A 288,358-nucleotide genomic window follows, 5' to 3' on the forward strand; every position below is an offset into this window, starting at 1 on the left:
TTCATATGTCTCAATTTGAGGATAGGCCAGATCACCCTGAGTAGCAGATATCATGTAATAGCAAAAACTACACCCCTCTTTCATCTGTTAGCCATTTTTCTCGAAGCAAGCTTGAGTGCTTTCATTTTCTATTTGCTTAAAGTAAATTATTTCAAGAAAGATTCCTCACTCTTAGTAAAACGGCCCATAGTGGACCCATTAATCAGGATTCCAGAAATACTAGGCAGGCTGTGCTTTTCAGATAAGACAAATTTAAGCTAAAGACAAGATTCTTACTGCTTCTAAATATGCATTCTGTCTGTATGTGTATCAATCTCATGATAAGGCTCACAGCAACATAGCCAAGTGAAAACAGTTTCATTTATTTCATTTCATTGTAACCACTCCCCCAAAATCAGTATGTAAGACTGAAACTATTTTCTGTTCTAACAAATACATATATTTTATGTATGCATACTATTATAAAATGCATGCACATATATGTTTATATATAAATACATATTAAGTATATATAAATACAAAAATATATGTACATATGTGTATATTTTTAATAAATGTATATATGTGTATTCACTTACATCTTTGACTCAAAATTAAAAAAAGAGAACATAATCCTGAGTGGAATAGAAAAGACTACATAAGTGAATATGACCTCGATATAACCTCAACAAAGAAAAGACCATGAATACTACATAAAACTATTTTAGCCCAATTTTTCAGCAAAGCAAGATGTGTTTCATCAAACTACCCATACTGATTTCAGGTATCAATTTATTTAATAATGTCAACCATTATTTTAAAACTTAAATATTATGTATATTTATTAAATATTTAAATGAAAGCACTTTCTATGAGCAAAAAATTAATATAACCTAGATATATATAAAATTAATTTTCAATAATAAATTTTACTTTATTCATATAAAAATAACTGTAGGCAAGTAATATATTTTAAAAGGTTTCATTTATGGCCAGCTATGAATATCCCACAATTTTAGTATATTAATTTTTATGTGATAGATACATAGCAACAAAAATTACGGTATAATTAGAGTATTTTAAGCTCATAAAATGAGGAAATTGTTTAAATTGTTTGAATTAAAAATAAAGAATATACTAATTCAGCTTACAGTGCGGTGATACAAACAGTAAAATATATTATACAAAAAAGTAAACTAAAGAGTATCATCTCTCATGTAAATAAGTGAAAAAATCCTCAACAAAAAATGACAGATTCAATCCTGCAATATATACAAAGGATAATACATCATGACCAAGAGAGGCTTATCCCAGAAATGCAATATTGGTTCAACACTCAAAAATGAATCAATGTAAATTTACTGTATCAACAGACCTACGATAAAAAATTTAGTTTCTCTGCATCATCTCAATAGATGCAGAAAAGGTATTTGACAAACCTCAACATTTGTTCATAAGTTAAAAAAAAAAGAAAAAACTCTGAAAACTAAGGAGTAGAGAGAACAAGAGAACTTCCTTAACGTTATAAAGACAATCTACAAAAACCTACAGCTAACATCACACTAAGATGAGCATCAAGTCAAAAGCATTTACTCTCAGTATTCCTGCTAAACCTTGCTGAAGTTCTGAAAGACTAAATAGGTAAATAATAATAATAATAATAATAATAATAATAATGTAAGAGGCATATAGATAGCAAAGGAAAAATAAAACTCTATTTGCAGACAATGTGATTGTCCATGTAGAACATCTCCAAAAATCTGTAAAAAATCTACTAAGTTCAGCAAGGTCACAATACAAAGTCAAAATGTAAAATCATTGTATTACTATATTCCAGCAATGAACTACTGAAAACTGAAATTAAAATAACGTCACTTACAAAGTCACCAAAAGTTTTAAAATTCTTAGATATAAACCTAAGAAAATATATATAATGTTTAAAAGAAGAAAATGCAAAGTACTGAGGAGAAACAGCATATAAAACAAAAATAAAAATATACTATATTCATGAATTGGTATACCTAATGTCATTAGAATGTTAATTTTGTTTCTGAATTGATTTATAGATTCAATGCACTCTCATGCAGAATTCCAGGATAATTTTTTTTTGTAGAAATTGTCAAACTCATTCTAAAATTTACATGGTAAAAGAAAACTAGAAAAGCAAAAATGATGTTTATTAAAATAGCTGATGGATTTACATCACCTGTCTCATAGCTTACTATGAAACTATCATAGTAACTAAGACAGTGTATCTTCAAATAAAAAGTAAGTTAATTTTCAGTAAGATGTTATATTAATTTGATGGAAAGAAGAAAAGAGAGTCTTTTCAACACATTCTCTAGAGCACTTGGATATTCATATGAAGAAAGAAAGACAGAAAAAGAGAGAGAGAGAGAGAGAGAGAGAGAGAAAGAAAGAAAGAAAGAAAGAAAGAAAGAAAGAAAGAAAGAAAGAAAGAAAGAAAGAAAGAAAGAAAAAAAAAGCTAGACCCATACTTTACAACACATAAAAAATGAACTCAAAATGGATCAGAGACCTACATGCAAAACCTAACTATATAAATCTTGTAAAAGAAAACACAGAAAATCTTATGATCTTGCATCAGGCAATAGTTGCTAAGATCTGTCACAAAAAGTACAAACCATAAAATATTGATATTTTTTATAAAAATTAAATTTTGATCTTCAAAAGATACTGTTGAGAAAAATGAAAAGATAAGCAACTAGGAGAAAACAATGTGTAGAACACACATCTGACAGAGGACTTTCATTTGGAACATACAAATTACTTTCAAATCTCAATAATAAGAAAAAATTGTCCAATAAAAATGGGCAAATGATCTGAATGACACATTAGCTAAGAATATAATCAGATGTAAAATATACACGAAAATACACTGAACATCATTAGTCATTACGTACTTTCAAATTAAAATTATGATGTGATACCACTATATGTCTAATAAAACAGCTTCAGGAGTTCCCACTGTGGTGCAGTGGAAATGAATCTGACTAGGAACCATGAGGTTGCAGGTTTGATCCCTGGCCTTGCTCAGTGGGTTAAGGATCCTGCGTTGCCATGAGCTGTGGTGTAGTTCGCAGACATGGCTCAGATCCTGCATTGCTGTGGCTCTGGCGTACGCTGGTGGCTGTAGTGCTGATTGGACCCCTAGCCTGGGAACCTCCTCATTCTGTGGCTACAGCCCTAAAAACAGACAAAGACAAAATCGAAGACAAAAAAACAAACAAACAAACAAACAAACAAAAAACAAACAAAAAACCAAAACAGCTTCAGAACAAAATAAAACAACACCTGACGAAATCAAGGTTTGACAAATGTGTAAAGATGCAGATGAGCTGGAATTCTGTTACACTGCTGCTGAGAATGCAAATGTAATAGTCTCTTTGGAAAGCAGTTTGGCAATGAAGTTAAATGTACATTTACCAGCATTCTCACTCCAGATATTTACCCAAGAAAAATGAAACATATTTATACAAAAATTATCCATGTTGCTTAATTATTAATCACCAAAAACTGCAAAAAGCCAACGTCTTTCAGCTAATGAATAGACAAATAAATTGAGATAGGTTTATATAATGGAATCTACTAAACAATAAAAAGGAACAACTGATTCATGTAACAATGTGGATGAGTATCAAATGTATTACGTTAAATGAAAGAAGTTTGACTCAAAAGCCTATGTAACTGTATGAGTCTATTTACAACATATTACTGAAAAGGCAAAAATATAAGGACAGAAAATAAATCAGTGGTTGCCAGGGGCCTGTGATGGGGAGGAGTGTGAAGGAACTTTTGGGGTGATAAAAATATTCCAAATCTTTGTTTTGTTAGTAGTTATATGATCATATATTTGTTTTCTACTGCATCAACTTCTGCTCCTCATTATTTTCTACCTTCTACTTTTGAGGGATTTACTATGTTGTTACTTTTCTATTCTCTTAAGAAATATAATTAATTTGGGAGCTATATTCCTTTCTAACGTGTATTTAAGGTATACATTTCTTTCGGGAAGTGCATTTAGCTTCATCCTAAACAATTAATATGTTCTATTTTCATAGTAATTCAATCAAAATATTTCACATTTTTGATCTTGATTTCTTAACTTCCAACTATTTGGGAATTTTATAAGTATCTTTTAGTTGCTGTTTCCTACCTTCATTAACTAAGATCAAAGAACATATTTTTAATGATTTCAATATTTTCAATTTGTTGATACTTACTTTACACCCCAGTATACAGTTAGTTTTGGTAAATAAACTTTATTTTTCATTTCTTGTCTCCTTGGATTTCCTTCTGGGTATTTTCTTCTAGACTATATTCATATTTACTAAGTCTCTTTTCCCCTGTGTGTAACAAACCAGTAAATCCATATATTCAGTTACTAATTTCATTTGTTTTCAGTTCTATAATTTTGAATTCACTACTATTTTCCCATTTTGTTATTTATTTATTTCTTCAAATAAATTTTATTGGAGTAGAGTTGACTTAGAAAGTTGTGTTAGTTTCAGGTGTACAGCAAAGTATATCAGTTATACATAAACATATATCTGTTACTTTTCAGAAGCTTTTCCCATTTAGGTTAATACACAGTACTGAGTAGATTACCCTGTGTATACAGTAGAACCTTGTTACCTATCTATTTTATATATAGTAGTATGTATATGTTAAATATATATTTTTTATTTTTTATTTTTTTATTAAAGTGTAGTTGATTTACAATGTTGTATCAATTTCTGTTGTATAGCTAAATGAGTTAGTTATACATATATATTCTTTTTTATATTATTTTCTTAATTTCCTAAATACATTAATCATAGGTATTGTAACACTTGCATTTCTAGACTCTACTAATCATTTATAATGCCTACTAATTTTTGATTGAAAGAATTTTGTGTGTAAAAGATATATATATATATATGTATATATATATAGTAATTTAAGTCTCTAGGTGATATTAGTATTCTTTCAGAAAGGATTTATTTTTCTTTTGGCAGTAGTGTTTTAGAGTTGGGAGAGATGACCTTAATCCAATTAAAAACTGAGCTTATTTAAAGCAGGTCAATATTTTACTCATAATGACTCCTAGGTCATATCCTTTCATGCCCTAGCTGTATGCTTAGGGTTCCACCAGGACCAACTACTTTGCAGGGCCTTATTTCCAATTATTCTCCTGTTCTCACATTCAGCTTTCTGTTTTTCAACTACTACTTTCTCAGGCTCTCAGCTTCTGCCCCTAGGCAGATAGTTGATGCCTCTAGGGGAGGGGGTTGTCATATATCTGAATGATTTTCTAGTAAGCACATGCATATACAATAAAGCTATAAAGAAATTCAAAGGGATAAAAAAGATCAAATCTGTTATAATCGTTAGATTTGGGCAAGGAATAAAGAGAATTGAATTTAGGGAGGCATATGTACATATAACTTCAATCAAAACTGCAATGTTATATTTATTTTAGAAAAATCTAAAAGTTTTATAATTTTACATGCAATAAAATAAAAAGAAATGTAATATAGATGAATGCTAACACATTTAGCATTTAATAAGAAACATTCACAATTAATTGAAGGTCTAGTATGTGCAATGAATGCACTGTGCTAAGGGCAGATTACATATCGCCCCTCAGAAGTAGCATGCAAATATTTATGTATGTGTGTGTTCGTGTGTATACACACATATATAATACATATGGGGTAAGTCCCCTGAAGAAAACTAGAGGGTGAAAAGACAGAGCTGATCGTAGAAAACAGCGGTTTTGGTATATCAAGGTTTGGAAAGACAACCACTACTTCTCACTGGTTCTTAGGGACTGTGACAATAGATTATTTTCTTTTTCACTCCTATAGCCTGGGAAATAGGAAGAAGCAGCATGAACATATTTGGCAAGAGAGTATTCAGAACTTTTGGTATTAAGCACCAACAATGATAGGAGACTTGGTGCATGCTATAAGTGATGGTAACTCCCATGATATCAAAGGGGCACAGAAAAAGAGCAACATGGAGAACAAGAACGTGGATAAAAACCAGGAAAGGTTTTTATCAGCTTTGGCTGAGATAAGATACAGAGGAACAAGACTGAAGAGCAAGAACAAAAAGATCCAATGATATCTTACTATTCTCCTGTCTACACTTGGGTTGATGTGATTTCAAGAAACATGGATCACTACTGTATATAAAATAGATAAAAAACAAAGATTTACTGTACAACAAGGATACTGCACAGGGAAGTATACTCGATATCTTGCAAAAACCTACAATGGAAAAGAATCTGAAAAAGAATATACGTATGTGTGTATATAGTTATAGACACATAAAACAAAATCACTTTGCTTTATATCTGAAACACAGTTTTGTAAATCAACTATACCGTAGTTTTAAAAAATAAAAAGAAACATGGGGTCACAATGGAAAGATTTATTATAGAACTAAGTGAAAATTAACAAACACAAAGAGTGTATGATGCATAAAAAATACTGGTGCAGTCATTTGCAGAAATTACTTGAGGAAAGTAAGATTTGTAAATACTTTTCAAGAAGGATTAAGATTAATTGGTGGAAGAAATAAGCTATCACCCCAGTTAATGGTTGTAATTACCATAAGAAAAGACTTTCAACATGACTTTTAAAGTATTTTTTTCTTCAATCAGTTAACTTCAAAACATGGAGTCTAAAAATAAGCTATTAGTGTCAAGATTTCCTCCACTGCATAAGAAATGTCAAGCTTGATTTTTATTTTTGAAAAACAGGTTTAAAGTTTCTCATTACTACTGTTGAGGATTTAACAAAAACCTAAACCAAATCCAAACTACCTTTTAAAATAAAAACAACACACAAGAAAATATACACTAGATATTTAAAAAGCAAAGGGATGATGTATAATACAAGAAAAAATGTTACATATAGGAAAATGAGAAATATTAGAAAAATGGCTGTGATGAATAGTCAATCTAAAAAAGGAAAAAAAAAGTCTATTAAACACAGAAAAGTGATGTTGACCTCTCTAATCTTGAGAAGAAATTTCAATTAAACTATTAGTAAATTTTTTTATTAAAAACGTGAAAAGATATCAGACAGTTTTAAGTTGACAAAGCACAGATGAAGTGGACAAAGCAAATCACAGATTAGTGTAAATATTATGATCCCATATTTTGAAAAAATAAATGAATAAATAAAACTAAACATTATTAAGTGATTTTCCTATGCTTATATGTACAGAAAATAGTATTTGGAAAATATATGCCTAACTACTAAAAATTAGCAAGGCTTTGATGAGAGAATCAAAAATAGAGCTTAGGCTTCCTGACCATATTTCTTTTTCATTCTTTTTCTTATGACAATAACAAATTTCCAAGCACTGATAATGTCTTCATGACTAATTCTTTTTTATTGTTGTTTAGGCCTACTTATAGTTCAAATCATTAGCTTCATATTTTGTTATAGTCTATGTTCACATTTAAATTTTGAGATTTACTACCTGTCAAGCTCTATTTCTATACAGAAGATAATATTTGGGATCTGAGATTTTATTCTAATATCTGATTTAGAAGTTTAGCTTGTCTTGTATTATTATAGGCTAATTTCAACTTTTTTTTTTTACTATTACCTATGGAAATAATAAATATTCTCATGCTGGAAAAAATATAACTCAAAACTTAACTATTTACTTAACTGCTATACAGGTTCTCTGAGCTTACATTTTTATTTTACTTTACTATGGTATTTTTAGTGCATTTTGAAGTACTTCTCTGACTCTTTCTTACATAAATCTTAGTTAAATAAATAAATAAATAAAAACTTCACATATTAGACTTGAATCTAGATAACAAACTTGTTCATTGACCTCTGCCACAATCCACTGCATCTTCTCCTTTTGACACTCCTGTGGATTTTACTCAGACATACATGTGTAATTTGCCTGTCCCTACCCCTGCTCCTGCTGTCACACTCCTTTTTAAGGTTTTACACACTCGCCTCAGGAGCTGAACTAACTTATTAGTTTATCTACTTGCTTCCATTTCTTCCTCTTCAAACCCATTCTGTATATTACCATCTAATTTCACTTTTAAGAACAAAGGTCATGTTTCAAAACACTGCTTTAAAACCATCAATTGGGAGTTCCCATTGTGGCTCAGGGGAAAAAAAATCTGACTAGCATCCATGAGAATGCCTTGCTCAGTGGTTAAGGATCTGGCATTGCAGTGAGCTGTGGTGGAGGTTGCAGACCTGGCTTGGATTTGGTGTTGCTGTGGCTGTGGTGTAGGCGGGCAGCTAAAGCTCTGATTTGACCCCTAGCCTGGGAACCTCCATATGTCGTGGGTGTGGCCCTAAAAAGACTACAACAACAAAAATCAATTGCTTGTCAGACGTTCATCAGCATAGAGATATTCATTAACATGACCTGCCTGACCAATGAGATCTAACCCCACTGTAACTTCTATTTCTACACTCCTACCCTTCTCATGCTCTAACCACCCAGACTACTTATAATTTCTTAAAGTATCTCATGTTCCATGTCTTCTGATCATTTTCCCCTACCTGTTCTCTCTTCCTCGACTTCCATCTGATCATATATATTTCCTTTGTTCTTTCCAAGCACAATTCATTATCTCCTCCCTCTAAATTCTTTTCTTGTACTCAAGGCAAGTAGTGATTAAGTAGCTGTGAAGAATAAGGGCAAGAAAAGTTTAACTAAATCACAGCTCACTTAATATTGAGTTAGCGATAGCATTGCTGCTTTTGTACTATGCAAATTCCATAATTTTACTGTTGCCACAAGACCTGACTGGTCTAATTTTATTGATGTTTGTTTTATAGTTCAGAACTGATGAAATAACATTTTTTCCTCTTTAAGCATTTTTGGCTAGCAGTATAAAAAATTCTCCATCTGGCATCACTTCATTAATAAATAATATTAATTGTACTTATACAATTTTCTTAATATATATGCATACACATTTATACATTTATTTGTATGTATGAATGTATATATATTTCCTCTCCATGCAATTTAAGCAATTCCAGAAGCCAGAATATAATCTGGTGGCAAAATCTGCAAAGTTAATAATTTATTAAAAAAAATTCTTTACTTCTAATTACTCAGTGAAAAGAGGGAGAAAAATTTACGACTATAAGCAAACTATAACAAATAAAAGAAGAAAATCAGAACTTGGAGTGACAAGAGAGATACTTAGTATTTCTCCTAACAGATTTTATCAAGTTCTGTGTAACAACTGGCTGGTTTTTGTTTGTTTGTTTTTTGTCTTTTTTTTGCTATTTCTTGGGCCGCTCCCCTGGCATATGGAGGTTCCCAGGCTAGAGGTCTAATAGGAGCTGTAGCTGCCAGCCTATGCCAGAGCCACAGCAACTTGGGACCCGAGCCGTGTCTGCAACCTATACCATAGCTCACGGCAACGCCAGATCGTTAACCCACTGAGCAAGGGCAGGGACCGAACCCGCAACCTCATGGTTCCTAGTCAGATACGTTAACCACTGCACCAAGACGGGAACTCCACTGGCTGGTTTTTAAGTTTCTGTTTTTAAGGGGCCACAAAATAATTATGTTCTTATAAGAGCATATTTTTGCACTGTGTTCAAATTTCCTTTGTAGATATGCAAATACATAATCTCACTCTGGCATCAAATTTTATATGCTGTATTTATGCTGTCTCCTCAGTAAATCATGATACAAATGGGAGAGTTGTTTTCTTCCAACACAATCTGCAGGTGAATATTTCTACCTTTTCTTTGGGCTGGCTAAAAACTCTACACCATGCGTATATTTGCTAGAGATGCTCATTTTCTCAATTTAACACAGCTTGGGCTATTTCTTGTGCATAATCCACAGAACTATAATGTAGTGTTTAAATCTCAATGTAATCCAAAAGATAGAGATTAGATTTCTCCTCTGCTACTTAACTGATTTATCCAATGGAGCACTGGGGAATATCTTTAAAACTCAATTTCCTCATCTGTCAAATGGGGTGATAATAATTGTGCAATTTGGGACTTTCTAGGGCTGTTAAAAGGATTAAATGAGATTTTATATGTAAATACTCTGTACAGCCACTGGTCCCATAGTGAGCACAATAAAAGTTTGCTGCTTGTGATAATGAAATTTTATAAATGAGACATACAAGAAAATATTATTTAGATCCACTGAGTTCAAATGTGAAAAAAAATTATCACAGGAAATGAATGGAAGTTTACATTTTATTTGCTAGTTTTCAGTCTCCAAAAGAAAGTGCTAGTAAAATAGTGATAAACTTGATTGCAGAGGGAAATTATTATATACTCATAGAAGTAAGCTGGTTTTATAAACTTCAGAAATCTCTAGCTATACACTAATAATATATATGCTAATTAGAAATAAATTTCAAACTATGATACAAGCAGAACTAAAAGAGGTTTTAACTTTCCATGACCATTTCTTAACCTCATAGGAATTATTGTATATAACTGAAAGTTAAAACAAGTACACATATAATATGGTACCATTAAATATTCAAATTTCATTATTCATATTTTTTAAATAAAATTGGCAATCTTTATCCTGGTCCAAATTTGTGAGGTTTTGCTGTACACAAATTAAATTCTAGAATGTATAGCTCTACTTCTTCATTTTCCAGGCAGTTATAGCTTAACTTAGGCTATCATTTATAAAAGGAAGTTTAATAACTGATCCATTTCAACATTATGTGAATGTTTCCTGTTTTTAATTTGTAGCAATTAATACAAAGCATAAATGTTTGAAACCTTGAATCCTATGAGACACAGTAAGTTAATAACCCAATTTATTGTCTTGCAAATCTCTTAGTGAAATAAGGAAAACATAATTTTCCACTGCCAAATTTGATAATACTGATTCATTAGTCATAACAGATAAAATTAGAATCCATTAAATGTGAAGTATTATTTTGGTATGCAAAGTTTGCCTTTGAAGAGAAGTATGTTCACTGCTACAAATGAGTAAGCAATGGTTCTGGTATTACGTGTCATATATGCAACCAAAGCTTCATTGTTATAGCCTGAAGTGGAGACATTTTATGCCCTCTACTCTTTTAACATTATTATTTTTAAATCAGCTTTTTAAAATATATTTTCCATTTAAGCTTGACATGCTTTAGTGCAATTAACTGCCATCATTCAAGAGAGAGAATGAACTTTATTAAGTAGGACTCTACTAGTAAATTACAAACTAGCATAACAAGTTAGTGCTGTTTTGAAACTAAAACAGATCATAACAGGAGTTTCCATTGTGGCTCAGTGGTTAATGAATCCAACTAGGAACCATGAGGTTGCGGGTTTGATCCCTGGCCTTGCTCATTGGGTTAAGGATGCACTGTTGCTGTGAGCTGTGGTGTAGGTTGCAGACAGGGCTCGGATCCCACGTTGCTGTGGCTGTGGTGAAGGCTGGCGGCTACAGCTCCGATTCGACTCATAGCCTGGGAACTTCCATATGCTGCGGGAGTGGCCCTAGAAAAGGCAAAAACGCAAAAAGACAAAAAAAAAAAAACAGATCATAACACATAACATAGTGTTAAGGATGAAAGTCAGCTTAAGCATTTGGATTGTAAACTCATCTACTGAGCATTTCCTGAGGTGATCATTTTTCCTTTTGTACTTAAATTCTCTTGTACCAAAAAACAAGTGGATCACTAATGCCATTTAAACCTAATCACCTTTTTATCCTTTTATCTTTATTTACATCTACAAACTAAGGCATTATTTTAATAAACTTGGATCTTTAAGTACATATTTAATTTAAATATGAAAAATAAAGTTTGGGATGAATCTAGGTTAATTACTAAAATCAGTACTTTGTCAGACAATGAAAATGTCACCTGGCAGTGGCAAAGGAGATGGAGATGGCCAGAAACAGCTTAAAAAATTTGTGTAATGTGTATGAGGAGAAGAGTAAATGGAATTCACTGAGTTCAGATGATTGTTTCTCAAGCTATTCTAGTCCTTGCAGACTAGAGATTTGGAAAAAGCAAGTTCTCGTATTCATACTGGGGGCAGGACCTTGATGCAGTGCTAAAACAGGGATTAACATTTGCAGAGCATCTAGGCCATGGTAGGCACTGGGCCAGGTACTTTATAAGCATTATCTCTTTGAATCCTGACAATGGTCCTATGTGTTCAATTTTACCTCCCAGTTTTTTACACGCAGCAAATAGTCTGAAAGATGTTTCAAAACTTTTTAATTTTTAAAAAAGTTGTTTTAAAAGTTGTTATTACAGTTGATTTACAAAGTTCTGTCAATTTCTCCTTTACAACATTGTGACCCACATATACCTATGTATACATTCTTTTTTTCATATTATCTTCCATCATGTTCCATCACAAGGTATTAGATATAGTTCCCTATGATATACAGCAGAACCTCGTTGCTTATTCACCCCAAATGCAATAGTTTGCATCTCCTAAACCCAAACTCCCCTCCCCCCCCCCCCCGGCAACAACAAGTAGATGCTCCATGTCCATGAGTTTGTTTCTTTCCTGTAAATAGGTTCATTTGTGCCATATTTTAGAATCTCTATATAAGTAAAATCGTATATTTGTCTTTGTCTTTCTAACTTACTTCACCTAGTATTAGAGTCTCTAGTTCCATCCATGTTGCTGCAAATGGCATTATGTTCTTATTTTTTATGGCTGAGTAGTATTCCATTGTGTATATCTACCACATCTTCCTAATCCAATCATCTGTTGATGGACATTTGGGTTGTTTCCATGTCTTGGCTATGGTGAATAGTGCTGCAATGAACATGCTGGTGCATGTGTCTTTTTCAAGGAAAGTTTTGTCTGGATATATGCTCAAGAGTGGGATTGCTGGGCCATATGATAGTTCTATGCATAGGTTTCTAAGGTTATCTCCATACTGTTCTCCATAGTGGTTGTACCAGCTTACATTCCCACCAACAGTGCAGGAGGGTTCCCTTTCCTCCACACCCCCACCAGCATTTGTCATTTGTGGACTTATTAATGATGGCCATTCTGACTGGTGTGAGGTGGTACCTCATAGTAGTTTTGATTTGTATTTCTCTAATAATCAGGGATGTGAGAATTTTTTTCATGTGCTTGTTTGCCATCAGTATATCTTCCTTGGAAAAATGTCTATTCAGGTCTTTTACCCATTTTTCCATTGGGTTGTTGGCTTTTTTTGCTGTTGAGTTGTCTAAGTTGCTTATATATTCTAGAGATTAAGCCCTTGTTAGCTGCATCATTTGAAAGTATTTTCTCCCATTCTATAAGTTGTCTTTTCGTTTTCTTTTTGGTTTCCTTTGCTGTGCAAAAGCTTGTCAGTTTGATTAGGTCCCATTGGTTTATTTTTGCTTTTATTTCTGTTGCCTTGGGAGACTGATCTGAGAAAACATTTGCAAGGTTGATATCAGAGAACGTTTTGCCTCTGTTCTCTTCCAGGAGTTTGATGGTGTCTTGTCTTATATTTAAGTCTGTAAGCCATTTTGAGTTTATTTTGGTCCATGGTGCGAGGGTGTGTTCTAATTGCATTGATTTGCATGCAGCTGTCCAGGTTTCCCAGAAACACTTACTAAAAAGACTGTCTTTTTCCCATTTTATGTTCTTGCCTCCTTTGTCAAAGATTAATTGACCGTGGTTGTCTGGGTTTATTTCTGGGTTCTCTATTCTGTTCCATTGGTCTGTCTGTCTGTCTTGGTACCAGTACCACACTGTCTTGATGACTGTGACTTGTAATATTGCCTGAAGTCTGGGAGAGTTATGCCTCCTTGCTTGGTTTTTGTTCCTCAGAATTGTTTTGGCAATTCTGGGTCTTTTGTGGTTCCATATAAATTTATTTTAATGTCTATTTTGTCTGATATGAGTATTGCAAATCCCATTTTCTGTCTTTTCCATTCACAGGAAATATCTTCTTCCATCCCCTCATTTTAAATATATATGTGTCCTTTGCCTTAAACTGAGTCTCTGGAAGGCAGCATATTGTAGGCTCTTTTGTTTTATCCGGTCTGCCACTCTAGGTCTTTTGATTGGAGCATTCAGTCCATTGACATTTATGGTAATTATGATAAATATGTGTTTATTGCCATTTGAAACCTTGTTTTCCAGTTGATTCTACGTTTTACCTTTGTTCCTTTCTTTTTTTGGTTGGATGATTTCCTTTTATTTTATACCTGTGTCCTCTTCTTTTTGGTTTTTGTGAATATATTGTTTGGTTTTGATTTGTGGTTGCTCTGTTTTTCCAAGTATGTTAAGCCCTTCCTATGTCTGCTTGCTTTAGCCTGACAGTCACATAGGCCCAAACATATTATAAAAAAAAAAAAGTCTAGATCTTCTTACTTTTGTTCCTCATATTTTATGATTATGAGATCTTTTTTTTTTTGCATCTGTGTTTATCTTCACTTTTACAATAAGTTTTTTTCTTTTTTCCTTTTACATCTGTATACTGGGCTATTTAATGATTACTTCCCAATTGTGGTTTCCTCCATTCTATTTCTTCTTACTTTTTTTTTTTTCAGAGGAGACCTTTCAGTATGTGTTTTAGAATGGGTTTAATATTGCTATATTCTTTTACTTTCTGTTTGTTGGAGAAATTATTAATCCTTCTATTTTAAATGATATTCTTGCTTGATAGAGTATTCTAGGCTGCAAATTTTTCCCTTTTATGACTTTGAATACCTTGCCACTCTCTTCTGGCCTATAGTGTCTGTAGTGTTTCTGTAGAGAAATCAGCTGATAGCCTGTGCTTCCTTTATCTTGATATCTGTTTCCTTTAGATTTGGAAAGTTTTCAGCCATAATTTCTTCAAATATATTTTCCATCCCCTTTTCTTTTTCTTCTCCTCCTGTAACCCCTATTATGCATAGATTGGCCCGTTTCTTGTTATCCCATATATCTATTACATTGTTTCATGTTTTTTTCATTTGGTGTTCTGTCTCCTGTTCTGATGGGGTGATTTCCATTATTTGACATTCCAAGTCACTTATTTGTTCCTCTGCATTGTTCATTCTGCTCTTCAGTGCCTTTAACTCAGCTTGCATTTCTGAAAATGACTTTTCTAATTTTTCTTGGATCCTTTTTATATTTTCTAGGTCCTTTCTAAACTAATCTGCATTACTGTTCATATCCACTCTTAATTCCTTCAGTATTTTCACTTTCTCCTTTCTGAACTCGGTGTCTGTTAGACTGCAGAAGTCCATTTCATTGTTTATTCCTTCAGGTGATTTCTCTTGTTCTTTTAACTGGGAATGGTCCTGAGCTTCTTCATTTTGCTTATATTTTTCTTATTCTGTCAGTTTAGGGAAAACAGTTACTGTAGTCTTGGAGGAGTATTAAAATGTGAGAGTGCTCCTGGATATATTGTGAAGGCTTATTATTATTATTATTATTATTATTATTATTATTATTATTATTGGCATTTTTGGTTTTGATGCTTGCTGTCTGTTTCCTCTGTGTGTGCAGGTTTTTATCCCCATCCTGGACTTAAAACACAGTCTTCTTTACTTTTATTCATATATTTATCTCATTCAAAAATATTAAGATGGTTTAAAAAATAACTGTAATAAAATGAGATTTATCTTAAAAGTAGAGACATTAATGCTCAGAACTAGCCCCTTAAACACTTTCACTATGCTTTAGCATTTGCCTTTATCTGTCTGTATGCACTGAAAAAAGCACATGTAGTGTATGATCATTTCTTTCTGGTGCCAAAAGCTACAGTCTCAAATTTCTGCTAAGAATTCCCCACAATAAGCATGTAACAGCCTATTTATGATAAAGTGCTTGGATGTAATTTTACTAAACCAATTACCTATTATTCTGTTTCAACTATATGTTAGGATGGGAGAATCACTGAGAAAAATCTGTAATTAGCCTTAGACAAAGACAGAGGCTGGGCGAGTGTGGGACTAGCAAATTCTACTCAACAAACATGAGTTGAACATCATCTCTTTATCAGTCACTATACCAAGTAAAGATAAAAACATGAAAAGATTATAGTCTTTTCCTTCAAAAACTTACTATAGAGGAAGTAACAGATTTATATACATATAATCATAGTGTTGTATTATAAATGCAATGATAGAATGTAAACTCATGAACCATAATGTGGTAACCGTACCTCCTGGAGATATTAGGAAGGCTTGCTGGAAGAGGTAATGCTTCAGCTAAGTCTTAAATTTGAAGGGTAATGGAAAGTGTGGAGGAAACTTGGAGTTAGGTATTTGAAAGTCCATTTAGTGTTTCATAAAATTATTTTTTCTAGGCATTAACTCTTTGTATTGTTTCTCCCATTAACTAAATGCCAGCCATATAGCTCTTCTTTCTGCTACTCCAACATGCCAGACCTCAGCCCTGAATTTTTGTACTTACTTTTGATTCTCCTGGTTATAGTTCCCAAAGCTCTGTTTATATTCACCTTCCTCTGATATTCATCCTTCAATTCAAATGTAACTTTCCTTAAGAGTTCTTTCCTATCCATTGAAATTGATGTATTTGCACCAACCCTCACTTCTGTCAAGTTGTTTTTCATACTGTCTTGGTTTACCTTCTCCATAGTAGTTATTAATACTTAAAACATTTTATTATCTGTTTATTCAGGTACCTTGCTATCTAATTCCTCTCCCCTCCCCTTAAAAAATTCAAAAAATTTTGGAATTATTTATTGCTGAATCTATAGTTTGTAACATATTACCCAGTAACCAACATAGGCTAAATGAATGAAACCTTCTAAACCAATGGCATCAATCACTATCTCCAAATAACAGCTCTGCAGCAGACCTAGAGAACAACTAGTTTAGAATCTAGGAGGAGATACAGAGGGCCTCCAGGGAGAAAACTATGTATTAAAAAATGGAAAATGAGGATCTAAAAACAAAACGAGATTAAATATACAAATGTAGAAATCTATGTACTTTGAGTCTATAGAGTTATTAAAGGTGTGCCTCAGTTCTGACAACACTTACACCTAATCCACAAGGGAAAATTGATCATTCTTGTGTATCCCAATTGCTTGGGAAGCAGTTTTTAAAGCAGAGAATTCTAGAAAAAAAATTCTTTCATGGTTGCTCCTGAGGGTACCACTACAAATTAATATTTTTCCTACAATAAATTACAAACTGTATGCATTTTGTTTGTTAGTTTATATACAACCACAACTGGCACCATAATATGGCATATCCTGTACTTAAAACATTTGTGAGTAATTATTATTTCAGGTTTCTCATGACCAGATCCATATTAATCATTGAAATATCAGAAATGTTTGAGTTGAGCTGAAAGATTAATGCTGATCATCTTACTTGTGGGATCTTTCCCCTACAATTAATCTTTTTGTTAATTTAGAGGGCTGCTTAGATGCTGATTCTGCCACTTACTAAATACGTGACCTTGGGATTTTTTATTTAGCCTCTCTGTGCTTCAGTTTTACCATATGCAATGTGGGGATATTAACAGTACGGATTCCATTACAATTACATTTAGGATTTAATTAAATATTGAACTGTAAGAATGCATACTACAGTGCCTGGCTCCAGTTAATTTCCCATAGTTAGAGTTCCCAATATGATGATGATAATACTTATAGCATAGATATCTATGTAATAGGGGAGAAAAAAAAATTGACTCCATATTAGATCTATTTCTTTTACTTTTATCTTTGTATTCTGTCCCCTGTGCTTAGTCATGGTAGTTCTGCACCTTCGGTAAAAGAATGTTGCCTGTAACCTGAAATATACAGGATAGCCTATTCTCAGTGCTCTGACCTTTAAGAGTCCAGTTCATATAAAGACTAAAAGCTGAAGAAGAGGAAATAACATTTGTCTTGCTATACATTTACAGGAACTTGGGGACTTAACCTAGGTGGGCAGCTGCAAGGACAAAGGATTCTGACACAAAGAAGTTTCCAACAACTAACCATGTCCCTCCTTCAGCTTGCCTTTAAAAATGCTTTGCTGAAACCCTTCAGGGAGTTTGGAGTGTTTGGGGCACCAGTGACCTATCTGCTTGCCTGACCCTGTAATAAACATTTCCCTGCTCCAAACTCCAACATCTTGATGTTGTTTGGCCTCACTGTGGGCACATGAACTTGTATTTGGTAATGTCCAGCTATGCATAAATAATCTAGCAAGCACAATAAACTGAAAATCAAAGATGAATCTTTTCTTCCTCAATGATGTGCAGCCAGGGAGGCAGAAAACTGAAATCTTCATAAGTGAATTAGAATAATTCTTAGTAAGCAATGTTATAATAGTACCCCTGTGCTCTTAAAAAAATATTCTTATTCTTTCCAAATAATGTATTGTTTTGTTTGGAGGATTTGCTGAGAAACACCTTATCTTCTTTAAAATTCAAGATGACTGTAATTAACATTAGTAAAAACTTTCAAAATTATTTATTTTTCAGATTTTCTGGTTATCCATTCTCCCCAATGTAAACCCTAGCTCTGAAGAACTGACTGTTCATGGGAAATGCATTGTTTACTTACGTCCCTACAATGAAAGTGAAACATTCCTTTACACTTCAACAGCAACCTAACTGCAACTACAGTGGGATATGTGTTGTTCCATTTACTATCATACCAGTTTATTTATCCTACTTTGGCTATAAGGATCACAGACGCAAGTAGCTACAAATAAATAAAAGATAATTTTTGTAAGCATATTTTGCATAATGGGGAAACAAGTCTAAATTCTACTGCCATTTTGTATTGGAACCCAAAGAAAACTAAACTCAGTTTAATAGAAAGAGCAATGTCCTGTGGTCAGGCCTCCTCGCACCATGAACAAGAAACCCTTTCAGAGTCAAAGGTACAGGGGGAGCACAGTAAGCGACCACAGACACGATCCTCACTTGAGAAGTCCACCAACACCACAACTCTGCCACTCTCACTGTTTCTCTTCTTCTTGATCATCCCTTCCCTCGTTTTAATGATAACTGCCTTCTCCTTCAACCCTGCTTACCTCTTGGCTTCTATTTATACATCATTTTGATTTATTCTTACTTTTGGATCACTTACAACAGCTATCTCCAAACTTAGTACTTTTCAATGTCTATTCTTGTCAACTGTCTCATTCCCTGGATCCTCAGTTGTATTACAAATCTAGTTTTTCTCATTAGGTTACTTCAACAAGGGACTGAGAGGAGGAATTTAATCTGAGAATGCCTTGTAAATGTGGCAGGCACAGTGATTAACCAGTTTAAGACTCATGTTTGATTTTGTATAGTCCTTTCCCAAATAAATTTTTGTGGCCCCAACTTAGCATAGTGCCTGGCATATTTTTAATATTCAATACATATTTGTTTAAATAAGAATGTTAACAAAAATGATAAAAATGAATGTAGCAGAATATAAGAGAATGAAATCTTTAAGTTAAAAGAAAAAAACTGAGTATTTGCCCTATCTTTGCTATACTTATTCTATTTACATATTAAGGTATGGGGAAGGCATTCCAGTTAAAATGAATTTTATGCTAACCAAAATATTGTTTGTGGCCTATCATAATACATTGTACCTTTGGTTTAATTATTAAAGGGTGCATTGACTAGAAGTAAGGAATATCCACGTAAAAATAAAGACTAAATGCCTCCCTTCCTGGGACATCAATTCTGGTACTCCTTTGATGATAAGATGGTAATATTCCCTTCCCAGGTGCCAAGGCCATACTGACTCACTGTGTACCTGCTTATCTAGGTTTTTTTTAAACCCTGAAGGGATGTATCCCTGACTTGCTTCATGTTCTTTGTTCTTACAAGATATAAAACTGTGCTGAAGACCACACTTCTCCGGAACAGTTCCTCAGAGTTTTCTGGGAGGCTGTCTTCTTGGTTATAGTCCCCACTTTGGCTCAAATAAAACTTTTTCTATTCCTGTTACAGACTGTTGATTGTTTTCACCAACAATAACCTGGTAAGCAGCCCTAGCTGATGAAGGCAAGTTCTTTACAAAACAGTTTTAAGCAAATAAATGTTGACACAATGACATTAAAAAATTCCTAATGGAACAACTTATTCTGAAATAATTATAAATAAATGAAAACATTAGAAGGGAGGTCAATAGAAACTTTGAAATAGAGGATCAGGTCATCAGCATTGATGAGTCTTGGCATGACCACAGGGGGGAAAAACCATACTTGATGTGATCCCTATGCGATGGAGTATGAAGTACAAAAAAGCACCTGTAAGGTACTCTTGGAAAAAAAAAAGAAATCTCAAAGACAGTCTTTGCAGCTAATGCTTTACTGTGGGGAGTACAGAGTATGGTGTGACCCATTAAGTACAACAGAGAGACAGAAAGAGTGATCCAGAAAGTAGAACATTCTAAAGGTCAATGAACATGGCTTCTTTAAGATGACAGTGGCATGGGTAAAAGAAAAGTGAAGGGAGAGGCATTAGAATGAAAGAGACTCATGACATAACAACTGTATGTGGTGTCCAGACATCATCTGAATCATAGATAAAACAAATCAAATGTAAAAAGGCATTTTCTGAAGAGAAAAACAGCAGCATTTGATTATGGCTCAGGGGTACACAATATCAATACAATATTGTTAGTATTATTAGTTGTGATAATGACATTTTCATATGCAAGAAAAAAACCCATCATTTTTTAGAGATGGAAATGGTATAACATCTGAGATTTGTTTAAAATAATTCTTCAAAATAATGAACAGAAAAGCTTAATGTATAGGTGAAAAAATATGACACAATCCTGATAATTGTTGAGTATGAATGATGGATATACAGCTCCATTGTCTAGTCTACTTTTTAGGATAATAACAATTTTTAAATAGAAAAATAATTTGGGGAAGCCACAGTGCAAGCTAAGACATCATCCACTTTAGTAGTTTGACAAGCATTAGTTCCAAACAGAAAGAACAAGATATAAATCCCTGATCAAAGTAGATTTAAAACAATCTTCTCAATGCAGCAAATTAAGTATACTGTATATTAAAACATAAAATGTGAAGATAAAGTTATGGCCCATCCTATAGCCTTGACAAAATAAAAGCAGTGTACCTCATCTTTGCAAATGAAACAACACATTTTTGAAAATTGGTCCATTTTCTACTCAACACATCAGATCTTCTCTGATATATACTCTTAATGCAGAGATAAAATAAATGGAGGCATCCCTATATGTATACTTTGGAAAGATGCTAAAAGAATTTACAGATAATAATACAATATATGCAAATACACAGGACTATAGAATGGATGAAACATACTTCTTACATTTTGGTCAGCATTACAAAATCAAAGTAATGTTAAGTCAAAATAATCTAAATAATCTGAGAGTAAAATTATATGAATATTTAAAAAGAAATGATTTCTTACTTTCAAGCATATATATGAACCTCTCCTACAGTATGCATTTACTTGTTAGTCACTGAATGAGGGCAGGGATCGAACTTTAGGACTTTGACAGCAAGGTACACAATTGTCTCCTGCACATGATTCATGGAAGTCACACAGAGTGCCAAACCTCTATATATCCAAATATAACTCACTGTGTACTTTGTTTAAACTATGTACTTCCTCCTGAATTTATTATCTCAATTAATCATGCTCCCATAAATACAGCATCTTAATTGCCTCTATCTTATTTCTTAACACTCCACTCAAAGAAGTTGGTCAAAAAGATCTCTCTGGGCAATATTTCAGAGCTATCCAAAACACCAGTGCCCTCCCACTTGGGCTGTAGTTAAGGATAAAACAAAGAATGTCAAGGTCATTTGTGTATGCAGTCACCTACAAGGGTGAGAGCGGGTGAGTCCTAAAGGCTGTGAAAACTCAGGATACTGGCCCTGAGAGCTGAGGTGCATATCAAAGGAATGGTTTCAGTGAGTTCAGACCTCTTTCGTTCCTACTAAAACTCCTAAACTTCATAGCTCCCCCTTTGCCTCCTGGAAGAGGTTTTATCAGGGCTACCTGAGATGCTATCTACCAGAGTTAAGTCTTAATTTTGCCCCAAATAAAACTTAACTCTCAACTTTCAGGTTGTGCATTTTTTTAAGTTGACACAACCAATAATACTCTACTCAGCAAAGTTATCCTTCAGAGTTGAATGAGAGACAAAGAGTTTTCCAGATGAAAGCTAAAGAAATTAATTATTACTAGACTGATAGATATATGGGTCAACAGAACAGAGAGTAAGACTGGGAACAAGACAAATATATCCATTCTCACTACTTTTATTCAATAGAGTTTTGGTAGTCCTAGGCACAGCAATCAGAGGATAAAAAAAAATAAAATAAAAGGAATCCAAGTTGGAAAAGAAGTAAAACTGTCATTCTTTGCAGATGACATGATATGATATATAGAAAATTCTAAAGGCATTACCAGAAAGGTACTAGACCTCACCAATGAATCTGGTAAAATCGCAGGATAAAAAATTAATACACAGAAATCTGATGCATTTCTATACACTAACAACAAAAGATCAGGAAGAGAAATTAAGGAAATAATATTATTCACAAGCACATCAAAAAGAATAAAATACTCAGGAATAAACTTAACTAAGGAGGCAGAAGATTTACACTCCAAAAACGTTAAGGCACTGAAGAAAGAAATCAAAGATGATTCAAACAGATGGTTAGCTATATCATGTACTTGGAATGGAACAGTCAATATTGTCAAGGTGACTATAGATTCAATGCAATCCCTGTCAAATGGCATTTTTCACAGAACTAAAACAAATTAATTTAAAATTTGTATAGAAACACAAAAGACCCTGAATATCCAAAGCAATCCTGAGAAAGAAAAACGGAGATTGGGGAATCAGACTGCCTGATTTCAGACTATACTACAAAGTTATACTCATCAAAGCAGTATGGCACTGACATTAAAAAAAGACACATAGATCAATGGAACAGAACAGAAAGCCCAGAAATAAATCCACACACTTATGGTCAATCTAAGACAAAAGAAGCAAGACAATGGAGAAAGATAGCCTTTTCAATAACTGGTGCTGGGAAAACTGGACAATTATGTGTAAAAAATTAAATTAGAGCAATTTTCTAACACCACACAGACACCCAAAACAGATTAAAGACCTAAATGTAAGATCAGATTCTATAAAACTCCTAGAGGAAAACATGCAGAACACACTTTTTTTTTTTTTGGCTTTTTAGGGTTGCACTCATAGCATGTGCAAGTTCCAAAGCTAGGGATCAAATAGGAGCCAAAGCTGCTGGCCTACACCACAGCCACAGCAATGTAAGATCAGAGCTGCGTCTGTGACCTACACCATAGCTCATGGCAATGCTGGATCCCCAACCCACTGAGTGAGGGCAGGGATCAAACCTGTATCCTCATGGATACTAGTCGGATTGATTCTGCTTCAATCTGCTGGGATTCCCAGCAGAACACACTTTGACATAAATTGCAAGTATCCACAAATATATTTTTGGATCTATCTCCTGGAGTAATGGAAATAAAAACAAAACAAAACAAAAAAAGCAAGTTGTACCTAATTAAAAACCTTTTGCAATTCAAAGGAAACCATAAACAAAACAAAAAGATAACCTACAGAGTGGGAGAAAATATTTGCAAATGACACAACCAACAAGTGATTAATCTCCAAAATATACAAACAGCTCATACAGCTCAATATCAAAACAAACAAAGAAACAAACAACTCAATCAACAAATGGTCAGATGATCTAAATAGACATTTCTCCAAAGAAGACAGACAGCCAGAAGGCACATACAAAGATACCCAACATCACTAATTATTAGAGAAATGCAAATCAAAACTATAGTGATATAATCACATCACACTCTTCAGAATGGCCATTATCAAAAAGTCTACAGGTAATAAAGGCTGGAAAGGGTGTGGTGAAAGAGGAACCTTACTACACCACTGGTAAATCTGTGCAGCCGTTACGCAGAACAGTATGGAGGTTCCTTAAAAACTAAAAATAGAGCTACCATATAATCTTTCAATGTCACTCTTGGGTACATATCCAAAGAAAACCATAATTTGAAAAGATACAGGCACCCTAATGTTCATTGCAACCCTATTTTTTTTCTTTTTAGGGCCACACTTGTGGCGTATGGAAGTACCCAGGCTAGGGTTTGAATGCAAGCTGCAGCTGCCAGCCTATGTCACAGCCACAGCAATACAAGAGCCAAGCCACAGCTGTGACCTACACCATAGCTCATGGCAAGCCAAGGATCAAACCCACATCGTCATGGATACTAGTCAGGTTCCAGCTCAGCCACAATTGGAACTCCACAACACTATTTACATTAGCCAAGACATGGAGACACAGAAGCAGCCTAAATGTCCAACAACAGATGAATCGATTAAGAAGTTGTACATACATACAATGGGCTATTACTCAGCCATTAAAAATAATAAAATAATGCCATTTGCAGCAACATGGATGGGCCCAGAAATTATCATACTAAGTAAGCTAGGCAAAGACAAATATCACATGACGTCACTTATATGTGGAATATTAAAAAATGATACAAATGAACTTATATACAAAATAGAAATACATCCACAGATGAAGAAAACAAGCTTATGGTAATCAATGGGAAAATGTGGAGAGAGGTAAATTAGCAGTTCAGGATAAAGATATACATACAACCTTATATAAAATAGATAACCAACAAGGACCTATTGTATAGCACAAAGAACTATACTCAATATATTGTATTAACTTATAAGAGAAAGGAATCTGAAGAAATATTTATGAATGTATAACTGAATCATTTTGTATACCTGAAAGTAAAACATTATTGTTAATCAACTATACTTCAATAATAAAAAAAAGAATTACAAATGAACAAGAAAACAACAATTAGATATCACTATACATCTATTTGAATGGCTAAAAGTAAAAACTGTGCTACGTGTTGGCAATGTACAAACACTTTGGAAAGTAGTTTGACATGGATAAGCAATGAGATCCTGCCATATAGCACTAGGAACTATATCTACCACTTATGATGGAGCATGATGGAGGATAATGTGCAAAAAGAATGTATATACATATGTGTGACTGGGTCACTTTGCTGTACAGTAGAAAACTGACAACACTGTAAACCAGCTATAATGGAAAAAAATAAAAATCATTTTAAAAAAAGAAAGTAGTTTGGCAGTTTTAAGAAACATTAAACATGTACATACTACATGACCCAAAGGTACTAAAAGAACATAACTATACAAAACCTTATAAACAAATATTCACAGCAACATAATCTTGAAAAAATGCCAAATGTAGACCCTAACTTAAACCCTAATCCTAACAGATGAATGGATAAACATTTTGTTGTGTGTCTATACAGTGGAACATCACTTCGAAATAAAAGAGATAAGGTGTTGATACCCACAACCCAGATGAATCTCAAGATAGTTGTAATGAATGGAAGATATCAGACAAAAAGTGTATATAATAGATTATTCCTTTATACAGAATAATACAATTTTCAAAGTAAATTACAGTACCAAAAAGCAGACCACTGGTTGCCTGGGGTTAATAAAGCACATAGAAATTTACTAGGTTATGGATATTTTCATTATCTTTTTTGTAGTGATGGTTTCATGGCTAGATATATGTCAAAACTAATCAATCTATACACATTAAACATGTGCAGTTTTATTGTCAGTTATACCTCAACATATATGTTTAAAATGGCGAGAGGGCCACATCTAAAGATTTGAAAATACTCGGCTTAATGGTTGTCAGTTTCAATGAAATAGTGAAATTTCTACAGGCATCTGGAAAACCACTTCATAAATTTTTTTTTTAATGTGAAGGAGTATCTCTCAAAGAAATACTCAGGTATATCAATTAATCAATGCAGTAGGAACAGAGCGAACAGATATCAACTACACATAGGGATTTGCTTTAATTTAGTCATTCATTAAAACTATATATATATGATATCACTTCTATGCGGAATCTAAAATATGGCACAAATTTAAATATGTACCTGGATACATATTAGTGTACAAAATAAAGCAAATCCTTCCCCTCATTTTTACAGTTTACAATTATTATAAATTGTTATCAAATTTGAAAAAGCAAAAGCTTGCAATATTTTTGTCATAATAATCATGAATACTTGAATTAATTATTTCTATCAATAATCCTGGATTACATTGAAAGATATAAAAAGAAGACATTTTAAAATCATTTTTTCTTTTGCCATTACCTTCAAATAAAACCAAAACTTGTTTAGCTTGATATGTCCTTTATAAATTGGCCTGTGCTTTCACATTTGGTATATACTGAACACACATGAGCACTTTTATTATAAGTCAGGTTCTGCGCCAAATTCAGACTTTTTTACTCCATAGATTTGTGATGGGGCTCCAAATCTCCATGGCCAACCTGCAGCGTATTTGATCCTGACCTCAGTGGTCTGGAGTTTCCGCCCTGTGAAACTAGTTTACTTAATCAGCATGAATGGAAATCTCACCAAATTACACAAATGCACCACTGGCCACTAAGATCACACCTCGAAATCTAGGTGAGTTCACTTAAAACATGGATTTAAGTAAATGAGAAACAAAGAGGAATAATCCTTAGTAGTCAAAAAATCTTTAGAAGATCCTCAAAATCTGAGCAAATATAATCATAAAATATAGATTCCCAATAGAGGAAAGGCATTTTGGTTTATTGGAGCTAGGTTTTCATATTTAAAAAAAAAAGTGACTTTAAACTCTGATATTATAAATAAAAATAAAAAGCAAAAGAAAACCATCTATCTTCTTTCCTTGTGTCACTGCTCCTTTTTCTACTCATTGAACCCAACTGAGCTCATAATTTAAAATTTATTTTGCCATAAGTAAATGTAATCCCTCCATTCACTTTAATAAGTCACAAAAAAGTAAGTAAAATCTTTGCATATATTTAATGGTATATGATTAAAGATGATTCTGGGAAAGTTTGATTCCATGATTTTCTAATATATCTTTTAATAGTCCTATCCTTATTTATGAAATTTGATAAAAATAATTTCTTTGATTAAAAATAAAACCTTTTCAAATAACTCTTAATCAGCATTTCTCAGCAGATGTTTGTTTTGATTCCATAGTCATTTATCAAATGGTCTATCTCAGCCCAAGGGCACACTCTGAAAACAAGTCATTGATCTCCCTGTCTTTAGGAAATCCATTGTGTCTTTAAGAAGGGTCCAATGAATGAATGAGAAAACATATCTATTCCACAAAATAGCCCAGGATGAAGTGAGGACATGTCCTATATTAAAAAAGAAAATCTAATCCTGAGCTATCAGAAGAGAATAAAAAAGCAAAGTTTGTACAGATGATTATTGTGATACAGTCTGGCATCAGGCAGAAAAGGTAGACATAAGAAGGAAAGTGAGGAGAAAGTGTAAGCGCAAACCCAATGATGCTATCATGGCATAGCAAAAAGAGGGCCACTTTTTCCAGGTTTAGGAGAAATTGGGGCAAGTGAAAATGGTTAGTGAAGAAATGGGAAAGGATAAAAATTGGAATACTCACATGCATTTCTCTTATAATTCAAATTTCAATTGGATTCTATTCAAGCTTTTTGACCCTGTCTTGCCCAGTAGAGAAAATGAGATATAAAAAAACCAGTTCTCCACAGTACATTTGAATGTACTTCATGTTCTACTTCCCAGCTTGTCTATTTCTGCTTTCCTTGCTGCCTGAAGATTTCAGATATGAAATATGTCAGGGTATTCTCTCCATTAAGCAGACTGCACATCCTAGTTGGCTAAGTCAGTTGAGGTTGTATAGCTCTTAATGTGTGGGTAGGAACTAAATCCTAAACATGCAACATTAAAGATGAGTCAGATCTTGGAAATTCTCCAGTAATACATTTATTTGTGTGTGTGTGTGTGTGTGTGTGTGTGTGTGTGTTTAGGTCTGCACTCACGGTATATGGAGGTTTCCAGGCTAGGGGTCGAGTCTGAGCTGTAACCATTGGCCACGGCCACAGCCACAGCAACACCAGATCTGAGCCACCTCTGCAACCTACACCACAGCTCATGGCAACACCGGATCCTTAACTCACTAAGCAAGGCCAGGAATCAAGTCTGCATCCTCATGGATACTAATTGGGTTCATTAACCACTGAGCCACAATGGGAACTCCTTCAGTAATACTTCTTTATTTTATATATGAGGAAACTGAGACCGAGGGAACTTAGATAATTTTCCTAAGGTCTCATAGCTGGTGGTATTTTGATAAGTTGATGATTTTAGACTCTATTCTAGAATAACCATGAGTTTTAATTCATCTACCTTGCCGACCTCCTCATAATTTATAAATTCTATGCATGGAGGCATAGGCTTAGGTTGTTATTTGAGAAAATGGACTTGTTCTATTAAATATTGCATTAAATTTCTTAAATCTAGTATATATCGCTATTTTGAAAGCAAGTTTAATATTTTTTACAAATTCTGATTATTAAAAAATAAAATGGAAAATAACAATGGTATGTGCTTAATACTAGCTTTTTCACATTCTTTTAAGTTTTGGGGGATTGCTTTTTTTCTTTAAAAGCAAGGGTAAAAAGTAGAAAGAGCTTTTCTACATCAATTAAAAAAAAAAATAGTGGGAAATACTGGTCTCCATATCCAAAAAATTACATTCTTGGGGCTGAAACTAAAAATTCACCATATCACTAAATTAACATTTACTGATAAAAGTAGAAAATAGTGCTTTCCATAGCTTAATTTTAGAGACATTTGTCAATGTTATGATAGTAGAAGCTGTACCTTCAAATATTTTACGTTTTAACCTTAGTGGAAGAAAATCCATTCATTTTCAAAACAGTGTACTTACTGATTCAGGACAGGAGTGTAGGCAGTTTTATCCTCATCAATAATAGTGACCATCAGTGTAATAAGTTGGGGCCAAAAATCCAAATTCTTGGTGGTTGGTCCCTGATCTTCCCGAGGAATGTCCTGTTTCTTACTCTGCTCACAAGGTCACGCAACATGCAAAAGAAAAGGTTAAATGGTTTGACTTTAAGTTAGATATCACTGTCAAACAGGAAGATCAGAGAAAAGGGGTTATGGAACAATTTTCAGATCATGACAGCCAAAGCTATCAAATTCAGGTTTCCTTTCTTCATTGAGGGGCATCCCACAGGGTAAAGTCACAATGGCCAGGCTTGAATTTCTAAATGATTTGCTCTGAAATGAATGTTTCTCTTCCTCTGAATATTGCAGTTATCATCATAGGAATTATTATTTGGAAATTATCCCTGTAATGTGGCCAGGAGAAAGAATAAATGAGTGTGTGTGTGTGTGTGTGTGTGAGAGAGAGAGAGAGAGGGAGGGAGGGACTGAAACTGAGACTTGCCCTGCCTAAATATTTTGTTCAAAGTCACTTTGGTACTAAGTGGGCAGAACTCAAGGCTGCCTAGTTACAGTCAGTACTGTTATATGAAAGGTCTAGAACATTCTAATTCCATCTACAAACATGTAAATAAAAACTTCATAAGTCTTTCTTTTTGTGTCTGTATATGTGTTTAAATCATACTGGAATCTTTCCTGGTTTAACATAATGAATGACTTCTCTACTTTCTCCTCTAGAAGGATTTTGCCTGGATGACCTAAATTTACATTGACAGCAACAAAGTATAATAATAATCTTGAATGTTTCACATCTAAACTTCATATTTGACATACACAATTCTTTCAAATATACAGATAAAGTATTCTGGCTATTTTGTTTGCTGGCTATTTTTCTTAGAGCACTTCTTTCACAGTTACTTTTTTAAATTAGGCAAATAAGATAAAGGCAGACAATTTTCACTCAAGTATACAACTAAATGGGACGCAGAGGGCTTCCTTATCTATTTTTACTAAATCATTTACAAATTTATAAGTCCAGGAAATCTGAGAACTCCAACTTGAAACTCAGAAAATTTATGAGTTCTCATACAAAAGGTGGATTATATTTCATTTGGTCCCAATCTTTGGCCCAATCCAACTACTACGTCTTTTCCAGTTTGGCCACCCCGTGTGGAATGGCTATATGCATATGTTCTAATGCTGCTGCCAACATGCAACCAGATCTGGATGAGTCATAACACTGTTAATGTTCTCACTTAAGTTAAGATATAATCCTTTACAGTATCCGCCTACTGTTAGAGACCTCATACACACACTATAATGTACCTTTAGGGATTTGAATTTTCCTACAGTGCTTACAAATACGATTGACTCACCTTTAAGCTCAAAATTTAACAGATATCAAAAGCTGAAGAGCTAAATTAGTCAAGAAATTACTGACTGGCCCAAGTTACTTCAAATTGTCAGAATGAACCATAAACAGTCCAAAAAGGATCTTAAGAATCTTATATACCTGGTCCTTGAGAACTATTTGAAACTCTTTGACAAACTTCTTTTAATTCCTTAGGTACATAAAGGCATATCAGAAGATCTTTAAGAAGAAAAAGGCAGCAATGAAGGCTTAGGAATGTCTGACATTACCTGCTAAGTTACATTTTCTGTTGAAATTTGTCTTTATTTTATGAACAGGAATTTATTATTGTCACAATAATGTAACTACTTATTCATTAAATTAAGCTCAATACATTTCCCTCTCTATGATATATTTAGAAATCCAGAGAAACTGGTGAGTTGTGAAGACTCTAAGTAAAATTACTTCTCACGGCCACTGTGGACTGTCTGAGAATACTATCATTAATCATCATGATGTATACATAGGCAAACTATATATCAAACTGTTTTAAGCAATGTGATTAAGTAAAAGTAAATGACTATAGATGATATGTCTAACCTCAGAGTCACCTGTTAACATTCTGCAAAGAGTGATCCAGAAAATGGGAGAGACCTAAGCAGTTAAATATACATTAATTCCAAAGCCCCTTAGCTGTCACAAATTATACTTCCACTACTTTCTTTTTGTGTGTGTGTGAGACAGCAGAGGATTATAGTTACTAACATTTTTGCATAAAATTCTATATGTTGCATCATAGTAAAACAAACGATACTGAATCATTAAGTTTCTACATGCTACATATCAGTATCATAAATCAGGCTTTAATATTTTACTAGTGCATTTTAATAGACTACATGTTTAAAAGGATAAGGTACCACCATGGATATAATAAGGATACTTACTTGATTGCTTAGAAATTTGTTTTTCTAAGTAACCTTTTTTTTCTTCTCTTTATGGTTACACCTGCAGCATATGGAAGTTCCTGGGCTAGGGGGTTGAAGTGGAGCTGCAGCTGTGGCCTATGCCACAGCCAGAGAAACACTGGCTCTGAGCTACATTTGCAATCTATACTGCAGCTTGCAGCAATGCCAAATCCTTACCCCTTTGAGTGAGGCCAGGGATTGAACCTACTTCCTACAGAGACAACTCCAGGTCCTTAACCTGAGGAACAATAGGAACTCCCTTTAATCCTTTATTAATATTTGAGAAGTCTACTAGGGCACTTGAATTTATGGTTGGAAAAATTTAAATAATGGAAGGAGAAATTTTGAAAGCTAGCAATAAGTGCATTCATATTTACTAAAACCCCTATGAAAAATATTTATTCTAAGAAAACTATTCTATAATATATATTTATATCATATATAAGTATATAATTTTAATCTTATTAATAACAAAAATATAATAGTAATTTATGAAACTATGACTTAAAATGTCAATTTTAATAAGGTCATTAGTACTAGTGACTAAATATTATTGTTTTAATAGATTATTGAGGAAAGAGATGTGAAAGAAAGACTATGAGAATATAATGGAGAGAGAATTCTTTGAAAGTAGAAAGTTATCAGGGCGTAGAATCAGCTGAAGAAAGCTTTTAATTGTCATGTTTATAAAGGATATTTCAATACAAATAAGCTTGTACAAACTGATAAGATGTACATTAAAGTACATTATACTTTCACAATATTAAAGACAATATGAAGATACTTCATTAAGAAGAGATCAATATATAAAAAGAACCATTATATGCAAAAAAAGTGTTGAAATAACAGATGGTATCATCATGGTAGTAGGACTTATCAACCCTTCTAAGACTACTACAAAACATTTCTATGTCGTTCCATATATTTGTTCAATAAGAATGTAATTTTGAAATACCTCCTCTAAGAAGTTGGCCAGACAAGGGTTGGGGGCAGATATTTAGAAGAGAAATAAAAGATGGGATATTTAAATGCAAAAGCACATAGCACTAATTAGGGAATAACTAGCAATATGAGGCTGCAGGGTTTTGACAAAGTGTATTCCATTAACATTAGTTCTACTGGATATCAGTAGTATACACACACACACACATATACAGTCCATGCTCAATCTGAGGAAATGTTTGCTTAAATGAAGCTAAATAGATTATTTCTATACTTCCTAGACTTCACGTGTGGCTCACAACATAACTATTTCTAGACTTTTGTAGTAAGATGCTAAGGTACATTACGATTCTCTAAGATGGTTGTTCACAAACCTGAGTGTTTCTTAATATTGTTGGGAAGGCTTGCTAAAACACCGAGTGGGAGGCTCAGCCCCCAGAGTTTCTGGTTCAGTGGATCTAGGGCGAAGATTGAGAATTTGCATCTAGAGCAAATGAAGCCTCAAGTAATTCTGGTGCTGTTAGTTCAAGGACTAGTTTGAGAACCACTACTCTGAAAGCTAATGATTGAACATTATTTTCTCAAATGTATTTGAACTTGAGAGAGCACTCCATTCCTCTTCTATGCCCCACATTCCATCTTACAAAACTTTTCACAGCAGGAGAGTTCCTCTGAGTATATTTTGGGAAACAAAGGGCAAGAGACATGCAAGGGTCAAATCCTGAAGCACCTCATATGTCATGTCAAGGAATTTGTATTTAAACTAAATTTGAAGGGGACAATTGCAATATTTTAAACATGGGAATACTTAGTTATATTTTGTAAGAATGATTTGGCAGTATGAGGAAGTTTCATAGAGTTAAACTTAACAGTTAATGAATAAAATTAATAAGCTTATGAAAATCCTTATGAAATAGTTAATAAGCACAATTAATAAAACTCATTACATAAATAGTGATACAGGGAGAGAAAGAAGGAGCAGTCAAGGGAAAATATCCAGAAATATCCAGAGAGTCTTTAGATAAATTGGTCTGGTGTTTAGAAAGCACCCCGGACTACTAATGTAGCTTGAAGAATTCAAAGATATATATGGTAGCTGAAATTATGTATAGAATAAACAAGATTGCTTAAAGAGAGAGGGGAGGATATATGGCCAGAGGCAAAACCTTGGATAAAAAGTATAAAAAGAATAATATTTTATGAAGGAGAGACTATGGGGGGAGTGAGACCCCTTTTGAAACGAGAGAAAATGGGATCTAGAGCCTCAAACAGAAATGAAGAATGTGGCTTCCTCTGAGTAAGGCGATAAAGAGTCTTGGGAAATAAGTCTTGTTCATGCTGAGAAAGGAAAGTGAGGAATTTCCATCCTGAGAGAGAAGGAAGAATAAGTAATAAAATTTGAAACAGTCTCTGCAAGGAAAGAGAGCAGGCCTTGAGCTGGATCCACAGTGGTGCAGCCAGGTGGCTGGGGGGCGCTGTTGAGGATGGGTTCCTACACTTACAGAAACACTACTCTGGACCCTCATGAGTTTCCTCCGATACTGGATTTAGAAGTCAAGGAAATCATAAGACAAGTTGGACTGATTTACTACTGGAGGGCAATGAAAGTAGGAATGAGAGATTGGAGAGTTTGACTAGAATGAAGTACTGGAACAAATAGATAGTTTGGTCCTGAGGAAAGAAGAAGAAACCTATGGGAGGGAAGATGAAGGAGTAGATCTAGAAAGGAGGGAGGGGAAAGGAAGAACAGCAGCTTGTAGGTGGAGGATGTTTGTGTTCAGTCATTTAGACCACAGGGTGGAGGGGGGAGCAGAAATAGAGATTAGAGTTCTAGAGTGGAGATCTAGAAGGGCTAAGGAAAATGATTCCTCAGGTAAGATGAGGAAGTGTGATCTCTTTGAGAAGAATTTACAGAATGTGTGTGTGTGTGTGTGTGTGTGTGTGTGTGTGTGCGCGCGCGCGCGCGAGAAAGACAGAGACAGAGAGAGAAACGGTGACTGCTTCAATGTGCATAGCAATAGGGTTTTCATTCAAGGCAGCTAAATGGTGATTAAAAGATTGCCTTTGGAATGGATTAACAATGAGATCCTGCTGTGTAGCCCTGGAAACTATGTCTGGCCACTTATGATGGAGCATGATAATGTGAGAAAATAGAATGTGTACATGTATGTGTAACTGGGTCACCATGCTGTACAGTAGAAAGTTGACAGAACACTGTAAACAATCTATAATGGAAAAAATAAAAATTATAAAAAAATAAAAAAATAAAAGTTTTGGCAATAATGCTTATAGATGGTAGGAATCTGAAAAATCAGGAGAGTGTGGATATAAAGACACACAAAAGAAAATGAAATAGAGGTGAGCCTAAGTACTTAAAAATGAATAAGGCTTAAAATACAACAAAAACAGGCTAACAAAAAATTAATATTAAACTATGAACTAGGTGGCTCTTGCATAATTAGTTTGCAACTTCCTCTGTCTTTAAGCTGGTTATATATGTTCTCTTACTTTGGAAAAAAGGAAATCTTAGCTCTAGCAGTTCACAGGTTAGAAAAAAACTGGAACTCTTTTAATGGTTTTGGATGCAGAACACAAAGTTTCAGATGTGCAGAGGATCTGAGATCTTCATGAAGAGCAATGTGGATAGTTTATCAGCTAGGAGAATGGAAGACATTTATACTGTCCTATACTTAGGCATGATTAGACAATCCTTCCCCTAGCCCAGGGCAACCAGGTGGAACATTTATATATATATATATATATATCAGTAGTCATTCTTCTTGCTTCTTTCTCCCAGATACTACTGCCTTTCTTTTACTGCCTCACAGTATTTCTGCCGCCTCCAAAAACAGCAACAGAAGCATCTTTTCAACTCTTTTCATGCTCATACCTCACAACAAATCTGTCAGCCTTGAAGATTAATGAACAATGGCCAGACCACACTGGACAGAAATCTCACCCACAATCTCTGTAGCAACCAGTCTGGGAAGCCAAGTTACAACCTCAGCAACAGTTGGCCCAGAATAGTCAGGACTTGGTCAATGCCAAGTTTCCCTGTATTTTGCCCTCACTTCTAATTCAGGACCAAGCAGACAAAGCCAAATACGCCCCCCAAAGCCATCACCCAGATGCCTTCTTCTATTTGGACGACTCCTGGTTTCCCCAGGGCAGGAGCTCTAATCATATTAGACATAAAACCTTCCCTGCTTTTCACTATAAAGCTTTTCCACTTCCCTGCCTTCCTCTGAGTCTCTGTCAGATAAAGGTGATGTTGGCCACCTTCCTTATTCTAGCAAGATCGGAATTAATAACCTCTATGTTTTCTTACTTGGGTAGTCCTCACTCATTTTCAAGTATCAAAGCCAAATATTTAAATCCTCATTTCAAAGATGAAACTGAAGGATTCCTTATTTTTAATCTCTTTTTCATAGAAAACAGAACATGCAGACCACATTTAAAACTTACGGCTTTGGTTTCCCCTTTATATCCTCAACTCCAAGACCTGGGAATATAGTTTATAGACAGATGACAACCATTACCTCCCACTAATAATAGTAGGTTGATTTTTATTCTGAGTTATAGATCTTGAAGGAGAAGGAAAGCTTTCAGAGAATAAAGTCATCAATGTTTATATGAAATCCCTGCACATATCCCGCATTCTTGAGACTTGTCACAACAGCTTGGCATGCATTTGCAGCTTGAAAGCTATAGGCACAAGGAAGGTTTGATTCCAAGTTAATTTCCAGGTATTTCCCCCCACCCAGGTTTAGAGCTTTTTTAAAACCACTTTTTAAATCGAATTATAGTTAATTTACATTGTTGTATTAGTTTGAGATGTTCAGCAAAATGATTAAGTATATATATATAATCATTTTATATATATGTATATATATACTCTTCAGATTCTTTTCCATTATAGATTATTATAAAATATAGAGCATAGTTTGTTGTGCTATACAGTAGAACCTTGTTGTTTATCTATTTTATATGTTGTAATGTGAATCTGTTAATCTCAAACTCCTAATTTCTAGAGCTTTCTTAATTGATACTGTTTAATCACCAGTAGCCAATGTCCTAAAAGTTCTCATGGAAGTTACTAGTTAATCCTTACAGTTCCTATCACCACAGTCCCTTTATCTGCTTCTCCCAATTAGTGCTTGTTTAATTCCATTCAGTTTTGGGCAGTATGGACAACTAGACATGGACATAATAGGACATCCAGAGAGAACAGTTCCAAATGCTTCATAGACTCCCACTCTGCTTGCCCAAATAGATCATCAAAATGATACTATAGCGTCCAGAATGACTTCACTAAAATTGCTTGACTGATTACCCTTAAGCAAAACGATGTTTTTGATCAAGATGTGAAGGCGTAGATAAGAAGTAAAAAAACAGGAGGTAAAAATACTTCATAGAGGCTTGCAACTAAAAGAGGAAGAAAATAAACGAGGAGAAACGTTGTTAAAATATATTAACGGTATGTGAGAAACTTGGTTACCACACCAAAGAATTCTATAATTCTTTATCAGCTCAGACAAAGGTGGTCAACTGAATTCCAGATTCTGGCATTTGGTGTAAAATCAAGGAGACTATCCAGAGACAAGGTAAGAGAGGATACAGAGGTTTACATCCATGTATAAGTAAATGCAAATCTTTTTTTCTCGCATTTTAATAGCCAAGATCTCATAGATCTACCCACAATGCTGTATTTTTTGTTTGTTTGTTCTTGAGTCACAGAGTAGAACTGAAAGTACTGAGATATATACTGCAATTTCTGCATTCTATAGATGAGGAAAACTGAACCTAACAGATGAGGAAACAGAGTTAAAAGTAGTTCCAAGGTCGCAGAAGGTCATGAAAGTCAAAACTTGGACTTCGAAAATGTAATGATCTCAAGAGAGCCTATATCATTCAACCTCCCCTTCTAAAGTTAAAAATTACTCAAGTTAAACAGTACAAAATAGAGTTGGATTTTGTTTTGGAAAGCATAAAGAAGCAAATTAAGTTAGTGATCAACAGAATTCATGACCTCTCTTTCTAATTAAGAAATTTGAAAGCCACTGCTAAATGGAAGCATTAGTATTTTTAACTGATGACCTAAGTTTCCTTATACAGCTTAAGATCTAATATAAATGGGGCATCCATTTTAAGGTGATGTCAATATTTCTCATTACTTATTTAAAAAAAATTTTTTTTGCCTTTCTTTGGCAAAGTTCAGTTCATCCCTTACTTAGACCATTTGCAGTTTTACCACCTTTTTATCTACCTACTTCAAAGGTTTTTACCACTATTAATCTTTAATGCCACTGTCAAACATGCCTTCTTCATCACTGAATTTTACTGCCATATAGAAAGTCACTTAAACTTTGGCCATAAATGGGAGAGATTCTTGGAAGTTAGGCTGAATGAGGCTTGATACTTGGATTATCTAATGAACTGGATAGTGATCATATGCAAAACAAACAGCCCTTAGTATCCTGGCTATGTGCGGATCAACCTCAGATGACTTTCATCACAGATACAGTTGTGCCACTTTTGCCATTCTGGAATACTGGGGTAGAGTCTTTATTCCCATAATTTATTATACAACTAGCTTTTAAAATCTAGAGCAAAAGTGCTTTGGGGCAATATGAATTGCAACTTATACAGAGGACCCTGAAGAAACACACTAAGCAGTGAAAATGGAAACTATATTCAAAACTGCCGCTGACTAGTGTTTCACTAAGTCTGGTCCACTTATCATCTACATCAGAATCACCTGGGTTGCTTATTAAAAATACATGCACTTGATTTTAGAGTTCCTGATGCAGACCTAGTAAATCAAGATAACTAGTTAGGACCTGGGAGTCTGGACTCAGCTCTTCTGAAAGCCTCACATCCATAAATGGAAGAGTTCACTACTAACCCGTAAGTCAGGTAAAAATAGGCCTCCTTTTTTCCCCACTAAGGAAGAGTGATACAGTTCCTCCTGGATGCCAATGTCAGTTATAGGTTGCTAGATTGTGCATTCTGCATGAAAACAAAAGACTTCTGTTTTCCTTACATATCATTAATTTCTAACTACAAAGTTCTCTAATTTTAAGAGAAGGTGGAATAATTTATTGGATATTTATGCAGTGCCCCTTCTAGGTGTTGACAGATTGCTATAATAACCCCTTTGTAAAATATTACTTTTTAAATTAAAAGTCACTAGGAAATTATTGTTATATTCAAATAACTTAATTTATTGTTGCTGAGAACAAAAAATTGAACCACTAGTTGTCCTAAAGGTAATTATTAAAAATAAAAATTATGTTAATCCAGCTCAAAAAACAAGGAATTTCCATATATCAGAATATTTTGTTTTTATTATAGCCAAACAGTCAAAAATCTTCATTGGGTCTTTTCAGCTTCAGTACATCTGAGATATCCGGACACTTAAACTGCCAAAACTGCATTTCAAAGTTTGGACACTCTTCAGTGGTTTTTCAAAGTGCTAAACGGTTTCTTGAATTTGAAGAGAGTGTACATGGTTAATGATCTATATATAACCATAAATTGTCATAGTTTTGAGAGTAGCCTTTAAATGTACAAATAACAGCATGGAATAATAGAAAATAATAATTTATCATGGAATCAGAAACCTATGTTTTGTTCTCAGCTACATTAACTTGTCCAAACTTGGGCAAGGAATTAATCTTTTTAAATACTGATTCCTAATATTGAAATGAGAGTATACATACTTAATCCTATTTTTCTTTTAATTCTAGCAAGTATATAGGTAGACCATCTTCAAAGAGAGACATTTATTATCCTAACAGGTGAATACTCTATTTCAATTAAATTTATGGTAAATGCTCTGCCTAATTGACAAGATCCTTGTTCAAATCCCAAGAGAGATACATAAGACAGTTTCTTGAATATAAAATATTAATATTTTAATGGATAAACTAATATATTTTCCCTTTTCTCTTTACATAAATTAAACTTGCATTAAAAAAGAAAAAAGCAATAGGTCACGTCTAGAGGGCATTTATTTTCAATTTAAGATATCACGTATTTATAAGAACTAGTCATGCTTGAGATCAAACTCAGGAGTACCATGACTTCAAATACATGATGGACTGTGGTACAGAAGGAGATTAGAAATAAATTGGATTTGTCTTGCATGGTCAAGAAAACAAAACTAGGAGTTGTGAGTAAAACTTTCAATAGAGAAGACTTTTGTATAACATAAGGAAAAACTTTCTAAATGTCAGATCTCTATAAATGCTATAAAACTCCAGACATTTAAAGGTGTATAAGAAATCCTTTGTCTATATCTTAAAATTGATCGTATGCTCTGAGTTTCTTTTTAGTATACTTTCAATAATTATACGCCTGCAACTGAATTCACAGAGCTGAACACACAGGTTTTGGGTACTTGATAGGATGTTGATTAAAAGTGCATGGTACTTTTAAAATCACTTTTTATGGTACAATTGATATACAAAAACTGCATACATTTAATGTATACAGTTGGATAAGTTTGGACATATGTGCACATCCATGATACCATCTAAACAAGGTTATAAATCCTATCGATCACCTCCAAATATTTATTTGTGCCTTTTCCTCCCAGTAGTAAGAACACTTAACATGAACTCTAACCTCTTAACAAACTTTAAAATGCATATCATATTCTGAACTACTGGCACTATGTTGTATAGCAGGCCGATTGCTAGAACTTATTCTTATATAACTGTAACCCCATACTATTTGAATATATGACCATTCTTTTTCAAGGATAAAATATATTATAGCACAAAAACATAGCTCTTGATCTATTTTCCCTTTTCCTTGACTACACAGCTAGATTACTGTGGTAGATTAAAGATGTCTTCAAATTCTTTGCTATCCTTTCATTAAAAGGTATGTCTATATTTACTTTCTTTGAAGGGTGACTCTGACCAATAAAATAGGCAGAAGTAACCTATGTCTGTTTCCAGGATGAGGGTTTAAGAAACTGGCATCTGGAGTTCCCGTCGTGGCGCAGTGGTTAACGAATCCGACTAGGAACCATGAGGTTGTGGGTTCGGTCCCTGCCCTTGCTCAGTGGGTTAACGATCCGGCGTTGCCATGAGCTGTGGTGTAGGTTGCAGACGCGGCTCGGATCCCGCGTTGCTGTGGCTCTGGCTAGGCTGGCGGCTACAGCTCCGATTAGACCCCTAGCCTGGGAACCTCCATATGCCGCGGGAGCGGCCCACGAAATAGCAACAACAACAACAACAACAACAACAAGAAAAGACAAAAGACAAAAAAAAAAAGAAAAAAGAAACTGGCATCTCCCAATTTCTACCTCTTAGACCACCTGCTCTTAAAATTCAGCCACTAAGCTCTGAGGATGCTTGAGTAACCCCTTGAATAGGTTCATGTGGAGAAGAACCAAGAGATCTGGTACAGTACCCAGGTGACAGCACCAACTTGCTAGCCATATGATTAGGCATATGGGAAACAGATCCCCCAGCTCCTGTCAGTCCAGACCATCTGAAGCAACAGGGAGCAGAGATGAGACTTTACCACCCAGACCTGCCCACATGGCATATCTGTAAGCAAAATAGGCTATTGTTACTGTTTGAAGTCATTAAGATTTAGGATAGTTCATTAACAGGAATAGAAATTAATGCTGGAAGTGGGTATTACTGTAGGAAAAATCTAAAAAGTGTGGCATCAACTTGGGACTAAATGGTGGCAGAAGCCAGAAGGGCTTCAAGGAGATAGCTAGTGAAACAGAAAACTTGTTGGCAAAGATTTGAAGGACAATTGTTATTGCTATTTTAGGCTAGATAAAGGGTGACTCCCATTATTTAGCAGGGAAAATCTGTCAGCGTTGTCACCAGCAATAAACACAGAAAGTAGAAAATATAATGTAAGTTGGTGGATTTGGCGGAATAATGAATGTGCCAAGTGGTTTCTCAAAGCCATGTAGAATAAGATAAAAGCTGAAAAAGGATGAGGTAAAAACAAATGAATTACTTTCCAAGAAGAATTCAGAGGAAATATAAAGGAACCAAGACTTCCTGGGTTCATAACTCAAATGTTCTCATCCTTAATTTCTCTGCAAGACAAGATTTTTAATGTGAGAAAGAGTTTCAGGGAGCATATCAAATTTAGGGTACTTTATTAGTAGGACTCTACAATTGTACAAGATATTTAGGTCAAAAGCAAGGTTTCTGGAAGGTTTATGAACATTTGTGGTGTACATAGCAGACTCTCTAAGCATCTTAAGGAAGTTCCCCTTAAAAATGCTGTGCTAAGGAAAAAGGGCTTGGAAGAATCTTACAAATGTGCCTTGCGGTTCCTTTAAACTACGCAAAAAGAATTCTAAGAACCTGAAGTGCCTTGTCCTATAGCCCATGACTTTTAATCCAAGGTAAAGAAGGTCTTTCTTAGAAAGAAACACAGGTCTTGCTTTTGTCTAATGAAATATCCATAGATATTTGAAGTAAATTATATCAGTGTGGGCAGAAACATATTGAATCAGTATAAAAGGAAAAAAGGTGTTTGAATTTCCATACTTCTATGGGCAGGGAGTAGGCTAGAAGTCTACTACATTCTAAAATGAGCTGGTTCTTATGAAAGAGGATAGTTGACTCAAGGGCAAGGTCAAGATCCCAGAGAATGGAGCCAAGGATCACAGAGAATAATCCTTCAAGAGCAGGGATGGGCCCCAATAAAGAAGTAGCAACAGGTTTCTGCCTAGATTTCAGAATTTCTATGGACAAGTGACTACCACCTGTCTCCTAATTTTTTAATAGAAACATCTTTGAAAGTTAGACTACTTCTATCTCACCATTAACTATTGCGCATGTGGGAGAGGAGAAACAACTTAGTTCTTTAATTTCCAGGTATTTAGATCCAGAGGAACCAGGCTTTGGAAACAGGACCCAAGGAGCTTCGTTTCCATCTGGATGTGATTTAAAGGAATCCCGAATCTTAAATATGAGCTTGATGCTGAAATAGCATGAGAATTTCTCAAAGTGCTAGAAGTGAGAGAGTGCAATTTGCACTTGAGATAAATGGAAAGAATCCTTGAGAAAAGACAGCCTCTTCAGTAAGTAGTGCTGGGAAAACTGGACAGCCACATGTAAAAGAATGAAATCAGAACACTTCCTAACACCATACACAAAAATAAACTCAAAATGGATTAAAGACCTAAATATAAGACCAGATACTATAAAACTCTTAGAGGAAAACATAGGCCAAACACTCTCTAACATAAATTCAGCAACATCTTCTCAGATTCACCTCCTAGAGTGATGACAATAAAAACAAAAATAAACAAATGGGACTTAATTAAACATAAAAAATTCTGCACAGCAAAGGAAACCCTAAACAACATGAAAAAAAAAACAACCCACAGAACGAGAGAAAATATTTACAAGTGAAAAAACTGACAAGGAATTAATCTCCTAAATTTATAAACACATTCTGCAGCTCAATACCCAAAAAACAAACAACCCCATCAAAAAATGGGCAGAAGATCTAAACAGACAATTCTCCAAAGAAGACATACAGATGGCCAAAAAACACATGAAAAGATGTTAAACATCACTCATTATTAGAGAAATACAAATCAAAACCACTCTGAGGTACCACCTTACACAGCCAGAATGGCCATCATCAAAAAGTCTACAAACAATAAATGCTGGAGAGGGTATGGAGAAAAGGGAACCCTATTATACCATTGGTGGAAATGTAAATTGGTGCACCCACTGTGGAAAACAGTATGGAGATTCCTCAGAAAACTACAAATAGAACTACCATTTGATCCAGCAGTCCCACTCTTGGGTATCTATCCAGAGAACACCATGACTCAAAAAGATGCATGTACTCCATTGTTCATTGCAGCACTATATACAATAGCCAAGACATGGAAATAACCTAAATGTCCATCGACAGAGGAGTAGATAAAGAAGATGTGGTACATATACACAATGGAATGTTATTCAGCCATTAAAAGGAAAGAAATAACGACATTTGCAGCAATATGGATGGACCTAGAAATTATCATGCCAAATTAAGTTATCCAGACAGTGAGACACCAACATCATACGCTATCACTTAATGTGGAATCTAAAAATAGGACACAGTGAACTTCTTTGCAGAACAAAGACTGAAAAACTTATGGCTTCCAAATGAGACAGGCTTGGAGTGGGGGTGGTGGGGGGATGCGCTGAGGGTTTGGGATAGAAATGCTATAAAATTTGGTTGTAATCATAATTGTAGAATTATAAATGTAATTGAGTAATAAAGAAAAAAAAGGAAAGAATCCTTGGTGGAACACCCATGGAAGCAAACCAGGGCCCCTAGATAAGGGCTTCAGCTAAGCTTCTGGATGAAAGTCAGTACCCACCTTACAACTCTGTGTCTAGGCCATGGTGAAAGGGTACCCTCCTGCCCAAGGTGAGCCACTTCAACAAATGCTGCATGGAGCAGAGATTGAGCCACCCAGCTGGGTCCTGCCCAAGCTGCAGATGCAGATTCATGAGCAAACTAAATTACTTTTTTTTCGGTGTTGTTGTTATACTTGGTATTGTTCATCACAAAACAATCAGGACAAGCCTCCTTTGCAATTAGCTGTGAGAATATGACTGTTCTAGCCAATAGAATGAGTGGATGTGCTTAAGACTATAAACCTTCCATGTACAACCCTCTGTACTCTTTTCCCTTCCAGTTTTCTATGCAAAAGCATACTTTAGAAACATATTTAAGATGGTAGAAGAGACCTGGTTCTCTAAATTACCCTTAGGAGGAGTGTAGTAGATGCTTGTGGATAATAGTGTCACATCTCTACAGCCCACCCGATTTCAATACAGTAATTTTTTTTTTTTGTCTTTTTGCCATTTCTTGGGCCGCTCCTGCGGCATATGGAGGTTCCCAGGCTAGGGGTCTAATCGGAGCTGTAGTTGCCAGCCTATGCCAGAGCCACAGCAACGCATGATCCGAGCCGTGTCTGCAACCTACACCACAGCTCATGGCAACGCCGGATCGTTAACCCACTGAGCAAGGGCAGGGACCGAACCCGCAACCTCATGGTTCCTAGTCGGATTCGTTAACCACTGCGCCACAACGGGAACTCCCTCAATACAGTAATTTTGAATGAGTTATTTCATATGTTTCCAGGGTCCCACCTCAAGCATTTGCTAAATCTCCGATTTGCTGCCTGGGGCTTTTTATAGTCATGGAAGGCCATTCTATCACATTCAGGTATGGCCCAAATGTATAGAGGAGTCAGTGGCTCATTTCGTTATTGTAGTTCCCTAGAGTTGCTGTAAGAAATCACCATTGACTCAATGGATAAAAACAACAGATGTTTATTCTCTCAAAATGAGAGAAGTCCAAGATTATGGTGTTGTCTCTGTTAGTTCTTTCTAAATGCTGTAAACAGGAATTCCTTCCATGCCTCTCTCTTAGTTTCTGATGATAGGGACAACACTTGAAATTCTTTAGTCTGTGGATGAAAACTCCAATCTCTACCTCTACATTCATGTAGCCTTCTTTGTGTTGGTATATCTTCTTTTCTATCTCTTAGGAGAACATCTGACATTGGATTTGGGGCCTACTCTAAGCATGAGATGCTTACCTTAGCTATACAGGCAAAGGTCCTTACTCTAAATAAGCTCACATTCTGAGATTCTGGGTGACACCATTCAACCCATCACATTCCTCATCATCACTGGGACAATTTTGAGGTACACGCCATGTAATTTCTCAGAGGGCTCCCAGAGGAGCAGAGACCTGGTTCCCTAAATTACCCTTTGGAGGAGTGAAGAAGCTGCTTGTAGTCAACAGTGTTGACCACAGAGATAACCAGTTCATGATGGGCATTTTAGTGCTTCTCTATATTCTTTATATCATTTTCCTTACATACTTGACTTCTCTTTCCTGGGATCATGTCTCAGATAAACTACCTACAACTTTTAATTTCTACTCCCAGAGAAGCCACAACTATGACAGGAAAATCCACTTGTATATGAGGAACATCCATTTTTTTGGCTACACCCACAGCATTTGGAAGTTCCCAGGCCAGGGATTAAATCCAAATCACAGATGCAACCAACACCACAGCTGCAATCAACACTAGATCCTTAACTTAGCATGCCACAGTGGGAACTCTGGAACATCCGTTTTTAAAAACTATACATGACTGAAAATAAAATATACCATTCCCATTTGAATGTAAGTTTTTTTTAGCATCTGGCTTGATCTATGAAATAGCCCTTTTCTTCTTTATAACATGTAAACTCTTGTTTTTTTCTGTATATGCTTCAGACTTCATCCACCTTTTTCTTTTGTTTCTGTCATTGTATTCTTCTCAAAACCCTTTCTGTCCCTAAAGGAATCTTGAAAAACTGTGAGAAAGCCTTATGTTTTCTCTTAAGCATAGCCATTATTAGATGCTTCAAACAATTTTTAGATATTTTATGCTTGAAATTGGTGCAAGTAGTTTCTCTCCAACCCCTAAATTCCTACAGATACACTCATCCATGGAGAAGGAATACAGTTTCTTTTAAAGGAAGCAGTTACTATTGGACATGATGCTGCTGTAATTTGAAGTACATTTAGTGTCTATAGTCAATGGATTAAGAATTCTCTTAAATATAGAAATAATAAAGTATTTCACTTTAAATACAAAAGACCCAAGGAATGAAACAGTCAGATGGAGAAAATAAAAATATGATTTAAAAAAAGAGAAATATCACTGCTAAGCTGGTGTATTTATTTTCTACTGCTTTGTAACAAATTACCACAATGTTAGCAGCTTTAAACAGCATGCATTTATTGTTCCACAACTTCTCTGGGTCAGGAGTCCTGGCACAGCACAACTGGGTACTCTGCTCAATGTCCCAAAGCTGCAAACAGTTTCGGCCAGGGCTGGCATCTCATCTGAGTCTGAATCCTCATGCAAGCCTGCATGGTTGGTGACAGAATTAAATTCTTTATATCTATAGAATATATACCAGCTTAATTTTCTTTCTTTTTTTTTTTTGTCTTTATAGGGCCATACCCATGGCACATGGAGGTTCCCAGGCTAGGGGTCTAATCAGAGCTGTAGCCGTGGGCCTATGCCATAGCCACACCAGATCTGAACCACATCTGTGACCTACACCACAGCTCATGGCAACGCAGGATCCTTAACCCACCGAGCAAGGCCAGGAATTTAACCCATAGCCTCATGGTTTCTAGTCAGATTAGTTAATCACTGAGCCACAACGGGAACTCCTATACCAGCTTAATTGTCTAATCTCTCTGACCTCAGAAGAGGCCCAAATTTCCTTTTCAAAGCTTGCCTAATTAGGTCCAGTCTACCCAGTGTAATACCTCTTTTCATTAATTCAGAGCATAACTGATCAGAAACCTTAATTACATCTGTAAACCCACTTTGACTTTAAGATATAATCTAATCATGGGTTTAGGGGAATTTTTTAATATTTTTGTTTTGTTTTTTGTTTGGGTTTTTTTTTAGGTTTATGGATTTTGTCATGTTCTATTGGCTAAAAGCAAGTCACAGGTTCTGCCTATAGTTGAGGGGAAAATATTATTCAAGAGCACAACTCCTTGAGAGTTACCTTAGAATTCTACTAAATTCTGCATGGTAGAAGTTATTCTAACACTTTATTCAGGAGGGAAATAATAAGCTTGTCTTCTGAATGGTAGAATAGATGTTCTGAATAAACCTCTCAATTGACATAACTGTGATATGAAATAAGAGATTGTCATTTGTAAAATATACAACGATTTTGGCAAACAGCTTGACATTCTCTAGCAAAGTAAATCATGCACATCTTCTAACTCTCTGTAATTCTATTGATAGGTGTATATCCTAGAGAAACTCTTATATTTTTTTCACCATGAGACATATACAGAAATGTTTAGAAAGACATTGTTTATAAGAGCCATGCTGGAGGCTTTGGAGTTTATATCTCCAAACTGGAAATAAATACCTCAAATCAACATCTGGAGAATATATAAATAGATTTTGATTTATTTCTATAACAGAATGTACATAGAGATTGAAAATGAATGGCCAACTGTATGGTGGAAACTGTGGTGCTTATCTCAGATTCCTTTTTAGGACCTAGCACCAAGCCACTTGCCACTGGTAATATTGGCTGCCAAAAGCTTAGTTGTGATTTTCAGTTAAATATCTCAAGTTCTTTTTTTTTTTTTTTTTTTTTTTTTTTGGCAGCACCCACAGCTTATGTAAGTTCCCAGGCCAGGGATCAAATCTGAGCAGCAGCTGTAACCTACATCACAGCTGTGGCAATGCCGGATCTTAAACCCAGTGTGCCACAGTGGGAACTCCTCAAGTTCTGTTTTTCTCTAGGCTTAATAACAAGTAACCAAACTTCATCAGTATGCCCAAATGTCTGTGTTTCATTATACAGTATATATTGATTTTATGTAGCGACTAAATTGCTTGAGGGTAATTCAAGGTTCCAAATTTAATGTTGGATTCAGCAAAAATATTCAGTGGGGCCTTGCTTTTCTAAAACTGACTATTTCTTATTGTTAAACAGCCATGCTAAATGGGGTCAGTGAACAGAGTGGATATGAACTTGCTTCCATCACTAACTGAAAAGGCACAGAAGGTTACCACACTGTATTGTTTCATTTTAATCTGTGTGTAGAGAGATGGAAGTAACTAATATGGAACTAAACAAATACTAGGGGTTTGAGAAATGCCAAATGTTAGCTCTGCAGTAGTGCTGTAATAAATAGTAATAATGACAAAACACTCAACAGGTATTGGGTAGAACTAATAAGTTTATAACAAGCAAAATTAGCCTATTACTTCTTACCACCCTTAAAAACACGAGAAGAGTATATAGTCAACATAACCCAGGATTCTGACTAACCAGTTTCTACTACAATCAATTCTCATTTAAAAAAAAAAAAAAGTACAGAAGTTCCCATTGTTGCTCAGCAGTAACAAACCCAACTAGTATCCATGAGGATGAGGGTTCAATCCCTGGCCTCTCTCAGTGGGTTAAGGATCCAGCATTGCTATGAGCTCTGGTGTAGGCTGCAGATGCAGCTCAGATCCCAAGTCGCTATGGTTGTGATGTAGGTCGGCAGCTGTAGCTCCAATTTGACCCTTAGCCAGGGAACGTCCATATTGTGCAGGTGTGGCCCTGAAGAAAAAAAACAAACAAACAAACAAAAAGAAGTAGAAAATGGTAATATAGGTAATTAGAAGGGCAAACAGTCCCTTATAACCTTTTTTCTCCTCTTAATCTCCTCTTTTAGGCATGTAAGCTGAAATGATTTGACTCACTTTTCTTCAATGTGTATCCACCCATCAGTGAAGTAATAAATCATTGAAAATGTCATAGATGAAAAAATAGAAAAGGCTCTTTCAAACCAGATATGCAAATAACCAAAAGGAGCTGTGCTTTCTTCATTCCCTATATCTTTAATTTTACAGCTGATATCACCCATCTAGAATTTCCCTTTGGATTTATCAATTCATTGGGTAAACATAAAATTTGTGGTGCATATTTTTTAAATTGTACAGCTTCTTATTAATCCCTGAAACATTACTTACTAGTTTAGTGTTGCATGGGGAACAGTGATCTAAAAAGTCAATTAACAATTTAGTTGTAAATGTGGCTGTTACACTGGATTGCAATAAGCAAGTAAAGAAAGGAAAGAGCTTCAGAAAAGGAGGTATTCTTGTTGATGGAGAAAAAAAGTCTCCAAATTAACTTTCCCCCCAAATAATCTTAGTTCGAAACTACCAACATTAAAATAAGAACATAATACCCTACCATGCAACTGGAGAACACCAACATTCAAAATTTTACTTTTCTTTGGCCCAAAATCCTTTAATCCATAGAGTCTATTTTTGTAATTTACTTGTGTAAAAACACAAAGATGTTCAATTTTATCAAAGGTGGTGGCTAGACAAAATTAATTATTTTCCTTCAGTTTTTGCTCTGGGAGGTCCTTACAGGGTATATTAGAATAAACCATTCCCTTCATCAAAGTTATGATTCTAATGGTTCTTTTATCAACAAACTATAGTGAAATGAATCTACAATTCTTTAACAGAGTAATGCCATACTTACCTGTTCACTCTTTGGATTTTATGAAATAGACTCCTCAGCCTTAATAATAATAGAAAGGATAAATCTACTCTTTAGTGAATTCCTACTCTATTTCAGTTACGGAAATAGGAGCTTTGCAGTCATTATAGACAATTATCACAGTTATTATTGGCCTAGATCTATTCTGTATAACAAAAGGCCAAACCGCCCTTGCTAAATGAATTATCTGTATTTAGTGCAGATATCAGGCATACAGCAGGCCCTCATAAAAGTTATTAATAAACATGAATTAGGTGTTGGCATCATCACATTGTATGCGGAGGGAGGAAATGAAGCTTAAAGAAGTTAAATAACTTGTTTAGGTCTTCTTGCTTTTCTACTCTTAGAAGAAAATTTTCTCAAATTTGTTAGGAAAAGTGAAGATTCAAAGCACTAAGAGTCACTTCACAGAAGAGATATTTGATCTAATTATAGAAAGAATGTCTGAAATCTGAGAGGATACCAAGGGAAAACTAAGGGTTAAAAAAGAAGTATGTGGAGCTTCCCACAATAGCAGAAAGAATACTTCGTAGTCAACGAACAATCTATTCTAGGATGATGCTGAGGATGTTCTTGAATAGTCAGTAATGGTGCCCCAATGTCATCAGTGGTTTCACAAGGGTCCAGTATTATAAGATAAGGCAAAGTGTCAGCGGTGAGAAATTTCTGCTAAAAGTCATTGAAATGCAGGGCTGGGACCAGGGTGATGCAAGCAACGTGCCATTATTACAAAATATAAATGTCAACTCAGCACTTGTGTGATCCAGGGGGGCTTATCCTGGTGGACCCTTGTCCTGGCCCAGCTAGAATGTTTTAGTACAGTGTAAATTTCGATAATCTAAGTTCTAGAGTTATACTTTCTAATATGGTAGCCATTAGTCAAATATGGCTACTTAAATTTAGATGAAACTAAAACAAATGAAATTTGGATCCTCAATTGCTGTAGTCACAGGAGCTATAATATGTTGAAGTATCTGATTTTCCCTCTAGGAATTTTTAAGTATTTATTTTGAATTCATTCATTCTACTTGTTGAGCAGATTAACACTTGCAAGAAGGCACTGTGTGTAGGCTGGGGAAGGGAAAGAAAATGATTCTTAGAAACAAATCAAACTCAAATCCTCCTTCCAATAGGCCTGTGGTATAATAGATGAGCTAAGACTTGTAAAAAAACAACAATAATATGAAGTGAAACAAATTCCCAAATAGGAGTTCAGAGTGGGGAGAAATTATTGAGTGTTAGAGCTATCAACAGATCTTTACAGGAGTTCTTATCACGGCTCAGCGGTTAACAAACCCGACTAGCATCCAAGAGGACACGGGTTCAATTCTTGGCCTCACTCAGTGGATTAAGGATCTGGTATTGCCATGAGCTGTGGTCTAGGTCACAGACATGGCTTGGATTCCATGTTGCTGTGGCTCTGGCATAGGCCCGAGGCTATAGCTCAGATTCGACCCCTAGCCTGGGAAACTCCATATACCATGAGTGCGGTCCTAAAACACAAACAAAAAAACAAAACAAAACAAAGAGATCTTTGTAGAAAAGATGGTATTTAAATTGAACTTTTAGGGGTAGGTAGGGTTGGAAGAGGTGAATACAGCAGAGGGAGACCTCTGTTAAAAAAGGCAAGGCAGGAGGAAAATGTAAGCCCTGTATGGGAGGAACTGTTTGGTTTGTTTGGAATATAAGGGGTATGATAGTTAGCATACATTCTTATGCTTTGTCGGTACCTTCTGTTCTAACTTCTAAGAAACAATTTTGAGATAAACATGTTTAAGATAGATTTCAATTAATAAGTAATTTTTCTTTCATTAATAGCTGATCTTATGCATAATTAAGTGCCATGGACTGTAGGCCACTTTTAGCTCCTGAGGTTTGATAACATATAGCCAGTTTTCCCATGAGAAGACAGCAGTATTAAAGTCCAATAATTCCTGATTGAACTGGGTGTTACAGAGTAGTGTCCTACTCTGTTTTATGGGGACATCAGGCTTTGTAGCCCTTAGACAACTGAGTGTATTATATGTATATACTATAGGGCTGTCCAAAAACACTTTAAAGACAAGTTAGCCAGTTTTCAGCAAAATGAGAAAAAAAAAATCTTCTATGGATTTTCTGTAAAATACCTGTGAGAGCTCAGGCAAAGTGCCACAATAAGATAGCATTCATTATCGAGATGATTTTTAATATAAATATCTGAGAGACTTCCTCTTCCTATCAATGTGTCAGACTTGTTTCTTCCAGCAAATTGGAATTACAATTATTGCCAGTATTCTGGGTCAAAGAGTTAATCATTTTCAAACCAGTTAACCAACGCTATTTACAGTTTTAGTACATAAATATTATAGAACAAAGAAATAAAAATAACCCAAAAAACTAAAGTTACTGGGTATGGATATGTGTGTTTGTGTGTGCAGGTAACACACACAAACACACATAAAATGTGAGTAAAACATAAAACGTTCTCAAACAAGAATGTTTTTTATCATGGAGACATGACTTTGGGATGGAAAATAAATCTCAGGGAAAATACAAAGCAGGATTAAAATCTACATCTGTAAAGCCATACGGGAAATCTGGAAGGGCTAAACATAAGTACCCTAAGCTGAGAGTGTCTTTATAACATTTTGCCATGTTATGGAACAAAAATCTGTTGTATAGCAGGTAGAAATGCATCAATAAAATTATATGTAGATCAAACACCAGTAATTAATTCTGATAAGAGAATAATCATAAAAAAAGATGCTTTTGAACTAAAAATAAGGTCTTTGTATCTGAGGGAGAGAAGCTTGATTTTAAAGGGATCCATTAACAATAATTAGAAATAAAATAATACACAGATAATACCCCAAATTGCTCTCCTAGTATGGAACCACCAAATAAATTCCCCTGTAACACTTTAATTAAAGCACTGCAAATATCAGGGAAGGTAACATAATTCTAAATATCTTCAAAATATGGAAATGAAACTAACATATCTTTATTTCCTTATAAAAACCTATGATATGTTTATAACTGAATAAGATTAGTAGTTCGAGTACTGAATCTTCAGGAAGACAAAATATAACTGAAGAAGTCCTAAGCATGTTTCAATTATGTTCACAAAGAACTGCTTCTGGGGGTCGAGTGTTGGTGGGGGCAGGATAGGTGGGGAACCTAGAAGATCTGTCACATGAAGGTTGAGTAGAAAGACAGGCTCTTGTATCAGAATGCCTGGGTCTCTCACTATGCATAGCTGAGGTATGTAACATTACAAATCAGCATGGACTTCTAGTCTATCCCAAATTTCTAGGTAATACAAAGGACATCTTAAAACCAAGCAGGGCCCTAAGTGGCTCCTGGGCACAAAAGCCTTTTTGTTTCCCCCATTTCTTATTCTTAGGAAATGGGCCCCATTCAGCCATCATGACCTTGCCAGAGTGCCAAGGGACAGGTTTAGAGAGTTGCTGGTCAAGGAAGGAAAGGGATGCAAAGACAAAGGAGGAACAATCAAGCAACAATAGTATAGCCCTGGGGCAGGATCCCGATTCCCTCTCAAATGATACACATAATAATATAGGCATCTTATACACCTAAGAGAAAAGTTATATTCCTTATGATTCTTTTAGAAATGAATACTTTAAAATTGAACAGCTTAGATTCCTTTCTTGTCCTTCTCTCTGGCTTAATTGTACCCTAAACACAATCCCCCACAAGCTAAAGATTATGTACCTTGAGCATGATTGACTGTGGGTTAAAGATTATTAGTGTTAGGTTCGTCCGGGAAAAACAAGACTTAGCTCTAGGCTCTCACCTAGCTCCTGGAGAGACAAGACAAAGACATGACTAAGTCTTTCCTGAATCATGTGACGCAGTCTTAAAGACGACCTCACCCAGGAGAATGTCTAAACCTCTGTTCATATCCTACTCACAATTCTCCCAAGCTGATTGGTCTGTTCCTTTCACCCTATTTACATAAGAAATGGCCAATCAGCTTCTGCACAGAAAGCCCCTGTCTTGTCACTCACATATAACCTCCTCCCTTGAATGGCTGGCAGCTGCCCAGCAGTATACCCAGCTAATAAAGTCTTTTATGCCTGAACTCTGGTCTCTTTCTTTTCTTTCAGCCAACCTTACAATTAGCTTATGATGTTTTAGTTTGTTCTAATCTCTGATCAACATGCCCTTTTTGCAAGTATTGTTTTTCTAGGCAATAACAGAGGATACCATTATGATCATGCTGAGAACCCAATCACTCCAGCTTTGATGACTAAAATCCCCTTCACCCGCAAAGAAAGAAGAGTGCATGTTTGTCCCAATCCTGATTCCTATCTGAAAACCTGTTTTTCTCCTTTTTTCTATAAAACTCTTTGCAATTCTTCCAAGGAGGGGCACAGTCTTTAAGGCATTAGCCTGCTGTGATCCCCGTTTGCTTGGCAAAAAGCTATCTTTTTCTCCTCTACCCAAGACTCTATCTCTGTGTTTCAATTCGGCACCGGCAGACAGAGGCCAAATTTCAGCAACAATCTTACAAATGTAAGAGATAAATTTAGACAAATAAAAATCAAAGCTACTTCACCATAGAGCCCATGGGTCATAACCAGAGACTCACCCTTCCCATAATAATGGGTGAGGTTTCCAGGGGACTCTGAGTTTAGCTTCAGGAGACCAGTTAACCAGAAGAGGAAGAATGGAAAAGAGGAAAAGAGCCCAGAGAAATCTCTGCATTCAGTAGGTCAGGAACAGAGCAGAGGCATGGAAGGATTGAAAGGACCATTATGGCAGCCCAGGGCTATGCATGGTTATGCAGCTCTGCAGATCCGACAGGAACAGCTACTCTCTGGACAGGATCTCCTCTGCTGGATGAAAGAGTAAAAGCTGTCAAAATTAGAATGACACCATCTCAGCAGCTAGATTCTTAGTCATTCAGAGCTGCTGATTCAGACATAGTGCTCAAGTCCAAGACAACCTGTAGAAATGCAGGAGCCTGTACAGTGGTTACGACCAAGTTGGACAGTTCTTATGCCCAGGTAAAAGTGATTCATGCATGCTACCATTACTCACTCACCATTTTCTAATTCACACAGCTATTAAATGGTGAGAACCAATCACCAGATAAGTGTGTTACCAGTACTTTCTAGATAAATTACATCGAATAAGGTTGTTTAATGGGGAACACAATAAGTAGAATCAGGGCCATGTTACACGTCTGGTGGACCAAGGTGAACACAAGATAATGCTGCCTGTATTCCATAAAGGCTTTTGCCTTTTTACTTAGCTTCGTATGAATTTGTTTCCATAAAATATGCTACTAAACTGAATTCATAGTGCCCTTCACTAATAGTACAAACTGTCATATACTTGATCAGATTACAAAAGCACCTGCCATGCAGAAGGTGAGAGGAACTGGAATTTAAATGTGTATAAAATGGCATCATTAAACCCCACCAGGCTCCCTACAGTGAAGACAAATGAACACTGAATGGGCATACTGTTCAAACATCCAGAATGTGGGGCTTTCATGAAAGCTGAAGCTTTTTCCTCTCACAGTGGTTCTGAGTGTAATTACTTACAAATAAAATACAGTTTTTATCTCAAAAACAGAACTATTTTCCTGCAATTTAACTTTTCATTTCAGGTCATTTTTCTGCCAACAGCTTGGCTAGCCACCTAATTTCCTGAGGTCCAGCTGCATCACATAATAGAGAACATGTCATAGTTTGCAATCTTTAAATACCAAGATACAGTTGTTTAGTTTCCCCCATGTATTCTATTTATTTTTCTTTCCTATTGTATTAGTTGAACAAAAAGCTCATTTTCTCACAGCTTTGTTCTCCAATGGTATGCAAAGGTCAAGCTGGAGTTTCTAATCAGTCTTAAATGACCACAGAACCAATACCAATTTGACATAACTTCAGGTAAAAAAGAAGGAAACACAAATTTTAATTTGCTTTTACACAAATATATGATTCTTATTGCACTTTTCAACACACTGGAAATAGCCTGTGATCTCCCCTTACTTTCTATAAACACCACAATATCTAGGAACCTCAAGTTGGAAGCTGTTGTTTCATATAAATAAGGGAAATATAAATAAATATTTCCCTTATTTATATGAAATAATGGTAATATTTAAGAAAAATACTTTAATTTTTCTGTATTCATGATTCTCACTCAACATACGCCAAAGACCTAGGGCATATTTTTGTAAATAAATCATTTTAGCAAGAAAAGTCAGATTCTATCAAAAAATTTAACTCTGCCAGATTACCTATATAACCTAGTAGGTCCTCTCCTTGCTTCCAGCCTCACTTTTCCAATTAATTCTCTATTCTGCAGCCAGACCATCTTTACAAACCACTAATTCGATGTTCCTACTTAAAATTCTTAGCAGCTCATTTCCTGCAGGACAAACCCAAACTCCTTAACTTGGCTTATAAAGCATCTGCTTTCCTCTTCAGCTTTAACTGTCATGGCAACTACTTTCCTGATACAGTTATTAGTATCAGGATTTGTGGCACTTTGGACTCTTGATGAAGCCTCAAGATGAGCTCTACACTATGAATGGTCCAGTTCGCTCAAGCCTTCACCTCTGACATTTTGCATATGTGTGACCCTCCTTTATTTGTAATACTCTCTCTTAACTTTGTCCCTGGCCATGCTTTCCTTCTTTTACCTAACCTATCCTGCTGCCTCTACTCTTACTTATTCTGTCTTCTTAGAAGTCACTTCTTCCAGAAAGCCTTCCTTGATCCTCTGTTCCCCACCCACCCCAGATCAGGGCATTGCTGGGGTTTCCTGCATGCTCAAAGAACACCCCTATCTTTTCTTTCTCAGAATATTTCCCATACTACATTGTAATTGTGCCTTTATTTGTCTGAGTTATACAGATCAGGGATTCTCAAACAGGAGTGTGCATCAGAATTGCCTGCAGGGCATGTTACAGCAGACTGCTGGACCCCTACCCTCAGTGTTCATGAACTGATTCATTAACTCCTGGTGGGGACCCATAGATATGCATTTTGGACAAGTTCCCAGGTGAGGTTGTTGCTATGAATCTATGACTACAGTTTGTGAAAACTGCACTAGAAAATACACTTTGAAAGTAAAGCTTTGAGTTATTCACCATGGCATAACTAGCACCTAGCCTAATGTTTTATATATAATAGGAGATATACAAGTATTTATTGCATGGATTGACAAATTTAGGGGCTTAAAATCAGCCTACATGTAGTAATATTGTTGAAGAAGGTAAATATTTATCTTTGATACTTCCCTAGATCAATACTGATCATATTTCCCGGTATTTCAATATCTACCACTATCACCACTACCTTTTTCATATGATTAAATTTCCAATACTTAAATTGATTATGAGAATAATCAAGACTACATACAGATTGAATACAGAATGCCCTTGATCCTTTATTTATTTATTTGGAACTAAAAGGAGTTAGATATCTTGGGCAAGACCATAATTATCATAGCAAGCCCACATGCCGATTGATGATTATTGAGGAAAGACTGACATTTAAAAATACAAAGGAAAAATGTGTTTTGTAAGAAAATGTTATTCTAAGAACAAAGTGAATTTATATGCAAACTACAGAAAAATTTAATTGTTTGTCTGTATTTTCCCCTGGCTCTCTCAGTGCTTATCTCCCCTAGTTTCCTCTTCCTAAAAAGTTTATGCTTCCTAATCTATTTGTTTCTATAACTCTGGGAGCTTGAAGTTTTGTCTTGTTTGTTTTGTTTTGTTTTTCAGCTTCTCTACAGCATGTGGAGTTCCTGGGCCAGGGATCAAACCTGTGTTCCAGGACTCAGCTATGGAATAACTGTGGCAATGCTTTGTGAGAAGATGGAGAGAAGCAGTATATTCTTTCAGAGTAAGCCTGATGGGTCCAGCAAACTATTTTTTTGTGTGTTATAATCTCCTCCTTTCTTATAGAGCTAAGAGACTCAGTAAAAAGAGGCAAAGAACCAAAAAGTGTATTTTAGTGCATGCTGCTATAGTGCAAACTCTCATCCCCATCAGTGAATTCAGTACAAGAAAAAGACAATACAATTGACCCTTGAACAATGCGAGATTAGAGGCACCTACTCCCTGTGCAGTCAAAAGTCCTCCTATAACTTTACAGTCAGCTAACCTATCTGAAGTCTAGCACCCATGGCTTAACCAACTGTGGATCCCTCTGTACTGTAATATGTATTTATTTTAAAAAATCAGTGTTTTTGTGGACCTAAGCAGTTCAAACTCATGTTTTTCAAGGGTCAACTCTACTGATAGAATTTTTTTAAAAAGACCTAAGAACAGTCCAAGATGGTGACGCAAGAAAGATCCTGAAATCACTCTCTCATGGTCACATAGCTACGTATAAAATAATTTTCTCTGAAAAAGACCTGAAAACTACAGAGCACCTCCTTCATGTGGACAAAGGAGAAAAGGATTGCCCTGAAGCAGGCAGGAGAGGAAGGGACACATCTCACTATAAACACCACCCCCAGCTCAGTGACCCACAATCAGGAGCAAACACACAAAGCTGGAGCTTCTCCCTGAGAAGTGAAGGGTTCATACTCCACATCAGGCACCCTAATTTTAATATGCATGCTTGAGAGATGAGCCCACTAAACATCTGGTTTTGAAAACTGATAGGGTTCAGATCCGTGAGACCCAAAAGGCTGCAGCAAACTGAGAACTGACTTAAAAGAGTTTATGCACAGACTCATTCACCCCAAAGGCAAGCATGGAGGCAGTCTTTGAAAAACATCCAGACTATATGTCGAAGAGATTCATTTGCTAATCTCAGGCTATCAGGGGACTGCAGAGATACTGCAGAGATATGGGACTGTGGGGATACTCTCTGGCAGTGGAGGTGATGGTGGGTGCCATTTTTTTCAGTAGGTGCTATTTTTATCCTCCCACCATCTTTGTATTCTACCCCTACCTTGCAATAAAGATGGACACTATTTTATTACTTTAGATCTTCATTTTCTCTTACCTTGGGAGGTGGCAGGTGACATCCTCATGCTCTTCCTCTGCCATTTGCCACAGCACCAATATTTCCCTAAGGGGATCTTTTATACATGTCTTGTACCCTAGTTTTGAAGGCTTTATTCCAAGGGCTGTCCCTTGATGATCTGACTCTGGAGGCAGGAGAAATTGCATTCCTGGGTCTGTGGTGCTGTACCATTTGGAGAAACAGTTCTTGGTAGATCATCCCTCCACCACATTGCACAGATACAAGACTGAAACACACCCTCATTCTCACACCACAAGAAAAGAAAATTAGGGGCAAATATTCCTGAGGAACAAAAACAGATGTAAAAATCCTCAATAAAATCTTAGCAAGCCAAATTTAACAATATATAAAAGGATCATACACCACAACAAGGGGGATTTATTCCAGGGATGTAAGTATGGTTCAACACCTGCAAATCAATGAACATGATACACCACATAAACAAAATGAATGACAAAAATCATATGATCATTTCACTAGATCCACAAGAAGTATGTGACACAATTTAACATTTTTTGTTTGTTTTGTTTTGTTTTTGCTTTTTAGGGCCACACCTGTGGCATATGGAAGTTCCCAGTTTAGGGGTCAAATCAGAGCTGCATCTGCCAGTCTATACTACAGCCACAGCAATGCCAGATCAGATCTGCATCTGTGACCTACACTACAGCTCACAGCAATGCCAGATCGTTAACCCACTGAGCAAGTCCACAGATCAAACTTGCATCCTCATGGATACTAGTTGGGTTCATAACTGGCTGAGTCATAATGGGAACTTCTTAGGGTATAGAGGAAATGTACCTCAACATTAAAAAAGCTATATATAACAAAACCATGGCTAACATCATACTCAATGGTGAAAAACTGAAAGCTTTATCTCTAAGATCAAGAACAAGACCAGGATGCCCCCATATCACTTTTTTTCAGCCCAGTATTGGCAGTGCTAGCCAGAGCAATTAGGCAAGAAAAAGAAATAAAGGCATCCAAATTTGAAAGGAAGACGTAACTGTCACTATTTGCAGATTACATGATATTGTAAATAGAAAACTCTAAAGACTCCAACAAAAAACCTCTTAGAATAAATTAATTCAGTAAATTTGCAGGATATAAAATTAATATACAAAGAGTTGTGGTATTGTATACACCAAGGAAGAACAGAAAGGTAATTTTAAAAAAAATTGCATCAATAGGAATAAAAAACTTCAAAATAAATGTAACAAAGGAGGTGAAAGGTAGAGTGAAAACTAATGCAGTTTAGTTAAAAGAAATTCAAGACACAAAAAAAGGAAAGGTATTCTGTACTCATGGAATGGAAGAATTAACATTGTTAATGTGTCCACACTAACCAAAGAAATCCACAGATTCATTTCAATCCTTATCAAAATTCCTTGCCAATGACATTTTTCACAGAGAACAAATGATCCTGAATGTATGGAGCCCCAAAGAACACCAAACAGCCAAGTTAATCTTGATAAAGAAGAACAAAGATGGAGGCATCATGTTTCCTAATGCCTGATTATATGATAAAGCTATATTAATCAAAACAGTATGGAATAGACATAAAAGCAGACATACAGCTCAATGGAACATAATAGAGAGCTCAGAAAAAACCCACACATATGTGTTCAATTAATTTATGACAAAGGAGCCAAGAATATGCAATGGGGGGGGGGAAGACAGTTTTTTCATTAAATGGTGGTGGGAAAACTGGAAAACCATATCCAAAAGATTGAATGTGAACCTGTACCTTACACTGTACACAAAAATTAACTCTAAATGGATTAAAGACTTGAACACAATCCCTGAAACTGCAAAACTCCTAGCAGAAAATACAGGCAGTAAGCTCATTAATATCAGTTTGGTGAGGATTTTTTTGGATTTGATATCAAAGGAAAAGGTAACAAAAGCAAAAATAAACATATGGCACTCATCAAACTAAAAAGCTTCAGCACAGCATAGGAAGCCATCAGCAAAATGAAAAGGCAACCTACTGAATGTGAGAAAATATTTACAAATTGTATATCTGATAAAGAGTTAAAATCCAAGTATGGGAATATCTTGTCTAGACTGAAAGTTCAGTTCCAGATGACAACAATAAAGCAAGTCGCATAGATTTTTTGGTTTACCAGTGCATGCAGAAGTTATATTTACACTCTACTCTAGTTTATTAAATGTTCAATATAATTATGTCTTCAAAATGTATGTACTTTAAAAGATTTTATTGCTAGAAAATGATAACCATAATCTGAGTCTTCAGAAAATTGTAATCTTTTGCTGGTAAAGGATTTTGCCTTGAGAAAGTTTGTAGTATTGCTAGAATTACCAAAATATGACACAGAGATAGGAACAGCACAAAATGGAAAATGGTGTCAACAGACCTGCCTGATGCAATGTTGCCACAGAACTTCAATTTGTGTAAAAAAAAAAAATGCAGTATCTATGAAATGCAATAAAATGAAGTATGCCTGTATATAAAGAACTCACATAAAACAAGCAAAAAAAAAAGAGTAGAAGATCTGAATAGACATTTTCTAAATACAGAGAGTTGGCCAACAGGTATATAAAAAGATGCTCAACATAACTACCCATAAAAGAAATGCAAATCAAAACCACATTGAGATATCAACTCAACACGTTAATATGGCTATTATCAAAAAGGTAAGATATAAAACACACGTTCCACATGAAGATGTGGAACAAAGAGAATCCTTGTGTAACTTTGGTGGGAATGTAAGTTGGAAAACTGTATGTAGGTCCTCAACAAAATAACATAGAGCTGCCATATGATTCAGCAATCTGACTTCCGGGTTTTTATTCCCACAAGCCACAAAAAACACTAATTTTAAACACTGCAGCATTAGTTACATTGGCCAAGATTGGAAACAACCTAAATATTCATCAATGGATTAATGGATAAAGAAGATATGAGATATAGCTGTATATTAGATACACACATACATATATATATGCACATATACACACAATACTATTTAGACATGAAAAAGAATGGAATCTTGCCATTTATAAAAATACAAATGGACCTTAAGAGCATTAAGCTGAGGGAAATAAGTGAAAGACAAATACTATATGAGTTCACACTTATGTAGAATCCAAAACAAACACAAGCTCATGTATACAGAGAATTAATTGATGATTGCTTGTCAGAGGTAGGAGTGAGGGTGTGGATAAATAGATAATGGAGATCAAAAGTTTCAAATGTCCAATAATAAAGTAAGTCATGGGAATATAACATATTACATGGCCACTATAGTTAATGATACTGTATTGCATATTTCAAAGCTGCTAAGAGAATAGATCTTAAAAGTCGTCATTGCAAGAAAAAACATTTTCGTAATTATTTATGGTGACAGATGTTAACTAGCCTTATTGTGCTCATTTTGTAAATATATACAAATATTGAATAACCATTATAAACTTAAAACTAGTAATAAATGTGTCAATTATATCTCAATAAAAAGGACCATAATAAAAAGAAAAAAGAAAATGGAGACCTTCTGAATACCTATGAGTAAGGTGATTCACAAGCACTATCACATTTAATCCTTTTAGCTATCCTATTAGGTAACTGTTATCCCCTTTTGCCAAAGGAAGAAATTGAGACTTCAAGGAATTAAATAACTTGCCCAAGACTCAGCATCTTCCTAAGCTGATATGGGGACAAGGTTCTATTTGACCACAGGAGCATATGATTTCAAAACTTCATTTCTTCCCTTAGGAAGCCCACCTCCTGCTATAAGGGAACAAAATTCTTTGTTGACATGAGGCAGCCAGGACCACCTATTATTTGTCTCTACAACTTGTAAGAACTAATTCCAAAGTAAAGAAAGAGGTCTACTGCCTTCATTCTGGCCCAGATATAAGCCCTCTTTTCCAACAGGTTGCATTTTTATGGGACTGTTTTGTGTTTGAAGCACAGGACTGAATCACTAAGCATAGCTATAATAAGAGTCTTAGACAGAACCCAGGGGCTTCCAATATTTAAAGGACTTCTGGAGGAGTGGTAAAGTTCAAAACAGAGCAGCCAGTGAGACTGGAGGTAAATAAATAAATATGGCTATTAAACAATTAGATAGTAGTAATTCAGGAAAGACGGAGTTGTCAGCAATAACAAATGCTATGGAGAGGCTGAGTAAAATGAAGCTAGTAGAGTGACCACTAATTTAGGAAAGGCTGGGTACTTGGTAACCTAGTTAAGATAGTTTTAGCAGAGACAGGTAACTGAAACCCAAGGAAAATGGACCTACTTACCTCTTTTGCTGAGATGAAAAATAGAATATCTTATGCTATTCCAAATATCACCTACCATACTGTGATTTTGGGGAAAAAAAAAAGGTCAGGAGAATGTTTTATTTATTTATTTTCATTTTGTAACACCTCCCTGCTGTTTCCTGGTTCATATCTCCAGAATTAATTCCTCCAGGGAAGCAGAGATGGATTTTCAGAAATCATATTATTTGAAGTGGTACTCTTTCCTATATCCAAGATTAGGATGGTTCTTTCTGTTGAATATTCCAAGAGCATGTTGTGTTTTCCCTTTCCAGTTCCTGACATTGCATTAGTTTTTTGGTGTAGGTTTTTTTTTTTTTTTTTGATTCTCCCTTTCTGGCTAGATGCTAAGTCTCAAGAGGAGGATGACTGTTCACTGCTCTTTCCCTTATTCTTATTACTGTTCTTTCCTTTATTCTAACAGTGACTGGAACAAAACAATTACTCAACAAACTTCAGTTACTGTATATCTGTAAATGAATGTGTGACTTTTAAATACTTTTCCCCACATGGAACAGAGAACTCAGAATCAATCTTATATATGAATTGGAATGGTTCCTTTTGGCCACTTTTACAGCTGCCAAAATGAGAAAGTAACTCAAAATTAGAATTTTTCAACAGATGAAATTTTAAAAGCAATAAAACTGAATAAAAAATGAATTTTTAATGAGATATTTTAAAGAATGATAGTGAAACTGAACCTCTCTGTGGAGAGCCATGTATTACAATTGAGAAAAATAAAATGCAGCAAGGAAATGGAGAAAGGAACCAATTCATTTCTTTGTGAGATTCCATTATCCTTTAACTTGCTCTGAAGACTGTAAGGGAAATTGGATTAGTAGATTATAACAGTGTATGCTGCCTTGGCTGAAGATGTATTAGAGAATGTGTATAGACACCATTTACGAGTGATTGTTAAATTACATATGCATTATAGAAGTCAGTATGATTGATAGTTCGTTGAATTTCTGTTTCATGTCTACCATTTCACACTGTTCTGGAGTTAGGAGCTATAAAAGAAAACTGCTACTAAGTAGAAGAATCTTTCAGTGGAGATAGTCTTATCAATATCTTATATCCACTTTATTAATGCAACATCATTTCGTTCACTTGAGTTTATTGTTGCTGCTGCTGATTCAAAACAATTAATATGATAAAAAGTATGAGGAGGGTATATCCCATCTCTAAACATGTGTGTGTGTGTGTGTGTGTGTGTACACATCTCACAAACCCCTTATAAACAAAGCACATAAATAAAGTCAAAGCAATAAGGAAAAGACTACCAATATTTACTGAAAGGCTGCATATAATGACTTTTTAAAATACACCAAACATTACCATGTCCTTTTGGATGGCCTGATATCCTCCTTTAAAATTTTACATTTGTTCTTCAACTCAAAGTCTGCATGTCAGTAAAATCACCTAGTAAATAATGATATTTTTACTTGAAGTATATCTTTAGTATATTCTCTCACTTAATTGTTTCTGCATTGTTTTCTAATTTATCAGATATCTTCAAATTTTCAGATTGTAAGGATTTAAAAATCACTCATTAATTCACAAATATATACTTAAAGTTTGTTGGATTCTGCGCTAGAGAGGAAGGCATCATTTTGCTTATTTTAAAGAAAACTGGTTAATGAGTGATTGCTTTGCCAAGTCTAGTTAGTGAGTAGGTAGAGCCACAAATTGAAGCAAAACCTATTTTAATTACAAGTATTATAAACAAAAATCACAACTACTACATTCAGTATTTTTGGGGTATCTCTTATGTGAATGCTTTCCCACATATGAAGAATGCATTGGTGAGCAAGAGAGAAAAAAATCCTGCTCTGATGGGGTTTATAATCTGTTCCACTTTACTGTCTTCTCTATAATCTTAATTGCTATATTATTTTACCAGTGATTCAGTAATATCACTAACATCTACTTATACTTTTCACTCAGAAAGGAATTATGTTAAGAATTCTATAAATTCTGGGTAGCTGGGAAAGAACAGCCTAAGCCATGAAAACTAAGACTGACTATTAAGCAAAAATAACACTTAAGCAGATTTCTTACATACTATAGCTCTTTTGAGATTTAATTTTCAATTGAATTTATTTTCTTTTTCTTTAGATACTTATCAAAAAGGAAAAAAAAATCTAAAGAAAAATATTGGAGATAGTGACAAAATTTTATTTGCCTAATGTAAAATATTACTTGAAAAACTCGTTAAAATATGGATTCCTGGAGATTCTTCAGGGATACCCGATTTTACTGGGTATGAGGAGGTCAAGTTCCACAGGTGATTCTTAGGATCAAGAAAGTTTAGGAAATGAACTAGAATCAAGAAAATATAAGAAGATGGAAGATGAATGTTTCCATCTTCATATTACTCCCAACTCACAAAAAGTACAGTGATTTGATTGATGAAAATGCCCCATCTGAATCAACAATGGTATTTTAAAAGTAACAGATTCAAAGAAATCAAAAGAAAACTGGAGTAGCAATATTCATATCAGACAAAATGATCTTAAAATAAAGACTATTACAAAAGATAAAGAAGGACACTAAATAATGATCAATGGATCAATCCAAGAAGATGTAACAATTGTAAATACATATGTACCCAACATAGGAGCACCTCAATATATAAGACAATGGCTAATAACCATAAAAGGAGATATCAACAGTAATACAATAACAGAGGGGAATTTAATATCCCACTTACATCAAGGGATAGATCATCTGGAAGAAAATCAATAAGGAAAGATAGCCCTTAAATGACTCATTGGACCCACATAGACTTAATTGATATTTATAGAACATTCCAACCAAAAGTAGCAAAATATACATTCTTCTCAAGTGCACATGAAACATTCTCCAGAATAGACCATATCTTGGGCCACAAATCAAGCCTTGGTAAATTTAAGAAAAATTAAATCATATCAAGCATCTTTTCTGACCACAATGCTCTGATACTACAAATCAATCACAAGAAGAAAATGGCAAAACAACAAAAATCTGGAGGCTAAACAACATGCTGCTAAACAGCCAATGGATTGCTGAAGAAATTAAAGAGGAAGTTAAAAGATACAAAGAGATAAATGACAATGAAACTATGAGCCAGAACCTAGGGGATGCAGCAAAAGCAGCCCCAAGAGGCGAGTTTATAGCAATACGACATTACCCCAGGAAACAAGAAAAACCTCAAATAGCCTAATCTTATACCTAAACCAACCAGAGAAAGAACAACAAACAAAACCAAAGTGAGTAAAATTAAATAAATCATAAAGATCAGAGCAGAAATGAATGAAATAGAGATGAAGAAAACAATAGAGAAGATCAATGATACTAAAAGTCAGTTCTTTGCAAAGATCAATAAAATTGATAAAAACCTTTAGCCAGGCTCATCAAGGAAAAAATATAGGGCTAAAATCAATAAAATTAGAAATGAAAAAAGAGAAATTAAAACTGACACCGCAGAAATACAAAGGATCTTAAGAGATTACTTCAAGCAATTACAAGACAGCAAAATGGACAACCTAGAAGAAATTCTTAAAAAGGTATGACCTTCTAAGACTGAACCAGGAAGAAATAGAAAATATGACTAGAACAATCACAAGTACTAAAATTGAAATTGTGATTTTACAATTTTCAAAAAACAAAAGTCCAGGTCCCAATAGTTCACAGGCAAATTCTAACAAATATTTAATACCTATCCTTCTGAAACTCTTCCAAAAAATTGCAGAGGAAAGAACACTCCCAAGCTCATTCTATGAGGCCATCATCACCCTGATACCCAAGCCAGAGAAAGATAACACAAAAAAAGAAAAATTACAAGCTAATATAAATGATGAACATAGCTATAAAAATACTTAAAAAGATGTTAGCAAACCAGATCCAACAATATTTTAAAAGGACCATACGCCATGATAAAGTAGAACTTATCTCAGGGATTCAAGGACTTTTTGATATGAGCAAATCAAACAGTGTAATATATCACATTAACAAACTGAAGAATAAAAACCATATGATCATCTCAATAGAGTCAGAAAAATCTTGTGATAAATACCCATTTATGATTAAAAAGTCTCCAGAAAGTGGGCATAGAGGGAGCCACTTAACGTAATAAAGGCCATGTATGACAAACCAACAGCTAACATCATTCTCAACAGTGCAAATCTGAAAGCATTTCCACTAGGATTAGGAACAAGACAAGGATATTCACTCTTACCACTTTTATTCAACATTGTTTTGGAATGGCAATCAGAGAAGGTGATCTACAGATTCTCTGTCAAATTACCAATGGCATTCTTCACAGAGCTAGAACAAGTTTTTAAAATATTGTTATGGAAACACAAAAGACCCCAAATAGCAAAAGAAATCCTGAGAAACAATAATGGAGCTGAAGGAATTTTCCCTGACTTCAGACTATACTACAAAGCTACAGTCATCAAAATAAGTATGCTACTGGCACAGAAACATAAATATAGATACATGGAACAGGATAGAAACCCGAGATAAACCCATAAATCTAATGTCAACCAATTTATGACAAAGGAGGCAAGAAAATCTCTTCAATAAGTGGTTCTGGGAAAACTGGACAGTTACATGGAAAAGAATGAAATTAGAATATTCTCTAACACCATACACAAAAAATAACAACATGGATTACAGACCTAAACATAAGGCTAGATACTACACAACTCCTAGAAGAGAACTTAGGCAAAACAGTCTTTGATATAAACCAAAGCAATAACTTTTTTGATCCACCTACTAGAGCAATGAAAATAAAAACAAAAATAAACAAACAGGACTTAATTAAACTAAAAACTTTTGCACAGCAAAGGAACCACTGAAAAAAAAAAAAAAGAGCAAAAAGATAACCCGGATTCCCAGATTAGAGAAAATCTTTGCAAATGATGCAATCTACAAGGGCTTAATCTCCAAAATATACAAACATCTTATGCTGATTCATATTATAAAAAAAAAAACAAAAACAAAAATTGAGAAGATCTAAATAGACATTTCTCCAGAGACATAGAGATGGCCAAAAACCACATGCAAAAGATGGTCAATATCACTAGTTATTAGAGAAATGCAAATCAAAATTACAGTGAGTATCTATCACCTCTCATCATTCAGAATGGCTATGATCAAAAAGACTACAAATAATAAATGTTGGAGAAGCCATGGAGAAAAGGGATCCCTCCTACACTGTTGGTGGGAATGTACATTGGTGCAACCACTATGGAGAACAGTATGGATGTTCCTTAAAAAAACTAAAAACAGAGTTTCCATCACAGCTCAGTGGTAACAAACCTGCCTAGTATCCATGAGGATGCTGGTTCAATCCTTGGCCTCACTCAGTGGGCTAAGGATCCAGTGTTGCTATGAGCTGTGGCGTAGGTTGCAGAGGTGGCTTGGATCTGGAATTGCTGTGGCTGTGGTGTAGGCCAGCAGTTGTATCTCCAACTTGACTCCTAGCCTGGGCACTTCCATATGCTGCAGGTACAGCATTAAAAATACAAAAACAAACCAGGCCAAACCAAAATAAATAAATAAATAAAACAAATAAAAAACCAAAAACGACAAAGTAAGAAAACCATGCTGCAGCTTTTTTCTTTCCTTTTTTTAAGGGCTGTATCTATGGCATATGGAATTTTCCAGGCTAGGGGTTGAATCAAAGCTGCAGCTGCCAGCCTACACAGCTCTGATTCAATCCCTAGCCTAGGAACTTCCATGTGCTGTAGGTGCAGCCATAAAAAGACAAAAAAATTAAAAAAATAAAAAGATAACTACCATATAATCTAACAATCCCATGCATGAGCATATATCTAGCAAAATATATAATTTGAAAAGATATGTGGACCCCAATGTTCCTTGTAGCATTATTTGCAATAGTCAAGACATAGAAGCAACCTAAATGTCTTCTGACAGAGGAATGGATTGAGAAGTGTGGCACATATATATGGGAATATTACTCAGGCATAAAAAAGAACAAAATAGTGGCACTTGCGGCAACATGGATGGACATAGAGATTATCATACTAAGTGAAGTCTGTCAGACAGAACGATAAATATCATGTGAGTTACTTACATGTGTGTCCTACTAAAAAATGATTTTAAAAGAACTTATTTATAAACGGAAAAAACTTACAGATTTCAAAATCAAACTTATGTTTACAAAAGCAGAAATCATGGCAGAGGATGGATAAATTATGAGGATGGAGTTAAAATATACACAGTACTGTATATAAAATAGATGACCAACAAGGACCTACTGTATAGCACAGGGAAATCAACTCATTATTTTCTAATAACCTATATGGGGTAAAGTAATGGATATATGTGTATATATTAATGATTCAGTTTGCTCTACACCTGAAACTAATAACATTATAAGTCAACTATATTGCAAAATTTTTTTAATAAAAAAACAAAAGTGATAGATCCAAGACCTATTGTTTCCCCAGGTAACTACAAAGTCAATGGTATGAAAGAATAACTTCTGAGAAGACTTGACTCCATGTATAACCTTCAATGAAACACCATATTCCAAACACCTTAATTAAAAGTGTTAAAAAAATACTAACAAGCATATCATAGATTGATTTGTTCTTCGCCTGCAATTATTTGTAATTACAGGCAAATCACAAAGTATTTGTAGTTTGAGCCTATATGACTATCAGGCTAAAGCAAGTAGATATAGGAAGAGGTTAACATACTTAAAAAACAGGGCAACCAAAAAACCAAACATTACATCCACGAAAACTGAAAAGAACAGTGCTCAAGCATAAAATAAATGGAAACTATCCAACCCAAAAAAAAGAAAAGATGAAAAGACAAACATAGAATCAACTATAAAACAAGGTTTAAAAAGGCAATGAATATCTATCCATAATTACCTTAAATGTCAATGGACTGAATGCTCCAATCCAAAGACACAGAATCACAGATTGGATAAAAAAGCAAAAACCTACAATCTGCTGTCTACAAGAGACTCACCTCAGGGCAAAGGACACTTATAGATTGAAAGTGAGGGGATGGGAAAAGACATTTCATGCCAACTGACAAGACAGGAAAGCAGGAGTTGCAATACTCATATCAGACAAAATTGACTTTAAAATGAAGGCCATAAAGAAAGACAAAGAAGGACACCATTTAATGGTTAAAGGATCCATTCAAGAAGAGGATATTACAAGCGTCAATATATATGCCCCTAATATAGGAGCACCCATATACCTACAACAAATACTAACAGACATAAACGGAGAAATGGATGGGAATACAATCATAGTAAGAGACTTTAACACCCAACTCACATCAATGGAAGATGCTCTAGACAGAAAATCAATCAGGCAACAGAGATCCTAAAGGACACAATAGAAAAGTTAGACCTAATCTACATTTTAAGGACATTACATCCAAAAAAATCAGAATATATGTTCTTCTCAAGTGCACATGGAACATTCTCAAGGATGGATCACATACTGGGGCAGTTATATCCGATTTTATGTCCTTGGTTTTAAATGTAAGGAATTGATGCATCAAAATATTGATTGTTGTGATCAGTTTAGTCCTAAAATTTATTTGCATATTGTAGAAAGATAAAGGTCTCAAATTACTTAAAAGCCCTGAAGAAATACATACATATTTAATCAAATGGTCTAAGTTGCAGGATAATAATATTTCACTTGTATGATAAGGCTTAGATAAAGGAATACTTTACAGCATAAATATTTATGGCTGAAATCAGACCACATTGAAAGGGTGGCTGAGTAATATTAATTCAGATATTTGTCTGCATAGACTTAGAAGTGGTGTCCAGTGTCTGGGCAGGTTAAAATCTGGCCATAGGTGGTACAAGGACAATGACAGGGCTCTTCCCCAGAAACTCTACTTATAAAAACCCAAATCAGGAGTTCCCTTCGTGGCGCAGTGGTTAACGAATCCGACTAGTAACCAAGAGGTTGCGGGTTCGGTCCCTGCCCTTGCTCAGTGGGTTAACGATCCGGTGTTGCCGTGAGCTGTGGTGTAGGTTGCAGACGTGGCTCGGATCCCGCATTGCTGTGGCTCTGGAGTAGGCCAGTGGCTATGGCTCCGATTCGACCCCCAGCCTGGGAACCTCCATATGCCGCGGGAGCAGCCCAAAGAAATAGCAAAAAGACAAAATAATAATAATAATAATAATAATAATAATAGAAAAAAAATCAATAAAACCAAGGGCTGGTTCTTTGAAAAGATAAACAAAATTGACAAACCTCTGGCCAGACTCACCAAGAAGATGGGAGAAAAAACCCAAATAAACCAAATAAGAAATGAAAAGGGAGAAGTCACAACTGATATTACAGAAATACAAAAAACATAAGAGAATACTAAGAACAATTGTAGGCCAACACATTTGCCAACCTAGAAGAAATGGACAACTTTCTAGAGACTTATAGCTTGCCAAAACTGAATCAAGAAGAAATAGATCAACGGAACAGACCAATCACTAGAAATGAAATTGATTATGTCACAAAAACACTCCCTACAAATAAAAGTCCAGGACCAGATGGCTTCACAGGTGAATTCTACCAAACATACAAAGAGGAACTTATACCCATCCTCCTTAAACTTTTCCAAAAGGTTGAAGAAGAAGGAACACTTCCAAAGACATTCTATAACACCACCATCACCCTAATAACAAAACCAGACAAAGATACCACCAAAAAAGAAAACTAGGCCAATGTCTTTGATAAATACAGACACAAAAATTCTCAACAAAATTTTAGCCAACCAAATCCAACAACATATAAAAAAGATCATACACCATGACCAGGTGGGATTCATCCCAGGTGCACAAGGATGGATCAACATACGCAAATCAATTAACTACATTAACAAAAGAAAAGTCAAAAACCACATGACCATCTCAACAGATGCAGAAAAAGCATTTGACAAAGTCCAACATCCATTCATCATCAAAACTCTTACCAAAGTGGGTATAGAGGGAACAAACCTTAAAATAATCAAAGCCATTTATGACAAACCCACAGCAAATATAATACTGAGTGGAGAAAAGCTGAAAGCCTTCCCCCTAAAATCTGGAACAAGACAAGGATGTTCACTCTCATCATTGTTATTCAACATAGTATTGGAAGTCCTAGCCATAGCAATCAGACAAACAAAAGAAATAAAATGTATCCAAATAGGAAGAGAAGAGGAAAAATTGTCACCTTATGCAGATGATACTATATATCTATGTACTATATACTATATACATGATACTACATATAGAAAACCCTAAGGACTCAACCCAAAAACTACTTGAACTGATCAACAAACTCAGCACAGTAGCAGAATATAAGATTAACATTCAGAAATCCATTGCATTTCTGTACACTAACGTGAAATATTAGAAAAGGAATACAAAAATACAATATCTTTTAAAATTACACCCAAAATACCTGGGAATAAAGCTGACAAGGAGGTGAAAGACTTACATGCCAAGAACTATAAAATGTTAATCAAGGAAATTATAGAGGATTCAAAGAAATGGAAAGATATTCCATTCTCCTGGCTTGGAAAAATAAATATTGTAAAAATGGCCATACTACCCAAAGCAATCTACACATTCAATGCAATCCCTATCAGATTACCCATGACATTTTTCACAGAACTAGAACAAACAATCCAAAAATTTATGTGGAACCACAGAGGACACAGAATTGCCAAAGCAATTCTGAGGAACAAAAACCAAGCAAGGAGGCATAACTCTCCCAGACTTTAGGCAATATTACAAAGCCACAGTCATCAAGACAGTGTGATACTGGTACCAAAATAGACAGACCAATGGAACAGAATAGAGAACCCAGAAATAAACCCAGACAACCACGGTCAATTAATCTTTGACAAAGGAGGCAAGAATATAAAATGGGAAAAAGACAGTCTTTTCAGCAAATATTGCTGGGAAACCTGGACAGCTGCATGCAAATCAATGAAACTAGAACACACCCTCACACTATGCACAAAAATAAACTCAAAATGGCTTAAATATTTAAATATAAGGCAAGACACCATCAAACTCCTGGAAAAGAACAGAGGCAAAACATTCTCTGCTATCAACCTTACAAATGTTTTCTCAGGTCAGTCTCCAAAAACAACAGAAATGAAAGCAAAAATAAACCAATGGGGCCTAATCAAACTGACAAGCTTTTGCACAGCAAAGGAAACCATAAAAAAAAAAAAAAAGACAACATGGAGTTCCCGTCGTGGCGCAGTGGTTAACGAATCCGACTAGGAACCATGAGGTTGTGGGTTCGGTCCCTGCCCTTGCTCAGTGGGTTAACGATCTGGCGTTGCCGTGAGCTGTGGTGTAGGTTGCAGACGCGGTTCGGATCCCGCGTTGCTGTGGCTCTGGCGTGGGCCGGTGGCTACAGCTCCGATTCAACCCCTAGCCTGGGAACCTCCATATACCGCGGGAGCGGCCCAAGAAATAGCAACAACAACAGCAATAACAACAACAAAAAAAAGACAAAAAAAAAAGACAACAGAATGGGAGAAAATAGATTCAAATGATGCAATTGACAAGGGCTTAATTGCTGAAATATATAAACAACTTAGACGGCTCAACAGCAAAAAAGCCAACAACCCAATTGAAAAAATGGGCAAAAGACCTAATAGACATTTCTCCAAAGAAGATATACAGATGGCCAACAAGCACATGAAAAAATGCTCAACATCACTGATTATTAGAGAAATGCAAGTCAAAACTACCACGAGATACCACCTCACACCAGTCAGAATGGCCATCATTAATAAGTCCACAAATACCAAATGCTGGAGGGGGTGTGGAGAAAAGGGAACCCTCCTCCACTGTTGGTGGAAATGTAAGCTAGTACAACCACTGTAGAGAACAGTATGGAGGTACCTTAGAAAAGTATACATAGAACCACCATATGACTCAGCAATCCCACTCTTGGGCATACATCTGGACAAAACTTTCCTTGCAAAAGACACATGCACCTGAATGTTCATTGCAGCACTATTCACAATAGCCAAGACATGGAAACAACCTAAATGTCCATTAACAGAATAGTGGATTAAGGAGAAATGATATATATACACATTGGAATACTACTCAGCCATAAAAATAAAATAATGCCATTTGCAGCGACATGGATAGAACTAGAGTCTCTCATACTGAGTGAAGTAAGTCAGAAAGAGAAGACAAATACCATATAATATCTCTTACATCTGGAATCTAATATACAGCACAAACGAACCTTTCCACAGAAAAGAAAATCATGGACATGGAGAACAAACCTGTGGTTGCCAAGGGGGATGGGGAGGAAGTGGGTTGGATTGGGAATTTGTGGTTAAAAGATGCAAACTATTACCGTTGGAGTGGATAAGCAATGAGATCCTGCTGTACAGTATTGGGAACTCTATCTAGTCGCTTATGATGGAGCAAGATAATGTGAGAAAAAAGAATGTATATATATGTATGTGTGACTGGGTCACCTTGCTGTATAGTAGAAAATTGACAGGACAGTGTAAACCAGTGATAATGGAAAAAAATAAAAATCATTATAAATTTTAAAAAAGGAATAAAAGCTATGGCCATGGAGAAAAATAAAATTATTTGTAATTACTTTTAATTATTTGTGAATGAAGTACACATTTAAAAATAAAGATGTCTAAAGTGGGAACACAAGCAAAAATCAATCACATATTGCAATATTGGTTCTACTTCTAGATTCTACTAGGGCATTTTTATGGCTACATTATATAGTTTCTGGCATCACTATTAATATTACTATTTATGACTATGTTATGCATTAGTGTCAATAATAAATATAGCCCAGTTCTATACTTGTCAGATACTGAATTCATATCAATTTAAAGATTTTTATGAAGATTAGGTACTTGGTTCTAAATATACCACAAACAAAGAATCTCTTTCTCCAGAAATTTAGACTTAACTTACTCATATTTAATTGAGGTAGGGAAAAACATTGGGATCTCTCATACAGACATTTTGACTATGCATGTTTCGTATATCTATCTGTCTTGTCTATCTATCCAGCCATTCTTCCTTTTTTCCTTATCATTCCATAATCCCATCTCATCCTGATCTATATAAGATCATACACTATGTTCAGTGTTTATCTTTTCTTCTGGTCTTGTAAATATTTATTGTTGTTTGTTTACTTTAAATTTTATATAACTAGTATTATGCTCCACACCTTCTGTTTCTTTTTTTCTCAGCACTATGTTTTTAATTTCTCTCCATGTTGCTATGCAATCATTGAACTTATTTTCTAATCTCTCCATAATATTCTAGAGAATAATCCACCACATTTTACTATATCTATTCTCCTATGAAGGACATACAGATTACCTCCAAATTCTTATTATCACAAACAATGTTAGAGAGAATATTATATTAAATATTTTCTTAGGGGTCCGTCTGTAAACATGTCTAATTTATAGATCTAAGAGAAGGATTAATGGTTCCTAGCATATGCTAACTAACCAAAAATGCATGAGGACTCCATTTTCCCATGAACTTCAGCATTACCTAGATTATTAATTTTCGACAACACACTGGATATAAGACAGTAGTTCAATGTTGTTTTGACTAAGTTGCTTTAATTAATAATGTTTAAGAAACTTTTCAAAGCTTATAAATTTCCTGAGTGAGCTTTTTTATATACTGCTAGTTCATTTGTTTAAATGGAATCTCTGTCTTTCCTCTGGTTTCTATTCTGGAATTCCTTAGTCTTTGCCAGCTTTAGACATTGCAAAGATTTTTAAGTCAGTCATCTTTCTTCATCTTTCTTAGAGTGTACATTTATAAGAAATCATCAGCTTCAAAATAATCTAATTGATCAATTTTTCTGTTTAAAATTTATATTTGGAGGTTTAAGAAATTTCTCCTACTATGCAACAGAAAGGTATTAACCTATACTTACTATTACTATCTACATTTGTCTCTTTTTATCTTCTTAGCTCACATGGTATGTGGTGCCTGGCAAAAATCCAGTCCTTTTCTTGTCTTTTTTTATATGGTAAGATAATTTTCCTAACACTCTAAGCTGTCTGTTACTTTCCTTAGTAATGTAGGTGTCATGATTTTTATTGTAAAGAAATTCTGTTTGTCTTGTATTTGTTGAATGAAATTTATTCTTCTGTGGACCAACAACTTTTTGCAGATTCTGTTAGTTTTCTTATGCATAATCATCCATAAATAATATTTCTTTCCTTTTTCTTTGTATTTTCTTATTTCTTCAGTATTATATTAATGGATAATTATTTATTTCTTAAATGAGTATGCCTAAATTTAATTTGCTAAATATCAATGTTAGCCGTAGGTTTTTAAAATGTAAACTTAAGTGAAAGAAAATCTGTCCCAATACACATTTTTTATTTTTTAGGGCTGCACCTGTGGCACATGAAAGTTCCCAGGCTAGGTGTTGAATTGGAGCAGTAGCTGCTGACCTACACCACAGCCACAGCAATACCAAATCCGAGCCATGTCTGCAACCCATACCACAGCTCACAGCAATGCCAGATCCTCAACCCACTTAATAAGACCAGGGATCAAACCCATGCCCTCATGGATACTAGTCAGGTTCGTTACCTCTGAGCCACAATGGGAACTCCAAGAGTTTCTTTTTTCATCATAAAGAGGCATCTAATTTCACCATATGCTCATTCTACATATACTGAATAAGTATATGATCTTCCTCCTTTAGTTAAGAACCATAGTGATTTAAACTGACAGATTTTTTTTTCTCCTAACGCTGAACTATCCTTATATTCCTAGATATAATTGGTTGAACTTACTGTATATTAAATATGTGATTTGATAATTTATTTAGAACTTTCTAATTAGAAACATTTGTTAACATTATAAACGTTTACAAAGTATGTTTATAATGTTCAAGTATTGTCATAATCCAGTTTTAGAATCAAGATTACACTAGTCTTACATGCACAACATACTTTGCATGTTGTTTATTTTTTTAGAATTTATTAAGGTTTTACTTGTTAATTTATTGACCTTACTTTGTTAGAAAAAATTGAAATAAACTTGATGGAAACATAACTAATAATTTTTTAGGCTTTAGATTTTCATGTTTCTTTCTTCATTCAGAAACTAAGATATGGAAATATACCACTCATTTTCAGAAATTTCTTTTTATAAGAATTTATATATTGTTTATGAAGTTGATACCTAAGAATAAATTTCCTATGCATAAACTTTCTTCTACACATTTCATAATAAGAATTAATGAAAAACTAAGCTTAAAATGTGCCATTTATTTAGAGCTAGTATGAAGAAAATAACCACGTGAGGTATTGAAAAGGTACCTTCTTTTCAGAATTAATATCATTTCCCCAAACTAATGCTACTGATTACATAAGAAATTCCATTCCTGGAAAAAATTATTTAAAAATCAGGAATATTTTGTAGCTAGTTTCTCAAGTATTACAATTTAAATGATACTTCAAATTAAGAGCTATAGAATTAGAATTTTTCCACTGATAAATTTCAAAGTCACATTTTATTTTTAACTCTCCTTTTATATTGAATTTTAGAAATGACTAGAGCAAAAACAACTAAAGCAATTTTTTGGCTAAAGTAAAAGCACATATCTACAAATCAAGGAAGACTTTCTGAAAACTGGCATCTATAAATTCACACAAGTGCCCAATTTAAAGTATTGTGGGAGGGTATTTTCTTTTTTCCTAAGTTTTCAGAAGATATCTTGGTGAAGAATTTTTTTTTCTTTTTTTTTTTTTTGGTGTTTTTAGGGCCGCACCTGCAGCATATGGAAGTTCCCAGGCTAGGGGTTGAACTGGAATCACAGCTGCCAGCCTACACTACAGCCACAGTAACACGGATCCAAGCTGTATCTGCAACCTACACCACAGCTCACGGCAATACCAGATCCTTAACCCACTGAGCGAGGCCAGGGATTGAACCTGTGTCCTCATGGTTGCTAGTCAGATTCATTTCTGCTGAGCCACAAAGGGATCTCCTGGGTTAACATTTTTAAACGAATTAGCAGTATACACATACTGCACACATATAGATATTTTTGCATAGAATTTCCATTAAGTAAGCAAGTACTTGCTGACTTCTGCTACTGTATATGAAGCAGTGTCATGTATTATAAGTCGAATAATAAATAAGATAGTTACTATTCTCATTAAACTCAGTAGGAATCAGACAAGTGGGAGGACATTTTAAGATGTGGAAAAAATACGTGCTTTGACCACGTGGTACAAGATGATGAACAATCAAGTTTATATTATTTATGGTAGAAATGGAAAAGTAGAGGAAAGGAACACATTTTTTCTGTTCTTTAAGAGCACAAAGATATTCATTGGCAAAACATTGGTAAAACACTGGCATTGATATGTACATTATGATGCATTTCTGTGGTAAGCAGCTGTAAAAAGAATAATAAATAAACTACCTAAATGTATCAGCATGCATAGTTCTCACAAAGTAATAATGAACTTTAAATACTGCAGAAATATTCCCAAGAAATTAAAATGTTAGGCAGTCATGTTCTGGAGTTAGTACATGTAACCATACCAGTGCACTGCTAGTTTATACAATGTAATATATGAGAGACATAGGTACCACAAATGGTTAACAAACCTGTATAGTAAATATACGCAAAGATGAATCCAGAAGCTAACATCATATTTATAACATAGAGAACCTCAGAGATAAGAGGCGGGGGAACTTGATTTGGGATGGAACTCAGGCACTCTGAGATCCCAGGCACTAGTACAAGCTCTAAGGACACCTCAGGGAACAAATGACAGTGTCATTAAAATTAAATTTTTTTTTTTTCCAAACAGACTTGAAAATATTTGGCTTATCCTTTCCTGGAAGATCATCCATATGAAAAGAAAATCTGTAATCTGAATGAACATAGAACAACAGTAAGGGAACTAGTTGTAAAATCTTAATAGTGATTGCTACCAAGCTATAATACATCTACATTATTAAATTCCACATAAGGAGATCTTCTATTTGGGGGAGAGTGGGGAAAGACTTTTTAATACTCCAAAGCTCAAATTTTAAATAGAAATTCTGGTCAATCCGAGTATATTAAAATTGAGAATTTCTTTTAAATGTACACTGACAAAGATAAAGAAAGATGATGGATTGTGAAAAACCTTTGCAATTTCAAAAGCTGATAAAGAACTAAGTAATTCCATAATAGCAACCAGGAAAAGACAGATATTTTATTTTAAAGAATAGGCACAAGATATGCAAAGGCAATTTATTAAAGTGGTTATAAAAAATCTAATAAGCTCATGAGAAGATTCTTAAGTTCTTTATTAATTAAAATATAATTAGAACATTGGGCTAGTTCATAGACTGATCTGTTACATGTCTTTATGCAAGAGATCAATTACCAGTGTCCACTAACTTGAGTTTTTATTTATGCTAAATTGAAGGACAAACATGGGTCTGGTGATTCAGGCAAGATAAATGCTGCTCCATGACTGTGCAACCAACACTTTCTACCTATTTCTCTTAACTGTGACAGTTTCAATTTTCTTTTGAATTTATTTTTTCGTTTTTATTCCTAACACTGTTTTTATGTGGTTCTTCAAAACCCTTTCGGAGAAAGAAAGTGAGCTTCTATATTTAAATAATATGAATTATACTGTGCCTAACAACCTCAGAATTTTTATTTTTTGGCTTTAGGCACTATATTACCTAGAAAGAACTCAGATAAAACAGAAGTGACATGTATACTAAAAGTATGTCTTGATAAAAAAACTGAGACTTGAATGAAAGTTTTGCCCGGATATATGCCCAGGAGTGGAACTGATGGACCATATGGTAGTTCTATATTTAGTTTTTTGAGGAATCTCCATGTTATTTTCCATAGTGGCTGTACAAATTTACTTTCCCACCAACAGTAAAGGAGGGTTCATCTGCAGCAACATGGATACAATTAGAGATTCTCATACTGAATCTGAAGTGAATCAGAAAGAGAAAGACAAATACCATATGATCACTTACACGTGAAATCTAAAATATGGCACAAATGATCCTATCTACAAAACAGAAACAGATAAAGGACAGGGAGAACAGACTTGTGGTTGTCAAGTAGAAGGGGGAGGGAGTGGAAGGGACAGGGAATTTGGGGCTGATAGATGTAACCTATTACATTTAGAATGGATAAGCAATGAGGTGCTACTGTACAGCGCAGGCAACTATATCCGATCTCTTGGGGTAGAACATGATGGGAGAGGGTATGAGGAAAAAAAAATATATATATATGTGTGTGTGTGTGTGTGTGTCTGTATGTATGTTATGTATGTATGCCCAGGGTCATTAAGCTGTACTGCAGAAATCGACACAACACTGTAAATCAACTATATAATAATAATAATAATGATAATAATAATAATAATAAAAAGAAACTGAGATTCAAAGAGACTAGCTTATCCAAGGCAACAAAACAAGCAGTAGAGCCAGAATCAGAATTCAGGGTTTTTAGTGTCAGAGATCATGTTCTTGACCAGGGACTTGCAAGTGGAGTCATTGAAGTAGAAGATAAAAAAGTAACTGAGTATTGTTTTTATAAAATTTGTTTCCTATTAATTACTTTATCAATTGTATTCTGTGTCAAGCACAGTATTGAACACTGGGGTTACAAACATGAAATTCACAGTTTAGTGGGAAAGACAGACCAGACACATATTATATGCCTAATAACGTCAGCATAATAAGTGTGCTGGTGGAGGAATGTAAGGGTATTATAAAAGTGGAGAGCGGGAATACCCAATCCAGCTAGGAGAGGTCCTAGAGGTTTTCTGAAGAAAAGGCCAGGTGAGCTACACTTAGCCATGAAGGGGTTTGGGGAGGTAAAGCAAATCCAGGTAGGTCAAGACAATGTGGATGAAGGCATCATGGAGTTCAATGTCTTGAATCGTAGAAAGAAAGGGCAAGATTAGGTTGAAACAAGGAAAGATGGTCAGAGTTCAATCTTAGAGGGCCTTTGGATAATGGCAAAGAGTCTGGACTTAGTCCCATTCACTCATGGATGTATTTTAAATAGATAGTTTGGGTGGCAGGTTGGAAATGGACTTGAAAGTTGATTAGTCCACATAAGCTAAGTTTGCTGTGGTAACAAATAAATCTCAAAATCTCAATGAGTTAATGAAGTAATGGATAATTTCTTAAATATCCAAAGTCTGAAGCTGCCTAGATAGTCCTTCTCCAGCTGGGAGCCATATCCTTTGGAATGTGTGTCCTTCCAGGTTACTACAGCAGTAGAAGGAGAGCGAGAGGGGACTGTAGTATGTTTTTAAGTGTGGGGACTCGATGGGGCTTTCATCAATTCCTCACATACCTCATCACCTGGGCTTGTAACATGACCCCACACAACAGCAAGAAGCCTAGGGCAAGGATCGAAAGTCTACCATGAAATAGAGCACTTCTTCAGGCTTGTTTACTATAGGCCAAAACCACTTATAAATTCTTAGAGTACTGCCTGATAAAAGTTACTGTTGAATAAACAAACACATTTTTGGGCACCTACTCTGATGCAGGCACTGCCACAGATACCAGAAGTACAGCACTGTTCATATTACTTTAGTTGTGGGTAAGCTCTTATTGGCTCACTACTCACACAATGATATGTGTCTTACAGGCCATTGAAAGGACTCTGAATTTGACTAAAATGAAGGGACTTTAGAAAATATGAGCAAAAGAGTGACTTGATCTGAGTTCCTTATTAAAAAGGATTGTTCTTGCTGCTCTGTTGAGAATAGGCACAGGTTGTAGGGGGAAGCAAAAGCTCCATTAAGTTATACAGTAATCCAAGTGAGCAGTGGTGATGACTCAGACCAGGGGGGAGTATAAGGTGGTGAAAAGTGGTCAAATTTGGGGTGTGTTGTGGAGATACAGTATTTAATTTTGAAGATTATTTCATCAGGATTTGAGGACAATTCAGATCTATGGTGTGAGGAAAGAGGTATTAACTTGAGTTCCTAGGAGAATGGAGTTGTAAGCAACTGAGATACGAGCATTAATCATGAAAATTGTTCCCAGACAGTTTCAGAAGAGCTTAAGAAGTATTCACTTCTGCAATTATTCAGGTCCAATGGATGCTATCTTTAGAATTTTAAATGATAACAATGTTTAAGGAAAAATATTTTTCTTAGGTTTAAAGCTTAGCTCCAAACAGTCCCCACAGGGACAAGATTTCATATAAAACCTATAGATCTATCTATCTCAAAAGAATACTAGTCAGTTAGAAAACCATGTTAAGTTTTTTTAAGCCAAGCCAGCAAATATTAAGTTATATTAGATTCATTTTGATGTGACAATGTATTTGCCTTCATCCAAGGGGAGATTTATTTAATCCCTAGAAATTCCAGGGGACCAAGTTTCTAAATGAGAGTACACCTTATGGGAATGACACGTTTAAGTTATGAACAATAATGTGGTTTTGCTTATACAATGACAGACTCCAGATTTTTCCTATTAGGCTAAGGAGTCAGTGACTCTAGAAAGGCTTAAAACTATAAGAATCCCAGCTTGAAACCTAGCTTGAAAGAGCTCCACTTGCCTTCGTCCAACACATACTTTCTAGACTCTGCAATCAGGAAGTTCCATAGGTAACTGCACAGTTTTCTATATCTAGTGGAACAACTGTATGCCTCAGGGAAATGGGTAGGCAGTAGGTATATGTTAAAAAGCCATCCCCAAATGTTAAAACGCTTCAATGCAATGAAAAAGACATATGATATACAAAGAGAACTAATGTGCGAAATCACAAAACTATCAAAGATTAGTATCCGGAATATATTTTAAAATTTTCTACAAAATAATAAGTAAAAGGCAAGCAAGTCAAGAGAAAAATCCCCCAGCATGGAATTAATAAGTGATCCACAGAAAATAGAACTGAGGAAGTCATTGAGCATATGGAAAGTTGCTCAAACTCAAATATTAAAATAGTGGTTCATCTCTGAAACAGGAGGAAACAAGGGGAATGGAATTTGCAAAGTGAAATGCCATTTCATGTCTAACATTTAATGTCTTTAAGCAGTGAAGACCAGAGAAAATATTGCTAAGTATTAACAGTGGGTCATCTAGGTGGTAAGCATAAGCATATTTGATTTACTTTTTGTATTTTCTCTCGTATTTTGAAATATTTATTAATAATAAATTTACATATGTAACAATGTTAGCATTCTGCTCCATATACATGTCCCCTTCCATCACTTTTATGAGATAAAATGATAAGGGAGGTAGGATGAGTTAGGGGAAGGACATAAGAGCAGGAGATATAGTCCTAAATTCTAGTTCCAAATCTGCCACTTGTCTCCTGGGTGACCTTGAGCAAATCACTTAATTCTTTTGAAACTGGCTCCTCACCTGAAAAACTTGAACAGTAATATCTACCTTTACCACATGAAGTTATTGTAAGGAGTGGAGTATTTCATGCAAATCAAAGTGATATTCAAATGTGAAGAAAAGATATGGAAATTCTTCAAACCTACAATTAATGCAAAGTTGAATGAGCATACTTTCCCATGTACTGTCATGCTAACCTTATGGAAGCAGACATTAAAAATAGAAAGTGGACATGTATCTTTTCTTACCGGATCTATCAGCTGGGAATAGAGTTCATAGCAATTGTCAAAAATATACTTGTACGTAGAATCCAGGCAGGCCCTGACACAGTCCTTCACCACCATGCTGGCTTTTGGGGGGCTCTGCAGCTCCAAAACCTGGTAGACAAATTATCTTCTTAAATTCAAAACTATAACAGTTCATAAAGGACTCAAACAGTACCCAATAAATGCTTTTAGTTAATTTTTCTGTATTCATGAAAAATGTATCTTAAAAATGTTTTAAATGTGTAAATTTCCACTTTAACTTACTGATAAGACAACTCAGAGAAAATGAACATAGCTATAATTATTCAACTAGAAAACAAAGTCACCAATCACATTATCATTCATTCATTCCATTCAGTCACTCAACAAATACTTTTCACCTAGTATACGGTAAAAATGGTGTCACTACAGTGAACAAAATAAACAAAACAAAGCAAAACAAAACAAAACCGCTTTTCCTTACAAAGCTAAATTCTAGTAGGTAATAATAAGAAATCAATAACGTATATTACATGATGGTGCATGTCAAAAGAAAAAGAAAACAAAGAAGAGGGATATAAAGAGTTTCAGTGGAATAGAATTTACTACAAAGGACTGCAATAGTAGATGAATTCAATAAGAGGACGGGATCAGGAAAAAACACATGTAGACTACTATAGAAATATTAGCTTTGAGCAAGGTGGAGAGGAATTGGAATATGTGAACAGCACAAAATGACCTAACCTATTTTTTTTTAAAGGCTCCTGTATGCTGCTTTAAGGCAAGCTATGGAAAAAGTAGAAAGACCAGTGATGAGGACAGTAATTCAGTCATGAGATGATTGTGCTTGGACTATGTGCAAAGCTAGGAGCTGCTGGGGGAAATTCTGGCTAATTTTGGAAGGAATGGCTAACAGTATTGGCTGAGTTTGGATGACTGGTATGAGAAAAAGAGAGGAGTCAGGACCTCAAGGTTTTAGCCTAAGTAACTGGTACAATGGAGGGAATCTTAACTTAGGTGAACAAGGCTGTGCTTGGAAGAACAGGAGGCCAGTTTCTGATAGGTTAAGACTGAGAAGACTGTTACTGAAACAAGCAAATTTCAAGCCAACATTTGGGTAAATGAGTCTGGAGCAGTAGAGATGCCTGGGTTACAGATAAAAATTTGGAAACTGTTAGTTCAGAGAAGGTTTTAAAGAAATGAGACTAAATGAATATGGATAGAGAAGAGAAGGGGTCTAAAAAATAAATGCTTGGGAGTTCCTGTTATGGCTTAGTGGTGACAAACCCTTTTAGGATCCATGAGGATGGGGGCTCAATCCCTGGCCTTGCTCAGTGGGTTAAGGATCGAGCTTTGCAGTGAGCTGTTATGCAGGTCACAGACTGGCAAGGATCTTGCATTGCTGTGGTATAGGCTGGCAGCTGCAGCTCCAATTTGACCCCTAGCCTAGGAATTTCCATATGCTGTGAGTGAAGCCTTAAAAAGCAAAAAAAACCAAAACAAACAAACAAACAACAACAAAAAACCCTGAATAATTCTAGCCCTGTGACATCAAGCAAATAAGAAGGAACAAAACAGCTGGAGACTAGAAAAGAGCAGTTCATGAGATAGGAGGAAACCTAAGCAAGAGAGGGTTCCTGTAAATCTAGGGAAGAAAGACTATCCTAGAGGAGAACTATAGTGATACTATAGGAAGAGGATGGATAACTGACCACCAAATTTAATAAGGTGAAAGGTCATTGAAAATCTTGACAAAATCAGTTTTTGATAAAGAGATGAGGTATAAGTCTGGAGTGGAATCCAAAAATATGGGTATATTTGAAGATTTAATATTTTAAAAATTCCAGTTTTGGAGTTCCCATAGTGGCACAGTGGAAATGAATCTGACTAGCATCCATGAGGACGCAGGTTTGATCCCTGGTCTCACTCAGTGGGTTAAGGAGCTGGCATTGCTGTGGCTGTGGTGTATCCTTAGCCTGGGAACCTCTACATGCGGCAGGTACAGTCCTAAAAAAAAAAAAAAAAATCCAGTTCTCTACACATTGATCCATAAATTTAATGCAATCTCAACCAAAATCTCAACAAGAATATCACCTACAGATTTCTGAAAAAGAACAAAAAAGGTGGAGGACTCATATTATCTAATTTTAAGATTTGCTCTAAGATGGCAGTAATAAAGATAGCATGGTAATGGTGAAAGGACAGATAGTGGACAGGAGAGAATGTCCAAGCAAATATGACCAGTTAATTTTTAATGGTGATGCAAATGCAATTCAATGAATAAAAAGTGATCTTTTCAATAAATGGTGTTAAAACTGTTGAACATGTATATGTAAAAAGCAAGTGATCCTGGATCCAAACTTTATACCTTATTTAAAAAAAAAAAAAAAGAACTCTCAAAATGGAACATAGAGTTAAACACAAAAGGTAAAATACAACTTTTAGAAGAAACAAAAAAATCAAGAAAATCTCTTTATGACCTTGGTTTAGCCAGAACCACACTCTTTCCATAGAAAAATTGATGGAGATTTCATCAAAATTTAAAACTTTTACTATGCAAAAAAAAATAATGTTAGAGAACAAAAAGACAAAGAACGGACAGGGAAAAAATATCAGCCAATAAAGCACCTGACAAAAAACTTGTATCTGGAGTATAGAAAGAACTCAATACTCCATGAAAAGAAAACCACCTAATGAAAAGTGAGCAAAACACTTTAACAGATTTTTCATTAAAAAAATTTAGATAGCAAATCAGCCCAAGAAAGCATGAACAACATTATTAATTAATACATAAATAAAATTAAGACCAAAATAAGACAACTTTGCTTCTACTAGAATGGCTAAAAAATAAAATCATGGAAAATATTAAGAGCTTCAGCAAAAGATACAGAACAGCTGCAAGTGATATTTCTTGTAAATTTTAACATGCATTTACCAAATTACCAGGGAATCTCACTCCTTGTTATTTACCCAAGGAAAGTGAACATTTATGATTACACAAAAATGTGTATATGACTATTTTTAACAGTTTTATTTGATATGAACGCAAACGGGAAACAACCCAAACTCAGGAATAAAAGGGAATGAAATGTATGGGAGTTCCTTCTGTGCCTCAGTGGTAAAGAAACCAACTAATATTCATGAGGACATGGGTTCAATCCCTGACCCCTCTCATTGGGTTAAGGACCTGCAGACACAACTTGGATTCCACATTGCTGTGGCTGTGGCCAGCAGGTTGAGCTCTGATTCAACCCCTAATCTGGGAACTTCCATATGCCGCAGGTGCAGCCTCTAAAAGCAAAAATAAAAAATAAAATTAAAAAAAGGAAAGAACTGTAGATACACTCAAAAGATGAATTAATAGCCTATATGTTATAATACATAGATTATTATTTCATTTACATAATATTCTGGAAAAGGTAAAACCATAGGGGAACAACAACAGACCAGTGGTTACCAAGGAGTTGGAGTGAGGATGAGTAAAAAGTAACAGCATAAGGGAATTCTGGAAGTTACAGAACTATTCTAAATCTTGACTGTAGTGGTGGTTATATAATCACACATGTTCAAATTAAGAGAGTTCTGTGACAAAAAGAGTGAAGTTTACTGTCTATAATGAGAAAAAAGGACAGTAAAAGGAGCAAATTTGTTTAGAAGACAATGTAAGAAAGTAAATTGGAAAGAAAATGTAAAAAGGACTATTCTTCTAGCAGTAAAGAATAAGAAGCATTAGGGTAGTAGCTGTAGCAAAAAATGGAGCCAAGAAATATATATATATTTTTTTTTGCTTTTCAGGGCCGCACACCCGTGGCATATGGAGGTTCCCAGGTAGGGGTCGAATCAGAGCTGTAGTCACTGCATGAGAGAGCCACAGGAACGTGGGATCTGAGCTGCATCTGCGACCTACACCACAGCTCACGGCAACGCCGGATCCTTAGCTCACCTAGCGAGGCCAGGGATTGAACCCGCAGCCTCATGGTTCCTAGTTGGATACATTAACCACTGAGCCATGAATGGGAACTCCAAGAAATATTTTTAAGACTGGAAAATTAATAGCATGATAGCGTGTTTGGTGATAGAGAATATCCAGTAGAGGGGGAAGTTTGATAATTCAAGTAATTGTGAGGAAGACTTCCAGACCACTGTGTTAGTACTTAGAAGCGGATGAAATTACACAAGTCGAAGAGATAACCTTTCCTAGGAAAACAGACAGCTAAGCAATAGCAATAAAAGAAGAAGAAGCATATTCAGATACAGATGCAGGGAAATAGGTAGATGGGGTGGGTGACAGGAGCATGTAGTCAGAGCTTAAGGAAGCTCTCCAGTAGTTGCTCCAGTTGTTTCGGTGAAATCAGAAGTAAGATCATCAGCTGGTAGAGAGGCTGGGGCAGAGGGGTTGCAAAATGAGTTGATTTTGTTTCCTAAACACTGCAAAGCTGGTGACTAAAGGTATGTAGCACTGTGCTGGCATGCCCCACCCTCACTCCCATTTCCCCAGGCCCTCAATGTGAATGACAGACATACCTGTCTATCCCACTGAGCCTGGATTGAGTCTCATTCTCTATGCACTGTGCCAGCCGCTGCTGCCAGCACATCAGAACTGATGTAAATTCTATATATCCTGGTCACCTAATTTAACCACGACGTTAACCCAAAGGAACTATATTTGAACTTTAAAGGACTGATGATTGATATGGCATGGTTTTGTTTCTGTCTCTCTTACATTATAAAATGCCAATTTTATTGCTTTAGTGAAGATAATCACATGCAACTTCAAAGAAGAAAAATAATTATTTCTATTTTTTTTTTCTGCACAGGAATTTTCTGAGTAAAAATCATAAAACTCTTTCCAAGAGCAAAAATGTTTAACCCATAGCCTGAGAAGTACTTTTAAGAAAGGCTTTACACGAACTGTCCTGCTAGCAAAATTACAATCACAGAGACTTTGCTATTAAAGCAGAGGAGATACATCTAAAAAGAAATGTTTGTGTAGCTTGGTAGATAATAATTAATTATACTAATGGATTAAGCAGTCACGTACATTCTCAGAGTGGAAAATAAAAGTTGCTGCGATTAGCGTAAACTTAAAAGAGTCAGCTACTCTCTTACAATTAAAAAAAAAAAGAAAGAAAAAAATCAGCTAAACATCTGAGTTAAAACTGAAATGAGAAGTGAACTCCATTTCCATTTAATGTTCTTAGGGATTTTGGTGTGTGTGTGCGTGTGTGCGATGTCCACTCACTAAAGAGCTTTGTTTAAGATGGATTTAACTTAAAACTAAATTTGAGCCAAATGTATCCGAATATCTTAAGTGTCTGGGATAATCCGTTTTTCAAAACACTTTATATTGGAAGATTCATTTAGCTCAGGCGAAGGCACCACATCTTAATCACTGAGGATGAACAGTGCTGATCAAGAGAAGGGTAAAACCAGACTCCAGCAGGGAGTAAGTGTGTCACGTCACATGGAGACAATAACAAAAATAAATGAGGTACCTTCATCCTAAAAAAGGTGATACTTGTTAGCAGATCAACAGTTGATTTCAGGTCTTGCAGTCTTTCTGCATTGCTAGCAGGAAAGTTTTCCTGGTTAATTAGGAAACAGAAAATGGGTAAATTATCAGCAGTAAGCTTCCAGTGGGAAAATAAACTAAAAACAGCTTTTTGTGAAGGAAAATGGTTAGTAACTGTGTAAGATTTTAAAAGTACCCCTTTAGTATTTTTACAATTGTAAAAATCACAGAATGTAAGCAATTTGGAAATATTCTTAATCTTTGTCTTCAAAATCCACTTGTTTCTACTTATTCCCACAAAGCAATAAAAACATACCAAATATCATTAATGCAATGTTTATTACCTTACTCATCCCGGTTTCATAAAATAGTTTCCCTACTAAAAGAGGGAAGATGAGCATATATTTAAAAATGTTTGTAATAATTTTCTCAAGATGGCTTATTTCTTCCAAAATACTATGGGAACTTGTCTATGTGCTATACTTACTTTTAGTCACCAAGAAACTTTTTAAAAGTTAAAAGAAAATAATGTGGATTTAAACAAAAAAATTCCATTAGTGAAGTTTGGTGAGAAACGTCTTATGAAAATGCAGATGTTCAGAATTTTGAAGGAAAGGAAAGGTATAATTACAAAAATGTTTTATTGAAGAAACAATTTTAGCATTGAAAATTTTTCATAGTAACATGTTTTTAGATAGGCTTTTTAAAAATCCATTCCAAAACTGCAGGTAACTTTTAGATATTGATGATCTCAAGCAGAGTTGAGGTGTCAAAATAATGGTAGAGGAGGTGGTCTCAAGGTTCTTCTTGTTGCCAAGTATCATTTTTATTGCCTGGCAGAGTTCTCTTTTCATAGTGTTGGCTCGAGTTCCAACATGAAAAATGAGTTGGATAAAATGTGGTATTGTAATATCCAGAAATGTGCAGTGAAGAAATCCATCAATAAGAGACTAAAAGTTGAATGCAGGAGAGATAATATGTGCAGATATGGAAAGATATTTAGAATAATATCTAAAGAATTATTCTGTTAAAGAATGCAATAGTTATTACTATAGATTTTTTGGTAAATAAAATGTTTAAAATCTTTGTAACCAAGGTATTTTATAACTAAAATTGTACGTGTGTCTTTAAACACACAGAGATGAATATATTTGTGTATGTCGGTTTGTTTCACCTGGAGGTGCAGTGTAGACTTGTTGACAATGAACTCCAGATAGCTTCAACATAGCACACTGTAGGGCTCTAGGAGTGAACTTAGCAGTGAATCCCAGAAGGCATCTCAAAAGCTGAGGAAATATCTGCAGGATATCTCAGTCTGAAGGGCTGAGCTTTCCAGATGAAGACTGGGCCACATGTCTACCTCATGAATTAGCTGAGGGCCACTCAATATCATAGTTATTAGAATAATTATAAAATCAAAGCTGCACACACATACATGCACACACACACAGCATGGCTGTAGGCTTACGTGGAGCAAAGGCTTACGTGAACAAAGGAGGTCAACTTGATTACTCAGGAAACTCGTCTAGTGTTTCAAGACCCAAGATGCCAAGAACATTATTTTGACTTTTCCATTACACAGTGGATAACTTTTTTAGTTGGATAGTGAATAACTTTTTTTTTTTTTTACAATATGACAAAAATCATCTGAGCCAAACATAGCATTTTACCCTTAGTCAAATAATTTTGTACATACCCTATACTTCGAAAGGTCAATCCTTAAAGAGTTATGCAACTGGTCCAATAGTTTGATGAATTTTTCCCTCTGTATAAAGAAAACACAAAAGAGAAGAATGGAAATAAGTGATTACTCAGAATGTAGTCCTTACAACAAAATTTGTCTGAGTTATTGCTCCCATTTTAAAAACAGAAGGTTCAAAGAAGTCAATGATTTCTCCTAGATCACAGAGTTATTATATGATTTTGGAGTGATTCAAACTCAGGTTACTGTGACACCAAATCCAGCCACACTGGCTCTCAGTGATGAATGAGACAATATTCAAAGACTTGTGTTATGTAGAAAGAGTCCAAAAAACTAAATTGCCACTACACTGATTCACAGCCCTGTGATTCACCAAAAGAAAATACACCTCTCCTCCTTTTTCTACCCCAACACACCAGACCACCTACCCCAAATCATAGTTTTTAAAACTTCTACCTATGGAAGTGGGAACAGCTGGTCTTTTGGTCAAAAACAATTTCAAAAAGCATTTTTCTTTTGGCAACAGACCTTATAATCTGAAAGAATCAACTGCCTTTAAAGTATGTTTATGATTTAGTGCTAAAAAGTGTAAAATAGGCCAACAAAAATATTTCCCTCTGATACTGTATCAGGGTTGGAATGACCTCTTCACAGAAGGATTTGAGGATGATAAATGATATGAATTAAGGAGTTTTACTGATAAGCATGAGGATATAGTTGTGTGGATTAAATAAATTGGATAAGAAGAGTTCCCGTCGTGGGTCAGTGGAAATGAATCTGACTAGGGTTCGACCCCTGGCCTTGCTCAGTGGGTTAAGGATCTGGTGTTGCTGTGAGCTGCAGTGTAGATCTCAGAGGCAGCTCGGATCTGGCATTGCCATGGCTGTGGTGTAGGCCAGTGGCTACAGGTCTGATTCGATCCCTAGCCTGGAAACCTCCATATGCCATGGGTGCAGTCCTAAAAAGACAAAATATAAAAAAATGGATAATGTAAAAAATATTTAAATCACACGCACAAACTTTTTAGGGAGACAAAACACCGTTCTGAACCTCCAATTCTTAGACAAAAATGGAAAAAATAGGGGGTGATAGTAGGGTAAAGGTTTCTCCCTATATTATTACCCTATAAACACCAAATGACACTTTGGAATATATTAGCAAAAGTAGGAATTTTTCCTAGTAGTTTCACGTACAAGGTGGATTTATGGGGTATATAACTCTTAGTGATCTTGATGAAGTGAGTTGAATATTAACAGGAGTCGATAAATTGTTCCTAAGTTGAAACTCCAATCTGCTGAATAAACTGCCTTTTATCAGGTTTATACATCAGCAAGCAACGTTTGAGTACTGCTCTGTGTTAATTAACCCCTGTGGAGGCAATGACGGAACCCAAGAACTGAACCTTATCTTCGAGAAGTTGCCGTCTTGTTTGGTAAGTAAGACTCTCCAGCAAAGCTGTCGAAAAACACAACGGATGTCTTACTTAGACTTTTCTTTCTTATTCACTATCATACTTTCCAAAGGGAGGAGGAGATCATGGCTGCCCTTAAGTAACCCCACATCATCCATCACTGTGTGTCACTGGTTCTCAATCAAAACAGAAAAATAAAAGATCCACTATAATCATCAGTTTAAGCCACAGTAAAATTAATCATTCAATGGCATAAAAATCAATGTGTTTGCATCAGTCTCTGGATGCTTTATATGACCTCTATAATTGGTACAAGTCATTAAGACAGCTGACGTGACCCTAGTCAAACATGCTATGACCCAAATCACTGGGCCTCTTATACATGCCAGGACAACTATTCTGGCTCGTCTGCTCAATATCCATTCTCCTCTCCTCCTTACTAGTAGAACCTCAACAGTCAAATGTGTCCTTTATGAAACACCTATGTTCCCAGCCTTCCTCCACTCTAGGAATGGCCATGCAGCATGGCTTTGGCCAATGAGATGTATACATACTGCTTATTAAAGGGGATGGTCCCAGCCAGCATCTCATCAATGAATTATTATTTAGAAAGATTCTAAAAGAGAGCTTGGCAGAGGGTATTTGTTGTATTAGTGCTTACTCTATAATTATTTGTCAGGTCTTTCTTCCATTTGCGCTTTCTGTTTCTCTTCTTGTTTTCACCTTAAGCTTAGGTGAGATACTAGAAGGTCAGTCATCCCATGGCTCTAAAATGAAAGGCTGGACCAATGGTAAGGGTGATGAGGCAGGAAGCTGGAAGGAGCCCCAAACCTCACCCTAACTCTGTCTGCTTACCCTTCCCAAAAATTATAGTCCTGAGCACCTGCACCAGCCCTGAATTCCTGGCCACATCTGGACTTAGTTTACATGGGAAAAATATTATTTAATTTTGTTCAGTTGATTTTCATCATGCAGCTGAAAAGATTTCCAACTGATACAGATCACATATTTGGTCTTCCTACCTAGGTCCTCAGTGCCCAGATGGAAAATTTACATTTAGGAAAACAGAAAACTGAGGAGAAAACTGCCAGGCTTGTTGATGCTAAGTCCTGAATGCTATCAGCTGATGGGAAATTAAAAGGGTGCTGCTGATTGAATTTTCATAAACATTTTTTTAAACAGTAGGACAGCTTGAAATTTAATTTTATGCACGATATTTCTATTTAACTAGAGTGAGATTGCCTTTGTGAGAGCAGAGGAGGTCTATTACCTACATGGTGTGATTTGAGGAATAAGAAAAGACTGTATGATTAAAAAATGTTTCCCGAGGGGCATGCCACAATAGCTGAAACTCTCACGCTATTCAGTTCTTTGCATTTGGTAAGGACTCCATATGCCTGGTATTCGGTAGGGGCCAAATCTATAGTATTAGCATTCAGCATTATCTGTTATCAACAATTTAGTTTTAATTAGTTGACAAGGATAACTCTAGACAGGAGGTTAGCAAACTGTCTGTAAAGAGCCAGATAGCAAATATTTTCAGTTTTTTTGGTCTCTTTCACAACAATTAAACTCCACTGTTACAGCACAAGAGCTTCCATTAACAATATATAAACAAGTGAGCAGGGTTGTTTTTTGCAACAAAATTCTGTTGATGAATACTGAAATGTGAATTTCATATAATTTTCATGTGTCACAAAATGATAATCTTTTGATTTTTTTTAAAACCACTTAAAAATTTAAAAACCATTCTTAGCTCATGAGCCATACAAAACCAGTTGGTTTCGAAAGTTTGGATGGGGGAGGCAGTTATAATCCCATGAGTATACTCTCAGTAGGTTTCCCTAGGGCCCTGGGAATCATGGAAGGAAAAGCTTTTAAATGGAAGGTGTGTAAAAACCTCTACATCATCCCTGGCTCTTCTCTTCTATTCTTTGTTTCCTAGTATCGCAATCCAACTGCAGTGGCAGATTTAATCTGAAGCTAAGGATGCTTAACTCTGGGAGTCTGCGCTTAATTCAGCTTCCCTGAGATGAGCCCCAGGTGCAGGTTCAATATGATCTTAGACTTATAAAATTTATAAGAACAGGGTCTAATGATTCTGACCTCGATCAGCAAAAACTTAAAAAGTTTTTTTTTTTCCAGGTCATAGTAAAAGCAGCCATTCTTTAAGCAGAATAGAAACATTTCAAGTAGAAATTAATCCACAAACTACTTTGATAAATCTGTGATAACTTAATTCATGCTGATCATATGAACATATTGGAAATGCATCTACATTTCTTGTTGATTTGAGATTATACCGATACCACAACGATGCTATCAATGACACACTAATGAATGAATGACGTAAATTCAAAGAGTATGTAAAGAATCACTTTACAGGCAAAGATGAAAGGCACTGAGATATTATCATTCACTGAGTAAGAAAGCTTAAGCTTCCCTCAGCTTGACTGAACTTTGAACAAGCTTCTTCCTGACTCTAGGTCTTAACACCCCTGTCTTATTTTTAGATCATTGTCTTTTTTTTTTTTTTTTTTTCGTTTTTAGAGCCGAATCTATGGCATATGAAGGTTCCCAGGCCAGGGGTTGAATCAGAGCTGTAGCCACTGCCTACACCACAGACACAGCAATGCCAGATCTAAGTCAAGTCTGCGACCTACACCACAGCTCATGACAACACCGGATCCTTGACCCACTGAGTGAGGCTAGGGATTGAACCTGTGTCCTCATAGATTCTAGTCAGATTAATTTCCACTGAGCCAAGAAGGGAACTCCTAAAGCACTTTCTTAAATTTTTTTTTTTTTTTTTTGGCAAATTGTTTGCTTGGGGAAACATTTTTTTTTTGCATTTTCCATGATTGTAAGAATTTTTGGTTACTTTATAGGATATTTTGATATCTTGAGGGTTTGGAAAAGAAATACATAGGTTGGGGGAGTGGCTATGTGATTAGGGAGAGGTGTAGATTCTTTAAATTATTATATGAGTTTCAGGTATACAGTTTTATAAGTTGACATCTGTATACACTACAAAGTGATCCCCACCACAAATCTAGTTCCCATCCATGACCATATAGTTGAAGCCCTGTCTCATACACATTCTCTCTCTCTCCTCTTCAACGTTTTCTCCACAGAGTGATCTTTCTAAATCAGAAATTCTATCAGATTATATACGATACCTAAAGAATGAAGTGCAAATGTTTCAGTGGGCATTAAAGGCCCTCAGCAATCTAATGTTAAACCCAGTAACGCAACTTCTTCTGACATTTCCATCTTTCAGTTCATCTGCCCTATTGGTAAGCAGACTACCTTACCCACACTTTGAACTGATTTTTGCATTACTTCTCCTTGTTTTCACTTAAATGTCTTCCCAGGCCTAAGGTAGTTTTCCCACTATTTCTTGGACTTTGAAAAATATTACTCATTCCTAAAAGCCCTGTTCCTTTTGGCAAGATTCCATGAGCCTTTAAAAAATATCACTTTCCCCTCTTCAGTCTCAAAATAAATTTTTAAGTATGAACTCCTTTGTCACTTATTCCATTTGGGGAGTGAGTTATTGTTATTGTTACACATGGTTATGTGACTATCCCATTAGACTATTCGCCCAGAGAACAGAGGTCAGCATGTATCTTTCAGTCCCTCTACTACTTGTCATAGTGCCTTACATGATGAATCACAGAAATATATCTTAAATGAACAAGTGAACCAATAACAGAATACATGTAATAAAAAAGAAATATGCATTAGCATATTTATTTTGCTAGGCACTGGCTATGGTGAAGAGGGTGTCTAAGATCAAGAAAAAAAAATGATCTAGATAAACATCAATTTCAAGAATAACTGATTTACTATTTTGTGTCTTAGGATAACTCACTAAGTAAGTTTCCTAAGGGCTTTTCTTCAAAGTTGAAATACTAACCCCCACCTCATGAACTTTTCCTCCTCCCCAACTTTTGCTCTACCCTGGTGTTTTCAATGCCCATTGAGATGATTTATCCAATAAAGTTACTTAATCTTCTTGATGCCTAGCCATCTTTGTACTCGATGATGTGCTGATAAAAACATCTTCCAAAAGAAAAAAAAATAGCCTTGATTTTTATCATTTTCCAATTTCTATAATATAAGTACTCTCAGTATTTCCAGTTTTAAAGATGGATATATTCAACAACCAGGTTGCAATACTCCTGAAAATTCAGCAATTGCTGTGCATTAGCAGGTACAAATTAGCTCTAGTGCACCACTGTTTTACATTTAATTTTCAGCAATCTACTCCCAGAAATACATATTGGACTTGAGACTTCCCCTTTGAAATGTTAACTAAACGTATGATGATCCTACCCAAATCCTTTGTCTCCGTCTCTCTCATGGTGCCACTTATCAAAGCAGACCCCATGGGTGAATCACTTCAACTTTCTTTTGGCAGCATCACTTACATACAAATTCCCTAAGTCTTCCATTCTCCGCCCCCCATTTTATTTTTTTTTTGCAAAATTTCAGCCTAGAGTTAATCCACCCTTTTGCTGTATTTGTTTCTATATCAGTATCTGAATGCTGAAAAATTCTGAGAAAAATTCACAGCCACACGAGTTATTATGACAACAGATTTATGCTTCCTCATATCAAATGAGACCTTCGTTTTGCTAGGAATTTCTCTTACGTGACCCTGAAGTATTCATCTTTCTATTCCCTTCATGAGCCTACCCAAATCTCTGCTAATCTCCTCTGCCTCATGCATATCTATCATAGCTCTCATATTATACACATGAGCATTTTGTATTCTGCAGACAACCACAGAGATTAGGGGAGTAAGGTATGACTCCATCAACTTTTAACTCCTGTATCAAAAGCTTAGTGTCCTCTGTAAGGACTCACTTTTTCCTCAAATTTCAGAACAGAACTTGTCCTTTCGTATTCTCAAGAATTTCCCTCCTGTCCTCTTGCCTACACTTAACTTCTATCTCCTCTGGGATATCAGTGCATCCTTTATTCTCCATCTGATAAATGTACAACTTCATTCCTGCAGCTAGTTCCTATCCTAACCATCTACACATATGTTCAAATTTATCTTATTAAACAATAAAAACTCCTACCCAAACAGGCAGTAAAAAATATTTTTCATGGTAAAATGTTCTCACTCTTAATCACTTTCTTAACCTTCTCATTTAAGTTGCTTAACAGAATAGTCTCTATTTCATCACCTACTTTCACCCCTTTTTTCATTTTTATTATAAAATACAAATATAACAGAATATTTTACAGTTTTAATAAAAAGATGAATGCAAAAGAAGAAACAACAAAATATGGGCCTTAATCTCACCAAATGGCTGCATTTTGGCAGATTTTCTTTGTCTTATTTCTAAACCAGTATGTGTGTATGTGTACGTGTGTGTGCAAATTGTGTGTGTTTGTGTGTGTTTTCAATGTTAGATTATATATACAGTTTTGTATGTACATATTTTCATTTGTCATTATCATGGGTATTGCTCAATTACATAAACTTTTCTTTAAAACTTGATTTTTTTTTTGGAGTTCCCGTCGTGGCGCAGTGGTTAACAAATCCGACTAGGAACCATGAGGTTGCGGGTTCGGTCCCTGCCCTTGCTCAGTGGGTTAACGATCCGGCGTTGCCATGAGCTGTGGTGTAGGTTGCAGACACGGCTTGGATCCCGAGTTGCTATGGCTCTGGTGTAGGCTGGTGGCTACAGCTCCGATTCGACCCCTAGCCTGGGAACCTCCATATGCCGCGGGAACGGCCCAAGAAATAGCAAAAAAAGACACCCCCCCCAAAAAAAACTTGATTTTTTATGACTGCACTATAATTTGGGGAATACCTGAACCCTAGTTTACACATCTTTTCATACATGACATTCACTGAAGATCTCTATGAAATTAGGCTTTAACCTCAAAAGCTTCATTAGCAATGACCTCCTAGTCACCAAAGCCAATGGGCTGATTTCTCTCCCTATCGAACTTGAACTTTTTATAACAGGCAACAACGTGATATACTCCTCTTTTCTTAAAATACTTTTTACCTTGCCTTTCATAATGTTGGATTTTTATTAAAATTTTTATAACTTTTATCTTCAGTGAACATTTCCCCTCCTCTCCACACCAAATAGTTCTGTCCTTTTCATCTTATTCTTGAACATTTTGATCCAAACAATGATTTTAAATGTCAGTTGCAAGCAAAAAGTCTGACTTTGAAAACGTAATGGTTTGGTTTCCCTTTCTTAAACATTTATTTGTTTTACAATCCTCCCAGGGCAGAACATTTTCCACTGGTTTGTTTTTTGGAGATTCAAAATGTCTGCATTACACCTTTGGGAAAGATAAAAAGGGGCCAATACAATGATGTTTCTGAGTCACAAGTGATGGTATCAGCTTCAGGTAAATAAGAACTTAAGACCCTAAGGTGGAGGTGGAAAATACACATGGCATTGTTTTCAACAGGAGGAGAAAAATCTAGTCAAATTTACACATCAAATCACCAAGTTATCAAGACGTAGTTTGAAGAAAGATTTCTTTTTTGGTCCTCTTCTACAGTAAGTTGTTTGATGTACACAATGAACTCTGTTATAACTATGCTGCTATGAAATGCTGCAAAAGAGTGAAATCAATTCGGTTTCTCTCTTTGGGTCAGCATGAAGTAAAGGAGCATGCTATTTCATTTTCCTCCAGGTACCTTTTATGGTAGAAATTAATCATATAAATACATCTTCTTTATCAGAGGCAGAAGGCTCAGTGTTCCACAAGGTTGGCTTATTCGCTACAATATACCCAGGCAGAATATTAAAAGCAAAACAATTTCACAATACTGAATGCTTTATGTTACCGGTAAAATCCCAAAACAATGAATACTGTTACCAAGATGAGGTTTTTGTAACAAAAACTGTTCCATGATCTGGAAATGGTCAAAATAGTATTTTGGTGAGCAGGCCAGGGAGTTTTCTTTGGTCTGAGCTCTTATAAGAATCAATCTAACAAAAGTAGCTTATGATATATGGTTTATCCTGTAGGTAGGCAGGAGAGATGAAATTCTCATACATTATATTTGTAGAGCACTTTCCTCTCTTTCAAAATATCTTTTACCTCATTTGATTTTCATCGTGAGAAACATGTTAAGCAATAATTGCTGTCCTCATTGGACAGATAGAGAAATTGAGGCTTGAACTGACTTGCTAAATGTGAATGCAAACACAAACCCCACCACTCCTAAGACAGATAGTGTTCTCTTATACTAGTATTTATTTTGATTTGTCATTAAATAATTACTTTTTCCTTTGATTCATTCCAACTCATCTCACACACTTCACATACATTTTCATTTAGGGAAAAGGACTGGAAAAGAGTAAACATAGCCGCACATTTTTTCCTATAGGCTTTACACCCTTTTATTTGCTGGGGCTCATTTGTTTATATTCTATGACACAAACCCCCAAATTTGATTTCTAATGACATAATAATCAATAAAATATATTCTATGTATCAATCTGGAAGTGCAGTGAATAGAGCATAGTGTCCTGAAATGGATCTTAGTTTCCTCCATAAACAAATGAGAATAGAACTACCTGTCTCACAGGGTTATTGAACAGAACTACTGCCTACCAATTGCCTTGCCAAAAACCTTGGGAATCTTCTCATTTTCCCTTTTCCCCGCTATTCACATACCTAAAGAACCAAGTGCTATTGATTCTATTCCCTGAAAAGCTCTGGAATTCGTCCTTTCTACTCTACCTCCACCAATTCTTAGTTTAGATGTCCACCATTTTTACTTTTCTTTGTGTTCTTGATGCATTTGAATATTTCAGATGGAAAGTCTTGAGGAGGCATGGATACTTCTCTTGCATTCCTTATGCACCTGACATCTTCTTTTTTACTTACATGATATGCCCTTTTTCATCAGTACCAGTAGAAACCAACAGGAAGTGCGACTGGAACCCAAAAGTCTCCAGAGAAGCTCACGTTTACCAGGGAACGTTATCTGACATGGTGAAATCCCAAATTTGCATACATGGAGGATTTCCTATAAAATCCTGGTACTCTGTCACAAAATGTCTATTTTCCCCATTGGAAAAGTTATTTCAGATATGAAGGTTTAACCTAATAAGATGTCTACTGACTGTGAAATAAAGGTATTTCACTGAACACTTTTCAAATAAATTTTAAGCTTGAGTCTGTTACACAAAGAGATGCTCACTAAGACATACCTTCTGCAGTAAGATCCTAAGAGTATCCAGATTGCAAAGCTCCTGGAAAATCTAACTCCCATAAGTTACAAGGAATTTCCAAGTTCAAGAAATAATACTTACACCAAAGTTGGTAGCAGCAAATCGATCTGATGCAGAAACCTGTACATTTGTTGAAACAGTTGTGTGAGCATAGAAAGCATTTATATTTGCCAGCAAGGTGCTCATTACAGCAGGGACACCGGGGCACATGTACTTGGAAGACAGACATGAAAAGTGCCTGCAAGATAAAAACATTAAGTGCTTTAAAAACAGAACCTAGTTAATTCACATAGCAGTATATCCTATAACATCAGCAATTAAATAATTCCTCAACTCCATGAAAAGGAGAGAAAACTCCTATAATTTCTAATTGAAAGAAAAATTAATTTCAGCCTTTCAAAAAGTTCTCATTCACAAATGTGAAGTGGCTTAACTAGAATGCAGTTCGTCACAGGGATATATGCATAATTTCTTTCAATTGGGAGAGTGTTGTGTGTACACACAAAAAGTGCCACTTCCGGTGGAATCTAGCACTGCTGAAAAGCAATAAACAGGTGTCTCCCTTACTCTACCAACCCTGTCCCCCATTATTTCATTCCCTAAAATGCTATATTCCCTAATCAGAATGTTCTTTCACACTTGTATTCTACAGAACATTGATGAAGTAATTGTCATTCACACTTGTATTTGTATTGTATTTGTATTTGTATTGTATTTGCATTGTCTTTCACACTTGTATTTCATGGAACATTGATGAAGTAACTGTCACTGCACACTGATTACACTAGTGAATTTAACATCTGACTTGAGTCCATTCTTTTGTCATAAAGAATGTCTTCCATAAGCAGTTTGTTTTCCAAGATTTTGCTAAAACCAGGATTTAATTAAGCAAACAAATAGTGAAGACAGACTATTATGCCAGCTTTAGTCTTAAAGACTATTTCTTTTTTAAGCCTTGAATAACAGTATCATTTACAGATACCAGAAGCATCAAGGGTTCAATTCTGTTACTTCTCTCAAGGAATCTTGTTTCATTTGAACTCTAACAAAAGACTTAAAAATAGAAAGCACGGTTTATGATAAAAGTGAAATGATAAAACACACATGGAGGAAAGAAATTTTCAGTACATAATCTGATCCTCCTTTGCTCTCCTATGTCATTAATTTACCCACGACCTAAGCATCTCTGAATTTTGTCTCACTACTGGACACAAACACAAAATGTAACCACATAAATAAATGCCCTGAGTGACACTTCAGTTGAAATGGCTGGTGGTCCTGGAAATGGTGGCCACTCATCCAGCTACTCATATTATTAGCTAATAATAAGTAGGATAAAGTTTTAAACATGATCTTTGAGGACTATAAATAACAATGGATGTCATAAGAATTATAGGATTTATGCAATTTAACCCCAGAATTAGATTGCATCTTTTAGGTAAATGATACCTATTTTGACTTTATTAGACACTAATTATAGTTAATGCCTATTAAGAATACCACTAGTAATATAAATACCTAAAAATAGAAAATTAAAAAAAACCCTAACACTATGGTGTTACTTTTTTTCTTTTCCAACAATTCACAAATAATTATATTTGTTAGCCTCAAGACAGAGATCAAGCGTTATGGAATATTTAAGGCCTAAATGTGATGATATGAGGACGGCAAAAGGAAAACAAAACATACACACCTTGAGGGAACAAGAGCTAGACAAACACCAACTGTAAAAATAAACTGGTAAGAAACTCAAAGACCAGAAGTTGATTTTCCTGAGCACGCATTATCTATTTAAAGGGATACTGGACATCACCAGAATAAATAATCTTGTTCTTGGTTTAAACAAGTATTGGTGTCCTCCTAACACAGCTGTGCCATTTAGCTCTTCCTTCTTGTGGCTGCCACTCTGTGATTTTTGGTGTCTGATTAGAGAGGCAGCAACAGTTCAGCAGGTACTTTAAGCAGAAAAAAATGGAGGAACATATGAACATATGGCTTAAGGTGCTCACAGTGTGAATTTCATAAATGAAATACAAAGTTTTATTTTGAAGATGATGCAATTACTGAACACTGCTCACTGCTTATAAGCCGTCTGAGGGAAAAATGAGTGTAATATGGGAAAACTGGGGATATCAACAACCAAGCTCAGTCTATTATACACTTTGAGTTGATTCAGTCAATACCTTAGTGATGAAAAGGCCCTATGAAATTGTGGATCCCAGAGAAATATTTTATAACCAAAATGAGAGATTTAACAAATAATTTATAAGTTAGATGTGACAATTCATGGGTAATCCAAGTAAAGGCATGTAAATAAATGTAATTTAGAGTTGAGTATCATACAGTCCTTGGCATGCATTAATCATTAATACATATTATTCACAAAAAATTGGAAAATAGTGAAAATAAATTGCTGTTCACACTTCCAAGTTTTCTTTAAAAGATAAATTTGATTTATAGCCAAATAGTAGACTTATAACACTTTCTTACACTACTCTTGATTAGAAATAGAATTGATTCTAGTGTTTGTCTACTCTATAACTTTTCGTCTATTTTTCATATTAAAAGCATTTGGCTAGAGTGTTCTCCCCTTAATGACTATGCATTTACTATATTCTGGGACTATTCTTTCCAATACAGATCTGGAGTTGATTAAAACATGGTCCTGATGTAAAAAGTGCATCCCCTAATTGAGAGGTATGCACATTAAACCCTCATTGTGTCATGTAAGAGAAAGTGCTATTACAGAGGGTATGTAAAGGTTTGGGTGGGCCATGGGATAGAAGAGTCAGGCCAGGATATAAAGGGCAAAAGCCCAAAGGATGAGTTTAGTCCCCTAGTGGTGAACTTATCACAGGAGAAACATCTGCACCCAGGTCTAGAGGAAGAGAGGTACATAATAGCCATCCAACAGTGGAGAGTTTCGTGTCCCTAGAACTTATTTGATAAGTATTTACTAAGCGTGTCTGAGGGCTAGACACTCTATTAGGCTCTGGGTATGTAATAATGAACTCACAGTGGGAGAATCAGTCACACAAGGAATGTAATACATTTATGAGAACATGATGAGAAAGGAAAGAGTAACAGAGTAAATTTGGTCATCAGATTAGTGTGTGTATTGTAGCTGGCAGGGATGGTGAGGGAAGACTTTCTGACATGAGGCTAGGCTAAGAGTTATTGGAAGAATAAGAGATGGCCAAATAAACACAGGGCTTGCTATCACTGATAGATAAAGAAGGCATTCCAGAGGAAAGGAATAATATGAACCAAGGCACAATGGAAAGAAATAAAATATTGTATACAGTGAACACTAGCAATTTTAGACTGGTGGAACCCAAATTTCCAGGAGAACACTCTAGGCCTTAAATGATCAGATAGTCTTATGCAATATGTTAGGATAGTCTTGTGCAATAAGCTAGGCAAATTGGACCTATTATATAGGAGACATACACACACACACACACACACACACACACATTATATAGATCCAATATAGGTCAAAGTTTTGTTTTTCAAACAAAATTCCAAATCATACAAGGTTAATGTAAGTGAAAAATCATTTCCAGCAAACACTAGTTATTTGCGTGGAGCAGGAAGTAACATGGTCAGAGCTGAGTTTTACATAGATTTTGTGGGAGGGGATTCTAGGAGGATGAGCTTAATGATGGTAAGACCTAGAGGAGTCCAATCAGGAGGTTACAAAGATAAGAGATGATCAATGCCTGAACTAGGGCAGTAGCTGAGAAAGGAGAAGGGAAAGTGTCTTTAAAACACCGAGAAAGGAAAAACTGTCAGGACTTGTCACTTGATAAGGAGTAAGAGATAAGAAAGAGAAATGGCTATGTTCCAAGGCTTCAGTTTGGGTGACCAGGTGAATGGTGCTTCTGCCAAGTGAGCTAGGAACAAAAAGGAGAAAGGAGCTATAAAGTGGGGATTATGCGTTCAGTTGAGTTTGAGCTTAAGGTGCTTGTAGAGCTTCCATACAGAAATGTCCACATGGTTACTAGAGAGATAGGCTGGACACTTCAATTTGGGAATCACTTCAAAAAGCACAAGAGTGGATAAGACCCTTACAGAATCGTGTAGCATGAAGGGAAGTGTGACAGAATGGAATCTGGAAAACGTCAATATATAAGGGACTAGCAGAAGAAAAGTAAGCAGCTGAAACCAAGTTTTAAAAGATAGGTAAAAGGAAAGCCAGGACACCAGAACTAGGGAAACCAGGGGAATAAGAAGTTTGAAGAGTCAAGGATGCCTGATGCTGATAGGTGCACTGAAAGAGCTTATAAGGACATATAATAACTATTGGCTTTGACAAATTAATATCATTGTAACGGTAACAAGACCAATATATTGCAGTAGCAGGGGAGTGCACCAGGGGGATATAGGGTGAAAAGGGAGATGGTAGCACAATATGACCAAGGTGAAATGGATTAAGGCCAGATTCTGCTGGTCTCTTGCAAAGGAGTGCTGACTTTATGTCATTTTACGAAATTAGTTGAAGTTTTTGCAACGGGACCTGATACTATCAGATGAATCTGGAAAGATGACTCTGAAGGTATGTAAAGGTGGACTGAAATGAGTGGGTATTAGAAACAGAAAAACAATTTAGGAGATGTAGAAGCACAAAATGACATTTCTGCCCTGCTTCCAAAATGACTAAACCCTTTACATACTGCAGTCAGAAGGAACAAAATATTTTGCACCTTGAGATAACCTAAAAATCACAGAATCACACTGTTCCTTATATTCAAAATAAAAACCTTGACTCTCTCTAAAAACTGAATTTCCTAGCAAAACTATTTTGATTGGGATTTTATACACGTTATATCTGATGTATAATGTCTTTTTAGAGTATGAAAACCATGAGGAAAAGCGTGGGAACACCAGGTAAACTGGGTTGCCTCAGGAACTTTATGATATTGTTTTGTTTTGCCAGTGCTTCTAAAGTTCCATTCCCTTTCTGTACATGTTTTAATTACACATTTCTTTCCTTTTCTATTTTTTTTTTTCTCCCTAAGGTCACAGAGCAATTATGGTGATAAAGAATTGGAGTTCAGAAGTTCCCATGTGGTTCAGTGGGTTAAGGACTCAACTAGTATCCATGAGGATGTGGGTTTGATTCCTGGCCTTGCTCAGTAGCCCTGCTCAATGGCTCAAGGATCCAGCATTGCTGCAAGCTGTGGAGTAGGCCTCAGATGCTGCTCAGATTTGGTGTGGCTGTGGTGTAGGCTGGCAGCTATAGCTCAGATTCCACCCTTAAGCCTGGGAACTTCCATATGCCACAGGTATGGCCCTACAAAAAAAAAAAAAAATCAAACATAGAATTAGAGTTCAGGCCATGTAATTTCAGAAGCATCTCTCTTAATCACCAGGGTGACATTCTCCTAACTTACCCTTTTCCTTCCTTAATGTTATGTACTACTTGTATGTGTATCTACTTCTTTCAGAATGTGTTTATTAGTTCATACTTCACTGTCATTTTATCCAGCCCACTTCTAGTGTAGTGTTTTATCGTGCACAGGAGTTGGCCAGTAAGTGTCTAATGAAAACAAATGAAAGAAATATGAGTCAATAGTGTTTATGTAGAATTAGACTGTTGAGGACATGCATGTGGTTACCTTGAAGATGACAGTTTAACACAACATCCTAGTGCTTCATGAACACTGGCTTGACGTGCATAGCAGTAAATGCCATAATGATCACAACTTTGAAAGTGAATTGTATTCTGCTTATAATTGGTATCCTGAGAGCAACATTTTAAATTTTCCAGAGCATTAGGCACGCATTCATCTTAGATATGTGACAGAAATACTTTACTTTCTGATTAAAATTTAACTGAGATGTTTTCTGGGGTATGGTTGGAGGTACCCAGCTGTGTATGATCTACACCTCTGAACCTCACATGGAAATAGCTAAGAAAACCAAAAAAGTATGTAGAGCAGCTGGATAGATTGAGAGATATTCAGTGACTAAGCAGTGTCTACACTCCTAAAATATTATAAACAAAAAACTGCAGGAGAGACCAAAGTCACAAATGTGACCCTCCTAGATTTGGTGACAATTAAGTTGAATTTGCTTCAATATACCTAAAGATTAGATGCAATACTTCGGGAAGTAGCTGTCACCTTTTAGAATTTATATTAAAATGTTCTCCTTAGAATTAGTGACACAGGAGTTAAACAATTGGAATACCAAGATTAAAAGTTTAAGTATTTGATATTAATTAGAAAAAATAAAACACTGAAACTCAGAAGCAGAATTTCCAAGTCATTCTAAGAAGTATAATTTTTACATGGTTGGTAAAAATACCTGTCTTTCTTTAGAAACTCTGATCAGGAGCATGGTAAGTTAAAGCAGTAGCTATGGGTGCCAAAACAAAAACCTAAGCTGAACTTGCCCTTTCACACTCACTTTTCACCCTAAATGGTAAATGATTAGGCAGCTGGTATGATGTAGGTAGTAATATGCATCAAAGTATACATTTCTTAGATATCTGAAGGACAAAGAAAAAAGAGACAAATTTCAAAGAATTAAATGTATTCATTAGGGTAACCGGCTTCTTTTTTGCTCTGTTTGCGCTGTGTATGTGTGTCAGGGGTGAGATCTGGGTGGCCAATTTAAAGTTATAGGTACCATGGCATAGAGATGATTCATTCAAATCCTAGTTCTGTTCTGTGACCATAGACAAATAACTTCATCATCCTAGATTCAGTGTCTCCATCTGTAAAATGAAAATGCTATAAGAAGAATTAATGTAACCAAGCAGAGCCTGTGGGGCTTCTGGACACAAAAGCCTTTTTGGCGTTTTAGGAAATAGGCCTCGGTCAGCCTCCATGGCCTTCCCTGAATTCCAAGGGACAGGTTCAGATGGTTGCTGATGAGGGAAGGACAGGGATGCAGAGACAAGGGAGGAACAGTAGGAACAGTCTAGAAATAGTGGTGCAGCCTTGGGGCAGGGTCTTGACTCCCCCTCGAGGGATACACACAACACTATCTTTGAGCTCTTCGGCAGAGCTAAAACCCCCAACAAACGAAAGATGTTAACTACTCGATTTCATTCCAGAAAGAAGAAAAACCCACCACAACCAGTCTCAGGACCACTTAACACCAGTTGTGGAGAATGCAAGTTTTCACACATACCCTAAATCCTTGTCTGTGGCCCAATTTTCCACTCCCTACCTTGATGACTAAAGATTCCCCCAAAGAAAGAATTCGTATTTGCTGTCATCCCTGATTCTTATTTGGAAAGCTGTTTTTCTCCTTTTTTTTCCTGCAAAACTCCCCGTACTTCTCCCAATGGAGGGTACAATCTTTAAGGCATTAGCCTGCTATGGCCTCCTTTGCCTGGCAAACCAATAACAGCTCTCTTTTTCTCCTTCACCCAAAACTTTGTCTCCGCATTTCTATTGGGCGCCCGAAGACAGAGGCCCCAGTCTGCAGCACTAATGCTTACAAATTCTAATATGCTCTAAATCTCTGAATACAGATAACACATTACTTCTTCCCACCATTGACACTTGATTCTGCTAGAGCCTATGGTTAGCTGGGAAGAGCAGGAAACAGGGAACAAGGGAGTCATCCTAAGGCATTCTTTGCCCTTATGAGCATTTTCAGCTAAGAGACCTCCACATGGTCTTCAATTTGGCAGTGTTTGCCTCTGAGTTTGTGTGTACTCATGCTTTATGCATGGTTACTATCAAGGCGAACCTTCTTGCCTCCAACGATCTCCTTGAAAATCATTTCCTTTTAAGGCTGCTGTTCTAATACTACTTCAATTATTCCCGGGGGTGTGGCGGGTGCAGTGGTACAGCCATAGGGCAGGATCCTGGTTCAAAAAGAACAATTAGTAATTTAATATGACTGAGAATATATCCCTGTAGCAAACCACTCCCTCAAAAAGTACGCCCTGAAATAAACCAAAAAGCACTAATGAGTAGTCTCAAAATGTTTAACATTTCCCTATAAAAACATGGTTAAAAAACAATGGATTGTGAGTTCCTGTCATGGTTCAGTGGTTAACAAATCTGAATAGGAACCATGAGGTTGCAGGATTGATCCTTGACCTTGCTCAGTGGGTTAAGGATCTGGCGTTGCCATGAGCTGTGGTGTAGGTTGCAGATGTGGCTCGGATCTGGCATTGCCATGGCTGTGGTGTAGGCTGGCAGCTACAGCTCCAATTAGACCCCTAGCCTGGGAACTTCCATATGCTGAGGGTGCAGCCCTAGAATAAGGACAAAAAGACAAACAAACAATGGATTAATAATACCAAAATTACCTGACTGCTTCTGCAAGAAAATGGAGTTAGTGTTAAAGCAATTTAACACATGGAATTTCAATGCTGTGTGAAAACTTGAGTAACAAACTCCCAAAAGATGTCTAAATTGCCAGTTATTAGATAGTTATGGACATGTTTTCAGCTGAACAATTTCTATAACATTATCAATCATCATTCTCAAAATATTACTGGCAAAATATTGAGCAGTCATTTATTTCAAATAATACATCAGGATTCAGTGCTCACTTGCATTGTTTTGATGGAAACAAAAAATAAGACAAATATCTCTCTCAGCTACCTTCTCTTGGACAATTGTTTCTAGTCACACCCATCTTGTGATTTCAAAGGATGGGAAATGCCTTCAATTCAAAAGATTTAAAGATCAATTATTATGAAAATAAGGGCAGAGTGTTTGGAAAGAAGCACCAATAGGAAAACAGTGTTTCTTATATCCTTAAGACATTTCAAAGAAACAACATAAGATGAAAGACTATCTATATTCCTAATATTAGAAGTATACTAAAATAAGATTTATCACATTTGCTCCTGAAAATTCAGACTAGCATGCATTTCAGTGACAAATTAATATATCATCCACAATTTTCATTAAAGAGAGATTCAAATATTCAAGGACCACTTCTCCCTTGGCCAAAAGTACCATAGCTTTTCATAGATGCTTTGATTGCTCAAGCTCAATTACAGAAGTTTTGAGTATCAGGGCAGTGGTGAAGGACAGGAAAGGAATGGAATGCACAGGCTTTAGAGGAATGATGGAAGTTGAAGAGCAAGTAAGGGTGGGACCACTGGCTGCCCATCATCATCCTCTGACACCTCCCCTTATCTGTGCCCAGACTGGTCCCTCAGTGTCTGTGTTCTTACAGCACTCATGCATACTCCACCCTAGTCTTACGTTATTATTTAATTTCTTCTTCATCTTCTCCCTAGGTTAGGAGTTCACTGGGGGCAAGATCCTCTTTATTGCCATATCCCATTGTCCTATGTAGGTCCATATAAGCAGATCCTTAGAAAGTGTCTACCAAATAAAAGAATTATGTCTTCTGGAATGTGGGCTCCATGAGACACTGAACCTTAACTTCTTGCTTGCTGATGTAATCTCAGTTCCTAGAAAACTTCCTGATATATGGTAGGCACTCAATACATATTTCTTAAAGGAATCAATGATTCAATTACACAGCACTCTCCTTAGGAAGCAGGCTCATAGCTCAAAGAGCTACAGTGACCAGTAAACTAGTCACTAGGCTTTAAAATCAACTGTATCTCAAAAGTTCTGGTTCAAATATGAATTAGATTATGATGATCAGTGCCAAAGTACAGGCTGTTTGTTAAGCCAGCCAAAGTGAAAAACACTGGCCTATTGCTTGTCTCTTACTTGGTATTATAGAAGCATGGTGGTAGTCTAACAGAATCTCAGATTTCGTGAGATTATGAAAATAAGAGCAGAGTGTTTGGAAAGAAGCACCAATAGGAAAACAGTGCCAAGTGAGACAACTTGGGCTTCACTTTAAAATAAATGAAAGACTCTCTAAACCCTCAGTTAAAATGTATTTCTTGACAGAAATCACTTCCAGAGGACAATTTAATCCTCAGTGCTTGACATGAAATTCCCGTGCTCCTGTTGGTCTGTCAGAACATTGTTAACAACACATGTATTCATGCAAGTAGATGGAGAGCCTCCAAAACTCCCCAATCCTCCTGATGGAAACAAGTTCTATGCCTGACCTCATGCTAAACATGTGGAAGAGTGTGCTTCTTTGAAAAGAGAACAGACTCTCATTCTTATTGTCACAAATTGGAAAATTGCTTTTACGTTCAATGGATGGTTGAATTTACCACATGGGAACAAAATCTTCTAGGTCCTTGATCAATCACTTGCCTAAACAGGAAAACTGCAATCACTTTCCTCTTTCTCATGAATGCTCCAAAACAAAGATAGATTTTTATGCAATAAAGAGAGCTAATAAATTGTGCCCTCATAGAAAATGTTTTGTGGCAAAAGGAGAGAGCATTTACAGTAAGCAAGAGGTACCTTGGAGGCCTGGAAAGTTCAATATTAATGTTCAGATTATTTACAAGCAAAAGAGATTCAGGATCCTTCTTATGATGAGAAATACACAAGAGGAAAATTTAATAATGGACAACCAGACTCTCTGACTTAATACATACTGCCCCTTTATTTATTTCTCCTCTAAATACATCTTCAAAGAAATGGGAGTATACTTAAAAGAAACCAAGCAATCTCTAATAAAAGAGCATGATTATAAAGTCACCCGGTGATTTGGCTAAGCATAAGGGACTTTAAATACCAAAAGAAACTGTGATTTGATATATTTTTTTGATCAAATGGTGTCTAGGAAAGCCCACAACAATTAAGCAGTTTTGTCCTTTCTCAAACTTTTAAGTATCCTCATTGCATAGAGTAGACATTTGTTTTTTCCTTGAAGCTAAGTTTCTTAATTCTGTGTTTTTTAAAATTAAGAGGGAATACTTCTGAGATAGGCTTGATATATTTAGTTCTTGTTTCATTGTTTTTTTGGTTGGTTTTCTGGTGATGTTCTTTGGTCCCCTGAAGCAAGGTTTCAAAACAACAGAACAATACCAATTCAGCAGACAACAACTTTAAGTTCAAAGACAAGCTGGTCATCCATTGTCTTTTTGCTGCTGTTGCATTATTCACTAGCCAACAATAGGCTAGGACTCAAATTACAGTTCAATGGAAAAGTATCATGTGGAAAATATCATCAAAATCATTTTTGAAAGTTATGTTTTAACACCTGACTCAGTAATATCAATACTGTGAAACTTCTCCAAACTACAGAAATGAGCAATCAATACAGTATGCTCTCAAACACTTAAATACAACATAATTGGTAGAATAGATACCTACATTGGCCTAAACTTTTCAGTTCTACTTTGCTTGCTTTTGGCAAATGAAAATTTTAGACGCAAAGAGATTTTGAGAATACATGTAATTCTGATAAGTTCTGCTTCTGAGACATCAAATTACAAAATGTATTGAGTTTCTATCATGCATCCATAACTTATCATAAAGTAGTAATAAAAGATGTGACCCCTCAATTCAAGATTACAATTTGTAAATTTTTGAAAAGAATTCAAATGACCCTCTAGGCAATTCCATTCTGCTACTGCTCTTAAGCATGGGTACACAAGTTACATATGGATGTAAAATGAGTATGTATGTATTTTTCTAATAAAACAAGTAATTCTCAGCAACTAATGAATAGCAAATGAAGAGGTCACATCTATGTTGGCAGCAATATTTTTTAGGAGTTATCAGATTATCAAGCAATAGGATTCTTAAAAAACTACTCTGGTGAGGTAATAAATTTTGTGCTGTCAAAACAAAAACTGCACTTGACAAAGTTAAATGGGAAAGGAACATTTTATTCAAGCCTATGCAATAGGGAAGAGAAACCAGAACTCAGTCTCAACTCAACTCCACTGAAATAAAAGATAGGAAAGTGTTTAAGAGCTGGGGTGGATGGATGGAGGGGAAAGTTTCTAAGAGCTGGAATTGGGGGGAATCCTAGTCATCTGTGTTTTCTATTTGGTCTCATCTAAAGCAAAAGTAAATGTTATCCTCATGAGAGGAGGTGGCATTACAACTTGGAGTCAAACTCCTACCCAAGTTAGGCTCCCACCCTCCCACAGGTGATGACATTTGAAAAGAATGGCTCCCAGGTCCTTAAGAAGAAAGCCAGTCGTAGGCTGAGAAACTGACGAGAGACTTTAAATAATTTTATATCTCAAAGGGATAGAGAAAAAATATATAGTAAATTTTCTAAAATAAATGCTCTGAGGAAAGGGAATTCAGGGGCCTCTAAAGTCAGGCTTCCAGGATTCTGAGGTAAGGGTCAAGGTGAGGGGGAAGACAAGCATGTAGAGACAGAAAGAAGACTGTCTGAAGTTTTGTCAAGCTGAGGGAAATGTCAAGGCCATCTTGGTCAGTCCTCCATGCAAAAGAAACATTTAATAAATAAACTATCAATAGCAAATCAAATGTGTAGCCAGCGATAGATGTAATCTGCCATACTTTGTTATCATCAAAGTGCATTTGTCAATTTATGCCAGGGAAAGTGGGCATTCTTTTTCCTTAAGTTTATCTGTCTTTTTTTCACTCTTAGGATCGGCAGTTTGCAATCTAAGATCCACAAACAAGCTCAGCCCACAGCATCAGTTTTCAAAATAAGAGTTTAATCAGAGCACAGCCACGTCCTTCTGTTTACTTGGTGTCCAGGGCTGCTTTTGCACTAGGAATGGAAAGCTGAGCAGCCATGAACAGAGACCTTAGGACTCCCAAAGCTGAAATATTTATCCTCCGGCTCTTAATTTTTTTTTTTTTTTTTTTGCCCACCCCTGTTTCAGACTGTTTTCTATATGAGCAGAGGCTTTGTCACAGGAGGGGACCCAATTAACCTGCAAGTCACTAGATAATAAAAAAGTTATCCAGGAGTTCCCGTTGTGGCACAGTGGTTAACGAATCCGACTAGGAACCATGAGGTTGCAGGTTCGGTCCCTGCCCTTGCTCAGTGGGTTAACCATCTGGCGTTGCCGTGAGCTGTGATGTAGGTTGCAGGCGCGGCTCGGATCCGGAGTTGCTATGGCTCTGGCGTAGGCTGGTGGCTACAGCTCCAATTCGACCCCTAGCCTGGGAATCTCCATATGCTGCAGGAGCGGCCCAAGAAATAGCTAAGAAGACAAAAAAAAAAGTTATCCAAAAATATTTTTTATTATTATTGTTTAGTTAGATGAAAAGACAAATGAAGGTTAAGTTGAATTATGGGTGATTCTCTCTTCACCATCATACATTTATCACACATTTATCATTTTTTCTTTAATAACATGATTGTGCTTCTCAGAATATTAGAAACATGATGACGAAGATATCTGACATTAGCTAACAGAAATATTTTGGAATAAATTTAACTATCCTTTCTTTTACTGGAATTCTTTCCAGAAGCTGGTTTTCTGTGAGCTTTTTCTTTGTTTTTGTTTTTTTGGTGGGTTTTTTTGGTGGGTGTTCATTGCCTGTTTTTAAACATAGTTCTCTTTTCAGTATAGTTCATTTACTTCAGACTGTTAATCATAGATACATTTTAATTGTATTCAAAATTTATCCTAATTGGTCTGATGAGTTCTTATGGCCCCTGACATGGGACAGAGGAGACAGTAATCACAGACTTCACCATGGCTGCCCGATTGCAGTGCCACCTGCCTCAAAAGAGTGAGCTCCCTGTTACTGCATGAGAGCAAGCAGAGGGATGATGACCACTGAAAGATGCAAAAACAGCATTTCCTGATTTGAAGAGACGTTCAGTTGAGTGACCTCTAAGTTCCTTCTCATGCCTGAGAATCTATAAGTCTTTGTTATTTAGCATTATGACATTCTGTAAGCTGAAAAAGCATACAAACTTTATCAGAATTTTAAAAAAATCATTCTTACACATGCAGATCTAGAAATATGACTGTTCTTTAAAGTCTATGAGCAGTAAACCTTGAAGATTTAGGTCTGATCTATATCCATCAAGTTGGTTGAAAATGACTGTTTGAGCCAGTGTCTATTCTGTTCACATGAAAATATGATCTGATCTTTAATATGAAAGAACAGTCTTTAATATATGTACATAAATAGTTTACATATAATGCATGGTTTATATCTGAACAAAATGTACTTACAAACTTAGACCAGGTTTCAAAAATTTCTAGGCAAGTAATAGCCCAATTCGAAATTTTTACTGAAACTCCTCAGTAAAGAGCATGTTTCTGCATGGGGCACTTCAAGGGTACCACATATACTACAGTATTTGGGTCCTATGAGTGCTCAACAAATAATGGTTTTGTCAAATTAGCAACACTGACATAAATACAGGTTTAAAGTCAGGGTTGAGACACTGTAACAGCTCTAGATGTGTCCATGAAGCTAACAGGCTTTGTAACTTCCGACAACACACTTGAATCACCAGGCTTCCAGTTTTCTCAATTACGGCATTGGTTCTCAAGGTTTAAGTGTATGAGAACCACTTGTTGGGCATATTAAAACACAAATTTATGGGCCTCACCCTCAGAGTTTCTAACTCAGTTGTTTTGAAGTAGGGTTGATAATTTGCTCTTCGAAGTTCCCAGGTGCTATGAATAGTTAGGGAAACACACAGGGGAACAGGATAAGATGATGGTAACACGTAACCAAATTCTCAATACTTCAGAGCTGTGAGGGAGAGCGTAGCCAACACACTATCAGTACATCAAAATATGTCTTTTTAATCAAAACTCCACTTGAATTAGAAGAAGGGATATGAATACTCTACTCTTTTTTCTTTAGATTTCAGAGATTTTTGAACATGTAAATGCTCTATCATACTTACGTCATAGCTTGGTAAATGGATTCAATCCCATATCGCATGGCAAATTCATCAACAATTTCTTGGGAAGCATCATCAAAGAAAACTTTCCAGGCTTCATCCCCTTTGACTTCTGGGATTTTCACTCCACCATTAGATTTCACTTCAGTCAAATAATGGAACAGATTCTAAAAGTAAGTGATTTTCAATTGCTCAGTAACTCCTCAGACTAGGCCAGATATTAACTATAAATTTAAGTAAACTATACTTGCATTGCAGTTAAATCTAATATTTCTCTTGGCATCAAGAAGCAACAGAAATGTCTTGAATTTTTATTCTAACTCAACTCATCTTCATGCAAATTCTGATTTTATTTCTGCCTGGATCCATACAGATTCAGTCATTCAAATGCTTCATATATACTAAAATCATTTTAATAGGAAGTCATGTTTTTGCATGTAAACATTTCTGAATGCTGGAATACTATCTGCATTCATGGACTTTGAATAAACTATAGAGCCATGGACCAGTAATCTAATTTGACTATGTTAATATACATTCCTGACATGTAAATAATGCTAAATGGCTTGGGCTGCAAAATGCCTATAGTCAGGACAATGAATTGAGGTTGAAAATAAATGTTTTTAGAATTTTTAATGAGAAAAATCACTACTTATAATTCGTTTTTGCTTCTAACAAGTTTAGAAACTGCTGCATGGATGCAGTCTGAAGGTCACTGAAGGACCCTTTCTTGGATTCCATTTCTTTTTGGTTCTTGGAACAGCAGAAAAGACTGAAAAGTCAAAGCGTAATGCTGTTTCTCCAATCCCAGATCTCCACCCACACTTCAAGGCCAGAATTAAGTCCCCATCTTGCCAGTTCAAGGGATTTCTTTTTAGTAGTCTAAAAACTGAACCACTTTTCATAAAGGATTAGCATGGGCTAGACTGAAGTCAGCATATTAAGCCTTGATTTTATATCTAATTATTGTATAATATGTAAATGACTTAAACACTGTTCCTTGTATTCTTTAGTAAAACATAGGTATAAATAATTACATATATACATTTTCATAGACATATTTAGGAAAAATAATGTGCAAAGAGCAAAGATTCTCCCAGTTATCTTTTCTGTCTTAGGAAAGTAACGGCTCATTACCTCTTTGAACATGGGGAAAGGGATATTCCTCAGCTTCACCTCACATTTTTTGATACATGGGACTAGGGCCATTTGCATCAAAGAAAGGCTCTGGCACTACTTTATGACAATAAGGTCTGGCATTAAGAAAACTCTCAGTTGCAAAGCATCCAAGGTTATTTGTCTGTGTAGGTACACTGAGGCACAAAGGGAACTGGTGAATCTGCCCCTTCTATTAAGTTGGATGGTCTGTACCTCTCTCTAAGCCAACGAGCCCTTGCTTTTTGGGTATCATATTCTCTACTACCCCTGGGTGGTAACTGCATTATGATACTCTCCCCCGCAGACAAGACTGTGGAAAGGGTAGTTAAAATGGAGAAGGGTTCATTGTGTATGAAGCCTGAGACTGTTCTTAGGAAAGACAAAATTATTGCTTATTACACTGGCTCCCCAAAGCTATTGCTACAAAATCAGCATTTCCATATTTATAGACATTACTCCAAATTTAATCATCAATAAAATCTGAACACTAACACAGAGTTCCCGAAACTATCATGATTTGGATCCTTTCCATTACTAAAGTACTATACGTTTAATGTTTCCTAAATATTTGTCATGACTTATTTCTTCAATGAATACTTCTAAGATTCTTCTTCTTCCCTGGAAGTAGGGTGATTCAATTTGGTCTTATTTATTATCATCTTATTGCCCTATTTATTAACACCTGCTTCATATGCTTGTTCTAAATGTCATTAAAAGACATCCAGCCCTCTCTTCAGGGAGGAATACATAGGCTATGTGCACCCTTAAACATCACCTGCTGTAATATAGAGTAAGAACTTTGGGGACAATTCCACAAACCTAATTCAGTTCTATTTTTAAAACAAATATTTTGTGGTATGCTTCATAATCAACAAATCTTTTCTAGGTTTGTTTTTAATGGAATTCAATTTACTTACCTCATGTAAACAGGTATATTGTATATGATATGGAGCAACCTTCTCCTCTCCTTTTATTTCCACATTGATTTTCAATCGAATAGCCCCAGATACAGCTGATTTATCTGTACGTTTCTCTGATGATTCAAAAAGTAATCAGTTGGCCATTTTGGACAATATAATTTTTCTTCCATAAGTTCTCAAAAGCTAAAAGCCATTTTTTTCCAGAACAGGTTTAACTCACCATAATGATTCTGCTAAATATAATTTAAAATAATATAGCTAATATGTCAGTGGGATTGTGAAACTATGGTATAACTATTTCAAATAGAAAAGTTTAATCAGAAGACCCTACCATTATGATATAAATTTCTGTGTATCAGATCAGTTAATACAAGGAAATTAAATTAATTAATTGGATAATTAAAGGCAAAATAACTAAAAGATAAAATTAATTAGGGAAGTATTTTCTCTAAAAATTCTGTTCTTTCTGTTCTAATAAAAATGGGTCAAAGCTCTAACAAAAACATCTATTAATAGTTTTCTTTCTCAGTAATTCATGAAGACCTACAGTTTAGAGCCTGTGTTTACCTATGAGTGTTAGATTAACTCTTTATTTGAGTGGAATCAATATGTAGTTAGTTTAGTCAAATAATGTGTGTGTGTATGTGTTTACCTGTGTCTAATATGAACTGATTAGTAGCTTTGAAAGTAAAGCAGTCATGAAATTCCTACTGTGTGAATGTAGGTAAGAGACCTCTGTCTGACACCTACTTTCCAGATGAAATATAAGGAGGCAAGCTGACCCCTCTCAAAAAGTAAAGATAATGAGGTAGAGTGACACGAAGTCAATGGTAAAGACTTTTTGAATTGCCCTTCTTTCTCAGCATAACTGTATTTTTAGCCATATAAGATACAGTTAAATCACAAAGTCTACTTTCTTCCTGTACAATGTCTGACTTTCTATTGCTAATATTTAACAGTCATTGTGTTGCACAGATTCTTCTCTTAGGAGTACCATGATCATGAAAGTTTCTCCTTATTGGCTAGGAGATAGTTGATTCTCAACAAATGCTGAAGCCAGGAGAAATTCAAGTCCTTTATGACACAGACCTTTTCCCAGAGCCACATGGGAACATTTTTAACTATCATCATTACAATGGATCCATGGGACACAGGCCCTGCTTGGATGTCCAGGACTTTTGGCCAAATCCTCCTTTGCATGGTGGAATGAAGTGATGTCACTGACTTCTTCTCAGTGACAAAAAAGGAGGAAGGGTATAGAAAGAATGACAATATGGTACCAGTGGGGACTGAACCCACTGAGGGGTTTTAGGCAAAGATAAATCTGCTCTCTCCCTCTCTCTCTAGATTAAACTCTGCAATGAGAGCCCAAAGGTACAGACTGAGGATGAGCAGGCAAAGGACCCTGTATCATACTGCATCATATTTTTCTCTCCATAGACTGAAGGATAGTTTCATTATGAGAGCTGAGTAGTGGATTTTACTGAAAGCACATTCAAATTCTTTGGCAAACTGAACATACCCTATATGTTTTGTCAAAAGAACAATCTGAGGAATTTGCATTCTGAATTCTAACTGGCTCAGTTCAAGAAAATGCTAACAATTATTGCAGAAAAAGGTCCATGTATAGGCAAAACTCTTTAAAACACAATGTGTGTGTTTTGTGCAGATTCTGTGACCTCAAGTTTACCCTTCCCTAACATTTCTGTTTGCATATATAAAGTTACTTAATGCTACAAACAAGATACAGGAGAATTATTATTTTAAGTGAGGTAAAAACTCTCTGCCAATAATGGAGAAGCATCAATTTTCTTAAGGAAGATTTCTTAAAAATTCAGATCTTCATCAATTCTATGTGACCATGTCCCTTTACTTTGTCAAATATCACATTACTGGAAGTATATAGGTTTTTAAAAAGCCAAAAGTATTCTTTAACTTGTTAAAATATACTGGTACCCTAAGTGCAAACGCTCTGTAATTCTGGGGGTGTGTAAATCCTTCTTTGATTCACAACCAGACATTAAAAATTTAGTTCAAACATTTCAGATGATATGATTAAGAAATTTCAGATTTTGTATAGAAATTGAAGTGATCCACAAACTCTTATAGAAATTGAGGTGATCCACAAATTTTTATAATTAATTTAGCACTAAAGATTCTAGGTTACTGTTAAATTATAGTAAAAGTCAAATTAAAACTTAATATTTATTTAATTTGTAGTTTCATAATAAAATTCCATTTAAAAATCATGCCCCTATTAAACATATTATCAATATCTTCATCATCGGAGTAATCTTAAGTCCATATGTGTATTGATCTGCTTTGCCTATTAAAGCCTACTTGTGAACGGTTCCCTAAATACACTTTTCCTTTACTGCCAAAAATTCATTAAAGGACCCCAAGAAAATAAATCAGACATTATTAAGTTATATACTGTTTTATAAACATTTGGCAACAGTTTTTGAAGTTATATTTTATGAATTAAAAATTAAGAATGGGATATTTTTTCCCTAAAAGTCACACAGTTGATTCCTTGAAAGACTTTTCTCTTTTCATCTCAAATTTACCAATTTTTAATAATACAGATTTAAGTAACTATCACCTTAATTTCTATTGAAATTAATTAATTTCTAATTAATTTCTAGTGAAATTTCTAATGAAATTAACTGCCTAAAAGTACAAAAAGAATGTTCTAGAAAAGCACTGGTTATTTTTACCTATATGGGGATACAATACCTGCCACAAATATTCTGGAATTTTATTTAACTTTTTTTTCAAGTAGATATAAAGACAGTCACCTAAATTGTACCATACATCCATTTCTCCACTTAGGGTCCTCACTTCTACAATTGTTTGTCCCAGAAAATCATCTGACTCCTTTTTGAAATGTTGCTTCACTCTGGATTTAATGTCATCATCTTCATCCCACACTCTGACTTTGATTCGATCTGTGGAGTTATGGCATTCACTGAAAATAAATGTGGATAAATTAACAACCATTAATAACTTCTCTAAATAACATTTGATGTTACCAACTTGTTTTAAATCAATCTAACTTAGAAAGGCACAGTACATTACATAATAAATAAGATTTCCTAAAGACCAATCCACCTCTGGGATGTTACAGATATCAGGGATACTGAAAAAAGTTGCATTGGTTAAATAATGTTAATAAAAGGGAAAATCCTATGCTATTGCATTCTATTTCCTTTAGCTGAACTAGATAACAATCAAATATGGGTCAGAAAACTTTGGGGTGTTTTCTCTATGATATATTTCCTATATGCAACAATTATCTATAACAACATATCCATGCTCAGAAAATTCTGTACCATGAGTATAAAGCTAATATTAAATTATTAATATAATTATATATTGTAATTAATTTAATATTAATTAAATGGTATAAATATGTACATATATAAAAAGAGGAAAGAGATGATGCTTTCTGAATTTCTATTAGAAATAGCTCTTTTGGGAGTTCCCATTGTGGCTCAGCCAGAATAAACACAACTATTATCCATAAGGACAAAGGCTTGACCTCTGACCTGGCTCAGTGAGTTAAGGATCTGGTGTTGCTGCACGCTGTGGTATAGGTCACAGATGCACCTCGGACGCTGTGTTGCTGTGGCTGTGGCATAGGCTGGCAGCTGCAGCTCTGATTTGACCCCTAGCCTGGGAACCTCCATATGCTGTGGGTGCAAGAAAGAAGGAAGGAAGGAAAGAATAGCTTTTTTATTTTGTACCTGGTGGATACGCACTTTCCAAATGAATGCTCCTATTTCTTTGATCAAGTTTCTTCATTAATTTGGTTTGTACTTTTCGTTTTTATTGTGACATCAAGAGTTCACTCTGCCCTCATCCTTTCAATCACCCATTAACAGTTACTTATTGAGCACCTACTAAAGTGCTGATACAGTGGAGGCTTAGTGTGGCTATATAATTCAACAAAAGAAACTCCTGCTTTTTAATGTCAAAATAAAATGTATATTAATAGATTTAGAACAAATGCAAATAATCAGTGCTATGTCCCTATAAAAATGCTTGTGATTTTGCTGAAGGGAATTTGAACCTCTCTGCGTTTCTCATTGATTCTATTTTTAAATTTTGTACTTAAGTTTTAAATTTGGAATAAAGTTAGATGTACCAAAAATTTGCAAAGAGAGTACAGAGAGTTCCTCCATGTCCCCACCCAGATTCCCCTATTGTTAATGCCTTACATTACAAACACTGGTTCTATATTTTTCTCATAAAGATTTGCCAGTCCCTAATTTCTTTTTATTCTCAAAAAAGTTATTTTTGAGAATGTTTAAAAATAAACAATGCTTGCTTTTATTTCCAGATTTAAACTGTTAGCAACAGATAGTTTGACTCTAGTGGGAATTTTGCTTCAAGTAATGAGGGTTCTGCACTGGTTATTAGCCTATGGGTGGCATATATGCGAATGTGGTGGACAGTCATCACCTCTGGATGCCCAGCCTTTCTAAGCCTTCACCTTCCATTTGGTCTACATCCCTCCTTAGGCTCCTCATCTTAAGCTAGATAAAACACATTCTTAGATCCCTTAGTAGTTATGGTCCAGCTATTTGACCTGCATTCAACCAAGATTTGAACTCAAAATTGAGCAAGGAGGAGTTCCCATCGTGGCGCAGCGGAAAGGAATCCAACTAGGAACCATGAGGTTGGGGATTTCATCCCTGGCCTTGCTCAGTGGGTTAAGGATCTGGCATTTCTGTGAGCTGTAGCGTAGGTCATGGGTTAAGGATCTGGCATTGCTGTGAGCTGTAGTGCAGGTCGCAGATGTGGCTCAGATCCTGCGTTGCTTTGGCTGTGGCATAGGCCAGCAGCTGTAGCTCCGATTGGACCCTAGCCTGGGAACCTCCATATGCCACAGGTGCAGCCCTAAAAAGCAAAAATAAATAAATAAATAAATAAATAAATAAATAAATAAATAAATAAATAAAATAAAATAAAATAAAATAAATTGAGCAATGTAAAGCAGTGTCTGTACTGTGGGGTTTTGCTTTTTTGGCCATAGTGGTGGTGGTCTTTAGTACTTTGACATAGAGTCTCTGGTATTTAGTCCTCGGGGGAAAGTATTGATCAATGGCAGTAATCTTGTTTTCTACAAAGAAACTCCATAATATAACTGAACATTGTTTCTGCATAGTAGCTTTATAGGCTTTGACTCCTCCAAAAATTCTCGAGCAACCTAAGAATTTATCAAATACTTTTTTTTCTATATAAGCTAACCAGAATAGACTCTGTTGTTTTGCAACAACTATAGTGATTAAAGTGATGACTTTTAAAGAATGAAGGTAGCTGCAATAAAAACTTAAAATGTGGCATTTACTCAGTGGAGATGAGGCCAGACAATGAAGATTTAATGACTTTAGGCTTAAAAGTCATTGCATTTTGAAATGCAACAGCCAAACAACTGGTCAAATAATTGCTTGATGTATTTTAGAACCATAACCACATTCCAACTGAAGTTTTTCTACTGGTGTGAATGATAAAGGTAAAAATCAGAATATTGCCACGTGCTTATTAAATCTTGTTGCTTTCAGAAATGTACTACAGTAGAGATACACTCAAACTAGAACTAGACGGTCTCTAAGCAGAAGCGGAAGGGAGCTCAGCTATGCCAAAAAAAGGCTCACTCTGCCTGTGTCCTGCAATATAAAGTGGCTGAGAATATCATAATTTGGAAACTTACAGGGTTAAGAACAGCCAGATGCCTCTGTATACAAATAAAAATGTATGTATACAAGCAGAGTTTTCTAAGCACTACTTCAAAAATAGATACAATTGTTGCCCCAGGTCATTTTAAACACCTTCCCTTAGACTATCTTTAAGTGACAATGAAGGGAAATTTAATGGCAAAGGTCAGATTAGTGGTTTTGTATCCTGGCATGTTGTTTTGCAGGGGCTGAGGCCACATGCATTAGCTCAAGAGAGAGGAACTGGTCAGAACAAAGGAGCCAGCAGCAACAAGTTAAATTTTCCATAATTACATGGTTACTCATAAAAGTGTCTTGAAGCTCACCTCCCCAGAGGCCTGGTAAATTTGCCAAGGAATGGTATTTTCAAATATGCCTCGGGCTCAAGATAGCTGTATTAAAGAATTTTCTGGGTTCTTGAATTCACTGCAATAGGAAGGTGACTCCAAGTAGAATCCCTTCCCAGCTAAGACCATATACCTGAATTTCCTAGGATGGTCCCAGTTTACGGTTTTGGAAATATGCAATGCCTTTTAATTCTTTTCAAAGCCCTCTTTCATTTTCTTCCTTTCTTTTTTTTTTTTTTTTTTCCTCGGGGCCACACCTGTGGCATACAGAAGTTCCCAGGCTAGGGGTTGAATTGGAGCTGCAGCCAACAACCTACACCACAGCCACAGCCACACCAGATCCAAGCCATGTCTGCAACTTATACCACAGCTCAGCAGTGCCAGATCCTTAACCCAATGAGCAAGGCCAAGGATTGAACCTGCACTCTCATGGTTCAGGTTCACTACCACTGAGCCACAATGGGAACTCCATCTCTTTCATTTACTTTTATTGTACACAGTACCTGCCTAGAAATTATAGGCTCTTGCAGAAAATGAAATTGCCAGCAAGAGAAATATCTTTACATACAAGAGAAAAATCTATCATATATAATAAAAAAGTATACTCCCATCAATTCTTGCTCTACTAGATAATTTCCAAACTGGTTAATTAGCTAACAAAGACCTCCAATTTAGTTCACTGGCTTGTGAATTTGGCTTTTGAGAATAGATATTTCACTGCACAAACTCTTGATAAATAAAGTAAGTACTGTTAGAGCCATTTGCCTTGTAGTTTTTTTAAAACTAAAAATAATCTGCCTCTTAAAGAATAGTTCGTATGTTTAATTTTATATATTTTTTTTCACTGTTAAAGAGAGGAGTGGTTTTGTTTCCATGGGAATAAGTTATTTTATACTTTCCCAGATTAAAGCAAAGCATTTCCCCCTTCTGGACTCAGGATTATCCTATTTTGTGTGTTTGTGTTCTGTTTTATTTTTATTTTTGTTTTCAATTCACAGATACCCTATCTCTATAGAGCCAATTGCTATTTGGCCAATTTTCTTTTGGCAGCCGTCCAAATGACTAACTTCTTTATAATTATTTATTCCAAATTTGCAAATGGTCTCACTGAGAACATTTTTAGATTTAGAGTTTCTTGGATAGAGCCAAAATACATATCTCCTATAATAAAAACAAAACAAACAAAAAACAAAGGCAAAAAGCACATTAAAAAAGCCAAACAAAAACAAACCCAAACCTCACTCCTTACCGAAGTTATCAGAGTTTAACCCATTATGAAAAGGACTGCTTTACCGAGAAAGATGCTCATGAATTTCATAAAGTCGATAAAGCCTGATTTCAGTGGAATAACAAGTCCTTTGCTAAAGCAGTCATCCTCTGATGGGAAGTCATTACAATAGCAGTATATGAGCAAACAGTCATTTAAAAATGAGAACTATTATATAGTTCAGCTATTTTTAATGAAGCAAATAAAATATATCTCACATGGCAACAATATCAGAAAGTTAACAGTAAGTGATACTGACATTAAAAATCATATTCTTTAAGTTTTGTAAATTTCTAGCTATATATTTTAAGTGTAGACAATGAAATTTAATGCTATTGTACCAGATAGTGTAATAGACATAAGAGAGATATTAAACATATACAAATGTGTTTGTATATATATAAACAGAAAAAATGTAAAAATGTATATTTATATACATATGAAATGACCTATAAGCATACATGTCAAAAATGTAGGTGATAAAATGGTAAAAATTTTAATTTTATTATTTATGTTTTCCTGGTACAATCAACAAAATTGTATTTTAAAATATCTAGTAATTGTAAATAATCTCATTTCAACTCAAGTGTAAGACAGAGCATCGATTGAGAAAATCAGCAGCCAAAAACCTGCAAAAGTCATCCTGAGGCAAAGCAGCAGCAGCCTTTCAAACAGTAATTAAATTCTCTAGTTACAGCTTAATTCCGTAAACTCTGACCCATCAAATGGAAATATGAGACATTTGACGTGCACATTTCTGCTCAGTGATTTATTATGAATTATGTAACCCACTTCCATCACAGTGTTGGTGTCTCATTTGTTAGTGAATCAAGATCTCGAAGCCTATTATCTTCTAATTGTATTACAAAAGAGAGAAGAACTCTAAGTTTAAAACCCAGTGATACTGCACTGTGACTTCTCACCTGCATTTACCAAGGACAGTTTACCTATGGGAATTACAAAAAAATGTACTTTTTTTCAACTTTTTTTGAGATTTTTCTATTTAGTAGTTGGATACTATATGTAGATCCATTCTATTAATCAATGACATGGAAGACAATAAAAATAACAATAAATGAATTATATTATTAGAGGCACTTCTGAAAAGGAAAAAGAGCTCAGGAAGAATTCATACACTGACATTTAAAGATTGGCGGAAGGAAACCCTAACATTGTGACAGAGAAGAGAACCAAAGCTTAAATATGATCTTATAAGATACACCCATTTCTCTGCCCCAACTTCTAGCCTCACTTTTTTAATTTTAATTTTAATTTTTTTAAGGCTGCATGTGTGGCATATGGAAGTTCCCAGGCTAAGGGTTGAATCAGAACTGCAGGTGCCAGATTACACCACAGCCATAGCCCTGCCAGATCCAAGACCCATCTGCAACTTACACCACAGCTCACTGCAATACCAGATCCTTAATGCACTGAGAGGGACCAGGGATTGAATCTGCATCCTCATGGATACTAACTGGGTTCATTACTGCTGAGCCACAATGGGAACTCCTAGTCTCATTTTTTTTTTAATATCTAATATTTTTTTCACCAGTATTAATGTTGCAGATAAACTTGCTTTAATAGATGTTTTGAGAATTATTCAATATTAAATATAAAATATTAACATAATAATCTAAGAAACGTGTTTGTTTACAAAGGGACTTTAGTGTTCATTTTTCTGTGAGAAGAGGGACCACATAGAAAGAGAGACATTAGAAAATAAGAAGCTCAAGCAACAGAAATAAGAGCAAAAATAAACCAATGGGACCTAAGCAATCTGACAAGATTTTGCACAGCAAAGGAAACCAAACAGAAAACAAAAAGACAACTTTCAGAATGGGAGAAAATACTTTCAAATGATGCAATTGACAAGGGCTTAATCTCTTAAATATGCAAGCAACTTATACAACTCAACAGCAAAAATGCCAACTACCCAAATGAAAAATTGGCAAAGGACCTGAAGAGATCTTTCTCCAAGGAAGATATACAGATGGCCAGCAAACACATGAAAAAATGCTCAACATCACTGATTATTAGAGAAATGCAAATCAAAACTACCACGAGATACCACCTCACACCAGTCAGAATGACCATCATTAATAAGTCCACAAATAACAAAGGCTGGGCAGGTGTGGAGCAAAGGGAACCCTCCTGCACTGTTGGTGGGAATGTAAGCTGGTACAACCACTCTGGAGATCAGAATGGAGATAACCTTAGAAATCTATACATAGAACTACCATATGACCCAGCAATCCCACTCTTGGGCATATATCCAGACAAAACTTTCCTTGAAAAAGACACATGCACCCGCATGTTCATTGCAGCACTGTTGACCATAGCCAAGACATAGAAACAACCCAAATGTCCATTGACAGATGATTGGATTAGGAAGAAGTGGTATATATACACAATGGAATACTACTCAGCCATAAAAAAGAATGACATAATGCCATTTGCAGCAACATGGATGGAACTAGAGACTCTCATACTGAGTGAAATGAGTCAGAAAGAGAAAGACAAATACCATATGATATCACTTATATCTGGAATCTAATATAAGGCACAAATGAATCTTTCCACAGAAAAGAAAATCATGGACTTGAAGAATAGACTTGTGGTTTCCAAGGGGGAGAAGGAGGGAGGGGGATGGATTGGGAGCTTGGGGTTAATAGATGCAAACTATTGCCTTTGGAATGGATTAGCAATGAGATCCTGCTGTGTGGCACTGGGAACTATGTCTAGTCACTTATGATGGAGCATGATAATGTGAGAAAATAGAATTTGTACATGTATGTGTAACTGGGTCACCATGCTGTACAGTAGAAAAAAATTGTATTGGGGAAATTACAATTTTAAAAAAATTTTAAAAATTAAATTCATGTATACTGATATAATAAAATTTTATTCAACTATTAAAAATTATTTTAGATGAAGATTTATTTATTTCAGGGCTCTCTAATATATACCATATATAGATAGATAGATAGATCTTTATGAAAGCATAACATTGTTGAAGTTACTGTAGATTTCTAATAATTTTTTCTTTTTAACTCTTAAAAAATGTTTAAGTATACAGTATGGTTGATTACAGGTACAAAGTTTATAGCATATCTCTAGAACTTCTCTTGCTCAATGAAATCCCTTTGCCTACTGATTGGTAACTCTCCATTTCTCCCTCCCTCCAGTCCCTGGAAACCACCCTTCTAATCTTTGATTATGTGAATATGACTTTCAGATATCTCATACAGGTGTAATAATATAGTGCTTGTCTTTCTGTGACTGGCTCAGCATAACACCCTCAAGGTTCATCCACACTGTCGCTTATTTCTTTTGTAAGGGTGAATATTATCCCATTGTATGTGTATATCACATTTCTTTACTCATCTACCTGTCACTGGACATGTAGGTTTTTTCTACATCTTGGCTATTGTGAATAATGCTGCAATGAACTTGGAATTGCAACCATCTCTGAGATTATGATTTCGATTATTTTGGATAAATACCCAGAAGTGGGATTGCTGGATCTATTTTCAGTTTTTTGAGTAAACTCCATACTGTTGTCCATAGCGATTGCACCATTCTGCATCCCCACCAACAATGTACAAAGGTTCACACAATGGGGAAAGATAGGTAAGAACTAGAACCACAGAGGAAGTTCCCATCTAACAGGAGCTTGAATCAAGAGGGAGATCCAGACATTATTTGTGATGCTGTCCAAGGCACAGAGAAGGAAAAAAAAAATTCTGGTTTCTCCCATGCTTCCACCTTTAATCTTAACTACAGTGCTTCCTCATGGCCAAACTTTGTGGGCCAGGGAAAGGTAACCTTTAGAGTTCAATTTTCTTTGAGATAAAGAGCACACCAAAGAAATTTCAGGGAGTACATGGAATAGCAAACAGGTAAATGACCACTGCATGCGCTGAACCCATGTATAAAATGCCATAAAGAAACATGTAATGACGCTATTCACTTAGCTTGAAGTATTTCTTTGGTTCCCTTTCTTACTTCTTTAAGCATCTGTCCTTCCCTGAGTGGTCTTAATATTTGCATCTTCATAGATAAAACTCTTCTTTGATCTAAAAGCACTTTCTAGATTTATTATTCACCTTCCTTATTTCAGGAAAGAAAACTGATAGAGAATAAGAATCATTTTTGCACTAGCTAACACAATGAGTGATTTTGAAAGAAAACTATGGGTATAAAATGCTTTGAAAAATAATAATGCTTCATAAACGGAAACAATTTTATTATCATTAATGTTATGAGTTACTCTGATTAAGTATATGGATGCTTTAAAACATTTTTTTTCCAAAAGATGAGCACCATTCTAACAATTTCCACTGCAATGGGCACAATTCATGTTACATATTTGTTGTATTCAGTGCTCTACCTGAATCATTGAATGTCACTGTCAACATTTTAATGGAAAGATACTGCTCAGTGTTAGTGTTTATTAAAAGGTTTGATACATTATCTATATACTTGTACTTAATTTGAATTGTTACAAATGTGGGATGATGATCTACATACCATTTAGCGTATTCACTTTTTAAATTTAATATACTTTGTGCATCCTGACATATACACAGGTGCATCATTCCTTTTAAGGATTACATGATATATTCCATTATATGGCTGTGTCCTAATTAAACGCATCCCTGGTTGATTGTAGGTGGGCATTTAGGTGGTTTTCAGTGTACTGCTGCAGTGCTATGCAGAACATCTTGTATGTTTATCTTTGTGTACTTGTAAGAAAATATTTTGGTCTGACAAATTATTAAAAATGGATTTTTTAGATTTGAAGTTATGTCAATTACATATACATCTGTATAGATACACACACACATGCATGACTAAAATATCCTGCAGAAAGCACGTATGGACTTGTGCTTATATACCTATATTCTAATTCACACTTAGGATTAGCACTTTTCAATCTTTGCTAATCAGAAAGGTGAAATACACCTTTTCATATTATACTGACCTGTCATATTATATTGACTTTTAAATATGTATATACAATATTTGTGCAATATGTTCCTCTTTCCCACACCAGTCCAACTGAAAAGGAGAAAAACAAAAACTAATGAAAAGTGCCTACCCCCACTGGATATCAAAGACAACTCTTAAAAGCTTATGATTATTTCTTGCTAGAGAAAAAGGGTTACATAGCCAGAGTTTATCCTTGGCGAGGGAAGAAAATGAATCTGCAGGCATTTTTATAGGCACTTAAGTTGCCTTTCTCTTGGATTCTCTCCTTCCCTCTTTTTCTAGAAAAAAACAAAAACAAACAAACAAAAAAACAGCTGCTACTCTCCCAAGAAATTCTGAAGCAATAATGGAAATAGCAGCAAGCTGCAGTTGTATAGGTTACCTGACCAGGCCTTATCTGAACACCACACTTGAGTCAGAAGCAGCAATCATAAAGGTAATTATTATGAACTAACATCCCTCTCATTCCAGACATCAGCAACAGAGCACAGGCTTATGGGAAACTTCTACAGTTATCACCAAGGAATTGCTAAGGAAGAGAAGAAACATTAGAAAATCCTACTTTCTGATTAACTTTTCCACTTAAATCTAAGCTTCAACCAATCATCTGGATGGCACAATTGTGCCTAACTAAGAATTCATAAATGGTAATGTTGGTTATACTTCAGACCTCTCTGGACTCTTTTGCTGTATGTTATGGAAAATAAAAAGAGATGGGATTCAAATAGAAAAAAAAAACAAAACAAAAAACTAAGTCACTACACAAACATAAAAAAAAACAAAAACACTTGACAGCACCTGTGATATTTTGGCATTGGTGCCCATCTACCCTTTATCATTAAAATGCAAACACAAGTGTCTTGAAAATAAAGAGTTTAATCAACATAATTATGAATATTTCACAAAAAAACTTAGATTAAAAAATCTATTTGGATGTTTTGAAACTTCAAAAAACTCTGATTTGATCAACTCTAAATGCTTAAGTTAAAAAGATACAAATATATCTTTGTATCTTTTTTGTATACATAAATATGTACTATCCTCCAGATGATTTAAAGGTATTAAGTTCTTATTTTGGCTCAGTGGGATAAGAATCTGACATGGTGTCCATGAGGATGCATATTTCATCCCTGGCCTCATCAGTGGGTGAAGGATCTGGCATTTCAGCAAGCTGAGGAGTAGGCTGCAGATGCAGCTCAGATCCAGTGTTGCCATGTCTGTGGTGTACGCCTGAAGTTGCAGCTCTGATTTGATCCCTAGCCTGGGAACATCCATAGGCTACAGGTGCATCCATAAAAAATAAAAATAAAAAAATAAAAATAAAGGTTTGACTGATTATTCAGATAATTAATTTTAATAGAAGATATTAAAGTTGAACCATATGAAACTGCTATTATTATAGGTCAAAAGAGTTAACCATCAGTAATTTCATATAACTAGTTCCATATAACAAAATTTTGCCTATATCCTAATTGAAAATCAAGTTTGTACTTGGCAATTACAAGAAATCAATTACATAAAAAACTGATACATTCACAAAATCAAGCCTGATTATTAATAAAGATACTGAAGAAATCAGTGGTGGTGGTATGAGAGGGCAAATAAAGGAAAGTCACAAGTAACAAAGATCTTCAAGATTTACTAAACTGGACTCATTTGAGAATGGCATTGATCTTAGAGGGGATCACTTAGACATTATCTTGAAATGCTTCTTAAGATACTTAGCCCCTTTTCAGAGGACGTCCCTGCCCCTCCCCACCAAAAAAAAAGAAAGAAAGAAAATGGACTCATTTTATCTAGTCAAGAACGTCTAAAGATTTTTAAGCCCATTTGAGAATACTATCCTGAGGTTTGACTGTAAAGTGGGTAACGATCAAAACTTCTGGTTATTAAAGAATTTCTTGGTGTCCTAGGAAGGTAAAATCCGTATTTATCAGGGAAAGTAGATAAAGAGGATAAGATTTTAACTAGCAGGTGAAAAGAATGCTGACATTAAAAAAAAAAAGGGGAGGCATAGTAAAAAAAAATGCCAGGCCAAAATATCAGATGTCAAAGGTCAAGGCCAGATGGTCATTAAATGTAAGGAATGTCAGCCAGGTGGGTAGATATCATTCACCTAAGAGCTATTGCTGAGTGGAAAGCTGCATGTTGCACTGATCCCCTTTCCACAAATACAAAGTCTTAAAGAGGGACTGACTATTTCCATTTGCCCAGTGGCTACTATCTGTACTTAAAGTGTACCTCATTCTAGAGTAATCCCTGACCTCTGAGATCTCCTGGAAAGCTGATGTAGAAAAGCATCAGAAAATTAACTTTCTTCCAATTTACCATTTTCTTTACAACTTTACTCCTGTGTTACAAAATAGTTTGGGTTTGAGTCATTTAGTTTCATTTCGCTATTTGTAACTGAATATTCAACTGAAAAATAAAACTGGACTCGTCATTTCAACTCCGTGTTGGAACAAAGGTATAAACAATACCTTAAGATTAAGCATTTAACTAAGCATGCTTTCAATCATTTTAAATATGGCCCTTACATTAGCTGCATTACAAAAATAAAGTTAGTGTCACTTTTTCTGACGGAAATTTCCCAAAACATGAACTTAATTATTTGGTAACAGTAAAGTTTCATAAAGTAGTAAACCCATGATGTCAGAAAGAGCCCTAGATATCATCTTGAGATTTAACAATATTTTTTTCAATGCTCTGAAATAAAACAAAAACAAAAACAAATACAGTTCTTCAAATAAGTTTCTCCCCTTTATTGACCCTTCAAGTCCAACTCTAATCAAAAGAACCATCAAAGTTTATTAGGAAGAAACATAAAACTGCAAGAAAAAAACATGTCATAAAAAATTAAAGGCATCAGTCAAGGAATCATACTGGTGATGCTAATAAAAAAGTAAATGTCTGAGTTCACCAAATAATGGTCAAAGAGCATACACAGAGAAGAAAGACTAGCCTTTGGAATTTCTTGGGGAAAATATCATTGAAGGGACAGGAAAGAAGGAAAAATAAAGGTGAAGCAATAATGCAAATAAACAAAATAATGCTTATAAAAGACATGTTCATTGATAAGAAATTAACTTTATGAATTATCATTTGGAAATAATTAAGCATACTTTTAGGCTTGCTTTGAATCCAACATTATTTAAGCTCCTTGCCTTTAAAGTACTCAAAACTTAAGTTGGAAAATGATGCTAACATATATAAAAGACATGAAAATCATTATGGAATATATCAAAAGCAATCTAAGGTTTATACAACTAATTAATGGGGGAAAAGGTCAATTTAAGTTGATATGCCTAAGATGACCCATTACTTTAATTTTGAGTCATGACATTTTATACATAAATCAATGAGAAAGCTATGAAAAAAAAAATCAACAACCTTATGTACAAATTAGTCTTTCCTTAAGCCTGGAGTAAGAGAGTCAAGCTCTTAGGAAATAAAGGCAGAATCTGGGATTTTGGCTCTACTACCTATAACTTCAGGAAAGCCTAAAACTCAATTTTCTTAGACTGTGACTGTTAGGACATAAATGCCTATCACGCTTGGTTCTTCTAGGATTTAAATAATGTTAGATGTGTAGAAGAACACCATACATTCTAAACTACCAGAACACAAGGGATGGTGGTGAAGGAGGGCATTGACATCATCATCATCATCGAAGCAGATCAATACAGATCTTCCTCAACTAATAATGGAGCTGTGTCTCAATAAACCCACCGTAAGTTGAAAATGTTATGTTGAAATGCATTTAATGTTCCTAACCTACCAAATATCATGGCTAAGTTTAGTCTACCTTCAATGTGCTCAGGACACTTAAAATTAAACCAAAGTTGGGCAAAATCACTCTAAGACAAAGCCCACTTTATATTAAAGTATCAACAGAGTGCTTGTTTGGGTACAGAATGGTGGTAAGTGTACTGGCTGTTCAGCTTCAGGACTGTGGCTGACCAGGCATTTAGGCTCATTGCCTCTGTCCAGCACCACGAGTATCATACTGCATGTCGCTAGCCTGAGAAAGTATCAAAATTTAAAATATTAAGTACAATTTCTACTTAATGCATATCGCTTCTGCACCACAGTAAAGTAAAAAATGGTAAGTTGAAACATTGTAGGTTGGAGACCATATATGTTACCTTGAATTTATAGAGTGTGCATGCATAATTATGAAGCACTGACTGTTAAAAGTGATGAAATTAATTTTTTCAGAAGTTTTATTATGTAACAGTTTTTATTTAACAGAGGCATAACTGACATACAAGTAACTGCAGCTATTTAAAATGTAAAATTCATTAGGTCTTGGCATCTGTATTCAGCCATGTAACCACCATCACCACAATCAATATAACTGACATATCCATCACCTCCATAAGTTTTCTTGGACATTTTTACAATCACTTTCTCCTATTCTTTCTCTTTCTAACTGCCCCCCTCAAGACGACAACTTATTTGGTATATTGCATTATTAATCTGGTATTAGTCTGCATTCTGTATTTTTAAAACTTCATATAAAGGGAATTATATTGCAAATAATCTTTTTTTTTCCCAAGTTCTTTCACTCAGTATAATTATTTTGAGATCTAACCAAGTTGCTGTCTATATACTAAGATAATTCATTCCTTTTTGTTACCACATAGTATTTCAGTCAATACGTATGGCACAACTTGTATATCTAATCACTTAATGATGAATGTTTGGGTTTTCAGTCTTGAGCTGTTACAAAGAAAGCAGCTATGAATATTTGTGAACAGCTCCTCATAGAGGCACGTGCTTTCAAGAAATAAACTGTTGTCCAATGTGGTTGTACTGTTTTATATTCTTACTGGCAATGAAGTGGAGTTTCAGTTCTTTCTGACCTGAAATTGTGTGGTTTATTGACTATGAATCAGTTCTTTTTCATGACCTTAAGTCCAGACATTGAATTCAGTCCAAATATTTTTCCACTTCTTTTTCCTTTCCCCTCTTTATTACAAAACCCATAAGTTCTGGTATGAATCATTCATAAAGTAGGTGCTATTCTATTGGCTCTGCTGTCTGTGGTTGGGTAAAGGCTCAACCCCATTTACTAAATGAGAGGCAGTACTGGTTATTTATATCCCCATGTTGCCAGGCATATTCACAATGTAGACAATGATTAGTAAACACATTTGTAACCCCATCAAGTGTGACTAAACTCCTTCTTGCTTTAGACAATTGTGGGACTATCTTCTTGACAAATGACTTCCTGATGCTGATACCATCGGTGCAAGCCAACTCAGACAACTGAGGAAATGGCTCCCTTCCCACGTAGCCCAGAAGCCTGCACCAGGAATCCAAGCAATAAATCAAATCCTTGATTATATTCAGGTTGTCATTTTAAAATATTAACCTGCCATGCTCTAATGACATTTTTACTTAATTGTAGCATTTAAATGCTATCTCCTATGAAGCTCATCTTATGCTTAATTCATACTCAGCCCTGGACTGAGCAGCACACGGTATGGTGGAGAGCTGTGGGCTGGAGGCAATCTGTGTGCCATCTCCTCTGAGTTACTGTGAATTGAACATAGGTGTCATATACTTCAAAGGACTCAGGCAATCATGCCTCTATAAACAGCATTATGAGTCCCCCACGCTTATGTGTTAAAAGAGCTTTCATGTATATTACCTCAAAATAACTTTATTGAATTGAGGTGGGGGAATAATTTTTGTGTACAATGCCCATTGAGATTCAAAGAGATTAAAGGGTTTCCTGGAAATCAAAAAGCATGGTGGATCCAGAACAGTTCTGAAACACAGGTTTATAAACTTGAAGATCAGATAGTATTTTTGGCATAACATGAAGTCAAGTCAGTACTTTCCATGGACCCAGTAAAGTGCTTTGCATCTAAAGGACTCTCAGGAAATGTGGGTAGAATTTAAGTACCACATTAAGCAAGTGAAGCTGGTTGTTTGGTCAGTACATGAGTAGAACGTTCAAGCACACTGCCATTGCTCTTCAATACCACCATAAATAAATGAATACACATTTGCATTCTAACCACAGGCGCTTGTATTGACTAGACTTTCTGTTATTAAGATAGCTCTTTACTCCAGCTAACTCATGTCTGCTACTACCCCTCTAGGAGGCAGTCAGTATTAAATTTTGTTTTTATTTCATATGTTAGCAAAAATGAGGCACCAAAGATCAGCTATATAGTTCTGGAGAGGGCATAGTAGCAACCTACACATAAATGTAAGTTTCCTAGCTACAAAATTTCTTAATCAAATGGGCAGAATATACTTCCAGTTTCTCTCCACTGGGACCCACTGGGAGAAACTTAACCTTTTTCCCCTGAGGGAATGGTTTGTGATAAGCATACATTTCATTAACAGTAGCATAGGAAAATAAAATCAAATGCCATAATCAATTATGAAATCATCAAATACATAACTTACAGGGATCCGAGAGCAAAGATAATGAGCACCATAGACTTAAACAATACTTTATCATTTTCAAACCAATTTCATATATATATATCTTAATTCTCATGTGATATTTTAAGAATTACACATGTTTACAACCCCTCCTAACCCATATTTCTGCAAGGGTTTAATTGTTCATGCTTCTGTTCTCTGTACACACTCTCCAGAGTGCCGCATTTTAGAATCACACATACACAATCTTTTGAAGATTAAAACTGCAAACATTTTTAACCTATGGCAAAAGGTAAAATTAAAACTGAAATTAGCATTAATCTCTTGAGAGCATCAAAATACCATTAATTGGGGAACAATCAAGCTTTCAAACCAAAAAACAAATTTGAAAAATTACCTCATTTGCATTTGTATCTCACCAGCTTTGTGAGTGCCAGCCTGGTTCAGGTCAACTGCACTTTTTTCAAAGGAAGAATTTTGAATATTGGAAAAATAAACCTCTTTATTTCTACTTGTATCTTATTTCTACCTTCACAATAGTAGGCTACTTTGTAGTCTTGGCTCTACTATAGCCTGTGCAAGCTTTGATTTTTCTCATCAGTAAAAACCAGAGAGGTGGATAAAACGATCTCAATACTTTGCCCAATCTCAATGCTCTAATTCTTATTTCAGCAGTACTTCCTTCCTACAACACCTTGCTCATCAGACGTCCTTGGCCCCACTATTCAAGCTGGAACTTTCTGGGTATAAAAGTATTACTGCCATGTTTGTGCCACATCCTGAATCTTAACACAAAGGATCATATTATTAATACTAATAATACAACTGATAATATTATTAATACTAATAATACAACTGCCATTTTTGAATGCTTAACAAGTAACAAGAGCTCTAGATACATCTTATCAAAAAATATATCAACACTGTGATGTATATATTATCCAAGTTTTGCATCTTAGAAAAGCTAAAGCTTAGAACTGAAGCAAATGGCCCAAAATGGAAACCAAAGCCATAACATTAATAAGACCACCCTATTTTCAGAATGTCAGGACATGTTTTTTTCACTCCAGTGCACAGAGCAGAACTGTTAGAGTAGTAGGAGGAATGGATGAGTTCATCTGTGACATGTATGCATTTTTTAAAATCTGCACATAAATTCACTATGAGCTCATTTCCTCCTGCAAAAGAAAACTCCTTATAAAGGAAAGTAAGCTTGCAATTTTCACACTATTTCATGGTAAAATGAAAAGATGCACAGGTAGATTCAAAATAGTATTTCTGGAAGCAGTGATATTGAACATCAATCATAAAAATAAAGTAAAATAAAATCTTGGTGTTCTGGTAACTGACAACAAAATTTGAATTTATTCTTCCTTGAAAATAACACTGTTTAATATATACGTATATTATATATATGTATATTATTGTTGACAGTGCAGACAGTGCCTCCTATCAAGAAGAATCAGGCATACAGTAAACTATATGAAAAACGCCAATTAGAAAATCAGTAACTCATATTTTAACTACCCATTCCAATATGCTCACCTCATGAATCATGAAGCTTTCTAGGCTGTCCAGTGGGAACAAATACTGTTCCTGACCAGAATGAGCACTGTGCACTGTGTCAAGTCTAGTGCTTTTGGGTGGACCTTATCTGTGTCCTGGGCACTTTCCTCTTTGCGCACACTCAGCTGATTTGTCAAAGGGGGCCTTTTGCAGCATTAAAAAACTAGAATACTTTTGCACTACTCCATTTCTTGAATGGGTGCTTTATTTCACAGATTGCAACTGGCTACCTATGGATCACACATCTCTAGAAGTTTTATGTTTGTTTGGCTTATTCTATGTTGGCTCTCATACTGTTTTATTTTGTTTCACTTATCAATTAAATTCAAAGTTCTAGATTTTCTATTCTAGTCAAGAAGGTAACAAGAACTAGAGATCCCCCCATATGAAAAATAAAAAAAGTGAGCAAAATATATGAAACACTTCTTTTCTGTATACTGAAGATCTGTCAGTGAAGAAGAGTGATTTCAAGAAGATAGACAAGTTAACGACGTGAGTCTCTATGATTGCTTGAGCTTACGTCTTTAAGGGAGGTTTCCAGGCTACTGTGCAGAAAGAGGAAACCCAGGTGGAGTCCACTGAACACTTTGAGTTGGAAAGTCAGAGCTGAAATTTTGAGAAAAAACAATGCAGCTAGAAATCACAGGGTGTACTATCAAAAAGAAGAGAACTGAACAGAAAGAAAACAACAATCTGCTTCGGGCTCATCTGGAGCAATCAGCTGAGTAATAAGTGCATGCATGTGATAAAACTACCCAAGGCCAGGTTAAAAACCATTAAAAAGATTAGATGTAGCAGTGCCCAGTACTCACCAAGGCCAAAAACAGTGCTTTTGCCTACTGCAAAGACTAGAAAATCTTATCATTCATGAGCCAGTAAACATGAAAGAGCCTTGAACTTGCTTCAGTATTGAGGAATATTTAGCCCAAAGTTGAGTGCTATTTCATTCCCACTTAACACATTTTCTTTTCTTTTTTTTTTTTGGATTGAGAAACTGGACTTTATTAAAATTAAGAATGTCTTTTATCAAAACAAGAATTTCAAAGGTGAAAAGCAGACTACAGAGTGGGCAAAGTTATATGTGACACCTGTGACTGATAAGAGACATGAGCATGTCTGAGGAAACAAATTAAGGAGGGATTTCAACATTGTGCCGAGAGCTTACTTTAGTGTCTAAATGAATCACAGATTAAATATGCAATACCTTTAGCAAAAAGAGAAGCCAGAACACTCTTAACGGGTTAAAATAAATCCACCGAATACAGAACTATGGACCTGAGAGACTCACTGCCATTATCAAAACATCTCATTATTCATGCACAGTAATTGACTACTGCTGTAGGGTCTAAAATATATTGGTGTGTTTGGAGACATTTCAGACAAACCTAGTGTACAGAGATATTCCTATTAGTGTTCTAGTCTTGGGTGATGGAACCTGGATACTAAACACTCTCATCAAAAAACGCATGTATCTATTTGTGTAACTGTCAGAGTAATTAGGAAACAGCAAAGTTCCATTATCAAGCACCCCATTTCCTTCTACTGTGTTGTAGTCATCCTCTTCCCATTCCTAACTCTCCATCGGTTCTCTGTTCCTATAAATCTCATTTTGTTGAGAATGTCATATAAATGGAGTCATACAGTATATAACCTTTTTTGTTTGTTTGTTTTGGCCTTGCCCGCATAAGTTCCCTGGCCAAGGAACAAACCCTCACCACAGCAGTGACAAAACACTGGATCCTTAACAAGCTGCACCACTGGGGAACTCCAGTATATAGCCTTTTGGATCTGGCTTTTTTCACTTAAACATAATGCCTTTGACCAATTTGTTATGAGTATCAAAAGTTCATACCTTACTATAAATATTTCATTGTAGAAATGAGCAAGTCTGTTTATCCATTCCCCAATTGCAGGACATTAGGCTGGTATCTTGTTTATCATAATTACAAATAAAACTACTCTATTAATGTACAGGTTTTTATGTGGTAATAAAATGTCACCACTCTAACCTGAATACCCAGACTGCTGGGTCATAGCATAGGAACATATTTAAATTTATAAGAAACTGCCAAACTGTTTCCCAGAATGACTGTCCACTTTTGCATTTCTACCAGCAATTTAAAAAGTTCCAGTTTTCCCACATTCTCCAAAGTCCTTACTGTTGTCAGCACTTAAAAGTTTAAATAGGTTTGTAGCAGTATTGCATCATGGTTTTAATTTAATTTCCTTAGTACCTAGAATGGTGTCCATCTTGTTGTTTGTTTGTTTGTTTGTTTTTCTCTGCTTTATAGGGCCATACTTGCAACATATGGAAGTTCCCAGGCTAGGGGTCAAATCAGAGCTGCAGCTGCCAAACTATACCACAGCCACCCACTTAGCACATTTTCAAAGCAAATAATTTCCATGTAACTTAACTATGTCTCAGAATAAAGTTCAAGAATATTTATAGAATATACCAAAAACATTCAGGAACCACAAGGTAATATTTACATTATCTGCTATCCAATATAAAATTACCAGAAATGCAAAGTAGCAGAAAAATATGACATAAAATGAGAACAAAAATCTACCAATCAAAACTGATCAAGAATGGACACCAATGTTAGAAATGACAGTTAAAACTCAGTAATAATAAACAACCTGATTAAAAAAATGAACCAAAAACCTTAACAGACACCTCATTAAAGAAGATACAAAGGATGACAAATAAGCATATGAAAAGATGCTCCACATATGTCAGAAATGAAATGCAAAATAAAACAATGAAATAGTACTATGCACTTATTGAAATGGCTGAACTGCAAAATACTGAGAGTGCCAAATGCTAAAGAGGATATGGAGCAACAGAAACTCTTACTTTTTGCTTGTAAGAATGCAACATAGAAGAGCCACTTTGGAAGACAGCTTGGCAGTTTTTTGACAAATTAAACATAATCTTACCATATTATTTAGCAATCATATTCCTTGGCATTTCCCCTAAGTAGCTGAAACTTATGTCCACATAAATATCTGCATATGAATATTTATAGTAGCTTTATTCTTAATTGAAAAAACTTGGAAGTAATCAAGATGTTCTTTAGTAGGTCAGTGGATAAATAAACAATGATACAGCTAAACAATGAATTATAATTCAGTGCTAAAAAGAAATGAACTATCAAGCCATGAAAGGATATGGAGGAACCTTGAATGCATATTTCTAAGTGAAAACAATGTCAATCTGAAAAGGCTACATACTGCATGAATCCAACGGCATTTTAGAAAAGGCAAAAGTGTTGAGAGAGTAAAAAGGTCAGTACCTGCCAGGGATTTTGGAGAGGGAGGATAAGTGAGTAAGTGAAGTATGGAGGATTTTTTCTTTTTATGGATGCACCTTTGGCATATGGAAGTTCCTAAGTTAGGGATCAAATCAGAGCTGCAGCTAAGGCCTATACTATAACCATGGCAACGCCATATCTGACCTGTGTCTGCAACCTGCACCACAGCTTGCAGCAATGCTGGATCCTTAATCCGTTGAGTGAGACCAAGGATCAACCCCACATCCTCATGGAGACCACATCATGCCCATTACCTGCTGAGCCACAATAGGAACTCTGCAGGATTTTTAAGTCAGTAATTATACTCAAAATGATACCATAGTAATGGATGCTTGTTATTATACATTTGTTCAAATAAATGGGAGGTAAGTCACCAAAAGAAATGTAATATAGACTACGGATTTGGGGTGATTATAATATGTCAATGTAGATTCATCAATGTAACAATGTGCTCCCACTCTGCTTGGAGATGGTAATAATAGAGGGAGGCTATGCATGTGTTAGAGTAGCAGGTATATGGGAAATAACTATACCTTCTTCTCAATTTTCTTGTGAGCTTAAAATTCTATCCTTTCAAATAAAGTCTTAAATAGATAGAAAAAAGTTAATTGGAGACATAGAAGATACAGAGATGCAATCTGAACTTCCTGACATGGAAAGTAAAATATCTGGGTTGAAAAATATACTGGCTTGGATTAATGTATTAGATATTACAGAAGAAAATGTTACTAAATTTTAAACACATAACAATAGAAATAATTTTAAATGAAACACAAAAGATAGAAAGGGGTTGGTGGGGGAGGGGAGAGAGAGAGAAAGAGGAGAGGGAGAGAATGAACAACACAGAGCAGAGTAGACTATAGGACAACTTCAAGATGCTGAATATATATCTAAGTGGAATCTCCAAAACACAAGGGCAGAAAGAATATTAAATGAAATAATGGCTTGTAAAACTGTCACTCTTTGCAAATGACATGACGCTATACATAGAAATTCTAAAGATATTATCAGAAAACTACTAGAGCTCATCAACAAATTAGGTAAAGCTGCAGGATACAAAATCAACACACAGAAATCTCTTGCATTTCTACACATTAACAACAAAAGATCAGAAAGAGAAATTAAGTAAACAATCCCATTTACCATCACATCAAAAAGAATAAACTACCTAGGAATAAACCTACCTAAGGAGACAAAAAACCTGTACTCTGAAAACTCTAAGACACTGATGGAAGAAATAGGAGGTGACACAAACAGGTGGAAAGATATACCATGTCCTTGTTTTGGAAGAAGAATGCTGTCAAAATGACTGTATTATTCAAGGCAATCCAGATTCAATGCAATCCCTATCAAATTACCAATAGCATTTTTCAAAGAGCTAAACCAAAAAAAAAAATTTAATTTTGTATGGAAACACTGAAGATCCTAAATCTTCAAAAGAATCCTGAGAAAGAAAATGGAGCTAGAGGAATCAGGCTCCCTCATTTCAGTTTACACTATAGAACTACAGTAATCAAAACGGTATCGTACTGGCACAAAAACAGAAACACAGATCAATGAAACAGGATAGAAAAATCAGAAATAAACCCAAGCATTATGGCCAATGAATATATGACAAAGGAGGCAAGAATATACGATGAAGAAAAAACTGTCTCTTCAATAGTGGTACTGGGAAAATTGGACAGTTACATATAAAAGAATAAAATTAGAATATTCTCTAACACCATTTACAAAAATAAACTCAAAATGGATTAAAGACCTAAACATAAGGACAGATACTATAAAACTCTTAGAGGAAAACATATGCAGAATGCAGAATACTCTTTGACATAAAATGCATCAATATCTTCTCAGATCCACCTCCTAAAGTAAAGTAAATTAAAAAATAAACAAATGGAACCTAGTTAAACTTAAAATCTTTTGTACAGGAAAGAAAAGCATAGCAAACTGAAAGACAACTCACAGAATGGGAGAAGATCTTTGCAAACAAGCAACTGACAAGAGATTAATTTCCAAAATTTACACATGACCCATGCAGCCTAATATCAAAAAAAAAAAAAAAATCTTCCAAAACCCAATCAAAAAATGTGAAGGAGATGTAAATACACATTTCTCCAAAGAAGACATACAGATGGCCAAAAAGCACATGAAAAGATATTCAATATCACTATTTATTAGAGAAACATAAATCAAACTACAATGAGGTATCATCTCATACCAGTCATAATGGCCATCATCAAAATGTCTATAAACAGTAAGGGCTGGAAAGGTTGAAGAGAAAAGGGAACCAACTTACACTGTTGGTGTGAATATAAATTGGTGTAACCACTATGGAAAACAGTATGGAGGTTCCTCAGAAAACTGAAAATAGAACTACCATATGATCCACCAATCCCACTCCTGGGCATACTGAGAAAACCATAATTTGAAAAGATACATGTACCACAATATTCATTGTAGCACTATTTATAATAGCCAAGAAATGGAAGCAACCTAAATGTCCATCAATAAATGAATGTATAAAGAAAATGTGGTACATACACACAATGGAATACTACTCAGCCATAAAAAGAATAAAATAATACCATTTGGAGCAAAATGGCAGGACTTAGAGATTACCATACTAAGTGAAGTAAGTGAGGCAGAAAGACAAACATGATATCATTTATATGTAGAATCTAAAAATAAAAAAGATGCAAATAAACTTATTTAAAAAACAGAATCGGATACACAGACTTCTGAAAACAAACTTATGGCTACCAAAGGGAGAATGTGGGTTATAGGGATGGACTGGGGGTTGAGATTGGTATATGCACACTATTGTATATGAAATGAATGGTCAATGGGGACTTGCAAAACTCTACCCAATATTCTGTGATAACCTGTATGGGAAATGAATCTGACAAAGAATAGGTATGTGTATATGTATAAGCAAACCATTTTGTTGTACAGGAGAAATTATCACAACACCGTAAATCACTTCAATAAAACTTTAAAAAATGAGAAAAAAAAGGAGTTCCTGTGGCTCAGTGGGTTATGAACCTGACATGGTATTCATCCATGAGGATGTAGTTCAATCCTGGCCTCACTCAGAGGGCTAGGAATCCAGCATTGCTGTATGCTGTGGTGTAGGTTGTAGATGCAGCTCAGATCTGGTGTTGCCCTGGCTGTAGCTTAGGCCAGCAGCTGTGGCCTTGATTCAACACTTAGCCTGGAATCTTCCATATGCTGCATGTGCAACCCTAAAGGAAAAGAGAGAGAGAGGAAAAAAGATATAATGCCCAACACTTTCTCAGTTTTAAAGAAAACTGCAGACTCACAGCTCCACGTAGCTCAATAAACCCTAAGCAACAGGTACACAAAAAAATTACACCAAAGACATCATAATCAAATCATACAAATGAGTAAAGAAAATCTTAAAAGCAATTACGGGAGGAAAATGACATGTACAGAGTAACTTAAAAATAGATCCACAGATTTCTCACTGAAAATAAGAAAACTATGCAAACTCAAAGACGGTGGAACGGTATCTTCTAAGCAAATATTTTAAAATGACCCTCAGAATCTTGATAGATTCAGTAAAAGCACTAGACAAAATGCAACATCAGTTTCTGATCAAGACTCTCCCTGTATTGGAAAGAGAAGATGGCTGCCTTAACTGGAAAAATGGAATCTACAATAAGCCCACAATAATATCATAGTTAATCAAAAAAGGAACATCTTCCATCTAAGACTGGGAACAAATCCAGGATGTCTGCTCTTATCACTTTTACTTGGCATTAACACTGGAAACCTTAGCCAAGGCAATAAGGCAATCAAAATTGTGTCAGGTTTTTTGTGTGTAAAAATGATAAACTGATTTAAAAATTCACATGAAAATAATTCAAAGGTTCTAAAATAGATAAAATAAAAACTTGGAAAGAAAAGGAAAAGTTGGAGGACTAATACTATCTGATTTTAAGATTATATTATGATGTTAAGCTAAAGTAATCTGGAGTGTGCGGTTTTGACATACAGATAGATAAATAGATAACAATCCAGAACCGATCCACACATATATGGAGAGCTGAACTTTATTAGAAGTGCAAAAGCAGCTTAGTAGAGAAAGGATAGTGCTTTCAAAAAGTCGTGCAGGAACCACTGGATCTCCATATGCAAAATAAATGAACTTGGGTCTATAACTTACACATTAAATAATTACCTCAAAATGTCTTGAAGACCTAAATGTAAAACATAAGACTATGAGACTTACACAACTAAAATATACAAAAATGATAAAAATGGGTAAAATATTTGGACAGTTAAGTAAATAAAATACATGGAGAGCACATAAATATATGATAAGATACTTGAAATAATTAGTCATTAGAGAAATGCGAAGATAAAAATGCACATGTAAAAAAAACTAAAAATGCGTATGAATTAGAATGACTAAAATTTAAAAGATTTACTTGACCAAGTCTTCTATATATTGGTGATGAAAATGTAAAATGGTACGGTCATTTGGGAAGCATCTTAAAAATTAAATGTATTCCTAATATATGTTCCAGCTATTCTCCTCTTAGGTATTTCTTCAAGAGAAATATAAATATACGAACAAACCAACATTTATACATGTGTTCCTAACAACTTTATTTTTTATAACGAAAAACTAGAAACAAACCAAATGGCCATTAAAGGTGACTGCCTAAACAAACTGCTCTATTTTAATATGACAAAATGCCACTCAGCAATAAAAAGAAATGAATTATTGCTAAACCCTATGACATGGACAGTCTCAAAATAACTATGTCAAGTAAAAGGAACCATACAAGAGAAGAATGCATACTATATGATCTATTTATATAAAATTCTAGAATTGTAAACTTAAAAATTACATTCGATAGTATTAGAAAGCAAATCAAGGATTGTCTGGCATGGCGGGCAGTTAGGAGGAATGGCTTCAATGGGACCATTAGGGGAGAACATTTTCAGGGTGACAGATGTGCTCATTTTCCTGTCTGTGATGGTTTCATGGGGATAGACAAATGTCAAAATTTAATAAGTTGTTTACTTTAAATATGTAGATTTAGTTTTCAATTATACATCAATAAAATTGCTTTGAAACTTTGAAATTTCCAGCTTCTCCTGGAAGCTCTAGCTGCATTACACCTGCAGGATTGCACCTGCTTCTTCCACAAGTTATTCCCCATAGTCCCTGTCCCTCCCCTTTGTTTTCCCATCCTGCTTTATTCATTTGCTTACTGCCTTAGGAATAAGAATTTCTGATTACCAATTGATTTCCTGTTTTCTGTTGACAAATAAAGAGATATTAAAATGGTCTCTCCCAGAAGTTTGAAGGGAAAAAGCACCCAAATGTTTTAACTCTCTTTATGATAGCCTCTGTTATTTGGTCTCAACTAATTTTCCAATCCTTTTTCCTAATACTCCTTTCATCAGCCAATATAATTCATATATATATATATATATATATTCATATATATGTCATACACACTATTGCCCACATTGCCAAACAAGCTGTATACATTGAGTTTTCTTACACAGCATGTTAATGAGTTCCAGGTTTAAACAAGAAAGGAAAGAAAGGAAAGAAGGGAAAGGAAAGAAGGAAGGAAGGAAGGAAAAAAAGAAAGAAGGAAAGGAAAGGAAAAGGAAGAAAAGTAAAGAAAAACGAAGGAAGAGAGAAAAAGAAGGTCTGCCTTTGGTTGGTCTGCCTTTAAACTCCTAGCTAGGGATTTTCATTTCTACCAAACGGTAATTGGAAGTCATCTTATCTCTCTCCAAGAAGGAGTGATAGAAAGAAAAGAACCCTTGACAGAAAAATGATTTTCTGCTGTTTGGTACAAGATATAAGAGTTTTAAAATAAATGACCTCACAGAAAATGAGAGGTTTTAAAAATTATCATCAACCATTTCATCAGTACAGGCTGGTGTAGCTGTGATAGGCCAGGTGACACACAGGGTCTTTCTACTGTCTTTAGTCATATATCTTCAGATGTCAAAATATTGCTGAATCAAGCCTGTAAATGCCTCCCTATATTGGGTTATAACCTTTTTTTCTCTCTTGCAAAGTCACCCTAGCCATGATATCTCTTTTTTGTTTATAATTTTTATTTACTTGCTTCTAAAGATGAGGAAAATAAATATTATGAGATTACTAAGTGAATTCATAATATTGTAATTTCTTTCTTTTTGTAATTTCTGCAGGTATACAATTAAAATATGAGATGATAATTGTTTGTCTATTTTGCATGCCTGTCTTAAATTTATCCTCAAATAGTTTTGCATGTATAATAGTTTCACATTATATACTTACAAATAAAACTTCTCATCCCATACTGGATTCAAGTTTCCAAAAATGGTTTTAGTCCTTCTTTTGTTCTTCCCGACTTGAACCGTAACATATGGGTCACTTGACCCTGTTTTGTCCTTTGCCTGCAAGCCTTGTGCAGAAACCACTGAAATAAAGCAAATTAAAACTTTAAATATAAAGATTTCCTCAGAAAGAAAAAATGATAATAAGGAATTTTTTTTTATTATTTTGTACCCTGGGTTTGCAGTTATATCCCCACTGCTTTCATTCTCATGAGCAACAGTACTTTTAAAAAGTTTTGGAGTTCCCGTCGTGGCGCAGTGGTTAACGAATCCGACTAGGAACCATGAGATTGCGGGTTCGGTCCCTGCCCTTGCTCAATGGGTTAACAATCCGGCGTTGCCGTGAGCTGTGGTGTAGGTTGCAGACGCGGCTTGGATCCCGCGTTGCTGTGGCTCTAGCGTAGGCCAGTGGCTACAGCTCCGATTGGACCCCTAGCCTGGGAACCTCCATATGCCGCGGGAGCGGCCCAAGAAATAGCAAAAAAGACAAAAAAAAAGTAAAAAGTTTTAATAAAAGATTGAATCGGTGAACATCAAAACCTTCCTTTGATTAACACTTGCTTATTCCTACAATGAATATATTTATATACATACATATGCATATATATGTATTAGCTATAGACTCATATATGTTATATATACATATATATATCTCACTGTATATATGTATAGAGAACTGAGAATGCCCACACAATAAGCCAATTACCCAATATAATTCAAAGGTCTGTGATTTAAAATGTATTTATTTATGAGTTTGCTGTCAAATCAACCCAGTAAAAGGAGCATATTTATTTTACCTTTTGAATACAATATGGGTAAGTTAAGAGGCACAGTAAATATTAACATGATAACATTGGAATTTGCTCTGTTACAAGCAGCTTCAAGAAGTTCAAATTACTAGACATCATTAAATGCAAATTGCCTTGACTTGAGGATCAAATAGATGAGGGATATTGTTCAAGGAGTAAGTAAAATGATATTTGTTTTCTCATTAGGAAAAACTGATTGAAGAGATTATTGGCTACTCTTGTCATTTATCAGTGGCAGGCAGCCACAAATTTAATCTCTTATAAACTGCAGGGTATTGATGAGTGTATTGCAAAAAAGAACTTTCTTCCTCTGGAAGAGCTTTGATTAGAACAAGATACAGACTGAAATGACATCAATTCTCTAGTATACATTTTAGAAATTTGAAGTACTGATTAGATGTGTCAATACTGACAAGACTGAAAAATTCAGTATATTTTACCTATAACTGTTATTGGCATTGATTTCTAAGACATAGAAAAATCTCAATGTGGAATAAAAATTGTAAAGGAGACTTATTTTTACCTGTAATGGTTATTTTTGCTGACCACTTAGATGTCCCATCCAGTACACTCTGTTTGGCTGCCTTTGTGTACTGCACAAAATCTTCTTTAGAAATCTGAAACATTTCCTGAATGACTTCAAACACCTCTGGCCTGTTTTTCTCCCTGATCTTCATTCTTTCTTTCATAGCTGAAATAATGGTCTGAGTCTTGTCTTCTGCACCATGCTTAGAACTCTTTTCTGCTGCTCCTGTAATAGAAAAATCAATAGTGATGTAAATATACAGGAAGTTCCTTTTTGATAGCCCAAGAGAGCAGGAGAAAAAAAAAAGGAAGAATGAGAGAATGACTGAGCACTTTAATTCTAAGAAGTCAAGGTGCCTTTTTCAGAAAATCTCAGAAGAACAAGCACTATTACTGAACAAGACTTACTATTTACTGAACCCACACAGCTCATCTTATTTTCCTAATAAAACTTTCCTAATAAAAAATAAAATAAATAAAAAATAAAATAAATAAAAAATAAAACTTTCCTAATAAAAAAGTATTTGTGATGTGAATTGCCAGTTCTTTGGGTTTATTATTTTCCTTCAGAACTAGCCCTTGTGGTATTAGTTATTGGTAAGGAAATGGACCTCCATGACCAGTTTTTTTGTTTGTTTGTTTTATGACTGAACTGAATCACAGTTGTGCAAATATTTGGTTTGAATTTTCAAAAACAAATTTTAGAACCAAAAAGAACACGCACATCAGATGTGTTACATACCACGCGCATTTACCCAATGGCTAACCAAAGTAAAATTGAGACACAGGCTGGACATATAAAGCAAATGTCACTTGAAAATCAACATTTCAAATACTTGTGTTCATCTAAAGTACCTAATTATTTTTATCAATGAGATTCATCACAACGAAAACTTTACATTTTTTTCTTGCAAAATAAATACAATTGTTATTTATTATATTGAAATACAGCATGAGATATCACTTGGAATGAAAACGATTTTACTATTTAAACTGGTAAATAGATACTGCTACTGGACCACCTCTACCTAATGGGCCACAGACTCAAATCTCATGCTGTAGTTTTAAACAGGCTGAATCTTCACTTTCCAGTCAAAACACTTCGATTTCTAGGACAGTGGTTTTTTTTTTTTTTTTTTTTTTTTTTGCGGGATTTGATGATTGGTCTCAACTTTCTGGGCACTTTTGTTTATAACATAAAACATGGCAGTGATGGATTTCCCAAAGCCCATTCTTGAGTCCTTCACCTTCTCCAACCACAAGCCCGATAGTCTCAGTGCTCTGTGTGGCTTCTGGGTTGCTCAAAGTTCCACCAGCAAATAGTGGACCGTAATTCCAGCACTCATGGTCCTTTCCTGAGTTTCAAGTAGGAAAGCAAAAGCTCATGTATCAGGGTGTACAGGAACTGCCACTGCTGAAATCAAACATCTTTTGGCACAGAAGCAACTGATACATAAGGAAAAGAATAAGAAAACTTGTGTTTAGAAGTAGTAATTGTTCCAAATTTTACCTCCATGACTGTAAATATTGACCAAATGCTATTATATTTTTTGAAATATTGTATTTATGCAATAGGTATACTAATATCTCATAAAATTTAGAAAGTGAATGTGATAATTTATTTGTACAATTCCTACCACAAAGAGTAGCCTTAGTAATGTTCTTTGAATTGAATTCTGTTTATGTTAGGCTCATACAGAAGCTAAGACAAAAAAGGAAAAGTCGACTATCAACTTTCCTTATAACAAATTCATAAAAGAAAGCTGACAGCAGCATTTTAGTGAACATCTTCATTTATTTGAAAATATGACACTTGTTTTCTAAAGTAGAAAAAAGTACTTTCATAATAATCAAGGTATAATTAGAGTAAGCTCAAAGAGATAAATAATCTATTGGTAGAAAGGATTTTTTTTTTAAACTTTGAGGACTTAAACTACATTTAAAAATACAAAAATTAATGTATTCCATACAAGAGATAATTGTAAATGCCTTAGTCATCTGTTAAAACAGGCTCTAGGACAGCTTCACATTTGTGAATTGTGCACCCTTAAGCAATTAAGTTTGTTTGTAATTTACCAATAGTGGCTTAGCTCCATAGTACATAATTCTCATATGGTAAAATTAGCTTAGGTTAGACTATATAGTTGCAATAGGTATATTTTACTTCAAGTATTACAGTACTCACTAAATAGAAAGGACAGCAGAGGCTTGAAAAAGTTACATGACACATTCAGAGTGCCCCAAACTCTGGTTTGTAGAAACCAATCTAAGAATGTTCAAAAGGTTAGAAGTGTCATAAAAACGTTGAGTTCTCCCAAATTTCTGAACAGCTATTATTATTGTGGGTATCAATTCTGTCAAAGCCCTAGAAAAGAGTCCCCAAGAGTTAAATGTATTTTGGATTATTTTTCTAAAAACAGGAAGAGCCACCTGACTACCACCCACATAATAAGTGCTCATTCCAAAAATAACTACCAAATTCAAGATTGGAATGCCCAGAGATGTTTCTTCCTAATAAATTAAATCTCTATACATAATGACTAGCTCTTGAAATCCTTTAAATAAATAATTAATTAGGAAAGCTTGACAATTAGCTTTGAAATCATTCACCAATGTTCTTAATGTTGGAATAGCATATCAACTCTAATATGTACAGATAACAGACAACCCATAAATTATGAAATCACCAATGAGGAGAGCCCATTAAAAGATACTTATGTTTAAGTCTTTTATCTGTTATTTCTAGAAAAGATGCATAGCTTTTTAAGAGTTCTAATTTTATATTTTTGATCTTAAGGAAACGATTTAACTTAGATCTATTGAGTTCAGGGCTACACAACAGAGTCATAATTTTTGACACCCATCTACAATGACTTTTCATTGCCTTACTATTTACTGAACCCACACAGCTCATCTTATTTTCCTAATAAAACTTTAAGTATTTGTGATGTGAATTGCCAGTTCTTTGGGTTTAATATTTTCCTTCAGGCTTATTCTGTTTATCTTGAATTCATCAGAGATAAACACATTTGTATTTAACTTCTTTGCAGAATAGCTACTGACTCACGGACTTTGAAAAACTTATGGTTTCCAAATGAGACAGGCTGGGGGAAGGAGGTGGGGGGGATGCACTGGGGATTTGGGATGGAAATGCTATAAAATTGGGTTGTGAGGATTGTTGTACAACTATAAATATAATAAAATTCATAAAAACATATTTGTATTTATATGAGGCTTCCGTCAAAGTGTGTGGTGGATCTAGCAGCTTCATTGAAATACAGTAATATGTAAACCAGAGATCAACAATAAATGAGATCAAAAGAGATGTTACACAGTGAAAGCACTTTGTAAGTGTAAAACATTATCCAAATGGAATGCATCTTTGTTACTTTTAAAAACATTTAATTGACAGATCAGACAAGCCAATTATGCACAGCAAAACTGCAAGAGGATTCAACCTCAGACAGGAGCAAACATCCCACGTGGTTCCCTTCCACATAATTTAATGGAGCAGCCAATTAACTAGAAACCTTCATTTTTCTTTAATTTTTATTCATTACCCAAAGCATCTAAATTTCATGCTAAATTCACAGTTTACCACTTTTACATGGTGATTTACAATTTCAGTTTTCCTCCCAAATAAGTATCTATATACATGTAACAAAGTCTCCCTTGGCCTCAGTCTCTCCTCTTTACTCTTTTTCTCAACAGATGTTCTAAAATATTTCTACTCTCTTCAAGTCACCTACCTCCACTATCCTTCATTCTCAGCTATTTTTTGATCGCTTCTTTAACAGAAATGCAGCCTTAGTAAAATCAGTGATCACATTTTCTCCCCCACCCCAAGGGAAAAAGCCAAACAACAAAAGCCAATTTTGATTTATAGCATTGGCAGATTTCTGTTGTACATACTCCACACGTGGCTGCTTTTAAGCAACTGCCTTACAAAATTCTTCAATATTTATCAGTTAACACTGATACAACTACCTGAATGTGTGTGTGTATACACACACACACACACACACACACACATATATCTCCAACACTCTAACCTTCTAGCCTTTCAGACTAACTTCAAAAAAAAAAAAATGATTAGTGATAGAATGTAAAATAAGATGATTACTATATTTATTTAATTTGGCTCTAGGTTTAATTTAATGTGCCATAAACTTTGTGCACACTGTTACCATAAGGTCAAAATCCTGTAAGAAATAGGAATGGATTCAATGTAAAATGATAAACAGGCTATGGAATATATCTTCTGAAGAGAAAAAATACACCAGAACCTTGGCTTCAGATTTGGGATTTTCAGAAAATAAATGTGTGCCCACCATTTTTAAAAGCACAATTTGGTTGGCATATACACATCATGCATTAATAACATAAAACAAAGGTGGAAGGACAAATATAAATGGAAAAAATAAATCAAGAAAATCACTTTTGAGAGTTCCCTGGCGGCATAGCAGGTTAAGGATCCAGCGCTGTCACTGCTGTGGCATGAGTTAGATCCCTGGTCTTGAACTTCCACATGCCACAGATAGGGCCAAAAAGAAAAAAAAATCCCTTTTAAATAAGACAAAAGAGCATAGTGCTCACAGTGCTGTGGGTATAGAAGGAGAGAGCCTTGTCTATGAATCCTGATTTGCCACTTACTAACCCTTTGAACTTGGGCTAGCTACTTTTTCTCCATAAGCCTTGGTTTCTTCATCTGAAAAACACAAGGAAATCACAGTACTGTCTTTATTTACAGGGTCATTGTAAGCATTAAATGAGATATGATATAGTTGCACTAATAAAAACTGAATAAGTGTAGGGATTTCAGAACATCAGAGAAATGAAAATATAAGCATTTGTACACACTACTATATATAAAATAGATAACCAACAAGGACCTACTGTATAGAACAGGGAAGTATGCTCAATATTTTGTAATAATCTATAAAGGAAAAGAATCTGTAAAAGAATGGATATGTGTAAAAAAACATACATGTGTACATATAACTGATTCACTTTGCTGTACACCTGAAACACAACACTGTAAATCAACTATACTTCAATAAAAACATAAAATAGAGGTGAGGATCTAAGCATTCGTTAAAGAATTTCACATTCAATTACAATTTAAGGAATTCGGGGGTTTTGAGCTTCGTAATTACTTGCCTTGTGAACTCCTTGAAAATTTTGTTCTAGAAGGTGCCATGCTCGGTGTCTGCCAAAGCCTAAATGTGCTATAAGTATTTACTAGATAGGGAGCAGATGAAGTACTTGAAGATACAAGACAACAGAATTCAAATAATAAATTAATATCCATAAGCCCTTATCTGCACTTGAGGCTAGTGAACCCTGGTAGCAGGTGGTTAACAAAAGTGGATAGTGTACTCAGAGTCTGATACTGAGGCCTGTTATATCCTAAGAGTGTCTAGCATGAGGAACTTCACTGCTTTTCTTTTCTTTCCCAGTAAAATCACGTAGGTGGACCTGCTTTTGACGCCTCTGTTTTTCTTTCCCATGAAACTGTGTAGGTGGGCATGTAGTTGGCATTTTTCTACCCTTTCCCTTTAGTTGCTTTACAACCAAGATAATCGTAACCCTCATCTTTCAACCTGCCTTCCATCTTTCAAGAAACAGCCCTGCAACTCCCCCATCTTCAAGTCAGCTGCCTCCTTTTTCTTAGAAGGTCAAAGTCAAACATACCCACAATTTCTCACAAACAACAAAAGGCTGTTGCTGAACAGGAGGGTAGCTGGAGAAGTACAGATCTGGCACAGAGCCATCTCCCATTCTTGTAGGTGGTCCCATCACTGGTGGTGGGGAATGTGGGCAGGGAGCCCCCTTTCAAGGAATTGCCACCTTCTATAAAGCGACAGACAACAACAAGCAAAACCACCTTCCCTCTCCTCTCCCTCCACCTATACCAACCCCACCATATTTAATCATCCTATTTTCACTAAATGCAAACTTTTAGAATAAGTTTAGAAACTTTTGCCTACCAAAAAACCCCCACAAAATCAGGAATCCACTCTCACCATCCTATGTCAAAACTACAGTTCAAAAACATTATCTAGATACACATTTTCTCAAGATTTCCCAATCATTTCAGAGTCTAGAACTATCTATAGAGACTAAGGGAGCAAATTAATCATAGAAATAAAATGGCGGCCCAACTTCAAAAATGGTTTATTATGTAAAGGAAAAAGAAGCAAGGAAAAGATGGGAAGAGGAAAAATCATTTTGGTCTTACTACTCTTAGATTTCTTCATATACTTTTCAAAAAACAAAAAAGGAAACAAAGAAAAATCAAACACCAGAGTCCCTTCTTTTTCTCTTTTTTTAAAAATAGCCCCCGACATTTGGAAACACTAACAAGACTGGCTGTCACTGTGGTGGAGGCTGGCCCAGCCCTCCTGCTGGGTTATGCTGCTCTCCCTCTCTGGCTGAGAGTGAGCAATCTCACAGGACACTGGTCTCACACATGGTTCCTCTTACACCAATACAGGCAAGCCTACTTCGTAAGTTTTTCTAAATGCAAAAGTAAACAAGCTCACAATGTAACCACAAAATACCAAACATCCTTCACTAATACAAATGAGTACTGTTTCTTTACTAAGCACCGATGTTAGCCTCACTCTCTACTGCTTTCCTGGTTTTTTTTTTTTTTTTTTTTTTTTTTAATGTTCACAATAACAGAATTGTCCTCCCTGTGAGGCAACACCTAATCCAGAGAAATCCTCTGTTTTCAATGTCCTCTTACTAAGAAGCTCCATGGTTCTCCAAGGTGTACATTTTCCATGGAAGCAATGAGTAATAAACTGAAATTTAAAACCGTAAGTGCAGACCTGCTCTACAGAGGAGGGACCTTTACCTAATATTCTGTGAAAACCTATATAGGAAAATAATCTGAAAAAGAATGGATAGGTGTATATGTGTAATTGATTCACTCTACTGCACAGCAAAAATTATCACAACATTGCAAATCAACTATATTTCAATAAAACTTTAAAAAATGGGGAAAAAAAAATGTGTCCCTTGTGCTCTTCAGCTGGAGGGTAATGACAGCTATTATTAATTCTTTTTAAATATAAGAAAATACTACTCAGAGGGCTTTAAAAAAAATCTTACTAGTGATAAGATTAGAAGCCAGTTCTTTCTCAAATACCTTAGGACTACCAAAAAAATATAGACAGACAGACAGACAGACAGATAGCCTTTCCTTAGGTTACCAAGACTACCTCTGTGGCATTATGCAAGACATACTCACCCTTTTTGTTCTCCACAGCAACCTACCCCAACAGCTGAAAATGCTCATTATGACTTTATTCCGTTGGGTTAAGGAACTGACTGCTGAATTAAGGTAGCTTAACTATTGACTGCACTTTTACCTAAATTAAATCATCAAATCATTTCCTCCTCAGTGCTGAAAAGTCAGTGCAGTGAGAATGCTATGCTTGGAGGAGGTGGCAGTGAAAGCGTACTCCAAGCTTGGTGGGTTGGCCATAGAAGGAGGCTTTGAGGTGTCATCATGATGGGAAGCTCTTGGAAGCAAAGGTCTGCACAGCACAAAATATCTCAAAGACAAGGGTACCAGATGGCAGAAGGGAAAAGCACTAGAAATAAAATTCAGCAATTTTCCATTTTCCCCTCTAGGGTTCACTTTGCCTATTTCTTTACAAGTTAGGAGGGATCACTAGGCTGGGAGTTCACAGAACTGAATTCTAACCCAGCCCACTGTTTATCCATTTGATTCTTGACATGATACTGAACTGTTTGAACTAAGTAAAATCAGTAGATTGGGTTTTCCAATCCACTGATCTCAAAGACTTTCACAATAAACTATGTTCTATGGAAGAATGGTCTTTAAACCATTACATGCTGTTTCTAATTGCGTTCTCGTGCCCTCGTTTTTTGCTTACCTAACTAAACAATAAGCTGTGCTCACACATGCATGAAATTCTAGGGAAACAAAGACTATGGTCTCCACCCTTTAGCAGTAGATACACAAAATCCTATTTTTAAGCTTCCTGAGTATTCATTATATAACCATATTTTGCATAATTGTTGTTGACAGAGTAGAAGGTCAAAGGTTTCCATGATAGGTGTTCGTTCACTCTACTCACCTAAATTGTAGGAAATAGGTCCAGAGAAAACATTAATTACTTTCTTTCTAGATCTGACATTCAAGAATAAAGTTCCTACCCACAGTAACTGTTCAATATGTACAAATAACGCACTGTCTTAAGACTGCTTGGTTGCAAAATGTGGTAAAACAAACAAACAAAAAATCACATCAAGTTTGCAGACAGGAGTGCATGAGCCAGATTTTTTAATGTTACAAATTCACAATGGCTAAAAAATAGCTTAACATAATGGCAATGGGGAAGAGAACAAAATAACACCTCTCACAAGATGCTAATTTCCTGAAATTTTTGTGAAATGCTTTCTGTTTTTGCGCAGATACTTGAAATTTGCACTTAGGAATTAAAATCAAGCAGAATGTTCATTCAATAGGATTTCTGGGATTTCTTTGGAGATGTGTGAGAAAGTATCAGCTGACTGGGTTAGGTTCTATGATTATTTGCATATTTTTCAATTTTGATGTTATCTCTTTTCTACTTTGAAGAGGTAATCAAGTAATATAGTGCACATATGATCTTTTACATGTCTCACTCTGCATACAACCTCATCCTAGCCAACACACATTTTTTTAAATGTCTCCTAGTTTTTATTTATTTTTTAATTTATTTTGCTTTTGAGGGCCGCACCCACGGCATATGCAGGTTCCCAGGCTAGGGGTCCAATCGGAGCTGCAGCCGTCGGCCTATACCAGAGCCACAGCAATGCAGGATACGAGCCACATCTGTGACCTATACCACAGCTCACGGCAACTCCGGGTCCTTAACTCACTGAGCAAGGCCAGGGATGGAATCTGAGCCCTCATGGATGCTGGTCAGATTCGTTTCCATTAAGCTGCAACAGGAACTTCTGTTTCCTAATTTAAAACTGCCACTGTAACTGTTTAGGCAGAGTCCTTATGGCTTATGCTAATATCATTCAGGGTCAGAAATACCTCCTCTATTGACCGCATTTCAAGTCTTCCACCACCAAATGCTGTTTCCAAAAATGAATAAAACGTATTTTAAAATAACAGGACAGATATGAGTTAAAGAAAAAGTAGGCGGACTCGGCTACGTTCTGGCCTGGAACAGAAAGGGGCATGGTGGATCAGTTCTTTTCTCAGGGATGGCTGTTTCCCTTTCCTATCCTCTGCTCCCACCTTCCACTCCACACGGCTTTTAGCCTGGGACCAGAAAGGCGGTGAAGTGTAGGAACCACCAAGCAAAGTCAGTGAGACCTGAGTTGAGATAAGGCTGTTTGGGGACCTTACCTGATATTTCCATACATCTCTGCACCTGCACGAGGTAATGGGACAGTGAGTGGGATCTTATCACCTGGTCTAATTTCACTCGACAGCAAGTGTGTAAGACTTGATGGGAATGAAATACCCAACTCAAATTAATTTGCAGAAACTTTAAACATCTTTCATTTGTAGGAGTCACTGGTCATACCCAAATGTAGACTATTTTTTCCTTTTGTTTTACTCTGAGCCTGAGTGTGTATGTATGTTGACAGACTGCAATGTCTTCAGAAAAGAAGTGGAAAAATAATGAGATGTAGAAACCTAAACAAGACTAGTATCTTCAAGTATATGAAAAACTATCATACACAATAGAAGTCAACTTACTAAATATTTTCTCCAAAAGTAAGATTTGGCTTAAAAAACAGAAGTTACTAGAAGAGAGGACTTGGTTCAAATTTTAATTTATAAGCTAGAATTTTCTTTTTTTTCTTTTTTTTTTTTTTGTCTTTTGTCAAAAGTCAAACTTCTATGGCCTGTGGAGGTTCCCAGGCTAGGGGTCTAAACGGAGATACAGTTGCAGGCCTATGCCACAGCCACAGCAATGCTAGATTTGAGCCACGTCTGTGACCTACACCACAGCTCATGGCAACAGCAGATCCTTAACCCATTAAGTAAGGTCAGGGATCGAACCTGCAACTTCATGGTTCCTAATCGGATTTGTTTCCACTGCACCACTCAGGGAACTACCTAGAATTTTCTAATATAAATTAAGTTGTCTGCCAAAAGATGAAAATTTCTCTGTAAGTGTTCAAATAAAAATTGAATGATCATTTTGAAAAGGAAATTATAGAACTTCTTATGTTTACAGGAGGCTTCATTAGCTATATTTTTCAACTATGATTTCTCTTAATTCTCTCTTTTCCTTTCAATATTAGCATATTTGGAAGCATTTTATACAAGGTGTCACTACTGCAAATGTTCTGCTTAAAGCAATGAAAAGAGGAATTTCTTAAGGAAATGTCACTGATTTTATGGGGACAACTTTAAATCTTACTTATAGTTAGTGTAGAAAGTGAATTCATATATTAGCAAAACGCTTTTCCATTCAGTGTGAGAGTGTGGGTTTTAGGAGAAAGTAAGGAGAGCTTACTAAGGAAAATATCCCTTTCCTGGGGCACCCATACCTACTCTCATTTTTCTGCACTTTTGTTGATTCTTCCAATTTACATGTGGATTTTAATGAATAACTTCAAAGAAAAGCCTACCTAATTTATTTAACCAATACCGAATAATGCATGCTATCTTGAGAAATGGAAATAGACCACGAAAATACTTCTAAAGTTTAATGAATGGGTGATACCTCCTATAAGACTGAAAAAAGAATGGGCTTGGAGTTCCCTTTGTGGCTCAGTGGAAACGAGTATGACTAGCATCCATGAGGATGCAGGTTCGATCCTTGGCCTTGCTCAGTGGGTTAAGGATCCGGAGTTGCCATGAGCTGTGGTGTAGGTCACAGACACGGCTTGGATCCCACATTGCTGTGGCTGTGGTATAGGCCAGTGGCTACAGCTCCAATTGGACTCCTAGCTGGGTCCCTCCATATGCCACAGGTGCGACCTTAAAAAACAAAAAAAAACAAAACAAAATTAAATTGAAATTTTTAAAAAAGAGGAAATAGAATGGCCTCACTTCTTAGGTATGATCTGAATCATTTCTTTCTTTAAGAGAGTCAAGCCATTGTTCCTAGATATTTTTCCTATCTGTTTTCTCAAAATGTCACTTCCCTAATAAGATCATTTCTTGAGATGCTTGTTCACAAGTCATTTTTTAAACAGGTAGACTGAATTTTAATTGTATTATGAGATTTTGCAAGTAAATTAGCTGAGTAATATTGAATCCATCTCCCTTCCTTCCAAGCAGTTATTCTTAAATATGTTATTTTATTTTTTCAAATGAGGGGTACTATTTTGCTTAAAAAAAAAAACCAAAAAAACCACGTCCATTGCCATAAACAGTCTCAATTTGATCTGACTGAGGAGGGAGAATACTAATCCAGTAGAAGAAAGTGTACAACAGGTGTAACTATTACCACAAGAACCAGCTGGGCCAGTATTTCTGATTTAATCTTTATTTTGACATTCTCTTCCATCTCCCCGTCAATTTCAGGCAGCCCATGAACTTTACATTGACTGCCTTTATATAAATAATAAAGGTGCCAGCATTTAGATGTGAAAACAAACATTTGAAAATGAAAATCCATGTTTAAATAGATTTCTTTGGCAGTGGTTTTTTTTTGTTTGTTTGTTTTTGTTTTTTTTTTTTGTTTGTTTGTTTGTTTTAGTTATTTAAGGTCAACAGATACAACCAAATAAATCCAGCAATGGAAAGTCAGTAATATGTATTTTAGCGTGTGATGTTTTAGCATTTCTGGACCTAAAGTACCAGTATAAAGGACTTTGCTAGAAATGGAAAATTTAAGATAACCTGTCATTAGAGTCTGAGTGACAGGTTCCTATTTAGAAATGCCGAAGAAAGGAGAGACCATTAATATTCATTGAGCATCTACTATTTGCCAGACTCTTAGCAGGAAGTATTTCATTTGGTCTTGAAAATAACTCACTGAAGTCAATTTTATCATTGCTGTTTACTTGGTAGAAGAAAATGAATCCCTGAGAAGTTAGAAAAACTTGCCCAAGGTCACCTCTCTGGTAAGTTAGATTTGTCTTGAACATTCAGACACATGATCCCCCAATTCCAAGGGCTGTGCAGGGCTGAGAAGAGCATGGCTCCTTCAGGCAGGTGCCAGGTAGGCTTAGAAAAGAATTCCAGTTGCTGTTATCTCAGGGATGTGCTTTAACCCCTGTTTGAGGAACATGACTGCATGTTCCCTCTTACCACGTGGGGCTACAGCAAGATGAAAGTGAAACACATGTTGGAAGTCACTGATGTTTTCTACTTGGCCCAAGTGATTCAACTCTAGGTACTTATTCTGAGGAATCTGAAAAGGCTGAGACAGACACTGCAGAAATGCATAATCAGCTACAGGGCTTGATGAGCAGTGTGTTTATCTTCATTTGAGTGGTAGAAGGGGGTGGGTAGGATTTGTTGAGAATTAGCGAGCCCTGAAAACACAGGATAAGGCAAGCTCTGCATACCCACTTCTTCAGCCCAACCAAGTACTCACTCTGCAAACAGTCAGCATTGAGGAGGTCCTGGCACTTTTCGTGGCACTTCACTCCACACTCCAAACACTTCATGCCTTGCCGAGCAATGCCCCACAGGAGCCCTTCACACTCATAACAGTAGGTAGGTGTCGTCGCCGTCCAGACCTCAAAATTGTGTGGAGTGGTAGAGGACATGGGGTAGATCAGTGCTTGCAAAGTCTTCTTGAAGACGTGAATTTTCTGTGAAGATGAGAGAGATTAGCAACACAAGCCACATCAGTGGATCTGGAGAATTTCAGCAGAAAACAAACCATGTTATCACTTTTCCCTGAAAATGCTATTTCAAGGGAACCCTTTGGTTATTGATTCTAGTGATGACTATCATCACAATAACTGTGCAATTCTTCTTTCAGGTTCCAGGACCCCATTCATGTAACTGAACACAAAAACTCCCTAATCTGCAGACTGGACCAAGTTCCACTGCAGTGCAATCTTCTCTCATAACATCATAGTGCTCTGCTTACTTGACAATGCCCACATCCTCTACCCTCTGAACTCCACACGGACAACAATGATGAATACTAGTCCTCAGAGCTTAACCTAACCTCTGGCTTCAGCAAGGTGCTCAGGAAACATCAATTGGAAAAAAAAAAAAAAGTTTAGAATGGATAAGCAATGAGACCCTACTGCATAGCCTAGGGAATTATATCCAATTTATTGGGACAGAACATGATGGAAGATGATACGAGAAAAAAAATGTATATATATGCATGCCTGGGTCACTTTGCTGTGCAGCAGAAACTGGCACAACATTGTAAACCAATCATTCTTTAATTTAAAAAATACTTTAAAAAAGGAGTTCCCGTTGGGCTCAGCGGGTTACCAACCTGACTAGTATCCCTGAGGATGCAGGTTTGACCTCTGGCCTCCCTCAGTGGGTTAAGGACCAGGCATTGCCATCAGCTGTAGTTAGGTTGTAGACACAGCTCAGATCCCACAATGCTATCTATGGCTGTGGTGTGGGCGGGTAGCTACAACTCTGATTCAACCCCTATACTGGGAAGTTCCATATGCTGCAGGTGAGGCCCTAAAAAGTATTAGGAATACTTAAGTAAATAGCAGAAATACTTAAATACTTTAACCCTCTAGAAACATCACCACCCCTCTTTTGTATCCTACCAGGACCCTCCCCCAATTCTATACCCTAATGCTACACTCCTCCTCATCCCAAAGTGCACGTCTTCTATAGTTCTTTCCAGAGGGAACTGCTTGTGTCACCTATCTCTGAGGAAGCAGATCATCAAATAATCCATAAGAAAGCCCTAGTAGTAGATAAAAGTTAAATGTAACACTCTTTCCATGGTGATTTAGGCTTTAAAGGGAGATAATTTTTAATTGCAAGTGGAAGACACTGATGGAGTGGGCACTGAACCAGGAGCCAGGAGACTTGAGTTTCCAAGCACAGGCATGACCTCATAACCTTTGAAATGGACTTCCTAGGCCAGAAGCTGGATTTCCTGTTTCTCTAGTGCCTGAACACTGCCTATCATTGTTCCTGGTCACATTAAGGGCATAGCCCATTTTCTTGTGTGTGAAACAAATGAATGTTTTGATACTTAAAAGTATTGTTATCTACAGAGAGACTTAAATTTTCTAATCCTCAGTTATCTGCTCTACCTATCTACCATTTATGTTGAAGATCAAACAGCATGATGCTAGAAAATCTAGTCTCTAGACATCAAACATTAAATATATACCAAGCATTAGTGTTGGTAGTGGAAACTTGTCTGGATGTGTCTGTCTCTTCGTTTCTCATATTCTGCTATGCAGGGTACCTCCTAGGAGAAAGATTAGCACTATCTGAAGCCACATTTACAACTACCTGATGCATAATGAATGTTTATTTCCATAAATCCTATAGGAGCCTAGCTGATAAATGATGCTAGAAGGGAATAATTTGTATTTTGCATTAATCATCCTTAAATCTCATTTCAGAATATCTTCCCACAGTATTGAAATGGCTAACTTTCCATTATTTTTCAATGTCATAGCACTAGCACGATAACAGCCTATTTCCCTTTATTAGTACATTGCCCTCATTATATGCTCTTTCAGAATGTGTTTGCTAATGGCAGAAGGAGGTTTCCTACCAGGGCCTTAATTTTACTAAAAATGTTTCTAACTTTTGAACAGCAAGATCCAGCCTTGCTACTATATGAGGGTCAGGTCAAAGCTCTCTATATTTCAAGTGAGTCTACAGAGCAACAGTAGTTTAAAATATGGGAATTACTCAAGTTAGAGAGCCCTGTGTTAGGGCTTATATAGACAGAACAAGTGGATCCATCACTTTTCAATAAAGACAGTATGAGCTAGAAAATCTCCTGACTTTATACCATAATAAAGATGCCTTGTCTTGAACCATTAAGAGTTCTATGAGAATTAGAAGTATGAATTATTCATCTTTGCTTCCCCTTTACTGCATAGTAGAGTGATAATCAATATCATAAAAGTGAATTGAATGATTCTTGGCATAACAGATCTACCATCAGCTCTCCATAGACAGTTTGATATTCAACTGAGCTGAGAGGTGGTGGGTTTGGTTGTATTTGTAATGGCATAATTTATAGTCTTAGTAGAAAAAATAACAATGCTAACTCAGTAGAATACTGGGTGGTTTTAAAACAGTCTGTTGCCGAACACCAGAAAAGTGAGAAATACATATTAGCTTAGAAAGAGTTGGGCAAGGGGTTGCTTTCAAATATGAAATTTCTCTTCATACTTTTAGATTAAATTATTAACACATTTTATCTAACCTCCCATGTCCAGTTTCTTTTTACCTAATTCAAGTGATACATAGTCAGTACTGTGAATCCTTAGGACTGAGGTAGGAATAAAAATATAAGGAATATTTGCTAAAAAATTAAAGCATACGGAAGGAAAACAAGTGAAAGACATTTCTGAAGAGACAGCTGAGAAGGTTTCATTGACATGTTTTGGCTGGTTTGGTTTTGTTAAAGGGACATGGTCCATTTCATGAAAAGAGAGAGTGAAGCTAAATTCAAAAATATAAGAAACACAGAAAATGTACTAGACAGCACATTGAAAATCAGCTGAATGGGCATGAAAATAAAGTATAACATTTGAAAACTATAGAAGCTGGAGAACACCACTAGATAAATCACTAGAGAGTATATGTCCCCAGTCTCAAAGAAATGATAATGCAAGTTTTTTCATTCTTGATTTGGGGATATGGGCATGGATTATCAAAGGTGAAAATTACTCTAAAATAATCAGCATGTGAAAACATTTTTTAATCTAGTCAAGCTTAAGATGGAGTGATGATTAGCTTAGAAACTCAGAAAATGAATAGCTAAGGAAAGCACACAAAAAATACAGCTGATGAGAGGGGATTCTCATGTCACAGGGGAAAACTGCATCTTAGGGGGAAAAAGATATATTTTTAGCTGCAAAATAAGATCAGATTAAACAAGATTATAAGGACAGAGAGTGTGGAGTTTTTGTGGAATAAGGCAAGACAGGATAAGGGGCACTGAATAAAAACAAAGCAGGAAAAAAAAGGGGAAACCCTAAAATAAGCCATGAACCATGGGAAGTGGAAGATTGAAACTCACCTATAGGAGCTGGGTTAAAGGGAAGATAAAAAAATATATACATATATACATACACACATACACTTAGAACAGGCAGAAGGATAATGAGGCGAAGTTAATTGCTAATCAGATCCTATCTTATATGAAAGGATGGGAACTGGGCATGTTAACAAGAAATGGTCTCTGGTCTAGGTAAACAGGGAACCAGACCTGCAGAAGGAGGTCTGAAGAACACGCAGAGTCCTCATTAGAATTAGGTCCTCATTGGAATTAGGACCAATGGACAGAGTGGATTCAGCAATTTGGAAGACTTACTGATAATCTACTTTAAATGTTTCTAAACTTTTCAAATCTTCTACAGGAAACACATTTATTTGCTAATGTGTATGTATGTTCCATTAATAATAAAATGCATGCTCACTGAAAAAGTAAGGTATGAACCAAAATATCATTAAAACGAAAATTTTTTTTCAAAGTTAGGCATGATTTGGTGCATGTTCTTCTAGTATTTTTCCTATTTATAGCCAGCATATTAGACTTTTGCAATGAAGTAAAAAAAAAAACAAAAAAAAACATTATTTTTATATTACTGAAGAGATTCCAGAATATAAGTCAACTTTTACTGTGTCTGGACACTGCTTTAATCTGTAGATATGAGGGTAAGGAATGCTTTCACTCAGCTGAGACTTAGTAGCCAAGTATAACCTATAGATAAAGAAAGATGCTCATACTTTAGACATATACTTTGTTTAAAACTCTTGCTCTGAGGAACTGGAATTTAAAGTGAGCTGCCTAGAGTTCCCGTCATGCCTCAGTGGTTAACGAATCCGACTAGGAACCACAGAGGTTGCAGGTTTGATCCCTGGCCTTGCTCAGTGGATTGAAGATCCGGCGTTGCTGTGATCTGTGGTGTGGGTCACAGACATGGCTCGGATCCCGCATTGCTGTGGCTCTGGTGTGGGCCAGAGCCAAGTGGACCCCTAGCCTAGGAACCTCCATATGCTGCAGGTGTGGCCCTAGAAAAAGGCAAAAAGACAAATAATAATAATAATAAAGGGAGCTGCCTTAATATTATCAATTTTTGAACATTAGGACATTGGAAGGGAATGAATTGCGTTTTCTATTGATAACTATATGGGGAAATTAAAATGAGTCTGAGAAATAAAGCAATCAAGCTTCCTGCTGAGAACAATTACCAGTGTTTCTGGACCACCAAAATTCCAATCTACCAACTGTTAACACTTGTAACGGAAACAAAGCTTGTTCGCCTCCCTTTGCCACATAATTTTTCTTCTCTTTCCCCTTCCTAGGTAAATCAGTGACTTAACTAATGATGTTCTATTTTTCTCTTCATCCTGTGGGCTCCTCTCATAGAACTATTCAAACCATCTCGTTCCTATACTCAAAACCCATCACATTTTGATAATGCCAGGAGAAAAATATGCTTCTTGTTTAGAAGCATATTTCATGTACTTTATGCATGCTATTTAGAAGAAGAAATCTATTTACTGTCCTCTAGGTATCATTTTGCTATTTCTGGACAAAAGCATCAGAGAGATTTGCAGAGCAAAGATTAGGTACAATGTGACCTTTCAATTTTTTTTTTTTTTTTTGTATAAGCATGAAGGCAGAGTAACAGTAGAATAAGTCCCTGGGTATAAAAACAGACATAATTTCATGACTGATTTACTCATAAGACTAATCATTACATAAGACTGTCTGTAGAAGCCACAATTACTCAGAATGAAGTCAAGAAAATTCATTAACTTGCCCAAGTTCCACAGCTAGTAAATGGTGGACCTGGACCAAGATTTTTCTCAAATCAAGGACTATGCTCTAGAAGAACAGAAGCAGGACCAAGAGCAATACCACTTGTAAACTAGAAATAATCTGTGTATTTGGTGTCACTGCTGATGACTCCCCTGTCTTGCAGAAGCACCACGGAGGCACTGGGCTTAGCGTGTATTCTGGACACCTCATTCTAAGTCCCTGCCCCACTGCCCTGACTGCCAATGCTATGCTTGGCAAGATATTTATTTCTCACTCAGTTTGAGTTAGGTATTATTATATTTATGTAAGGATGAGGTGAACAAGTCTCAGGGAGATAAAGTGTACTGATAAGAAAGGAATTCTCAAGGCAGGAAGAGGTGGAGCCGAGATTCAAATTCAGGTCATACCATGTCAACGCACCTTCATGTATTCGACTGGATTCTTGTTCCTGAGCAGGACAGCAGGGCCCCAGGGTGACTGTGAGCCTGCAGCTTCCAGACTGAACCCCAGGTACCAAGACAGGAGTTCTGATCTGCTTCCTCCTTCCATGGATCTTCCTGGTGTAAGGCTAGGCACAACACCCACATCTGAACTCCTGATTACTCCCACCTAGATCATGGCAGTCCCTTTTCTTTGGCCTGAATCCTGTTATTGAAAGAAGGGCCTCTACTCTCCTGGTCAAATCAACTCTTAGTGAGAATTGACACTTCTTATAAACATGCTATTAGGCCAAACATGGTTATAAACTTAGAACAAAAAGTGTTCTAGACTCTCTTTTAGGCTTGGTGATTTGGATCTCTTACTCTACTTGAGTTTCCCATAGCCATCACCTAAACCTGTCTTAAGTTTAAATACCCCTGGCTACTAGAAACTTCCATCATGGACTACAGCACTAGTAGGTACAAAATATATGGGGTTCCTGTCGTCGTGCAGTGGTCAAGGATCTGGCATTGCTGTGAGCTGTGGTGTAGGTCGCAGACGTGGCTTGGATTCCACATTGCTGTGGTTCTGGCATAGGCCAGTGGCTATGGCTCTGATTAGACCCCTATCCTGGGAATCTCCACATGCCACGGGAGTGGCCCTAGAAAAGGCCAAAAAAAAAAAAAGGCAAATATAGTATATCAGCCCCTCTCTCCTCTATTATAAGCATCATGACAACAGGCATTTTTAGATGAGTTGTTCTCTGCCTTATTTCCAAAACTTGAAAAAATGCCTGAAACACAGCAGACAGTCAATTCATATTGTTGAAATACTGAATGGATTTAATTGATTATGCTACTGTTGGGGCAAAATGAGGAAACTTCACTGAGAAAGTGAGCACAAAGCTGAGCAGTACAGTGTCAGGCAGATTATTGTTGAGGTACATCAATACTAGATTGTTATCCTGCCTTGTGTTATTAAACTAAAGGGAATATTTAGAAACTATAGTCCTTTAAGGCTGAGCTTCCTAACCAGCCCCAAAGCTCTTCATGGTGAGCTGGGATTGGTGATGGACAGGGCGCCTGGCCATGCTTCATCCATGCCAGCAGCACATATGTGGAGGCAGTGCTGGCTGGCCCATTATCATCTTGTATCAGACTTTACAGCCCTTTCTTTCCTTGGAAAAGATGACTGAGTTTCTTATCACACATCTCTTTAATTAAAATAGAAGGGCTACCATTTTCCACATGGCCAAGCCAATTTTCTTCATGTAAAGGTGAATATTTCACGCTTTCACAGTGAGGGTGCCTGGGACTCGTGGCACTGGGAAGTGGAAATGATTTGCTCTGGCATTTATGGTAGTTGCCCATGTAATGACTTAATGTGACAGCTTTTCAAGAGTGACATTTAATATGCCTGTTGTACAGAAATCCTATTTCATTTGCTCTGTGGGACATGGGCCCCTGGGAAATGGGCTCTATGAGTTTTAGAGGGAGCTGATGGACTCTATTCACCCAATACCCACATAGAGAAACCTTTTACATTAGGCCTTTTGAAACTCAAGAAGTAAAATGCTATTTTTAAGTAACAGAAACATAGATCAATAGCTAATTTAACCATACAGTGAGAGTGTGCTCTCTGTCAGAGTCTCAAAAAATGCAGTAGCTTTCCCCTAGTTTCTATCACTTCCCTCTTAACTCTTCATTGGAATGAGTATTTGTGCTTTAAACCAAATACCACATCTTCAAATCTAAGAAAGGAATGGTCTAGGCATCTATCAGTAAAAACCTTCCACCTCGATTATTTCATCAAAAGCAATAGACTAGAAACTTTGAGATTTGGAAAGCAATATGACACTTTCTCAAATCCCAGAGAAGGTTGACTTTCTCTTGTATACACACTATAGTGAAAATATTACAAGGCGTGATAAATCCAGTAGATAAGAATAAGCCCCTGGGAAAGCTGCCACATTTTGTGAAATCCTGTGGTACAATACAAAATGTTTTGAACTTGCTGTCACACCTAGATATTCAAATGGACATGTACTGTTGCTGCCAGACACTGGGGTGAGAGGGGGTGGGGCTTGTTGATAAGAGTCCTAGGAAAGGCTGGCTTTGGGTGGAAGATGACAACAGCAGGAAGAAGAGAATGAGAAACATTAATGTAAATAATGGAGTTTAAATATTAAGTATACAGAAATGTAAAACAAGTAATATTATTGGTCAAATTTTTATTCTCTGAGAATGACAAGGTCTCTAAATTTAGGGGAGGCAAAGTACATTAGTCACAATAAAGGAGGCACAGATAATCTGTCTCAGAAAAAAGCCCCAGCAGAATGGCTGTGCAGGATGGAGTTATCATGGCACAACATCTAATGCTCACTGCAATCGCCTGTGAGGCTTTTTTTTTTTTTTCTTAACTCTTCTATCCAGGCTATACTTGAAGCCAATTAAATCAAAACCCTGGGAATGAGACCCTGACATCAGCATGCTTTAAAGCTCCCCCCAGGTGATTCTAATGAGACAAATTTAAGATTCCCTGACCTAGATATTTGCAACCTACTTGTACCTTCTAATCATGTTGGTTCTTTCATTTAAGAACAATCGACAAAGCATCTTTCTCATGCCAGACAGTGTACTAAGCAATAAGGATGAAAATATTTAACAAGAACAACAAACAAGATATAGATATATGGAATCTAAAAGGAAAGGTTTATGCAAAATTACCAAGTTGTAGTAAAAAAAAATAATAAAAATGTCAGTATTGTTTACTGTATCCCAGAGTATGCGATGTGTTAAACATTTATCCACTCCTTAATCTTCAGTATTATTATCACCTCACTGTACAGGTCAGAGAACACTGGCTCAGAGAAGTTACCTAACTTGCCAGATGTAACAGTACTAGTTCAGTGGTAGAGATGGGACTCAGCCCAAGTAGCCTTTATTCTTAACTGCACAGTACCATGCTGTACTATGGAGGTCATGACTAAATGTAGAAAAGCCCAGAGGAGGAAACAAATAATTCAGTCAGAAAGGGAGGAGGGTGTTTGGGAAATCCTTATAAAGGAGGAAAAACTTAAAACTATGTAAAAATGTAGCCGGATTGTTCTAGGTGGACAATAATAAGAAACCTGCATTAGGATAAAAATAGCATAATCCTATTATTCTAACAATGGGAAGGTGCATGCATATTTGAGCAGCAGACAGAGGATAATTTGTATGATAGGGAAGCTGAGGTCCTAAGGAAATTTGTTTAGGGTCAGACTTTCCCCATGTCCACAGTTATTCCTAGAACTTTGGAATGAACACTACAAACAAGTGGTTCATGGAGAATGCTTTTCCCTAGACTATGATCAATGCATAGTTAGTGATGGACTTTGCACCTACCAATTCCTCATTGTTTAGCGATGTCCTAATCACCATAGCCAGGGAGAGTCCAGATTTCCGGGCAGCCAGGGTCTTAAAACAAAACAAAAAAAAACAGATTTATGAGTTATCAGTCAATGAGGGGGCTTCTATGTACATATTGCTCTGTAGGATGTAAAAATGTAAGAGTATATGTTATCATTATCCATACTTTAGTCAGTAGGGACCTACCCTTTTCAATAGTCAACCAATTTATCCAGAATGTGGAATCACGGAACAATAAAGCTGAAAAAGTCCCTTTAAATCATCAAACCTAGTCCCCACATTTTACAGATGATAAAACTGAGACCCAGCAAGGCAGGCTGATCAGCCCATGGTTTCTAGGCTAGCCAGAGGCTTCTAGAACATTGTTTTTCCCCAAGATTGTCATGATCAACTTCCTTCATAAAACATAACCATTAATAAAGAGCCAGCTGATCTGTCATCATACTTGGTAAGAGGTGATTCTCGAGTGTTCAAAATTTCCTGGAATATTCTTCCCTCTATTTTCTTTTTCTTTCTTTCCTTCCTTCTTTCTTTGATATTTAGGGCCACACCTGTGGCATATGGAGTTTCCTAGGCTAGAGGTCGAATCAGAGCCACAGGCGCCAGCCACAACCACAGCCACAGCAATGCAGGCTCCAAGCTGCGTCTACAACCTACACCACAGTTCATGGTAACACTGGATCCTTAACCCACTGATGGAGCCAGGGATCAAACTGGCAACCTCACTGTTACTAGCTGGATTCATTTCCACTGCGCCACAACAGGAACTCCCCTCATTTTCTTTTAAGTGTCCACTTCAGCAACTGAGTATCATCATTCCCAGATATGTTTTCTTTACTCAATTCTGGTAACTTAGGTGATTCTAAATAAGAGTTGAATCCCTTGTAGATTCCCCGGTAAAACAGAAACATCATGCTGCTCCAACGTGAAACATGCACAATTACAATACATTCAACAGTGCTATAGAGAACCCTAGAAATCAGAGGTTCTATGTGGGAATATTAAATCTCCTCTCCCATTAGGAACAAAGGGAAGTCATAGTGGAATAACACATCTGATCGGAAATATATCTCCTTGGAACTTCAAAGCCGTTGAGCCCTGTTAAGTTTAATATGGTCCTAAGTGAGGAGGTCAATTTCCATTCATCTCCATCCCGCTGGCGTTAACTTGCAGGGGTCTTACCTCCAAGGATGATCTTTCCTCTCCAACTGTCCCTAAAATTATGTCTTTATTCCAGTCCGTATTTGTACCTGCTTATTACATTAGTTGGCCTGCCTTTCAGAACTTAACTAGATGTTCAATTCTTGAAGAACCCAGTCTTCTTATTCTTACATGTCTCTGTCTTTTTATTTCCCCATTTGCCCTCTTTTATCCCATGAATAGCAGTGTACATTTGAGAAGATTACCAAATATTAATTAAAAAAAAATGAAAGTCACTTACCATGGCCTGAAGAGTCCAAGTGACAGAGGAAACAAATTATACATAATTAGACATATGACAGGTGAGAAAAAGAGTACAATAATGTTAAATAAGCCTAATGCTTTAAAAATGTCACACAATAATGGCAGGAATCTGAGTTAACTGCACAGATATATCATTCTTTCCAGCAAAAGATCTTTCCAGGCAAGATTTTATCTTTCCTAATTTAAAACTAGAGTGATGACCTTCAGATGAAGGTTTTTATAGTAAAATTCAAAATTACTGGCATCAAGAAATTGTGCACATTGTTGCTAAAAGGAAAACTTCAGTTTCTCTGGGGGAAAATTTATTTTCATGTAATAAACTATTAAGAATATGCCTCCAGAAAAACATGAAAACACTGTGAATGATAGTAACAATTTCTTTTTCATGTCGATGGGCTATTTGTTTTTAGAACTTAATACAGACCATTATCAATTCCTTCGTCTCTAGGCAGTCCTCAGCATATTTCTTTATAGGAGAGTTTGTCATTCAGAGTTATGTTCAGGGCTAATAAAGGTTTTAATGACTTGGAAGCTATGGTTTTCTTTGGATAGTGGAACAGCTTATTAATTTGGCTAGGCTTGAGCTCAATATAAGAGAATAAAGAATTCATTAACATTATCTGCTTGCTTTATAAAGTATTAAAGCTCACTGGGTTAAGGTGAAGACATTCAAATCCAGCCTTCAACTGCAAATTAAACTTGTGGTCATTTATAACACAGAGCACATCAAAGCCCAGTTGTATCAGCCAACTCCACATGCTGTGTGACTTTTTTCACTCAATTATAGGGCCATTTTAACTCAATTTGTAATTTCAACTAATATCAAGAACTGTCAAAAGATTAGAGTTATTTCCTCCATCTAATAGATTTTAAAGAAATAATAAATATAACTTTGCTAGCTTTCAGCTTCTTATGTTTTATTCTATGAAATATTTACAGGCTAGGCATTTAATGAGAAAGACAATATGACATCTAATAAAGAAAAAGACAAAACGTGCAATCACAGTGAATTAAACAGGAATGACTCACCACATCTCGTACAATAGGCAGAGTTTTTTTCCTGCGAAGATCTGGCATGCTGTCAATACCATAAAGTCCCCGCCCAGCTCTGAAAGAGGGGAAGAAGGAATGGATTTCACTGGGTAACTGACTCCCTGTGAGAAAAATCCCATTGTTGGTAGTAAAAAGGTTGTGGGGCGTTTCCATTGTGGCACAGCAGAAACAAATCCAACTAGGAACCATGAGGTCATGGGTTCGATCCCTGCCCTCCCTCAGTGGATTAAGGATCTGGCATTGCCGTGAGCTGTGGTATAGGTCACAGATGTGTCTCGTTTCTGGCGTTGCTGTGGCTGTGGTGAAGGACGGCAGTTATAGGTCTGATGTGACCCCTAGCCTGGGAACCTCCACATGCCACTAATGCAGCCCCCCTCCGCCCCGCCAAAAAAAAAAAAAAAAAAAAAAGCTGTGGAAAAGGTTAAATGATTACCATGGTTTTCAGCTGGTTTGGACAAATGCAAAGATCCAGGACTCGAGGACCTTGCCCAATGAAAAGCAGAGACACTGACTACCACACCTAGTGACCACTTGCCTTTTTGGATAGTTCCAAATGCTGAAGCTTTCAAACATACATGGCCTGCTTTGACACAGTGATTTGCGAAAATCAAAATGGTTTGGTTTCTAGAACTTTGTACCTCCAGGAAGAAAGAGAAACCAGTTTGGGTCAAAGTCTGGTCTGTCCGTAATGGTAAACAAATTACTTTTATTGTAAAAAATACTATTTTTTTGTGTATGTTGCATCTTCACAGATTGAACTCCAAAGTGGCATCTTAAGGATCTATAGACACATTTAACATATTAGTGGTTGCTACAATTTCAAAATTTCCACTTATCTGAATTTATCCAAAGAGAAATGCACAACATTTTTAAAAAATGTTGTATAGGATGTTCAGTGCAACGTTTTTTGTAGTAACAAAAAAAAAAATAGGTAACCTAAATATTCGGCAATAGTATATTGATTAAATGACTTATAGGCTACTATACAATGGAAGGGGTGGTGATAACTGAATAAAGTAAATATATATGTGTATAAATGAAAAATATCTCTAGTACATTAAGTAAATTTGCCTATTATTAAATTTAGTATAATCCCACATATGCATGAATATTTATAATGCACAGAAAATATCTAGAAATACATTCATCAAATTGATAACCAGTTACTTCTGTGGATAAGAAAGAAGAGAGAAAACTCTCCCTATGTTATCAATGTGGTCACGTTCAATGTTTTTATATAAGCAAGTGCCATATTTGCAACTTAAAATAATTTTAAAACAATATTAATATTTACACAATAAATTAAGTTCAATAGATTCAATTTGCTTTTTTTATTGAATCAAAGCCGGTCTTTTTATACAACCAAAAAGGCGCTAAAAGCACTGATGATAGCTTCTCCTTATGCTTACTCAAACTGCAAAACTCCTGCTAACCTCTAGCTGAGAGTCAGCTTCTACACCATGAACACCACACTTCACACTGCTGGGTGTTAGCTGGACCTGCCACGGGAACAGGCTACAACAGCCAATAAAAGTTTATCAGCATTTTTTAATCCAGTTTTCATTGACAGAGAGATTGCCTCTTCATTACTGCCACTTAACAAAAGGAGACTTTGTCTAACTGGATCTTTCTTAGCATCCATGGTCTTAATTCAAATATTTCTAGGTGTACCAATTTGGTGATCTTGGACAATTTACTAAATACTTCAGACAACTCATGTAAAATAGGAATAAAATCAAAATATTAATAAAGATAAACTGATAATAGTAATTATGCCATAACTTACACCTTTGAGGATGAGGATCAAATACAGTAATACATGTGAAATATTAAAACTACTGCACATAGGTAAGAAGGATGTTAGTTATGAACAGATCATACTTAAGATCATGTACATGAACTAGAAGTTACTTGTAGATCATACAATATAGGAAGAGAGTAATTGTGACACAGAGATAAGAAAGAGGAATGAAAGAAGAGGGGGGAAGAATTAAAGATGGGAGGGAAGAGCGGGTGGGGGGGAGATGACATTTAAGACTATCCACTGAACCTATGAGCTAAGTTAATAAAGCTTCTATCCTTGTCCAGATTGACCCTCTCTAGGTCAAGGGCTGTGATAGTCACAGTGGCAGTCAAAGATCAAGAACTGCAATCACAAAAGAATCCTTGGTAGCATGCTCTTACGGACTGCAAGAAATTGGACAGTACAGAAGGGGAAAGGGCAGTGATTTTTTTTTTCTTCTTCCCAACTCATCTTTAAAAGACTACTACTTTCTCAGTGTAACATCCTGCTTCCCTCCTATCCTCTTTCCATATTCTTTCTCTCTTCCCACTTGTTCAGGCTTAACCCTCCCACATCCCAAACATCAAATATACAGGAAAAGGATTATGTGAGGCAGATTCTAAAAGGAATTTTCAAGTTTTATTTGCTTCAATCTAAGGTTCTGATTCCAAGTGGTTTCTGCTTTCTTTCTTCTGTGAACAGAATTAATAATGGCATAAAGCATACATCGATAAACGTCCTTTCACCACATTACATGGCAATCATACTAACTAGCTGCCTCCAAGTATTTTGAAATGTTTTGACTCCTAAATAATGTGACTTTAATAACTTTGTAGAGAAACACATTCAACTGTGATAATGGTTGAGAGAGTGATTTATCAACTGCAAAGTGTTATATAAATGAGTTATGTGTTTTCTTCCTATCAATAACAAATGATTTTCTTTGTGTTTTCCTCCTCATGGAACATAAATTCCCAAGCCCTCTGAGAATTTTGAACAATCCTATATAGTCACACATTCAGGAATCAATTACACATATATATGTCCTTGAACCTTAAACTTCACCCCTATGTTTTTCAGAACAGCAGTATCCAAAGACCCAGACCTAACATGAGCATTACCAAATAATGAGCCCATGTTAGAAGTGTCTCCGAAATGCATTTCTATCCCATCTGAGTTTGTCATTTCATTAAACCTACATTTTGTAATTTTTAAAATTGCAGTGTGATAAAAATGTCACCTTAACCTTCACAATAGCTCCCAAAATGTTCTTTATCAGGTTATGCTTGTTTATAATTTGACATTTTCATCATTACTCTAAGTTTGTATAATCATATGCGTTAATGAACAATGCATCAAGTAGTAACCCAAATTTATTTCAAACCTTAATCTTAAAACAAAACAAACACCAAACAAAACTGCCCTAATAGTCTCACTTCATGAATAGAGAGGTACTTGGTTTCATAACAAGATAATTGATTGAATTTGAGTCAAGGTATATGTCATAAACCTACACTAATGTTAAATATTTTTGTGATATTTACCAAGAGGTTCCTGACCAGGAGAGATCTGAAATTATTTAATAACAACAACAACAAAATGATGAAAACTGGAGTTCTTGTCGTGGCTCAGTGGTTAATAAATCCGACTAGGAACCATGAGATTGCAGGTTTGGTCCCTGGCCTTTCTCAGTGGGCTAAGGATCCAGAGTTGCCATGAGCTGTGGTGTAGGTCACAGACACAGCTCGGATCCTGCGTTGCTGTGGCTGTGGTGTAGGCCAGTGGCTACAGCTCTGATTCAACCCCTAGCCTAGGAACCTCCATATGCTGTGGGTACAGCCCTAGAAAAGACAAAAAAAAAAAAAGATGAAAACGGAAGAATAGGTAAGTGAATTATTACGTTTAGAGGCAAGAAGTCACGTTCACAGCTATTAGTCCAAATCTAGTAAATAATGAGTGAGTCTCAATGATGAGGACATCAAAGAGAGTCATCACACAGGCAATAGCAGACAAGTAATTCTGAAGGTAAACCCAGTTCTAAGGAAGAAGCTATTTGATTTCAACCCTCTCTGGTATAGCTGATTGGATTAAGTTGTCCCTAACATCTGGCAGCAAACTAGCGTAATGCTAGCTAATATTTATGTGGCGCTCATTAGGAAGATATAACACTAACCATTACAGCCAATCTTTACAAGTATTATCATTTTATTCTCAAAAAAATCCAATGAGGTATAGGTGCAATTATTTCTCTCATTTTATAAATGAGGAAATGGAGGCAGCGAATACTTCAGAATCGCAAAGGTCATTTTCTAGGTCAGAGTTAGCAGGGTCAGAATTTGGCTACCACATCCTGGTGTCTATATGATTACATTCCTCAGGGGACATTTACAACAATAATGGGAGTGAGGTTTACCATTAATCCCATTTTACCTTTGATAAATCTCAGGGGAATTCCCGTGTGGTGCAGTGGTTAACAAATCCGACTAGGAACCACGAGGTTGCGGGTTTGGTCCCTGCCCTTGCTCAGTGGGTTAACGATCCGGCGTTGCCGTCAGCTGTGGTGTAGGTCAGTTGCTGTGGCTCTGGCGTAGGCTGGCAGCTGGAACCTCCATATGCCGCGGGAGCGGCCCAAGAAATGGCAAAAAGACAAAAAAAAAAAAAAAATCTTAGGTTGAGCAATTTACCTAGGCCTGGAAGTGTTTGGCAGAGCTTGATTTCCACTGCTAGAGTGTCTTGTCTCAAAGTCATGTTCTTAATAATTAATATATTTTTTTTTGGTAGGAGGAAATCAGAGGTCTGCCCCAGCTGATCTAGAGGTGCTGCTAGTATGTGAAGTTTTAAAAAAGGATAATAAGAATCTCATCTTCGATCAGAAACCCTCCATCACTGTATGAAATAGCCCTAAATGACTCCTCTCCAGTACTCCAGTGTTCTCCAGAGGAACAATGAGCCTTTTAGACCACAGACATTCCAATGGAGATAAAAGCATCAGGAGATGTGCAGAAATATCTGGAAAGTCAACAGTCCCACAAATTGACAATGGACATAATATTATAGGCTAAATTAATTGAGATGTGTTCTAATTCAACATGAGTTTTATTAAAAATCTGCATTATTCATGGTTTTATTTCTTAGTTCTTTGCATAATCATACCAAATGTTACTGAGTTTAATTATGACTATATACCTTGACTCAGTTTCAGTTAATTATCTTGTTACAGAACAAACAACACAACATGCCTAAAAGATTTATACAGTATTCTATAATTTTAGAAATCCGGTACACAGAAGAGGTAAAGCTGATTTTACTAAGTACATAGTAATTATTTTTAATCCAAAATTGTGCTGACAGCATAGTGAATCTATACAGATTGAAAAGGAAAAGGAACTCTGAGAAGGCACCAAGAGAGTATTGCATTAAACCTATCAAGCAGGTTTTTCTAAAGTAGTAATTTCGGATTATGGGACAAAGGTGTGCTGTTTCCACAAGTGAATGCTTTATGCTTAATTGGTAATATTCAGCGACTTGCTGGTTTCCATTAGAAATTAGAAAATTGGTAGACTCTTTTTATTTCCAAAGGAGTTGTTAAATTAATTGAAGACTACAGGCCTAAAACAAAATCCAACAAAATCAGTGTGTCTGTTTATATGTTTTCCAGAACATAGGAGGCATTAGGCAGGGCTATATAATCAATCTTTTTTATTATTATAGAATATTAAAGCAATGTAAAATATTAATAATAAATCATACTAACTGCCTCTCCTCTCCTACAGCTGTACTTTTTTTCAGACTTTTAAAAATTCTTTATTATTTTATGTTTTAATGGTAAACATACAATTATCTATTTTGCTATATTTGCTTAATGTTATATTTTACATGCATTTTAACATACTCTTCTTGATGCTCATTATACATTATACACATTAAAAATTCACCTGCAGCATATTAAGATATGTTTTGCAGGATATTTTCATCGCTTCCTTTTTTTTTTCTTTTTTCTTTTTTACTGTCTGAAGAAGATTTCTATTATTGTCAACACTGACTATTTATGTTTGTGTAATTGATGATTCATTCCCACAGCCAATGAATCACCAATTCCTAAAGATTTTTTGATTCCTTATTTCATCAAAACTATGACACCATCTGGATAAGATAAAGCATTACATTTATATATCACTGTGAAAAAAATAAAGTTAATGTCTGAAACCATGCTTTCTCAGCAATTAGAAGTTAACTTTTATATTTATGGAAAGGGTCCTCTTTAAGTGGCTTTGCCGATGGTACAGATTTCTATGTCACGCATATTTTTCTATACATAAAAAGGAAAATGTAAACAAAATTGTTATTCCTTAAAATTCTCCTTCAGAGTCCAACTTTTCAGAATTACTCTTCAACTTAGAGCTGGCATTGTCCGACAAGGTTTCTCCCAGATTATTGTCCTTAAAGCCATAAAGAGCATCAGTAATTGAGCATTATGTAAATAGTACTCCATTCCAGTTATCTCTTGTGTTCTAAGAAGCAGATGGCTATGCTAAAGATTTTGGTGTTGGTGGGCTCTCAATCTTACCAAACAGGTCAAAAGAGACAAATGGCACTACTATCCTTCCTCAAATCATCCTTATCTTTTCTAAACTGAAGCATTAAGAGATTGCAATTATCCAGCCATGCCATTAGCAATGACAGTAAAATTATTATGCTTTCCCAGGGCATATATTTAATAGGTTTATGAGCATGCAGGCTTGTAAAGTCTTACAACTGCTGCTTGGCTACCAATGTTTTAAGACACCCTCAGATATTAAGACGTACCTCGATTTATTAGAAGGTATAAAAAAGTACCTTGTAGAATTATTAAAACATAGTACTTTGGGCAGATGTATCCATCCTGAACTTTCCCACTGATAGTGCCCTAGTCCAGGCTTTACTGTCTTGTCTCTGAGTGTGTTTTTTTTGGTTTCTTTTCTTTCTCGTTTCTTTGTGTTTTTTTGTTTGTTTGTTTTTGTCTTTGTGTTTTTTCGTTTGATTTTGTTTTGGCCAGCCTATTTTTTACATCGCCAACAGAGTGATTTTTCTAGGATACACATTAGGAGATGTCATTTTTATACTCAATACACCACCTTAGTGCCTACAAGATATAGAACAAAACCCTTATTACGCCAATAAGGTATGACTGGTCCTCCATCTCATCTCTTTCAACATATCCTTCTACTTCCTTGTTCTAGTCACCTTGAACTCCTTGTAGATCCTTGGAGGCATCCTACACATTCCCTTCTTGTCTGTTTTCACTCTATAGAAAAAAAAAAAAACTTGTAGGAGTTCCTGTAGTGGCTCAGCAGAAATGAATCTGACTAGCATCCATGAGGATGCAGGTTCAATCCATGGCCTCGCCCAGTGGGTTAAAGATCCAGTGTTGCTGTGAGCTATGGTGCAGATTGCAGACGTGACTCAGATCTGGCATTGCTGTGGCTGTGGTGTAGGCTGGTGGTTACAGCTCCGATTTGACCCCTAGCCTGGGAACTTTCATATGCCAAGGATGTGGCCCTAAAAAGACAAAACAAAAACAAAAACAAACAAACAAAAAAACCTTGTAGAAAACTGTTTTCCTCAGTAGAGGATTTCCTTCTCTACTGGTACTAGCCTCCTCACTGAGTGGCCTAAGCCAACAGCTACCTAACTCTCAAATGGAACCTGAATGTAATGCTCTACCATCCATAAGGCAGATGTAAGTACCTCCTCCCCATCACAATCACCTCTACTTGGCTGTGACCTCAATATCAGGAATGCTTAGTGGGAGGGGCTGGAGAGCAAAGGGAGGAGGAGCAGGGAGAATCATGCCCTCTGTTTTTGTTGTTGTTGTTGTTTTTGTTTTTTCAGATAGGCTTCTTGGTAGCTGTGTGGTTTAAAATTAAATATTTGTTGCTGGGAGAAGAATGTCCTACTCCTTATTTGAACTGGGGTAGAAAAAACATTTGAGAATAGTTGCTTTAAGTCTTCTGCCTTAACCCCTGTAAACTGCATTTTGTTCACTTACATGGATGTCCCTGCTACAAAAAAAGGTTTCCAAAAAATTAGAAATAAATCTAACTCCTCTTTAGTTCCCTAGAACAAACTCTGGCATGTAAAAGGGATGAATGAAACCCAGAAAGTCAAGTGACTAGGTCCTGACACTGGAGAGATGGGACATTGAGCAGCCCAAGGTCTTAGTTTAAAAACATAAGATACTTATCTCTGAAATAATACCAGAAAAGGACAGGACAAAAGCTTGAGGACTGGGGAGAAAGTTAAGGACCACACACTAAAGTGTTAGCAGGCAAAGACTTAGTCAATAGAAGAAGAGCATAGTTACTTGACCAGTATTTTTTAACCTCTATAAATCTTATCTCATATGGAAAATGCAAAAATTACTTTCCTAGTGGCATCCTTAGGGGCTTTGATTGAGAAAACATATGTAAGTAGATTAGGCATTATTGGTGGCAATGATTTTATTACAGACTTGTGTAGACAGGAACATTATTTGAAGTTGATCAAATAAAGGTTGTCTCACTGTTGCCCTAGGACTACTTACATTCCCCCAAGTAAGGAATAGATTAGTAACAGAGTATCTGGCAGACATACACTCCTGGGTAGCTATCTACTTAAAGAAATAAAGGGAAAGATTGGCAAAAAGCCGAAGCTGTGATTGCACTACATGTGGTATTCCAAGCGCTGTTAACTTCCTCTTCTGATTCACATTTGGTCTAGACATCTTTCCTTTGCTGATCTCATATGGTTAGTACCTTGGCCCTGATTAGGATGCATCTTTGCTGAGCTTTATACCTTTCCTGACCTTTATCTACAATCTTGGTCCCAGTTATTTAACTTTATGTTGGACAAAGTTCTCACAGATCCTCCAACCAAGTTCTTTTTTTTTTTGCCAGCTCTAATCCTGAAAAACACTTTTCATCCTTTCAAATAATTGTCTAAGCCCTGACTTAAAACAGAAATAAAATTCACAGCATAAATATCCTCCCTAGTATTAATCATTTCAGACTCCTTCAGTCTTCTCTTCATTACTTACTAGATTCTCTGATTTGTGGCCATCGAGTAGGATTTTGCCTTTACTGAAAAATCCCGTCCACTCCTCTAAATTACCACTGATGAGGGAGCTATTTTAGAGACCAACATGATATCTCTCAGTAAAACCAGTACAGTCATATTTCCTTTTGCCTTGGAGGGATCACTAGTTCTTGGTTGAGAATGAGATGAGCTAGTTAGTCCTATGTATCTGTGAGTTCCACATTCCTGGGTTCAATCAACTGATGATTGAAAATATTTTGGAAAAAAAAAAATAACCTAGAGAGTTCCAAAAAACAAAACTTGAATTTTCTGTGTGATGGTAACTATCTGCACAGCATTTACGATGATCGACAAAGCAATTATATTTTACTTGCTATTATAAGTAATCTATTTTGTTTTATCCTGGCTGCACTCTCAGCAAGCAGAAGTTCCTGGGTCTGGGATTGAATCCAAGCCACAGCAGTGCCATGCCAAATCCTGAACCACTAGACCACTAGGGAACTCCTACTATAAGTAATCTAGAAATGACTTAAAGTATGCAGGAGGGTATGCATAGGTTATATGCAAATACTATACCATTTTATATACAGGACTTGGGCATCCTCAGATTTTTGCATCCACAGAGGTCCTGGAATCAATCCCCCACAGACAGTATGGTGTGAATATAATTGGCTTGAGTTTAGAGGCCATGATTGTGTGAAAAATATAAAAAAAAATTATGTGCAGTGGGACAATACTGTACCCAAAAGACCAGAGGAAAAGGAAACTATAATCTATAGCATGTTCCTATCTTGCAGCTCTTTCTCATTCTGGGGATGGTTTAATAGAATAGTGAATTGGCATGTTGAATTACCATCATTTTTAAATGGCGTGTTTTTAAATGGCATGTCTTTCTCCTTGCTTTCATTATCTTGCTTTTTGTCTAGCTCATACATTAAATCTGTGTATTAACTGACTTCATTGAAGTAGGCATGAGTGCCTGGAGCACAGCGTGTATTAATAGTTTTTAAGTATTCTTGAATACTTCCACAAACCTGTTAGCCCTTTCAAGGACATCCATTTCAGAGCCAACTGTTTTTCCTGCAATTTTTTTTTGGATGTCTCCTTTTGATTTTCTGGTTTTTTATACTATCACAATTTATCCAGTTTGCAGAGGTTTTATTTTTATTTTTTGCTTTTTACGGCCGCACTAGCGGCATGTGGAGATTCCCAGGCTGGGGGTCAAATTGGAGCTACAGACGCCGGCCTACACCACTGCCACAGCAACGCAGGATACGAGCCTCATCTTCGACCTACACCACAGCTCACGGCAATGCCAGATCCTTAACCCTCCGAGCGAGGCCAGGGATTGAACCCACAACCTCATGGTTTCTAATTGGATTTGTTTCTGCTGTGCCACGATGGGAACTCCAGTTTGCAGAGGTTTTTAAATGCTTACTAACAGGTAATCCAAGTTGAAACATTAAAGCAACCTAAGTAATTATATATTTCAATTGTCTGGTATTTTATGCATATGGAAAATGAGTTGAGAAAAATTTAAATGGCTTGTCCAAGATTCCCAGATTATGGAAGCAAGCTAGAAATCCTCAGGGTTCCAGATCATCACTGGTGTCCTTTCCCTCTCCTTTGCTTCTAATATACAAGAGGTATCAATCCTTGTCCACTTTCCTTAGGTCAAAGACTTTTTCATCACATCCTCTCTCATTGGCATCTTTATATTTGGATCACCATGATTTCATTGCGAATTTTATCAAAGGGAACCTGGAATTCTTTCCCTTGACTTTCTAATCACTAACTTCCCTATTTCCAGTTCATCACAAACAGAACTGCAACATCCATCTTCCTGTGAGTATGCAGCCATGCAACTAACACGATGAAAGTAAAGTCTTAAGAAGACCAGTCTGGCAGTATTGTTCATGATAGAACAGATGGCAGATAAAGGAGACAGAGAGATGGTCTATAAGACTGTTAAAGTACTTCTGGATTCCTTAATGAGGGTCTTGACTAAGGTGGTTTCACCACTTCTCTTTTCAACCCTTTTATTTTCAACCCTTTTATGAACTCCGGTAAAATTCCCAATTCAAACTGCTATAATATTTTAAAAAGTAAGTGGCCTCATTGTCAAGGAGAGTCTTTGTATTCTGCTAAATTACTTTCTCTTTTTCTGGGCATCGACCTCTTACAGCTCTGTAATGCCCCTTTAACACTTTAAGCAGGCTTTTTCTTTCAAACCCTTGTTCTTTTGAAACATGGTTTCAGAAGTGCTGACTGCCTCATTATTCACTTTCACATTGTTTTTCAAAAGCTAATGTCATTTTAAAGTTTTTAAAGATATAAAAGGGATGTGAAAGAGTCACCATTCTGGTGGTAAAGGGGACTGCAGATTGTATTTCTCATGATTAAAAGTATTTTTCATACCAAAACAAACAAGTGGTCCTAGGTTTTAGTACATCAAGTTGCAGAAGTGAAAACCTAAAATGTAGCTGTTAAACACTCCCCTGAGAATTTCTCAGTGTTCATTTCAAGGGGACAATATAAGGTGTCAAGGATTCACTTCTAACAACTTGGTTACAATACGTACCCTTTAGGACTCATTTCCTTTTAACAGACTGTTTATCAAATAGACAATATAGCATTTTCTAGGACTTTCAATTTCCTACACCAAAAATCCTTCTTACCCTTTTCATGATACTATCTACACCTAATTAAACTCTTAACATCACATACTACACAACAGAAAATAATATTACCCCCAAACTTTCTCATGTTTAAGAAATCATTATTATCTGAAAAAAGTCCCTTTAATAAAAATTCATGCCACATAAGATCTCAATTCAGAGTGTTAAATACCTAAACTATGCTTCTGTGGCTCAAAGCTGTAATATGAAATTGTGTGTATTAATGTTTCTTTGTTTAAAGCTAATTTTCTTAGTAATCTCGCTCTAGAAAAACTCAGCAATCATTTATACATAGTTGAAAAGGTACAATCACCTGAAAGTTAATGAAACACCAGCTTCTTTATATGCTTTACTTAAAGGCCATTACATATAATCAAATATCCAATAGCAAAGAAACTACACTTCTCAAAGCTGAAACCTCAGATTCCTTTTAATCACACTGTTCTTTAGAAATTTGCTGCCTATTTAATCCCCTGAAATGTTTAACAATCCATCTCCTATCAATAATGAAAATTAGTTTTTTGACAATCCCTCTTCCATCACTAATGAAAATCTGCAGTATCTGAAGGCAGAGACTAAGCCATTACGTGCTAGACTTTAACAACCCAGGTTCCCTCTTATTCTCAGACAATTATTTTCTGAATCCTTTTTAGTTTGCTCTGTGCCAAAAGAAACACAAAATAAAACATGACCTAGACTTTCATTCAGAAGAAAGACACAACCTACCCAGTGGTTTAGCTTTGATAGAAAGTACCAAGACCAACCCTGAGGCTCTGCTCACCTCAAAGAAAAAAGAACAAAAAAAGAAGAAAACTCATGCTCTGTGAATCTCAGGAAGATAACTGACTCACACCCTGGTGATGTTATCCCATGGTTGTCTCATTCCTTTAAGGGATATTACAGAATTTTTACAGTAGAACTAAAATCTACGTTTAGAAAGACAGTAAGTATATACCACGGTTCTGGTTTAAGGAACTGCCAACCTGGGAGTAGGGCTTGGAGGGATTCCAAACACACAGGGACAAAACATTTTAGTATCAAACATTTACTTTTTTAAATGTTTCTTTGGTCTCTGATTGCAAATCTGTTACTTATTTGCCTCAATAGCTTCCTCTGTGCTCTAACTCCCTGGATATATAATCTCACTTCTATGGCTGGAAGACTTTCAGCTCCACTGGATTCAGCAACATTCTTTCACTCACACTAAAGTTTCAAGCATAACTACCTGTCATGATTAGCAGGAAGTAGCTTCCCAACCTGTCCATCTGCGGCAAAATCATTCCTCCGTAATTCATAAAGGTGCTCAGAGTAACTGCTCAGGGTTGTACAAGGGAGCAAAGGCTTAATATTTTAACAAAACTCAATTGTATGATCTTAAACAACTTTTATTTAATAGCCAAGGACCAATTTGACATGCTACCATTGCACTCAACTCATCCTTTTATAATCATAATTATTTGTTCACATCTGATTTTTACTCCCATTATGGACTCCTCAAAGTCAGGAACTAAATACAATTTATGTTTCATTTCTAGTATTTAGGATTTGACACATATTAGCATTGGTACACATACTACTTAGTAAATCACTTTACAATTAATGATTGGAAGATCTTTTCAGTTATTTTTTAGGCTTTCCTTTTTTAGGCAAATAAGCACATAAATTTAGAATCTTGAGTAATTTGAAATTAAAACATTGTCCCAGTTCTCTTGTCTTCCACAGAATTTGGAACAAAGGTTATTATTCCACCAGGTATGCTCCACTGAAAATAGAAAAACAAATCATTATTTCTCCAATCCAAAATGTTACTCTTTCTGTTCTTAGCATGGGAGCACTGCAATCAGAGGTTAAACAGAGAATAAGCAATGTTTGTTCCTGATATGCCTTGCATTTTCAGGTAGAGTTACTGAAATTGAAATGGAGCTTCAAGAAGCACACACCCAACCAAAAGGTAATTACAGTTATTTTTAAAAAGACAAAACTATCTGTTTAACTTAATGTGTCATCAACTCTGCCAGCAGACTGTCAAACTAGTACTCACGAAACACTTTTGAAACCCGATATTTAAAATAAACAAACTTAGATGTAATCAGAATGGAAGAGAGAGGGAGGAAACCAAACTTTAGATTTGGGGAGTGGGGAGGGTTGGCTGTGCTGACTGGAGAAGCAGAAAGTGGGAAGACTTAGCTTATTCTGCATGTCTCCTATAAGGAGCACCTTCTCAGGTGCATAATCAGCAATCTTCTCTCAGTATGTGTTGATACTGAAGCTGGTTTCTATGAATATAAACAAGTCTTTGAATCTGAGTAAGGAATCATCTGGCCAGTAGTGTTTATAATTACTTGGGGGTTCCCATCATGGCTCAGTGGAAAAGAACCTGACTTGTATCCATGAGGATGTGGGCTTGGTCCCTGGCATGGCTCAGTGAGTTAAGGATCTGGCACTGCCATGAGCTAAGGTATAGGTCTCAGACATGGCTCAGAACTTCCATATGCCAAGGGTGTGGCCCTAAAAAACAAGTGTAGTTACTTTTAATAGGTACATTTCTTTGTATGGTAACTAACACAAAAATTATATAAAGATCTGAATTTTTCCTTTATGTGCATCCCTGGCTGTCCATGCATCCATCACACAGATCTCTCCTCTCAAGAACTCAACTTACTTCTTTATGATTACTTCACATGGGCAATGAGGTAAAGAGAATACATGTAAAGTTTGTTTGCAAACTGCAAGCAAAATGATAATGAAACAGAGGTAGCAATCTTCAACCAGTAAGCAACTGCTGATCACAGGATATATTAGTTCCTGGAATCACAACTTGGTCATTTTGCATCCCTAGCAAGATAAAGCATGTGAACTAATAACAATGAAGGTTCCATATAACATACATGGATCTTAAAAGTGAGTGAATAGTATAAGTAGTCTACCATAAGCTCTACCTTAGAACCTGGGGGCAACCCATCAAGGAAAACAGACTCTTGTTATACATCAAAATGCTACTGTAGGGGATAGAAATCGAGTTTCAATCCTGGTCTGAGTCCTACTCATAGGCTAAGCAGCCAGCCATCATGCAAATTTAATCCCTTTGATTTTTCTCTAAACAGAGCAACTAAGACTAGATTTGTCAAATCTGGTATATCCCTAGAATTCCCACTAACACTGCATTCATGAAATTTGTATATTGAAAGAGAACATTGAGACAAGGGTAGGAGTTGGGCAAAAGGACACTTAGCATTGATTCATTTTATCCAACGCAACCAGTGGTGTATTGGAGCTGGTCTCAAGGCTCTGGAGACCAGCTTCCCCAGTGGGGAAGCCTCTGGCCTCTTCCTTACTCCACATTCAGCAATGCCACTTTGATACTGGCTATGGTAGGATAATGAACACCAGGAAGATATGTAACTAATACAAATTAGGGCATAATTTTTTAATGGAGAGCCAGTTGTAAAACAGTTACCCACATACCACTAATCAGAACTCTTGCTAATATTCCCAATAAGGAACTCCTATAATTTGACACTTCACAAACTGAACTCATTTGTTCCTATTCATCTCTTGGATTGGTGTATGCCCCTGCTATCTTTTGACATCATCTTTGTATACAAATATTTGAGTTCTTAGTGTCTTCCTCAGAAACAGTACAGAGGGAGAATAAATAGCCATGTCCTTTACAGCAATGACTTCATGATTCCCTGGTCAGATCCATTCACTTCAACATTTCCTGAGTTCCTAGTGTGTACCTAGATTACTAAGTGCTGTGGAGTGCTGGGGGACAATTTTTCATGGGTCTCTTGCATTTCTGCACACCTTGGAAGCACTGATTATTTTTTCCTGATTAACTTTTCAGATATGTTTGTAGAGTGCATACAGAGATACTGTACTCTTCTGGAGTAGAAGACAGATTCATGTACTGACCAGGAGAATAAATACAGTGTCTCCCTCTAGGCAAAAATTGGCTTGTTTGCTTTTGAAAGATCAAAGTTTCCTAAGCTCAAAAAATGGCACTACTCCATTGCATGCATTGCCTCCACCTGGGTCTGTCTCCACATTGTCCCATGGGGCTTAGGTGATAAGAGAAACTGACACAAAAATGAAGCTCATGCCATTTGCTCATGCTATGAAATTACAATAGGGTAACTTGTCAGCTGGTAAGCAGGGTAAAAAAAATCAGACCCTTCACAGTTCCTGACATGGGGTACATAAAATAAGGTTATTCTCGGCCTTGAAGGGAAATATAAACTTGCTGAGATATGATAATGTATGAATATATATAATTATAAAGCTCTGATTTGTATATAACCAAATACATAAAGCTACATCAAGTAATACAAAGGGAGAAAGATTTATACCACAAGTGCTTGAATCTGTTATCATGAAAAAAAAATTGTGGTATTTCACTTCATCATAAAAGTAAATATTTTATGCCATACAACCCTCATTCGTGATCCTGCTTCTTAAATGGAGCATTAATCATCTAATTAATGACAAAGCAATTAATATAAAGAACCAAGACAGAAAAGATGTTCAACAAAATTACTGACTAGAAAAGATTAACATTTTTTTTGCTAAACACAATACTGTAGTCTCAAGTTTTTTTAATATGATAAATTATGTTAAACATTTCTTCAATTTTTTAAACATAAAGTATATGGCTGGTAGTGTACCACAATATTATAAATATTCTTTGTAATATAAAATTTTCAATTAGGAATTATTATTCCTATTTTATAGAAGAGAAAACTGTTCAGAGAAGTTAAGTGATTTGCTCAAAATTAACATAGCTAATAAATAGCAGGAAATTGATTTAAATGACATTAGTCAAGGAGTTACAAAACATAGTAACACATACTTTTAACAGAATAAACATATATCCGTTAACATATGATAATGATAAGAATCTTCATTCTATCTTTGGACTATTTAGGAATTTATAATTGGAATATAGAATCAGAGCTTCCAGTTGTTTATAATCTTCTCTAAGATATCAAATCAAGTTAATAAGGAACTTCAAAAGGGAGCTAGAAAATACCTTATTTTCCTCTTTGGGTTTCTAGGATATTTATCCCCCCTATACCTCCAGTTCTACACTGAAAGTGACTTTCTGCAGGCAATTAAAACTTCACACAACTAAACATTCAGAGGAGAGTGAGACAAGGGCAGAGGGGGTCGAGGACAAGGGTTGAGGACAGGAATGCAATATCTCAGGAACGCTTGCTTTCAGGACTGGAGCCAGGAGCCCTGATCCAGGAGGTAGGAGAGGCCAAGGTGCTCAAGGTCCAGAGACTTGCCTTGTTAACCGTTCATTCCCTTTGCATAACGAAGAACTTATTTCTCTCTCAGAGACTTTGAATCACACAAAGTAAAGCTCATTGCTCCATTTTGTCTACCACGTAGACAAACACTTGGTAAGCATAAATACATCAGGGCCAAAATAATACAGAGGTAGAGAATCAAACATCACTTTTACTTTTTCCTTGAGAAGCAAATACAAAAACTCAAAATTCTACAGATTAGGACTATTTATGGTATGTGGTACAGTAAGTTTTCATTTAAATCTCATCTTTTCAATGAGATTTACATAAATTCATCACTCTATTTAATACTGCAACATGTAAACTGCATCTACTCCCCCGTCAAAATTCACCCCCACCTCAGCACTCCCAATCCCCTTTATCCAGCTTTACTTCTTCTATTCTCATAGTTTTTATGACTATCTTAACACATTACCTAATTTACCTACTTCTCAAAATCTATCACCCTTACTAGAATTTAAGCTTCCCAAGGAGCAGGATCTTTGTTTCCAAGGGCCTTGAACAATGTCTGTTCAAAAATATTATGGGAATGAATGAATGAGTAAACAACTATTAACTGTTCCAAAATAATAATCATTCACTGAGCTCTTACCATGTGCCAGATAGTGTTATAGCTGCTTTATTCACATTAGCTCATTTAATGTACACATTAAATATATGAGATGAAACTACTATTATCCTTATAACTTAGCATACTGAAGTACAAAGATGTTGAATAGCTTGCCCCCAAATCATAACTAAGAATTACAGAGCTGGTTTTTTGTTTGTTTGTTTGTTTGTTTGTTTTGTTTTTTGTCATTGTTGTTGCTCCCACGGCATATGGAGGTTCCCAGGCTAGGGGTTGAATCGGAGCTGTAGCCACCGGCCTACGCCAGAGCCACAGCAACGCGGGATCCGAGCCGCGTCTGCAACCTACACCACAGCTCAAGGCAACGCCGGATCATTAACCCACTGAGCAAGGGCAGGGACCGAACCCGCAACCTCATGGTTCCTAGTCGGATTCGTTAACCACTGCGCCACGACGGGAACTCCCAGAGCTGGTTTTTTAACCCGGGAAATCTAATTTCAGAGCTAATCCTCCTAACTACTGCATCATGGTGACCTAAACCATTTTGAGAAAAGACAAACATTAATATCTAAATGTCTTAAAAAGAGATGCAATACTTTTTAGAAAGATCATTTATTTGAATAAAATATTAGGCATATTTTAATAGACACTTCAGTTAACTAGTTTATTAATTTATATGGATTATCCCATTCACTCAAACATCTGCTTAAAAGCAGAATTCCAATGGGCATATTTCTGTTTCTATAATTTCTTATCTCCTCTCTCACCCCAACCCTTCTCCATTTTCTGCTCCATTCCTGTCCTTCCTCTTTTCTAATTCTTGAAGTTTACCATCATCATCACCACGACCAGCATCACCAACATCAACAAGGTGACAATGCTTCCTTAAACTGGCTCATTGAACTGTATGAGAATGTTTTATTTCTCAGATTGTGAGATCAAAAATGTAGTCATATCACTTATATCTGGAATCTAATATATGGCACAAGTGAACCTTTCCACAGAAAAGAAAATCATGGACTTGGAGAATAGACTTGTGGTTGCCAAGGGGGAGTAGGAGGGAGGGGGATGGATTGGGAGCTTGGGGTTAATAAATACAAACTATTGCCTTTGAAATGGACTAGCAATGAGATCCTGCTGTGTAGCACAGGGAACTATGTCTACATAGTTCTACATGCACTTACAACGGAGCGTGATAATGTACAAAAACAGAATGTGTGCATGTATATGTAACTGGGTCACCATGCTGTACAGGAGAAAAAAAATAATGTATTGGGGAAATTTAAAAAAATAAATTAAAAAAAATAAAAAAGTCATAATTTTTATCTAGGGTCCAATTTCTTCTTGCTACTTCTTGCTACTCTTGCTACTTCTTACTATTTGGGTTTTATTTTTCCATTAGAAGGGGGCTATATTTAACAACCCCACCATAATGCTTTATACAGGGAATTATAAGCATAACCAGAGGTCACCACATCATAGACTTCTGACATTCATGAATTGTGTTCTTGCCAGAGCAATTTCATAAGTCAAGAGTCTTCACCTTGCAGTTTCACTTTGCAAGTGAACATAACTTTTCAGACTGGTTGACCATACTAAGAGTTGACTCCTTATATTCACTATATGTAATAGAAGCATCATGAGACTCTCATTTTTACAACACACTTGCTAACAAGCACAACAAATAACAATTTACTGCCTGGTCTAGACAGAATCGTATCTGACAGACATTTCCTTCACCTGATCCTGGTTTACCACTGAGCTATGAGGATGATCTGCTTTGTCCTAGGAAGTAGAAGGAAAATGATACAGTCCTTAAATCTCGTGGAGTACTGATTCATGGTCCACACTCTAATAATCACCAACGTGTCTAAACAGAGACAATTTAATATTGCAATTTGTTAACCATTATTTTCTTTTTTATGAGGGATACTAGCCTACACTGAATTGCTTCAAGAAGGTGGAGGTGAGTTTAGAATAGTCCCAATGGGAAAAAAAAAGTGCAAATCTTCTGTGTATGAAAGTTAACTTCCATTTATGTAAATAAGCGTTTAAGCTCATTGGAAAATAATGAGTAGGAGCCTTATGAAGATCAATTTAGGCACAGTAAGTGGGTGGTCAATGAATAGACAAAGAAAAGGAGAGATATTATTGTAGGACAAAAAAAAACACAGAAAAATCATTATCAATAATGTTTTTGGAATGGTAATTAGAGTTTTTATAGAGAGCCTAACATCAGGAATAATAATGGTACCCCTAGAAAACTGAATACTTACTCTAAATCCAGCTGCTTTTGGTTAACACTTGAATATCATTGATTTCATTGTTTTCTGTTGTCTTAGCTGATAGTAAAAGCTTGATCTAAATTCCCTCAAAGTAAAAACTTAATAGTTAGAGAAATTTGTCCTTAGATATGCCTAGTTTAATCCTATACCAAACAGTCTTAGAAATACAACTGCAATTTCAACCAACTTAATGACTTTCTTGTCATCTCACTGGTAAATAAATTTTAAAGAAATATGAATGACAGAACATTGTAAATCAACTAAAATAAAAAAATTAAAGAAAAGTAAAGGAATTTTTATTTTTCCTTAATAAAAATAAAAAATTCCAAGATAGCCCCTTCCTGTGTTTTTGTGTCCTACGATATACTCTAAGAAAAGGGCTTGGAAAGGTAAGGGGTTGGCATGCTAAATCATACTCTAAATGTCTGCAAGTGAAGAGTCTGGCTCCTTTTTAAAAACCCACTTGTGATCTTCCAGGCCTGACCACAGTTATGAAGGCTCTAAGTGGCAGCCCTCATGGGGGAGAGCTGCCCCAGACTTGGTGCACAGTCAGTGCAGCACTGTCTCTGGAGAGAGATGCAATCAAGGACTCAGGCCCCTGGCTGCTCAGGCCTTTCACGGATTCAGATTCCTAGTCCTGGAAACTTCACTTCCAGGTTCTCTCTGAGGCCTTGGGCAGAGGTCTTCTTTAGATATCTCTCAGGTTCTTCTTACAGGGAGAGGGAAAACTTGTAGATATTTTTTCCTTCCTCTGACTCAGTACTCAGTGCTTTTCCACTTCTAACCCTTCCCCTCTGCCTCACCACGAAATACACACTTCAGGGTTAATAAAAGTGCCGGAGCCCTTTGTCACGGGCTCTCTCAACAGTGGGGACTCCCAGGTCTTCACTGATCCCCACCAGCCTCTAGCAGTATTCCATGGTGAAAATGGAACAGGGAGAATCAGCACTTTCTCTGCTTTTAAACTCCTGCTTATACCATCACAGTAAGCAATTAAAGGCTCAACTCTTTCATTTTTGGCTTGTTGCTCAAATCAGCTATTCTGAAGATCTGGCAGCTTACCTCTTCCCTGCCCCCACTCCAGCTCCCTTGAGTTCTTGACAGTAAGAACTACAGATATTTTGCACAAAGCAGAGGAAATCCAAAGGTGATATGATAAGGCTCTTTAAATGTTTAAAGAACAAGTTCCATGGCAGAGAAAAGAGCCCTGTTCTCTGTTGCTCTGGAAAGCAGAGCTAGGACCAATTGGTGGAAATGACAGTGAATTAGAAATTGAATTATCACCAATCACTCTAACTACAATAAACATGGGAATAGCCAATGTTTATAGAGCCATTATTGTGTGTCAGGCATGAGGCATGATGCTAAGAAAAACATCTCATGTTTTCCTTACTGTTAACACTTTTGAAAAATGAGAACCTAATATTAATGGAAATAGTAGAACAGGTAGCTAGCTAGATACGAGCAGAGAAAGGGGGGGCATGGGCCAAATGGGGAAACCATACATCTTATGAACAGGGGTCCTTGGGCAAAGAAAAGCAGGATCCTCCAGATAGGAAACTACACATTTTTGGGGGGTGACCAGGGTGCTAGAGGAAGACAAAGAAAGGGGTGAAAGAGGGAATCTCCAGCATCCAAATGTAACCTTTTGGTTATTATGCCCTCATTTTAGTAAAATTAGCCTTGCAGATAAGAAGTACCCAAATGCACTGATGCCATGTCACTCCTGATCAAGACTGACAAAAATCTTCCCTTCCCTCAGGAAGGTGGAGCTAGGATGAAAATCAGGAAATAGGACCCCAAATCCCTCTCTCCTCAGTGAATATTCTGCCCATTCATTTTCATGCCCCATCTCACCAGCTTGCCAAAGAAACTCAGGGCAGCCACTCACCTGAGTTGGTTTATTCTCCCCTTGAGAGTAAATTATCACTTAATAAATCCTCACTTTGCTTTCCTTACCAGCAGGTCTCCTCTCTGAATTGTTCTGTGATGAGACAAGAACCTACTCTCTAGTAAAAGAAGAATTGCTTAATGAGCTCCTTACCAATGGACATATACAAAGTGAGATATATTGGATATGATAATGGCACAGAAAAAGAAATTTTACATTGTAGGAGAGAATGAACTAAAAAACCCAAAGGCCCTTTTAATTGGTTGATTTCAAAATCATCTAGAAAATTACAATAAATAGAGGAGAGTGTGTATTTGTTTTTCAACATGTACTTTTATTTTTATTTTATTTTTTAATATTAAGAGTGGAATTTTATTTTTTTATATATATAATGATTTTTATTTTTTCCATTATTGCTGGTTTACAGTGTTCTGTCAATTTTCTACTGTACATTTAAGACACAGTACTACACTACCAATCCTCACTCATTTGAATGTATTCCCCTGACTCAAAATGTAATACAGCAGGATTCTGATCAAAGAGATCTAGAGAGAGACAGGACATATATATGTTAAAAAGTCCTTCAGTACTCTGATTACAAACAGGATTAAGAAATACAGCGTCTTTTCGTGTGTGTGTGTGTGTGTGTGTGTGTGTGTGTGTGTGTGTGTGTCTTTTTCTAGGGCCAAAACCACGGCATATGGAGGTTCCCAGGCTAGGGGTGCAGTCAGAGCTGTAGCCACTGGCCTATGCCAGAGCCACAGCAATGTGGGATCCGAGCCGAATCTGTGACCTACACCACAGCTCATGGCAACACCAGATCCTTAATCCACTGAGCGAGGCCAGGGATTGAACCTGCAACCTCAGGGTTCCTAATCAGACTAGTTAACCACTGAGCCATGATGGGAACTCCAAGAACTATAACTTCTAGTATCTCCCATTTCTAAGATTCAAGAAGTCTGAGAGCAAATATTAACATTATTATTAAAAGAGTAAGGCTGGCATTCCCTGGTGGTGCAGTGGGTTAAGGATCTGGTGTTGTCACTGCTGTGGTTGGGGTTGCAGCTGTGGCACAACTTTGTTCCCCAGACTAAAAACTTACACATGCTGCAGTCATGGCCAAAAAATAAAAAATAAACTCAATAGGATTTTTTTTTTTCAAAAACCCCTAAGGGGTTGTCAATGTTACTGAATGTTTATTCATTATCTACTGAAATGGTCATAAAATTTTACTCCTTGAATCAGTGTATAGATTAGATTATCTACTGTTAAATCAAACTGCACTCCTGGAGTAAACCTATCTTGGTCATGATATATTAATATTAATATATATTGTTGGATGATATTCAATATTTTAAATAATTTCTATATATACAAATGAATAAGCATGACCTGTAAACTTCCTGCTTCTTATTCTCCTGATATGAGTTGAGGCAACATGATTATACCAGTTTGACAAAATAAGTTGTAGAACGTATCTTCTATTACCTGCAAAAATGAGTGTAAGACGAGTCCTAGGCATCGTATGGCATCACCACTGCAAAGTCTCACTTATGGAGGTCCCAGGTCCTTTTATCCTACATCCTGCTTACTGCCAAATCTAAAGATCTAGGCTTCCGAGATTAGCAGACTCCCTGGGACAAGTGATACTTTATGTTTGCTTATCTCTCTGGATTTGTAGTTCCACGTGAGACTTAGGAGGATTTTCCTTACTTTCTTGAAAGCTCAGCAATATATTTAAGAGGATGATTTGTATATTTTTATCTAGAGATGAGTGTGTGTCATACCTTTAGTCTGGAGAAAGGAAGGAAAAAAACCTCATCTTTAATTCAGAAGAGCTTTGCCACCATAATCAAACATCATCTGCTTGAATGACTATAGGAAGATATTCATAGAGTTGGTGGATCTGGGATGAAACAAAGAATGTGGCCATGACAATGCAGTACTGTGAGAAAAGGAAGAACACGAGCATTTGCAAAGCGGCAGCAATGTGACAAGAAGATACAGCTGTAATACAGCAAGCCTTGTAGCTCATTTTTAATTAATTCAGCTTCAGTGTATTATAAAGTCGCAGGTTAATTTGAGCAATTTTAGGCAACTATAGCATGCCCTCTCTGCAGTCCTCAGCACCCTCTCCTTTAGCTTCACTTTTTTAAAACCTTTTCATACTCTGCCACTCAAAACAACACAACATTGATCAACATTCCTGAAAAAAAAAAAGTACAAATAGAATGGTGATGGAATTAATTTGCTTAGAGTATGGAGACCGAAGAACAAGTTGTAGAGGGTTTTGAATATTCAGAGGAGGAGTATGCATTAGGTAACGTTCAACTCACTCTGTACCTGGGAACCTTCATGATGTTAATGGTGTGTTTATTGATCTATCTGTGTTACACGAGGGGCTAATTCTGTTCTCCTCCCAATACTCTACTTATTTGGTCAAAAAGGGCAGAGTTGGCTACTCAGTATTTACTGAATGAATAAAAGGATGGGTATATCCATGGCTTTCTTCAAAACCACTGTGGTATTTTTTTAATATTGTCTCTGTATCAAAACTACAATGGAACAGTAGCTTGGAATGGTGGTGTTTGCAGTGTTAAATGATCAAATTATATTCTCCACACCTACATTTTGTCTGCCAGACAGAATTCTACTTAGACAGTGATGTACAATATAAACATCCCTCCTATTGTGGACATAGGCTTTCTCCTTTCCCAGCAGAGTTGTTTATGGAGTAGTTAACAACTAGAGAATAGTCAAGATTAAAATTCTACCTTTGTTATATGTGCAATATCAAATATTTGAGAGAAAGAACCAAAACAATTTAAACACATATACACATAAAATACTTTCATCCTGAAAGGCTAACTGAACTCAATGCATGAACACTAGTAGTGAAATATGATTTTTTTATTAAGGAAAACATTACAAAGAACTTTAAATTACAGAATCTATCATAATTTTTTATCTTTTACTGAAGATTTTTTTGATAGTTTAACTGTTTTCTCAATAAGTTCAATGTTTAAAATTGTATATAAATATGTAATTTTTAGACAGCATCCTGCTCCATTTCAACCCCTCACCCCACACCTGACTCCCAATATGATGGTAAATGCACCTCATGGTATTTAACCTGGAGTTCACATTTTAATTTCATAAACTAGGTTCAAAGCAATTTGAATTCAAGGGAGAGTTTTTCATCATTTTGTTTTAATCCATTGAATGAAGCAAAATAATCAAATTCTGACATGGCAGTCAGTGGATGCAGAAAAGTACCTTAAAGCCTCACTCTTCATTATGTGCTCATCTAAGATCTTCAGCTTTAAAACTCCTTTTACTTAACACTAAATACACATTATTATTGAATTATGGGTCAATATTATTCCTGCTAGGGAAAATGTCAAAGAACAATTAAAATAAAAAATATTTGAAAAATGGATGATGTTATTACTGTAAGTGAGAAATCACCCCTCCACAGAGAACAAAAATGAAGAGCATGTGTCAGGGTAAAAAAGAAGTGAGATTGATAAAGCAGGATTTGGCTAATGACCTTTAAAAGGGACTTTCAAATGTGGCCCCCTATATTCATCACTGCTTTGAGCTAAACCGTCATCCCCTGCAGCCTTGATTATAGTACAGTCTCCTAACTGGTTTACTGAGAGCTTCCAGAGGGATCTTGTACGCATTTAAGTTAGATTCCTAATTAAAAACCCCTCAGGGCTTCTCACTACACTCAGAATATAGTGCATAGCTTGTATGAAGCCCTGCCTGGCCCTCAGTTTTTCAGCCTCTGCCTCTTTAAATTCATTTTCAGTCTTCCTCTTGGTTTACTGTATTTGGACCACATTAGCTTTCATTCTCTTGCCCTCCTGGGCTAGGCTCATCTCCACCTCCGTTCTCTTTGCTGGGCTAGATCTCAATATCCATGTATTATTAAGTGCTACATTGAAACAACTCAAAATGCTATCTGGCACTCTCTACCACATTATCTTGTTTTCAATGGCACTTAATATTACCTGATAATTCCTGATTCATTTGTTTCCCATTATATATTAGAGTTTAAGTTCCACTACAGTGAAATCTTTGTCTTGTGACAGTTACACCAGTGCCTGAAACAATGTAGGAGGTTAATAACCCTTTGTTGAGTGATGATTAAAGAATAGTCTCCAAAATTCAGTAGATAACTATTGCAACTTCTGAGCAAGGGAGTGACATGAAAAATTGTTCACACATATGTAGCACTTGTATGAAAATATGATTAGACTGAAAAGAGGCTAAAAATAGGATGGCAAGCAGAAACCCAAGGTGCACTATGTTACTAAACTGAATTTAAATGAAGAAAGACCACTCAAAAAATATATATTTTCTGGGAGAGTTTAACAGTTTAGTAGGGTCTTAACACTTAGAAAACAGGTAAGCAGGATAACTAATACAGAAAGAGTAAAACTGTAATATATATACATACACACACACACATATGCACTATATGTAATAGCGAAAAAAATTAATGTACTTTTTTTTTCCCCACTGTACAGCAAGGGGGTCAGGTTATCCTTACATGTATACATTACAATTACATTTTTTCCCCCCACACTTTGTTCTGTTGCAACATGAGTATCTAGACAAAGTTCTCAATGCTATTCAGAAGGATCTCCTTGTAAATCTATTCTAAGTTGTGTCTGATAAGGCCAAGCTCCCGATCCCTCCCTCCCACTCCCTCCCCTTCCCATCAGGCAGCCACAAGTCTTTTCTCCAAGTCCATGATTTTCTTTTCTGAGGAGATGTTCATTTGTGCTGGATATTATATTCCAGTTATAAGTGATATCATATGGTATTTATCTTTGTCTTTCTGGCTCATTTCACTCAGTATGAGACTCTCTAGTTCCATCCATGTTGCTGCAAATGGCATTATGTCATTCTTTTTTATGGCTGAGTAGTATTCCATTTTTACTTGTATAAAGTACTCACTTTTAGTTCATTAAAATAAAGGAAACTTAGGTAAAAATCAGAAATCAGGCCCAGATATGCATATTTAGGACTCAACACTATATAGGTGAAAGGGAAATTTCACAAGAAGATCAATTTCCCTTGAGAGAAAGTCTTATATTGAGATAAGGGTAGGTCATTTACCTTGTATTGCCTCAGTTCCCTTATCATTAAAATGGAGGTAGAGATGGGCACCAGTAGATTATCTAGCTACTCAGATGGTTAATTTGTAAAAAGTAAAACAAAAATGGCAGAGCAGCCTTAATGGTCATAGAAGATTCAAACAGAAGGTTTTTTGGTAAGTGAGTAAGAGGAAACATTGAAAAGGAGTGAGATTGACAGGTGACTCAACACAAATGCAAGCTTCTAGGATGGGAGTGGATGAGGAAAAGAGAAAAAGAATGATGAAGTGGTGGAAAGAGACAGACAGTAGGGAAAAAGTAAAAAGGGCACACCTTTGAAAGAAAGAAGTTATTTCCTCAAAGAGGAAGGATCAACATACTGAGTAATGATGTGAAACTTGTACTGTATGTAATATTCACGCTTCTCAGAGAAGGGAGTCATGAAGAGTGGATATCTTGGCCAGCATGTTATGTGGTCACTACCAACCAATGGTGATTGATGCTGAATTTCTAATTCTTAAGGAGATAGGCGAAGACTCTGATCAGAATTTTTACAGAAACAATTGTTCCTAAAAGCCCCAAACTTCAACATTTTTCTCATTTGTCACAATAATTATCACCTCACTTAGCAGTTCATAAAACAGAAAAATAAAACAATTTTGTAAATACCTGGAGCCCCAGGTGTAATGATCATGAATCTAAGATGGTAGGTTATTTAGAAAAATAAAAGCAGAGCCTTGGTAATGTAGTATAGTAGTATAATAGAGTAATTTAAAGTATGAACTTTGAGTTGCTTAGGTTTCTATTCTGAAAATGGATAAAAAATAAATAAATAGCACTGCCTCTTTTCTCTTTTCGTCTGATATTAATGAGAGTAAGAGAGAGAAGCACATTTGATCTTAGGTAAAACCAGGAATCTCTAATTCATACCACAGCATATGAGAAGAGGCTGCCAAATTCAGTGAAGGTTTAGTAAGGTGCAGAAAGAAACAGAGAATAGCCCTATAGCTACAGTTCTCAGATAAATCTAATAGGACAAAATTATCAAAATCAGATATCCTATTCTGGGTAATAAGGCCAATAATTCCTTGCCATGGTGAAAAGATATGCCATGGACACCATATGGTAGTAAAATAGATCAAGGAAGAACCCACAAGAGGAGGAATTATCCAGACATAGTAATTTAAGACTAAAATATTAGAGAGGAAAGGGTGCATTGTGAGCAGTCTGGCTGCTGCTAAACTCAGTTGTCTGGAGAGAAGTGAAAGCTAAAAGAATTCACATATACACACTTCTGTCATAGGGTACAGTCTGTAAATCATGGAGAATCTATTCTTGCCTGGGACACTCCTCTGTTGGTAGATGCCCCAGGATGGACTCATCTCTCTCTATTTTCTTTTCTCTCTCTCTCTCTTTTTTTTTTTTTCAGGGAAGCACCCATGGCATGGGGTTGAATTGGAGCTACAGCTGCCAGCCTACAGCACAGCCATAGCAACATGGGATCTGAGCCACGTCTGTGACCCACACCACAGCTCACGGCAATGCTGGATCCTTAACCCACTGAGCGATGCCAGAGATTGAACCTGCATCCTCATGAATCCTAGTCATATTCATTTCCGCTGAGCCATGATGGGAACTCCCTCATCTCTTTTTAAAAATGACTGCATATAACTAATAACTGAACACTCTCACAGGATTGACTCAAAGACACTAAAAAACAGGTGAACAGGAACTGAAAAACCATGTGACAAGAAAGAAATATTTTATATTGCTACCGAAATATAAAAGGTTTCCCCTGAAAAAATGAACACTGTGACAAGCACCTTGCATTTAAGAAATATAGTAAAACAACTTCCTCTATAAAACAAGATTTCATGGAAAACATACACAAGCTCAGAGAAAATATAATTAGATACCATCGAGAAATAAACCATTGAAAGTAGAGCTAAAGAAGGAAGGAAACAAACAAGAAAAAACAATTATAGAAATGACTTACTAGAACAAAAGGAGAACTGGCACTGCTGACAACACAGAAGGAGTCAAGAGGATGAGGGATAAATTACAGAGGAAATAATTTGATCATATACAACAATTACAATTAAAAAGGTAGACAAGAAGACCAACAAAAAGACACCCTCTCCCTGCATACCCAATACTTCAAAGGTAAGGGATTAAAATACTAGTAAAACAGTAGTCCTTCCTTTTGCACAAAGGGTATTTTTCAAGACCCTCAGTAGATGCCTGAAACTGAGGACAGTACCAAACCCTATACATACTATGTTTTATCCCTCTACATACATCCTTATGATAAAGTTTAATTCATAAATTAAGCACAGTAATAACAATAAAACAATTTTAACAATACACTGTAATAAAAGTTATGCAAATATAGTGTCTCATTCTTTCAAAATATCTTCCTATGCTATACTCACCCTTTTTCTTTTTTGTTTTTTTTGCCCACGCTCATGACATATGTGAGTTCCTGGGCTGGGGACTGAACCCATGCCTCCGAAGTGACATGAGCCACTGCAGAGACAACACCAGACCCTTAACATGATGTGCCTCAGCAGGATCTCCACCCTTCTTCTTGTGTTGATCTAAGGGGACAAAATGCCTATGTGATGAGATGAAGAGAGGCCAATGACACCATCTAAGCTACTATTTATTGACCTTCTGATATATCAGAAGGAGGATCATCTGTTTCAGCTGATCCTTGAGGCAAGATGAAACCCATGGTTGGGGTCCCAGGTGGGATGAAGAAGGAATGCACAAGATTTCATCCACTACTCAGATTGGTGCACAATTTAAACATTTTCAATTAGTTATTTCTGGAATTTTCCATTTAACATTTTTCAACCATGGTTGATTGCTGATAACTGAAACCGTAGAAAGCAGATAAGGTGGAACTATTGTAGTAATAATAATTACAATTTATTGTTAGATATATTGTAATGTTCCAGAAATATTGCAATATGTTGAGGATACATCATGTTCCAAAATAAAGACAACTCAGAATAATCATTATCAAGGTGTATCTTTTTTTTTTTTGTCTTTTTGCCTTTTCTAGGGCCGCTTCTGCGGCATACGGAGGTTCCCAGGCTAGGGGTCTAATCGGAGCTGTAGCTGCCAGCCTACGCCAGAGCCACAGCAACGCGGGATCCGAGCCGCGTCTGCAACCTACACCACAGCTCACGGCAACGCCGGATCCTTAACCCACTGAGCAAGGGCAGGGACCGAACCCGCAACCTCATGGTTCCTAGTCGGATTTGTTAACCACTGCGCCACAACGGGAACTCCTCAAGGTGTATCTTATTAAAATGACTGAACCTTAAAACTAAACAATACTTGGAATAAGTTGCCAAAGATGTTAAGTTAAAAATAAAGGGGGGAAAGGAGTTATCCTTAGAGTTTTTCATAGCAACATTCGGAATATAGGATTGCTTATAAGTTTGCAAGAAAAGAAAAAAATACCTAGTTTTTTTAAACCCAGATAATGGGTACTATAAGTTGGTTAATTTACTCTCCATACCATCTTTCATTTAATATATATTCCAAGACTACAGGTGAGGGAAGATAACAACTCTACTTTCCAGACTCTCTTGCAGATATGCCTATTATTTCAAAACAGGATCCACCAATCTCATGGAACCAAGTGAGATTTAGAAAGCAGAAGTGCATCAGAATTCATTTTCTGCCTCTTTTTCAGCAAGCATGGTAATGGGTTTTTCTGGAGCAACATTTCACTTTTCATCATCCAGGTTTCTAAGTTCAAAGGTTGATTGATTATTTTAGTAGCAGTGGCAGTTTCTTAACTCTGGCTTTCTAAACTCTAAATTGCAGCTATAGGTTGGTTTATGGCTTTAATTCAAGATTTTCAGTGGTGGCCTCAGAGGTAATAACTGCTGTTGGGGTAAGTTCTATCTTATTCTGCAAGATATTTCTGAAGACTACTTAAAATATTTACAGTGGCTTTTGTTTCTTTCATTGAGTTCTGCTTAATAAACCAGTTAAATTGTTCAATGATAAAGGCAATAAACATTTTTCTTGAACAGTGAGAATTTAGAGACTATAATTACATAAACCCTTCATGGAAACAGTAATAAAGGATGAATTTAAATTAATTAAGAGGTGAATGAAGAAACTATGGCAAAAGGAATTAGAGGGAACATTGAGTTATTTTACCTGTTATACAAAAACAACAACCAGTATAAATTGTACAAGTACAGAAAAGAGTGTGAATATAAGCCCCAATGATGTAAAAATGATGTAACTGGCAAAAATTAGGAAGAGAAGAGAAAGAGAAGGTGAGAAGGAGTTTTAAGCTGGCTGAAATCATTTTTTATAATCATGGGCAAGGCTAGAATTTAAACCTAAGTCCAAATCCAGAAGTTATTTAAAGTAATAAAATCACACTTGGGTGGTGGTGAAGAGAAAATTAAAGGACTAAACTAATTCTATTATTGTTTATCATGAGAAATACTCAATGTCTCAAGTCTTTGAGGACTAAAAGATTTAAAAGATATACTTTACAGATTACTAGAGAAATACAGACAGACTACAAACAGAAAGAAATCACAGGCTATAAAGAAAGAAAATGTAAAATGAAAAAAGGAGGTTTGAGATTGACATATGTTTATTATTGTATATGGAATGATGGTCAACAGGGACCTGCTGTATAGCACAGAGAACTCTACCCAATATTCTGTGATAATCCATATGGGAAAAGAATCTGAAAAAGACAGATGTGTGTATAAGCATAACTGAATCATTTTGTTGTAGAGCAGAAATTATCACAACATTGTAAATCAACAATACTTCAGTAAAACATTAAAAATGAAAAAAATAAAGTTCTAAAATGAAACTTAAAATGAATAAAAATAAAATTAAGAAAAAAAAAAAGATGAAAGAACAAAGCCAGCTCTATCAATAAGTGTAAATATTTTAAATACTGTATTAGGTCAAAAAGCAGTCAACTCTATGAACAAAGACACACCTAAAACAAAAGTACTAAATGGCCTATCTAAAAATAATAGTCTTGGCATTCCCATTGTGTCTTAGAAGAAACGAACCCAACTAGTATCTATGAGGATGTGGGTTCCATCCCTGGCCTCTCTCAGTGGGTTAAGAATCTGGTGTTGCCAGACGCTGTGGTGTAGGTTGCAGATGAAGCTCAGATCTGGCATTGCCATGGATGTGGTGTAGGCTGGCAGCTGCAGCTATAATTCCACCCCTAGACTGGTAACTTCCATATGCTGCACCTGAAGTCTTAAAAAAAATTAAATTAAAAGTTAAAAATAAAGAAAAAATTAAAAATAAGAGTCTTTGCAGCATTGTTAGTAACCAAATGAGACTGGAAACAAACTAAATATCATGGATACTATGATACAGTATAAAATGGAATACCACATAGCTTCTAGAATGTATGATATGAGGTAGCTTTCTGTTAGCATGGAAGAACTGCTCCATCATATAAAGTTTAAAAAGTGCAGGATAACATATTGTACATTCTACCATATGTTTTTTACAAACATAATGACATACATAACAACACTTACTGTAATAGGCTATCACAGGAAGAATACATCTGTTAATGGGTAATAGTGGTTGTCTCTAAGAAAAAGGAACTGGTGACCAGATGTATAATTTTGGAAGATTTTCTTTCCACAGTATATTTTTGCTGCTGTTTGAATTTTTGTGTACATTCTTTTTACACAAGTTTTTTAAAGAAGTTTTTTTGTTTGTTTTTAAAGCAACAGCTTTCAAGTCAGTAGGTCTTGGCTTGGAGTCTTGGCTCTGCCACTTACCCACTGTGCAGCAGTTTACTGTTGCAATGCAGTATTCTAGTGAGCATGGGCTACAGTGATATTATTGACTGGGTGGTAAATAAACCACAGAAATTTATTTCTCACAGTTCTGTAGGCTGGGAAGTCCAACATAAGGGAAACAGCAGATTTTTAATTCCTATACTGCTGTTGTTCATTGTTTTGTGGGGGATCTTTTTATTGCTTTTTGTTTTTGTCTTTTTCCCCATTGCTATAGCCTCATATGGTGAGGGTTCCCTCTGGGATCTCTTTTATAAAAACACTGATCTGCCCTCATGACCTAATCCCTTCCCAAAGTCCCCATTTCCAAATCCTCTCACATTGGGGATTAGGTTTCAACATGCGAATTTTGAGGGGACACAGTAGCAGGGGATAACATTAGTAAGCAATTCATACGGTTAAGGTATCATTCTCTTTCTACAGTTATATAAACATGTATTAATACATGGAGTTGTTGTAGCCATCTGCAGGGACCAGAATGCTAGAAACTTTGACCTTATGAACTTATACATCACCCTATAACCCTAGAGAGTAAGGCACTGCCACACTGGACATTTTCATGGAATTTTCTAGAATTGGTTCTGTCCCCTAAACCTTCTTACAAATGCAAAAACATCAGCTGAAAAGACTATTTAGCTGAAATATTACATCACATTTTGTGAATGTTTCTCTAAATTATCTAAATCAATTCTATCTTTGCAATAGTATTCTTTCCAAAACAGAATTGTTTTTACTGAAATATGCATCTAGTGATATCAAAAAATAAAGATGCCACAACAAAGCAGCTGCAGATGACATGGAAAAACTATGTGCACAAGGTCTAACACATTTTGCTGAAACTAACATTGACGCATGGCCAGAAAAACTCTTGAGTTAAATAATTCAATTTTCTCTTAATTATCATGTTTCTATTTGCCCAAAATATCTAGAAAATTGCCTCAATTGCCTCCTCCATTCTGCCTCTGTTGACACATCTCCGCACCCTAATATACTCTTGAAATTCCCTAATAACTTTTACTGAAGTAGTTACTACTTATGGAACTCATTTTCCTAATAGTTATAAAAGATTCAGTAGGCAACTGGTGCTATGAAGGTGCTGTTTTTCTTGAAAGAGCTATTAAAATAAATTGAATTTTTAAAAATGGTAACATCACAGAGCTCACTTTATAAGAGAAGAGATTCTAAATAGAATATGAACAGGCAAGCTGAACACCCACATCCTCCAACTCATTTCTCCCTTGTGTGCCGAGAGAATGTTTATTTTCTGGGTGAGGAGAAGAAAAAATTTCTTAAGCCACTTTTATACATTCTACCCCTGATCTGCAGGACAAAGAAAATAAGCTTCTCATACGCAGAGAATGGATGACCAGTACTCACAATAACCAATGGGATCCCTCTGATATTTTATTTATTTTGAGTAGGTGCAGGTATCCTTAACTTTTTTAGTGATAATTTTTATTATAATTTAGCCAAAACCAAATTTCAAATCAGTAACTGTCCTGATTATTTTTTATTTCTTTTAAATGGCCACACCCAGGGCATATAGAAATTCCCAGGCAAGGGACTAAATCCAAGCTGCAGCTGCAAACTATACCAGAGCTGCAGCAACACCAGAACGTTTAACCCACTGGGCCAGGCCAGGGATCAAGCCCATGCCTCTGAAGGAACTTGAGCCTCTGTAGGAATCTGAGCTGATGCAGCTGGATTCTTAACCCACTGGGCCACAGTGGGAACTCCATAGTCATCCTGATTTTTTAATGTAGTTTTATAAAAAGAGTATTATTTAAATATATGCTTTGTTGCTAGGGAATTTATAAATTGCAACAATGGAAGAGTGGACTTGCACTGATTCCTAATAAAAATTCCTACTGAAAAAAGACAATAATATTTAAGCGTTAGTGATTTCTCCTATTTGTGACAATCAATTTCAAATTTCTAGTACATGCAACTACCTAGAGAGGGTATTTAATAAAAGGGTAATAATACAAACCTTCTAGCAATGAGGCTCAAGAGTGATCAAGAGGCTCAGAGCAGAGTGCCTCAGAGCAGATGCTTAACCTTTGATGCTTAGTAATATATACATAAAATTGCCAGAGCAAATCAGTGCTATAATTAAGAGCTTAGGCTCTGGAATCAGGCAACCTGATTTTGAATCCCACTTACATTAGCACTTATGAGAAGTAAATAACTAATACCTGAAAATTGTTTTAGCAAATTGCCACTCACAAAAAGAATTCCAAATAAATATAGTTTACTCCATTCCATTATCATAAAATCTTTTTATCAAATCTTCCTATTACAGTTATGTATGTTTTAAAAATGATAAATGTACTCTCTTCTTATATATAGTTACTATTTGCCTATTTCTAGTTTATGAGTGAGATGAAAACTCAGCAAGTATTTTGCTTTTATACACTTTACTACTGGAAAATTATTTAAATTTTGGGTTTGTCTAAAACAAGGTCAGTTTATATCTTCTTATGCTAATGAAATTAACTTCCAGTGTAATGAATTTCTACTTAGTTTAAACAATGTAAGAATATTAATCAATTGTTTACTGAGTCCTACTACATACCAAGCATACTCTGCTAGATGCTGGGGAACACCAGTAAATAAAAACACACAATCTACATCCTGGTGGTCGTCACGGTCTAGCGGAAAGAGAAAATATTGATCAAATCATTATACTGATAAAGGAGTAAATACAGCTGGCTCAGTGATGTATAACAGACATACATGGTGCCATGAGAACTTATTATATGAGAAAAATCATATCATCATAGAAGTCAGGGAAGGCTTTCTTTAAAAATATGCTGACAGATTTGATGGATGGATAGGACTTAACTATGTAAAGAGTAAACTAGGCAGACAACTCTGAGCAGAGAGGGCATCAGAGGCAACAGACCAGTGGTAGAAAGGGCTAGACACACTTTAGAAGCCGAAAATTCAGTGACTGGAATGCAAAAAGCAGGACTAAAGAGTTACAGAGAGTGCCAGGCCATTTTATGGTTTTGATATTTAACAGAAATGGAAAGTATTACAGAATTTTAAACAATTCACAACTGCATTGTGAAATATCTCCTGGTAAGGAGAACACTTTGGTATGGGGAAGAATTGACGTAAGGCTGGATGTCACATGGCAGACTACAGTAGAAATCCAGGACAGAGTAAAGAAGTAGTGATGGAGAAAAAGAAAAAAAAAAAATGAGAGAGAATTAGAATTTTGTTTTAATTTTAAAAATACTGTTACAAATGAATATGCATCCCTTTGCATAATACTTTATAAACACCACACTAACTCTGTGTAAAAATGATACCAACCCTGTTTTTAGTATGTGCCATGGATCATGATAGTTTGCTGATTAAAGGCAGTGTGTATTAAGTAATTTTAAAGTCAAAGACACCATTTTTCAACAAAATAATAGAGATTTTCTTAAAATCTCAAAGGCATTAAACTGTCTTATATGGAGATTGATCCATCCTTACTACCAATCCATAATTAATTTTCCCACAGTAGGTATGGGTTTATTCTGTTAAATATAAATATAATATAAATTAATCCTCTTAAGAATTTATATTGCATGATATAAAAGAGATAAATTTGTTTTTAGAATCCTGAAATATGCTGTAAATGCAAAATATTTTTGTATTGCTAAACTTGATTGATTACACAAAATTATTCTGTGTAAGACGTAATTTTTCAAATGTCAGGTACATACCAAAATTCATTTTATTTTCTCTATCTACTTTGAGTAGATCAAATAAATTCATACTAGAGAGCAAATGGATAATGAATCAAATAGAGAAAATTTTAAAATTTAACATAGGGGAGTTCCCGTCATGGTGAAGTGGTTGACGAATCCGACTAGGAACCATGAGGTTGCGGGTTCAGTCCCTGCTCTTGCTCAGTGGGTTAACGATCTGGCATTGCCGTGAGCTGTGGTGTAGGTTGCAGACGCGGCTCGGATCCCGCGTTGCTGTGGCTCTGGCGTAGGCCGGCGGCTACAGCTCCAATTCGACCCCTAGCCTGGGAATGTCCATATGCCACAGGAGTGGCCCAAGAAATAGCAAAAAGACAAAATAATAAAAAAAAATTAACATAGGAAAATACCTTGACTTGCTTTCATATTAACTTTCTTATTAGCATCTGTTATTTCAGAAACAAACAAAAAAACTAAATCAGACATAATACCTTCATGTGATGGAAATGCATAGTCTGTTTCACAGAGTGCTATGCTAAAAAGTTGTCATACATTTAAAATTATTTTTATACTTTTTTCAAGTTGTGAATCCGCTTGCATTTTTTTCTAAATGAATGTCTGTTCCACAAATATACTATTTATTTAATATTTAAGACACAGTTAATGTGACTGATGCTTTGTCGAGACTTCTAGGTCTCACTCTAACTAAACCAACCTCTGTTCCTCCCTTGTGCTCTGATCAATGTAGTATTTACCTCTACTCCAGTACTTACTTCTGCCTGCAGTGATGGTACTCTAGTGATAGACCGGAGATGCATTTTCATCTCCCTATACCAGGGGCCAAGCATAAAGACTGATATATATTATGTGCTCAATAAATACTCATTGCATGAATAAGTGAGTTGCAAAACATGGCTCAATAATTCATGTCTATCAACTTTATAAATTATTTAAATATGGATAAATTTCCTCTTGATTTTTAATACAAACCAGCAGTATACCAACTGTTAAGACATGTTCATTTCAAAGTCACAGATCTTAAGTTTAGTATTCTGGGTTTTTTTTTTTTTTTTTGGCTGTGCCCGAGGTATGTGGAAGTTCCTGGACCAGGGGCTGAACCTGCATCACAGGAGCCACCAAGCTGCTGAGGTAACTATGCTGGATACTTAACCCACTGAGTCACAAGTGAACTGTTTTTTACAGGTACTATTAGGGAAAATAAGATACTACCACTAATGCTAGATTGGCCATGATAGATTCTGTTCCTCTTGTACTTGTTTTGAATTTTCTTTCCTTCTTTAGTCTATTTCTCATCCAGGGATAATCAATAGTTTGTTTTTCCATGGTAAGTTACTATCTGCTACAGTAAGAAAATAAGTGGTGCAAAGGAAATATTTTGGCCCCACTGGAGTAGAGAAGGTTAGCTAAGGCCTGGGGAATTGAGGAGGTGAGCAAAGATAAAGGTTCACTTTACCCTGCCTCTTACTACCACTGGTATCACAAGCTTAGGAAGTTCAAGTAGAAGCATGCGCAGTCAGTAGGCTTGAGCTTGACAAAAGGATTTTGCAGCACTTGGCAAAAGTGAATTTTAATCTCATGCAAGGTTTCCTCTAAATGAATGGAAATTCAAGGTTTCTGTGAACTTTTGGCCAATTGGCATCTTAGTGAAACTGAAATCCAGACCGCTATCTTAACTCTCATCTGCTTTATCTATGTGTGCAACAAAAAATTGTTCATGAGTAGAAAAAGCAATAGAATATACTTTTAATACAGCAAAGCTTTTACTTCAGAGGAAATAATGAGTTCTGAATTAGGTGGGTCTGGGGCTGGCAGTATGATTTTTCTCATGTGCCCTGTTGGCTCTTTAGTGCTTTGGATAAGTGAAATGCAGGAATGATAGTCCTGAATTAACTGAATGCTAGAGATGTTAAAGAAGCTAGCCCATTACAGTGAACTATGCCCTGCGCTACTGATCCTGAAGAAAGAACCAAGACTGCACCTAAGCTTCTGAGACTAAGTATCATGTGGCCCAAATAGAGAAAAACATGAAATTGGACAACAAATAATTGTATTTTTTTTAATGGCTGCATCTGTAGCATATGACAGTTCTCATGTCAGGGATTGAATCTAAGCCACAGCCGCAAGCAACACCACAGCTGTGACAACACAGGATCCTTTTAATCCAACGTGCTGGGCTAGAGATCAAACCCATGCCTCTGCAGCAACTGGAACCCGCTACAGTCAGACTCTTAACCCACTGCACCACAGCAAGAACTCCAAGAATTTTAAGTTTTAATAATTTAGAGACTTCAGTTTCTACAAAGAAAGTTAGCTAATTTTGGTCTTAACCTCTTTTATAGAATTTACAAGTGTTTATACTTTTCAAATGTGGGATATTTTTATATTGCTAGACTTTTAGCCTTTGGATTAGGAATCAGTATTTATTGTGTTATACTCTGTTTAATAACATAAAGTTGGTAATTACTGATATGAGTGAATTTTTGGTCTGGAATACAGAATGGCCATGAAGTTAATTCTATATAGCCCATCTTGTTGGTTTAGGTGGATATAACAGAGCCATAGTATATATACTGAGAGAAGAACCTCATAAAGGTGAGAGCTGAACATCCTAACTAACTATAAATTTACATTCTAGTCCAATGGATTAAGAGTAAAATGAATTGAAGAATGCAAGGGAAGGGGACATTTTGCCTCCCTTCAGAATCGCAGGATACTCCCTGTTACACACCTCTCCAAGCCCACTCCCACCATTTAATTTTGGGAGTAGCTGTTGCTAATCTGATTAGACTGGTTGGAGTTTAAGACATTTATTTGGCCATGTGTACAAGTGAGCCTTGTCAACATGTACTAAAAGCCAAGAATCCATATTCTAGTAATTTTAAATTTCTTTCATGCTGCTTACTGGATTAATTCAGCAAAATCCAGTGATATAATTTATCCTGGATTTTTCTCACTAGATTCCTACATGTCTGGAAATTGTATAGCCCTAAAATTTCACATTTTACTTTAAGAGAAAATAGAGTACAGTGGTTAAGAGAGCAGGTTCTGGGGAGTTCCTGTCATGGCTCAGGGTAACAAAATTGACTAGTATTCATGAGCAAGTGGGTTTGATCGTGGCCTCGCTCAGTGGGTTAAAGATCAGTCATTGCTGTGAGCTGTGATGTAGGTGGCAGATGTGGCTCAGATCCCACGATGCTGCAGCCATGGCGTAGGCTGGCAGGTACAGCTCCAATTCGACCCCTAGCCTGGGAACTTCCATGCGCCATGGACGGGGCCCTAAAAAGACAAAAAAGAAAAAAAGAGACCAGGTTTCCTGGATTCAAATCTCTATTTCTGACACTTACTTCCTGATAAAAAGCCTGGGCAACATAATGAACCTCCTTATGCCTGATTTTGCTCATCTTAAAATGAGGATAATCATAGTATTTCTCTTATAGGGTTACTGTGACTATCAAACAAATTATTTGTTAGATGTTGGCTCTCAGAATAGCCCTTTCATAAATGCTAAATCATAATGTTATAGTAATACTACTTTGGAATCAAAGTTTAAGCAATTGAGCTTCTATCTAAAATTTCTGCATTGGGGGTTACCAGGTACTAGTTAGTGCTTTCTGACAAAAAAAAAGTTCAATGCTTAATTATTGTTTTACTATGTAAATAGAGGAGGGAGCAAAGAGGGATGATTGGCAAGGTAGGATTACAACATTTCTACACCCCTAGAAATCAGCTCACCTGTACCCCATCTTGCCAGAGTGAATTCACCGGACTTTAACATAAGCTAATGACCTTGTCTCTAAACCTCAGCATTGCGTAATAGAAAGATAATGTGGCATCTATATTAATTATAATGCATTTTATTCAACTCAATATCCAAATTATTTTTAAATATAACCAACATAAAATTAAAAGATATTTTGCATTTTATATAATGCAATTATTTAAAACATATATGTAGTTTATACTTAGAGCACGTTTCAATTTGAAATGGCTACATTTTAAGTGCTTGATACTTGTATGTGGTTAGTGGCCACAGTACTGGACAGCAAATTCTAGATCATACACCTCACTTTGCCCTAATTTCATGCTTTATGATTTATTTTTTGACTGTTAACTCAGGTAACACATCAGTTTTACATCCCTCAATGCGAGAAAGTAGATGCCCTAAGTAGTTTAATAAAATGTATATACTCCAATGTTTTAGAATAATCTTTTCAAGTGAATTTGGATACACTTATCCATGTATCATGGGAATTGAGCTTCCCTGTATAAGCACACCTTAAAGGTGCTTACAGAGCAGGGAGAACAATTCTGAGTAACTGAAACCCCTCAAAATCATAGTAGTATCTGATGTCCAGGCTCACACAGCCAAACTCCTTCTAAATGTACACTTGTTGAAGTTGAATCACTGAGAGTAAAAATAATTTGTTTCATCCTGAAGTGGATGAACTTTGCATCCATTCAGTTATGTATTTTCACCACAGCAGAAAGTTTATAGGATTGCGGTATAAGTTTTCAGAAAATTACATTAAATCTTAAATTTTGAGCAATAACCTGACTTTACTTAAAATCCAAACTACCCTAAAGAAATCTGTTAAATTTCTGGCTACATTTCACATTGCTAAACATGGATGGGCAATCAACTTCCTAAGTCTTGGGGATAATTTTTTAAGATATCCATAAAATATAGCATTTAAATTGGAAGTCCTCTGAAAGTGAATGGGACATGCTATTAACAGTACATAAATTATAATAGTTAATAATGTCCCTCCCACTGATATAAACTAATATATGTGACCACCTTATAAATCATGATATACATCATGCTGTTACACAGATGATTTTTTATGAAGAAAACCTTTAAAGATAAAGGTTTATACTATTGACTTCTTAAAATTCTAGATCCAGCTTGGGGTAATGGATTATATTCATGGAAAATATCAGAGGCCAGAACCAGAAATCAGAAGATCTCAAGGCATCGTTTCATCCTAACATTATAAACCCAGTTACAGTTGTGATTTCTTCCCCCTCCACTCAATTCTGATAACAGTTTATCTCTTTTTGAATCCTGTAAATGACATGGATGGATTGCAGCAGGCTTAGATTCAAATTTTGTTTCTGCTACTTATACAGTTGAGTGACTTTGGATAGATACTTAAACTTTAGTATGACTTAGATGATACTTAATCTTTCTGAGAGTCTCCTTTTAGACCTGAGTGAGTGACAGTATTTATCTCACAGGATTGACGTATTAGTGTCAGGGGATCACATATCCTACAGGCACTGTGAAATGCAATACATACTGACATCTGTAGATGCCTAGCTGTCTTCACCACCACATTACAAAGAATTTTGTATTTAAATCCTGATCTCTATCCACTATCCCTGAGTGATGTACTGTGTCCAGAGTATTTGATTGTGACTCTTGGATGAAAGCCTTCCTGACATATGACAATTGTTGTCTGTCTTTCTCTACCCACAGTTACTCAGAATTTAAACCTATGTTTTCCCCTCCCGCTTTCAATGTTATGTGCCTCTAACAGATTTAATTAATCTCAAGTCCCCTAAACTTTACCACCTAAATCACTAAAGAATCTATCCTGTCCTTTTTAGTCCCACTGCTACTTTCTTTTTCAGACCCTCATTTTTTTTTTTTGGTTTTTTTATTTGTTTGTTCATCCTAATTTTGACTACATCTTCTGACTGGCCTCCCTCTCTTCATTCTCACAAATTAACAATTTACTTTCTGCAGAACACTTGGTTGATTATCCTAAAACCTAGATCTACTTTGTCATTTCTACTGATTGAAATCCCATAGGAGTTTTTTGAAACGTCCCATAAAATACCACACTCCTCAGTATAGTATGCCTGTGGACTCTGCCTACAATTCTACCCTGTCTTTGTGCAAGTTCTACCTTATTCATTTTCTCCATATTGAAATTCTTGTGGTTTCCCAGATTCACTGTGTTTGTTTATACCTCATCCCTTTTGAGAGTACTGTTTCTGGCATTGTAATTGTACCCCTCTAGACTGTGTGTAAATCCATTATTTATTTTTCTAGACTCAGCTCAAAAGACCACATTTTCGTTATCACTTTCATGATGTAGCCTTCCTCTCCCTCTTGTCTTTAGTCCACTTTCCATCAAAACTCTATTGATTATTGTAATTATTTGTTTGTGAGTCCATCTCCCTTAATAGTTTATGAACACCTTGAGAGCAAGGTCAAAAAATAATTATAGAATTAATGTATGGTCCTGTCTTAATTTTAAGAATCTGTGACAAAATATAATCATATACTATTTATATTTTTATAAGAAATTATTTTGTTTTAAGTGCCAATTGACTTCAATCCTAGCATTTCAGTTTTATTTCTTGATGTTATACTACATTTTAGTCAAGAATACAATGATTACATCACACCAGAACCAAAACCTTTGCTGATTTTTGCTATAAATTAAAACTGCAAAAGTATGATTAAACTTTTATAAATTAAAACTGCAAAAGTATGATTAAACTTTAAAAGAAAAATTTTCTACAAATAATCTTTCCACAAATAAGAATTGGTTATATGAAATGAGCCAGCTCACTAGTGGTATAAATACTTCTATTCCTGGAAAAGCTGTATTTTGTGGAAAACAAATTCTGTATTGTTTTGCAATCATTTATTTTCTTCTCTATCATTTGTTTTTGATACAATAACCTAAATATCTAAACTAAAGGCACAGAAATAGAGACGGCATTTGACCACTGTCTAGGTAGCATTTTCACCTTATGTTATCTCTAAAAGATAGGATGAAATTCTGGTCAAGTGTTGCTGTATTGCTCTTGCTGTTAATGTTAACAACAATTTTTTGTAATAAATGTGTTAGAGAATATTAAGAAGTATCAAGATCCATGTAACTTAACATTAAGAACATGAAATCACAGGAATCAGTAAGAAGTGACAGCATTTAAAAACACCTACACACTGACTCAGCCGATTTGTAGAAATTGACCCTTCAAAGACCCCTCACTCAGAGCCATGTCTCTCTTTCTGACATATAACATTTGACCCTGTGGTGAGGTACTGTGTCTAAACTGGCAGGAAAAATGAACATTTACTCACCTCATTTTACTACAGGACTTCAGAAAGGGCATTTGACAAAATTCAACACAGATTCAGTAATTAAAAACTCTTAGGAATAGGAATTAACTTGATAAAGGGCAACTACAAGAAATCTACCGCTCACATGTTTAGTGGTGAAAGCCAAAATGCCTCCCCTCCAGATTGGGAGCAAAAACGAGAATATACTTTCTATCACTGCTACCTATATTGTATTGCACACCCTGGTCACTGCATGAAGGCAGAGAAAACAAACAAAGTCCACATGTAGAAAGGAAGTAATACAACCATACATGCAGATAACAGGGTTGTATACATAGAAAATCCTAAGCAAGCTGCAAAAATGAAGACTAATCAGTGATTTTGGCAAGTACAGAATACAAGGTCAGTATTACAAAAATAAATTCCACCTGTAATTCTGAGAAGCAAAAAAAAAAAAGGAAAGTAAAAGTTTAAAAGTACAATTTATAGCAACACTCAAAACCATGAAACACTTGGACATGAATTTAACAAATATGTGCAAAACCTGTACACAAAGAAGTGTCAAAAGAAATTGAAGAAAAGCTAAATGAATGTAAAGATATTTTATAATCTTTGATCAGAACATTCATTATTTTTAAGATGACAACCACCAGCAATTGGCCAAGAGATTTAATGTGTTATCAATCATAATCTCAACAAACATTTTCAGTAGAACTTATAAAAAAATTATAAAGAAATTTGAAAGAATTATAATAGCTGAAAAAAATATTGAAAAAGAAAAACAAAATTAGAGAAATACCTTACTGGCGTCCAAGGTTTACTATATAGTTGAAGAAATCCTGATAGTATAATACTGGCATAAAGAAATATAAATAGATCAGTGGTCAGGATAGAGGGTCCAGACATGAACTCACCCATTTAAAAAAAAAAAAAAACTGAAAACAGAGCTGCCATACAATCCTGCAATCCTACTCCTGGGCATATATCCAGAAAAGACAAAAACTCTAATTCGAAAGGATACATGTACCCGAATATTCACTGCAGCAGCATTTACAAAAACCAAGACATAGAAGGAACTTAACTGTCCATCAGCAGAGGAATGGAATATTATTCAGTCATAAAAAATAATGAAATAATGCTATTTGTAGCAACATGGATGGACCTAGAGATGATCATAATAAGTCAGTCAGAGAAAGACAAATATATGACATTGCTTATATGTGGAATATAAAAAAAAATGATAGAAATGAACTTATTTACAAAACGGAAGTAGACTCCAGACATTGAAAAAAATTTACAGTTACCAAAGGAGAAAGGAAGGAGGATGGATAAATTAGGAGTTTGGAAGTAATAGGTACAAACTACTACATATAAAATAGTTAACGACAAAGTTACAATGTGTATCCCAGGGAACTATATTCAATATCCTATAATAATTTATAGTGGAAAAGAATCTAAAAATGAATACATATATTCAAAACAAATATGTATACACACACCCACATATATATAATTGTATCACTTCACTGTACACCTAAAAGCAATACACATGTAAATCGACTACACTTCAATTAAAAATTTAAAAAATTTAAAAAATACCAAGGTAATTCTATCAGAAAATGCTAGTATTTTCAATAAGTGATATTGGAACAACTGTATATTCATATGGACAAAAGCAAATTTTATCCATTACCTTTACAATATATATACAAGAATTAACTATAAATTGATCACAGGAATCAACATAAAAGCTAAAGCTATAAAACTTGTAAAGAACACCATAGAAGAAAAATTTTCATAATCCTGAGGTGGGAAAGTATTTCTGACAGGACACAACATGTCCTAAATAGAAAAGAAAAAAAATATGTATATAAAATGAGTTGGCAAAACTTTGAACTTGTTAACAATGTTTACAGAGGCTTTACCAAAAATAGAAAAAAAAAAAAAAAAACTACTGCTACCAGCAAAAAACAACCCCCAGAATTCCCTGGTGGTTCAGCAGGTTAAGGATCTGGCACCGGCACTGCTGTGGCTCAGGTTGTAGCTGTGGGACGGGTTCAGTTCCTAGCCCCAGAACTTTCACATGCCACAGGAGCAGCCAAAATGTTTAAAAATTTAAAAAAAAATTAAAAAAAAAACAAACCTTGAAACATTTAGGTGAGTTTTAATTGAGGACTGATAATCTGCAGTATATTTAGACAGTGGAACACTACTCTGCCATACAAATCAATACTGATATAGTCAACAACTTATGCTGAACTAAATCTGGATTCAACAACTACATTCTGTATTATACCATTTACATAAAATTCAAGAACAGGTACAACGAATCTGTAGTGATTGAAAGAATCTATAGTGATTGAAAGTACTCAGTGATCATCCACAGCCTAGCGTTAGGGACTGATTACAAAGGGACAAGAGGGAACATTTTGCAATGATGGAAATATTCTGAACTTTTACCTGTTTGCTGTTTATACAAGCCTATGTCCATGTGACAAAACTCATTGAATGATACACTTAAAATGGGTTTGTTTTACTGCATATAATGTATATTCCCATCCATGTGGTTTTCCTCTACCCACACTTCGTACACCATCCATTTGTCAGCAAACCTCCTCACTTTTCCTGTGTTGCAATGTTACCTGCTTCCTGTTTAGACCCTGACTGAAACAGTGGCTTATACTTCATGTACCATGTACTGCCTAAGTCTAGGCCAGTTTACCTAATAGGTCCTTGTGAAAGAGCAGGGATGCCCGAAAGAAGTGTCTCTGTTGTCAAAAACACCCAGTACAAGGGGTTACCTGTGGAGCAGTCACTGCAGAACTCTCTGCAACAGAGTCCTGAGCCTCCAAGCACCATATCTAACATCCAGAGAGCTTAAAGTACAGGATACAAATTAGACAAAAATCCTTAACTTGTTCAAATGAAATCGCTCTTTCTCAGAAAAAATACAAGCCATTTTAGGAAAATAAAGCAATTAAAAATTCTTACCCATGTTTTCAGTCTGAGAGTCTCACAGAAACATGCATAATGATAACAGCATTTATGAAATGCAAGAGAATATATAGATCATTTCCTTTTCTATATTTACACTCCCTTCATACTGTGGATATCTAAGGAGATCTTGTTTTTGGCCAAATGTAGAACTTGAAATTGATAGTCACCTGTGCAGCTCTTAGCGAAATGATTGTTTTCCTCATTTTTTTTTCTCCTCTTAGTAGCACCCTGTTGTTTTATGTCTGAAAAATTCTATCATTAGACAAACTCTCTTCCATTAACATGTGTACTTCTCAAATACAAATGCTTTCTCAAGTGGAAATCTATTTAGTCGCTATCAGACATGAATATCATAATAGAGACAAGCTTTTCTTACTTCCTTCTAAACAGACAGGTGAGAGTAAGGTCTTATCTGGAAGAAACAGGAGTCATTTTGATAGCATTCAATTTTTTAAGACGTATTTATGGATCTCCTACTATATAATATATTCCATGCTAGGTCAAGGAGTATAGTGATTGATGAAAAAACAAAACAAAACAAAACAAAAACCCTGTTACCTTCCTTGCTGATATGAAGCTTACAACTTGGGAGAGAGAGGAAATAGACATCAAACACATCATCATAAAGATACAGATTCACAAAATGTGAAATGTTCCCTGAGGAGAAAATGCTGACCGCTAAGGGAGAGAACAGGAGTACCTAATAGAAACTACAGGGCCAGGAAAAGCTCCAGGTAGGGTCCCATACACGGAGATCCAAGGTACTGGGTAGGAGATGGTGACAAGAGGTGCAAAGCTCACAAAGAGCACTCCTGGCAATGCAAGTTTAAAGCCATAAGGACCATGATGGTGAGTAGTGGGGTGAAGGAAAGACCAAGGGCCATGAGGTGTGTCTCCAGAGGTTCTTAAGTATATTGCATTTTAATTCTAAGTGTACCGGGATGCCATCATTCACAGAGACTGCCCCTGGACACACCAGAATTCAATCAGATAACTATTGGAACTTATAAGAGAGCTTACTAAGATGGCCGGTAATGTGCAAAACTTTAAAAAAAAAAATAGATTTTCTGCATAGAGAAAACCCCATACTATAGAAGAGAATGGGTGCAGAAAAGTTTTTCATAATTCTGTTGGTGTGTAAAATCAAAATGATCAAGAGAAATTTAAGTGTATACCCATTAGATTCATTTCAACCAGTCTTGTGAATTAGTCCACCTGATAGAGTTAACCCTTGAACAAGTGGGAGTTAATCCACATATAATTTACAGCTGGTTCTCCACATCCAGGGTCCCTTCAAATACACAATTCAACCAACTGCAGTGCCTGTAGTACTGCAGTATTTACTACTGAAAAATGTCTGCCTATAAGTGGACCTATGCAGTTTAAACTTGTCTTGTTCATGGGTCAATTGCTTATCTTATTCAGATAAACATTCTCTCAGGCTTTTTTAAAAAGATAATTTTTATCTGTATTTTAAAAATTTAAGCAAATGTATACACCCTTTGATGGTCTCGGCCAGGTTCTACTTCTTTTATGGATGGGTTACCTGGAAAAGTGTGCTTGCATTTGTTTCAGTGTTGTTGCTATCTAGATGTGCCTTTAGCCTAGCCAACCTGTTTCATCAGCAGGACTCCATCATGTTTACCCTCATTCTGAACTAACTGGGTTAACAGGAGACCTGAAGGCTAATGATACTGCACATTTTTTTCATGTGCAAATGGGTTATCCCTTTACATTCTTTTTTGTTAAATGTTTGTTGAAACCTTTCGCTCATTTTTTACTGGGATAGCTCATTATTACAGAGTTGTAGGATTTCTGTCTATAACCTATATACCGATCCTTTTTCAGGCGTGTGTTTTGTTAGTATTTCCTCCCAACACATGGCATGTCTATTCACTTTTTGGTGTTGTTTCTTGGGCAAAATTTTGTTGAAGTCTAATATATTAATTTTTAATAGTTATCCCTTTCTGTGACCTAAAAACAAGAAATAAAGATTCCATCCATGCTTTCATCTAAGTTTTTTTTTTTAACTTTTATGTTTAAGTATATGGTAAATTTAAAATTATTTGTGTGTGTATGGTTTGAGTTAGAGGTTGAGGTTCCTTTTCCTCCCTCATGTGGATATTCAATTATTCCAACACTATTTGTTGAAAATGCTTTTCTATTGGACTACTTGGTCACTTTTGTCGAAAACCAGACAAGCATATTAATGTGGGTGTATTTCTAGACCCTATACATTCCCACTGACATATTTTTCACTCTTATGTACTTACCCACTGATTATTGTAGCTTTATGTTATATCTGTAAGTAGAATATGTCTTCATACATGTTCTTTGTTAAGATTGCTCTGAATATCAACCCCTTTACATTTACTCATAACTTTTAGGTTTTGTTTGGTATTTTTTAATATTTTTTTGGCTGCACCCATGGCATTTAGAAGCTCCCATTACAGGGATCAACCCAAGCCACAGCAGTGACCCGAACCATTGCAGCAGTAACACCAGATCCTTAACCCACAGTGCCACAAAAGAACTCCTTACCTGTAAATTTTAAAATCATTTTTTCAATTTCTATTTTTAAAAAAGAGAGACACCTGGGATTATGACTGGGATTGAATCAGGATCATATTGGGGGAAACTGACATTTTTTACAACTTTGCATTTTCTAATCCATAAGCATGGTATGTTAATTTACTTAATTTCTTTCACCGCGTTTGAATTTTTTGGCCACAAATCTGGCACATCATTTAAAATTTAAGCCTATATATGTTATGTTTTGATGCAATTTCATGACTTTTCAAACGTTCATTTTGGTTTTTATGATTTTTATTTTTTTCATTATACTTGTTTTCAATATTCTGTCAATTTTACACTGTACAGAAAAGTGACCCAGTGTAAAATTGTCACTGTATGCAGATGACATGATACTATATAAATGTTCATTTTATGATAGTTACTTTATAGTGTATAAAATATAATTGAGTTTGGTTATATTAACCTTAAATCTCTATTTCCTTGGTAATTTCACTATCAGTTCCAGTAATCATTTTGTAGACTCCTTAGGCTCTTCTACATAAATCCATCATTCCCTCTACAAATAAAGACAATTTTAGTTCATTCCCAATCTGTATGCCATTATTTTGCATAATTGACTATACTGATTTTAAAAAGCTATGGAATTAGCCCTCAAACTGAGAGACTATACAAAGTCCAGAAATAGCCATATATGATTTGGTTACTAATACATATGGCTTGGCATAAATATTGAAATTTCAAATATCTGGAGAAATAATGTGTTCTTCAATATTATTAAGTAATTAGATAAATACTTTGGAAAAAAAGGTTGTTTTTTTTTTTAATTTCACACTATACATTCAAATGAATTAATACAGACTAAAGATACAAATGGTTGCCTTAAGGGGACTGGAAGAAAATCATTTTATAATCTTAGTATGGGGAATAGTTTTACAGTCATTATTCAGAGACAGAGCCAGAAGAACACTTATAGAAAAAAATTTCCTCAAAATGATACCATAACACTTAAAATATGAGTAGCTAGAAAATACTATGCTATATAAGCCCGAAATACTCAACATATAAATAATTCCTACAAATCTTAGTAGAAAAGATAATTTACCCTAAAAGTAAATGGAAAGAAAACACAAGATCATCAAGTAAAACATGCAGATGGCAAGAAACAACAAAATGTTTGACTTGACTGAGAGGCATTTTTGACCTTTTAGATTGATGAGAGAAAAAATTATAAATAATATATAACAGTACAGGAAGTAAGAAAATATTAAAATCTTTATCGAGGGCAAAAGTTCAGAAGTTATACTTCCAGTAACTTATCTTTGTGAAATAAATTTGAAAGCCTATTATTTATAATAATAAGAAAGAAATGACCTAAGAATTTAACAACAAAATTTAGCTAATTTATGTATCATTATATTTGAATGATACAAAATATTATGTAGAAGATGAAAAACATTTATTGGATTAGAAAATGTCTACAATACCTAAGTTTTGAAATAAGACATGTCTGGGGTTAGGGTACAGTTCTCTCATTTACTCATTGTGTCCCTTGGATTTAACATCTACCCCCCAATTTCCTCATCTGTAAAATGACAATAATGGGAATTACCTAATACAGTTGTGAGAATTAAATGAGATAATGGGATAAGAAACACCAGTACCTAACACATCTTCCTTATTACAGTTTTTATATGCACACACTTCCAGAAATATTATAAATATATTCATTCGTATAATTATGTATTGTTACTAACACATTTAGTGAAAATAATTAGATATATAACTTAGCTTTATAACAATTAGACATAAAATTCAATTACACAAAAAATGAGAGAAAAAGAGAGAGAGGGAGGGTGAGGGGAAAAAGAATTTCCTGAAGAATATTCAGTAAATTGTTAACCATGGTTAATCGTGGGATGTGAGAATGGAGATACTAAGAAAGGAGGGATGTGAATTTGGACTTTCACTTTTGGAGCTCATGGGAATTTTGAAATGAACATGGATTATTTTAAAAATATGCAGACACAAACCCCAAAACTTTTGCCCTCGTTTTCTCTGGATGGCAGGGTTTTGCAAGTAATTTTTAAGTACTCTTTTCTATATTTTCCATTTTTAAGTAAACTATTTTAATGACATTATGCAAATGTACAAAAAATAAAAGTAAAAAAATTGGTAGCTTTTTAGTTAAAACACCAAATTATAAATCATCTTGATGAAACCATTCTAGAGTTACCTGTATTTTTTTTTCTGCTTAAAAACCATTGATTTCTCACTATTTCTAGTCCTTCAATGTCAACTGGTTTGGTTGCTAAGAAAAACCAAATCCAAGGAGTATACAACAATCTAGAGCACTTGACACTGTACTTCAAATCTGACAACGCACAGACCCAACATAATCATTGGTGAAAGTGGCCCCTCAGGACGGTGATGGTTCTGGAAACCCTGTTGAATTGACTTAACAAAGGCTGCTTCCACTTGTAATACCTGTTCCCATTTAGGAGCTGTGGGTCCCATGATTCTCTCATTTTCAGCTTTAACACTGTCCGCTTGACATTTTAAGGAAGCAAATAACTTCATGCGTAGTGACTTCCAAAACAAATTGGGTTTATAATTTACACTTAAGAACATAATTCTCCAGCTAGGAAATTCTTTTTCTATGCTAGCTAATGAACACGATAATAACTGATTGTTCAAGTTGCAAGTAACTTCACTCCTCAAGTTTATTCCTCTCATCTCATGATTACAAAAGAGATAGGAACCTCTCTGAAAAGAGGATACATTCAAACAACACCTAGCACAGGCTCCTAGCTGATACTGGATACATAGATTCTGCTAGATTGCTGATAGAAGCAACCTCAATCCTAAGCAATGATAGTAACAAGAGGCTCAGGTTTTATAAAATAAAACATCCTGCATAGAAGACAGGAGACTGAAAAGAAAACAGTAGATGCACCAGAAGATGCAAAGTGCTCTGGTGGTAAAGTTTAAGGATAATTTAGACCCATTAAAAAAAAATAATAGAAGGAGAGGGTGCCAGTTTCCTATATGCTGTTATGACAAAGTGCCATAAATTTAGTGGCTTAAGGTAACACAAATGTATTATTTTATAGTTTTAGTCAGAAGTCCTAAAATCAAAGTATCAGCAGGGCTGTGATTCTATGTTGGCTTTTAGGGAGAATCCATTATTTCCTTGCCTTTTCCATTTTCTAGGAGGTAAAGCTGCCTGCATTCATTAGTTTGTGGCCCTTTCTTTATAGTACTCTGACCTCTGCCTCCTTTCTTTTCATCACATCTCCTTTAACTTCTCTTGTCTCCTTTAAAAGGACCCTTATAATTACAGTGGTTCCACCTAGATATTTCAGGCCAATCTCCTCATTTCAAGATCCTGAATTCAATAACATCTACAAAGTTCCTTTCACCAAGTTAATATAGTCACAGGTTTCAGAAATTAGGATGTATACATATTTGCAGGGCCATTATTCTGCCTACTTTGTGGGGGTGTGATAAAGAACAAAATCCTAAAATATAGTATAACTTTATCTAGAAGTTTTATCTCTTACCTGTCCAGGTAACAGGTTGAAAAGTTAAAATTCAACACAGTGACTCAGATTGTTCAGTATCTGTTTTCTCTAGATTTCCCCCTCAAGCTTCATCTAGTTGTATTTGAATAAAGGATTATTTATGAAACTATTTATTTAGATTAGAATTTTATGAACACAGCGCTGGAAGAGATTAGGGAGATAATGAATTAAGTGGAAAATAAAAAGTATGTGAACCAGAAGGTTACTAGTTTGGATTAGACGCATGAAGGAGGTAAAAGATGATTTCTGAGTCCAGCGTCCCCAGGAGACTTTTCTCACTAACAGCCAAGAACAGTCTCTTGTTTGGAATTATCCTTGCCAGGAAATCTTCTGGAATGAGGCCACAATGGTTCAAATGCTTATCTGATAACAAAGACTAGCCCAGGCAATCTCTCTGAGTGCCTTTTGCTTTGAATGTTCATGATTTCATAATGGCACAAGCCAAGGGAATTCGGTCTCCAGATCCTGCAATCAGAGGGGATGAGTCCTAGAGTGGAACAAAATAGGGAAATGGACAAGTCTCAATTCTTCTAATACAACTGCCAAGGATTATATTTGAGTCTTATGCCCAGGCTCACCTTCGTCCTTTGAGTTATAGATCATTTTCTGCTATATGGAAAAAGTTCTTATGTAACAACTTGTCTTACACACACACACACACACACACACACACACGTGTGCGCACACACAAAGATTTACAAACAACAACAATATGACTATCCCATGTAATTTCCTAATAACTAGGAAACATAGAACTGAGAACTTTGGATAACCAACATAAAATCTGTACTTCAGCAAAATCCCCACACATCCCTCTATGGCAGAGACATACTTGTACTTGTAAAAGTCAAACTTCTAATGACATTGAACAGAGGCCTACTGTATCTAATACAAAACAAAACAAAGAAATACCAAAACACAAGGAAAACATCTCAACCTGCAGAAAATAGTAAGCGCTTATTCTCATTGTCAGAGAAACTGTGATAGTATCATGTCGTGAGACATGTTTCTACAATATTTTCTTAGCCTCTTGCTGAAAACTCCATCTTGTCCTGCTTTACTTTACCCCATCTTTCTGCTTGAAAAACAGTGGCAGTGCTGGTAAATGACTTAAGCTTAAGAACAAAGACCTAAAAGCATAAGTTATTCATACGTCAGCTGAATGAGGACATAATGCGTTGGTCTAGGCACACTGGACCTGTGCAGATTGGCACGCTGTTTGCACAGCATGATATGTCCTCTTAAGAATAAGAGAAAGAGGAACCACATGGCCCCAAGTGGTTTATGAGCAGTTGTTAGCAGAATATGCATTAGCAAAGAGAACCAAGGTGCAAACCTAGGCGCGCTGGGTTGCCATAGATAGGCATGCCATTTGCAGAGCACAGTGATGATTCTCTAGATGTTATGCATAGATAGCTGACCCAAGCTTCCTCAAATGATAATGATTATTAAATGCCTAAAGGTCATAGTAAAAGCTTAACCATCTACCAGCTATGTGACTTTTAAAATAATAAAAGAACTTATAAAATAATAATAATAAAAAAATCCTATATCCTCCACCTATAGCCCCCTCCTCACTTGACGTGATCCTAAAGAGCCCAATAAAAGCAGTGTGGTTTTTTGAGGTGGTGCTCTTGGTCCCTGAGACCTTGATTAAGATAAATGTCTCTATGTCTTTATTTTATGTTAACTTTTTCCTTAAGTTTCATGGCACCCGTTTAATGAAGATAAATGTCTCTATGTCTTGTTTTATGTTAACTTTTTCCTTAAGTTTCACAGCACCCGTTCTTCAGCCCTAACCTGCTGAGCTGGTCTTGGCAGTATTAATTCTCACAGTTCACTGAAATATTTAATCATATTTAAATTTAGGCCAGCTTCAGTTTTCCTGGATAAAGCCACTAGCCTCAGGAAGTCTAACACCACTGTAAAACAAGGCACAGGTGCCAGATAGGCAGCAAGTCATGGCTTTATGACTAACACTAGCCCAAGACCTCATTCTCTGTGCCCCAATTCACCAGCTTACTTGTTCCTATTATTAAATTTGTAGAATGGCCCTGAAATTAAATATAGATCAAAGACTTATTTATAATAACCCATAAAGTGTAGTTCAGCAAACTTTCTTTAGTTTGTGAGCTGCCCTGTTACCCACCTTAGCTTTTCTCAGCCCATCTTAAACTGATATATCTCAGCCCAATCTGAATGGGTTGATGTTAAAAGTATTCACTGGAGTTCCCATCATGGTTCAGCAGAAATGAAGCTGACCAGCATCCATAAGGACGCAGGTTTGATCCCTGGCCTCGTGAGTGGGTTAAGGATTCGGCATTGTTGTGAGCTGTGATGTAGGTCACAGACATGGCTCAGATCTGACATTGCTGTGGTGGTGGTGTAGGCCAAGTTGCTACAGCTCCAATATGACACCTAGCCTGGGAACCTCCGTATTCCTCGGGGGTGGCCTTAAAAAAAAAAAAAGTATTCACTGATATGAGCACTTAAGTTCTCATTAGATTGATCTTTAAAATCTAAACTATAAAAAAGCTATCAGAGATACAGATTTTCAAGCATATTTGAAATTACTGAACAATTTTTAATGACCTTCATGTAATGAAATTTTGTTTTGTGTGCTATACATTATGTGGGATGTCTACATATTCTGATTCATTTAATACTCATAGCAATGAAATGAGGAAGAAATTGAAGAGATGAAAAAATGTATATGAATTAGTAAAACTGCCCATAGATATACTGTTAAATGGCTATTTAGCTAGAATTTAATTACAGAGACCAGAATCTTACATGGGATCTAAAGTTCATGAATTCCATTTCTAAATAAAAAAGAGGATGAATGATTCTATGTCTTCATAAGTTAGTCTCAGAATACTTCAGTCAAGGAGACTCTGTAGTGACCAACCGCTTATCACAATTACTACAACACAAGCACATGCTATAACATTCTGTTACTTGACACAAGGAAAATACCAGTATGCACTGACATGAGGCTTTAATAACAACCTTCTGTCTTAGCCATTCTACCTAGGTTTCTATACTCTCTCTGTGCCATTTCCACTTAGCTATCAACTTTTGCAGAGTTCAATCTCTAATCTCTACACCAATCCTAAAATTTCAACCACAATTGATCTGGTCCTTCATTCCTGGAGGACTACCCAACATTTATGTTTGACCATCCATTTCATATTTTCCTTCAGTTGAAGATTCTTTAAGCTAAAGTCATCATTTGTCCTATTAACATAGTCCTTATGTTTTTTATCAATAATATTTAAAGTCTTCCAACTGTCTGGTGTATATATCATATACATTTCCACATCAATCTAAATAAAAAATTTAATTTTTTTAAAATTTGTTTTTCAAATTCCCTCCCTGGCTCCTACTTATCTAAAACAGGTGCTTTCCTCCAGAAGGACAGGCTACACAGGTGATACAATATCCAAGGAAAGAGGAAGTTGTACATTGCACTTTTCCTGATTCTGGTGAGCCAACACCTCCCTTGGGAATTTTGAGTTGGAAAAGCAGTTTCGAAAACACAAAAAACCCACATGCTTCACAGCCGATGTTCAAGGCCCTTCCCAAACTAGAACTGGCCTATCTTCAAAATCCTTACTTCCCAAAAATATCCCTCATGAACCTTATTTATCTCCCAAAATGGATCACAAAGCCCAATGTCCAAGTCATGGTTAAGTAAAGCCTTATGTACATGAATGATCTCTTAGTATATGTTTGTCACAAGGCCACCTGGTATTTCTTTCCGGTTTCCTAAAGTCCCTTAAAATTCCCATGCCAGTCTTATCCCCTCAACTATCTGCTCAGCTAAATGCAGCATGCACAAGGAGAGAGATGGCCTTTTGCTTTGCACCCTCTAATCACAAAAGACCTTTAGAATAAAGAGTGCTTTTGTACTCGGTGTACTCTCAATAAATGTGTTGACTTGTCTCGGAAATTATACAATCCTCCTAAGTCTTTCCTCTCTGCTCAAATCCAATGGCATTTATATTGTGTCAGATTTTTACTATGTTTATACAGCCTGGTCCAGTGGTCTCAATAGAATTTGATTGCTACACAGACTTGGAAATTACTATATCCGAAAGATATAATAGACAGTTCTATTGTAGTCTGCTCAATAGTGTGCATGAAATAGCTAAAGGATAATAATAAGATACACTGTCATTAGGAAGATATTTAATTGGGTGATGCAGGAAATGTTGACTTTCCAAGCAATGGTGAGATCTGTTCTCAGCTCTGACTCCAAAGGGTTCACCCTTCCTGCCAGAGATAGTGAAATAAAAGCCTGCCCATGTTCCAGCTTCTAAGAACAGAAAACAAGAGACTTATCTCAGTTGAGATGATAAAGCCAGTATCTAGCAAATATAATTAGAGAACTAGACTGTTTACATACTGAAAGGGAAGAAGTTTGTCAGTATCTGCCTTAGAAGTTTCTTAGAAAAGAGAGGCAGCTGTACTGAGTTCTATTTACTGTAGCTTCTTTGAAGGGAGAAGAGATAGGTCTCTGTCTTACCCAAGTTTCTCCTTCTCTCTGAACTGAATTAGTTCAGAAATGGACTCTCCATTCTACCTCTTTGAGCCCCTCCCTTCCCTGTTGCTTTGTCTTTCTTGAGATGTGACCTTGTATTTTCAAGGGGCAAACCATCCTGTCTAATGAAATATGCCAAGCAGGGAACAAAAGGAGGCAGCTACATTTCCAAGCTTGAACCCATGCATTTTTCTCAGGCAAAAGCCCAGAGAAGTAGAGCTGCATATACAGAAGTATATCACTGAACTGAATTCTCTTAGTGAGAGCTTTTAGTGAGCTACCTGTGGTGTTAGGGGTATGCTGATCTTAAAGAAACATTTATCTTAGTGGTCCTGTGGGGCAGCCAGAGTCCTTCAGTTCCAACAGGGTGACCAGCTCCGTCCAATTTAGTAAGGGCTTTCCCAGTTTTAGCACTGAAAGCTCTATGCCCTACAAAACTCTCTAGTCCCAGGAGATCCTATCTATGGTCACCATGAACAAAGCTTTTACTTTTCCTAGAATGTAATATAAAACTACTATTTTTGTTTGTGCTAGGTGAAAAAGTTGAGATGAAATAAATTAACCTGTGAGATAACTGCTTTGGTGATAATCCACTTTTTTCAAATAAGGTATCAAGACTCACAGATTAAATGACTGGTCCAAGCTCACTCAGCTAATAAACGAGGAGGTCAAGATTTTGAAGTAGGTCTTCTAAATCCAATCCATGTATTCACTGTTACATCACATTTGCCTTTTGCTCAGAAATATTGTACAATTTTCTCCTCCCCAGGCTTCATCAGCTCAATGGAAGAAGTGAAAGTATTATTTGCTCCTTAGTGTTCTGTCTCTAATTTAAACCCTTTGAGTTGTTTGTAGTGAGATGATGAAGGGTGGGCTTGGCAGTTTTGCTTGGATCCCAAAGGAATAGCTCAAAGTTATACCTTATACAGCTTTTAATGGTGGATAGGATGAATTAAAACACACACACACAGTAACCGGAATTCCTTCCCACTTGTCTTCAGGTCTTACTGAGTCTGAATTGCCATGTAGGCTACTTATGCTCCCTTGTGATAAGACTTCTCACAGGAATCACCTTGTCCTTCCCTGAATTCTTCTGCAGATCAATTTCATCACTGTAAATCTAGTCTTCCCATCAAATATGTCTAAGTCTGAACCCCAATTACAAGTACTGCCCAAGAACTCCCCTCAAACTCTATAAAGCAATGGGGGCAAATACATACATTAGGCATCTTTTCACAGACCTCACCATTCTGGTCCAATCTGAATCTCAGCTCTGACTCAGACAGGATACTCTGTTGTATATAATGTCTACTTTGATTCACTTCTGCTCCACAGCTGTGGCACTCCTCTACTTGATACAAATAAATGCACCTTATCAAACTTGGGGATTCTTCTGAAACATAAAGTTTACATAGCAGATGGTATCACCAAAATTATTCTGAGCATCAATAGCTTCTACCAATCTCTACTTTAGCCTTTCCTACCTAGGACCTTAGTGTCTAAACATCAAGATAATGAACAGAAGTTACAGTGATGTTTATCATGGTTGACAGAGTTATGTAAAAGTACTCTGAGCAAAAGACATGTCTGCTACGCCTGAGTGCACTTGCTTCTGAAGACTAATGTCTGTCTAAAAATTAAGTTTCCCATACTTTTGGCAGATGAGTCTGCTCTGGCTAATGAAAACTACACAATCTTGTGAATATGAATTCATAGCTTCTTCCCTTAATTGTCATCATCATCTATTAGTTATTATTCAACCACCATGTTCCCAGAACAACTTATTTTCATAGGATGCAGGTATTCAAAGTTATAGATCTATTATTCAAAAGATTAATAGATTTAATATCTGTAGTCAGGCGTTCAAAGTTTCAGCTTACCTGTCCACACACATTTTCCACCCTTCTCCTTCATATACTCTGACACATTATTGTCCAGTATATTTTCTGGCCCATGATGCTATTTAAGTTTTTGTGCTACTTCCTGCTCTGACTTTTCTAAATCCACCTATCAAAATCCTATCCAAACAACTTCAAATCCCAATTCAATGCTAACTTCTCCATCACTTCTCCTCCAAATCAGAAATTCCTTCCTTTTATAAATTTGCAGAACACTTTATCCACTAGCAAGTAAGTCACCCTTTGCCCCGTATTGTAGCTGAGATAATTTGTTAAATACCAAAAATGAAATTCTCATTATTTTCACAGTAATTTTTATTTTTTCAGTATTTCAAGTACAGAGAATATCCTATTCTAAGTGAAGGTAAATACATGAAATACTATTCTATTTTCTTCAAATTATGAGAAATGTTATTATTTTTAATTGTCACACCCAAGGCATATGGAAGTTCAGGGGCTAGTGGTTGAGATGGAGCTGCAGCTGCAGGCCTTACACCAAAGCTGTGGCAACACTGGATTTCAGCCACATCTGTGACCTATGCCTCAGCTTACAGCAATGCTGGAAATTTAACCCACTGAGTGAGGCCGGGATCAAACCCGCATCCTCACAGAGACAATGTCAGGTCTTTAACCTGCTAAGCCACATCAGGAACTCTAAGAAATGCTATTTTGAAAATTATTTAATTACATATAATTATGGTAGAACATAAAAATGGCCTCAGTTCATTCCTTCCATAAAGAATCAGGCTCTATTTCCATGTTCTTTGAATCTGAGCTGAATCTGCCACTTTTCTGGAATAATAGGATGTAGCAAAAGTGCTGGCTGTCAGTTCCAGGCTTGGTTTAAAGTAGTCTTGGGTGTTTCCACTTGTTTTCTTAGAATCATGTCACTGCCATGTGAACGAGCTCGGTCTGGCCAGCTGAACCATGAGTGACATATAGGCCAATCCCCTCTGTTACTCAGATAATAGCCAGACACCAACAGACATATGAGAACCAGCCCCTGTCCCGCTGATTATATGTGCATAAGAGAATGCAGACACAATCATTGTTGAAGATTCATTGTAGATTCATTGTTTCAAGCTACTGAATTCAAGGGTGATTTATCATACAGCAACATCTACCTGATACAGTGATGATATTAGGATATATTAGCACAGTATGTAATAGAACTTTTTTTTTTGTCTTTTGTCTTTTTTGTTGTTGTTGTTGTTGTTGTTGTTGTTGTTGCTATTTCTTGGGCCGCTCCCGCGGCATATGGAGGTTCCCAGGCTAGGGGTTGAATCGGAGCTGTAGCCACCGGCCTACGCCAGAGCCACAGCAACGCGGGATCCAAGCCTCGTCTGCAACCTACACCACAGCTCACGGCAACGGCGGATCGTTAACCCACTGAGCAAGGGCAGGGACCGAACCCGCAAGCTCATGGTTCCTAGTCGGATTCGTCATCCACTGCGCCACGACGGGAACTCCTAATAGAACTTTTAAATTGGAAAAGGCTTTTAAGAATAGAGCATCTGATATTTAAACTTCCTTTGTAACATTTCTAACAAGTGATCACACAAACTATTTAATTATCTCTAGAAATGGAGAATTTAGTTTTATACAATCTCTTACTGTTGGAAATGTCTCCTCACGTTGAAAAGTATGTCTACTCATGATTTTGCTGAGGATCCATGTTTTTCCCTCTGTAGAGCTCAGGACAATTATATCCCTCTTCCACACCTCATCTTTTAAGTACATGAAGATGAGGAGTTCCCGTTGTGGCTCAGTGGTATGTCTAAATGGAAGTTTTAAAGAGTTAAAGCCAGTTTGCCACATCCTAATTTCCTCAGTGTGGAGCCATGAAAGTGTGTGTTGAGACAAACCTTTGTCAGCCTGTTTCCCTGAGCAACTATCAAGTACACCTGACACTACACTTGAAAATATAGTACGGGTGAGAAATAAACCATTATTTGATTAAACACTGAAATTGGATAGTATGGTGGGTTACTGTACAGTCACCTATTTTATCCTGGCTGATACACTACTTATGCTTCATCTTATTATACTCAGCTACAGTACACTAAAACTTTTAGATATTAATTCCTGTTTCTAATACACTGTTTTACCCATCTTTGTCACCCTCAAATCCTATAGTCCAGATCTTCTATATTTACATCCAGTTGGGCTAAAAAAAAAAAAAAAATCTATCTAAAGGCAATTCCTGAAGTATCCTACTAAGATCCTCCACCTGATACAAAATCATTCATGAGTCATTACACTCTGGGTCCAGTCATTCAACATTTATTTACAAATGACATCACTTTGGCATAGCAGTAAAGCAGTCAAGCCCTGCAATCAAATCTCAGCCCTGATAATCACAGTTTGATCTCCTCCATGTTTATGATCTCTAAGCCTCAGCTACCTCATCTGAAAAATAATTTGTGACATCTACCTCAAAACTTGTGATGAGGATTAAAGGCGATAATACAGAAATAATGCTTATACATAGGCCTATATTGTAACATTTCAAAAAGTATGTTATTTCAATATAAAAAAGAATGTATAATCACTTTGCTCTATAGTAGAAACTGGCACAACATTGTAAATCAACTACACTTTAACAAAAAATAAAATATATATAAAACATAAAAGTATATTATAATAATTATGAATTTGAGAAATTATTTTAAAATATTGAAAATGTTTCCTCATATTTACCTTGTAATATTTCATATTGTTTCTAAATGCTGAGGAAGACTAAAAACCTAGAGCTATTTACTATTCTTCAATTTAGAATTGGTCATATCTGAGAATTATAGTAAGATTCAAATAGCAGGCTGTTTAAAACTTAGGAAAGTACTGTGGATTAGGCAAGCCTGCTGCTATAAATAAGAAGTAATTACAAGGTTATATAAGCAAACTATTTTGTTAGCAGTGACTATCATTTTTTTTTTACTCTGTTATATCATCTGCCTATAAGAGGAAATCTATTTTATCTACCTTCATGGAATATGATATTCATATATTAAAAGATATTTAAAAACACATTCACTATGTACTTTATTGGCAAATACAATGATCAAGCTTAGTGCCTTTTTTTTTCTAAGATAGTTTATGTATGTTATATGCACTTAATAGTCATATCAACTACATTTTGGGGAAAAATACCCTTAGGTTTAGGAAGCAAGGGTCTCATAATTCCCATCTTAACTAGTGAGGTTATTTTCAATGTTTTTTTGGCTAATAGCTGGTAATTTTCTAACATGAGTGATTAGAAAATGTAACAGATGACATTTTCCATATTTACTTAACTGGCACCGTTTTGAGACTGACTGCTCAAATATTGTATTGATAAAAGATGTATCAATGATCTTAATATGCTATACCTCAAACATGAAAAATATCTGGAAGGCATTTGAAGATTAAACTGGATTCTATTTAGTATATCCCTAGGGATTCACTGATTTTCTAATGAATTAAGGCAACCCAGAAACTTAGAGGTCATGATTAAAGATTTGTTTTAAAGAAATGAAAATGCAGAGGAATATGCAAATGTTCATAAGCAAATTAAATACAAAGAAAGCTTTAGAAAAACATGCTTCTACATAGATTTTTTTTTTCTCTGACAAACATGCTCTCCTGAGATTTAACTAGGATATTTATTTTTCTGAGACTAGATTGTCCCTAACAGCTGCTACATTAATTGAGTGGATCCTCCTGCTATGCTCAAAGTCAGAAGAGAGGATGACAAGTACTGGCTTGAAAGGTATTTTGGTTTTTTAATGTGGAGCCTGGAGTAAGGAAAGAATTTCTGAATGAGAGTTACAGAGGTGAGGAGGTAGCAGCAGTAGTTTGTGCTTCAACTTATGTTTTTGGCCTTACTTTCTACGAGAGAAAAGATATGGCCTCAGGAGTTAGGTGTATGTTACCACTTCAATCCCTAAAGTTTAGGTGGCTTTACCAAACACTAGGTTTTGGAAAGTGCATTATTTGGGACTCCTGTAAAGAATGACTCAAGTGCCTTGAGGTGGAGTTAGGCTTTCACAAAACGAGGGCAAGGCAGACTTCTCGTTGGGTATGCTTTGGACTGGCAGTCACTTAAAAGGAGTTTCTGAGAAGCCAGCCGGTGCTGTACAAAAAGTATGGAAGGTTCCAGCACCAGGAATTGACTAAAGAAAAATGGTCACAGCTGGTGGTGGCTGTGGTTTCCGTCCCTGGAAGGAAGACACTATGTGCATCCTGGGTGGCATTGATGAAGGATCATGTAAAACTTCTCAATCAGAAACACAACTCTATCTTTCTTAAAAATAAGACTGGCCTTCATGTGATGAGTGAAATCCTACAAATCAGGATGATTCTGAAGTTTCATATTCTTAAGCACTGTTTAATAACCAAAGCAGGAAAGTGATTTAGGCAAGGAATTATCTATGTACTTCTTTCTAAGCACAGAAAATAATCTCTTTAAGAGTAGACATCAGGTCTCTTGTGGATGGAGGAATCTGGTCTCTAAAATCATCACCAGAAGATTGGAGAGCCATATACAGTATCTCTAGACTGACAGTGGGTAATACTCAACTGCCCTTTCTACATTTAGATTCTATCACTGAGTTAGACAAATATGAAGCTGCAAACTCAGGCAAGAAGATGAGATGATGAAAAGGGTGTTAGTCTCTAACTTTGTAAAATATAAGCTAGTTTGAGGTGACAAGTAGCCCCATTTTCTTAATCCTTTGAATGATTCTATGAATTCTTCAACAGTCTCTACATAAGAAAAACATGCTCAAAAGAAATGATTTATAATCCACTCCAAGGAAAACTATCAAGTCTATAGGCCTGACTTAGACTGAAGTTAGTAACTGATCTTCCTTCCACAGATATGATGCCAAAGTCTATTTCCTACTAACAGGGTCTAAGGATGTAGTCCTGGTGGTTGGTAGGTCCATACACTGAAGGACTCAGCCTAGTGGCTATCTTTTTGGCTAATATATAAAAAAAAAAAAAACATACTCTCTGATAACCAAGATTTTCTTGATAGACATACTGAGTCCCTCCAGATTAATTTAATAGAGTATAATGAAGCATTTCAGCTCACCATGAACTAGGAAATTGACTGTTAGGGGTAAGCCAAAAATTAGATAGGCAGGTTTCCACATGCACCTGCATGTTCACTGAAGCTCTATTCACAATAGCCAAGACTTGGAAACAACCCAAATGTCCATCGAGAGACGATTGGATTAGGAAGATGTGGTATATATACACAATGGAATACTACTCAGCCATAAAAAAGAATGACATAATGCCATTTGCAGCAACATGGATGGAACTAGAGACTCTCATACTAAGTGAAATAAGTCAAAAAGAGAAAGACAAATGCCATATGATATAATACTTATATCTGTAATCTAATATAAGGCACAAATGGACCTTTCCACAGAAAAGAAAATCATGGACTTGCAGAATAGACTTGTGGTTGCCAAGGGGGAGGGGGAAGGAGTGGGATGGATGGGGAGCTTGAGGTTAATAGATACAAACTATTGCCTTTGGAATGGATTAGCAATGAGATCCTGCTGTGTAGCACTGGACTATGTCTAGTCACTTATGATGGAGCATGATAATGTGTAAAAATGGAATGTACATGTATGTGTACAGTAGAAACAAAATTGTATTGGGGAAATAACTATTAAAAAATAATAGGAGGAAAAAATATATAGGCAGGTTTCTATTTTGTTTTATTTTATTTTTGTTATTGTTTTGGCCATAGGAAGCTAATGGCTTAGCAATCTGTTTTTTGTTTTTTCTCTCTTTTTCTTTTTAGGACCACACATGCAACATATGAAGTTCCCAGACTTGGGGTCAAATTAAGAGCTGCAGCTGCCAGCCTATGCCACAGCCACAGCCACATAGGATCTGAGTTGCATTTGCAACCTATACCACAGCTTGGGGCAACGCTGGAATCTTAACCCACTGAGCAAAGCCAGGGATGGAACACATATCCTCATGGACATTTCTGGTTCTTAACCCACTGAGCCACAACCAGAACACCAGTAATCAGTTTTTGATACTTGGGTTTCATAAAGTTGGTGGCCTTATTGATGTCAGTTTTCCTAACTAAGGGCCTCCATGTCTAAGCTAAATCTTGGTATATAGAATATAACATGTCTGGGTAGCATAAGTCCTTCAGGCATTAAGACTGAGGTCAAGTGGACCTGGTACAATCAAGAGTCAGTAGTAGGGAGAAGACTTCCCCTAGCATCACATGAGATTCATTTCTAGCTGATAAAACTACCCACTAGTATGATTATGTCTGACATTAGCTGTGAGAAGTGGGGTCTTGCTCATCCTGTAACAGATTAAGGAAGGCAACTCTTTTTATTACTTTTATGAATAAGGTGAAAAAGGTCATTCAATTATTAATCACAAAAATTCTCCTCTCTCAAGTATTAATAATGAAGTTCATTGGAGGAAATCTTTTATACAGCGTGAATTTATATCTAGACGGTCGCAAAGTGGTAAGGTTTTCTAATAGGAGAATGGAAGGATAACATTTATCTCAGCATAATAACTAATAATTTACAAATTTTCTCACTACAACCTTCGAAATTTCTCCAAAGAAAAGGAGATTCATGATCCAAATCCAAGTGGTCTCCTAATCAACGGGGATCACATCTAATGTGAGGAAAAAATCCCCTGATGTTTTCTCTCATGTAGGGGATTAGAAACATGGAGTTTGAGGAGGGGGTTCAGCTGCTTTTAAAACTCAGAGTATGTCTCATGTGTGTCTCATCCTCAACCCACAGTTGTGTCAAGAATAATTATTTCTTAAAATCTGGTAAACCTCTTAAAAATTCTAACTAGTTGATCTAAAATACTGCCATTCTAACACAAAATTAATTTATGTATGAGGTCCTAATATGGGCAAGGCATTACCATAAGCTTTACAGAAGGAAACTTAACTAGAAAAAAGAATAACTCTGTGCCTTTTCAGAGCTTAAAATCCAGCAGGAAAAGATGTGAATCTTGTTAAATTTATGCAACTTAAGAAATTAATACATGCCATAGGAATGACACATAAGAACACAGAAGAAGAATAAGAACACAGAAAAAGAAGATAATACTTCCCTACTGTAAAAAAAGAGAGAAATAGAAACCAAGAAGGATATTCAAAGCCATTTAAAAAGAGCCATATTTTACAATGCAGAAATGAGGATCCATTAAACACATTTAAGTAGAAAAGGACTGTGCTTTAAGGAGATTCATCTTTAACAGTGTATAGATTGGACTTTATGTGGAGAAATAAATTGATACAGGAAGATCAGTTAGAAGATAAGCTTGCAATTGCCTAGGTAAAAAGTACTGAGGACTAAAACTACATTGATGGCAATCTGAGTAGACTGAAAAAAATATATAGCCATGGTGATTGAATTGCTATGAAATTATGAAATGTGACAGCATATCCTGTTAACATCTGATAACACTTATAACAATTAACAATCCCTAATCCAAACTCACTACTCTCTAAATCTATAGTGTATGTCTCTACCAAGTTTCCCCCCCAACCCCCTGGCAGGGAATTTTTCCATGAAAACAATTAATTGCAAAGTCAAAGAGAAAGGCTTCCATTTTTGTCTAAAGAGTGACCTATTGCTATGGTTTGTGAAGCAACCTTGCAGCCGGGGTGGGGGGATAGGTGCTGTCATTTTCCTACTACTTGGCAAACCTGGTTCAGAGCATGTAAGAGTGTTGATGTACAATGAACCACTGTGCAGGGAAGGGTTTGCCGTCATCTAGGCTTAGGAGAATTCCTGGCCTTTTCCTATAGAAGTAAGGAAGTTACCTGAGGGGATAAAGACTAATTTAATTTATGGGCTAGACAGGAGGAGAAAAAAAAAAAGACTTGCTATGAGAAAAGATGAGTCCTCTTAAGACTAAGAACAATCTTAGCTTCCATGTTAGGTGACTGATTTCAGTCCCTGACAAAACATGGAGGTCCAGACTAGTAGTGGGCGAGAAGATGCAAGGACGTGATATAACATCCTAAAATTTATAGAATATAAAAGCAATGGCAGAACTGTGACAAATATCAAGAGTATAGTAAATTTGCTATATCCATATCCTGTAAAACCTAACTCATATCAGGCATAACAACTACAAAAAAAAATTCACAATTTTAATCAAGGTAGACTTAAAAACAAAGGAATTGTTCAGAACATTGTCTAATACTTGGCTTATTCACATTCACGGAGGTATTTGTTCATGCCTATAACTGAACAACCTTGAAAATCTCAGCAATCATTTCACATATTTTCTGGGCAATTTCGCCTATTTCCAAGGGAGGCAAAACAGATCTTTCTCTATTTGCCAGTCTCAGTGTCCTGCCCTTCAACCGTACTCATCCATTTTCTCTATTTCTCTTTTTTCCCCCTTACTTTTCTCAACATCACCTCCTTCCTAACAGGTTCAATAATGCTAGCATTGGAAAGCATCATGGGTTTCCTGGTGATAAGAGGAGAGGCTATTGAGTACCTCAGCACCACAAACAGATGATAAATCGTTCTTAACCTAGGCTCAGGGAGTTTAGTTCCATGAGAATTTCCCTGCAGACAACTTGGATGACCAAAGAAGAAAGGGAGCCAAAACGATGACTTTCTCTTCTCCCAAACCATCGGTCTTTCCCCATCCATGTTTTATAGACTTTGCTGAATACTGGTGCAGACAACACTTATATCTCTACACTAGAAAGAAAGAAGTACAGAGAGAGCCCCTGATATGCCCCTCAATATGCAATTAATAAAACTCTGACTAGAAATGTCTGGGGAAAAGAGAACTTAAATGCAAGCAAAGCACCAAGTGAGGGGTATTCTGTCTCAGAAAGTGATTCCTATGTGGAGAAAGTATTCATGTGACTTCATTCACTGTCACTGATTAAACAGCATAATCAAACTGACACAGAGTGTGTAGCCATGGGCATGGATCCCTCAGATATTCCTCAGGGACAATCTTTGAGGAGTAGCTTGATGACAGCCTTCAGTTACCACACCTCCAGAAGTAACTTCAGCATTCACTCCAGGCCACACTCTCCCCAGCTGCTGCCAACCCTGAATGAACTCTGTGGGGGTATCAGAGCTGGCTGTATATGCTTGGTGTGGGACTCCTCTAACAGATAATGTATTCTCTACGACTCCCCATTGGTCTGAATGACACTTTACTGCAGTTTCAGTGCAGTTTAAGACTTTTCATGCACAGTCGTCCTTCCTGCCCACCTGCCCTTTTGCCAAGTATCAGACTGCAATCATGGTACAAAGCATTTCTTGCCTACTTCTGCTGTCTGTCTCTCCATTTTATCTGAGTTTCTGCCCCCAAAGCTCTCATACTTTTGTCATCTTGGTGTGTGCTCCTGCTATAACTCTTTGCTTATATATATATGACAAAAGTTACCAAACTCTTATCAAGCTTATGAGAGATGTAAAATGCTCAATGTAATGATTTCACTGAAACAAGCATCTTTCCAGCCTTCTCTTTTTCTGTTCATCTTTTCTCTCTTCCTTTCCAATTCTTTCCCCAGAACATGTTTCAATGTTTATTGTGACAGATAGGAAAAAGAGTTTGGCATGGTATTTTCCAGCAACATTTATAGGAAATGTACAGAGATCAGCATAAGTCAGTAGCATTGCTAAATCCATTATCTGGTTTCAGTGTGTATAGATTGTGCTTTTACTGACACTTGAGATGGGAGAGGGCAGGATGGATATGGTTTGGCTCTGAACTGACTAAGGATGCTGAAGGAAGAAGGATGAAGGATGTAGCAGCCTTGTCATGAAGAAGCAGTGACACCCTAGTTTCAAAGTCTGCTCCAGTCTCAGTTCCCAGGACAATAGAAATCATATATTGAGAACTACAGCGCTATTTCACTTTATTAAGAAAATATATTAAAAGGAGTTCCCGTTGTGGTGCAACAGAAACGAATCCAACTAGGAACCATGAGGTTGCAGGTTCAATTCCTGGCCTTGCTCAGTGGGTTAAGAATCCAGCATTGCCATAAGCTGTGGTGTAGGTCTCAGATGTGGCTTGGATCTGGCATTGCTGTGGCTATGGCATAGGCTGGCAGATACCTGTAGCTCCAATTAGACCCATAACCTGGGAGCCTCCATATACCAAGGGTGCAGCCCTAAAAAAAGGCAAAAAAAAAAGAAAAGAAAAATATATATTTAAATACTTAGAGGAAAAGTAAAATAAGTATTACATACATACACGTGTATAACTGAATCACTTTGCTGTAGACAAACACTATCAACTATACTTCAATAAAAAATAAATAAAATTTATTTTAAAATAGGCAAGTATTTCTGAAAGATGTTGAGATTGAAAGCTTTTATTTAAATGTACTCTTCAGGTTTTTTCAAGAGGAACCTGCCTTCAGACAATGGCAAATTCTCTTGATGACTAAAAGCAATCACCCCTCACCCATACTATCATAATTCCAGAATTTCTTGTAAGTCCTTGAAATAGGCCGTTCCTGGAAAAATAATGTTGAAATGATCTATTCCAAATACAAAGATAACCTATTTTAGCTAGACATTTACACAAGATGCACTTTACAAAAATGTGAATGTAGATGAACCGTTGCTCTCCCAATGATAAAAGTCCACATTCAGACTGAGTTAGGAAAGCAAGTTGTTATCAAGTGTTGGATGCCACAGGAAGGGAAGAGTTACAGAAACTCTAAGTTTTTAAACTCAGATAAGTGTCTAAGACCATGACACACAATTTTTTTTCAAAATTAAATTGGAATTCAACTTATTTCCTAAGATTAAACACTGCATTAGTTTTGTCACATTATCATTTTTTAGTAAACTTAGTATGTATGAGGTAGCAAGAAGAAAGTCATCCATTTATTACCTGAAGTTTCCATAAATAATCCATAGTGAATTTTTGCAACAATTGGTTTTCATAACATAGTTAAATTATTGTGACATTACAATACAAATGTAATTCTTCACATATTTAAAGGACACTGAAGAATTTATAGACATAATAAATAACATTTTAGTTATTAACTTGAAAAATCTCAAAAATGTTTTTTCCAGTCTTTATCTTAAATTTGTAACTTAAAAAAATTCTCATGTGTTTAATTTAAAGTATGTAATATATGGATGTTATTTGGTAAAGTTCATTTTATTTATTTATTTATTTATTTTTGACTTTTTGCCATTTCTAGGGCCACTCCCATGGCATATGGAGGTTCTCAGGCTAAGGGTCTAATCGGAGCTGTAGCCACCAGCCTATGCCAGAGCCACAACAATGAGGGATCTGAGCTGCTTCTGCAACCTACACCACAGCTCACAGCAACGCCGGATCCTTAACCCACTGAGCAAGGCCAGGGATCAAAACCACAACCTCATGGTTCCTAGTTGGATTCTTTAACAATTGAGCCATGATGGGAACTCTGATAAGGTTCATTTTAAAAGGATGAGAATATTATAAAACATACCATGAGACTATTTCTTTGCCCCCTCCCACCAAAAACCAAAACCCTAAAACATGTATCTAAATTTTGCTTCCATTTCTATTGCACACAAACATGTTAAAATTTCAACTCATAAAATAATTGACCTATCTATCCCTGTGCATAAGTTTTGGTCCACAACATTACACTTCAAAAATCAATTATATGTTTTTCTAGTATCATTTACAATAATGACATAGAAATTTTCTGGAAAATTCATTAATAGAAATGAATTATTCCATTATTACATAAATGTTTTTAAATATTTCCATTATTTATAACTAATGAAATAGAAAGTTTTCCAAGGTATGTTTCAAAAGATAAAAAATAAAATGTAAGAAAAAAGAATGCCACAAAGTTCCAGATGAAATACAGCATACTGATTAAGCTCATAGACTCTAGAACTAGACTAACTAGGTTTGAACACTGACTTTACCAATTACTAGCTGAATGAAGAGAGAGCTTTATTTTTGTTTTTAACTGCTTTATGTATGACTTTCCTTATTTGTAAAATGAAGGTTAAAACAGTACTTACCTCATAGGGACACTGTAAGGATCAAATGAGTTATTATGTGTGAAACAACTACAACGTTATCTGTTATAAAGTCAGCACTAAATTAGTGCTTAAATGTATAGAATGGCCTAATTTATTTTAAATGCATAGATATACAAAGCCACTTATTTTATTTTACTTTTTTTTAATATTTTTTTGTTGCACATTTTCTATATATAATGATTTTTATTTTTTTCCGTTAAAGTTGGTTTACAGTGTTCTGTCAATTTTCTACTGTACAGCATGGTGACTCAGTTTTGTGTTTTTTTTTTTTTTTTGCTATTTCTTTGGGCTGCTCCTGTGGCATATGGAGGTTCCCAGGCTAGGGGTTGAATCGGAGCTGTAGCCACCGGCCTACGCCAGAGCCACAGCAATGCAGGATCCAAGCCGCGTCTGCAACCTACACCACAGCTCACGGCAATGCCAGATCGTTAACCCACTGAGCAAGGGCAGGGACCGAACCCGCAACCTCATGGTTCCTAGTCGGATTCGTTAACCACTGCGCCACGACGGGAACTCCAAAGCCACTTATTTTATAGGAACATATATAGGTATGCAAACACCCAGAAAAAGGCCTATCATACATCCCAAACTAATACTAATGTATCATTATGATCATTAAAGATCCTTTGCTGTTTCAGTATTTTATGTGTAAAATATAATTAAAACATTATTTTTGTTCTTAAGTTTTAAATAATTTTGCAAACGCATTAAACACAACTGTTAAAAAATAATGAAGATACATTCATTGACTTATTGACATAGAAAGATGTTCATGCACATATCATTAGGTGCAAACAAGCAGAACAAAACATTGTGTTTATTGTATTAATGTGAACTCTGTAATTAAAATTACATGGTTGTGTTTGTGCATAGAATGATCATGTTAATGTCTATTCTGATTAGTGATTTCAACTTTATTCTTTATATACAGATATATACATGTATATATAATAAACAAATGGACACAAATTTACACATTTTTTTAAAAACACTATAAAAGTTAGTTTACTATGAAAAGAAAGCAATAATGACGCAAGGTAACTAGAACATCATGCAACATTCTACACTCAAAATACATATGTTGAAAGCACAGCCAAGTACCATGGATAAATTAGAAAGGTTATGATTTACTTACCCACCAAACGCCTGCAGTGCAGAGAATTTGGATGCATCCAAATCATTGCCACTTACTATTCGAGCCTTAAATGAAAATGGAGAAAAAACAAAACAAAACAAAAAAAACAGGCTTTTAGCATCCTATAGCTGTGGGTACATGAATTGGGAACACGGGTCAACTGCACTAGACACGCGACACCTAGTATGACAGATGCTAAGCAGGGTCAGCTCCAAGTCAAAGCTACCATGTTTTTGTGAGTGGAGGTTTTGAAATTAGCTGTTAGCATTTAAACAAAAGCACTGGCAGAGTTGAGAAAAATAACATATTCCAAATATCATTTTCCCTTAAAACTTGGTATGTGCAGTGAAGATCATGAGGCAGTCAGAGAGATCACAATTAGCCAGACTTAAAAACAGATGCTGAGTTTGACCGTAGCAGACCCCCAGGTTGGCAAGTGTAAGCTAAAGTAAGCAAAGCTGGCAAGGTGTAACCTCTTCATAAATGCAACATATTGGGGCACACTTAAAGGACAACCAAAGAATGAAAAGCTGGGATAACATGCACATTTCACAACTAAAACAGAAGAACCAAAACAGGTCTAATATGTCACAAACAAACATGTACAAAAGACAAGATCCCTCAGGAGGGAAGATAAAGTATGATTTAAAACCTTTTCATCCACAGAATTGCTATCTGAAAGAGAACCAGGAAAAGAAGGGATAAATGTTAGATGGAGCACTTTTCAAGAAATCATTTATACATATACATGAACAAAGTGTTAGTGTTATATAGTTTCAAATTATAAATGAGCAGAACTTCAAGGTAGAATCCCAAGGAAAGGATAGTTGGTTCTCACAATTTAAAAAGCTGGAAAATGAGCTGGAATGCTTGAAAAGTATCAACGGGTGATTACAGCACTTAACAAAAACAGTGTGTCATATAAAGAAAAGAACAGGTGAAGAGTCAGAATTCCTAGGCTTCAGCTGGGGCTCTGCCACTTACTAAGTACACTGGGCAAACTATCAAATTCTCTGGAGTCTGGAGTCTAAACCTAACTTTGAAATAAGGTCACTAATTCTTTGCTTTTTCCCTCCAAACATTGTGGAGAGGCTCAATTAAGATTGACACATGCAAAAGTACACCCCAGGTGACTATGTAAGTTAAAGATGTTTTTATTAAGGGATTATTTATTTATGGCTTCTCATATCATAGAACTTCAGAACTAAAAGATTAATCAAGTATATTTTATCTTGCAAATAAGAAAAATGATATCTTAAGGGGTTAAAAAGGCTTAACATCACAAAACAAATAAATGACAGAAAGTAGGACATAAAGCCAGGGTTTCTGATCCCCCATCTGCTGCCATTTAGTTCTAAGTATTTCAGGTGAGTTGAACAAAACATTGAGGAATGATTGGTCCATAGTTCTCCAGTGCAATTTAAGACAAATAACAAAGTCAAGATTTCTCAGTTTCAGTGGCTCATGGGCCCAAGTAGATGAACAATGGACTAGTGATTTTTTTTTTTAATTTTGTTTCTCTTTGAAACTCAAGTCTAAATCTGCCAAAGTAATCACAGTATGGTCCAATGCTTAGACAGTGTTATCACTTTTTAATATAAGCTAGATGGATTTCTCTATGAATACAAGCTGGCAGAAAACTAGAGCTGGAGTGACCTTATAATTCATTAGTCCAAATCCTTTGTTTATATAAATGAGCCCTCAGAGAGAAAAACATTTGCCCAAGGACATATAACTCAATAATGACCTTTATTGATAAAAATCTCAAATACATTTATTTTCTTGACTCATCAAGTATGAACTGGTTACCATAACTAAATATTTCTGTGCAATATTTTAAAGATTTTATAATACCCCAGGGTTCTATCCTGGAATATAAAACAGGGTTAAGCACAATGTAAAGTAATAAAGCAAATCTTATTTATGGCCATAAATATTCTTAAATACAGCATAAAATACAGAAAAACTTTAGCACTGTATCAGAAGAATAACATACCATATCCATGAAATTTTTTCATAAGCTTGATTTAAAAATCATTGATTAACATGACATATCAGCTGGTCAGAAAATATGTACCAGCGTTTCAATAGGAACATACAAGTTATCTGATAAAATGTTGAAACCTAAGTAATTTTTAACGTTTTTAAAATAGGACTGGAATGAGTCTTAAATTTAATATGGTAAAAAGTATCTTCCATAATCATCAATTTAAGTGTAAAATATTAGGGCATTCCTGTTATTAAAAGAAAAACAAAGATGACCATGCCCATATTTAATTGCTGGAAATTCCGACCAATATATTAAAACACAAATTATAAATAACACAAATGTTGAAAGGTAGAGTTCAAAGTTACTCTTTTTTGGGAATTACAATATTATATCCAGAAAACAAGCCAAGCCAAACCACCCAGAAAACTATTCAGATTAATAAAATAGGTAGCAAAGTGAACACATGACCAACACACAAACAGAATAACATTATTTCCTACTAACTAGCAATAACTAATTTGGAAATCAATGATATTAGATTTTATTTCAAATACCCAGTACTTTTAACATATTGACAACCTTCACTATAACAAAGTGTATTTATTTAATGGTTACCACAAAATAAATATTTAAAATTAATATCTAATGCTTAAATTAGATAGTTATAATCATTAACAATTTTCTATGATTAAAGTAAAAATCCTTGTTTCCACTCTTGATATTTTACCCCTATAACACCATACTTTTTAAAAGAAATTTGAACAGAAGAAATTCTAAATTTATAAAGAATTTGAATTCTAGAATCCTATCTACCTTAAGAATTTCCTTAAGTTTCTTTGCTCTAAAATTCTTTCGTGATGATATAAATCTTCCACTGGGGATAATATTGTTCACCACCTGCAGTGGAAATATGTTTGTCTTATTTACTACCATATCAAAATAGACCAATATTTCAAACATAAACAGTATGCTTAAGAGTCGAGATGGGAGCTGAAAATATTTCAGAGCAAACCCTGTAAATGTAATCAGAGGATTGTTCAGTTGTCCTTAACTTTTACGTTGTACATACTATGTGCTAGATATTCTGCAAAGCACTTTATCTGCTCCTTTATTGAATGTTGCCAACATCTTATAAGGTACCACTATTCATTAGATGCTGCCAGGGCGAAGGAAACATTTCGACATGACTCACATTTTAGTCAAAATTCTGGATGCAAAGGAGTGGGTACTAAGTGAGAGATTAACGATTATTAATTCACATCTCATACTTCTTTTGTTCACAGCAGTAAGCAAAAAATTGGGTCATGATAACAATACAATGATAAAGACACATGTAAGATTTGATGTGAGAGCACAGACAAGAAATCTCCTAACTCTGCAGCCAGAAAGGGCATTAGGTTTAGAGAGAATGCATGAGGGAAATGCTTTATGAGTGTGTGCTTATCAGATGAAGGCATTCTTGGCAGAGGGAAAAGAATTCTAAAAGGCAAGGAGGCTTGAAAGAGTATAGTGTTAGGAACTGAAACATGGCAGCATAACAGTAAAGAATTATAAGGAATAAGAGGTAGATGAATAGGGTTCATAAGTATGAAAGTATGTATCTTAATAAGGAATTTATAATCTAATTGCAATGTGGAATCATAGCAGGCTCCCAAGCAAGTTGTGATATATAACTTGATCAGAATTTTATTTTCTTTTTTTAAAAATCCAAAGCAGTCCTCTGGACAACAATGCAGAACAAGCTAATATAGAAGGAGTCTGCTCTCTGACCTATGTAACATAATTTCTTAAGCTTAAAAACAAATCTCAACTCAAAGAAAAAAATCTCCCATTCACTACTAATGAAGCAGCAACTCAACACTAATTGTGGATGAGTAAAAGCCAAAACTGCTACAGGGGTATTAAAATCATTCATTCATTCAGAAAATATTGAGCCAGTTTCCCTAAGTCAAAGCATTATGCTAGGAGCCAAGGATCCATGAGCAGTAGCCCACACCAGAGAATCTCTGCACAAGAAAAGTTAAAAAACTTTTTGGAACTACCCACATAAAGCAGACAGCCAATACTGTGTAAACACTCATAGAATATAAACGCTTAAAATAAAAATTATCTTTGGGAAAGGATAAATGAGAAATTTTTTCCATTAACATAAAGACATAAATGGCAATACTTCACCCATGAGAAATGGGACTTCAGGCCTATACCAAGTGTAGGTTCAGAATTCACATCAAAATAAAATACATTTCACATAAAATATAATTAAAAATTGATGATATACTTTGCCAAAAAAGAAACCTCAACATATTCCATGAAAGTCATATTATGAAGATCAACAACATAAGAAATCAACAATGGGTTAGCAACTTAAAAAAAAGAAAACTATACCTGGAAACAAACATTTCCTCATAATATTTACAGAAGGGAAAAATGGTGGAAATTATGAAATATGTATAACTAAACTAAAATTAAACATTAAACAAGACACATACATATAGAGTTGTGGGATAGATCTGACATAATGGGGTTACAGTTCTAAATGTACTAAATATTAAAAAAAATTAAAATAGACAAAGTTAAGAATGCAACTCAAGAAACTAAATAGAATCACAGCATAAATCTAAAGAAAGTAAAAACCAGAATAGTAAAGATTGGAAAGATATAAAATTATTTTGTGAAAAAACAGATATCAAAAATTTTTTAAAAATTTAATAAGGGTATAAGTCTTAAGCAAGATGGATTAAGGAAAGATAATATACATTTAAACAATATTATTATGTAAAATAGTTAACCAAAGATTAAGTGGAGATTTAAAAACTTTAGAGTATGCCATAAACATCTTTAATGTCAATTGACGCTAAAACAAGTGGGTAGTTTTCTAAAACATTAAATTACTAAAATATAAATTTTTGAAAAACTTACCAAAATTTACACAAAATCTAAAAACTAAAAAGCCAATAATTACTAAAATTAAAAAATTGAATCAATAAGAATTTCCCCAAGAAAGAACACCAAGGTTTATCAAGTCTGTATAAAACAGATAATACGAATGTATACAAAGCTGGTTATTGAAATAAGATGGATTTTTAAGTCATGTGGAATATATAGAATGGAAATAGAAGGTAATGTACCAACTATTTTTCTATGGCTAGTATAAATGTGATACTGAAATCAGAATGGGCTAGTACATAGAGATTATACACAAGTATCATGTATGAGCTCATAAGCAAAATCCTAAATAATTTTTTTATTCAGTTCAGCAGTGTGCATGGGCACATACATTTATCCAAGTTGTGTTTGTCCCCAGGATAAAAGAGTGCTCAAACAATACAAAATCAATAGGACTTCTGCTTCCAAGAAAAATGGACGTGCTCACTTCCCCTGTAATTCCCACTAAATACAACTAAAAACTTTGGACATTACATATAAAACAAATACGCATATAAAATTCTCAATGGTGGAAAAAAGGTATACAGGGTAGGGACTTGGGGCACAAAGTACAACATGATGATGAGTTCTCTGGGTTGTTGTTTGTTTTGTTTTGCCTCAAAGATCCCAAACTGAATATTGGGGAAGCCAGCACCCCCAGATATGTCCATGGTAATGGTACAGACAAGGAAAGCCTCCTCTCTGTAGCATAAAGACCAAGAAAGGGACAGGCTAACGAGTCAGAAAATCTTAGTTAACTCACTTCAGCTACACATCACAGAAAAACCTGTGACCCCAACTCTCACCCATCAGCAAAGGCATGAAGGTACCCCTAGACATGTACAATTGCCATGCTGTGATGAGGTGCTCCAATTCCCCACACTGTCTGGAATGCCCTCAGAAGCATGCTGTCAGAGAAGAGGAGTTGGAAACCATGCAGGAAGCCTGAACTTCTACCCTGAAAAGTGTTAGTGAGGCACCTTTCCCCTCCTAACTGGAGTGGTATTAGAGGAGGTCTAATGGGTAGTCAGTAATTTGTCACTGCCCATCAATTACAAGGTCACCCCACAATGTCAGTGATGGCCACATAGGAAGTAGCAATTAGGTACCCATTCCCCTCCAAGCTAAGATGGTGCAAGGAACTCCCAGTACTGCCCAGCAGTAACAAGTCCCTCCACCTCGCCGTCTATGGAAACTGAGCAGAGAGCTTAGACTTTCACCTCCATCTGACAGAAAAAAGTCACAACCCCGACTCAACTCCTGGAGCAGCGTCAGACAAGACCTGCTAAAGTACAAGACCTCAGAAGATTCAAAATCTTGCAACATAATCCCCCAAAGGTCCAGGTTTCTTGTTGCACCAAGAACCTCACACTGAATGAGGAAGGGCAATAGCTGCCAATGTTTTGACACTAGTGTTAGAATGAACTGACAAGGACTTTAAAGTAGTCAGTATAACATGTTTCACCATATAAATATGTCTGAAACAAATGAAAATACAGAATGTTTTAGTAAAGTAGTAGACACTCTCAGCAAGAAATTGAAAACAGGAGTTCCCATCATGGCTTAGTGGAAATGAATCTGACTAGAATCAATAAGGACGAAGGTTCAACCCCTGGCCTCACTCAGTGGGTTAAGCATCTGGTGTTACCATGAGCTGTGGTGTAGGTCACAGATGTTGATAAGATCTGGTGTTGCTGTGGCTGTGGTGCCGGCCCCTAGCCTGAGAACCTCCATATGCTGCAATGAGGGCCTAAAAAGACAAAAAGAGGAAAAAGAGAAATCAAAAACAAAGAAATGAAAATTTCACAATTAAAATGCAACAACAAATAAAATATGAAATAGATGGGCTGAACATTCATTTGAAAGAAAAACACATCAGGGAACTTGTAGAACAGAAGAAATTATAACATCTGAAATACAGAGAATGAAAAATGTACACCCTCAGGGACATGTTATGATAAAAATATAAAAATGTAATATGCATCTCACTGGAGTCCCAGATGAACAGGAGAAATAAGAAAGGGACTGTATGATTCTGCTCAGGCCACTATAACAAAATATCATAGACTGGGTGGCTTAAGAAACAGATGTTTATTTCTTACAATTCTAGAGGTTGGAAAGTCCAAGATCAAGGTGCCATCAGATTTGGTTCTTGAAAGGGGCTTTTTCCTCGCTTGCACATACCTTCCTTTTCATTGTGTCTTCACATGGTGAGAGAACAAGCTCTGGTATCTCTCCCTCTTCTGATAAGGACACTGATTCCCCCATGAGGCACAACCCTCATGACTTAATCTACTTACCTCCCAAATGGTGCACCTCCAGACACCATTGCATGGAGGACATAAACATTCAGTCCATAACAGGATTGAAAATATATTCAATATGAAAATGACTGAAAAATTCCCCAAGTTTGGCAACAATTTAAAAAAACTAAACACAAATCTAAAGAAGCTGAGTGAACCATAAATAGTACAAACCCAAAGAAATTTATGTGAATACACTTCACAAGCATCTGAAAACTAAAGGTGGAGAAAAAATGTTGAAATCAGCCAGAGAAATGGCATATTATTTATAGAACACAATTTTTAATGAAAACGTATTTTTGTTGGAAACCAGGGCCAAAAAAAAACCACAAAAAAACAAAATAGCACACCACTTTTTAAGTGCTGAAAGAAGAAAATTATCAACTCAGGATTTCCAATCCAGTACAAATATATCCTCAGATATAAAGAGTAAAGTAAGACATTTTCAGATAATGGAAAACTGAGACTTTGTAACCAACCAACCTACTCTAAAAGATTGGGTAAAGAAAACTCTCTAAGCAAAAAGGAAATGATAAATGAATTTTAGAATACCCAGAAAGAAGAGTGAATATGTTAAGAGTAAAACTATGGGTGAATACCATACACTTCCCTGCTCCTGAGTTTTCTATATTTTGTTTGATGCTGAAATTAAAACTGCTATCCAGCGTGGTTCTTGTCAATGTATATAGAGGAATTATTTAAGATATTTTACTTTCAATGTATGAGAGTAAAGCAACAAAGGGAAGATAAGGTTACTGCATTTAACATGAACTGGTCAAACATATACATATAAAATTTACCAAAGCCTGCTAATATATAATATGTAGTAGGCAAAATAAAGGCTTTCAAAAATGTTCATGAAATGAAGTGTGGAACCTGAATATGGAAAATATGGAAAAGGGGAATTAAATTTGCAGAAAAAGAACTATTATTCAGGTTTATCTGGTAGGCTCAATTAATCACAGGGCAGAGCTGTTAAAATGGAAAGGGAGGCAGAAGAATGAGGTCAGAGTGATCCAAAAGGAAAAAGCTCTACACACAGTTGCTGGTTTGAAAATGGAAGAAGACAGTCGTCAGCCAAGAAATATGAGTGGCATCTAGAAGCTGGAAAAGTCCTGGAAACAGATTCTTCCCTAAGCCTCCAGAAAGGAATACACCTGTGCTGAAACCTTGTCTTTAGCCCATTGAAACCTGTATCAGATTTTCACCTTGAGAACTTTAGGATAAAAATTTGTATTGTTTTAGTTTGTGGGGAAATTAAGGCAATTGAAAACATACATAAATGTAATAACAATAATAGCTGCTTAAAAAGCTACACAGAGATACACTCAAAAACTGAAAAAAAAAAAGTACAACTAATCTATGGCAATGCAGGGAAAAAAATAGAAAACTGAAATCTAGACAGAAGACAAAGAATAAAATGGCAGATTTGAGCCTTAGCATGTCAATAATTACACTAAATATAAATGGTTTAAATATATCAAAAGAAAGCAGTAGAAGCAATGTTAATATCAAATAAACTAGACTTCAGATAAAAAAAAAAGAGGCAGAAGCATATGTATGGTATAATGGTCAATCCAAAATGAAGATATAGCAATCCAAAGTGACTATGTACCAAATACAGACCAGAAAAGCATGTGAAGCACAAAAAACATATAACAGAAAGGAAAAATAGACAAATATACAATTATTGTCAGAAACTACCTACACTGATGAAAGTAATCAAAGAAGATAATAATACAGACAGATTCACCACATTTACAGATTGGAAGACTTTCCTTTTTTAACTGAAGTATATCAGGTGTACAATATAGTAATTCAAGACATTTATATTCATTATGAGTTTATCACCATGAGAAATTTAGTAATAATTTGTCACTGTACGAAGTTATTGTAATAGTACTAACTATATTCCCTATACTATACATTACATTCCCATTACTTAGTTTATACCTGAAGTATGTTTTTCCCACCTACCTAGGCTAGGGGTCAAATCAGAGCTGCAGCTGCCGCCCTATGTCACAGCCACAGCAACACCAGATCCAAGCGACATCTGCACACTACACAGCACATGGCAGAAACACATGATCTTTAACCTACTGAGTGAAGCCAGGGATGGAATCTGAATATTCACAGACACTATGTTCACTTCTTAACGCAATGAGCCACAATGGGAAACAGCCCCTCCATTGGATTTATTAATTTTGTTTTTATATTCCATATATAAATCAAAGTATATAGTATTTGCCTTCCTCTGATTTATTTCACTTTGCATAATTCCTCAGATCCATCCTTGCTGTTGCAAATGGCAAGATATTTTTTATGTATGCATATATACACACAGATACATATGTATTATCTATCTATACACTATATGTATATAGATAGAAAATACATATTACATATATATATATACACACATATATATACACATACAAAAGTCATGAGATGCTTGAAAGGATTTAAAAAGATCCATATATAACCTGCTTATAAGAGACTCACTTTAATTTCATTCTTTTACATGTAGCTGTCCAGTTTTCCCAGCATCACTTATTGAAAGGACTGGCTTTTCTCCATTGTATATTCTTGCCTCCTTTGTCATAGATTAGTTGACTGTAGGTGTGTGAGTTTAATTCTGGGCCATCTATCCTGTTCTACTGATCTATATTCCCCACTGTCTTTGTGCGAGTACCATCTAGTTTTGATGACTGTTGCTTTGGAGTATAGTCTGAGGTCAGGGAGCCTGATTCCTCCAGCTCCATTTTTCTTTCTCAGGATGGCTTTGGCTATTCTGGATCTTTTGTGCTTCCAAATAAACTTTAAAATATTTTGCTTTAGTTCTGTAAAATGTCATTGATATTTGGTAAGGATTGCATTAAATCTGTAGATTGCCTTGGGTAGTATAAGTTGCTTTGGTAATATTGATTCTTCTAATCCAAGAGTATGGTATGTCTTTCTATCTGTTTGTGTTACCTTTGATTTCTTTCATCAGTGTCTTATAGTTTCCATAGTACAGGTCTTCTGTCTCTTTAGGTAGCTTTATTCCTAAGTATATTATTCTTTCTGATGCAATGGTAAATGGGATTGTTTCCCTAATTTCTCTTTCTAATCTTTTATTGTTAGTATATAGAAATGCTGTTGACTTCTGGGTATTATTTTGTATCCTGCGACTTTGCCAAATTCATGGATAAGTTCTAACAGTTTTCTGGTAGACTCTTTAGGATTCTCTAGGTAGGTATCATGTCATCTACAAAGAGTGATAGTTTTCTTCATTTCCAATTTGTATTCCTTTTATTTCTTTTTCTTCTCTGCTGTGGCTAGGACTTCCAAAACTATGTAGAATAGTAGTGGCAAGAACAGACATCCTTGTCTTGTTCCTGATCTCAGCAGGAATTCTTTCAGCTTTTCACCATTGAGAATGATGTTAACTCTGGGTTTGTCATATATGGTCTTTATTATGCTGAGGTAGGTTCCCCCCCCCCACACTTTCTGGAGGGTTTTTGTCAGAAATGGGTATTGGATTTTGTTAAAGGCTTTTTCTGCATCTATTGAGAGGATCATATGGTTTTTATTCTTCAGTTTGTTAATGAGGTGTATCACACTGATTGATTTGTGGATATTGAAGAATCCTTGCATCCCTGGGATAAATCCCACATGATGTACAATCCTTTTAATGTACTGTTGGATTCAGTTTGCTAGTATTTTTTTGAGGATTTTTACATCTATGTTCATCGGGGATATTGGCCTGTAATTTTCTTTTTATGTGGTATCTTTGGTTTTGGTATGAGGGTGATGGTGGCCTCACCGAAGGAGTTTGGGTATGTTCCTTCCTCTGCAATTTTTCAGAATAGTTTCAGAAGGGTAGGTGTTAGCTCTTCTCTAAATATTTTACAGAATGTTTATAAGACACTCACTTTGTTTCATTTTGTTTTTTGTCCTTTAGGCTACTCTGGTGGCATATGGAGGTTCCCAGGCTAGGGGTCGAATCAGAGCTGTAGCCACCAGCCTACGCCATAGCCACAGCAACATGGTATCAGAGCCACATATCCGACCTACTTCACAGCTCACAGCAACACCAGATCCTTAACCCATTAAGCAAGGCCAGGGGTTGAACCCACATCCTCGAGGATGCTAGTGGGTTCGTTAACCACTGAGACACAAGGGGAACTCCAAGACACTTACTTTAGATCTAAAGACAGTGATAGAGAAATGGATAAAGATATGCCTTGACTGGAGTATTTAGTGCCATGACATTTAAAGTAATTACTGATAATTTTGTACTTATTGCCATTTTGTTCTTTGTTTTCTGATTGTGTTTATAGTTATTTTTCCTCTCTTGCTCCCTTCCTTTGTGATTTGATAATTTTCTTTAGAGTTACTCTTGTGTACATAACATTTCTTTCAGTTGTTTGTGTACCTGTTACAGGTTTTTGGTTTGAGATTCATATATAAAAACCTAGCAGTCTCTTTCAAGTTGATGGTAGCTTAAATTTGAGCACATTCTAAAAGCACTGCTCTTATACCTCTACATTTTGTTTTTTATATTTTACATCTTACTTTGTGTATTGCTTAATTATTTAAGATGTAACTTTATCACTTTTTTCTCTTCTAACCTTCATTTTAGATTTATATGTGGTTACCTTTCATATGTTTTCCTTTACCATTAAGATTTTACTTTCATAGTGTCGTTTCTAGCTCTGGCTCTGCCTTTTCCATTTAAAGAAGTCCTCCTTTTAACCTTTCTATAAGGGCAGTTTGTGAAAACCTTTAGCTTTTGCTTATCTGGGAAATTATTTCTCTTTCAAATATGAATGATGACCTTGCTAGGAAGAATATTAACTGTTTTAAGTTTTTTTCCCACAGTACTTTGAATATATTGTGTCATTCTCTTCTAGCCTGCAACATTTTCTGGTAAAAAATCAGCTGATAGTTTATGAAGGTTCTCTTGTATGTATCTAGTTTTTCTCTTTGGGCTTTAACTTTGGGCATTTCATTATTATGTGTATTGGTATGGGCCTCTGAATTCATCTTGTTTAGGAGTCAGTGCTTCTAAGACTTGGATTTCTGTTTCCTTTCCTAGGAGAGAAAATTTTCAGTCATTATTTCTTCAGGTAGGCATTCTGTTCCATTCTCTCTTCTTCTGGGATGCCTATAGTACAAACACTAGCATGCTTGATGTTGCTCCAGACGTCCCATAACTTATTTTTCTTTCTGTTCCAATTGCATCATTTTTACTACCCATATTCCAAATTGCAGCTCCATTCTTTTGCATCCTCTAATCTGCTATTGATTTCATGTAATGTATTTTTCATTTCAGTTACTGTATTGTCCATTTCTAATTGGCTCTCTTTTTTATTTGTTGGAGTTATTACCGAGTTCACTGATTCTTCTCCCAAGTTTGATGAACATTGTTTTGACAAACACTTTGAATTCTTTACCTGGTAAATGTGCTTCCCTCTCTTTCATTTAGTTCTTATTCTATCAGCTACATCTCCTGGTCTTGAAGGAGAGAGTTTATGTAAAGGTGTCCCATGGAGCCTAGGGGCACAGTCCCAGAGCTGGAGGCTCCAGGGGTATTCCCTGTATGGGCTAAGGGTGCCCCTCAGTAGTGACTGGGCCATAATTTCTGTGGATTGCTGGTGAGTGAAATCAGACATCTGGGTGAAAGGTTTGGCAGTAACTGCTATAGACACCCTTGAGGGTGGAGAGAGCCCCTGGCACAGCTAGTTGTCTGTGAGGTCAAGCTGTCGATGCTGCAAGCCTAAGCTCTTGCAGGCAAACTGGTATATGGGGCTTGCTTCCTAGAGCAGGAACCACTTTAGAAAGTTGCCAGTGTTGAACAAAGTGACCCATCAGGTAGGATGGGTCAGAAGCCACTTTGAAGGGACCAGATGGGTAGGAAGGTTGGATAGGGGGTAGTCCTCAGGAGAATTCTGGGGCAGGGCTCACAGAACTAGCTAGGGTGATGGAGAGTAACAGAACTGGTACCTTCCAGTGCCAGGCCAGCTAGTTGAAAGAGTATCATAATGGTGCCCATCAGTGCTTCTGTCCCTTTAAAAAGTTCTACCAGAAGTTCCCCTCGTGGCGCAGTGGTTAATGAATCCGACTAGGAACCATGAGGTTGTGGGTTCGGTCCCTGCCCTTGCTCAGTGGTTTAACGATCTGGTGTTGCCGTGAGCTGTGGTATAGGTTGCAGACGCGGCTCGGATCCTGTGTTACTGTGGCTCTGGCGTAGGCCAGTGGCTACAGCTCCAATTAGACCCCTAGCCTGGGAACCTCCATATGCCGCGGGAGCAGCCCAAGAAATAGCAAAAAGACCAAAAAAAATGTTTAAAAAGTTCTACCAGATACTTGTCCCCTTTGGCAGAGCCTTAAAGTTGGTCTTCATATGACTCTGGTTCTTTTCAAGCTGCTGCCTCTGTGCTGGAATTTTAAGCAAGCAAGTTTGTGTGAAAGCCCCTCAAAAGCAGTCTCAGTTTCCTACAGCCCTCCACCTCTCCTGAAGTCCTACTGGTTTTCAAAGCCAGACATTATGGGGGCTCATCTTCCCATGCAGGAACCCCAGGCTGAGGAACCTTGTACCCTCTGCTTTTCTGGGGGGACCTCTGTGGCTATGATATCTCCTCCTGCATGTGGGTTGCCCCAGCAGGGTGGGTTCTGACTAGATGGCATCTATGCCCTTCTTACCTGTCTCAGTGTGATTTTATATCCTTAGTTGTAGGAAATCTGTTCTATTGGTCTTTAGGTGGTCCTCAGAGACAGTTGTTCTACATGTAATTATAGTTTTAGTGTGTCTGGGGAAGGAGGTGAGCTCAGGATGATCTTAGTATGCCATCTTGAGTCCTCCTCCCAGGAATTCAAAGTCTTAATAGCAAGATATCAGTTCTATCCAAATTTATATATGCATACATGTAAAATTTTATAAATTTTGATAAGAATTGAATTAAATATATATTTAAATATTCTATTTAATTCAATTCTTAACAAAATTCCAGCAAGTTTTTTGTAGCCACATTCAAGATTTATCTAAAAACTGGAGTCCTCTGAAGGCAAAGGAACTAGAATAGCTAAAATAAAAAAGGCAAAGACAAAAATATGGAGGAATTACACTACCCAATTTCAAGACTTACAGTAACCAAAATTGTATGATATTAGTGGACAGAATGAAACCAATCAACAAAATAGAACAGAGGACATAGAAATAGACCTACACATTTGCTATTTTGACAAAGATGCAAAAACAAATCAATTAGAGGATAGACTTTTCAACAACTGGTGCTTAAGCAATAGGATATTCATAAGCAAATCCACCATCCTCAACCTAAATCTCACACCTTATGCAAACATCTCAAAATTAATTATGTATTTAAATGTAAAATTAAAAATTATTAAAATCTCAGTTAGCCTAGGAGAAAATATTCAAGACATGGGGTTTGGAGAATAGTTCTTAATTATGACACAAAAACTGTGATACAAAGAAAAAAATCAATAACTTGGTTTTTATCAAAATTTAAAACTTTGCTATTAGACCCTGTTAAAAACATATAAAGAGAAGCTATGATCTGCAAGAATATATTTGAAAATGGCAGAATTACATATATATAATTGGATGTAAAGAGACATTTCACTCAAGAGGACATATGATAAAAAAACAAACATGTGAAAAAGATTATCAGTATCACTAGATAGTCAGGAAATGCAAATTAAAGCCAGGATGAAACATCTCTGAACTCCTATCAGAATAATCAATTAAAAAACAGTGACAATACCAAATGCTAGAGAGGATGCAATAAAACAGGGTCTTTCATATATTATCAGTGGAAATCTAAAATAACATTATAATAACTCTGGAAAAGAGTTTGGCGGTTTCTTATAAAACTAAAGATATGCTTACAACCCCTGGTTACTAATCCAAGAAATGAAACATGTCCAGACAAAGCCTTACAAATGATAGCTCATATCAACTTGATGTTAATGGCCCATATCTGAAAAGAACCAAAATGTCCTTCAGTAGGTGGACAATTAAAGACAAATACATCCATAACATGGAGTACTACCCATCAATAAAAATAAACTAATGATACACCACTTAAACAATCAAGAGCATTATGCCAGGTGAAAGCAAATACCAGAGTCAAAATATCATATATGATATGGTTCTGTTTATATAACACTTCTTTTTACAGCTGCACCCATGGCATGTGGAAGCTAGGGGTCAAATCGGAGCTGCAGCTGCTACACCAAAGCCACAGCAACACCAGATCTGAGTAGCATCTGTGACTTACGCCATAGCTGTAGCTTGTGGCAAAGCTGGATCATTAATCCACTGAGCAAGGCCAGGGATTGAATGTGCAACCTCACAGAGACAATGTCAGGTCCTTAACTGGCTGAGCCATAACGAGAACTCCTATGTAACATTAAAAAATTACAACTGACAATAACAAGTGCTAACAACATGCACGCAAAGCAACCCAAACTTGCTTATGCTACAGGTGAGAATATATTTAAAAAAAAATGCTACAATCACACTGGAAAACAGGTTGGTTACTTCTAAAAAAATTTGAACATATGTTTACCATATGACCCAGGCATATGTCCACACAAAGACTTAAACACAGAATTTCACAGTAGCTTTACTAACAGCTAAACTAAGACACAGCACAAATGCCAATAATCAAAAAATATGTAAACGAATTTTGCTGCACCCATAAAATAAGCAATACATTGCTATTATACACAAACATTTGGATGGACCTCAATAATATTAAGCTGAGTGAAAGAAACCAATCACAAAATGTGTACACTGTACTATTACATTCCTCTGTAGTTCAAGACAAAGCTAGACTAATTTATAGTAATTAGAATCAGATCAGCAGTTGCCTGGTATACCAGGCTGGGAAAACTGACTGCCAAGGGCTTAAGGGAACCTTCTGTATTGCTGCACGTCTTCTCTATCTTGTTTAGTGAGTAATATGGATGTAAACAGTCAAAACAGATGAAACTTCACACTTTAAATGGATATATTTTATATAGAGAGCTTATAACTCAATGAAGTTGATGTACAAAGCCCATCAATAAAATTCACCACTTTAAAGTATTGAAGAAAAAATTTAAAACTTCATTATACACGGTAAAATATTTACTCAAATTATTAATTACCAAAACAAACTAAAGAATCAAAATAAAGCAAAACCATCTTAAACTTAGTCTTTAGCAATTTCCTTACCTCGATAAAATGTGTCTATTAAAAACACTACAAACCATACATAAATGATGAAACAAGATTTCCATCATTTATGTACGGTGTCAGATACACATATCTACATCATTTTGTTAATTTAATACCATATTCCCAAAGAAATCTAATGCAAAAAAGAAAAGAACAAATCTTTACTTACAGGCAATACAACTGGCTGGATAAAAGTCCAAATGAACCTAGTGACAAGCTATTAAAACTAATACAAATGTTCATCTGTATAAAATCAACATACGAAATTAAATATTATGCCAATCTTTTAATGAGAACAAAGCAATTGGCTAAGACATATATACCAAAATTTTTTTATTGACAGTAATGAAAGAATATTATATCCATAAGAAAAAAAATCTAAAAAGTAAAAACATCTTTACAAACAAAATTATAAAAATATTTTTGAAAGAGATAAAAGACATGAATAGAAAACTATGTAAATTTATGTGTAAGACAACTATCTAAAGATATAGTTTCCCCGTTGTGGAAAACAGCATGTCGTTTCCTCAGAAAACTAAAAATGGAATTACCATTTGATCCAGCAATCCCACTCTTGGGCATGTATCCAGAGAAAACCATAACTCAAAAAGACACATATTCTCCAATGTTCACTGAAGCGCTATACACAATAGCCAAGACATGGCTAAATGTCCATCGACAGAGGGGTGGATAAAGAAGTAGTATATATACACAATGGAATATTACTCAGTCATTAAAAGGAAGAAATAACGGCATTTGCAGCAACATGGATAGACCTAGAAATTATCAAGCTAAGTGAAATCAGTTAGATTATGAGATACCAACATCAAATCTATCACTTACATGTAGAATCTGAAAAAAAGGACACAATGAATTTCTTTGCAGAACAGATACTAACTCACAGACTTTGAAAAACTTATGGTTTCGAAATGAGACAGGTTGGGGGGTGGGGGGGATGCACTGAGGATTTGGGATGGAAATGTTATAAAATTTGGTTGTGATGACTGTTGTACAACTATAAATGGAATAAAAGTTAGAGTAATAAAAAAATAAAGATACAGTTTCCTAACAGTAATATTTAAAGCAGTGCATTTGGAATCAACCACAATAAAATAGACTTCTATAAAACTCATCTAAAATTTATGTATAGGTCCAGGAGTAGCCAAAATACTGTGAAAAAGAGTGAAGAACAGTGTTGGAAATATCAAGAGTAATTATAAATCTATGAAAACTAGTTCAGTATGAAAATGTCACAGAACAGATTAAAAAAAATCATTGGAATCAGAGAGCCCCAAAATACACACACAAACACACACACACACACAAACACACACACAGGATCTTATATAAAATAAATAGCTGTACAAAACCATGAGGAATTAATGAAGTTGGCACAATTTGTTCTCCACAAAGGGGAACCACACTCCTTGACTTCACAGTGTACTACCTAGCTACAGTAGTCAAAACAGCATGGTACTGGCACACAGACAGACACATGGCTCAATGGACTAGGACAAAGAGACCAAAAATAAACCCACACACTTATGGTCAATTAACCTACAACAAAGGAGGCAAGAATATCTAGTGGAGAAAAGATAATGTCTCCAATAAGTAGTGTTGAGAAAACTGGAAAGCTACTTGTAAAAAATGAATTTGGAGAGTGGTATCGAGATGGCAGAGGAGCAAGATGTGGCACTCACTTTCTGCCACGAACACATCAAAAAAATGAAAAATCCATCTACATGTAGAATAATTCATAAAGAACATCTACTGAACACTGGCACAACACCTTAAATGTCCAAAAATGGCAAGAAACCCTCCATATAACTGGGTAGAACAAAAAAGAGAGAGAGAGAAGAAAAAAGAATCAGGAAAGGACCAGCACTCCTGAGAGGGAGCTATGAAAGAGGAAAGGAATCCACACCTTGGAAGAGCACCTAACCAATGGGGAGATCAGCTGGGATGGAGGAGGAACCTCAAAGCCTCAGAGAAAAGCACAGGAGCCAAATTGAGGAGGGCAAAGCAAAGGGTGAGACACACAGATCATCAGTACCATTGCCTGGGACACCACAGACTAAGACACACAGGTAGGGGCTGGGCACTGAATCTCAAGATTCAGATGTCACTTCTGGGGAGAGGACTGGGGTGGGCTGTGTGAAGATAGCCTGAGGAGCCAGGGAGCAATGTGCCATGGGCTGGAGATGAGTCCCACAGCTGAGGAACTCTGGGAGGAGGCCTGGGCTCTCAGGAGAAGCAAGGTACCATGTTGGGAAGGGTGAGAGAAAGAGGGGAAAGATATTTCCCTCTGTGCTCAGGCTACAGGTGCCAGGTACAAACTGCACAGCCATCTCAGACTTCAGATGTGGATATGGCCCGCCACCACTAAAGGGTCCATGAACAGGCACCACTGATGGCCCAAGTCACCTCAGGGGTCGCTGCCAAGAAGGGCACCACAACCAAGTGCCACCCATTGCCCAAACTTCCAGAGGAATGCACATACCCTGCTGTTACTGCTGACAAAACTCTGAGGACCACGTACACCTCCCTAAGGGCCACTGCCACTCCCCAGGGCCCTGCAACCAGGAGCAGCCTGCCCCATCTCCCAGTGTATCCTCAAATGTCAAGAGCCCGGCAACCAGACACTGACTATAGGCAATGCCCATTGTCTCCATTTCCCTACAATCACATGCAAGCCACATACTGGCATGCCCCCATCAAGGGGATAACAGCCTACACACACTGAGGAAAGAGACAGCAAGCATCCAAACCAAAAGCAGCCCTCACACACAAAATATATATATATATAGTAAGCCATCACAAGCTACACAGGGGCACTCTCCCAGAAAAATAGCTCTCCTCCAAGAGTACAGTAGACAGCTGTTTTCCCTTAGCTCACAGAATAAGAAAAATACATGCGAAATGAAGAAGCTCAGGAGCTATTCCCAGTTAAAAGAACAGAATAAATTCCCCTGAAAGAGCAAAGAATGAAACAGACCTCTCCAGTCTAAAAGACACTAATTTCAAAAAGGAGATGGTGAAAATACTGAAGGAATTAAGAGTGGATATGAACAGTAATGCAGATTACTTTGGAAAAGAACTAGAAACTATAAGGAAGAGCCAAGAAAAAAATAGAAAATTAATTTGCAGAGATGCAAGCTGAGTTAAAGGCATCAAAGAGCAGAATGAATAATGCAGAGGAAAGAATAAATGACTTCGAAGACAGAAAAATGGAAATCACCCAATCCTGATGGCAGACAGAAAACCAAACGAAAAAAACATGAAAGCAATATGAGAGATCCATGGGGTAACGTAAAGCAGGCCAATCTATGCTTAATATGGATTCCAGAAGGATAAGAAAAAGAAAAGGGGAGTGAAAATACTTTTGAAGAAAATAAATAAACTATATATATTTATTTAATTTTGTCTTTTAGGGCCACACTCATGGCATATGGAAATTCCCAGGCTAGGGGTAGAATCAGAGCTATAGCTGCCAGCCTACACCACAGCCACAGCAGCACAGGACCGAGCAAGCCATGACTAAGACCTTTTCTCCAATAAGAATCATATTTGTTACGGGTTAGTTGTAAATGGCTTTTATTGTGTTAAAGTATGTTCCCTGTATACCCACTTCAGTAAGAGTTTTTATCATGAATGGATGTTGGATTTTGTCAAACACTTTTCCTGAATCTGTTGAAATGATCACGTTGTTTTTTAAAATTTTTTGTTAATGTAGTGTATGATGCTAATTGATTTGCATATGTTGAACAAGCCTTGTGAACTTGGGATCAATCACGCTTGGTGGTGGTATATGATCTTTTTCATGTGTTGTTGGATTCAGTTGGCTAAAATTTTATTGAGAATTTTTCCATCTATATTCATCAAAAATAATTTTATGTTTTGGTAGTGTCTTTACTTTTGCTATTATGGTGATGGTGTCTTCATAGAATGTCTGTGGGAGAGTTCCTTCTTCTTTAATCTTTTGGAAAAGTTTAAGAAGGATGGGTGTAAGTTCTTCTTTATATGTTTGGTTGGATTTACCTGTGAAGTGATCTGGTCCTAGACTTTCTTGTAGGGAGTGCTTTTATTACATACTCATTTTCATTTCTAGTGATGGGTCTGTTCGAATGATCTTTTTTCTTGATTCAGTTTTGGTGGGCTGTATGTCTCTAGAAAGTTGTCCATTTATTCTAGGTTGTCAAATTTGTTGTCATATAATTGCTGATAACATTCTTTTATGGGTTTTTTGTATTTCTGCAGTATGTGTTGAGATTTCTATTTTTTTTTTTATTTTCCCACTGTACAGCAAGGGGATCAAGTTATCCTTACATGTATACATTACAATTATATTTTTTCCCCACCCTTTGTTCTGTTGCAACATGAATATCTACTTTTTCATTTCTTATTTTGAGTTCTTCCTCTCTATTTCTTGATGAGTCTGGCCAGAGGTTTGTCAATTTTATGTACCCTTTCAAAAAAGCAGCCCTTGGTTCCATTAAATTTTTTCAATTTTTTGAATCTCTATTGATTTTCTTTGATTTATTCTCTGATCTTTATGATTTCCTTCTTCTGTTGACTTCAAGTTTTGTTTATTCCTCCTTTTCTACTTCATTTAGGTGGTAGTTTAAGTGGTTGATTTGAGATTTTTCTTCTTTTCTGAGAAGACCTATGTATGTATCACTATGAATGTCCCTCTAAGAACTGCTTTTATGGCATCCCATAGACTTTGAATCGTTGTGTTTTTGTTATCATTTGTCTTGAGGTATTTTTTAATTTCCCTTTTGATTTCCTAATAGATCCTTTGGTTGGTTTTTTAGTAGCATACTAGTTAGTCTCCATGTAGTCAGTTTTTTCTTATTTATTTTAATAATAAATGATTTATTTTAACAATAAGTTTATTATTTTATTTATTCATTTTATTGTTTATTCAAATAATAAATTTAATAATAATAAATTTGTTTAATATTTTAATAATTTAAATAATAATAATTTGTTATTACAATAAAATAAATATAGAAAGTAAAATTGTACTTAAAAAGATGTGATGTATATATATTCACATAGGAGTATTACTCAGCCATAAAAAATGAAACCCTGAGATTTGCAGCAACACAGATGGATCTAGAAATTATTATGCTTAGTTAACTATGTCAGACAGAGAAAGAAAAATTCTATGATATCATTTATATGTGGACTATAAAAAATAAAACATAGAATGTATTTAGCAAAACAGACTAATGATATATAAAACAAATTAGTGTTATCGGGGAGAGGGAAGCAGTGAGTGGCAAGATAGGCATATGAGATTAAGAGCTACAAACTACTATGTAAAAAATAGACAACAACAAGGATATATTGTACAGCACAGGGAATTATAGCCATTATATTGTAACAACTTTTTAAGGGAGTAGTCTCTAAAAGTACTACATCACTATGCTGTACACCTGAAACTGTTGTAGTATTTTAAATCACCTATACTGCAACTGAAAAGAAAATTAGAGTATGAACACATTTTTGGTGCATTAAAACCTAAATCTGAACAACAAAAAATATATATATGTAATATACATGTATAATACATATATATGTATTATATCATACATACATACACATACATACATATATATACATATATATGTATTATATATATTCCAATGAGAAAAGGTTTTAGGTTAGATAAAAAAGCATTAATTATAAAAGTGTCATCTATTTATCACAGCAAAAGGAAAAGATAACAAAAACAGCACAAAAGAACTAGAGAGACTCACAATACATGGAGGATGGGTTTAAGATACATAAAAAAACTTGAATGACAACACAGTAGGAAAATAGAAAATGCATTTCAACATGCAATTTATTAAGAGGAAATGTGAATTAACCATAAACATAATGAAAAATCCTTAAAGTTTTCAACTATGAGAATTGTGTAAATTAGTATGGCAGTGTTATATTATTTCCCAACCACTGAAATGGAAAGAAATTAGGGTCTACAATTGCTATGTGGTTATGTATGAGCACTTTCATGAGGTTCTGTTGGTAGTGAAAGATTACATGATCGGGGAGAGAGGGATCAAGATGGCAGAGGAGTAAGACATCACACTCACCTTTTCACACAAACACGTTAAAAAAAATACATGTAGCAAAACTGGCACAGAACATCGACTGAATGCTAGTAGAAGAACTTAAACCTCAAAAAAGGGCAGGAAACCCTCCACATAACTGGGTAGAACAAAAGCAAAAAAAAAAGAGAGAGAGAAGAGAAAAGGAATCAGGACTGGGCTAGCACTCCTGATAGGGAGCTGTTAAAGAGGAAAGGAACCCACACCCTGGGAAGCCACCTAACTGAGCCTAGAGGGAGGGACCACAGTGTCATTGAGAAAAGAGCAGCAGCTGAACAGAGCAGGGTAAAGCAAAGTGAGAGCTGCAGAATATATTTTCTTTTCAAGTGCAGATGGAACATTCTCAAGGACTGGCCACATACTGGGGCACAAAACTAACCTCAACAAATTTAAGTGTATAGAAACTATTTCAAGTATCTTCTCTGTGCCACAATGGCATGAAACTAGAAATCAACCACAGGAAAAGAAATGAGAAAAAACTGACTATGTGGAGACTTAACAACATGCTACTAAAAAGCCAATGGGTTGAGGAAATCAAAAAGGAAATTAGAAAATACCTCAAGAAAAATTATAATGAAAACATACCATTCCAAACCTATGGGATGCCACAAAAGCAGTGCTTAGAGAGAAGTTCAAGGCAATATGGGCCTTCCTCAAAAAAGGGAAAAAAATCTCAAATTGACAACTTAACCCACCACCTAAAAGAATTAGAGAAAGAAGAACAAACAAAACCTAAAGTCAGAAGAAGGAAAGAAATCATAAAGATCAGAGAGGAAATCAATAAAATAGAGATTCAAAAAACAATATAGAGAAAAAAAGAATGTATACATGTATGTGTAACTGGGTTACCATGCTGTACAGTAGGGAAAAAATGATGTATTAGGGAAATTTTTAAAAAAGAAAAAAAATAGAAAAAAAACAATAATAAATTATGTGATCACTATGGAGAACAAAATCTCAGTAAGACTGACATTTGCTTACCCTTTTGCATAAAAATTCTGATACTAGGTATATGATATGAAGAAACTCTTGCACATATATACCAGATTACATGTACAAAGACTTTTACTACAAAATTATTTGTAACAGCAAAAAAAGTATGATATAGTATGAATGCTTATTAATAGGGAATGGATAAATATTCATATGATAAAATATATTAAACTAATTGACTCAGATGAACTCTTTATAGGCATCACTGTAAACAGTTTTCAAGAAAATAACACTGAGTTAAAGAAAGCTGCATATTATCTAATATAGCATCATTTGTATTAAAACATCTAAATCACCAAACTCCACTTGCATGGTATTTATGGATAGTAAAATTATGACCACATAGCCTGAAAGGATACACATGAAATTTTTTATAGTGATTGTCCCCAAGGAAGGAAGGGAATGAGACCAGACAGCAAAATAACCTTTAAGGAAGAGCAATACTTCCTCTCATGTCTCACCGTTTATCACCCAAATACAGCATTCCTTTCTGCCTCCCATGAATGACACACACACACTCTTAACTATTCTTTGACTTCTCATCTGCTGAAATCATACCATCTTTTCATGATGGGGGCCACTCCTATCAATTACTGGTATAGCAGAGTAAACAGCAAGTCACATGGAAATAGTCACTACTTTTTAGAATCATATTATCTCAGAACCAAAGGGTTTTTAGTGAGCATATTGCCTACTGTGGCTTTCAAACTGTGTTCCCAGAAGCCCTGAGGCTCCCAAGAGGCTTTAGGGGATGTGAAGGGGCTTGGCAACTAGAACTCCGCACCTACTGCCTCTTGGCAGCTACAACTCTGTACCTAATGCAGTAGTTCTGGTATTATTTGCTTTGTAATTGGGGTTTCATATAAGATTTTGTTTAGGAAAAAAGTTCTCTTTAAAAAAAGGATGAAAATCACTAGGTTTAGGTGACGTATTTTTTAAGGAACTAACAAGTGAACTGAAAGTCATTTTCTAGCAAGGTCACACAGTCTGATGTTTAACTGATTTGATGTCTACAAAATTCTCAGGACAGTGGACAGCTGTTAGAAAATCCATGAGAGCCTTTGGCTTCTATGTCCATCTCTATATATGATATAAACCTGAGGATGGTCCCCTAAGTGTTAAATCAGTAGTGAAAGAATAATTATGTTTAATTTGCAAGTAGAGCAATTCTGGTACAGATTTAGGGAAGAAAAAAGGTAGATGTGCTCTCTCAAATTTGGGGCACAAATTGAGATGCAAATTTGGGGTGCTCTCTCAAATTTAGGGTGCATCACTCCCTGCTCCACTGTTGGAAGAGGCATTACCAACTAGAACAGACATTAACTTTTAGATTCAGTTGACCTAGTGATAACCCTGTAAATAAGCATTGTGCATTAAGGAAAGTGCAGCGGCATATGAGTTTTTAGAAAGCAACTGTTTACATCTAAGTTGCAGGACTTTAGCACTGATTTCAATTCCTGCCTGTTAGCTTTGTAATCTCGAATGGAAGTCATTCATGAGGCTAATCAGTTCTTGTCAAGGAAATCCTATAAAAGGGGGATAATTATATTAGTCACCAAAGCTCATGAGGAAGAAGATTCACAAAAACCAACTTTGATCTTTATCCCAGGCTTTGCTTAATGGGGTGGAAAACTAATAATCATTAATCATCACACACACAAAAAAAAGATGTCATATGGCTAGAGCTAGAATGTTCAGATAACAATTGTATTTTTTTCCGACAAATGGAAGCCTCCTTTAATCATCTTGAAACCAACCACCACAAAATTCTTTTTTTTTTTCAATTCCTGTAATATCTTCATCTTCAAAACATAGAAAGCAATCTTACCTCCCAGGCTATACACTGAAGACACAGAAGTTGATGCTACATTCAGACCACATTAAACCTAAAAAATTAATGACATTTTTCTCTCCTTTTTCTAGCATAAAGTCTTTTTAAAAGTACTGTTTGTCTTTCCCAGGATTTTCCAGGTTATGAACTGTCTATTAATACTTCTACCTGTGCCAAGGAAGATAGTATAGCCACCAAAGTGACTTTGATGGGGAATGAATTGTCACCATCTGTCTCAAGAGATTTTGCAGAGGGAGGGGGATTTGTCAACAATAATGTCCCATCCCCACAACTCAGAGTCTACACTATTTCATAATGATACCACCTCTTATAAAGAAGTAAATACACACAAAGCTTATGAGGTGTGGATTATTCTGAAGTTTATTAACTACAAAATTATTTGTATTAGCCAGAAAATATAGTTTGTAGTAAGTTTACCTCTCCTGGCAGAGAAGTTGGAATTTTTAGCTCCCTGTTTTGTAAAGCATTAGTTGGAGGCTGAGATAGCCACAGGGGAAAACCTTTTTAATTTTAAGTAGGAAACATCCCTGTCAAGGCAAGAGTTGCAGAGGATTAAGAGCAAGTGAGTAGGTATCCCCATGAGGAGGTGAAAAGTATAGTAACACCACTTTAAATAGAGGAACCAAAAGCTTTCACCCACACTCCAGATTCTGGATGTCACTCCATCCGTTAGAATTCCTCCCAGCTGAACGTATAAAAGCACCTCCAGATGCAACAACCACATGAAATGCTTCTTCCCTTGAATTTGCTGAAAGCCTCCATCTAAAGGTTTTGTGAATCTGTAATAACACCCATGGCAGACTCCTTCTCTTTTTTAAATTATTTTTTATTAATGTATAGTTGATTTACAATGTTGTGTCAATTTCTATGGTACAGAAAAAAGACTCAGTCATACATATGTGTGTGTGTGTGTGTGTGTGTGTGTATATACACAGTCTTTCTTTATATTCTTTTCTATCATAGTCTATCCCAGGACATTGAATACCGTTACCTGTGCTATATAGCAGGATTTTGTTGTCCATCCATTCTAAATGTAATAGTTTGCATCTACTAACCCCAAACTCCCTGTCCATCCCACTCCTTCCCTCTCCCCCTTGGCAACCACGGGTATGTTCTTTTGTTTCCTCTCCTTATAACATTAAATCAACCAATGGAGAGACATTCAGCCAACTGTATACATTTACCTCTTTTAATCTACAGCCCCTATTTTTCAAACAAAATAATATAAATGGAGAGAAAAATGTCATTACAGCTTTGAGAAGGACAAGTCCCTTCCTGTGACTACTGATAATTCATATCTAGCTTTGGATGTACACCTATGTAGTACGGGGGAAAATTTTAAGAGAATTTGGTATCAATCGAGACTTTAAAACAAATATGCTGTAATTGTTATACCAGATAAGTTTTTTTTGATATATCTTGAGATTTAAAAAAATTAGTAAAATTTTGGTTTGAAATTAGAAAAAACTATTATCAAATCACTAACTCCAAAATTTTGTTACAGAACAATAAAAAAGTCATTTATACAAAGCAGAATAAAAAGTAGACAATCCTTGTATTTGTTAGACACTTGAAAACTTCTCTCTGAAGTATGCTTTTTTCCTGTTTTACAGTGTGTGGTTTCAGAGTCCCAGATACCATCATTCTCTTGTCTTCGTTCATACCAGTTGTCAGTAACGTTTACAATAAAGCATTAAAATTTCTATCTTCTCAAGATTCAACTCAAAACTTCTAATGGAAGTTTTCCTTCAAAGGATGCTTTTGCCCTTCTTATGTAATACTAAAATCAAAGTAAGGACACCTTACTTTCACAGTTTTAATAGATTAGAGATGATCTAATCTATTCTCATGTTTCTTTAAAAGTGGACAGCAAAACCATGCCAGAGTAACACAAATAATGCTATTTAATATAAAAGCCAGAGAGAAGACTACTTCCCTTAAGTGTAGAGCCACATTAATTCCCTTTCAACTAATAGATGCCTTCTCCTTCTGTAAGAAAGCAGCAGTGCCACTGGAAAGCCCTTTCTGCTTTTCCCAGCTGGGTTCTGAGGCTGAATTAATATCATACATTTTCAAGCTTGCCTTCTTTAAAAACCCCTCCTGCAGACTGTGAGCATCTTTAAAAGTAGGAACCAGGTGGTCACCATTTTAAGGGACTCCACAGTCCATCTTTGTGCCTGACACATACTTGTGTCTATCAAGCAATACATCAAAGTGCTTCAAATGCGCAGAAACTATAATCAAACTGACTTGGTAATGTTCATATAGATATTTGAGTGATTCTCATTTAAAATACAAATTTAAGTCCTTTTTGTGATACAGCCTTTTTCCCCCTCTTATGCCTAGGCAGCTCCTATATTCAGCCTTATCCTATTCCATGACTGGCGTATTAAACATTAAAAATTCAGGTAATTACTCAGGCATATAATTGAAATGTGAGATTAAGATTTAAAGTAAACTGCACAAAATAGTCACAATTTCTTTTCATATCAAAGAAAAGAGATGTTGTAACCATGCAGGTGCTCCACATGAGAATAAATTTAATGTCAAGGTGGTCAAATGCTGCTGGTGCTGCAAACGAACTTGTGCTACAAACTAATTTGGAGAACCTGCATTTCCAGGAATGTAGCTTCACTCTAGGAGCATTTTTCATTACACACAGTCAGGGAACATGAATGAGTGAGAGTACCTCCTGAGCCAGTATTCTTCTATGTGGAGCTCAGTATGAAAACTCAAAAAAAGCAAGAGCATTTTCTGTCCTGCCCGCCAAGTGCCAATGCACCCTCCATCAACTTTTCACGATTGTCCAACTGCCTTTATTTTTTAATTTAACTATAGTTGATTTAAAATCTTCTGTTAGTTTCAGATGTACAGCTTCAGGTTCTTTTCCATTATAGGTTTGTAAGATATTGAGTATAGTCCCCTGTGCTATACAGTAAATTCATCTTGCTTATCAAGTTTATATATGGTAATGTATATCTGTTAATCCCAAACTCCTTATTTATCCCTCCCCCTCCCTTTTTCCCTTTGTTAACTCTATGTTTTCCACATCTGTGACACTTTGTTTTGTAAATAAGTTGCTTCATATTATTTTTTTAGATTCCACATGTAAGTGATATCATATATTTGTCTTTGACTTCCCTTGGTATGACAATCTCTAGGTGCATTCATGTTGCTACTTTTGATATTTTAGCCAATTTAAGCCTGAGTCATATGGTAATTATCTATCAAATGTCTTTTCAGAGGAGGAATGGAAGAAAGGAATGACTCTAGAATGAATGAAATTCAGTGGGTCAAATGAGATGAAGAGATGGTGCATTGAATGTAAAATAAGGGATTAACACTATTTGAAGAAAGTGGAAGGGATGACTTTGCTGCCGAAACTAAGAGAAAAATAAGAGTGAGAATGCATATGAAATGACTGTAGGCTATTTTTATTCTGAGCAAGTCCACTGCAAGTCAATCTATATAAATCCTCAAGTCAGAATCGCTTTTTAAAAGCAAACCTGAAAATATCCTCAACTTGATGTGATTTTTTTAAGGTTTAGAGCTGTTTAGGTGGTGACTGGGGTATTTTAAGTTCTTGTCTTAATATTTATTCTCTTCAAGATGGCTTTAGGGTCAACAATGATTCATTTTTATAAGAAAGGAAATTATCCACTCTGACTAACCCAAACTTTAGCCTTCAAAGTCTGCTCTCTATATATCATTTCCTATCTCTATAAACATGAGTCTCAAAGGCCTTATAATTCTTTCTCATTTCAAATAAAGGCAGTTGCTTCTGAAATGGAGTTGCTGTATTACTTGTATTTGCTCAGAATAAAGGGATTGAAAAGTACTATTCTAACAACAAACAGAATCATTAGATCTCATCACAACTACATCATTCAGGATGACTCCAGCACACTTTACAATCACTGCCTTTCAAACTTCCAGAGCAAAGTATCTACTGTTCATCTCCGCTTGGGTGAGCCCCAGGCATCTCTAATTCAGTAAATTTTAAAATAGAGCCAATCTATACTTCTGCCAATCTTCCTCCTGTATGAGCTTTCTTTAAAAGACAGTAATGGCTTCCACTCAGTCATGAAGTCAAAAAGCCTTAAGGTCATCCTAGACTTTCTATTCATTCACTACATTCTCCTCTACATCCAATCAGTCACTAAGTCTGGTTAAAAACATTTCCTAAATCCCTCTCATATTCACACTCTTTTGCTGAATTCTAACACTGTCATAATTCAGATTTTCATGATTTCTGCAACAGTCAGTATGATTTTCCTCCCTCTAGATTTTTAACTACAAACTGGTAGAATTTTTGTTTGTTTGTTTGTTTTTGGTCACTTGTAGCATAAGGGAATGTTCTACTTAAAGTTCTCTATTCCTTACTCCCCTGAAGGCTCTAAAATCCACCATGGAACTTGTCTTTAAACTTAATGAATTGAACCTCTTCTCCTTTTTGTGAATTCACAAGAGTGTTAATAAAACATTAAAATACAGAAAGACCTTGAGAATGAAAGAAGCAATAGGGAAGATCCCTAAATGAGTAGTTACTACAAGGAAGAAACTCTAGTCACAAGAACCTCTAACATACCACAGACTGTGAGGTACCAGGTAGCAAGAAGTGCACTTGCTACCAGAAGAAAGAGGGTGAAAAGCAAGAGAATGACTATCTGAATGCAGTATCTGGACCCCCACCCAGTTCACCATCATGCACAGTCAAGCTACAGGCCTCAGGAAGAGGCCAGCCAAGGCTTATTCTCATGATAAATTGGATCTGAGAGACTATGGACCCAGAAATCCCAGGCTAGGAATGAGATAAGAACAGCAGAGTTAAACAAAATCCTATATATGAATTGCTAAGCTGTAAGAACCATTTCCTGATCTGCTCCCAGAACCACAAATGCCTCACAGTTAAAAGAAATATAGGCTTCTGCTCTAGACCAAGAGCCTCAGAAACAAGATTCCCAGAAAATGACATTTGCAACACTTTCAGACACAAACCAGAGAAAATTCAAGCTTGCCATCACATGACCCCACAGTGTAACCCAGTCGTCAACTCCCCACCCCTGAGTACACAGAATTTAGAGTCATCTCCCAGTACCCTATTCTTACATATGAAGAGATAGAAAGGGATTTCAAGATAATTAAAGATAAACTGGTAATACGAAAGGCAGATGCAAAACAAAAGATGAATCCAAATGAATGGTAATCAGTATATTGAAAAGTCAGGAAGGTTAACTTTTGAAAAACTGTGATTTTTCATTTCTTTAGAGAGCGAAGAAAATATATTGTATCATAAAATATTAAAGTATGATGAAGTGTAATTAGCAGAGTGTAATAAAGAACCCTTGTATATTAAAAATTTGACAGCTGAAATAAAACTATTCAATTAAAGTGTTGAGAAATAAAGATGAGAAAATCTGGAGTTCCTGTTGTGGCACAGTGGAAACAAATCCCACTAGGAACCATGAGGTTGCCGGTTTGATCCCTGGCTTCGCTCAGTGGGTTAAGGATCCAGCATTGCCATGAGCTATGGTGTAGGTCGCAGATGCAGCTCAGATCTGGCGTTGCTGTGGCTGTGGTGTAGGCCATCAGCTACAGCTCCAATTAGACCCCTTGCCCGGGAACCTCCATGTGCTGTGGGTGCCGCTCTAAAAAACAAAGATGAAAAAAAAAAAAATAGACATACAGACCAATGAAACAAAATCTATAGCCCAGAAATAAACCTATGTGTATACAATCAATTAATATTTGATAAGGAAGCAAAGAATACTCATGGAGAAAAGACAGTGTCTTAATAAACGGTACTAGGAAATTCGGATATTGGTATGAAAATAATTAAACAAGACCCCTATCTTACATCATTCACAAAAATTAATACAAAATGGATTTAAAATTATTTAAAAACTGAAAAGGAAGCCTAGAAATGGTAAAATTTCTGGAAGAAAACATAGGAAAAACTTCCTTGACATGGGTCTCAGCAATAAATTTTTTTGAATATGACAACTAAACCACAAACAAGCAGAACTTTATCAAACTACAAGCTTCTATAAAGCAAAAGAAATAATCGGTAAAATGAAAACACAACCTACAGAATGGGAGAATATATTTGTAAATTGAATATCTAAAAAGGAATTAATATCCAAAATATATAAAGAAATCATTCAACAGGAAAAAAACAAAAAATCCAATTTAAATATAGTTAAAGGGCCTGAATAAATATTTTTCTAAAGATACATACAAATGGCTAACAAATACATTAAAAGGTGCTCAACATCACTAATCATTTGCAAATCCAAACAAGACATCTCACATATGTCAGAATAACTATCATCGAAGACAAGCTATAATAAATGCTGGCAAGGATGTGGAGAAAAGGAAATCCTTGTGCATTGTTAGAGTGATTATAACTTGGTGCAACCACTATGAAAAACAGCATGTAGTTTCCTCAAAAAATTCAATAGAACTACCATTGATCCAGCAACTCCACTTGTGAATTTGAAGGAAACAAAAGCACTAGGTCAGAGAAACAACTGCACCACCATGTTCTTAGTCACATTATTTGCAAAAGCTAAGACATGGAAACAAACTATGTGCCCATCGACCCATGAATGGATTAAAAAAAAAGGTGTAGTTTATACACAGTGGAATATTATCAATCCATAAAAAAGAAAGGAATCCTGCCATTTACAACAACATGGATGATGTTGAGGGAATTATGCTAAGTGGAATAAATCAGAGAAAGACACACAATAGGTGGACACTAAGACAAAAATAAAACAAAAATCACAGAAAAAGTGTAGTGTATATGAAAGTTAAGAATGAATCCTAAGAGTTCTTATCACAAGGAAGAAAAACTTCTTTGTAGCAGTCTGAAATGACTGATGTTAACTGAACTTACTGTGGTCTTTCACTTTATGTGTAAGTCAAATCATTATGCCACAGGGGTGTAAACTTACACAGTGCTGTGTGCCAATTATATCACAAGAAAACTGGATAATTTAAAAAATGTTTAAAAAATTAACTTATAGAAGAGGAGATATTTCAGCCATCCTATGCAAGAATAAGAGGTATCTTTCCATTTGTTCAAGAATGCTTTTGTGTCTATCAGGAGTGTAAAGCTACATTTTTCAATTGCTTTGCAATAAATTTAGGGGAAGAATTGAGTTTTAGGAATGCATCACATGCAAAATGAGTATATGTCATACCCTACACAGAAAAAAACAAAAACCAACATCTTCAATACTAATATGACAAGTAATACTTTAAAAACCTGTCGCCTTTAATGAAATTTTATTATTATCAGCTGTAGAGGGAAGCTCTGGGCAGTCAGGAAATGCCAGCAATACAGAGTTATTTTTTTCCCTGGATCTTCCTCTCAGAGTTCTGCAGGGAGCAAGATCTTTCCCTTCCCAAACCATAATGTTTCTTGAAAGGTAAAGCGCTTCTCCCTCTTGGAGGCTGATAACAACCAATGGAGTTAATGATCTGAGACAAAAGGTTTCCGAATAGAGTGCAGGAGACAAAGAATATGTGTGGGGGCTTGTAGACAGGACACCAAAACCCTTGTAACGATAATCAGGCCCTGGGTACACTGCAGAGAAGGTACACACACATCCAATGTTTCTACCCTCATGCACAAACATACCCACAGAGGACAGAGAAAGACAAAATAATTAAGATACCAAGAGCTAAAGTCTGAGAGGGACAGAACAGAGACTTGGCTCAGCCACTAAAGCTAGGGAATTGTTAGAGGGAAGCCTCCTCTGTGAGTAAAGTTCCTATTCTGAGCCCAAAGCACCTTCACACACTAGATTTCTATTGGCCATGCTTAACTATTTAGAAAATTTTGTCCATCACTGGCATGTTATTTTGAGAATACTGCCCCACTCTAAGAAGCTAAGAAGGTTATCTGAAAAAATACCAGACTCCCACTACCCATAGACCCTGCCTTTGGCTCATCCACCCCCAGCCTACCTGGAGAAAGGGGTGCTGGCTGGATGACTGACACTCCCAGGGGAGGGCTCCCTCCACAGCTCACCTGCCACTCAGGCACAGTAAGATTCAGGTGAGCTCACCAGTCTTGGATACAAGGGTCTGAAGTTGTGTGAAACCTGGGTCAGGAGACCACCCAACGTGGCCGACCTCACTTCTAGACCCAGGTCTGCTCATAATTTACCCTGTGACCAGAGCAAACCCTAGCTGTGTTGTGTTTATCTTCCCAATCTTTCAAATGAGAATAATGACACATGCCCTCCCTACTTTCCTGGCACTGAATAGAAGGAGACAATAAATGTGAAAATACATTGAAGAGAATTAAAAGTGCTGTCTAGATAGAAGGGACTGCCCAGACCGCTTCTGTGAACTCTGCTCCAGGATGTCTCAGTGTCCTGATTAGGAAGTGAGGGGACAATCAGATACCTTTCAAACATATTCATCATGATTAAAAAATAGCCACTCACTCAGTAGCTGAGTTACTATTCTAACCACTTGTATGTATGTTAGATCATTTGAAAAGGTCTGAGAAAACCTGTGTTCCACAGCTGAAAAGCTCCTAAGCCGCCTTAACCTGGCAAACAGACTTCTGACTAAGGCTGTCCCAAATCTGCTGGCAGGGGACTCAGGATATGGAGAAAGAAGTTGAGTCAAAGGAAAAAATTTATTGTCACTCTGGAAAAGATTCTGTAGACACCCAGAGAAGCAGTGTCTGTTACATTTATCTAACAAACCAGTATCATTAAAGAAAACCTCACATTTGTGTCAGCCCCTGTTGGGTAGGAACTCTCTGAGTTCATGCCTGTGAATAGTAAGCCTTCTGAGTAACTCAGTATTTGGAAGTATTTTGCGGGTTGAGATTTGTGAGATACTCCTACACAAAATTCTGGAGAGGAAGCTCATGCAGATGAAATAATTCAAGCTGTGACCCGCCACAGCGACAACACTGCTGCCCATCCTGGGGACTCTGCTGACCATTTCTCCTGAGCTCAGACTGATTTTGAGTAAAGAGCCCAGGAGAACCTGGTAAGATGAGGGAGTTCGGTCTTTTTGGACCCCAGCCTCGCATTTCAGCGTTTTCCTACCCCAAGTGAGGGATACCTTTTCCTCATGTCTATCAATACCGAACAGGTCTTGCTTTAGTCACTTATACTTTTCTATGAATACATTTGGGGTCAGGAAACATTTGTCCTTTGCACTGTGATCCAATCTTGTAAGTATGGAAGTAAAAGGTCTTATTTGCTATTAAAATAATTTCAATCACCAGCAAATAAGTGGGAGGGGGGCAGGGAGGCACATCCAATTGCCCTTGAATCTCACCCCTTCTGCAACGGAGGCCAGTCCTGAGAGGGAACCAAACTGAGCCACTTGGGGTGCTCAGTCACCAGAGTTTTCTAGGAGAGGGAGGAGAGGCTTTCTTCTTCCCTCCAGGGGGCATCTTACCTGCCCTCGGTTGGTCCAGGTTACTGCTCCTGACCACACAGCCTGCGGTCTGCCCAGGTTCCTAAGAGCACCCTGCTGCCAGTTCTGGTTCCTCCAGGACACTAAGTCACCTCCAGGCTCTCTCTCCTTCCTCCACCCCAGCACTTCCAGGTCATGCGTTCTGGTGCACACGTTGCTGCTCCTTCTCCAGAAGTCCACTCATGGCAGCGTCTTACCACCCACAAGCCCCTGGATGACCCAGCGTCCCTCCCATCAGTGACGCCACTGCAGCTGTGAGCGTGCCTACCCGCCCCCCAACGGGGGGCTCAGGGGAAGAGGGCTGGGCGGGGCCTCAGCTGGAAGCAGGCAAGGTGAAAAGGTCCGGCCTCTGGGGTAATTGGGAGCCCAGGTCTTAAGAGGCTTCAGGCTCAGGTGTGCACACCTGTGGGGTGAGGCAGGTCAGCACCAAGGAAAACTAAAAGCAAGAAAAACCTAAAGTTTTGGCTTTGGCTAGAAATACAATTAGTGTTAACTGGATTGTTTATAATCATAATCTTCCGCCAGTTACTACTTATTCTATTAAATACAAAATATAATAAAATTAACTTATCAAGAAAAGTTTTGTTATTACCTATGTTGTGCAATTTGCTTACAATGCACCTTGATGTAGTTTTATTCATGATCCTTGTGTTTTGCTAAAAGGGGAAAATCCATGGCAGATTTTCAACATTTTAAATCCCTTTGTTTTTTCACGGAAGAGATTTGAAAAAGTGCCCATGCCTCTTTTCTGAATTTCTTTTGATGGTACTTCGTCAATCAGAATTCTCTAACAGGGAATCCATGATTTCATCTCCTTTGTTTTCTGCCATTGGAATCCCAGGGCTGAAAGTGTTTTATCAATGATTTCTTTGCTAATCTTTGCGCAAGTCCTGATGGGATTATGGTTTAGCAAATAATATATCTCTGACAACAGTATTTGAAATAAACATCATTTTTCCATTATTCCATTTATATATGTGCACTGAGTGATGACTCTCTGAAGGGTACCAGGAAGAATTGCAAGTATTGGGGCTTAATTTATTAAAGAGTGAAACATGAGTTGTTTATTGACAAATAACTCAATTAGGCTGTTCTGAATCAGGACAACCTAGAAGTTCTTTCTCCAATTAAGTCCATGTATTTGAAAGCAGAGTCCTATAAAATGGTAAAAAAAAAAAAAAAAAAAAAGCAGCTACTAATTATTAAGCACTTATCCTGCAGCACACAGTGCATTGGGAAGTTTAAATCTACTAGTTCTTATTTTTATAAAGACCTTAAAGAAATTATCCTCTATATTCAGCAATACAAAAACCTACTTCTCCAGATCACATAACTAGTAAATTGTAAAGCTAAGAGTCTAAGAAAGAAGGTCTTTTTACAAAGCCTATCTTAGTTCACTTAAAAATTTTACATACTATAAAATAAATCATTCTCTTTTAGCCCTTAAAAATTAAGCTACCCTGTCCTTACTTCAATAAGTAGTTAAATCACCTGAAAACAATATTTCTTCTTGTTACTCAGCAAAGATTTCAGTTACCTAACTGAAATCCCTTCCTCTAAAGAGGCAGGAAATTAATTCCTTATACATCTATGATGTATCAGATAGTATGCTGTGTTATTTCATTTTTATTATCTCATTTATTTTCACCAAAATATGGTAAACCACATATTATTATCTTCCTTTACAGAGGAGAAAACCCAAATTCAATTAAGTGATATTCCTCATCAAAGTCTGAGTCTCAAGTACATGCCAGTGATTGTAAAGTCTTTTCAACCATATCCCACTAGGTGTTGGTGCAGCAAGAGCCTGAATGATGCTAAGAGATTAACAGTCCTTAAGTGTAACTTTCCAGAAAAGTCTCCTGACATTTATCCATGATGTCCTTGATTTTTAATTAATTCTAAAGAGCTGAAAGCAGTGGTAATTTTTAGTTACTCAAATTCATATGCTGTACTTTAGGGCAGTTATGAGTGGTCTTACCACTTAATGGATATACTAAAAACACAAATATTAAGACTTCAAAAAATGGACCTCCTTGGGCATTTCTGTCATGGCTCAGAGGTTGATGAACCTACTGGCATCCATGAGGACGCAGGTTCAATCCCTGGCCTTGTTCAGTGGGTTAAGGATCCGGCATTGCCATGAGCTGTGGTGTAGATCACAGATGCAGCTCAGATCCCACATTGCTGTGGCCCTGGCGTAGGCTGGCAGCTACAGCTCCGATTGGACCCCTAGCCTGGGAACCTCAATATGTGGCCCTAAAAAAGAAAGACAAAAAAAAAATTACAAAAACTCTCACAAAATGTAGGAGTTCCTGTCATGGTGCTGCGGAAACAAATCTGACTGGGAACCATGAGTTTGCAGGTTCAGTCTCTGGCCTCATCAGTGGGTCAAGGATCCCGCGTTGCCGTGAGCTGTGGTGTAGGTTGCCGACGCAGCTCGGGTCTGGTGTTGCTGTTGCTCTGGCGAAGGCCGGCAGCAACAGCTCTGATAGACCCCTAGCCTGGGAACCTCCATATATGCCACAGGGGCGGCCCTCAAAAAAGACAAATAGCAAAAACAAAACAAAACAAAACCCTCACAAAATGTAAGTCAAAAAAAACCTCACTGAGGAGACCAAAATCAGATAGTTATAAACTGAGAAAAAATAGATAAAAAGAATGAAGTTTTATTGTATAAAAAGGGCAACAGAGAACAATGGAAATATTATGACAGTCAAAATGTCCACTGAGTTTTTCATTGAATTTGAGCAGATTCTTGAATTTCTATGAAAGAACAAATGGCTGAAAATATGCAAAGAAACAGTAAAAATGATAATAAACACTACTTCATTTAATAGCCAAAATAAAGATTGAGGTTTTGGTTTAGAAACAAACACAGCAAAGCCTCCGATAGACCATGCATTATCTATCTACCTATATGTGCATATGTATGTCTGTATGTATGTATATGTATATATGTACATATACTAGGTACAAGATAGAGATACCATTGCATATCAGTGGAGTAAAATGGTAGCAAGAATAAACTATGCTGGGATAATTATACATATATATGAAAAAATAAAGTTGGATTTCTATTTAATGTTATTTCTTTAAAATACCCAAATCAGAGACCTATCTATACAAATTAAAATTTTAGAACTTTTAAAAGAAAATTTAAGATAATATATGACCTCAGAGTTGGGGAAAATTTCTTCAACAAAATCCCAAAAGACACAGCTCATAAAGAACATGTTAAATTTTACTGTACTAAATATAAAATGTATCAAATGTCACCCTAAAAAGGTGAAGAAAAGGTCAGAGACTGTGATAAGGTACAATTAGCTGATTTAAATGACAAGAGATTATGAAGTATTCCTACATCTGGGAGATAAAAGAACAAATAGTCTAGCAGAAAAAGGACAAAACCTATGAACTGACAATTCCTTTAGATAGGCAGAAATTCATAAATTCTATGAAAAGTTGGGAGAAATATGGCATCCACTGATGCATTTTTATATGCTGCATTGGGACTGTAACTAGGTACAGCAACTTTGGGAAGTAATTTGACAATATCGAGTTAGGCTAAAAAAACAAACTCATGGACTTGAAGAACAGACTTGTGGTTGCCTAGGGGGAGAGGAGAGAGTGGGATGGACTGGGAAATCTGGGGTTAATAGATGCAAACTATTGCCTTTGGAATGAATAAGCAAAGAGATCCTGCTTTATAGCACTGGTAACTATATCTAGTCACTTGTGATGAAACATGATGGAGGATAATGTGAGAAAAATAATGTGTATATATATATATGTGTGTGTGTGTGTGTGTGTGTGTGTGTGTGACTGGGTCAATTTGCTGTACAAATACAGTAGAAAATTGATAGAACGCTGTAAACCACCTATAATGGAAAAAATAAAAATCATTAAAAAAAAAAAAAGCCTAAAGTCAGGCATTTCCATGACTGGGCAATTCAATAATTCTATATATTCCTTAGAGGCTCTCTTCCATTGGACACAAGCATAAGAATGCTCATAGCAGCATTATTTTAAATTTTTAAAAGCATTACTAACAAAAACTAATGTGATTATAATCAAAGTGGCCTACCAGAAAGTGGGGGGATGAATAAACTCAGACTACATATATCAAGACAGATGAATTTCACAAAACATAGCTCAATGAAAAATAGAAACTTAAAAAAAAAGAGAGCACATTTTAAAACATTTATTTAACAAAATCTCACTATATGCCAAGCATTAGCTTTTAGATAGTTAATTACTTTTTGTTCTTGACCACCTAATATAGTATTATTATTTTTCCCATTTTATAAGTAAAAAAACAAGACAAAAAAAGTTATAAAATTGCTAAGAAGATGCACTAGACAAAGTTTATAAATATATGCATACACAGTACAAATTTAAAGAAATGTAAGCAAATGATAAATACCAGATATAGATAAGAGATTACTTACCAGGAAGAGAGAGAGAAAGATGTATAAAGAGAGATTCAACAGGGTTCGATTCCATTTGCAATATTTTATTTCTTCAACTAGGTGGTGGGGGCATGATACTCAACACGTTATTCTTTTTTTTTTTTTTTTTGGTCTTTTTGCCATTTCTAGGGCCGCTCCTGCGGCACATGGAGGTTCCCAGGCTAGGGGTCGAATCAGAGCTGTAGCCCCTGGCCTACGCCAGAGCCACAGCAACGCAGGATCCGAGCCGCGTCTGCAACCTACACCACAGCTCACGGCAACACTGGATCGTTAACCCACTGAGCAAGGGCAGGGATCGAACCCGCAACCTCATGGTTCCTAGTCGGATTCGTTAACCACTGCGCCACGAGGGGAACTCCCCTCAACACATTATTCTTACACATTTTTATGTCTGAGTAAGCTTTACTTCAGAATAATATGTATTATTTTTTAAATAAAGCACTCTAAATTGGAGACTATAAGAGGCAGAGTGAGAGAGAGGCTGGTTGTGTAAAAGCAATATGTCCTTGGGCATGTCAATTTATGTCCCTGAGCTTTGTTTTCTTTTTAAATTATAAAAGGCAAATAATACTGCTATGTTTCAAATAAGATAACAAATTTCTATACACTTTGAAAACCATAAAATGTCCTATATGGACCATGACTTTTACTTGGAAGAAATACTATTCACCTTGTGCCAGGAGATAGAGTGGGCTTTGCGTCTAAAAAGGTGAGATTTCAGTGCTGGAATCCATGTGACTTAAAAGCTATTTCACACTTATGGCCAGCTGCATCCTAAAGCTCCATGGAACACTAAGAACATTTGTCCTTCCATTCGCTGTATTTAATTGGCAGAAAATTTTGAGGAGCACTCCTAATTGACTGAAACTCAAAACCACCTAGCAGCTATACCTGGGAAACTAAATGATGAAATTCTGTGTTTTACTATAGTTCCCAATAAACTCTGTGCATTTATTCATTAAAAAGAAAAGGTGAGATTTCAGCTCTCAAAGACAGATAATAAGGTGATGAAGATGGGCTGTGCCTAGTCACCCTGGTACACCCCTCAGGAAAAGTGTGCATGTAGGTGCGTGTATGTGTGTGTGTGTGAGAGATTGCACAAGTGCATGTAAGTGTGTTCCAAGAATGCGTGTCTGGGTGTGTGTGTGGGAGCCACTCATCAAACAGCCATGACTGACGGGCCCCAGGCCTGTGATGGGCATGCAGCGCCACTGCTGAGCAAAACTCTGTGGGAAGGTCTTTCTCTCTCAGATCTGCACCCTGAGAAACGGTCAGACTATGAACTTCAGTTACAGAGGACAGAATCTGCCTTCCTTCCAGAACAGCAGGAGTACTGATCTGCTAAAGCCAACAGCAGGCTTCCAGTACGAGACAGGTACAGCCTTTGGCCAAGGGATCGCTTATTTTTCAACGTGACACCAGCACTATGACAACCATAGAAGCAAAAAATGCTGCTCTCCAGAACTCACCAGTTTATTTATTTTTTTTCCCTTGAAACAAGAGTCACTAGGACTGAGTAAACAGCCCCAGGGTTCTTGTTTTTAGAATGTGAGGACAGTAGGAAGAAAGAAGGATACAGAGCAGGAAAGATAGATGCTTTCTCTAAAGTAGAATGGGCACTCAGAGCATTTAAGCACTGAAAGTATGTGGCCTTTTAGATATACTCCAAGCTTAGAAAGTTTTATTTATATATATATATGTATATATATATATATATATATATATACACATATATATATATATAAAACTTGTGTATAATACATACACAAGAGTTGTTTATAATAATTTTTATAATAATTATTAAATATTTGTTTTGCTCTTCTTACACTCCTAAAATAAGGCTGAAATCTTTCTCCATGGGCAGCACATTCACAATTGTGCAGACATGCTTCAAGAGGTCAGGGGATGACTAATGGTACTGAGAATCATGACACTAATGGGCAAGAGCAAATTCCAAAACAGCAATGAAGTTTTCAACTCGAAAATCCTTCAGCCAGAACACAAGGTGCTCAACGTACTTCTGGATGCCCTTTGACATTTTATTTGAAAGCTGAAAGGCTGGATTTTAATGACAATACTCTATAATGGCACAAACTTTCTCAGGTTAGATTGGGCCTCCAGTTCCCAGGATCTGGTAAAAGTTTAAATTGCACTTAAATGTGGAGGAGAGTATTCTGGACTCCAAGTCATAACACTTTGATGTTACTGTGTTCATGTCTTTATTTTTATGATTTGCAGAAGTTTGTTAAACCTGAGTCTTGGTTTTCTCACTTGTAATATGAAGATATCAAATTCCATTTCTCAGACACCTCACACTGGATGCCATGGGTATCAAAAGAGAAAATAGATGTCCCCAAACCCTACAATACAAAAAGCATTAAACAAAGGTAGCCGGTTTAATCATTTGAACTGCTTCACTCTACCAGAAATTTTCAAATTCTGTTCTTTGCTCTCTAGGTCACCAAGGGAGAGTGAATAGTGGGGAGAAGAGTGAGGAGACAAATGGTATGGACTCCATGTCCCAAAGCTCTTGATCTGCAGAAACTCTACCAATCTTGCATACACACTGGCATTATGAATAAAATTTTATTTAATAAAAAAATGTATATTTCCCAGCTCTAAAAATACTTTTTAAAAGACCACCATAATTAACAGGGGGAAAGATTAGGGAACTCTTCCTCAGAAAACAGAGCAAAAGTGAAAAAAATCTCCATTCTAATGTAACAACATGGCAAAGGGAGGCTGTAAAAACAATCACAAGCTGTGAATCAGGAAACTGGAATTTTGCTGTCCTTAGGCAAGTCATTTAAACTGTACAAACCGGAGTTCCTATTGTGGCACAGTGGAAATGAATCAGACTAGGAACCATGTGGCTGCAGGTTCGATCTCTGGCCTCGCTCAGTGGGTTAAGGATCTGGTGTTGCCGTGAGCTGTGGTATAGGTCGAAAACATGGCTTGGATATGGTATTGCTGTGGCTGTGGCGTAGGCCGGCTGCAATTAGACCCCTAGCCTGGGAACATCTTATGCTGCAGGTGCGGCCCTAAAAAGCAAAAAAAAAAAAAAAAAAAAAGACGTTGAGATTTAAATCTCTCACTACTAAATATAGGGCTAAATCCATATAGTCCAAAGAATTTTTCATAATTTTGTCAGTGATACAAACTTTGAGGAAATAGGAAAAAGCTTCCTAGTTCAGTTTTGTAAATATTGAGGGGCTTCCATGGTGCAGGCTCTGGTAGGAACTAGACAAATAGCACACAGTTAAGTCCTATATGCTTCCACCTAATGAACTAGGGTCTAGGAGGAATCCCATTCAATGCAACAAAATACAAATTTTGTGTTTCACATGCAAAGCACACCCATGAGACAAAATTGTTGCAGTCCTGGACAGGGAATCAAAAGATTCTAGTTTTTTATCCAGTTCTATCACTTTCTGCTATATGTCTATTGGCAGATTGTCTGCAATATTTTAGGTCGTGGTGTGGATCTTGTATTTTACACTCCTTGAAATGGACAGTTATTGGAATTTGAAGCAAAAGAATAATGTAATTTGATTTTTGCATTTAAAACAGGAGAGTCTCATCTCTGCCTATGGCAGAGTAGCTGATATCAAAATAACCACTCCCCTAGGAAGAAATGTAAAATATTTTTTTAATAAAGAACTGTATGAATGCATTAGACCATTATCAAAATCCTGGAAATTGATGGGACAATATTTCAGATATAAGAAAAAAATACATGAAGCCTAAATTTCTGTAAGCAATTTCCCCTAGAATCATGTGCCAATCCCTAAATTGCACATGAGTTAGTGTTAGTAAGACACCAAGGAACCAAACATAAAACAATTCCTAAGAGACTAAATGCCAAGGAGGTATTTTAGCATTTCTCTGGTTCTGGGTAGCTGGTAAAAACTAAAATTCAGGACCTTTCCAGGAAAGGGAACACAACCGTTATGGACTGAATATGTGCGCCCCTCAAAATTTTTAAATGTGACATATCAGGAGTGGGGTCTTTGAAAGGTAATTAGAATTAGATGAGGTTATAAGAATGGAGCTATCATGAATGGGGCTATTATCCTTATAATGGACAAGAAGAGCTTTCTTCTGCTCTCTCCTCTCCACCAATTTAGGACACAGCAAAAAGATGTCCATCTATGAACCAGAAAGCATACCATCACCACCACCCCTTCCCCGATACCCAATCTGCTAGCGCCATGATCTTGGATTTCCACCCACCAGAACTGTGAGAAATAAATGCTTTTTGTTTCATCACCTCATCTATGATAGTTTATTATAGCAATCTGACAGACTAAGACAAATACTAAAGACCCCAAGATTTCTATTGAAATCTCTGAAGAAGTCTACTCTAGGAGTAAGACTAAATTGGAAATAGACCAGTCTCTATAACAGCAAAATGACCTGCACCTATTCTAACTGTTTTCTGGAAAATAAATGACTTCTTAGTAGACAAAGGCAAGATCATTAAAAAAACTATACAATTTTTTTTTATACATAGTAATGACAATTCAATTTAAAAAAATACCAAGCATGCCAGGAAACAGGCCCAAATAACTAAAAATCAAGAGAATAAAAGGGTAATGAAAATGAACTAACACAGGTTACCCACATTTTGAAGTCATCAAAGACAGATTTAAAAAAAAAAAAAGAAAACGATATATACATTGAAGGAAATAGATAAGATGAAGAATTTCACCATAATATAGAAATATATATACAACAAATCAAACAAAATTCTAGAATTA

The 288,358-nt window shown here is 36.0% G+C and overlaps 1 protein-coding gene across 1 annotated transcript; it reads right to left on the reverse strand.

Annotated features, from left to right (window-relative positions):
• Positions 1 to 35,112: 35,112 nt before the first annotated feature.
• Positions 35,113 to 169,789, reverse strand: LOC125120751 (protein unc-13 homolog C-like). Its single transcript, XM_047769189.1, has 12 exons — positions 169,692 to 169,789; positions 160,525 to 160,744; positions 147,984 to 148,211; positions 146,593 to 146,734; positions 119,464 to 119,633; positions 116,663 to 116,778; positions 114,591 to 114,754; positions 99,993 to 100,149; positions 90,267 to 90,335; positions 88,554 to 88,643; positions 83,011 to 83,190; positions 35,113 to 35,328 (listed from the first exon to the last, which is right to left on the reverse strand). Exons 1-12 carry the CDS (start codon positions 169,725 to 169,727, stop codon positions 35,113 to 35,115), a joined length of 1,788 nt encoding a protein of 595 aa, XP_047625145.1. The 5' UTR covers positions 169,728 to 169,789.
• Positions 169,790 to 288,358: the final 118,569 nt, after the last annotated feature.

Source organism: Phacochoerus africanus, chromosome 2 (genome assembly GCF_016906955.1).
Source record: "Phacochoerus africanus isolate WHEZ1 chromosome 2, ROS_Pafr_v1, whole genome shotgun sequence".
In the NCBI taxonomy this organism is placed as follows: Eukaryota; Metazoa; Chordata; class Mammalia; order Artiodactyla; family Suidae; genus Phacochoerus; species Phacochoerus africanus.

What these genes read in the sequence shown, in the direction of transcription:
- LOC125120751 (XM_047769189.1), bottom strand. Translation starts at nt 169,727, where the DNA reads ATGGTGATTAGGACATCGCTAAACAATGAGGAATTG. An exon ending in CGCTAAACAATGAGGAATTG is followed by an intron (nt 160,745 to 169,691) that starts GTAGGTGCAAAG and finishes TCATCTTCACAG; the next exon opens with AAAATTCACGTCTTCAAGAA. An exon ending in AGCAAAAATAACCATTACAG is followed by an intron (nt 146,735 to 147,983) that starts GTAAAAATAAGT and finishes GCTTTATTTCAG; the next exon opens with TGGTTTCTGCACAAGGCTTG.